This window comes from Acanthochromis polyacanthus, chromosome 15 (genome assembly GCF_021347895.1).
Source record: "Acanthochromis polyacanthus isolate Apoly-LR-REF ecotype Palm Island chromosome 15, KAUST_Apoly_ChrSc, whole genome shotgun sequence".
Taxonomy (NCBI): Eukaryota; Metazoa; Chordata; class Actinopteri; family Pomacentridae; genus Acanthochromis; species Acanthochromis polyacanthus.
In genome coordinates, this window is record NC_067127.1 from 14841326 (window position 1) to 15119425 (window position 278100).

Below are 278100 nucleotides of genomic sequence, written 5' to 3' on the forward strand. Positions count from 1 at the left end.
CAGAATGAATGTTTGGAACAAATACATGAATATGAGAGTGAATGAAAGGAGATTGAAAATCCCTGTGCCATTTCTTTGGCTTGAGAAGCAGCCTTCATTCGTGCATAGTTTTATGTTGCTTATTACTTTATCACTCTAGCCACAAAAAAAGGTAATAAAGTGATGTAGCAGATTGCTTCATTAAAGAAGGTTGCAAACTCTGAAGTTCATGTATAAAACGTGAAAAAAATGCACTTCACTTTACAAGGAAGGTGAAACTATTTTGGACTCAATCACGCAAGTTACAATGTTTTTATGAAAAGTGGTTGTTTAGGGATTTTGTTGTTCAGCTGTCTTAGTCACAGGCCTATTAAGGGCTAATGGCTTGGAGCAAAGTCAAGGTTTATATTTTCAGCAACTGGGCTTCATTCACTCGCCTCAGCATTTTAGTCATTATCATTCATCATAATTTTGCTCACAATAGCCCATTCATTCAAGAGTTTCTTCTCGTGTTTCCTCTTCAGTCTTTCTTTTGTAAGATGGCGTTAAAAGGAAACACATTTTAAGTGATGCAACAAATTCACAACCATAGTAAAATATGTTTTTTTTATTGCCAAATTAATACTGAAAATCACAGATCAGGAAACAAACATTGCCCTGATTTCAAATAATATTTAATCTGAGCGTACACACTTCTCAAGAAGGAAGAGAGAAGAACATCACTGGTATGAAAAGTTCAAGCCCAGCTCTTCATGACACCCATTAAAAAAACAGACAAGTCATATTATCCAGACACCTCTCCACCTGTGAATTACGAAATAACAGGAATCAGACAAAACCCATCTGTACAAACAACTCAAGTCCACTGCAGGTGTCTGCAGTTTTATATAACAGAAGGACAGCTTGCCATCAAAAGCACAATTATTCCATGTTTCCAGCCAATGAAAAAAAAGTGACATTATGAACTCATTAAAGCGATCAGCTTGTGCTAAACACACAACTCATCTAGTGTTATAATATTGGATGGCCTGGAGAGACAAAATTACAAGTCCTTACAATGCACACATGACGACAACAGTGTTCCAAACCCAAAACTGCACTGACACAAACAGGCCAGCCACTTTTGAAATAATAAAAAAGAAACATATCAAGACTCACTTGAAAGAAGACAAACATTATTAAGGTGTCTGTGAAACCAATGCAACGATTTAATCAACAATAAAAGCAAATACTGCAAGGAAATAAAAAACAAGCTGCAGTTTGCAGTTAGTATAGTCCAAATTATTTTTAAAAAATGGAAGCAGCACACGTAAACATACTTAGAGTAAACATGGGTAGACATACAAATGAACAGTTTATAAGTACACTTGAAACAAATAAATAATGACTTACCTCCCTATTAACATACATACAGCATCCTTATTTCAGAAGACGCTAAACCTGCCCACCCACACCCATACAGTAGATTCACAACATGACTGCAAACTATTTCTACACGACTGACCTAACTCGGTTACATTTCAATTCAAATTGTACAAATGACTTGTTTGTGCTTTGCCGCTCTCACACTCATTCACCAATACTGCAGATGTTGTGTAGTGTCAATCTGAGACATGAACGACTCTCTCGTACATATTGTTCTCAATTACCTGAACAGATTAGGCCTCATACAGGAACTACATGTAGGCACAGCTTTGATCTTGAAAGTGCATAAGAGCAAATGTTCTATTCAAAGGTAGTGTTTGAATTTATAAAGTTATTCTCAGATTTGAATGCTGGTAACAAAACAATGTGTTTCAGACACTCACTTAAAAAAAAAAAAAAAAAAAAGCATAGTGTTTACTGAATTCTTCAACTTCTGCGAACATCACAATTCTAAATAAAGAAAGATCCCGATTGAAATGAATCAATCACACACACTATGGCCGAATTCTGTCTGTCCTCTGGCTGCAGAAATAACAGAGATAAATTATATTCAATTAACTATCTCAGGAAAATGCCTTTTAATTATTCTTCCAAACATATATAATTACCTTACTTATAATACGACCCACCAATAATATCTAGATTTTCTCAAAAGACATTTGACATATATTTGAGAGTATGTTCATGCATGAGGCCCACTGTTAAATTCTCTGATAATATAAATTCATAGAAACAGAATAGAAATAAATACAGCACTTCATATAAAGTGAAACATTCTCTTTGGAAAGATAGGCTCAAAACTGATCGGAACATGGAAAGAGTGAAGCTGTTGGTCAGTGAAAAGACAGTTTTCCTCTGGTAGAGTCCTTAAGAAGTTAAGGGGAAATTAGCAGAAGTCCCCCTGAAACTGTGGCCCGCACCACTCTGAACTAGCAGCCATTCAGAAGGATCCCCTGAAAAACAAAAAGTCACTCCACCACCACCACCACCACCACCTGACTGGAAATCCTGGAGAAAAACTTCAGTCAGAGGCAGCTGCTGTGTTCTCCCTCCATGTCTGCAGATGGCTGGAAACATTTTGCCTCACTCCAGCTTTGACATCTCATACTTGGTCGTCATGATTTCCTGGGAAATAACATGCATATTTAAACATACTTTTCTCATTCAGATAGACATGTTCGTAGACCCAATTCTATGGTCTGTTATTGCTTGGACTGTAGAGACCATGATGTTCCGTTTACCTCGCTTAGTTACTGTTGCTATGTCTATCAAGCTTCAGCTGTTTCACTCAAAATTCAAACTACTTCTTGAAACTAATTTCAGACAAAAGCAGGGTTTTCATTTCTAGCCAACAACTACTGGCTTTACTGGCTGAAGTGACCACAGATGTACCGTTGACACATTGTATCAGCAGGACCAAGCTAATTACTCGTACTTATTACAGAAGCCAGCTGTGATATAATGCGTTTCTATAGCGGTAATGTTACATCACTGCTGCACAGAGGGTGAAAAAAGGGACGCGGTCACCACTGGTTGTCAGAGTAAGTCAAACTGTTAGAGTGGGTGCAAAGCTTGAAATGCTTGCTGTCATTGGTAAATTGAGCAAACCCCGTAGAGAAAGCTTCAACAAATGGTGAACTATTATTGATTTCAATATAGTACTAACACGTGTGAAAAGAATGCATGCATTAATGACACACAAAACTGACTGTGCAGCCAGTCATAATACAGCAATGCCAAAATTAGTCCCTAGTATTAACAAACAGGGCTTTCTTTATACAGATTTTTTTTTCTTTTACGAGGAAACCTGACCTCCACATATTTAGACGACTGCATCTTTGTTTTTCGTAATTGAAATCATACCTCATCTGAGTCGAGTAGGACTGGTAGAGCTCTGTAGTGACAAACAGGAAGAAACAGAAACTCTGTTAGAATCACACGTGTCGTATGAAAACACCTTGCTGGATTAATAAATATACGTTCTATAGGATACTTACACATCAGTAAGAGAGCTAGGAATGTTATCCTCCACCCATTTCAAGTCCTCATCCTGCAGGAGGAAAAAGAGAATAAGCAGAGCAAATACTGCCATCTGCTGAAAAAATACATTTACTGTAGAAGCTGCATCTACCAAACTCAGACTACAACTCCTACTATTTATGTTTTAATGAAACATAACTTAATAAGACTTAGTGATTCAATAAATGAACATATAACTTAGTAGAGTTACTTACTGGGTTTGTTTCTGGGGGCTTCACTGTACCATTCGTCTCACTTTTAGCTGCTCTCAACTTTATACCGTCAGCTGTGAGTATAACATTTTAAAAATAATAAGAATTTAAAAAACAGGAAAGTAAGAAGAAAAACAGATCCAAGAAGACTATGACACACTCCAAATGAAAAGTAACACTTATCATACCAAGATTTGGAGAGGCGATGAACTCTTCTATCTCCTCGTCGTCAGAGTCATCAATGAGAGGTGTAAAAGCATACCTGTGGACATTGAAATAAATCATCAAGAAACGTCTCATTTGGTTCCTTTTGGTGGACAGTCCGAATGCACTACTTGCCTTTGGTTGTTTGCAGATGGTCTCCATAAAAACATGATGACGAGCAGAATGGCAGAGAACAAGAACCTCCAGAAAGCATCTTCTACCCACAGCTCAATCCAATCCTTCAGACAAAAACAGGTGCGCTTATCAGTGAAATGCAAACCTACAATCTCTATATTAATATTGATAAATACGCCAAACCGTACTCACAGACTGGCAATTTGCTAGTCGAAACTTTTTTGCTGTCCAACCCATGAAAATGATGGAAGCTATTACAGAAGAAGAGTGTGAAAGTCATCAGTGTGCTGCATATAATCTCCTATGTGCAACTTTTAGTCTTAACAAATTTTATATGGATAAAAGCACATAATTAGAATTACTGGCCAAGATAGTAGTATATTCTGCTGTAATTGTGAGAGCAGTTGTCCAACTTACCAATGACAGCGAATATCAGTGTGTTTGTAAAGTGCCTGTAAAGAGACAACTTGACAGGGTTTCTCCTCAGCTTCAGAGTCTTTATGGTTTGTGCGAGGCTGACAAAGATGTTAACGGCAGTCAAGGGAAACACATGGCAGATATTACATGGGACACATATTAAAAAAAAAAAGAATGAAAGGGACCTTATCATCTCTACAAGTGAGAATGTACTACACCCGGGTAGTCGAACTCCGTTCCTGGAGGGCCACTATCCTGCATGTTTTAGATGTTTCCCTCTTCCAACACACCTGATTCAAATGATCAGGCTCGTTATCAGGCTTCTGCTGAGCTTGATGAAGAGCTGATCATTTGAATCAGGTGTGTTGGAAGAGGGAAACATCTAAAACATGCAGGATAGTGGCCCTCCAGGAACTGAGTTTGACACCCCTGTACTACACAGTATATACAAAATGCACAATAACATCCATATATACACCGCAATCACAGAACTTTACAGTGGTCACTTCACTAAGCCATGGCAACTGGGATGGGGGTGACAGCTTATGAGTATGATTTTGAATGCATCAGAAACAGACAGTCCTGCAAATGTTCACATTCTGGTAGCTCAGGTTGTGTCTTTACTTTTAGAATGAGGTTGAACAGGATAAATGTGCCACTACTCAGTTTGACTGAACCTAATAATGTGGATAAGTGGCATGTTTGTATGTTTTGATTTTAAATTCTTCATACTTTTTTTTTATTTTAATGGCTAACTGAAAAATGCACAGAGGTAATCAAATGCAAGTTGTTAAAAAAAATTAAAAATTTTTTTAGGCTTTGATGATCTGAAAATATATAACTTGAGGGAACATACAACTAAGGTTTCATAAATGCATTAAAATGTAAAGAGCCCCATAAAGGCATATAAGCAGGTTTATCATTTAATTTTTGCCATCATGTTATAATGTTAAAAAAAAAAAAAAACATACTTGTGTTCTCACACTGTTGACTGCAGCTCTTCTCACCCTGTGTCTGATACAACCTATGTTAGCTCCTGCTTCTAAAAGGCCTACCTTTACAAAAGCCAGCTGGGCTGATGAAAGTAGTAAATGCAACCCCAGACCAGTGTAAAGCTAGACAGACATAGTCCTAGCAAATGCGGGTATAGTGAGGAAATAATGGTTGACTGCAAGGTAGAAGCGTCTTCTTTGTTTGGTTAGGCAGGCATTCTGCAAATGTCTTACATGGTGACGGAAATACGTGGCGAAGAAAAGCCTGAACTTCAAATTAGCCATGTCAAGGGAGTAAGGAAACGTGTTTTCTGTGGCAGAGAATAACTCCCTTTGGTTTGGACTTTGGGTGTATGCAGACCTTTTAGAAGCATACGAAAGCTACAGGACACTACAATAAAAGGAAAACCCCAACAAGCTTATTTTGAGCTATTTAAGTTAATACATTTGTATTAAAATGTAATCAATTTTAACCATAGTGCACACCCGGGTGGCACCCATATTTCTATAATCTCAAAACCAGAACCACTCAAAAACTCTGGTGGATGGTGGGCTGAGACTGTTGATTGATGTAAACGCTGCACAATGTCATTCATTGCCCAACTAAAGAAGCAGTGAGGAAGAAGGGTTTCAAGAGCAATTAAATTATCAACCAGAAAAAAAGGTCCTTGCAAATTTCAGAACAGAATGAATGATTAATGCAGGAGTTTCTTCTGAAAAGTAGGATGTCTTTTTGCTAAACTGCATTTTAAATGCTGATTCTGATAAAGAATAAGACAGATGCAGATCACAGTCTCCCGGCCTTATATGGGTTCATGTGCAGGAGATGAGGAGCAGAGGGGAACCACACAGGGAAAGGTTGCAGGTGCACCAAAGGATATCCACCAGCATAAAGAAGAATCAAGCAGAGCCAGGGGAATGTTGGCCAGCAGGGCCAAGTCAGAGTCTTTCGCCTAGAAGGGATAACAGAGCAGGACCAAAGGACACGGGGAAGAGGAAAAAGTTGTGGAAAAAAATCACAGATAGAATAGGAGATAAAAAAAAAGGCAGCACAGCAACTAAAATATAGAACCGCTCACCCAAGTGCAAAGAAGAAAATAACAAATCATCCAATGCAGAAGGCAAGAACACTCGAAATCACGTGGGCTCAGTTCATTAACAAATACTGCCACTTAGTTGTTACAGGGGAGTATAATAACTGCTGATTACTGGAGCTACTGGGGAGTACACTGGAAGGATATGAACCAGATGGCGCAGGAGTCAAACACAGCCAGAACAATTGCTGTAATGAGAGCAGGGCCATTGTCTCGACCCTTGATTTTTTGGTCCCCCAACAAATCAAGAAAATACACAATTACAATGTCAACTTTACTTTAAAACACAATCTCAAAACAAACAACAGAATAGAGTTAGTGCTGCTGCTTCTTCTTCTTGGGTACTTTCCAATAAAGCAGTAGTGAAACAACGATTTACCGGTAGCTCATTGATCACAATATTCATTTGTCATTTGCAAGCGAACACCAAACATGTCAAAGTTGAGGATTTGTTTATTTTCCTCCAATTCAAATTGGGGTTCATATACTTTAGTTTTTTATTACTGTTTGTCAGACAAAAAAGAAACTTGAATTTATCAATTTAGGTCCTTTAAAGTTCTGATGGGCATCTGGTATTGTTGACATAAGCTAAGACTAACATCTATTTAGAGAAAATATAGGAGAACAGGACTCACCCCTGTGATCCTCAGGACACCCTCAATGCTGGCAAAGGCAAAATAGAGGATACCAAGTCCAACAACTCTGTGCATCACAGTCCCCAGTCGAGGCCTAAAAAAAACAGACACACAGAAAATAAAAAAAGTTTATTGCTTAATTTCATTTATACAAAAACTTCAGGTAAGTCAATGACCGAATAAGTAGCTACAGATATATGCTGACATACTTTACAATGCCATAGCCGAGGCTGACGATGATGACAAGTAGCCGAGCCAAAGTCCTCTTGAGGGCAGAGATCAACTCGGCAAAGATCAACAAGCTTGGAGCTGAAGTAAAAAATATCTTTAAGTAAAGAACATACCGTCTCACATGAGAAAGGTAAAGATATTTTGTCTATTTTGTCACTCACAAGCAGAGCCGACAGCATTGGTGTTTTCATATTCGGCACAGAAGACGGCCTTCTCTACCATTCCCAGGAATATGACCCCTGCTATCCAGAACTGGATCCTCAGCAGATCTTTCCAGTAGCAGGCTGCCCAGAGAAACCACAGCAGGGCGTACAGGATGTACACTATGCACATTACCATGTAGAACTGCAGACAGACAGTGAAGGATTAGTCTAAAAACATGTCACATATGGAAGCAGTTGTTTTTCGTTAACTAGAGACCAACTTCCAGAGAAAGTTTACCCAGAAAAATCTGGTATTTTTTCTACTCAAGAGTACTGACTGAGCAGTGTTTCCCCGAGGCTAGAAAGGAGAGGGTGGGAGGTGGCTGACGGGATAAAGCCTTTCTCTGTCGGCTGCTCTCGTTTTGCCTTTTTTATGCTAATTAGTAATAACCTTTTTAGGTATACACTGCTTCTATTTGCTCATTTTTTTTTATAGCTGTTGCCTTGACTTTGACTGAGGAATTGCAGTAAGAGTACATTTGTACTTACTTTTCCACCTAATTGCACCATTATCATTTTTGTAGAGCCAGGAGGAGCATTCCCTCTCTGAGAGCCAAAAAGCACAAAGTCTGTTCTCCTGTGCGTGTCAGGGAGGGTGCAGCTGTAACACTATCAGCAGGAGAGCTGCTAATGCTCTGGCAAGGACTAGCTTCCCTGCTATCAGTAGAGAGCTTCTTGCTTTCTCACTAAGGTTACCAGATTCAGGTTGGGCTTGTTTCAACATGCAGACATTTTAGTCTGACGTTCAAGTGTTTGGGGTCGACGTCGGCCTATCTTTGGTTTTAGACAGATTGACACTTGTTGGAAAGAGAAACATAACACAATGAGTTCTCGTCAACTCCGGTTACACTATCTGCACTTCACCTGTCTCTCCTCTACTATGTCCTGAAACAGACCAGAACAGTGAAGAGGAACGAACGCGACTGTAAATGACAGTAAAACACAAGAGACTCTCACACACAGCTTGATGATTTCAATAATTTTAATAAAGCATTTTAAAAATGTTTAAAAAATATTTTTCTTTTGTTTCAATGAAGGGGTGAAGATTGAGGGAAACACTGCTGGGCTTTATATCAACTGCAGCTCGTTTCAATATTGCGAAGCCCATATAGATTTGGTTTTCAAACGTTTTAACACGCATTTCAAGCCGTAATTTATTATCCAAGTAACAGAGTTGTAAATGATAACTCAATAAACTTCCAGGTTTTTTTGTCCTGTGACAGTGAGTGCGCACACTTTATAGTAAGCAGTTATAGTCACAATGGAGTGTGTATTTGTTTTAACAGAAGAAACCATGCTGCTATGTACTAACATATGGTGTTTTATTGTAATTTATGTGAACTGTAGCTTTAAAGCAGTAAACAAAGGTCAAAGTATTCAGGGTGGGGTTGAAAAGTAGAGGCTGGAGACTTTTAAAAAAAGAAAACAGCATTTGTACCTCTACACTCTAAAGTAGGGGCAATTTGACACGCGATGATGTGTGTATGTGGTTTTTTTTAAATGTCTCTAGCCCTCTGAAATTTACTTTTCAAACCCATCTTTAGTGCCTGGACCTGGATGTTTCATCATTAATTACTTCCATGAGCAGTGGCAGTTTGAGGGACACCAGCAGTGTTTGTGCAGATTTTCCTCACCCTCTGACTGTGTCAATACCCAGTTTGTATAAAACATGCATAAACCCACAGTAGTAAAATACAACCCTCTCATTAGAGGCAGGAAGGAATTATAAGCACATAATATTAATGTGCATATAATTAACAGACTGTTAAATAATAACATTTCCAACATAAATCATAAAAAATGATTCCTAAAGTCATCTACTTACAATCATGAGAGGCCATTCTGTGATGGAAATGTAGCCGTGGCTGCCTTTCATCACCACATTAACTGGAAAAACAAAAACTGGACATTAGACAAATGAAGTATGACAGTGTTTCCCAGCACATTAACAATTTGTTTGTGGCAATGACAAGTTCTGCAATCTGACTCTTCTGTGTCGGCTGCATAATAGCTTGGTGTTTATGAGCCTGCTTCACGGAAGTGTATCATTTGAGCACACCAACTCATCCAGGGCAACATAACACAGATAACAGTGAGATTATTCCTGATTAAAAAAAACATCTCACCTGTTAAATTCCAATTTGCATCCTGCTTATTGGATACAATTTTAACAACCAGCAGGTAGGGACCGTCCTTCCATGTGGTAGCTATGATATTGTCTCTAAGATTCTTGCTGCTGTTCTTTGTGGTGCTGCTGCTTTCATACTCTTCAGTAATCCATTTACTGTGATTTTCATCCTGCATTATTACAAAAGCAGCGGAGTGTTTACCACTTTTGAAACACATCTCTAAACGCTATACATGCAAAAGGAAACAACACAATACACAAAAACAAATACCAGCTGATGTTTGTGATGGTACTACGGGGAAGATTTTTTCCTAAATGTCAGCTATATTTAACTGTCACTATTATGTTAAAATCAAAGAGGATTTATGTTTTCTTACTTGCACTTCATTCTCAGCAGGACTGAGATGCGGGTCAGCCTTGGCTTTCTGAAAAACACAGACAGTTGCAGAATGGAGGTAATAAATACCATAATGTTGCATCTGTGACTATGCAGAGTAGAGTAATGTAACAAACCTACTCTGAGCATTGGTAAGGAGCGCAGTGCATTAGTACACATTATGGGACTGTGCATGTGTTCGATGTACTCTCCTTGTCCGAGAGGATTTGGATCCAGGCTGTCCGCATGGCTCAAAGGTGTTTTTTCATACATTTCCTACAGACAATAACAGTCACAATTCAACACTGAGAAACAACTGAGACACAAAGACCGTCTGTTAATTAGTATGACGCAAAGCATTAGCACTTACTTCAATGTTGTTGAATTCATTGTGACAGGGGTAGTATTTTAATAACCACTGAACAGTGAAGGTCACCATCTCAGGACAGCCAAAAGACACAACTAAAAGATGAAGATATGTTGTGATAAAGGACAAAATAAGGCAAAATTTTTGGGACAGCACTTTTGTTTCATTGTTGTCTTACCGTTTAATTCAATATCAGTGTCTTTATACATAGATTTCCTTAACAGCAGTGGTCTTGAGGTCTACAGAATAGAAAATAAGGTTTGTGAGTACAGCCAGGGAATATTATGAGCAACACATCATTACTTTGGTGAAGTGATTATGATTAATCATTTAAGCTCAGTGGTTAATACTGTTTAGGATTCAAGTCCTATCAGTTGAGCTGTGTCCGTTCTTGTTAGGAGGAAAAAGAGCTGTCAGACAGCTGATCAGGAAACACATATGTTTCTATGACATCAATAAGATGAGGGTAAATGTGTCTGCCTGTATGTGTTCTAAATGGCGACCTCTTCAGATTGTAGCCTGAACCAAGTACACCTAATACAGAACAACAGAGGGAAACTGAAACGTCTCAGTACCTAAATTATTGATCAAGGCTTTCCACTTCTCCTTGAACTGTACGTGGGAACTGTGTCTTAATACTGAATCCAGAGAAATAGCTCCGCAGCACCAGTACTAGACTGACATTCGAGTTTCAAGATGTGTTTTTTGTGTATTGAAACAATGATGTGTGGCAAGCTGGTGAGAGAAAACCAAACATATTCAGTAAACCTGAAAACACACAGTCCAAGCTACGACATGGAATCTCAAACACTGGTCGAGAGCTAGCTGCATGGATAGACACAAATATATTATTTGTCCCCCTCAGTTTAACAGTAAAGACTCCTAGGAGCTGGCATACTGAAGCTGTGGGCAGCTAGTTAGCCGACTGCTAACCTTGAAGTGCATATCAGTCATTCACCACAGGGCTAACAGCTAATTAGCTACAAACACACTCTGCTCTTTCGGTATATGCGCCTTGTCAAAATTTGTTAACCATAGCAAGTCACACCTACGAGTGGCTAACGAGCTACAAATAATACAGCACAAGTTACACGACTGTCAGCACCCTCACAGCTGACAGCCAGCTACCATAACAAGGCTAATGTAGCTAAGGTTAGCTAGCGGTGCTGCAGTTACCCAAAGTATTTCCACTCACATTAACAATTGTGATTTTCCAAACGCCTGGCTCCGGCGCTGCAGCAGCTTCATTTACAGTATGGAGTAAAATTACAAAAAACAGCGCCCATGGACAGAAAACTCCTGTGGTCGGACAGCTCCACGTCCTCATCCTGACTGCAGCGGCCATATTCGCTGTGTTTTGAGTATTTCCCTGCAGGAGCCGCCGTGAACGCATCAGCCAGGGGAGGAAGCTCCAGGTTAAAGTTATCTGCATTGCCTGATGTCCCAGCAAGGTGCCAGACAGACTTAGTGCAAAATAACCTCTTATCACGTATGGGACAAGTCTAGGTTTACTATCTATTACTCCACCTACTTGTAAGTGGCTTATTTTGAAGTGTGTTTTACTTGAAAGGGGGAAAAAAGGTGAAATGCAGCATGTCATCAGTTCATTTTCCTCATGATAAAATATACAACAAAAATGACCTTGAAGAGGACACAATAACTTTCAGCTGCCTTATATGAAAATAGAATTGCACAAATGGGATCTACTCAACTTAACATATTCTATTTTACATGAAAGTAATCTTCAGATTTTGGTAATTGCTCAAAGAAATTCATTTTTTATGCACCAATTTTTCTTTACACTAATTTTAGTCTCATCTGCTTAATTATTGTTCATTGTCATTCTTTTGTTAAAATATTCCATGCTATGTTTTTGATTAATTAATAATTCTCACTTTTTTTCCCACCACCAAATATCATCACAATGATTTCCATGAACGTATAAGGAGAGCTTGGCAAAATGAATCCCAGTCGGTAAAGAAGTTTCAAAGCAGTCAATAAAACATTTATTTTGACAGTATAAGATAATTTTATAAATGTCCTGTACATTTTCTATATTTACATCGTAATGCAGTCTTTAATACAGTAAACAATTTCACAGTTCAGTGTACCTTAAGCTTATGGAACAATATTCTTAACACTGACATGTAGGCTGACGGTGTAAAGCGTAAACCTTCTCTATAAAAACACTACAGAAAGTCCGCAATAGTGCGACGAGGCAAAACGATTAGTACTGACGAATCATGGAGAGAGCTTTATCACAGTTTTTATCTGCTGGGTACCAATCGTTATAGCAGGAAAGAAGTGTCACTCGAGCCGTGATCTGTTGCCGTCACATCTGTAACTGTGTCTCCGTTTGCTTGACTTAAAGCGTCAGCAGATAAGAGAGGAGTGTCCACAGTGGGAGACCTCAGGGAGGATTCAGAGGAGATCACCACCACATATCGATCATTGTCCTCATCCTCCTCTTCCTCCAGGCTCCCGTGAATGTCCGCAGTAACTACGGTGTTTTCTGCTGCCTGACGGCTGCAGGAAGGAGACGAGCTCAACACGAGATGCTCTGCAGGGAGAGTGTCACCATCAGGGTCCTCCTCAGGAAAGCTGGTGTTAATATATATGATATCGTCCTTGCTGGTGGACTCTGGAAGCTTTTCGGTGACCTTTTCCAACATTTCTCGCAGTTGGGGAAAGAAGGGTCGGTCCAGTGGATCTGCCCTCCAGCAGCTGTACATGATCTCATACCTAAACACAGATAATAGAGAATTAAAATCACTTAATAAATCTTACAATTTCTTAGAGCCTAGCTTTGGGATACAAGTAACAAACCTCGAGGTTTTATTTTACATGCAAGCCAAAATCAGATAAAAAAGCTGCACATTAAAGCGCAAAATTAATTATAAATGTTCAAGTTTTTTCATGGAGTCTGCTGTGATACAGGAAAAATAGCATAGAGGTCATATAGTGTATCCTAAGTTTGGATACATTTTAGCCATAAATAATTCCTGTGAATCACCTGAATTACATTTTTCCCATGCTTAATATTTTAAGTTTCCATATTTTATTCTTCAAAATTAGTCCCATTCCTGCAAGATTTAGACAAACAAGTTTAAATTATTGTTTTATAGTCTCTATCTCCATAACAATCTAACATGAATTTCTGTCAAGAAGAAACAACACTCACAGTTCATCCAAACAGTCTGTTGGCTGCTTCAGTCTGTGTCCTTCAACCAGGTGGTCATAAATCTCGTGGTTCTGCACTCCTGGATACGGCGTCATGCCTCGAGTAGCAATTTCCCACATAGTAACACCAAACGCCCACTGCATGACAAAGAATATAAACTTCAGATTCTACTTCACACTGAGTAAAAACTTGAAATGTGTAGCGTAAACTGATATTTTTTCCTGTTATCGAGAAGTACTATTATTTTACTTGATAATCAAAAGGATAATTTGTAACTGTATTTGCATTCAACTACAATAATGTGTAAATTATTATGTATTAAGCCTCTCGGCATGGGAGATAAAATATTTTTCCTGATTTAGCTCCATGATATTCTATATTTTAGTAAATAACACAAAAAGCAAAATTTGTTTTTTTATGTGGCGTCTCAGGAAATTGGATTTTAGTCTACAATGTCCAACTCTTAGAGCCGTAACAATGCAAAACCAGGGAAGAAAATACAAAAGAGAGTAATAATCCTAGACGTTTTCACATAATAATAAATGCTTTGATAAAGACTGTCCAAAAAACAACCTTCACCACATTCTTACAGGGAAGGACAAAAGGGCACAACAGAAAGCAAAATTAGAAACAGAGTCTAGACAAGAGGTTAGTTCTTCTTTCAGTAACTGCACAGTATTGTGGGGAAAATTTTCAGTGGAAAGGAAACAATTGGTGCTTACCACATCGCTCTTTACAGTAAAAACTCTGTCTGCCAGACTTTCTACTGCAATCCATTTTACAGGCATTTTGGCGATTCTGCCCTGCCTGTAATAGTCTCCGCTGTAGATCTTCTTAGATAACCCGAAGTCTGCCACACACACCGTCATGTCATCCCGCAGCCTGTAAGACAAGCATATATGGACTTAAGGCAAATAGAAAAAGCAAATCACAGAAAATTCATCACTCATTGTCTACATAAAGCAAAAAAATGATCAAGTTTTGTTGTGACTATTTCAAAAAGGCCATTTGAGCTGCCAGTATAGCCAGAAAATAACCTGTAAATCCAAATGTTTGAAAGATACTTCCTGTATTTTCCACGTAAACCAGAAGAAGCAACTTACATGCAGTTACGTGCCGCCAGGTCACGATGCAGAAAGTTACGACCACTGAGATACTCCATACCCAAAGCAATGTCAACCATGAACTTCAGGAGTGTCTGAGTTGGCAAGAACTGTGAAAACAAAACAAACAAGCACACAATTGTTATTTATAATATAATAAATCAAACATATTTCAGTGTTTGGCTGAAACCTTACCAATGAACTCTCTCCGAGGCGTGAGCGCAGCAGGAAGCTGTGTAGATCTCCATATTTCATGAATGGAAGGATGACCATCGGTTTGGGAAAGTGTCCAGAGCCTACTTCCAAACATACACCTGAAGAGGATAAGTCAACGCAGAGGAATTTTGTAAGGATTCACAAATTAAAAAGTAAAGAGTGGTGGGATTTTTAAGACATCACTCATACCAAGCAGTTTGATGACATTAGGATGGTTGAAATCCTTCATGCAGGCAGCCTCATTCAGGAACTCTTCAATCTCCCTTTGAGAGAAGCTGTCCACTGTTTGGTAAAAAAGTCAAGGCGTGTTGGTTCTGTTAGTTTAAATTTCACAAATATTTAAAGTATATTATTAATGCATCACTCACATTTCATTGTCTTCACAGCAACTTTTTCTGATGTGCCATCTGGTCGTCTTAAACGTCCCTCCACCACGGAGCCAAATTCACCTGAAAAATACAAATGAATCATAAATATTTCATACAGTGTGTGTTTTGTTTAATTATATAACAAGATGAAAGTGTAAATATGAACACATTTATATAAATGAAAGTGTTCCCTCACCCTCTCCAAGAATTTTCCCTACTGAGAGCAAGTTCCTCATAACCATCACATCCTGAAGTTTAGCCTGGAGTTCGTCACTAACACCGAGGTTCCCGACTGCAGACGGAAGGCAAGAAAATCATTATTTTAAACATGTGCCAAGGTAACAGGATATCAGAAATGTGTATATGCATTTTTCCTACAGTTATATTTCAGAACATACGTGTGATTCCTATGGCTGATCGATTGTAGGATCTCTGCGGTGTGAACTGTACAACAGGCGGCAGCTTTTCTCCACCTCCAAACACTCGCCTGCAGGGGGAGACAGGAATAAAGGAAAAACATGGAATGCTAAACAGTGAGATAATCCCCTCTAATGTAACGTAATTATTCACACACACACAAACACTGGTTGAAGAGTCGTGGTGAGGAAGCCCTCTGAGCTGTTCTGTTCCTGACTTTGAGGTCAGATACTGTTTTCTTATCAGAGCAGCAGCCTGTGACACATTCCTATCCATATCCTGAGCAGCAAGTGTGAGTCACAACCTCTATAATAAAAATCCAGAGGTTAACAGCTGGTTGTTGATCATCTCTTCAGCTGCACCATTATTACCAACTTCCACTGCCGGCAACGGTGATTAAGAGGAAGCAAAGGCAGTTTATAAACACAATCCGGAAGTTTTCCAGTTTTCAAGACCTACTTTTGAAGAAAGTAAATGTAATAAAGAGGCAGTGTAAAATCAACTCACTCATTCAAAGTTTCATGCATGTAACATAAGACATAACATCATACTTGGAGAACTATTGCTAATTAATTGGTAACTGTCAGCGTACCCAAACCAAGAGTCAGACGTCCTGTTGCGTACGCAGAGAGCCACCCAGAGGATCAGCAGCAGAAAACAGACGGCACACGCCACCGACAGCACAACATAGGCAGAGTATGGAACCCTGACGTCAGGGCTGATCGAAGGGGATACGACAGATTCTGAGACACGAAGAACAAATGATAAACAAAGTTTAGAAAAACAACATTCGGCTTAGTCAGCTTTCCAAAGTCTAATATACAGGATTAGTCATCTGAATGATATTTAAATGAGCCAAAAGCTTTTTTGGCATGTGCAGCAATAACACTTTATCAGTGCAATAAAATTCAACCTTGTGCAGTGATTAACCTGTTTTCAGAAGACGTTCACTGACACACACTCATCACTTGCATTTACTCATATATACCAAGGTAAAAATGTGAATATACAAGAACAGTACAAAAAAGTTTGTACAGAAAAATAAAATGTAAAAAAAAAACAGTTTGTCATATTTATGGTGCAGAAAGTTAAGATCTGTCCATATGAAATGAGGTAGGTAATGTTGAAACTACTTAGTACAGTGCAAAAAAGCATGTGCAGAAGAAACAGTGTAAAAAAAAAAGTATGTGCAATCTTTTTCAGTGCAAAGAATACTGTCATTGTCATCACAGCCAATGGAATTTTGTTCCTTTCCCTGAAAATTAAAACTGTGGCTACATGTCTATAGATAATCTGTTTTAGTGAGAATCAATAAAGACATGTCATTAACTCAGTGTGAAATGTCTGTAGTCTTTGTATATTCTGTGATCATTGATAAGAATTAATCAATTTAGAAAGCAAGATATTTTATTTTGCCTTGTAAATGTAAAAGTTTTCACTATTTTGAAAGCAAGAGACTTGATTCCAAACTATCTTTGTCAAAATGTTCAAGATAATTCAGTCTTATTAAGTTTTAAAAACAGGACAAGATTAAAGACACTCAGGCAGAGTTACTTTATCCTGAACATCAGCTTGTTAATATGCTCACAGTGACAATACCAGAATGCTAATGTTTGTCATGTTCGCCATCTCAGTTTAGTTTCATGTAAGCATGCTAAGATTTGCTAAATATCAGACTACAGCATCAACTAGTAGTACTGTCATTGCTTTTCAAGGTTGCTGGTCAAAGTTCAGATTTTTAGGTCAGGGAATGACAGTTATTGCATTTTCCTCTCAGGGAGAATGAATGTGTGTGCTTATTTCCATGGCAACTCATCTAAAGTTGTTGAGATTTGCATCTTGAACCAAAGGACTCAAGAGACTGTCCAACTATGCCATCTCAGAACTATGTTGGCTAAAAAAACTGCAACCTTAATAGGTACACTATGCATCCCGAGGGCTGTAATGTTATTCTAGTGTAGTACATTGCATCAGCTAAACTTTGCTGGTCCATTTGAAAAGTTAACAGCTCCCAGATGATAAGATAAATCAATAATGCAGCTCACTGTCTTCTGGCACAAAGAGCGAGACTCGTGGGCTGACCATGCCGCTCCCTGCCTGCGTGCATGCAGCCACCTCCACACTGTAGGTTGTGTTGAATTCCTGCACAGCTACAAAGACCATGGTGGTGTTATTGTGGACCTGAAACAACACACAACAGAGAAAAGTAAATTGTGTCCCGTGACTTGATTTGTCTTGAAAACAAATGTTATGATTAATCATTATCCTTGTTAAGGACTGGGTTCATCACAGGCCAAATAGAGTTTTAATGGTGCAATAAGGTAAGTCACAAAAACCTAAAAACGAAACAGTAGAGAGCAAATGATCCTAGGTCATTCTTATGGAATAGTTTTGTACAATTGAGCAACATCTCATATCCCCCTCAGCAACTTGGCTGTATGTTTCTGTCACTTTGTCTCCTTTCCACTTGATGCATTATGACAAATAAAGAAATGCAATAATGTTTTTTACACAGTCACTTACGGTATGAAACCCTTTTTGAGAAATGCTAGGGAACTTCATAGCAGGAATTGGCATACATAAAGAAACTCCCTACAAAAAACAGGAAGGAGACCAACATTCTGGATAAGCTCATGTGCTGAATAGGAGGGAACATGTGACAGACATGGCCCTGAATTTCACAACACCACACGGTAGCATCTGGAGCTGCCCTGCTTCACCAAAGTGCTGACATAGAATGCAGAACCCATGATTAATGTCTATCTTGTCTGTGACATCAAACAGAGAGCTGCATGTGGTTAATGTTCTTCCAACACTAAATTCCTGGCACACTTTGAGAATCATTTCAAAGAAGGATGACGGCGTCATGATTTTCACTATGAAACACCCCAAATCATGAGCCAGACAGTTTGATTTATTTCTCTCTTTTACATCTGATTTCATCCTAACTTTTCCACTAGTAAAGATTGTTGTCGAAGCAAGTGAATCTGGGGATTAAATAAGTTGTCGTTATGCATATTTCCAGTCACGGCTACCTCACTACCTGACTGGACAATGCATAAAGTACACATCCCATTGTATTCATACTCCATTCACTCTGTGATGACTCAAAGCCACATGCCAAGCGGAGAAAAATACCGGTGACCAGTTTTCACACATCAGCTTCCTTTAACTACAACACAGACAGGAAGGACAGGAAACACTCTATTGTATTAGAGAGCACTAATGTAGTAACAGGAGCATGACTACGCACCAACAGCATCACGGATTTATAAACTGAACAACTGATGTAACGGAGACTGATATGAAAATCAACAATAACATTTCTTAGAAAGTGTATCTAAAAAAGGTGTGCCTTATAAATCACTTTTCATGAAGTAAGGAGTGGAAATAAGTGGAAAAAAACAGTGTTCACAGATAATAGAGAAGCTGACCTGTGGGTCAGTTAGCGGGAAAAGGGAGAATAGAATATTCCCAAACTGCAACACTCATTCTTTTCATATTTGTCATACATTAGTCATTGTTATCAAAGACAGACAGACAGACAGACAGACAGACAGACAGATAGATAGATAGATAGATAGATAGTCCATGTATTGTATGTATGTAATCATGTATATCAAGCAAATAATAGCTAGTAATTTCCCAGACCACTCACTATTAAAATTAGCTTCAGTTAAATCTAATCTAATCCTTAAGATTTTCAAAATTCTTATTTTTTAAACCCATTTTTGATACAGTTTATGGTGGATATGTATCCATTGCTGTGACGGCTGCAACAGAGTCCAACATTCCTCCACTGAACATCATTTGCCGTCATATGCACTGTGATTTTGCAGAAAGCAAATTGCAATTTATCTCTGTTTACAGTCTTTCATCATGTCAGAGGTGTACTAGGTTATTGATAATACGAACTAAAAGCTCCCATTTGCTGGGGGGCATATATTATGAAACAGTCACGCAAAATGTAGTGTAATAGTCACTGCTGTTTGGAGTTGTATTAAGGTACGGTATGTTCACAATACACTCCTGTCTAACTAATGTGTACTACAGTTGCCATTAACTTCTGTGAAAAGCAAACACTGGGCACTTTCCTACAGTTATATTTTAGAACATACGTGTGATTCCTATGGCTGATTGACTGTAGCTATTCGTTTCTTGTCTTGGATATTCACGGCTGACCAGCAGAAACACTTAACTTCAGCGTCTCTCACACACGTCATTGACAGCCTCTAACCACTCAGATCAAAATGAATGTGTCAGAAATGTAAAACTTGGCTTTTTCTTGGGGGCAGAGTTTTATAGAATGGAAATATAATGTAACCAAACATCTGAACTGTATTTGCTGTTACCATGGTAACCACAGGTGTCGCCAGAAACAAAAATGAAACAATACGGATTTTAACTTTAAAGCTGGATGTGTATATTCCCTTTTCTTCCCCCTTTTTTTTGCATTTAACATTTTCTTATTATGAAGGCTTCTCGGTGGTCAGCACCGTTGCCTTGCAGCTAGAAGATCCCTGGTTCGCATCCTGGCCTTGGCCTCGGATCTTTCTGCATGGAGTTTGCATGTTCTATCTGTGGATGCGCGATTTTTCTCCAGGTATTCAGGCTTCCTCCCACAGTCCAAAAACATGCCAAGGTTCATTGGTACTTCTAAATTGCCCAGAGGTGTGAATGCTAGTATGCTTGTTTGTCTCTATGTGTAGCCCTGTGATAGACTGGTGATCTGTCCATGGTGTCCCCTTCCTTTCCCCTCAGTTAGCTGGGCACCATGTGGCAGACACACTCACCTTTTTCTCTTGTGCGCCATATCTGATAATGACATCATAACCACGTAGGACGCCATTTATCTTATCATCTGGAGGAGGCTTCCACTTGATCACCAGCCACGACTCATTCAGCTGTACGGTGACATTTCGGGGATAAACCGATGGCACTGAGAATATCACAAGAGATGGGAAACAGGGGTTAAAGACAATACACTTGGTAAAGAATGGCAACCTAGAAAAGAAAACGAAACGAACTAAAACTGTCCCTCCATTGAATTATTTGATTACAGTTTGGTATGTGGTCACTTCCGGACACAGTGTATCAGATCTTTCAACTAAAATATCCCCTGCGGTGGCGTTAGGAAGGAAGTAGAAAGCAGTTCCACCCAAAAAGAACTTTGTGTTTTCTCAGTGACGCCACTCCTGTTTCCTATGTGAGATTGTGTGGATAGGACATTTTTCTGAAGGGGAGGGTAGGTAACTTGTGCAACTTCTGAAAATTCCAGCTATTACATGCTGCTACTGCATGGAGGCTTACATAAAGCGTATTCTGGATGGAAATTAGTCGGATAATTACATAGTCCTGCAAACCTAAAACCTAAACATGAAATGATGAGAAGGCAGGGGCATAACAAGGTTCTGTAAAGCAGGGGAGTTTGTAGGACAAACACAGACTCAGGCTTCCTAATTCAATCATCCACTACTGTTTAATATGCTGGGATGGATCGAATTTAATTTTGGATTATTATCCCCTGTTGTAATTGCTCCACAAATCTTCTGGTGTAGCAGCAAATACCAACAAAATTCAACTTTAACACACCTCCTTCTGTGGTGTTGCTCTGGATCCACTTGCTGAAAGGTGAGGCCCCCACTTCATTGCTGCAGGAAACACTCAGATTATACCACGTCATAGCCTGCAGCCCGGAGACTTCATAGTGAAAAGGCGGAGCTGTGATGTTGATGAATCTGGTGGTCATCACCTCCCCTTTCCGGCGACTCACCTCTTTAACCTTAGACAGAACAGAGACCACGTGAATAATCTGACGACATTAAACGACAGCTCTGTTCGTTCAAACGTGCAGCTTACCCTGATGTGGCATTTAGAGAGTGGAGAGAAGCCATCGTGTCCAGGGCTCCAGCTCAACATCAACTTATTGGACTGCCTCGCAGTCACAGTAACATCAGACACAGGACTGGGAAGAACTGCAAAACATCATAAAAGCCCGTATTAACTTCCAAACATGGAGTCAGCTTGCAGAACATGAAAATCTCATGGAATGTTATTGGACCTTCACAGTCCCTAAAGGGTCTAAAGTTACCTTTGATGTTGACATTTGCTTCTCTGGATGTGGTGACACCCTTTGAGTTGTGAGCTTCACAGCTGAACTGAGTGTATTTGACCACACCTGCAATTGAAATGTAGGAGTAGACAATGTGGCCATTCAGTGCTGTATGAATCAAAAACAACCCATCCTCAAGGTCATGATAGCACTGAATATTTTGAGAAAGTAACCACGACTCAGGCGTTATTTTACTACAATACTGGGAAAGAGCTACAAATGTAAAACAAAACAAAACAGAGGGCACATCGTCACCACTTTCTGTATTTTCTACAAACTAACTGATTTCTCTCTGTGTCAAAGTTGAATCCGGGGCAAAAGTGCCATGTCAACCTCTATGAAGAAGTGAGAGCAAAGCCAGGCTGAAAATGACGGAAGAAACATGTTTAGGAATGACTCAGTCACATTTATTATACCTCAAAAGTACACATGGCAGGGCCTCATGCAGAAAGCGCAAATAGAGCCTCTCCAATATGATGTACTGGGGCGACAATCCTTTTGCTGGGTCCTTTTCCCGGACGCACAATTTACATCTTTCAACAGCCACAGATCTGCCCAGTTAGAATAGGACTGGGACATCTGCGAAATAATGTCCCTTTTGTGCTCTGTTTTCCAGCATCTCTGTCTCGGAAACAGTCAGTGAGAGACGACTGGAACCAACTTGGGATGTTTTGTTTACGTTGGGCAGAATATCACGGCCTCAATAGTTTGCCTTCCTCTGCTCAGGAGAACTAGGGTAGAGAGCGTTTCATTTTACACCCAAACACTGACTACAGTAGGTTTGTTTGCACAAAGATAGGGAGCCTTACTTAGGTTGGATTCAATCACCAATGTAGGTTACAGTAGCTTTGTTTGCACACAGATAGAAAGCTTCAGGTAAGCCTGATTCAATCACCAATAACTAGGTTGCATTCACATGAAAAAAGATCACAATAAAGAGAAATCTGCATATACAGCAGTGCATTGCCAGCCCAGCTGTGCAAACGTAACAACCACATTCCTGAGTGCAAGAAAACAGATGGTTGGAACATAGTGGGAACCGTGCTAAATACCTTTTAGAGTATGTTAGAGCAACATAAAAATAAGGTTTGTATGTATTTAGCCGTGTTTTTGGTAAAACAATGCATGTTCACAAAATATTGAAGCAATAAGTGTGAAATCAGAGTAGTGTATTAGGCGTACAATATCCATTTAAGGTCACAAACAAGAATCTTCTCTGGGCCTCAGCTAAAGGTTCAATAAAAGTTTAAATTCTTTTTCAGTAATGTATTTGTTGGAAAAGAGAAATGAATCAAGGTCAGTAACTATCATTTCTGCTTTCACTCTACTTTGCAAACAGATCAAAACACAAAAACACAATAGAAAAATAGCATGTGTTGCTGCCTGAAAATGGAGCAGGGACTCAGAGTTGCGAGTGGGTTGGAACAAAATGTACCACGTGGAAGTCTGCAGGATGGATCCAGCACCCTCTAATTATCAGGTTTTGGGGTTGCTCCAGCTAACATTGCTGCCTGGGACATCAGTTCTTTTTCCATTTTTCACTCAGGCAGTAAATATAGCAAATGAACTACTCCTTCAGGTTATTATGAAACCAAACCTATATCCACATTGGCACCCTACTCTGGACTTTCTGCTGTTTCTTTCTGCTGAGCCAGGTTAAATAATGAAACACCTGCAAAAGGATTTTCCATATCCCAGAATACAAAGGTAATATGATTCAAAAGAGCGTGCTAATTACTTTCCAACAGTAAAAGAAATCCAACAATAACTTACTATTGCAACAACAACACTGTAATAATATCATGGAGCTGCACTTTTTAGTGAACAAGGGGCCTGCTGCGACTCATACAATGCATGAGGTGAACATGCAGAGAAGTGGGTTTACACTGTTCTGTTGTGCCAATATTTGGTCCTGCACAGAGCTCTGAAGGGCTGCAGTCTGCCAGCCTCGGTGTCCAGCCCCTCCCTGCAGGGTAGTGGGCCGTCCTCTGAATGAGGTCTTTGTCCCCTGAGCCAACCCCCGAACAGACTCCCTGTACAGCCCCCCATCCCTCTACGGCCAGGGCCCTTGCACATGCTGGACCAAAGCACAGCTCTGAACCTTTAACCCCCTCAGCTTCTGGCTTTATCACTTCATCACCACCACTCATTTTCTGAGGCAGGGACATTTAGCCTGCGGCTAGCTGAGAATAAAGAGATTGAGCATGCAGAGCAAAGGTTATGCTTCAAATAACACATGTTTATGTTCAAGAGGTCATAAAGGGAGATTCCAGTAAAAGAAAGCATCCAGTAAAAGAATATATTGTGGTATTTTTTTTCCAGTTTTTCAGAAATCCAGTATTTGCGTAAGTACAGCACGAAAAGAAACTCAAACCTGAAGTGGTCTTCTTACCACTTTTTTGGGAACTAAATGCTCATAATTCTCTGGTTCCAGCTTCTCCAATGTGAAAATGTGTTTGTTTTCTTATTCTCGTAAGTTATTGAACAAATATCTTCCGGTTTCTAACTATTTTAATATAGCAAGCCAGCTGAATATGCAAATTGGGGGACATTTTCTAAGTAACTAAAATTTATACAGAGAAGGGTCACGCACACCTAAAGTGGTTGAAGGCAGGTGCATAGGATGAAATATTAACAGGTTAAAGAAAACAGCACTCCCACACACTGTCTTATGACTTGTAGTAAACTCTATAAGACAACCCATGTTTCAGCCGTTATATCTTCCTGAGTTAAAAGGACAAACATTTTTTTATTGAAGGCTATTGCAAGTATAGTATAGTATAGTATAGTATAGTATAGTATAGTATAGTATAGTATAGTATAGTATAGTACAGTACAGTGTATGGGAGTTCCATCTACATGCATAAAATGTGAAAATTACTGTACATGACAGCCATTTCTTTTAAATAGGTATATCCTTCACATCTAAATTTAGTTTCCAGCAGCTCACAAAAATCCCACCTGTTACTATTAAAAAGGTGGTGGATAGTATGGATAAAAAGGTGCTAAAAGTATACACAAAGGGTCTTTGAGTGCTAGTAAATCCAGGACTTAATGGATTAGAGCAACAGTTTGACACTTTGGTGAATTGTGCTCTCGTTGCGCTGCATCCTTCCATTAAATACTGTATAAGGCTACAGGCATTTACTGGTTGGCTAACTGACAATCTAGACTGGAAACAATAGGAAACAACTAGTCTGGCTTTGTTAAAAAGCAAGTTTGCTAATTAACATGAAGTTTTTTTTCATTACGTAAAAAAATTTTAAAAAGTGCAGCATGTCCAGTGGCCTAATAATTCCTCCTGCTCTCTTCTTTTTTGTCTTTCTCAGTTGTCAACAAAGACAAAGGCAAATCTTCAATCTTTCTGCATTTAACAGGTGCAGTGTGACGCAAATTTCGAGGCTAAGCTAAGCTTACCAGCTGCTGGCTTCTGCTGCATATTTGATATAATAAGCACATGTTGAACATGTTGTATAAGCCAATATGCTGAACTACTGCTGTAATGAATATTTCAATATTTAGCTCTTTCTCGAGTGTTGCATTGTATTTGCTATGTAACTAGCGGCGCATAGTCACAAAAAGCATTGACCAGAATGAATGACCGATGTTAACCATTGAACAGCGCAGCAGTCAGCCTGAGTGACATTGGACGTAGAGAGTAAATCTCACTGCAGTAAGCAGAGTTCAGATGCTGAGGCAGCAGAGACGAGGCAGAATAGAAACCACTAACCAAAGCGATGATAGTAAAGTAACACTTTGTTACTGTAAAAGAGACGGCATTCTCTTTTATCTCTGTTGATGGATGCTTTCATTTTCAGCCACACAAGGAAGTTAATCAAAAAAGAACCAATTAAGTGATTTAATAAGATGCAGCACTTGTTTTACTTTTACGGCATTTATACAAGCCAGAAGTTGTTCCAATACAAAAGTTCAAGTATACTTCTGTCTTTTAGAACAACAATCCACAAGCTTGATCAAAAAGCACTTTTACTGAATCCTCGCGGATGTTTCTAATTACAAAGAAGCACTTCTAAATGAAACACAGTGATTCTACTTGAGGAAATGACTTCTTTAGCTCTTCTAACACAACTCAAACTGATGAAGGAGTACCGTAATGTATCAGTGTTGTAAATCACATCTTCGACTTTGTCTGTCTGATTCAAAGTGTCATTCAGACGTATGCAGGGTTATATTCTCTGCTCATATGATGTATGAGTAGAGCAGTGAGGAATTACACTTTGTTCTTCTGAAGAGGAACAGGCAGAGAAAAGGAACTGTGGTAGGTCAAAGTGAAATTATATTTTCTGGTATGTCAGAGGCAGAAAGGGAGAGAAAAAGAAGGCCGGACTGTGTGGACAGTTTCTCACCTGCCACAGAGAAGTTGCTGGGAGAGTTCTGAGAGTCACTGTCAGGTAATCCATCACGCAGCCAGCGGATCTGAACAGGGTCCGGAGGTCCCACTGCCTCACATGACAGCATGAAAGGAGTGTCTCTGGTAATGTTCATATCCTCTGGTTGTTGGAGAAATGTTGGTAGACCTAAAGGCAAATGAAAGAAGTGTGAAAGGACTGTAAAATACATAGCACAAAGAAGCTTCCATTGCTGATATCATCACAAAACTCACCTTCTACCTCGATTACAATTTGCCGAGACTCCACCACCATGTTGCTAATGCTCAGTCTGCAGCGATACTCTCCAGCATCCGCTCTCTGCACAGGGTTAATGCTGTAAAGCAACACATCAGACCTCATCATCCTGCATATTCATACAATTTCTCACATTTCGCCTTCACGTGTTACATACATGACAGTGGAGAGGAGAGTCGTGACCCCGTCTGTGATGGTGCGCAGCTCGTTGACCACCACATGATTTTTTTCCACCAGGTCCTGACCGTTTTTCATCCAGATGATGGTGGGCTCCAGCCTGGTATCAGGGATGTCAATAGAGCAGTTGAATTTAGCTTCATGGCCCTCTGACAGCTGGATGGAGCCTATGGTGGGTTTGAAGTGCAGCTGTCTTAGCTGGTCTGGGGTCAGGTAATATCGAGAAAAGTGGCGTGGTATCACAAGGGGCTCTGAGGTCCTGGTTGGACGATGGAAATGGCTCTGAGAATTTTGAGCTGAAAGGGATGTGATGGTGAGTGATCAGTATGAAATTATGGTTTTGATTGGAGACAAAAGATCAGTCAAGTCACTGTTATTTATGTCACGTTATAAGCAACAGCACATTGAGCCAAAGTGCTTTCCAGTTTAAAAAAAAAAAGCATTAGCATTACAAGTTAACCTGACACATTTAAATACTGAGGTTGAAACCCTACAATGTGATTCTAATTTACTTCATTTACTTAAGTATTAAAATGCTGCAAATGACATCAAATAACAACTTTACATACATGGAATTAATCAGAGACAACAGATGTGACATAAAAAGTGAAGAAACTAGACATATATTCACATCTAACATTAAAAGTTGCATTTTAAAATAAATTAAATTATAAAATGTCAGGAATACGTAATTTATCCACAACTTCTTCTTTCCAGCATTAATTAGTTTGTGTTGCAAAGAAAATGAAAAATAAAATAGAAAGATAAGATAATTTAGGCTTTAAATGAAAGCAATTTTCTAATAAAATGTAAGGCAAAGAATTCATCCTCTGAATTCTTCCCATCATTTCTGATTTATGGCTCTATTTACCAGATGGGCATTTTTAAGTGTTTATCTTTCTGCCCACAACCACAATCTGCCACGTTTATGATTTAAAAACTACACAACAGACACGCAAGCACTTGACAACAAACTGTCCTCTTTTTTTTTAAACCACTTTAAAGACTTTCTGTGAGTTTCTACAGAATCGCTTGAAGTTTTCCAGCGACTGAAAAACTGGGATTTTAAATCCATCCCGGCTGCAGCCCATCATGCAGAGAGCTGGCATCTGACAACAGACCGAGAGGAGTTTGAGGTCCCACCGTGACAGACGTGAAGGTAACGCAGGAAAACAAACACAACCCTGACAGAAAACAAGCAACGTACCGCTGACCGGATTCCCCGCAAGAACAGCTACAGCCGTTAGAGAGAGAAAAGCTCCAAACCAGCCAGGAGGTGACTTGTTGGCCATGACCGGTGAGAAGTCTCCAAACTGCAGCTCTCCGTTCCACAAACGCTTTAAATCGATCGTAGCAGATCGGAGGGTTCAGCTCCGACAATATCCAACATCACCCACTACAGAGGCTTCAAGACAGCTTGAGTAAGAGTTGTTGACCCAAGAGCACATTGAGCTGGAAAAAAAAAAGTTTGGGACGTAAGAGGAGGGATCCCATGAAGGCGGGACTGAGTGGAAACGCACAAAAACAACCCCAACACCGCAGGAAACAACAGAAAGGTACAGACACTCAAAGACATGATTAGATATTTTTAGTTTATACGCTTGTTAAATTTATTTTAAGGTTATTTTTTCCACATATGCTCTCATTTTTTTCAGAAAACAACAAAAACATAAGATACAGATATCACCTTGTAATAACCACTATGCACATTTATACATATTCAGATTTACACGTTCATCGATCTACTTTCATTTCTATTTTAAGATCTCCAAGAAATAAATAAAATAAAAAATAAATGCATATATCAAAAAACTCAGCGTAATCTGTCCAACTCCTCCACCATGTGGTCACATTTGGCAACTGAGCTGGAAACCAGTAATATACACTTAGACATACAGGCAGCATGCAAATGGTGTTAATCAGAAAGAAAAGTTTTAAAGATCTCTTCTGAAATTAGCTAACTGTGAACCAAAAGTTTTCTAAGTTGTTCACCTGGTGACAAATTCATCACCATTAAGTTAATTCACACCCTACCAGGTGTGGCTATAAAGGTTAATGATAGTGTGACCCAGTTCAGACACTCCTTGAAGTATAAAAGTTCACCTGAAAGTCTCGTGATATTCAAAGGACACAAGTGATGAAAAACGAGCTGTTGGCTTGCTCGATGTCAATTACAGACAAGACCTTCACTTGAATGTCCACAAATCCACCATTTGTCATCGAAGAAGTAGGTCCAGACAGCATGCTACATCAGGCATTCTACCACATGGTGATCTGGATAGACATGTCTGACAGGGTGACCCTGTTCCCTGAAAATGTCCACTAACTTCACGTCAGGAAAAACAGGACAAAGTACAACAAGCAGCTTTGGCAACTTCATTAACAAAGATGTTAATCTCACAGATGTGTCGTTGGTCTTCTAAGAGTGCTGGAACTACAAATGCTTATTCTCCTACGTTTAAAAGAACAGATACAATTGTGTAAGATATTATTATTATTTACTAATTTGGAATTTCAGATGTTCAATTGGGTAATTTAAAGCTTTCTCCATTCTGTTTATCCACTGAGATGCTCAGATTCATGATTCTTTCTGGCAAAACAATCCATTTAGCTCCATTAAGTAGCTGCTATGGAGCTTTCACCTGCAGATTTCTATTTATCTGAAGTCCACAGATATTTTTTTCATGGCACACATTTGGTGGAAATAATTAGTTATGGCAATGTAGGGTTTACTCTGACACTTGACTGGCAAACAGGTGCCATGAATGTTGGTATTTGCTTGGGATTTTTCTGTCATAAACAGCTTTTCAGTGGGTCAAAGGCAAGTGAATACATCCAGTTACCAAACCTCCACTGTATCTATTGGAGTTAACGGAGTTCAAAAAATAATATACAGTTCAACTCTCTGCTAAAAACCCCAGATATCTTCAACAGTACAGCCCGACATTGCAATGTCAACATGAGAGATGATGAATTGTTATTTTGAAATCCAATTTTCAGTTTCTTTAGTGCAAAAGTAAGAGTTTCACATTTCTCTTTTCAGGTGAGCTCTCCTTCCTCTTTCAGCTGGCGGTTCTGATGTGTCAGGGCATTCAGCCTCTCTCCTGTTTGGGATCCGTTTTTATTGGCTCCAAAGTTGCTCTTGATTGCGTTTTCTGAGCAGTAGGCCTTCATGCGATAAACACTGGCCTTGGTTTTACAGCAGCCCATGGCGCTCATGAGCTGATACGTGTCCTTTCTGAAAGCCTTGGTGAAGATAGCATAAAGGAAGGGATTGGCACAGGAGTTGATGGGGAAGAAAAGGACGAGCAGAATCTTGGAGTTGGTAACCGTGATGAGGGGAACCTTAAAGGCAGCGGAGATGGCGAAGAAGGAGATGGGAGCCATGCAGAGAAAATCTGTGAAGATGAGCACAGCCATGCGTTTTGCAATCCTGGTATCAGCGCCTCTTCCTGGGAACTCAGGGTTCTTCACAGCCAGATAGATCAGCACATAACAAACACACACGACAATGAAGGCACCCACGTTGAAGAGCAGAATGATTATGATGAAGGCCTGAGCCAGAGGAGTCTCTATGTCCATGGGTAGGCACATGCTGACTTTGGTGTAGCTGCTCACGCCAACCAGGGGCAGCATCCCCATCCCTACACAGACAAGCCAGCCAGCTGCCATTATAGCTGCTGCCTGCTTAAGAACCAGTTGGCGCTCCACCTGCAGAGCGTTGGTGATGGTGTGCCAGCGCTCCAGAGTGATGGTGGAAAGCGTGTAGACTGACAACTCCCCACCAAACACAGACAGAAAGCCTGCAGTACTGCAGCCAGGCCCCGTCTGCCACTCAATAGCATGTTGACTGTAGCGACCACGAGTTCGCAAGTCTACTGTAGCTATCATCAGCAGGTAAACCCCGATGCAGAGGTCAGCAAAGGCCAGCTGGCACATGAGGAAGCGAGGCACCGTCAGCTTGTTCCGGCTGGTAAAGAAAACCAGCAGCACCGTCAGGTTACCTGCGATAGCTAGGATGTTGATGAACCAAATAGCCACTCTGAGGAAACCGAAGCCTGCGATGTCCTCACATGGATTGAAAGCATCTTCTTCTGGTGTGCAAACTAATGTTGGTCGGGTCTGACAGAAGTCCAGTTCTGGATAATGGAAATTCACATCTCCAAAGCCATCATCCTCCACAAGCAGGTCAATTTCTGGGAAAAACGGCATGTCCATAAGTAGAGTTGAGTCTGCTGAGCCTCCGATCACATGCTGAACCCTGTATTGAGGCAGAAGACAAAGGCGAGGAAATTGTTCTGATTAGCTAATCTTAAACTAAATATTCAGAATAGATAGTTGTTAAGGTCTGTTAAATGTGGAGTCTGGAGAAAGATTTCTGATATGTAGCTCTTACTCCCACTGTCCCTTTTCCCTTATCTCCCCTCACCTTCTTTTCCTCCTGTCCTGACCATGCACGACAATGTTGGAAAAGTGTTGCGTGGATCAGTTAAAAAACTGTATGAACACCAAATGTGTTTATTTATTTATTTTTTTGAGGGCACTCACAGAATAGAGGAGATATTCACAGAATGTCATAAGAAGTGCATTGGAATGGTATTGCCTCGGTTCAATAAACAAAATAAGAATTTTTTTTTTCCAAGGTGGTGCCAATAAAATCTTACATGAAATATTGAAACTAAAAGCAAAATCTTAGATTAAATGAAACACAACCAAAACATTTTACCTTGCTGATGGATCATCGCAGGATGTAGAGCCATTATTCCGTGCAGGATTAATTGGAAAGTCCCTAAAGAAAAGGAGAAAATCCTCAACTGACTCACTGAAGCTTGAAAAACACCAAACATCTGTAAAATATTATACTGCATTTCACATTTTAAATAGGATTCTGTTTTTGGTGGTACTTCTACAGTAGTGAGTGAGAAATTGGAGCAGCTGTGGTGCAGAGCTTACTGAGATAATCCATGAACAAATCCAACCTTGATTAGCCTTTAAAATGCACCTAAATCACCTGTGAGTGTTCCAGCTCAGCAGTGCACAGCAGTGGCTGTTGTAGGTGAGGTGAGCTTCTCGTAGGCTCCACAGGCCCTGGAGGGGAGGAAGGCTCTTCAAGGCATATGCTGACTGAGCTAGCAAGACCAGAACCGACTCCAGTCCTTGTGATGGTAACTTTGTGAGAGCTGTTGCAGAGACGTCTCTATGAAATAACACAGACAACAATGTGATGTAAAGGTCTTTTTGTGACCACTGTACTGTTTGTACACTGCGTTAGATTATAAACAGTGTACAATAATGAGTATATTAAGCATCTGAGAAGTGCATGAGGAATAATTTTGGCCACTGATGAAAAGAATAACAGCTCAGAAGTGCTTGACCTCAAATATCATTGAATCATACCTCAACTCTACATACAGAATACAGCCAATCTATAACAACAGAAAAAGTCTAAAATCTAAACAAGCAGTTTGGCAAACTACTTCCTCGCCCTACTCCAAATCAAACAAATTTAGTTTTACATGAGATTAAAAAGGCTTAAAATATCACTTACAAGACTCCAGGGCCTGTGGCTCCTTTGAAAGCATCCGTGTGGATCACTTTGAGGTTTCGATTATTCTTCAATACCCTTAGAAATAACAGAATGTGGCGTTTAGGAGCAGAACTTTATTGCTGCGAGAGCTGAAATTAAACACAGTCATTTTTAAGAAGAAGCAGCAAAATACAGCTTATCGATCTTTGTCCCGTTGAAGGCATGCTCATGTATCTCTCTTATGCCGTTGTTGTACAGGTTCCTGCAAATGCAAATCACAGAGTGTGTATGTTTAATGGTCTACGGTTGCTGTCTTGGTATTTTAAAAACATGCACTTTGAAATAAGCGACATAATAAATCCGTATGGCAACACTTACATCGTAACATACTCTCTCGTCATTCCGGTGAAGGTGTTAGGAGGTATTTCTTGTAGATAAAGGTTGTCATATATATGCCTGCAAGAGTAGCACAGTTAAAACTAGAATAATTTGAACTGTTACACACCATCAATTGCCAATAATTACTCTGTATCAATGCAATTTTAAGTACTTTAATGATTTGCATTAAGGTTGTCTCTAAGACTTTAACAGCAGAAATGCTTACAAGATAAACTCTGGTTCAAGAGAATTGATTGATGTAATGTCAGGAAAAACTGTTACACCAGTATTTGAGATGCTCCTGTCAAGAAAATGGAAAACTGTGTCATTTTGGAATACATTTGAGGACTTATAAATAATAACAAGGGAAAACATATTTGTGATAAATCAAACTCCAGACTGATTCTTTTTAATGACTTGGACTGATTGATTCAGACTCACAAACAAATGCATTCTCACAACACAGTTATATGAAATTTAAGATACATAGGGTTCTGCTTAATTTATTCAAATCTTTGAAATTAAAAATTGAAAATGCCCACTGTAAATTTTGAATGTTCTCACAAGTAGCGAAGTTTGGGAAGGTTGTTAAATGCCCCTCTGTCAATGTGCATCAGACTTCTTGTGTTCTGGATTGAGCTGCAAAGCAATATTTGCATGAGTCAATTCTGGGCTGCACAACAGTAAACATGGATTCAGGGGATTCAAAGAATCACAGAAGAGACTTACATTTCAGAGAGGTTGAAAAGGTTGTTGAATGCTAATGTCTCAATGGTTTTCAGGGTGACACTTTGAGCAATCTCACTGTGTGCCGCACAAACAAGGAAATCAAGTTTAAGTGAACAATATTTACATTTAATGTGCCATACTCAATGAAAAGAAACCATGATGGCATCTTTAGGCATCATGACTGTAAACTAATCTATGACCAAGTTTGTTTGTGAGCTTTTGCTACAAAATTAATGCAAATCTAGTGTCACATTTTATGTGACAGGTTGCCCAGCCCCATTCTGACTATATGCTGTGGTGTACATATGAGAGAAATAGCAATGACTCAACAAGTACCACCATTAAGTCAGTGTGACTTTGTAATTGGAAAAAAATATATACACTTACATCGTCTGGACTCTTTTCAGACTCTCAAAAGAATGGCTAGAAATAGTTTGTAAAGACAGGTGATAGAGGAACCTGAAAAAGAAAAAGAGGAGGACGGTTTCATAAATAATTGAAGGCATCTTATTAAGGTATGACTCCCAGGATTAGTTGAAGCCCCTCAGATACAGTAAATCCTTATTATACAACTAGAATACATTTATATTCTATTATGGTTGTAGTTTCTCACTGTATTTTCTTACTCCTGTGAAACATACAACAAATCTCTCTGCCAACCATTCGACATCTGTTTTATGTTTGTTTTGTTTTGTTGCACACATAAAACATGATATTCCAGAAACAAATTTTTAAAAACCTCAAAAATAATGTTATTTTATTTGTAATTTGACAAAAGACAAACTTCCTGAGATGCATATCTACAAGATGTTGGCAGCGTATGATACATGCATGAGGCCGTTAGCCTTGATGTTCATGGACAGTTATCAGGAGTGACTCAAGGTTCTGTGATTTACCAGAGAATAGGTCAAGTTTTCCCACCTTCAAGGCCTGTGGCAATCTGGTGAGCTCTACAAGAGAACTCTGAGGCCCAGAAACCATAAGCAGATGCACAGCGCACTTGATTGTGTGAGAACACCTTGGCATTTTCTTCATGGGTAATTAAATTTGCCACATGCAAGTTGCTCTGTTTTCCCAAAAAATAGGGTGTGCTGTATTTTTGCTAGATGAGGTAAAGCACAGAACATTACTTGGAAGCAGAGGCCCTCTCTCAAGAATAGAGGTCTGTCCATATTTTTTGTTCTGTCAGTGAGCATAGATCATAGGTACAAAAAATGCTGCACAATGGCCAAACAATATTAATTTAAAAGACTAAAATACAGTTGATGATTGCTGTCCCTAAATTAGCTGTATATACTTGTTAATTGACCGAACAGGTCAATACTGTCATTTAACTAGGACCAGTGGTGTTGACAGGATATTCAAAGTATATATTGATAGTTTAAAAAAAAAACTCATATGGTTATGTTTTGGGAGTAAAGTATGGACCAGATTGTGAAATGCGCAACTAATTCTTCAAATTTTACCAAATACTTCTAATAAAATGTGGAATTTACAAAAGCCATTAGAGTAGCATTCAATCTAAAATTGAGCACATTTCAGCATGTAACTAAGGATTTACTATTGTAGGTATCCTCACTCCATGCGATCAGTTTTGGATTACTACATCAGATGAATTAATGCTTTAAAAAGAATCCCCGTCACTGCACGCGTTTCAAGACATGCACACATCACCTCACATGCTTCATTTTCGCAAACCCAGACCTGTGATGAACTTACAGTCTTTTATCCCTGTGGTCCATTATCAGCACTGACCCTTCTGTTACGTTGTTGCACCTGATGGTGTTGGAGAAGCAGCGGCAGGTCCTCGGGCACACAAAACTCGAGCATCCACAGAAAAACAAAACTGTCAGGAGCAGGAAAACTGCCATCGATTTCCACATTATAGCTTCAGTCTGCAAAACGTTCAAACATAGAGACACGCTGGGATGTCCAGGGAGAGCGGCGCATTTGCCGCTGCAGTGCCTCCTGCTGTAACTGCAACAGCTCGTTCTCCGTGGAGACAGGGAACCTCAGACACCTGATAGGCAGCTTCTTATCAAGTGGTTCGCATGCCACAAAGGATTTCACAATCATACGAAAAGCAGCTACTCATAATAATAAAAGCAAACACTTTCTAGCTGATTACAGTTATGTTCATTTACAGTAAAGGAAGTTTAGACGTTGTAATACATGAAATTAACCTCAAAACATAGTTCAGAATGCTGATAGTTTGTTGGTCTGTCCAGATTTATACATTTCAACTGAAAACATCTGCTTGTAAGCACTTTGAATATTTCCCCCCAATTTCTACTTGCTATTCTGATTATAGTTAAAGGTGTATAAGTAATAGGACACTTTCAAAATGAAGAGTTTTACTCAGACTTGACTAACCTAAAGGGATAAAAACAGGGGTAAAACTGAACAATAATGCTCCAGTCTGCTCTTTATAGGGGATAGTCATCAGTTTCAGGAGGAACCGCACAACCACCAAATGTCAGCAATAATTTATCTTAAAAGCTCTGTTTTGTCTTACTCCAGAGACCCCTTTGTGTGCACAGATCAAGGGATGATTAAAGAATGCTCCTCCTCTAGCTTCCACTCCACACAGACATTATGAACGACTCTTTGACTGCAGTTTCAGGGATCATGCAATTTCTTTTTTTCAGATATTTTGATTTTCTTCTCTACTATAGTGAGTTTGGTGTGACTGGGTGCCATAATTTCTCTGTGGCTGTGTTTGCTGACTCCTGTCTCTCTAATTGACTGTATTTAATCTTAATTACAATGAAGATATCTGGAGCCATACACATTAAGAACTAAGTGAATGACTGTGTCCCTCAGGAGGACAGTGTGACCCAAAGTGAAAAGCCTCCCAAAACTGTATCTCACTTGGCACTGGTTATAATGTTGATAAGGGCAAAGCAATGACACATAGCCTTGACTTTCAAAATGCTTAAAGACATATTATGCTACAAGAGCATATTCCATTCTGAATTTGAAAACATAACACTTAGGCTTACAGACTTGATGAAAACTTTGGGTAAAACAAGGCTTTTAAGAAAGTCTGTGGTGATTTCCCAAAAATGGATAACAAATGCCAGATTAAAAGTAAAACAGCTAAATCAGGTATTTAAAAAAAGGAAAAAAACCTTCCAATTGTTCTTTCCTCAAACACTCATAATAAATGTGTTTGAAGCCCAATGCCCTTGTACATGGCTGTTTAATGCAAAGGTTATACATGAAATCAGTTAAAATGTTCTAAATTCAAAATAAGCTAAAGCTACCAAGCATGTTCAGTAGAGTCTGCTAGCTACTGTGCTGACAGTGGCAACTGTTTCTTACTTTTATCACCTGCAAAATTCATTATTCTTATGTATCCTTTTCCTTGTTTGTGCAAGACATTGATCTCCTCTCTAAACCATTGGAACAATTTTCTTGACCATATTTCTAGCATGCAATCAAACGTCACTATGTACTCCAATCCAGGTACTTGCATTCTAACTAAAGCATCTAATACCACTAATGAAGCCCTTGATTAGTGATGTCAGGTGTGCTTGAGGCAACTCCTAATTTGCAAATGAGTGCTCTTATGAGGGATTATATTTAGAGGGCTGAATAATTTTTTAGACAGCAGTAGTCAATAAAAGTGGCATTTTGTCTTGAATTTGGAGAACCACCTGCAATACTGGCTGTGCTGAGCTTTTTATATTGTTCTTGTTTGAGTTGTTTATCAAAAACAAACAAAAGTTTGTGCATTGTGCTGATAAACCTGATTGAGGGTTGAATAATTTTGAATGTAGCTGCATCTAGGCAGGATGAACTTTCAGTTTTTTTATTTTTTATTTATTTTATGTATCTTTTATGACTTAACTGTTTTCTTACCGTATTGTTGCATTTTTTTATGATGATGTGTTCTCATTTCCTAAATATCTGCATTTTTAGTCCTGTCTTTACACATTTATGACATATTTTTTATGGGGTTACGGAAAGGGGTACTATTTTTATGGTGTTTTTCCTTTTGTGCGGTGCAAATTACAAAACACAAGTTCAATCGATTGATTGATTGCCTTCTAGTTGTATGTCCACTAGGTGGCGACAACACTACATAAACAGTGGCTGTGTGTTTGAAAATAAGAGTAACATTAAATTATGACAATTTTCAGTAATTCCTTGGTTAAAATGCAGACATGTGCTCAGCTTTAAGTTAAATGCTGCTCTGCTTTAATTACTTGCATTTGGTAACATTTGAAGAATTAACACTTCAAAGAATTTTTAAAAGTAATAATACAAGGGATATTTGCTTGTTCATTAAAAAAAACTGCATGAACTGGTTCTTTGAGAAATTCTAAAATCGTAAATACGGCTTTCTCATTTTGTCAGCTCCTACTGATTTAACAGAATGTTTAATGTCACAAGCTGGCAGTCACACGAGAAAGTCCGTTACATTATCCATATGAGGTCCGGAAAAGTTGCGAAATTTCCGACAATTTGACGCGTGCCATTCAGCGTTTGGTTCATACACACGTAGTTTCGTAACCCAATTTTATCCGACAGCCATAAAGGCAGCACGAACAGATCGCCGGAGGTGTCGAACGGGAAGCTACATTCACGAACTGATCTACGGTCTGCAATTTAGAGACCTCCCCGGAGGACTAAACATATGGTGTGCTATAAAACCGACTCCAGGTCAGCACTAGCAGAAAGCAGGAACCGTGTAGGGAGCCAGGAAGTCAAACTTCCAACTACTGCTGTCAACATTGGTAGACGGCAACACGGGGAGTTGCAAACATACACATCCATACGTTTTCGGTTTTTTTTCTTTACCAAGCAGTTAGCCAGCTAGCCTGCAGCGATGGACAAGCTTCGTCGTGTGCTGAGTGGCCGAGACGAGAACGAGGAGCTGGGTCTGACTTCACAGGTACCGAGCTACTATATGACAGCTGCTAATGCTAGCCCTCTAACAGTGTGTGCAGTTTAATAACGTGAACAAAATGGCAATGAGCTAGCTGTGTTGCCCTTATGCTACTGTTCAGATATATGCTAACGGTGTTAATGTGGTTGTATGTTCTTGGAGTTAGCGGTTAGCAGCTGACAATTGATTGTAGCGGAGTTGCTAACTTTTCCTTGGACGTTTGACGGCTAACGTTAGCTAGTAAAGTATTTTTTGTCACTAAGTGTGTATTTCAAACTACTTTTAAAGATGCCTGTCACTTTCCTCTGTTAGCATGTAATACTAACAAACTATGTATATTCATACTTTTACACGCATTCACCAAAAGGAGGACATAAGGTAAGGTACTGAAACAATATATTGCTGCTTTTTTGTTGCTGAAATGTTTTAGTTTCACTCTGACCCTGACAGAGACTGTCCCCATTGGAGATTATTCTTTACAGTGTAGTTTTATTGCTTTATTATCCTCAGCTAAGAGTTCTGAGTTCTGTGTCATGTGTTGTTTACATACAGTTTTGGGAATAATTGGTAGACCACCTGCTGTTTTCTGTGCAAAGTCTAAACAGAACTTCTACAGTGGTAATTTATTTTGAATTTTAGCACAGTGGGTAAATAATTAAAGCGTCTTCTAAGATATAACACTGAAGAAACGGTTTCGTAATAATTTAATACGTGCAATACATTTTTTTTTAGAAATGTGATGTATTGAAACTGTGCAAATGTTAAAATTCACGCTAGATGTCCAAAAACATTTTGAGTCAACATTATTTTGCACGTACACTGTCTATGGACAAAAAAAAAAATTCAAACTAAATTATCATCCAGCAATGCTGAAAGAAGAGAACTGCAAGATGGGAAAAAGAGAAGTCATCTTAGCACTTATCAAAGAGGGATACAGTTAAGGAGCCTTTGCTAAACAGCTCTGACACCACAAAACAGCTGTTCATTACAATTTTCAGTAGAAAAGAGTTTTTGCCCACCAACCACCGCAAAGGAAGAGGAAGAAAAGTGTGGTTCCAGTTTTCTCATAATTATTTCCTATGCTGTATGCCAATACTGTCTGTGTGTTAAGATAAAACTGCGATGCTGTTTACTTGGCTCTCACCGACATGGTTAAATCATCAGTAGGAGGCCTGTGGATCTTTCTGCAGGCCATTAGGTGGGTCTTGTGACATCCTGCTATTGTTCTCACCAGGTCCTTGATGCCAGCACTCTCAGCTACAGCACCAGGGTGAAATGGTTCGTCATATGCTTTGCTTCAGGCATCCTGTGCTCAATACTTGTGAGTGTCTCTGTGTGATTAAGTTGAACAGGCAGTTTTAATGTTCTGTATGTGTTTATGTGGACAAAGGGAGCGCTGTTAATGCTATTAGCAGCAGGGTTTTTTTTCTTGTTCTGTATTTGGTTTGCATTTACTCTAAAATTGAAGTGGTCAACAGGGCTCAACGCCATTGCCATCAAGGAAAATTCCTCTTCTCTCACACTTGTAGATTAAAGTCACTGAATTCTATCACTTTTACTTAGCTAACACACAGTGTTTTAGTAACGTCTCCCCAACTTTCAGTTTGTAGTTTTACACCTAAGATGGGAGGAAGTCTTGTCACAGCTGCACACACTTTTTACAACACTTCGAAGCCACTGCGAAAATTCACACTGACCCCAGAACACAAATTCTGTTTGTAGGCCTGGGTGGTGAAATTCACAGTTGAAAGATCTTTACACATTTAACAGCTGAGAAACGCATAATCTCTGGGTCTCTAAATGTCTTTTTAATTTATACATTTGGCTTCTATCTGGATCAGGGTTTCTGCAGGGTATTAAAAAGCATTAATAGTCATTAAGTTGATTTTTCGAAAATGAAGGCCTTAAATGGCATTAAAAATAATTAAGTTTGATTCTCAGTGGCATTAAAAATTCTTTCTGCAGTTTTCAAGAAAAATATTTGACAATAATAATATATAATCATAGACTGCGATTTGTCAGATATGTGCATCTGTGTAAACATGCCGGTCATAAAAAATCATCTTTTACAAATAAACAAGCCCGGGTAATCTGTTGAATTCATGGTCGTGGCATTAAAATTTTTACACTATAGCATTAAATTTGATTGGCTGATTACTGCAGAAACCATGTGGATGCACAGGCATTTACAAAACTATACATTCTCTGGTAGTGTAAAAACCATGTCCACAATTTGCCTCTCTTATATGATACGATATGCAGTTATTAGCTGCAGATTATTTGAATATCCTTATAGACCAGTGCAATTGAGTAAATTGTTAGTTGCTCCATATTATTAAGAGCTTTATTGAGAGCTTTTAATAAGTTACAAATAAAGCCTAATTATTTAATAAAAGATTATGAAGGGAAATATGAGATTAGTGTTCTCTAATCTTATCCCTCCCTTGGGGAAATGGCAACAATGTTGCACCAGTCGGAAGTGATCCAAGTAGTGATGTAGTCGACAAACGCCTTATAAAATTGTAGCACTAGGGGGAGCCAACTGTGTTTTGACAACACCATAGAACAGCTCACAGAATCCCTCGTCTTTTCCTAGAAAAAATAGGAAAAGATCTAAGCTTTTAATCGTATTAAATTCATTTGCCTGGTATGACTATTTCCTTGTGTGTTTTCCCCTTACTTGAAGTGTGGTGGCATCATTCTGTGTGTCTGACAGAAACAGTTTTTCTGGTTTTTCAGGGCACAGCACTGCTGTTCCTTCCTAATGGCATCAAGCTTTTTGCTGCCTTCTACACACTAGGAAACATCGCAGCTCTTGCCAGGTAAGACTTTAAAGTCCAAGTTAATTTAACAGGTACTGGTATTATAAGGTATTGATAAAAAAAAATCTCATTAGTATGCCACAGTCCCCAGAAAATAACACATGATTAGTAGTAGACCATCCACACAGAAATTGTTTTGCCTTGGTAACTGCTGCACTTTTTAACAGTCACCCTTGGCACAGCTACATATTTCCATAAAACCATGATTTCATTTCATTTAATGATATTAAACAATAGTTATTGCTGATTCTGGCCTCGATGATAATTTATATAGTCAGATTGGTATTAACAGTGGGACTGGTGATATTCGGACAAACATTTGACAGATGTTGAAATTGTGCTATGAGTCACAGATTTAGTTGGAGTCATCATTCTTGTTTTTCTTTTTCACTGAAAAATGTAAAAAAATTACTTGATTTTTGCTGTGGTCTGCCATAAACGTGCATGTTTGGGCCTGGAGAGTTTATTTTCTGTGGACATCTCTGTAGCACTAAAATTTCACAGGGTTCTCGCCAGGATTTTTTTTCAGCGTAACGGCAGGTCCTCCTGCACGCGCGCGCGCGCAATAGACGGGAACGGGTCAATCGACAGGAAAGTACGGCTGAGGTGGGGAGACATAAATTAACCTAGATAGGCACCCAGTTAATAAAAACAAACGCACATGGCGTTATCTGTCAAAATAACAGCGCAGCGGCCCTAATCACAATGTTAACCCTTCCTGTTCGGCCCCCGACCGTGGTCAGGAACCCCGGGGTTAACCCCCTTCACTTCTTCAGCAGCGGTAGAGGCAAAGACACAGGAGCCCAGCCGTATCGAAGAACACTGCAGCCTTTATTGTCTATGAACAGTGGCTGAACCGCACAGTACCGCAAACCCAGCAACTATACACCTTCTCTCCTCCACCGACTGCCAGTCTCTCTCACTCGCTCTCCCCCTCCCTCCCCTTCCCTCCCACACACACACGCTGCTCTCTCTCCCACTCTCATGACGGAGCCACACACTCTCATAACAACAGCGTAATCTTTGAAATGCGCTGGGGTAGTGGCCCTAATCACAGCGCAATCTTTTAAACTGAGCGTAACGGCCCGTTAGACAGTGTAACGGCCCGTTAGACAGTGTAACGGGCTGTTAGACAGTGTAACGGGCCGTTATGACAGCGTAACGGGCCGTTACGCTGAAATGCGCTGGTGAGAACCCTGATTTCACCCTTTTCAGCAAAATAAATACTCCTGTTGTGTTTTGGATATTAAGTAGCAGTATTATCTATTTATAAGACTGTGATGAATGGAAAATGCTTTTGCAGCCACATTGCTGTTAACCGAAACACTAAATTTGATTTACATGAACATTTTAGTGCAGTCTGCAGCTTTAACTTTGCTTGGGAAGGAGTGTTCCTCACTGTGTGGGGCAAAAACTTAAGAAGGCTTACCAGTGAATAGATATTACACAATCTGATGCAACAAAACAGTTGGTCTAATTTTGAAGTGTTAATAGTTAAGTTTATTTAATTGTGATCTTGATTTATTGTGCAGTCGTATGTTACTTGAAAGTGAGTATGTAATTATAGGGGATTAAGAGATGATGATCAGTGGAAGCACAGTTGCTGTCCATGTCTCTTAACAGTCTGTTTTGGTATCTGTTTCTGTGAGCAGACCACACAATGTTTTATGTTGTATTATTTGCCAGTTTAAGTTTTCCATAACAGCAGATCAAATAAATGAAGTGTCTCCTCTATAGCACACAAGGTTCATTTCTTGCCAGTGACTGGGTGCCATATTTACAAATCTAGTTATCTTAATGTAATGCTTAAGTGAGATTAGATTTAAATCTTCACAACATATCAATGGGCGTACTGGATTTTACAGCATTATGGATTATTTATGGTAGATAATCCAAGGTCTAAATCTAATAATGATGTCTTTGACTTCTTTGATGGACAGTGAACCATTGATGAGGGGTTTGCTTTCAGACAGAGCAGTCTCTGTTTTCAGGTATCGCATGTGTCCAGAGGGTTTAGATGTGTCTAGAAACTGGGTCATCTTCTTCATAGCCCAGGTTAACAATCAGTGCAAGAGGGTATCGTGTTTTTAAGGGGCTTAAACTACTTTACATCTGTATGAAATTGCAGTAAGATGTACATGGAGACCATTGGTTACATCGTTTCAGCCACAGTTGTGGAAGGTCATGTTCATAATAGGATCCAGTGTCATGACACGATACACCGCTATACTGTATAGTGACATAACAGCATATCATTTTTCTGCCAAAATATGACAGTCACTTCAATAGGATAAATGTACAGGGTGTCCCAAAAAAATTATGCACCTTTTAGCAGCTGATAACAACTAACCTCACTCCACTAGACTTCTTTTTATGGGCATACCTAAAAGACAAAGTCTACGCAATGAGACCTGCAACAGTCACTGAATTGAGAGCAACCATTGATCGTGAATGCACGCAAATACCAAGGGAACTGTTTTATGATGTGTGCTGTTCCATCGCTTCGCGCTAGTGTCTGAACCAGAACGGACATCAGTTTGAGAACAGGTGGTGACAAAACAATAGAATGATGTTTGTAAATTCTTTTACATGTTGAAAATTAAACAAATTATAATAATCACCTAGTTTACAATTATTTAAAGTGTGTTTGCATTTTTTGGGACACCCTGTACATAGTTGTACCTCTGTAGGCTGGTTACTATATTTATTTTGTAACCACAAAATAAATTGTCAAAGATAAACTGCCAATCAGAACACCTACCAGTAATGTAATACAAACTCAACACTAAATCTGTTTAAATCACAGTATCAGATTTGCTTTCAGTTATACGCTGTGTAGATGACACATTTTTTCGCTCAGTCTGCAGAAGCAGCATGTGCGTGGATATCATTACTGTTTGTCACACTGAGCATTCGACAAAAAGCATCCATCTCCCTCAGCAGATCAGTAGAAAGAGCCTGCGTCACACACACTACTCTCATGTCTCATCTAACAGATGTGACGCTCCACAGACTCCCTCAGCCCACTCGGCTTTGCAGAGCCCAGAGCTGCGTGCTTCGTCATTGGGGAAAGCCTTTGTCTTGTTAAATTTGCTGACGTAACACACGTATCATGTAGGAGGTTCTAAATGTGTCATCGTGGTGTTGGGCATGAAATATTTAACTGTAACACGTAGTGTAAAATTGATTATGTTGGCCATGTGATTCTGGTGCTACAATCATCCTGGCCTGTTTATTTTTGGATGTTAAAATTATTGAATACAATTATATTTTTGACTGAAAATGCTTATTACATATAGAGGTGTAAAGTTCCCTAATGTGATGGTGTTTTAATATGACAGAGTTGTAGTAGGCAGCAGGCTGAACAGAGAAAAGAAAGTATGTCTCCTACAGAAACTGAAAAATACATCACTCATATTCACAGTGGCTGTACTGTGTAACAGACAATCACTGGAAATAGCAAAAAGTATGCTTACCTGATACGAAGACAAAAATGCAAATTTCCTGAATTAACATTTTAACTTAAGTGTGTTACAACATAACTTTTTTTTTTTTTTTTTTGTTCTTTATTTCTTGTACAGCACCTGCTTCCTAATGGGACCACTTAAACAGCTGAAGCGCATGTTTGAAAAAACAAGACTGATAGCCACCATTGTCATGCTGGTAAATATTTTGCTATTAATTGGAGCCCCTTGTCTGACTGGATATTCGAGTTTTATCTTGCTCTACTCCATGCTTTGCTACAGTAGTTGTCAGAGGTTTATGACTTTGGATTAGACAGCCAGGTTCATTTGAAGAACAGTTCTACTTAGCTTGTAATCTTAGAACAACTGAAAATAATATAACTTAATTAACAACACATTTCAGTTTAACAATGTTCACGTATTCTGTTGGTAGATTTACGGTTGTAGTTGGTCAGAAAAGAATTGATTTCTCTGATAGCAAATGTCATTCTGCAAGCGTACAAGAGGATAATTTTTCCTTATCTTCTTCCACCAGCTCTGCCTTGTCCTAACACTTTGCGCAGCGTTTTGGGTAAGTATGACAAACCGATTCGAAAACAGAGTCTTTATTGTTTTAGAGAACTGCTTTTAACTGTGCAATAATTGGTTTGTACTTTATTTTACAGTGGCATAAAAAGGTATTGGCGCTCATCTTCTGCATTCTGCAGTTTTTGGCAATGACATGGTAAGTGAGACCTGCCACTCAAAGCCATTCCTTAGCTCTAGTGCAGTTGGCAATTAACTCATCATTCACACCTATTCGGATGAAGCCACCTTTCCAGTGAAGAGAACATTGCTTTGACTTGTCTTACTTGTGGGTTGAGTTAATTACGCTGCAGATGATTGAGCTTACTTCACTCCTGTATACACATGCTTGGCTGAAACTATACAAGATTGCATGATACTTGTCTTACTGCACTGTCAACAACACTATACCTGATTTTAACATTTAATTTCAAACCACTGTATATTTTAAGCTTCTTCTTTTCTTTTTTTTTTAAACTCAGACGGCCATCTAAGTATCACATAATGATAAGATGCTCAAGCAATGATTAAATTGGTTTGCCCTAGTTTGCCAGAGCAGACAGTTACATCTGTTCAAAATGCAGGTCGAGTCAGAGTTGTGGTAGTAGGATTGTAGGCAGGATGCCAGTTGTCATTGTAGGTCAGTATATTTTTGGCTTCTAAAGGAACAGGTAGTGCCAGAATCAGTATGGAGCTTGCTTAAACCCACATGTGTAGTTCTGGCAAGTGGAGACAGATGGGTGTTTGTACCTGTGTGCTTACATGCAAGATAAAATCACCGCCAGGTGTCTCTGGTGAAAACAGTCCGTTGACAGTATGTGGCATCCATCAGCCTTTACTTAGTTCAGTAGGTTATTTTAAGAGTATGTCAAATAAAGACCTCAAGGATTTCAGTGCCTTTCACAGACTGTACAGAACATGATGTCTATTCATGATTTCATTGGCAAGATTTTATTGCAGTTTTCAAAAGTTTATTGAGCGTCTTTGTCCTGAAATCATTTTATGTATTCGCTTTTGTTCACACTGCTTAGTTTGAAAGTTTTAAATCAGCTCTTTTCAGTTGAAACAAAAACCCAATTTTGCCTTAATTGTGCTCATTAAGGTTCAATCTTTGAGTGTGTTGAGCTAGAAAAGATTCTCAGCATTTTCGCAAATTGATTAATTGCTTAAGCTGGTCAGGTAAGGATTTGTTGCTTTTTGTTGTCTTACAAGAATGTAAATGTAATACTTAGAGGTTTTGAACTGTTGTGTGGACAGAACATCAAATTTATCTTGGGGAAATTCTGATAAGTTTTTTTTTTTTTTTTTTACATGTAGTTTAATTTATATTACAAGTAACTGCTGGTAGTGTACACACTGGTTCCAAATTGAGTCTTCGGTTTGGCTTTCTGAATCCTACAGCTAGTTAATTGAGAAAAGCAAACATATAATGATGAGACTTGGTCCTTTACACACTGGCTGCCACAAGGTCAGTGGGGTTAAGCTTCACTGTAGCAGTGAATAATAAGACCTGTGAGTAATGTGTATTGACATGTCACCACCTCATTAATTTGGACATATTTGCACAGCACTGACAAAAGAGTTTCGGTACATGACTTCATGTGGAAACTCATCCACAGCAACTCAGGAGGAAGGGAACGGATAATTTCAGTGCATCACTGGGCAACACTGTCAGACTCGTAACTGCACTGCTTCTCTTGCACCTACATATAGTACATTCATTTCCGCTCTGCCTGCATTCTCAAAGGCATCCCCATGGCAACCGCAAGTCACACATCCCAAGCTCATTCTTAACAGACTGGGGGCATAGAGCAATCCCACGCAAGCACTCAGACGTCTGCGCGGAGGTAGTTCTGTAATACGTCGCCACTGACCCACACGGAGGCGGGTAAAGTCCAGTCCTCAGGGGGAATTCTAAGTGACCGCTTCACAATGAACCATTACTGACTAACAGACTCAACACAGAACTCGACAGACGGACTGAAGTTTAATGACAAAACAGCACTAATGACCGTTTCTTGATCTACTTGATTAGATTAGATATTCCGATTATTCACTTGAAAAATTGCTACAGTACTTCTAAGAAGTGTCAGAGCTCTGCTTAACAAGATAGAGGAGGATTTCTTGCTGTTGCGCTTCGGCTTTGGCTCCAGTTAATCATTCAACTGCTGTACCAGATTCCTCACATATTTAAAATATATTTCGTTGTCTCATGAGGGATTTTTTTTTAAGCTGAAGTTTAGCTGTAATCATTCCAGAACAGGGTATCATGTTTTTGTTGCACTTGGTATTTGGTCGACCAATCTGTCCAGACTCATTAGTGCAAAGCTTACAGTGTATCCAATTCATTCACAATCGTGTTTTCTTAATCCCCGCCGAGCTACATCAAAGACTTGTCGGTCCAGTGGCGACTATTTGATGGATTATTTAAGCGTATTTTACATTTTTGTGTGTTTTTCATCAAATGGCCGTTATTATGCTTTGGTTAAGCCCTATAAACCTTTCATAGGTCCTGTGTTTCCTGTCGTGGTTTTTAATGCTTTTAATCTTTAATCTCTTAAAAAATCACATATTTACAATGATGTGAAGACGAGCATTATCAAAACAAACCTGAACTTTCAAGTAAAGATTCTGGGATTTTCAGTCATGCCAGCTAGATACATCATGTTGAATTACAGGAAAATGTACCAGTGTAGCTGTAAGTGTTTCACTGAAGTCATCCATGGCATAAAAGTGAATTTTTAACTTTATACCTTTTTAAGAGGGACCCAAAAGAGGCATTACATTCATTATCTGATCATTCATTACAAAAGTTTCCATACCATGACATACCATACAAACATATCATGTATTATAAATAGAGCTTTTTGAGCAGGTAGCTACTGGACATGTTCCTCATTTTGACAGTGTCTTCTTCTTCAGTCAGTGTTTGTCCTTTACATGGTCAGAAAATTGCCCTTCATCCTTTTTTTTGCTTTTCTCTTCAGGTATAGCATCTCTTACATTCCATTTGCCAGGTAAGAAAACAGTATTATGCTATTTATGATACATCTGCTTTAAGCTCGTGGTGATATGCCTGCGTCCTCCGTGTTATTTTTAGCAGGATGTGTTGCTTACTGACTGTGATCTTTCACTTGAGTCATTTCTGGAAAAGATGCCGTCAAAAGAGACCTTGAAAACGTTTTCAATTCCCTTTCATATCTCAGTAAGGTCTCAGTGACAAATGACACTGAACAGTACAAAACAAACTAGCGACGCTACGATGAAAACATGTTTTTATTTGCCTCTTGCCTCTGTTTACCTCCACCATATGGCTGTAATCCCCCACTATGACTATTGGAGGCTCTTCGTGTCAAACAAATGGCAGCTTGTTGTTTCACACTCTGCTGTGCTTTAGCCCTGTGACATCATCGCTTAGTCCGTAATATCAAAATGAAATGATTGTTTGTAAAATAATGCTCTTTTAGCCAGATTTACGAAAACATTTCTTCCCCAATTTAGCTTTAACACTGCTTGTAATGAGCTTATGTTAAGCTCTATAGGGGTAAAGCACAATGCAAAATTTTAATTAAATCTAGACAAGCTGTCTAAAGCTGCATACATAGCAAAAATAAAAACTTTATAGTAACACAACAATCTTTCTCACAGGCTCTTTGTTGTCTTTAATTTTGATCATACACAGTATAAAGCTTCATATAAATTTTACAGTTTTAAAGCTGTTCATTTTGAATTATCTCACCGCAGTATGCAATTTTTAAAGATAATACTCAAATGTTTACTTCACAAAATGTCCCACCTCAGAGCTGTCCCCGAGTCAGGCATGAAGTGTGATGTTGTTTTGTCGGTCCAGCTGTAAGTGGGGTTAGATCTTATTTGGTGAGAAGGCCAGAGACCCCGCGCAGCCCCCGCACTAAGTGTCTTGTGTGTTTGGGCAACCCTATAATCCATCCTGACATCTGAGAGACGTCCACCCCGTGCTCCCCCTCCCCCAGCCCAAATGCTAACAACAATACAAAGCTGAGACAAAGACCTTATAACATATCGCCCCCACCTACCTAAAAACCAAATTCCTATGGATAAAAGCACATTTGACAGCTAATTTTAGACGATCACTTATTTTTTACTTCCTTTGTTATTGTATGTCTGACATTCTTTGTCAACACGTTACTATCCTGTCACTTTAAGCCTCTTACTTTAATCCAGTTTTCATTTAATTTAGATTTGACCACTTGGCTCTCTATTGTTTACAGTGTTTCTCCAGAGCTGATAAATATTTTTAATCTCAAGCCTCTATACCTTTAGATGACACATTTAAAAGCATTAGACTGCCGTACTTCCCATCCATGTCGCTTCTTGAGCTAACTTTGATACCTGGCTAGTCACAACACCACATGGCAAATGGACTTGATCCTTTAATGTGTTTTACCGAGTTGCCTATTTATAACCTCTCATGCCAGCAAATTAAGGGACTAAAACCTGCTGCATGTGCGCTTCCCACAGCGCTGCAAGCCTACTGTAGCGCTGATGTTTAATCAAAAACGGGGGGAAAGACCTCTGGGACTACTCATTTATTCATGCAGTTTTCAGGGGACCAAAAATAGCATCAAACCTCAATGAATATAAAAAAAAACAGACCTCAGGCTGTACAGGAGGAAGAATATGAGGATTCTGGTATTAAATCTTTTTCTTGTTTATACACCGGGGATCAAACCAGATCTTTTGAAGAAGTCTGTCTCCTGTCTGTCCACCAACCTCCCCTCCTCCCCTTCAAACTGCTTGTGATCCCCCCTTCTCCTTTTTAACCTTGACGGGTTTTTTTTTTTTTTTTTTTTTACACCTCCTCCATCGAGTTTTGACTGTGGCTGCAGGGGAAGTCTGCATAGCAACGTACCGATGGCAAGAGCAAACTGTGAAGGGAAATGGAGTAGGCAACCGTCTGTGGTTGCCATGGCGATCGCTCCTATTGCATCATCCTTCACCACAGCGTACCTGGAGAAAGGGAGCCCCCCCCCCTGCGTCACCCTGAACATGTGGTGCTTCCCCGCCAAAACACGCTCACTTATTCATGACGAGCCCCACCCAAATCATCGTAACAAAGGACCGAAGTGCATTTTTGTCGCTTTTAATTTCATACGCTTGATGGAATTTTGTCCCTGCTGTATTTATTTATTCCTGGACCATTTTAGAACAACACTCAATTCTCATTTTTTTCATTCCTTTTTCTTTTATCCCCTTTTTTTATTGTTCAAATTTCTGGCTGTTAATTAGATTTTTTTTTTCCTTCAACAGGGACGCTGTGATGAAATGCTTCACGACCTGTCTGAGTTAGGACTCAGGAGTCCACAATTTTCTAAGAAGACTGGTCCTAATATGCAAACTGCTGTAACAGTGGCTTTGTAAAATATACGTTTATATTGTTTATACACCATATCTCCACTTTTTACTCTGACTCTTTCATACTGATTTTTTTTTCTGCCTTTTAAATCTAGCTTAAGGTCAATAATTATAATAGGATTATAACACATCTCATTCATTTTGCTTTTGTGAGAATAATGGGTGCCTTTATTGCTTAATATATTTAAAAATATTCATATATTTACTAAGGATTTTATACCGTTTAAGTGCAGGGAATTGATTTTGACTTTTCTATAGAAAGTACTTTACAACAAAATACCTTAACATAACTGTACATATAAACAGAACTGTTGATATATAGACCAAACTTTACAACTTAAGCAGTACATGATTTAGTTTTCTTCTGGATGTTTTTAAAGGTTTTTTGGCTTCTTGCACACAAACATTATTAAAACATTGCCTCTCTGCTTTCTGTCTATGTATGAGGCACTAATATATAAATAGACTCTCAGATGCTATTCCATGTTCAAATGTGATTGTTTTCCCTTTGGCAGTTGACTCACTGCTTCACTGATGATGCACTGGGATGTGTGATACCCACAGCTCTTTGAGGTGTTTTCAGCTAAAGAGATTAAAAAAAAGAAGCAGCTCCTGTCTGGTCTCTCGGTCTTCAGTTTGCATTTCGACACACTTGCCTCCCCCTCTACTCATCAAATTGCATTCAAAAATGCTTCTCTTTTTAAACTAGATTTCCTGCCAGATGTAGCAATGACCCATTTAATTACGCTTTTCTGAGCATTGTGAGTCTAACGTGACCTAATAACCCAGTATAGCTCGCATCGTTTTCCCTATATTGCTCCAGCATGATGCCGCAGCCTTTGAGGATGTGGTTGTCATGACAACCTCCTCCAGAAGATTCATAACCTCTGCCTACCCCCATCTGTGGTGCAGATGTTCACATTATCATGAGAAGGTGCATTTCATTTTACAGAAATCCTTGGACCAAGTCAGTCTTTAATATCTCATATTTTGATTTACACTATGCATATATATTTGAGAGTGGGAGAGATGGGATTTGTGTATTAGCTGTACAATTTGCTTCAGACCATGCCTCAAGGTTTTGTTTGTGTGCTTAGTGTGATTAAATAACTGCATTCTCTTCTTGTCATGCGGCGCCCCCAAACTTATTAGATGCTTGTATAATGTGGTGGATTAGCATGGACAAAATCTCTCTTTAGGACTACTTGTTCAACCAACTTCACAGAGGCCCTGTAAATCCCTCTAAGGGTAATCTGAGGGCTAAAATAATTCGTTTCAATGGCAGGAACGTGGTTGTTTTTGTTATTCGCCTCCTTTGCCCAGCATTTTTCGATTACGCCAAAGTTTGAGGATGAAGGGGAAGCATCCTGACCTCAGCAATCTGTTAGTGTCCCAACTCCTTCCTCTTCATTACTTCTAATCCGCTGTTATGTCAGAGAGGAGTGGGATCCCACGCCACAACAAGCTCTGGAATTAAACGAGTCTTTACATCCTCTTCAGCTTAATGATCCAGATCATCTTGCAAAAATGGATAAATAACTCGGCCTGTGTTGTCAGGGGTGATTTCATGCCGTTTATTGATTCCAAGAATGAGCGAGTCGGGGGACTGTTTGGCCTAAATGGATTTTTTTTGATGTGTTAGAAGTGCCAAAGTGATGATATCTATCCAGAAATTTGACAAATAAAATCTGTTCATTAACTCAAATTCCAAAATGTTTCACAAACTGTTAAAGCTGCAGGCAGTTTCAAATAAACCACGTTAAAAACTACAGATTTGGAAACGTATTGATTTCCTTTTATACCAGAGGAAAAAAATCGCATCAAGTTAATTGTGGAGCTGTCTGGCTGAAAGTGCAGATAACAGCAGAAACAAAGAAAAATCAATATTGCAGACTATTTGTGTATTCACCCAGATGTCTTTCATAGGCTACATGGCTGGAAGAACAAAAGTAACCACCTATACATGTCAGATAATTGACATTACTGACAGGATAAAATCAAACAGAATGTCATTGTGCTGCTGAAATACTTTAGTTCAAGGACAGATGGGGATATGGGAGGCATCTATAGGAGTAAACATTATTTACGACCATGAGTGTCGACTACGGGGAGGCACAGATAGGTGTGTTGGGCTGCTTTAAGTGAAGAATGTGCTTTCCACAACTTATCATAGTCCAAACACGTTTATTGGTTGTGTAGACAAATGTTCACAGCATGAAAACATTTAGTTTTCTGGGAAATGTGAAAGGGACAATATTGCCACGTGTTTAAGTTTAGAGATACCTTTTTGAAAAAGTGTGGCTGAAATTGAGCTTCATTCCCAAGAAATTTGTGCTTCTTAAGTTAGTTTCTTTTATGAAAGAATCAAATATTTTTTAAAGAACCAGATAAACATGCTCTTTGGCCACATAAGTTAAAATGTTTATATCCTAACAGTCACAATTATTTGAGGATGTTTCATACTTTTAGGCTGATTGTCTGTTAAACAAATATTAAAGGTGGTCCACAACAGAGTGGCGCTGTGAGGGAAGATGAGGGGAACATGAGGTGGATGTGGATCATCGCTTCAGGAAGTTCTTGAAAATTATGAAATGACATCACCACTTTTTTCATGGCTTTGTCTGTCGGTGCGTGTCCTGGCCACGCCTTCCTGCCAGCCCCGCCATAAAGCGGCCGGGCTGTGTGTCTGCGCACCAGTTGAACTCAGTGCGGACAACAGGTGCACCGCATCCCTGCTCTCTCCACGTCGCTGCTGGATAATGCCCGGAGAGCGCCGCTCGTCGCTTTGCGCAGGGTTTTCTCTTTTGCACTTGCACGTTTTTATATCCTGATCACTTCCAGCCACAAAGATGCCTTTTCCACCCATCAGCCTCCACCAGCGGATCTCGTCGCCTGGCAGGGAGCTGTTTGGAAAAAAGAAAGCCAACGGAGTGCCTCCTCAGACTGAACAAACCAGCAAATCTGCCAGAGAGAAAGCGGGGTCCGAGAAGGACAAGCAGTCCACTTCTTGGGCGTCTGCGAATTTAAGGAATTTAGGGCGAAAAGCCCAACAAGAGAAGAACAAAAGCCCGTCTCAGAAGCCAGTCAGTGGGCAAGAAACGCAGGGAAAATGCTCCTGGCTGTCGGTGCCCAAAGCTCAGGATTCATCCGAAGGAGTCAGACGCTCCAGCTCCATGGACTCCAGCAGACATCTCCACGGGAAAGAGGAGGGGAAGAAGGAGATTCAGTTTACCCTCAGTCTCACCCCTGAAGCCATTCTTGTCATCCAGAAACGGAATCTAGAGAAGCAGATGATGGCAAAGCAGCAGAAGTGCTGCGCCTCCACCGACTTCAGGCACAGGCGAGTTTTTCCATCCAAAAAGACGCACGGAGGCTCCAAAGGCTGCGCTCCTAACGGGAAAGGAGAGAGCGCAGAGCAGGACATCACCGCCATCGTTAAAATATCTCTGCTAAATGATCAATACAAGTACGATGATGTGGAGTACGAGGAAGAGGACGGAGATGTGGATGAGACTGTTGTAAGGAAATGCAAAGAGTGGCTGAAAGGGGTCGAAAACGCCGCTGCTTTGGGAAAAGTCGACAAACTTTCCACACTTCCGCACCTTAAAGGCTGCTGACACCTGGCTTTTGGTTTTTCATTTTGGAAACTTGGACTAATGGACTCGTGAAGCGTGTGCTATGCTGCAATGGCATCTTAAATGTAAGACTTGTGATGTGAACGCTTGTAGATGAGGAGAGAAAACCCACTCCTCTCCAGAGGAATGTCAGCCTGGTTGGGAATCATTATAAAAGATGTCACAACGTTAGAAATGCCACTTATTTATGAAAATGGACAGAAATGGGTAAATTGCATTGGGATAAGAGGAAATTCGACATTCGCTTCCTCAACTAAAGTACGGTTTGAAAACTTAGCCTGCGTCCCATGCAGCAGGGCTGCTTCACGAGTTTAATGCCTATTCAGTCCTTTTTTGAAGTTACAGTTAAAACCTTAATATTCTCGTCCTTTGCACATGTTTTTTGTTTTCAGCGGGGCGTTTGGGGATTGGCAGAGAGGTTTGCAAAGGAACACCGAAACGTTCCTTTGTGCTGGAGAACAATAAACTGTCAACAACAGGGCTCCATATTCGCCTGCAGCTGAAACCAAACTGGAACGTTTATTTTCCCTCTAATCAGAGGGTTTTTATCCTTTGTAGGGATTTATCATTGATGTACAGTATTTAATATTTACAAAATATTTGTACTGTCAAATGTTTTTATTTCCTTCTCAGCTGTTGATTTTAAGCCATTTTAAGTCAAATGTCTTTTTTTTGTTGGAAAAATTATGTAATCGTCACTTGCCCACTTGAATCTTTTAAAATCCGATTTGTGTTGTGCCTCTCTAATGATTCTGTTACATGATGCTGATTTGCAGTCATTTAGATTTCTTTCACACTTCTGGCCAGTTCCCAGACAGCATTTTCAAGGCTTCTTTGTTGCCACTGTAGCTACCTGGGACCATTTGGGCATTAGTGATCTAAGCTTCTTAGATTTCCTGTTAAGCAGGGTTGACCAGAGTACTGTAGGGCCCAGGTGCACAATCCCTTCAGGAAATTACCTCCAGTCTACTTTACTTTGTCACATCAAACTAAGCAATGCGAGTATTCGAGATAAATAGTGTTGGCACCACAATCTGGTAGAGCATTTCACCCCAAAGTGCCAGATTTGTATGACTTGCTGCAAATGTGTTCACAGTTTGGAAGCTTAACCCTGACATTTCAATGATGTTTTTATCCTGAAAGTGTACTGCTCAGGGAGAAAGAGCTGTTTCAGAAAAAGGCCAAGGTAGAATATGACTGTTTTCAGCAAAAAATAAACTCAAAATATAAAAAACCAAACATGAGAGTCAAGTGAGAAATGAATCCATGAAATGACTTCTTGGCTTCTTTGTTGATTCACTTCGCCACATTTTATTGTACTAATAAAAAAACGAAACCACATGCAGGCCTCGGATACAAATTTAGCTTCTATGCATTGTCACAAACTTATTTTAAATGTGTTTGTGTGATCAGTGAGGAGGTTGTTTGCAGTGAGGTTAACTTTCCGCATTGTTCTGTAACTTGGTAACCACAGTTTTTCTCACAGTGTTCACTTTAAAGCGCCAACTTGGACAGAGGAGTGTCTGTTAGACTGCAAAAGTTTAAATATTACAGAATATATGAAGGGCTCAAACACCAACATCTGGTAAGGTATATTTTTTAAAAGTACCTCTACTTGTATCCTCAGGTCATATTGTTTTTCTTTTCTTTTTTTCTTGTCAGTCACCTGCCTGTTTTCACTGAAGGTTACCTTGATGATGGATTTTTGTCATGAACCTTGAGTCCAAATATCTGCACTAGTCAAGCATTATTCGCTATGTTTTGGATGCACACTTATTACCCGTCTGTGCCAGCAAGGTATTTTAAACCACACACACATCAGCAGTGAGAGTTTCCCCATTTTGTTCTACTGGTAAATGACATTTTTTGTCAGGAATGGCTAAACATTGGAGCATTTCATCTGGTGTCAGATATGTGTCCGACTTTGTAAATATTGTACTACAGTACATGACGTTACACATTTTCTCATTCATGGCATGTGATTTAACAAACAAGCTGCTACAATAAAGCATCTTGTCCTGAATAGATGTTCCCATTCAGTGATTTTTATTGTGCAGACTGAGATCACGGTCGGGCCAATACAGTGTGTACCAAGACCCGTTTGGTTCTCCACGGCTCCTCTAATGATATTATCAACTGGCTTGGTGACCACAAGTTGTGTAATCCTCTTCTATTGTGTCATTTCAATTGTGGCCTTGTTTACGTGGCTCATTCACTGCTGTCTGATCTGGGCCCGAAGCCAAGCTGTTTATGACAGTGTCTGTCCTGGGGGTAAGAACTGCATTATTATGTCTGCTGTAGCTCAAATACTTGTATTCAGCTGGATAAAGGGTGAGTTTAAAGAAGCAGGAACAAGCAACAGTTGCAATGGTTGGCTTGGTTACAAGTGGAAACGCTTTCTCCAAACTGCCCTTTGAGGTCTTTTTCACTTGTGGTTGTTAAATCCAGTCCTGCAGGTCTCAGTGTTCAGCTGTTTTTTTCATCCTCTGCCACAAACTGTTTGCTTACACTTTCAGCATCTAATGTCTGTATTTTCTATTTTGGTTGCTTAAGAGTAAGAAAGAAATGGCTGCAGGCTCCTGTCCACCTCTCTGCGGTATCATGCTCACTGTCTAGGAGAGTGGCATGATACAGCAGGGCAGCTACACTATCTTCCACTGATTTATTGTGGCAGGAGGCACAGATGGACGCCGTCCTCACCCTGTCACCGACACTTTGCACACAGCAGTGAGAGCAAAAGAACTGCAGGTCCCTCTGCTCTTCTGCGACAGTATTGCTGTGGCAACGGAACTGATAAATCCTGTGTCTCCAGCAGCTTTTGTGAGAAAAGACAAAGCAGGCACTTCCTGAACAGTCTCGGCCCATAAACTTCAGTAATGCGGTCATTCAGTGGCAGCCCCTGAAGAACGAGGCATTTCCCAGGGACAGGCCGACCTCAGAGAAGACTTAGATCAGAGAGTGCAGTCCTCACATAAAAGCTCGAACATGTTTTATTCCTCATTTAAGGGGTTGTAAAAGGGAGAATGTAGCTTTTCTGTGGTAAATTTGCTGTGGCATGTTACTCCAATTAGCTTTGCATTCTTTTTAATAACAGGCTCCATGTTTTAAAATCCTCTGCATCTCATATTTTTTTAGATTTTAGTGCATTTGTTGCTAGCTGAGGTTGTGAAAATCTGTCCCAAACACTTTCCCATGCAGCATCTGTGAGGTATGATTCATCATCAGGATTAAATAAGGACACTGTTGCCCACTGATATGCTTAGGGCAGATCATAGCCTAGTAAAACTCTTTCCTAGAGGCATGCAGGAGATCAGGGGAATAGAGTGAGGGCTCTGTAGGGGAGGAGGTGGGCATATCCCTGCTGCACATATTTTTATTTTATTTTTGAATTGCAAGAACACAATGTCAGGCTGTTGTGTGGGAGGATGCTCTTGGCAGGGATTACCAAAAGTGTATTCTTTTTTTAATCTTCTGGCAAGCCGACTGATTCACTCCCACAGCGTCTAAATTAGGTTTTTGCTGTTGATAGGCAGGAGATGAAGAGAAAGGCGAGCTCTGTAGGAAGACGACAATTCAAGACAGGGGAAAAGACCCAGACCAAGAGGCCAAGGCCTGGCGTTGGGCGCAGGTGGAGCAAGTTGTTAAATCCTGTACCAATATTTTAATGTTCAGGACATTGATAATTACTAAGACCCTCGTTCTGCTCTCTGTAGAAAAGACACTGTGTTTTTTTTTTAAACACAGTGATCAGTAGATATCCTTACCCAATAACAAAACACTGGTCTCCGCCTCCATACTCAGGTGATCCTTCTTTTTAGCTCATTTCTTCTGAACTGTGTCTTTGTTTATCCATCAGCGCCATCTAGAGGCCTTCATGGACATGCACTATCTCGGAGATGTTCTGTGTTCTGCATCGCCACAAGGCGGCCCTGCTCAAAGACAACGTCCACTCACAAAGATTACTACAGCAACAAAGAGGTGAGGAAACAGAACAAGTCAGAGACTGAAACTAAGCAGGTATATAATGAAGTCTTAACATTTAATTCATAAACCTTTAATGATCTTGTGCATGATTTGCTGAGGTTGAAAAACTTGCAGGTATTTGTCTAATATTCACATTTTTTGGTTTTAAATAAAATAATCCTCTGTAAAATATTATTTTATAATTTCCTTTAATTTCTTCAACTCAAGAGATTCAGTCTTTAATTGTTACAGTGGCAAATATCCTTCAGCTATGGGTTATTTTCTAAGTCATTGCTTCCATTAGGTGCTCCTAGAGCATTAACACACTATTTCGGTCTGTTCTAGGAGGCAATACATCAGTCTGAAATTAAGTTTCTGGTACTTTCATTAAACAAGTTAATTTGGGGAAATGGACTAAAATTACACTAACTGAAATAATAAAGGTCTTACTTTTAGGATTTTGACACAGTGTTTCTCTACAATACAGCCAGTATTTCAGGGCAAGCCTTAGTTGATATTTAGTTGATGTTTGTGGTGCAACGTTGCAGGATCTGAGGCTCCTGAGCAGCAGAACTCTTGATTATCTAGTCTTGCCTGTGCTAGCTGTGTTTCCAACTCAACACCAGGGGTCAGCAATGCTCACACAGTTTTTTTTAAACTGGGGATCAGTTTTGCAGAGGCATTGGAAACACTGAAGTGTCCTTAATATATTTAACTGTTGTCATTTAGTTCAGGATATTTGACACAAGCACAAGAAGGACGACCGTTCAGTGAAGAAGCCCCCACTTACTATGCCTTCTACTAATAAATTTAGTAGCCTTTCATCAATTGTAAAACTTCAAATCCTAACATTGTAGATTAAAGATTAAAATTCTTACATTCTCAGATTCAAATCATAACATTGCAATGTTTAAAATCGACCCATTCTAAGAGTCAAACCATAACATGTTTGTGCTTTGATAAAAAGGATGAGTGCTCAGTGAAGAAAATCCTTTACTACGCCCTCTACAGATAACTTTTGCAGCCTACAATATTGCTTTGTATGTCCCTAATATCCTGAGATAGATAAGTCAGATGGGCAGCAAGTGCCGGCATATCACCAGACTTATCAAGTGGGCACCTCCCTTCACTGATGTTTTGTTAAGTTGGACACCACTAGAGATCCAGTGATGTCGTGACCCAGACCCACCCTCCTCCATACCAGCTCCCACTGTCCACTATATCCACTAGCAGGACACACCTGTTTAACAACACAACCCTTACAGTATTATCACATTCAATGGACCCAGGATTCGTACACACAAGCCCCAAGAAGTAAGACTGTTCTACCTACTCTATTTTGGACCCCAACTCACATTGTTTGTCTGAATCCAGATCCACGGACTTATCTTAATTGCTTCGTCTGACATTTTCATTGTCTAAGATTCAAATCATGACATTCTTTAATTTCAAGTGTTAACATTCTAAGACTGAAATTATAACACTTAACAGCTCAAAAAATACCATTTTAAATATTCAAATCATAACATTCTAAGATTCAAAAAGTAACATTCTAAAATTGAAATCACATCATTCTAAAATTTGAATCAGAACACACATTCTCAAAATCAAATCATATACCACTCTAAAAATCAAATCAAATATTCCAAGATTCAAATAAAAAAAAATCAAAATTTTAAATGAGAACATGCTAAAAGTCAAATCACTACCTGTCAAAAGTTTGGATGCACCTTCTCATTCAATGATTTTTTATTTATTTGCATTCTTTTCTGCATTGTAGAGTAATACTGAAGATTAACATGTTTTGTTTACAGCATAATTCCATATCTATTCTTTTATAGTTTTGATGTCTTCAGTATTAATCTACAATGCTTAAAACAATTAAATAAAAAACATTGAATGAGAAGGTGTGTCCAGACTTTTGACTGGTATTGTACAAAGATTAAAATCAAACATTCTAAGATTCAAATCATAAGATTCTAAAAGTGAAATCATGACATTCTAAAAAATTTAAATGATAATATTCTAAAATGTGAATTGTAACATCTAAGATTCAAATCATAACATTCTAAAATTCAACTGATAACATTCTATGATTAAAATCAAAACATTTTAAGCTTTTGATCCCAAAATTAAAAGTTTGAATTACAGCAGTCTCAGATTCAAATCATAGCATTCCAAGACTCAGAACATAACATGCAAAGACTCAAAGCTTAACATTGTAAATATTCCAATCATAACATTCAGAGATTCAAATCATACTATTCTAATAAATAAAACTATATTCTAAGATTCAAGTCATACATTTAAAAATAAAACCAACATTTCAAAACAAAACATTCTACAGCTTAGCAGCTATCAACTATCAACAATTGATAATATTCTGTGATTACAATCAAAACATTTTAAGCTTTTAATCCTAAAATTAAAAGTTTGAAACGCAACATTCTCAGATTCAAATCATAACATTCTAAAATTCAAATTTTAACATTCTACTTTGAAATTGAGATCAACAAAAGGTACTTATGCTTTGATAAAAAGGATGATTGCTCGGTGAAATAAGCCCCTCTACAGATAACAACAAGTGACTCAAGGTATGTTTTGTGTTTTTGTGTTGTGACACTAAAGATATTCATTGTCTCACTTATTTATGGTTGAATTCAGTTTAATAGCATCTGTTGTAGCACCGCGGTCTGTCCAAAAAGCCTGGTACATTTGCATTTTGTGAGAGTCTGTTCATATTTGTATCTCCACTTGAAAAGGTTTGACATAAACTACGAATGTCAAAAACAGAAAAACAGAAACTTTCAAAATATTTTGCTGTTGGGCCAGATTTGGCTCCACAGGTCACTATTCACCTAGCAGACATTACACTGTCGCTCAAATACACAACTGTGCAAATCAAAAGCCTCTCTGTCCAGACAACAACACCTTCACACTGTCTTTTACTCCTGAAGTGACATGCATATCATTAACATAATTACACTTCACAGCTAGATCTGTGAGTCTTAATGCAGAACATCAGGACTCACAGGATCTTAATGCAGGACATTAAGACTCAGTATGAGTGATTTAGTAGGTTAATACTGATCAGTAGCAACAGATGAAATTAGGAATTTTGAAGTGAGTTTGACTCTGTTAACTCGAGTATTCTCCGTTTATTCTGTAGAAATAAAAAAGTTTAAAGTTAAAGCTTCCAGTTTGAGCAACCTGATTTTTAGACTTGGTTTGAATTGAAAATATTAGAAAAACTCCAGGAAAATGAATGAAACTTTGGTTTGTTTGTTTTTTTTTTCATCTAAACATTCCACAATTTAATGCTTAGCTGCTTAATTCAACTCATTGTGGCCTTTCTTGTCTTCCATCCATTCCTTCACTTTTGAGCACTACAAATTTCAGTTGCTACTGTTTGATCACTTTCCCTCTTGCTGTAGCTCCTGTGGTTAACTTTGATTTTGGCTGTCTTGTGTCTCCTCTGGGTGTGAAAAGAGCAATATGCTTCAGAGAGCGCCTGCATAGAGGGGGTCTAACATGAGAAGAGATCCTGTCTTATCTTCCCCTCCTGTAAAAGTCGAGCTTCTTGAGGAGGATGTAATTGTCCTCTCTAATGACTTGCACTTGGGGAGGGGGACAAAGAGGACACAATAAATGGCTTTAGAGGCCCTCCAGTCGGAATCCTTTGCTTCAAATTGCTGAGCAAATGAAACTACCCGTTGTTTCCTCAGCTCAGATCGAGGCTCTGTCAGAGGTGAGGCGGGACCAAAGCAGGCAAAAGCAAGAACACCTGCTGAGGCCTAATTGGTCCCTGCTGCAGTTAATGGCTTCCTGTGGCTGTGTGTTTACTTCTCATTTGTTCTGTGTGCTGTGTTTCCCAGCCACTGGAACAAGGGAGGCTCACTTTAAATCTCCATTCCCACAAACTCTCTGTCCTTCTCCATTTCTGTCGCTTGTCTCTTGTCTGTCTGCCTCCTTCTTCTTTTCCTCTGAAGACAAAAGAAGTTGGTCTTCTCTAAGCTGCAGCACAATCACTCATACCTGAAGACCCTGCCCAAAAGCTGTTACTACCTGGTAAGTTTTGCCATGACGGGGAAAGTGTTACGTCGTATGTGAATGTTAAAGACACCCAAAAAACACCCCACTTTAATATTTTCTTTTCTATGGATTGTCCCTTGTGATGACTATAAAAAGAAAACGTTTGCCAATGTAACACTTTTCTAAGATCTTTGACCTCCAGAAGCAGTTAGCTGAGCGTGGACATCTAAAAACACACCAAGACTTGGAGGACTTTTATAGGTGCATCAAGTATAACATTCCCCCGTCACAGCTACAGAGAAGTCTACAGGATGTCAGGAAAAAGAGTTGGGTTACACATATTTTGTCAAATAATTTTCTTTCTAGATCTACCGTGAAAAAAAGAACAATAGATGTGAGCATGTTTGCATACTTACAGTGCTGGAAAGCAGATCTGCCACTGATACAACATCAGATAAACATCTCTGCACTGCTGGTAACAAAAGACAAGTGGATCACATCTGCCATTTCAGGTTGTGAAATCTTTCAATTCATTGTGTCTGGATTAGTTTTTTGATCACATAAAATCTGCATGATCATAATTTCTAACATGACACACCATGAGCTCTATCTGAGCAGCAGCAAACCTCAGACTTTTGTCCAGTCAGACAGATCAAGTCTTACAGTGTCCTCCACATGTCTGAGGACCAGCATTATGTTTGGACTTTTACGTATCCCAGATATAGCCAGTGTTGTGTTGGAGGAGATGTTACTCAGCTGCTGAAAGTATTCTGGATCTTTGTTTGCACTAGATTCACGAACAAACAGCCGCTCCACTGGAGGCTTGTTTAGCATGGGCCTCCTGGAGGAGAAAACTGATTACTCACGTAGAAGTGAGATGACCAAACACAATCTGACCCCTCCGTTGCGGAAACTCTACTCCTCCAACAGCCGCTTTCACTTTACAAACATCATCCAGGGGAAAATGTTGTAATTATGTCCACCTCAAAAGAGATATAGCAATTGGGCAGTGGTGTCACTTCATGCCAGAGCTGCGAGCAGATGTTGAACTGTTTGGAGAGTTTCTTCTCTTTTAGAGCTTTATGGGCTTCCAGGCAAACAGCACTCCATTTACCAAAAGTGGCAGAGCTAATCTGAAAGCTGTTAGAGTCTGAATTGCACTGTGGTTTCACTAATGATTAGTTATACATGTTTTATCATTATATATAATTCCACTGGCAAATGCTTTGTTTTTCTTAAAAACTGTAAGATTTTGCTGTCACTTCAGCTGATAGTTAAACTCACATTGTCATTCAATTCCAGCAATGTATACAACAAATCCCTTTTAGCTTTATTTTTTACAGATGCCAGCTAACATTTCAATTTCTTCATTGAACTTCGAGTGTTAACTTATGTGAGACTTTCTAATTTGTTGTTTCACTCATACTTCAACTGCCATTTATTTCTTCTTCCAGTGATTTTTGTTTCAAATAGCATTTTCAGATGTTAATTGTTTTTTCAGCTGCACACGCAAAATTCCTTTTTAAAAAGAATCCTTTTGAAGTTGAAGCTTTACAGGTCTGGAAAGTTACTTGCAACATTTATATTTTTAACTAAGAAAACTCTGAAAACCCCATCTCGTTTCCTGATATGTCATTTATCCAGACACACAACAACTGGCCATTAAAGAAGGCAAAGTTTAAAATACAAATTTCACACTTTATATCTTTAATCTAAACTTACATTCTGAATCTGCTTACATCACCCTCAGTGTCCTTTGTGTTTCCATGTGTGAATGTGTAGCAGAACAGTGTCGGCCGCTGTCTTCCTTGTTGTTAATTAGGGATGAACTCTGTTTAGTGGCAGCCTGTATGATGTTCGTACGAAGCTGCCACTGTGAAACAGCGCTTCAGCCTGGGGACATTAGAAGCTTGGTAAGAAGGCGAGTGAAGGTTGAACTGACAAGTTCTCCATCAGTGTGAAATCTCAGCACTCCACAGACAAACACGGCGAGACAGACGCCCCTCCTGCCCCCACAGCCTGCCTGTGCCATAAGCACATTCCCCACATCTATGAGAAATACCCAAAATAAAAGCAATTAGAGCTGAAACCAAAATAAGGAGTCCATTTAGTCCTCAATTCTGTTTTAAGTAACAAGCCAGTTCATCCAATCTGTCCCGCTTTGTGTCTATTTATACGTTTGTTATTAGCTGCTGTGATTTATTGGACAGTCGATGCAGTAATTTGCTATCTCTGTGCCATCTGGTCATGCTCTCCTCAACATGTTGAATTTCACAAGTATGCATTACAGGTCTGCAAATTAGATTGACCAGAACATACTGTGTCTATTACTGAGCTCAATGAGTGGAAAAAGTACATAAGACAGGGCTGGTGTGGTGAAGTTTAATTTGCAGGATCCTGTTAGGAAAAAAGAAGAACGTGTTGTAATAGTTAAGCTTCTGCTTTGTAACTTGCTAACATGTAAGCACTAATACTGTACATGTATGAGTGGACAGGTCCACATCCTCATTCCTCCATCTCATACCTCTGCAGCTCAGGGGGTTTGTACAGATCTGTTACTGCTGCACTGTCCTGTGAGTAAACGCTGCCTTGCTCAGGAGTCCTCCTTGAAGCCAGTTTGCACCCAGCAGACAAAGTGTGTTGTCACCCGAGTGTGCAGTGTTATCGGTGGTGAGCTGCACCACACTATGGCCTCGTCTTGAGAAGTAACACACCGTTAGGAATATATTAGCGGCACAACATTTACTGTGGCAGGTCACACATCAGAGAAACCCAGTTAGCCAGGCGATGCTGAGAGATGTTTTTACACATTTGTAAAAGGGTGACCAGTTTTCCTTTGGATAAAGCCTGATGTCTGGTAGATGATCTTTCACCCCTCCAGCTGTGATATAAATGGACTCCTTTCTGATGTCTCTGTGTTGCAGATTATTAACGCAAGGGTCTGGTTCAGTGGAGAGTTCAGCAGGACCGGATCTTCGATGGCAGCCAGGAGAGAATGAAACTGAGCAAATGTTTCTCAAGGTTAGTGTGAAAATCACAGGGCCAGTAATCCCACTTAACAAGGGCAGTTAGAGGCAAAACCTGCAACTGCCTCCCCAAACCAACACACAGACACCTATACTGACAGAATGCACTCAACAGAAAGTGTATTACTATTATGTCTTTAAAACTGTACAGTATATCCAGTTACTTAGCTCAAGCTTCACTTCAGTGCGATAATTACATTTAACGATGAAGAATAAAAAATAAGGGAGATAAAGACTGTATTTCAAACTGTACATATTATTGGCTGACAGAATATGCAATAAAGTGGTTGCCATTTTCATGACAGTACAACAAAAGCCCAAACTGTAGCATCATAACACTTAAAGGGGAACTTTGGTTTTCTTCAACATTTGTTGTGGTCTGTATCCAAATCTCAGGACACTAGAAAACAAATCTCGTTCCGAAATGCGAGCTATCGTGCGATTTCGGAACGAGATTTGCTTTCTAGTGTCCTGAGATTTGGATACAGACCACAACAAATAGCGATCGCCAGGTAATGTGGAGGTTTTCGTTCACTTCTCATCTCTCGTATGTTGTGGGACACTCGTTGAGACTATCCGAGCCGGTCAGTGTGGGGAAAAAAAGCACGTTAGGGTGGACTTTGACGTGGGGGGGGGCAAGTTGCCCCATACTTTTCGCTAGCTGAGCTGCTAAGCTGCCTGCCTGGCTAAATACTGGAGCTATGTCGAAAATTCATTTCTCCATCACTCACATGTATGAAATGACAAATGAAAACAGACCCCAGGTTGAAAAAACCGAAGTTCCCCTTTAAGATATCTACCCAATGAGCAAAAACATGCTGTTAACTTACTCAAATCCTTTTTTGGCAACATTTCATGGCCTACTGCACAGAGTCTTGCACGAGATTTGTTAAAGATTAAAGGCCTCTGTGCCCTGCTCTGTTCCTAATGACAAAAAACCCAAACTTAACAATAGATTTAAGTTGTGTATGTTGTGTTGTTTTATGTTGAAAGTTCGCTTAAGTTAACATTACTGTCTTTGTGATCATAAGCACTAGCTTAGCAAGCTTAACTTAAGAAGTAGCCTTGCCACAATTATGAACTGTTCTATTTATTCAAGTCTACTTAGACAAACATGTAATTAAGTGGTACTTTACTTTGTGTTCCTCCCTGTCTACTAAGTATCCACAATTTAAATGGTTGCTAAGAACGTTTTAGCATGTACATTGTGTGGCATTGTACAGCAGGCGAGGTAAACTGATTCGATCCATACTTGAGATTTCATCAAAATCAATATTGCATCCATGTATTTTTTTTAGTAGAATGCAGATTTTGTTTTATTTTTGCATTCAACTGATACATTTTTGCCGCAAATGAGTATAGGCGGTTTTAAATACAGCCACAGTTCGATATTTTCTAAAATATTCTTATTTGGTGCTTTTTCAACAGTACAGTGAGAAGACTGATGCCACTGTAACATCTGTGCAGTAATTATGAGACTACCATTTAATTAGCTTAGCACTATAGCAGTGTACACCTCCAACACTCACTAATACATTAATGCTCATTCTTGGCATCTTTGGACGTTAACTGACTGCCTAAGGGTGAAAGTCTCTCTTCCAAGCCAAAAATTAGTCTCTTTCCCAACTCTCTAAAACCACAGTTTATCCTTTTTGAACACATTTTAAAACAAATGTAGCATAGTATATATATACTTTTTTTTAGCTCTAGAGATGCTGAAATAAGGATTTTGACAGCATTGAAACCAGGCTAGCAGCTCTCCCATGTTTCCAATTACAATGCTAAGCTAAGCTAGCCATCTGCTTGGTGCTTCATATTTTATTTGATTTATCATTAAACGCTGGAAAACATAGCAAAGTAGTAGATTTTTTGGCTTAGATTATGAAATGTATAAAGAAAGTAGACAAAAGAATAGTGGAAGTTACTCTAGGACACAGTGCTTCATTTTAAATATTTACAGTTATATCAGATCAGGAGAGAGGCTGGTGAAGAAAGTCAGAGAACCCTGGAGAAGAGGTTATGCTCAGTTGCGGAGATGAGCATATATGAGCAAGCATGCAGGACTCATTTTTTCTCTCACCTCTGTGTCAAAATGGGCTAAGCAAACAGAGGATGAGCCTGGCTGAAGGGAGAGCTGGGGAAGGCAAACAGAGACTGGTCAAAGCCAGCAGGCATGCAGGAGAGGTTCTTCACCACAGCTCTGGACTGAAACATTCAGATCTCCTGCTGCAGGACAGACCAGTCATCACTATTGACAGCCTCAAGGTGTCAATCCAAGCTTTGAGTGAGGTCCCTAAAGCACCAAGTGTGTGGGAAACATATTTACTCCCAGGGCTTGTTATACATTCCAATAAGTAAAGCATTCTTGTCTTTCTTGAATTATTCTGTGTTGAGTGAGGTCCACAGATCTCTGGGTTGTGTTGTCCTGAGGCAGGTTGTCAAGTTCTGTCTGATTTGCTTCCAGTCTACTTTATTGTTAACTCTGTTTGCTTTTCTGTTGATATACTTGACTTTTTTGATTATCTAATGCATTATATTTTTGTGAAATGTTCGTGAGAACAAAATAAATGATAATTCCAGAGTTTTCACATTTTTTTTAGCCCACTTAATTCAAATTATGCAAAATTTATGACTTAGATCTGATTGTTTCTTCTTTTAGGCATTTTGTTTTTGGTTGGGAGTCGAATCGTATTGACTTGAAATCTTTTGCGCCCATGTGGTGTCCACAACCACCTGGTTATAGTATTGCCCCAATTTATATGACTTCGTATGGCAACATTAAAGACTCCATTGTGGATTTCACAGTTTGAAAGCCTCGTAGTTTCCATTTATTTCTATGCAAAGTGAGCTTGTAGAAACTTGCTTGTGGTATGTAATTGATCACAGTGAATGCCCAGGATACCTATCTGAAAGAGGTAGTTTGTGGTTGAACAGAAAAGTTTTGTCAAATCAAATTACACTCGTAAATTTAATCATGATACAACAATGTCCAACTGTAAAGCAGATGTTCAGCATCTAATGTAACATCATAACTTAGAGAGCTTGTGTGTTTTCAAAATGATTCTCACTCAATTTGGTCAAATGTAAAGCCAGCGGTAAAGGTGAAAGATCAGAATTAAAATCCACAGCCAACAGTAGTACGTGATTTGTACTAAATGTGTTAAACCACCATTAAGGGTTTTTTAAGCTTTAAAAGAACTCAAATCTGAGTCGAACAAGCTCCATGTTTCCTGAGATATATTTTGAGTTGCACCTGGCATTATCCTTTAACAGTGGGGTGTATGGGCTGGGGGATCTATGGCACCATGTAGATCAATAATGTTAATTCCCAGTGCAGCATACTAACATCAGGAAAGTGCCCTGGTGTGACAGTTCCCGCTGGGTTGGAGAAGAGACAGGCGCCAATGGGACGCTAGGACTGTGGGAAATGACACTGGTTATAACACCTCTGACTTTTACGCCACGGTTACCCGCGGCTCATACACAAGAGAGGTCTCTTTTCAAACTACAAATTGATTGGCAAGGAAATGATAAATAAATGTAACATGTGCCACCCACAGATGGAAGCCCCCACATTTGCAAGCCTGCAGCCAAACTTCACGAGGAGCTTCCAGAGCAAGATGCCTGATCTGGTAGGTCGGCCATTAATACGTAGCAGCTCAACACAGAACAACAGAGGGACACACTCATGTCCAGTACTTTGTCTTAAACCAGATAGTCCCTGAGATTCCACAGAGAGCTGGAAAGCAGAGATTTACTTGAAACAGCTGAGGCAAATGTATGATCTTCTTTAAGCAACATGGCTTTCACCCAGAGGTCAGTAAAACAGATTAAACATAAAGGACATAATGCAACTGGCATGGATCTTTTTAAGCTTTTGTTGTAGTTTTTGTGACATTCAGAACCAATAAGGACACTGCAGATGAGAAGTGTGTTGAAGAAGTCTTTCAACTGCTCCTTAAACTGAGTTGGGGTTTGTTTTTCTCTGCTTGCTGTGAACTCTGGTCCAGACTGCTGGACAGAGAGACAGACTCGCTGTGCTGGCAGCAGGAACGAGGTGTCCAAGATTTGGTTAGTAAACACAAACCAGCCACAACACAACACCACAGAGCTCTACGGAAGCTAACACATAGCTGTCACACACAATCTGCTTTTAACGCTTGTTTTTAATTTTCTGTTTTTTGGGAGCCTCCATAGCAACAGCATGAGCAGCATGCGGTGGTTATTTATGAGAATGACACAGCTGCACTACACGGATGTAAATCACTGCATATGTTTCATTTACTGAGTTGTCGGTGACGGTGTTTATCCTTCCCTCTTCTTTCACAGGTCCTTCCAGTCATTGACTCCAAACAAGGGAAGCAGAGCCAAACCAGTCAGCTACGTCTCTGCTCTCCGAAACAATCAAGAAGTGTCCAAAATCCCCAACCATTTTGTCCCCAACACTTGAGCAGAGGGACCTCAGACAGGTACAAGAAAGCAAATGTGCAAATTTTATTTTTTTTTGTTGTTTGCTTGCTTGTTGGAGGCAAAAGACTGATTGATACTTGGCATTGTGCATGTGTGGGTGTTTTCTTGGCAGTCATGGATGTTTTGAGTCTCTGGATTGGGACATAGAGGCGAGCTGCCATCAAACACCTGATCCATTATCCATTGAAGATGTGTGTGAGCAAAAAATGTCCAGGTAAAAGTATTTCTCTAAGTGGATACATTTTTTTGTAAAACTGTTTTATTTCTTTTGGTGTTTTTTTTCTGATCATTTCTGTTATTTCTGTTCTCTTCTTAGATAATTGACTGTGGGCTTAAGCTATGGAGAAACTATACAGACAACACAGATCACTGAATTTATCACAATCATAGCATCTCTTGATTAAAAAAAATGTGATGTTTGTTGTCAGTTATGAGTATTGTGGACTTCTTAATGTCTTTCAACTTGGAAAAATCCATTATACTCTTTTTTTTTTTACGTTAAAATCACATGTCTTTTGTCCACAACATAGTAAACTGTATTACAGTCATAAAATAACACTACTTATCCATTTAATGTCAATTGTTATTACTGTAAAGCCTTAATACATGTGTAGGTTTGCTGAAATAAAAATAACATTATGATATAATGTTAAAAAACTATCAATATTATTTTTAATTTGCATTTAGAGTTAATGAGGGATGATAAATATCTGAAATTAGTAGTTTTTTTTATTAAGTGAAAGCTGTAATAAAATTATAAAGGAGAAGGTTCTTGCATCTGAGTGCATCTTGTGATCTTTATTTATGTAGTCATCTATTTATTAATTGATCCATCAATGATACAGAAGAACCCACAAACACAGAACTGAAATGCATTTCAAATGTGAGAAGGCTTATTAAGTCAGAACAGTTCATCTGCTTTTAAATTATTTTATGATTGGACGAAGTTTCTCATAAAAGTGAAAGAAATAAAATATAAATGTGGACTACAGTCTGACCCTTGGCGGACTGCAGCCCAGCCGTGGTCAGCCCACAGTGGCTTGGTTTCTGCAGGTGTGTCTTTGATCTAAGTGTCAATATTTACAGGTTGATGTCATAAAGACGGTTAAACTGCTTTATTCAAAACGCTGTCATCCTGTGGGCTTCAATGATATGGCTGCTCCCAGCCAATCTGTGACAAGCCCGCAAAGATCAAAGAGGAGACGAGCCAACCATCTCTGCTCCAAACACCCATCCTGACATGGAGCTTCTCTTCGGCCTATATATTTAGGAGCTGTAAAAGTGTCTCTGTGTGAACGCACAAGAAGAGCACAGAGATTCTGGAGCAGCTTAAGGTTCTTCAATAATCCTTGTGATTACAAGCATCCAGCCCTGGAGCTGTTGGACAGGATGGCGACAGGCGCTGGCGAGTGTCCCAGCAAGGCCGTCCAGTACCGGGTGGATCACCTCCTCAGCGCCGTGGAGAGTGAGCTGCAGGCCGGCAGCGAGAAGGGAGACCCCACGGAGAGAGAGCTCAAAGTGTCCCTGGATGAGAACGAGCTGTGGCAAAAGTTTAAGGATCTTACAAATGAAATGATTGTTACAAAGAATGGCAGGTGAGCATCAAAGATAGACAGACAGATAAATGAAAGGTTTACTTAATTCTTAACTTTTAATTCATGTTTCCTCCAAGGCGCATGTTTCCAGTGCTGAAAGTGAACGTGTCTGGACTGGACCCCAACGCTATGTATTCTTTTTTGCTGGACTTCGCATCTGCGGACAACCACAGGTGGAAATATGTGAACGGGGAGTGGGTTCCTGGTGGCAAACCTGAACCCCAGACTCCCAGCTGTGTGTACATCCATCCGGACTCTCCGAACTTCGGGGCGCACTGGATGAAGGCTCCCGTCTCCTTTAGTAAAGTCAAACTCACTAATAAACTCAACGGAGGAGGTCAGGTAAGTGGATTTCCTCCCACCGTCTTCTTTTCCGTATTCGTTTCCAAATTCAAGTCTTTAAATTTCAAAATGAATACACGTGGGAGTGTGGTTCCGGTATATGAATGATCATGTTTATGTTGTTGCCTTTTCCCCAGATAATGTTAATTCTTTACACAAGTATGAGCCACGCATCCATATAGTCCGGGTTGGAGGGCCGCGGAGGATGATCACCAGCCACTCATTCCCAGAGACACAGTTCATGCAGTGACGGCATACCAAAACGAAGAGGTTGGCAATACGAAGGTTTTTGGTTTACTTTAAAATGAATAATAATAGCTCAACAACTAATAATATTAACATTAAGTGATACATAAAGTCTTTTGTGTATGCGTGTAATATAGGTGCGTAATTTACGCACGGCATTTACGCACGCTTTGGTTCGCTCTTTGTGAGGTTTATTGATGCAAACCACCACTCTAATTACTTTTTATGTGATACATTTTTGAATTTTAGATAACTTCGCTGAAATAAAATACAACCCTTTTGCAAGGCCTTTCTGGATGCAAAGGAGAGGTATAAATGTAAAGAACATTTGCAGTGACTGGTTAGTTAAGCAATGTGTGCACGTGGGAAGAAAACAATCTGTATTCTTGCAGGAGTGACAACAAAGACCTGAGAAAGATGCCAATGAAAACCAACAATCTGGTTACTCTCAATGTAAGTGTACACCTCAGTTATTTTATATTTATTTGTACTTTTTCCATGTAAGACTGGTAAACCCATGGTGCTCATCTGATCCCATCCTTTCTTTTCTCCTCTGTGGAGCCAGTAGGTAGCTGGTTTATTCCAGGCACAGGCTCCCTTTGCCCTCCTGCCAGTCCTCACAGCCAATTTGGGAGTCCTATATCCCTCTCGCCATCCCACGGCTGCGAGCGCTACTCCACTCTGAGGAACCACCGCTCTGCCCCCTACGCCAGCCCGTATGGCCATCGAACCAACTCACCCAGTGAGTGCCCCCCTCCTCCCTTTACCTTCATACATCCAAGAATCCCAGCACTTCTCCCCCGACTATTAACAAGAAACTCAAACGAATGCTGCTGCCCCGGGAACGTTTTGCATTCCTCTGGCCTTTGTGTTAGTGGAGCCACAGAGCTGTAAATGGTTTGGCTTCAGACAAGGAATGCATAAGATTTACCCCTTCAACTGTCAGACTGATATCAGGGGGACAAGTCCAGAAAGACACTGAGAATACGACAAGTTAGGCGGCGAAATTTGATTTCTGATTGATATATCTTAAACCACTAATCCCCAGTGCCTCATTTTGTGTTGCAGCCAGTTACACTGACAACTCCTCGCCTTGTCTGTCGATGCTCTCAAGCCATGACAACTGGTCCAGTCTTCAGATGCCAGCGCACTCGAACATGATGCCCGTGGCACACAACTCCACCTCTGGTACCAACTCTAGGTTTGTGTTGTTCTTCTATGGTTTATTTTTTTGGATCTGCTTAGAAACATAAACAAGATGATGTAACAAGAAATAAAACATGTCTATATGCAGTTTGTTTTGAAATTCAAAACAGGGACACAGCAATTAAAGACCCAACAAAGACAGGTACAAATTGTGATGGAATATCTAGAAACTTAACAATAAACTTAATAATATGGGTGAAAAAAAGAAATAGAAGTATAAATGTGTGCAGAATATCATACAAAGACTGACGACAAATCAGGTATTTGTGGAAAAAACAACTAGTTTTATACATGTCATGCTTTAGAGCAGAGTTGAGTTTCTATTTTAAAAATTAGGGACATCTAGTTAAATTTTCAGCTTGGGTTAAAACCCACACAATCAATTAGAACAACAACAACAACAACAAAAAGCTTTCAAAACTCTTAAATGAACCTTAACTCTGACTTTACAGAAGTGTAACACATTGGTCTGAGATTGTTCCAAAATGCAATAAAAGCCCCAAAAGGCTGTTAAAAACAAAACAAAACAAAAAATCATCTTATATTCAAATATGGTGTGTGTTTCTTCATAAGTGACTTAATATGGATAAATTTGGCTTTAAATCTTATCTTCTCTCCTAAACTCTCTCTAAAGTCTAACCTAACATTCTCTGTGTAGCATTCTGTAACACATAAATATATAAGGCAAATTCAATACACATACTTTTTATCTTTTACATGAGTGACACTTTTAAAATATTCCAAGAAAAGATGAGTGATAATTTTTCTGCCTGACTCTCTGTGCAGTCAGTACACCAGCCTGTGGTCTGTCAGTAACTCTCCACTGACTCCAGTGTCCCAGAATGGGGGGATAAACAACTGTCTGAGCTCCCAGTTCCTTCGAGGGTCCAGCAGCCACTATCCCAGCCTGTCTCACTCAGTCACAGTGCCCTCCTCTGGCTCTCCCATGTATGACAGCAGCACAGTCCCAGAAGTTCATGACGCCACTGCTCAGTATGAAGTCTCGCCACACGGTCGACTACCGTCAGCCTGGACCCCCGTCACACCTCCGTCCCTTTGATGGGAAAATATCTGTGAGCTGAGAGAGAGAGACACTCATCAAACTTTTTCTGCAGGATGCTTGATCTGATGTGACTGACAGGAAGAATTAACTAAAAAATAAACTGTTTTATGAGATCCCAAATTAAATTCCACAGACCAGATATTCCTCTCAGTTGTGGTCAGTTTGAATTAAATCAGGATGTTCACATTCCAAACCTTTTCCACTGTTTATCTGATGCAAATGAGATGCAGCAAAGGCTTTAATTCAAACTATTTATGGCTTAACAAGCAAAATAACTATGCTAGTTTTCCTTTTGGTCTATTTTGTTCTTGAATTCTTCTGATATTGCTGTTCAGGATAGCAAGAAAAAAAAACATCTACTTTAATGTTCGTCCACCAACATCTATTTTAATCTGCTTATATTAAGCATAACTCCATGATATTCACAGAAGTTAGCAAAAAAGATGTACAGCAGAAAACTGTTGATGATTTTAAGCATTGTTTATAGTGTAAATGAGAAAAAAAATCATGGTTTATGCACTGTAAATAGATAAATAAACCTTTTTGTAGTACATTGAGACAGTATGTTCCACAGTATTTTAAAAATAAAATGAAAATGGGGATCCAATGTCAATACTCTGCTATGCAGATAATACACCTTTCCATGTCATTCATAAAACTGCTTATTGAACTCTTCATTTTCTGTGTTGTAAAAGTACAAAGCTGTACTGATTCAGTAAGAGGTTCCACAGAAGCACCACGTGTGATTTATCAGACCCAGCTAGGTTTCATACTTACAAATGCTACAACAGACTGCCCAGTGGAGAGTAAATTATCAGGGGCTTCATATTTCCACAGACCTTCAGGATTCATGTAAATCATGACAGGCCCCTAGTAACATGAGGAACACTTCTTTGTTTCATTTGAAGGTAAAACATCAATTTGTGTTTGTTCCATGTCTTCATTTTTGGCTAAATATGGATTATTACTGCTTTTTGTAGCATTTCAATGAATTAACTTAATTTTAAAATATCTATTACAAGAGAACTCAACCCCTCCTCCAGCAGAGAAGTACAGAAGGACTATTTTGCACACATGGGTGAGGAATTACATCTGTACATCTGAAGGACGGTTCTATCTGGTGGGGTTGTGTATGACTGAGTGTGGACGTCAGAGTGAGAAACGACACTCAACTTTAACACCCTGTTTCCATTCACATCCCTCTGGACAGCTTCCTTCGTCACACAGGACCATCTCCTGTGTCTGGAAAGTTGTAACGGATGCATTATGAATAAATTGGACTACTGGCATCCTCAGTTTAACCTCTTGAAGCTCGATCTTTTCTATATGAAACGTGTTTTTTTTTTTTTATCCCTTTGACAATACCAAACTGAATAAATTGTTTTTCAATTTTCCCATGGTTGTACAACACATCAAATGAAACCCTGGAGATAATTTCTCCATACATGATACGTCTTACATTGATTGTAAACAGAATAAAGATCATAAAATATATTGCTTGAGACTGTTAGTGAATAACAGATAAGATTAATGGTATTTTCATTGACAAAACAAAACAATTGTCAATTTATTAAATGCACAGAACAGTACTCTTTTTGATCCCCTTGTACAAAACTTGCAATAGTTGGAATTCCAATGTATGTTTTGTTAATTAGGTTAGAAAACTGTATTCAGTCATGTCAGTGCATACTACACTGGGATTATTGCATGTTTTGTTTTTTTTTGCAACATTTGTGTTCTAATGAATCTAACTTCTAGATTTTATATCCATCAGCAAATTTCCTTTTGGTTCTTCTGCAAACTGTAAAAGCTGGATTTACAATATGTTGGATCTGGATCACCACTTTGTGATCTCAATAGAAGCCTCCATAAATTACAATCGAGAGGTTAGAAATCTCCAAAGGTGTGAGCAGATGTCTCACAGGTAACTCTTCTCAGCTTTCCTTCTTCTCAAATGGGTGAACCTGAATCAGACCACTAGCCCATTTCTTGCCTTAATCAGCCATAAACTACAGCTTAACATCTCAGTATGCTGAACAGACCTGCATAGGGACAGCTCTGGACACAGTTTGGACACTCTGAACCAATCTGACCAACATTCAGTTATAATGTCATCTGAATTTGTTTTCAAGTTTAAAAAGAAACATGAATATTCTTCATTTTGCCATCATCAGGGTTATGCTCAGTTTACCAGTGATGAATCAAGTGTTGATCCCACTATTGATACAATAAACAACATAAAAATTCACAAAGTAATTACAGAGATGCTAAGCACTAAATAAAGTAAACTCCTGTGTCGTCTCAGTTGTCATAGAAAGGACATCGTGCAGGAAATGTTCATGTAACACTACAGATTTGATGGTGTTGGACTTTATGTGGCCTCATGTGACTCAGGCCTGCAGTTGGATGCGATGATGACGATGAATTCTCTGTAATCATGTTGATGAATTGTTTTCAGTTAATCTGGCTTCAAATACTTGGCAACCTACAATGTGTAAGAATATTTAAAGACGCGCTGTTTTGTTAAAAAAACATTTTAAAAAATTGCTGCAGTTTGGATTCATACATTAGATTCAGGCCTGCATAGTGGCTCACGTGGGTTTTCTCCAGGCTCTCCGGCTTCCTCCCACAGTCCAAAAACATACTGAGGTTAAGTGGTGATTCTAAATTGTCTGCAGATGTGAATGCAAGTGTGATTGTTTGTCTCTATGTGTAGCATTGTGATAGCCTGGTGATCTGTCCGTGGTGTCCCTTGTCTTCACCCTAAGTCAGCTGGAATAGACTCCAGCCCCCGTGACCACAATGAGGATTAAGCTGTGTATAGATAATGGATAAATGAACATTGGATTCAAAAACAGTGTCTACAGTTGTCCAGTAGACGTCTCAACAGATGTGAGATAAAGCAAGGAGGAATTAAGCTATTGTCTTTTCTGATTGTGCATATATTTCACTAAGTTTGGTGGTTTTCCTGATGTTTTGCAGCGAAACAAATGTTGGTCGCAGAGCTGGACATAGCTGAGTTAAATGCACCATTCGGTAAGGAGGATTAGGAATTAATGTATCACAGACACAGCTGAGGGACACAAAAACAGAGGTGAGACAGAGTGGGTTTGGACATGTGTGGAGGGGAAATGTTGGGTATATTTGGAGGAGGATGCTGACGATGGAGGTGCCAGGCAAGAGGAAAGAACTAGGCCAAAGAGGAGACGTGTAAGGACATGCAGGTGGCTGGTGTGACAGAGGACGATGCAGAGGACAGGGAAAAAATGGAAACAGATGATCCGCCGAGGTGACCCTGAGCAGGAGCCAACAAAAGAACAAGGATGTAGATACACTTTCAAGGATTCTTTGTTTTGCTTTTAACTGAATCAACCAAGCAGCAACCACCAGGGGTATACAATAGAGCTAATGCAATTCTTCAAACGGCCACTTGAGGCTGCTACAAAAGTGAATCTATCCTCATATTGTTTTAAATGTCCAAATTTACAGGAGAAATAGACATGTTTACAGTCTGGTGCAGCAAACTGTTTTGGTCTCTGTTGCTAATTTCCCCATTCATGACATCCGTATGGTAGAGGATGTTTTTATTACTGACCTTGCTGAAATTTTGTTGAGGTTTGAAGTTGTGCATGATCATAGTCTGTCATAGAACAGTCTACGGCTCAAACGTTACTCAGGGTCATTGCTCATTTTGGGATTAGCCGGGAGTTATAGGAGGAGTCAGATATTGGCAAGATATCAAAAGCCAGAACTACCACACTGAGTTTCGAAACTCTTCCTTTGTTCATCCATTTTTATAGAGTGTTTGGTATCAACATGTCTTCAAAAGAAAGAACATAACAAGCATCAGTCTCCCAAAATAACACAGTTTTGAAACCAGACACTAATCGTGATTGTTCACTGGATTGCTGTGGCTTGGAAATAGTCCGAGCTCAGTTTGTTTTTTAAAATGTTATGAAAAAAATGACAATTCCAACCCTTTCTTTTGAGATTTCATTCACTTTCAGTTGTGCAAAAAGTATGTTTTTGGTGACATCATGACCCGTGTCTCTTCCGTTTTAAATCTTTCGCTTTGTATTTGCACTTCCCTGTAGGTATTTTTTGCTGAAAACTTTCAATAGCAGCAGAGCCCGGCTACCTAAAGAGAAAATTCAACAACACTGACATCTGCATAGAATTTGTGATTGAATATTAAGGCATAGAGTCGCACAAAGCGCAGAGCAATAGATGGAGCTGAGAAAGTGTTAAAAATGGCATTATGACTGAAGCGAAGCGAGGCCAGCCAAGAGGCACAAGAGCCCATTCAGCCCAGAAGATCAAGGTCAGTGTATAAGGACATCATGACATCCTCCGCCTTGTACAGGCAGACTGACAGGAAGGAACAGACATCTAATCTGCTAATCAATATACACAACTGACTGATTCACTCATGTCTCGAAGCCAGTCTCAGTGTATAACCCTCTCATGCATGCTGAATGGTTCGGTCCTATAGTTACCACGTGTGTGTGTACTGTTTTTGTCTACAGTAGGATATTAACTGAGTTATTTAATACAGAACATAGGTCAGTTACTTGCTTCATTTTGTGCAGATCCATGCCCACCAAACGTGAATTCATCTCATCTTGTCGCTTCTTCAAGCTTATGACCACTGCTGTTATAAACTGTTACAAATATATAGAAAATCAAGAACAGCATCATCAATCAGATTGTGATGATACACAATCACTCAGTCTTTGCACTAAGAGCCAATTATGCGTCTCATGTCCTTTTCTTATTGCTGTGGAATAATATTTTAAGCAAGAAAAAAGATAATGGACGTCTATCCAAAAAGAAAAAAAATCTCAAAGCCACGAAGCAGGGTATTTCTCTAAGCCTAATAATCCCATTATGATCCCAATGAAAAAAAAGCTCTCTGTCAAAGCAGGGAGCATTGACGCAAGCATGTCTTGACGTCAGTAGCTGCAGTGAATGAGGGATGGGAGGGGGAGCCGGAGAGGGAGAGAGAGGAGAGAAAGGCGTGTTTACCTCCAGAAAATACCACGAAATACCAGCGTCAGTGGCGTGAAAGCAATTCTTTGCAAAGAAACGGGCTTTTTGAAAACCAAAAGTATTGTCCGCTTGCCATTCATGTGTGCACATTTCTGCACATTTTTGTGAGGGAAGAAACAGTATAGGTGTTGCACTGGAAATCTAAACCAGATGTAGTAAATGGAATATGATCCCCTGACCCGGGAGTGTTCATAAATAAATCAGCATATGAGGGAATGAAGACAAGCGCAGGGGGGCTTTTTTTTTTTTTTAACTCAACTGGTGTCAGGCACCCATTTGTGACTTTCCTCAAAGGAAAATAAATGTGTGAAAGTGGTCACTGAAGCAGTTTTATCCAACTGGATGTCTTTTAAAACATCTCCAAGCACCCACAGTTCTTTGTGGCTGCAGAGAGAAGGGGTGCTTTTTTTCTTCTTTTATTCTCTGGCATTCAGAGCTGATTCGACCCGAGGGGAAAACTAGCATCAAGCAATTTGTAAAAGCCAGACCGGTGGCGTCATTGCCTCCTCTATAGTGCGCGCAATTACCACGACTCTCCCGCTGCATTTATCCACTGCTTATTCTGAAGTTGCTCTGAGGCTCCCGCGCACTTCCACTGAAAGCAAACGGCTCGTCCATAGACTGGTTCCTCACAACACAATGCGCGTTTGTTCGATTTATGTTACTCTGGCACTTGGATTAGGAGGTCTTGCGCAAGACGTGTCACAGACAATAGGGTGTTTGTACTCGTCGCTGGACTCACGGTGTTGTAACAGAGAAGGTACTGTACGCGCACTCCCCCCACGGCACTTAGTACACTGTCTCCAATTTTACGCTTTGGAGGAATCCAAGACTGCTTAACAGTTGTTGCGCGAGAGCATTTTCTGCCTCGCAACTTAGTGTGGCGGCTCAAATGTGCCAGAGGGGACACATGTTTCGGTGTACTTTAGCGGGCAGACTACGTCCAGATAATCTCCGTTTACATTGGCCTTTACCTTCAAGATACCCAAGAGTTCCCGTTGTGTCGGCTGTGCGTCATCCATGCCTGATTAGACTTGAAGTCTGGACGTCGCCGGGCATCATCCAAGCCAAACACCTCATACAATGCTGAAAATCTGAAATGATTTTTTAAAACACATCCGGAGTGACGAAAACCACTTTTTTCTCACAAAGACGCGATCAACAAGTGCCTTCAGTGCGTAATTTCCATCTGAGCGGGTTTCACGCGTATCCGCGACACACGTGATCGACAAATCACTTCAGCTGCAAATATTTCTTCATTTGTCAAGAGAAATAAGCCTCGGACTGTCCGCCGGAGACGCATCTCGTCGATTACGGTGAGAATCACGAGCTGACCGGCTCCATGCCTCGCTGCGCCTCCAGATGCTCGGCTGGCCACCACATGGTAACTTTGCGCGCACAGCACGCTGGAAAGGGCACATACAGAGAAGGGATCTGAATGAATGGGACTGAGATTTATTCGTATTTCTCTTCTCCGCCTCCCCCAGACTGTTGTATGTGTTTTGTACCCTGCCGGTTGAAAGTATCTCACGTTATCAGCAGATATCAATCCAGCGGTGGATCGATCAATCACTCGAACAGAGAGCAGCAAATGTCGAAGAAACGTAAAAGTCCTGACGACCAGGGCTTTGAGGAATCTCCTCCTGCAGGAAGCAGCGACCAAGGTAGGACTCCTTGTCTCAAATGACAGTGTGAAAGTTGAACTGTTGCCAGAGTGCAGGTATGTGATCCATCCTCATGGGTTGTTTGGATTCCTTTAAATAGCATATTCCTTATTGCAAAGTCAGATGCACCAATGCTTGTATATGCTCTGAGGACGCACTGCCTCTACAGATCCATACAGTATCAAAGCTGTATAATGACATGGCCATGTTGCCATGCCCACTGAAAATAAGTTTTTTTTTAATCCCTAGAAAACAATGTTTGCTGCTGCAGATTACTTTTTATAATCTCCTATCAGTGCGGCAGACTCCCATTTGTATGGCACTGGGTTCAGTTTACAGGATGAAGTATTAGAAAGTGTGGCATTAGAGGCTGACTGAGTTCAGCCTGGTTGGTAGTTTGGCTGTAATCAGGCACAGAGAGACCTGTTGATTCAGAGATTGACCTACACACAAATAGATTAATGATGGAGCAGCTACAGTGTTATTTCCACCTGAGCTGTAATAGTGGAATTGATTTATTGATATGCATTGTGTGAGCACAGAGGGACAGTCATGACTTCTGTATGAGAGCCAACGGCCCTGCTATGCAACAAGAGAAATAAAAGTACAAACTGCATGGGTACAACCACTCCAAGGATGTTTCCGCTGACAAATCCAACAAAACGAACATTTTTAAATCGGGGAGAACTTCTTTTTTTTCTCCTTGTGGTTGTTTTCTGTCACTTTATAGTCATTCTGCCTCTCTTTGTGGTCTTTTAATTATCTTTCATCATCTTCACTTCAGGTGGTTTTAGGACTTTGGGGCTCCTGGCTTGAATGAGCCAAACAGTGGTCACGAATAGCATCTATCTCAAAGCTGGTATCAGCTGCCTCTAATGACTCTGATTTCCTATCCCACCATGAACATATTCACGTCATAGAAGAGGATTTGCTAATGTGCTTCATCTGACATTCCCGCAGGAAAATTCCGTTGTGGCAATAATATCACTATTTTTATAGCCATCTTTCTTTTATTTCTGATTATTATCAACAAACTGCTTTATGTTGTTCCGATCTGCAGTGATGGAATTAAAGCATGAAGTATAAAAGCATCCACTGACGGTAATTCTGTAGAGAATGAAAGAAATTTTGTTATTGTGTGTTGTGAACTATTAGAAGCTCTGTTTTCTCATGGAAGATCTGAAATTCTGTGATCTGATTGTTCAGTTAGTTGTTTTAATCTAATATTGTAAAGTTGATCTTCTGTAGCGGATGTGAGCCGTTAGTACCGAGAGCTACCCTGGTTAAAAGTGAGCCAGCTTTGTGAAACCGAAATACCTGGGTTAAGAACAGAGACAAGTTTCTTGCTTTGATGTCCATTCGCAACACTAACAAGTTAAGAACATGTCATCCTCCAGTTGAGGAGGTCCCACCTAGATACCTCTGGCCCTGCCCCTGATTTGCTGTTCTTAAATTCTCTCTGTGGTTGTTGATTTAATCCCTAAAAACTCATCTCTTTGAATCAAATTTCCACATTTAATTTTTTTCCCCCATACAACAATCACCTCCTGTCTTGAAATGAAATAGATATATCTCTGCACTATTATATTCCTTAGAATATTTAGATCTACAAAGTCCCTGCCTCTCTCTCATTGCATCCTTTCCCACTTGCTGCAGCTTGAGCACACCAGCTCACCTCCAACTCTACTCAAACACTGTAAAACTATGCTAACTATTCTCTACTGCACACTGGAAAGTAATAACATTGGAGTAATTCAACCGTCATGTTTCAGCCAGAATCTTTACCATGACATCTGACTGCTTATTCCACTAATGGTGTGTCATCTAGCACATTAAATCTACCTTTTGGACATGTTAACAAAGAAAAAAAAAGGATCTTCACCAGAGAGAGGTCTTTAAGCTCAACAGCAGACATGAAACTTACTCCCTATAACAAACTGTGTTCTTACAGGTCAGGTCCTTTTGACATTAAACACCTTGTGACATGCGGAAGTCTTAATCCAGTCATGGTTATGATCACAGAGACGTGTTCTGTGATCAGCGGACAGTAAAGGAAGGCCAGTATAAACAAAAATCAGCCCTCTGTTCAGGAATGTTATGGTTTTCTTCCCTCAAAGTGCCTGCGATCTCATGTAACTTGCATCAGTCTGATACCACTCACTCTGAGTTTGCATATTAATGATTTATATGGCCAAAGTGAGTGCAGCTGGTTTAGGTTTCTACTGAATCCCTGGTCGCACTGTTGAAAACACTGGTTCCGCTCATCCTTCAGTTCGAAATTCAAGCATTCCTCCTTTTCAAGAGGCAGCTTTTGAAATACCTCGATCAGCAGTGCGGCTGCTATTATGCCGGCAAACACATGACAGGAGTTGGAAGTTCAAGGCCAAGAACAGCATCACCTTCAAGCAGAGAGTCGTGCCTGCTCACATGAATGGTGTTGTCACGATGGAAATGACTTGCATGGAATAGAGCTCTGTGGTGCTTCCTTTGCACAATATTATTCAAGTTTAAATTTTGAGATTAGACAACAATGAGGCTGCATTAGTCATGATTAGATTTGCAAAATACGTATCAATAATTAAATAAATATAGTAATTTCATCACTATTATTTGTTGTATCTGATTTTGAAGACTAAATTTCATTCATCTAAAACTGAATTTATTAATTTTGAGATAAAACTCCTTTAAAATACAATTTTAAAATGACCCACCCACTCAAATTACAAAAAATTGCATCAAGTAAATGTTGATCCCAGTTAATATTAAGGGATGTTCTCTGAAAAATTACATTTTGTGATTTTGTCAGCAACGTGCCTTTCCATAAACAGTGTCTGATGTAGAGTGGTCAACAATTTTCATGATTTTATTTCTTTTAAAATAACAGAGAGGTTTGTGAATTATCACTAGAGTTACATACACACTGACTTCATTAAAGTAAATGTCATTTACCTCCTATTGTATTAAGCTACATTTTGTGTAAGTTGAATGTACCGGCTCATCATGACATCCCAATATACCCACAGATGTCGTGCAGGACTTCTCAGGCCTGCAGATATGTTCATCTGCAATGAAGATGTGACCTGTTTACATTGCAGTCTTTGGCTCTGTATCATTTTGGGCTCGCGCCCAAATGAGAGTTTCCCTTGGCTAACACTGATGGAGAGCCGGGCACTTCCTTCCCCAACTGTGCCTGGCATCTGTGACTACTTAGGGGGTACACACCCACTGAACCCCTCCCACTCAAGATTTTGCCATCCTGAACGCTTTGATAGAGGTTTGGTGCATTCTGGTACACTAATACAGTCATAATGATAGAGCAAATGTAGATTTTAAGCCTAATTTAAATGAGTTTGTTTGTGGAATCTAATAAGAGAATAACCAGATAGTATTCAGTACTTAAAAGATGGATCTGGCAATAAAATGCATTCAGTCTGCTAAATGCTTATATTAAAATTAAATCAAAGTTCTGTGATAGATTCATTTGCTCAAACTGATGTGACAAAAACAATAAAGCTGTAGTACACTTGTACATCTTGAGCAGGACCTGAAAATTCCCTGGTCTCTGTGGTGCTGTTACTCACGCTGCTCCATTCACTGTCGCCGGAGCGCTCCAGCTCGTGTTTTCTCATGGAGATCATTTTTGTTCGCTCAGATATCCACGGTGAGGCCAGGAGAGGAGGAGTAGAAACAGAGGCATTGAGATTCATATCAGGGGCACAAAGCATTTTTTGTCTTGCCTCTTGGTGTGCAGCCGGGACCTGCCAATTACAGGGCCACTCTTAGGTGCCCACCTCAGCTCTCCACTCACCAACCACTTCTTCCACAGCTGGCTAACGGTGTAAATGAGCAATCCTCGAGTTACAGGGTGATCAATTAATATCATAAAGACTGTATACTGAATATGAACTGAGTGTTATGCATGAATGAATACTAATAAGCTTTAAATATGGCAGAATAAAGATAAAACAATCCCATAAATAAGATTAAAACGAGAGGGCATATATTTTAAAATGCATGGTTAACTTAATGCAAAATGACATGTTAGTGGGTGCAGTGAAACACAATCCAGGCGTAGTATGATGGTGTAAAATCATGACTACATTAGTAGTGTGTGTGTGTGTGTGTGTGTGTGTGTGTGTGTGTGTGTGTGTGTGTGTGTGTGTGTGTGTGTGTGTGTGTGTGTGTGTGTGTTTCTGCCAGCGTAATGAATGCAAGTACAATATGTGCTCACCTTTTAGCTCTGTTTTGGTCTCCACCACCTCTTGCTAAAAGCCCGACATTCTTTGCCAGTTTGCCATCAACTTTTCTTGTTTGCTAACTGAACACCCTGCTGCTAGTGAAGTCTAATGTAAGAAGAGCAACAAAAATGAACAAAAACAGCTCTTTGTAAAATGCAAAAATCAAACGAGCTAAAAATAATGAAATGTGTCCTAAAGCTGTCAGGAACTGCAGAGTTTGGTGATAATTCTTTGGCGATTCTCCGTATGACATTAAAAAAAAAGTGATTTCAACCATTGTTAGGCAGCTTTATGGTTTTTCAGTCACTGCATGTGTAGATATATGTATGTAAACACATTATTTCTACAATAGTACATAGACATTTTTCAAAAGTTTGAAAATTTCCCCGCTGCAGGATCAATAAAGGTTTAATCTATCTTTACAGTTTAATCTATCTATAGCAGAGTTTTATACACAGGGATGTTAATTCTAATAATTTTACTAATAGGTTAATAAATCCTGCAATTTTTTTTTACATTTTTTATTTGTTACACACAGGAAATTTGTCTGGTGGGAGGCGGGATAATATTTGAAATGTCATCTTTGTATTCCTGCATCACAGTCAGTAGAGCAAATGGCTGCCATATATCCTCTCCACTGTAACAATGATGGCGCTCCCACCTCATTAACAATACGTCATGCCTTACAAAATGGCCTCCACTCACGGGAACAAAAAGGCCCTGTTCCTATGAGACAGGAGATCGGCATGGTCAAGGCCAGTTAAGAGTTTCTCTTTCATTTTGAGTTCCAACTGCTGAGAGAATACTTCCAGATCTCCTGGATGGGTTTGTCCATGTAGATTAAACCGAGGCTGCTCATCAGCGTCATACACTGGGATGGCTTTCCAACAGCGTGCCATGTGTGTCTCTTTAGCTTGGCTTTGTGCCCACGATGCTGAAAGACTGTGGAAGTGCAGCAGAGGCTCGCAGGGCTGTGTGCCACCGCTGTGACGCCATGGAGCACTTAGTGTGTAAAACCGCATTCAGCCTCACACACATACACACGTCTTCACGAATATTCTTATCCACGTTCTTCTCTTAGGACTGAAGTTGTGCAGCAGCTCACAGCTTCAGAGGCTGCAGCTGCACACAGTGTGGAACAAGATCAACTAGTACAAGAATACCACTTTGTGGTCTTAATGTGTATTGCAGGTCACAATAGTGCACTAAAAGATTTGCAAAATAGTCCATTTTTTTTCCTTTAGTAATGTTTGTTAACCTTTTGCAGCTATGCATTATTTAGTAGCTTTGTTCTAGCTCTGACCTTTACCTTAACTTGAAGGTAGCTGGTAGATGCTTCCACCAGTGTTCTCAGACAGACAAACACTAGGTGGGGCTAAAGCATAAAAATGAAAAGCAGGGAGCAGCATCAGAAATATTCACAATGAAGCAGACAAGCAGTAACTTTGAATTAAGATATTTCTTTTATTATTAATAATAATTTTAAATGTGGATTTGGTTATGGCTGCTTCAACCTTCCCTAAAATTACAGATTTGTATATGCACCTTTAATTTCAAAGGTAGTTCCAAGATCACAATTTTTGTGAGCTAGTAAAAAACAAACATGAAAAAATGTTGTTATATTAAACTGAAGTAGCTCGATTTCAGTTTGACTGCAGTGGTAAACATTTTGTCATTACCATTTTTTTAATCCAACAATTGGATTTTAAAATAAGAACATTAAAGAAACCTATACTACAGCTGCTGAAATGTTGAGTGTTGTTCAGATTGATCGTTTAGATTAAAGTGTGAGTCAGAGACTAGAGCAGTGATGTGTGTGTGAGTGTGTTTAATTCATGAATGGACTGTATCCGTGTATTGTCAGTAAACAGATAGACCTGACGTCTGGCGGCGTGGCTACCTCGGTCTGTTCTGATGTCTGCTGTGCAGTGAGATCGACAGGCCTGTATGTCAGCACCCATATTTCTCACCTATAATTCATACTTACTTTGTTTGGTTTTCTGATGAGGGATGCAGGCAGCCAGTTACCGCTCAACCCCCCGAGCCGCTGCCCAAATTCTTTCTCTGCTTTCCTTTTTTATAAGAGTTTCTTTTCCCCTGAGGCACAGGATTGATTTATATCTTCCTGTGCAAATTATCAATCACATTTTATTGACTCTGTTTTGCTTTATGCACCAATTACTGTATCTTTTTTAACACACTGAATGGAAGGGATGAAAAATAAAACCCAAAATACACAACTGATTATAATATATTCTTTATTTTATTTTAGAAAAGCAATGTTTTCCCATTTTATATAATAATAAAACTTGGTGTGCCAGTTAGATATTTGCTAAATTATTTATTCATACTTGTCTGTACTCTTGTCCAATTTTTTACGTTGCTAAGATTGAAAAATTTTTCCTCTTCTTTGTTCTTATGACATTAAGGCACATCTGGCAAGTTCTGACTAAAATCAATCAGTACTACAAAACAATAAATATAAAAAACATATATAATAATATGTGTTTCATTTGTGTTGTTGTGTCTCGTGTCTTTTTTTTTTCTGGGTGCATCTACGTGTAATGCTGCACAAGGACCAGAGTCAAACAGGCAGTCAGCTGCACCTCACTGTAGACACACACACACACCGTCACAAGAACACACACTGAGTGTGTGTGTGACATCACTCAGCTGTAGGTAATGATCCAACTGTGTTTGTTTGGTCAGGGCATTGTTAGCATGTCGGTGTATATGTGTCCAACAAGCCCAGTGGTAGCAGCATATAGCAGTGAGGGGAGGGTGTTTGCCTTTTGTAAAGCTCTGTGTGTGTGTGTCCATGTGTGGTACAGAGCAGAATGATGGTTTGATGGTGAGCCGATGAGGTCATGGCTCATGTCTCCTGCTTGCGTCATCACCTTTAGGATGTGACTCCTGCCAGCAGAGCTGCAGCTGCTGCTCTGGCTGTTGTAACAGGGTCGGATGCACAAAAAAGCCTAAATCTAAAATGTGTTTTACCCCACGTAATGATGGGGGGGAAAAAACAACCTTTACTAGAAAATATCTGCCGACATCCCTGTTTTTTTTGCCCATGTGCACGCTCAACATGTGACCGCATGTCTGCCGTCATGTGCGGATCTGGGGGAGCACATCTGACCTCCTGTTTCGCCTGCAGTTTTACGAGATTGCACAGTGAAGCGTTTTACACGGCCGCGTGACGTCAGCAAAGCCAGTGAGCAGTGTTTGTTTTGTTTGGTTGTGTATTTTTTGTTTGTTTTTCATCCTCACCTCCCCCACAGACCCTCTGACCACATGCTCATCATCATAATCATCCTCCAGAATTACGGATATGATAATCTAGGTCAGAAGTGGTGCCAACAGAAACACTGCTCGCTAATCTAAATAACCAGGATTTGCATGTGCGAGAGGATGCAAGAGTGTGTGTGCTTAAATGTGTGTGTCAGGGAGAATTTTCTTGTGAGTGGGATTTTTATATGAATTTATTTCTTTTGCATATTTGTTTAAAAGAAATATGTTTTTTTTTTTTAAAATCTGTAGCATCCTTATCATTTGTAAGAGAATCAGTAAATGTACCTTTTCTGAAAAATCCCTAATTGATCAGTTCATATGTAAGCACACTTCAAGACCAATGAGCAGAAGCCATTTAATGCTAATGTAATATTGCATAAATATAATTTATAAATAAATTCTGGAGCCGTCCCTGTGCTGGTAATGCCTGCTTTGATACTGACGCAAGAAAACCATTTACTTCTGGAAGAGCTATCAGGCTATAAGCTGCATTTACTTAAACATTACGTTAACAGCTTAATGCTACATAAAGCATGACGATCAACAATGTATGTAAAAACGGTTTCTGTATGAGCAAATGCCAAAATCTACCATCTTTTTTGATTTCTTGCATATTCAAAGCGAAATCTTTCCCTGTGGTTTTACCTATAAATTACACGCCTGCCGCTGAGCTGATTCAGATGTCATTGAACGGCACGAGATATGTGTATAATGCGCATAAATTACATTTTTTACTGCGTGTGTGCATACGTGTGTGCACAGAGCAGGCATAATTTGTGCCAGCTCTGTGACGTAGAGGACATGAGGCCCAAGCGGGTGCTGTGAGTGGCAGTAAAAGCATCTCCTGCTCGAGCCTGCCCCATCTCTGACTTCATTGGCTCGAGCTCTGACGCAAATGCACCCCCCCCCCCCGCCCCTACCCCTCCGCCACCACCACCCCCCTCAAGCCCCTCACCACCACCACCACCACCACCATCACCACCACCCCTGCACACTTCTTTCATCACGTTTTTTTTTTTTTTCACCCATTTAAAACATTTTTTTTCCCTTTCTCTGATTCATGTGCCTTCTGCAGTTTTCTCTCCACTGCAGCGCTCGGCACACAGCTTCCACATCACATATCTGCACCACCTGTCCATTTGTGAGCTCTCTGAACGCATGTCTGTCCCCCCCCCCCCCCCCCATCTTCTCTCATGCGTTGATAGGAGCCTTATCAACGTTCCTCTTATTTATTTCTCACCATATTATCCACGTTAATCCTCTTTGCTTTTGAATTCAATTGTGCGGCGCGAGGTCTGAGGCACAGGGAGCCACTGAGAGCGTTAGAGTTGTTATATGGTCACATTAAATTTGTCAGCATGTGGCACACGAGCAGAAGACAGCCGCCACTATCAAGCTCTTCGTCACAACTGTTGAGATGTTCAGTGAAATGTGTTCATTGTGGACCACAGCAGCACATTTTCAACACCAAATGCACATTGCAATCATGTAGTGAACAAATAAGCAAAACAGTGGAGGAAGACTTATTTTATAGGGATTTTGCTTTTTTCTCTTTGCACTTGGCCAAAAGAAATTAATTGCATGTGTCCTTCGCGGTTAAATCTGCCTGATTATAGATTTTCAGCCGACAAATAAACTGTAAGTCTAGAATTACATTTTTTCGCTTTCTATTCACCTTGCACATACAGTAGTAAATGAAACAGCAGATTTGGTGCGAAAAACTATATTTGTATGTTGTTAAGCTAATTTGACATTATAGCATTTGGTCTCAGTTGTACATTTGAGATGTCTTCTCTACACTGTCTGCTAACTGTGTGCGTGTGATGCTCTGAATTTCAGCAGAGGAATTCTGGCAGTGCTCTGAATTTACAAATGCTTCATTTTGCAGTCAGAGTACATTCTGCTGCTTGGAGTGTTGCCTTACAAACCTCTAATGTTTTTATTTTTACTGACTACAGCGTCCTGCCTTTAGGTTGCAAAGTATATACGAATATCCATTAGCTTCCAGGGATGCCTGACCTCTGACCTTCATGTAGAGAGGGCAGTGATATAGGGCCTTCCCTGCAAGGACTCAATAATTTACCATTCCGGATAATGCTTTCTAGTAAAATTGGTATGCAATTAAACATTCATTTTTATGAGAGATGACATTCTTCTCGTGCTGCACAGTTCATTAATTGCTACATTACAGTAGTAAACACATTCATAATTTCATCACAAGCGGAATTATTTCAGGAATGAGTAGAAATTATGACACTGATGTAAAACAGATTTTTCTTGGTTTTTACTTCCTTTTCACACCTCCTGCCTTGCATCTGAGTTCATCTGTGCTCATCTACGAATTCTGGTTCCAGTTTACATTTAAAAACACAAAAAGCCATCGGTTTTAACACCGCAATTAGACCTAAATCCTATTGTGTAAAAATCGGCATATAAACAGTGTGCATTAAAATCAATGGAAGGTGATCATAAATTGAACTGAGATCTCAGAAATGATAGAGATGTTGAACATACAATCAGTCTTTTACACCTGAGCACTATGAACTATGGCCTTACACCACTGCCATTTTCTTTACTATTTATTTTCATCCTTTTTGGTATTTCCTACAGTGTAGAAGTCCTTGTCACTGTTAAGTTCCGTTGTTGATTTTGGGAGGAAGCAGGTGGCCATATGCCTTTATAACAGAGCTCATAGAACGGTTTCCTTTCTCCTGATCAAGAACAAGCAGCTTCATTGCTTTCACTGAAAGGAAAAGAAGGGTTTTTACAGCTCCTTTGTTTGTTTTTTGTAGCTCTAAGCCATTGATTCTCTTGGATAAAATAGCCTAACATTGTCCTCCCCAAGTTAATGGCTGCAACGTGGGAAAAATCCCCAATCACCACCGAGACACAAGTAGAGAGACAACTTTAAACAAACCCTCAGCTGAACCAAAGTTATATGGAAGAAAAACAAGGGTGAGCAGAAAAGTTATTGCCTAAACTATCTGCTCATAAACATTTTTCAGAGTTCATTCCCTGGTTCAGCTTTGCCCTGCTGTCTGTGTTAGCATTAACAGATATTTCCTCTGTAAATACGAGACTGTTGCTGACATTTTAGGCATGCTCACTTCAGGTTTCTCTACAAATTAGGTGGCTCAGATAATCTAGTGAAACTGCTAATCGACCTAAAACCTGTCAGATTATCTGACAGCTCACCTCTTGCCCTGTTAGGTTTAGCTTTGGCAAATTTGCTGCAGTCTTTTATCTCAGCAATTACAATACCCAAACAATAGCCAGGCTTATATAAAGGTGCCAAGACCAACCAATAAGAGTTACAGATTGTGTTGTGTATTGATGATGGTCTGCCAGGCCTAACACATTGGATTTAGCAAAAAAAAAAAAAATTAACTAAGGGTGTCTACCAAATTTATCTGTCGTTCTCAAGATTGGTCAAGACTTTTGGTACGAGACAACCCATCTATCCATCCATTCATTTTCTTCCGCTTAGCCCAGGATCAGTGGCACCACCTCCAGTGTCAGTAGTAATGCAGGTGTTGTACTGGACCACTGAGGCAAAAAGGGGGCCAAAGATATCATGTATGGCAACTTTGCAAGTCAAATATTGTGGCTGTTGTGGTTTGCATCGCGGAAGTGATTATGAACTGACGAGATAATAGTCAGATTCAACTAAACCACCACCACGCACCAGTCCTTCAAATCCAGCTGTACTAAGGATCCATTTAGTTTAGATTACAAAGATTGAGCCTTAATGTAGTTTTGTACTTTTTCCAGAAAGATCAATTTGATAAACTGTCTCGGCAAAACTGTCAGGAGGAAACTATTGAAGTAGTGGCCTGGCCTGCACAAATTAGGTTGAATTATCCAGTTAGACAGTCCAGTCAGTCGACATGTGGCCAGTCATGCACTTTTATTAGACCTTGTCTTCAAACTTTGGAGTGCCATTGGCAGGTAGAGGATAGTGAAGATGAAGAGTATGACATTCTGCCATTTTGGGGACCTGACAGCTATTTTTTGTGTTCCCTTGTGGACTGTGCTGTTTGTTGGGGTAATGTAGCTCTTAGAAAGAACTTTGTCCTACTGAAATGGCAAAGGAATTTCCGAAAAAAAGAAACGGTATTGTTATGTGCCTGCGATATCGGCAAAGGAACAAAGTAGAAAGCAGAATCCTTTATCACAACCATACTGGAAAGATCAAGACTGGTCCTAATTTTCATCCCAAATGAAAATTAGGACCAGTCTTGATCGTCCTCACATCGTCCTCCTCAGATTTCTTGAACATACGGTTAATGTCAGTGAGTCCATAAAAGGCAACTTTCAGCAAATCAGCCTGTTTCCTGTTAACAAGTCAGAACTGCACCTCTTCTGGAGTGACACGCAGGCAGCTGAGGAGTTTAAGTTGTATTACTGGCCACTTGTCTTTGGGGACACAACATGTATTCCCTGCTGTGTTGTCTCCAAAGTGTTTCCCTTGATGCAACTGTGCTGACAAAAAGTCATCCTGTCTTTAATGGTTCCATTGCACCAGACTCTTGATTTCCTGTCACCATGTTGTCCATATGGAAGGAAATCTCCCCCAAGTTATGACATACGACAGCTGTTCAGGTCGTAAAATGTGACCTTCTGAGTGATGACGACATTTTCTCTGAGAAGATGCTCTAGTCTTATGCTCATGTGAGCGCCTAACTACAGGAGACAGAGCTTCAAAGGTGGAGCTAAACCTTGTGGTCCTCACAGGGAAGACTTTACCCCGACTTACTTGCAGATTGACACACCACCTACTAGAGAATAGATTTTATGGGTGTATTTGTCGTCTGGATTGGTTGCAGCACTGAAAAGATGTGAAGCATCAGCTATAAATGTCTGATTATTTAAAATGTACATAAGGATCTCATTAAGGGCTTGGATCTAGATTCAAACTTTTTGCAACATGGAGGAAACAATCAGAGCTTCTGTTGGGCAATCGAAAGTTTGAAGAATCATCTGGTTCAACAGAAAATCATTAGGGTGTAATACAAGCGTTCTGGACTTTAGAGAAACCGCAGGAGATGAGTCAACTGAGACTAGCTCTGTTCACTTTGCTCTGTCCTCCGTGCAAAGACATAACACAATATGAACGATTTAGTCGGATTATTTTTGCAATTTTTTACACACGCATAGATGTTTAGCCTGGACTAGATTTACAAAAGAGGACAGTGGCTGTCCAGGTAACTCCAAAGGCAACAAAGTTTATAGTCAGGATTTAAATATTCAACGCCTTCTGCATGTGGATGGACTTGAAAGCCATCACTTTGATGCATTGTGGTCAAACTCAGTCATCCGATGAAATTATGTTCATAAAAATAATCTCAGAGGTCGACTACTGCATTCATTCCCTCTTGGAGACTTCATTTTGATCTTGGCTGCCATTTTCTGTGAGAAACAATGACAATGGACAGACTTAACTTAGCGAACATGCTACCTCATGCACCTTGTATGCATTTTCTGAAACTACTTAAGTCATATTTTTTCGTACATGCTCAGCACTTTGCAATATCCAGATGTGCAACATCATTTGCACTCCTGGAGAAAAAGAAGAAGTCATCCCACTGTTTTCATGCATACATTTGCACATGCTATTTTTTCTCTGCTAGATGTTATATTCTATAGTTACACATTTCTTATTGTGCCTTCAAAAATGTAAGATTGTGTGAGTGTACTGACAGGACCGCTGATTAATTTTGTTGCACGCTGGACAATGGCAATAAAGAATTCTGTTCTGAACTACAAGGTAAAAATGGAGAATGAAAATCAGAGAATAGTGCTCAAAAGAGTGAATAAATAAGGTGAGATCTAATCTGCAGTTTTTTTATGTTTGTCTCCAAACACTTCATGCTTATGGGTTCTACATGTTTTAATGTCAGTATAATGAGCCCATTACTGATTTTAGGTACTGGTTAAATGGGTGAAGGTGGCAAAAACAATAGGGGCAATACTGGAGAGGGTGGTGATGCCTTAAAAATTTCATTTTCAATTGTTTTGTATGTTTCACTTTGGAATAAAAATCCAAATGTATTATATAAAATCCTCTTTATTGTATTTTGGACCATTAACAAAATAATATATAAATAACAAAATAAAAATATAATAATGTTAATATTATATTCATCCCCTGCTATGTTTTTTTTTTTACATTTTTATGATATCTAAATATACCGTACATTTGCACACACACTTTTTCAATTAAATAAAATGCAGCTAATCACGAACATTTCCTGAAATAACCAACAATGCTTTCTACCCAAACAAGCCGAGCTCAAGACACGTTGCCTTTTTCTGTGCGTGTAGGACCCTTCTTTGAAACAACACAGCTACGACCACAGCAACACACACTATATTTGGTTGCAGGCAGGAAAACAATAACTACACCTGTGATCATCTCAGAAAAGGTGAGAGGAGGCGAATGAGCGGAGAACAATGAGATTAATGGATCTGATGTCCTAATGATTTCTTAGAAGAACAAAAACAGAACGAGCTTGAGAACACTGTGCGATAAACAAAGATGTCATCTTTTCTCTCGGGACTGTGAGGATGTCTGAGCGAGCAGCAAACCTTTCCTCTGGGTGCGTCTGATATACCACTATCTGACAGCAGTTACTCAAAATGGCAATGATTAAGACGACAGAGGGCAGGTAATGGTGTGCTGTGATTTGTATTTCCATTAACCTAAATTATGCACCTATCTCACATTTGTCCTAATGGATCACAGTGCAATGACGTCCATTGACGTCACGTTTGAGATGAGCCGCATTGCAGTCGCATGCAAATTTGTGCATGCCAGGCTTTTGTGTAAATGTGGACTGTTTAAAAATTTTTTTTTACTATTGTTATTGCATTTTCTGACAAATAAGAGTAAACAGAGGCATTAATATGCTCTTTGGTTGTTGAACTAGTTGCGAGCCAAGCTGTGAAGATGTGCATAACTCCCTCAGCCCCCCAGGGACCCTGTATTTTCATGGGCCTGCCTCTGACGTCAATGCTCCGGCTGTCCTGTGGATTGTCAGAACAGACTATTCAGTTGGGGGGAGGGGACTGGAAGTCTCTGTGGTGTGTGTCTGCCGCATGTGATGTGTGTGTGTGTGTGTGTGTGTGTGTGTGCCTCCGTAGATGTGCTCCTGCATGGTGTGTGTATATGTGTTCATGTTTGCGTGTGTTTGCATGTGATCTGTAAATGTTTCACTTGCATCTGTGGCGTGTGTGTGTGCAGTGTGCAAAAAGCTTGTACAGTGCCTTGAATCAGAAATGTGCTTAAGTGGATGAGGTCTGTAATGTGGGGGGCAGGGGGGTGAGGCCGTGTGTGAACAAGAACACACACGTCTGAAGATGTGCAGCTCTCATGTTGGGAGGCAGGGCGCAGTCATCAGGAGGATGTTTGCTAAAAACAGCAGAGAGGGGGGAACAGTTAAGCATGGCTGCCGACCACTCACTCTCCAGTCAGCTGTTGATCCCCCCGGCGGACAATAGCAAAGCCGCTCTTTCACCAAAAGCCATAGGTGCCTTCTGCATGTGACACACACTTCCCATGTTGACACAGATGAGATTTCAGCTTCTTTCATCATCACCTTTTTGATTTCCATAAATTTTTCTGTAGCACACATGCTATCCATTCACAGATGGATATGGGATTTGGTGGCAGGATGATGTTGACAGAGAATAAAGTGTTCACTCCCAGTCCAAATTGATGTAGATCAAGCCAGAGAGAGCCCTGACAGACATTTTGGAGGTGTTCCTGGGTCTTTTGTGCTTAGTTAATTTATTCCATTTGTTTCCAAATTAATTAAAAAGGTACTGTGATGCCAATTTAGCAACAAAATCCTGCTTTTTACCTGCCTGGCTATGATCTACCTCTAAATTATCTGAAGATTCACAGACGTCAACATCATGGTCACCCTAAAAAGCAAGCAGACATTTCTTTTTGGCTCTTAAAGACATTTCACCTCCCATCCAAGAGGTTGCTTCAGTTCTGAACTGAAGAAATATGACCTGAAGCCTTTTGGATGAGGGGTAAAATGTCTTCAAGCACCAAAAAGAAAAGTGCAGTTGCTTTTTATTGAAACTCTGAGCATTATCTTCTCATAAACTGCTGTTTGTTATATGATCCTCAGTGCAAAAGTAGCTATGACCAGTGGTAGAACAGAACAAAGTGCTTAACCACACATTTGAGGTACTTTAGTTCTTGCATAGACTGGCGACCTGTCCAGGGTGTCCCCTGCCTTCGCCCGAGTCAGCTGGGATAGGCTCCAGCACCCCCCGCGACCCTAATGAGGATAAAGCGGTGTATAGAGGATGGATGGATGGATGGATAGTTCTTGCATGTCAAATTAAACATTTTCCTTTACTTAGCTACATTTTAGAGGGAAATACACTCCAATTATTGGACAGTTATAGATATGAAGGTTTAAATCACAAAAGAGATGCACTCATAATATATACTGCACTACTATAGATTTGGGGATCATGCTGATTCTCTTTGTCTTAAAATCAATACTTTTGGAATTCGACAAGACTGGTTAGGGGGGGAAAAATCAAGATGTCATTTTGTATTTTTGAAGGGAAAGTATTCAGTAAATCACAGTTTAAATAGAACAATTTTTTATTAGAGCTATAAAATCGTCAAAATGAATACTGTCACAATCAGCTTCTGTTTGCACATAAATGCATCCATAATAATAATACTCTACCTGGTACAAGTGCAGGATTTTTACAGTGTGATATACAGTCCCTTGTGAAAGTATTCGGCCCCCTTGAACTTTTCAACCTTTCGCCACATTTCAGGCTTCAAACATAAAGATATAAAATTCTAATTTTTTGTCAAGAATCAACAACAATTGGGACACAATCGTGAAGTGGAATGAAATTTATTGGATATTTTATACTTTTTTAACAAATAAAAAACTGAAAAGTGGGGTGTGCAATATTATTCGGCCCCTTTACTTTCAGTGCACCAAACTCACTCCAGAAGTTCAGTGAGGATCTCTGAATGATCCAATGTTGTCCTAAATGACTGATGATGATAAATAGAATCCACCTGTGTGTAATCAAGTCTCCATATAAATGCACCTGCTCTGTGATAGTCTCAGGGTTCTGTTTAAAGTGCAGAGAGCATCATGAAGACCAAGGAACACACCAGGCAGGTCCAAGATACTGTTGTGGAGAAGTTTAAAGCCAGATTTAGATACAAAAAGATTTCCCAAGCTTTAAACATCTCAAGGAGCACTGTGCAAGCAATCATATTGAAATGGAAGGAGTATCAGACCACTGCAAATCTACCAAGACCCGGCCGTCCCTCTAAACTTTCACCTGGAACAAGGAGAAGACCGATCAGAGATGCAGCCAAGAGGCCCATGATCACTCTGGATGAACTGCAGAGATCTACAGCTGAGGTGGGAGAGTCTGTCCATAGGACAACAATCAGTCGTACACTGCACAAATCTGGCCTTTATGGAAGAGTGGCAAGAAGAAAGCCATTTCTCAAAGATATCCATAAAAAGTCTGGTTTGAAGTTTGCCACAAGCCACCTGGGAGACACACCAAACATGTGGAAGAAGGTGCTCTGGTCAGATGAAACCAAAATTGAACTTTTTGGCCACAATGCAAAACGATATGTTTGGCATAAAAGCAACACAGCTCATCACCCTGAACACACCATCCCCACTGTCAAACGTGGTGGTGGCAGCCTCATGGTTTGGGCCTGCTTTTCTTCAGCAGGGACAGGGAAGATGGTTAAAATTGATGGGAAGATGAATGGAGCCAAATACAGGAGCATTCTGGAAGAAAACCTGTTGGAGTCTGCAAAAGACCTGAGACTGGGACGGAGATTTATCTTCTAACAGGACAATGATCCAAAACATAAAGCCAAATCTACAATGGAATGGTTCACAAATAAACGTATCCAGGTGTTAGAATGGCCAAGTCAAAGTCCAGACCTGAATCCAATCGAGAATCTGTGGGCAGAGCTGAAGACTGCTGTTCACAAACGCTCTCCATCCAACCTCACTGAGCTCGAGCTGTTTTGCAAGGAAGAATGGGCAAGAATTTCAGTCTCTCGATGTGCAAAACTGATAGAGACATACCCCAAGCAACTTGCAGCTGTAATTGCAGCAAAAGGTGGCGCTACAAAGTATTAATGCAAGGGGGCTGAATAATATTGCACGCCCCACTTTTCAGGTTTTTATTTGTTAAAAAAGTTTAAAATATCCAATAAATTTCATTCCACTTCACGATTGTTCCCACTTGTTGTTGATTCTTGACAAAAAATTAAAATTTTATATCTTTATGTTTGAAGCCTGAAATGTGGCGAAAGGTTGAAAAGTTCAAGGAGGCCGAATACTTTCACAAGGGACTGTAGCTACTTTTAGTTAATTATAAAGAATTGGACACTGTCCAGGACATCATCTTGTCAGGAGAAATGTACTAAAATGTGTTAGAATTTGAAAAGGTATACAACTGAATGTCCTATTGAAATTAGGATGTTACCAAACTTCTAAAAGTCAAGTCCTGGAATGTCAGGGTCAAAGTAAGGACTTGGTAATCTTTTACTCGTCAACTACAGATATCGGGCAGCTTAGGCAGCAACCAACAATGTGTCTGTAACAAAATGCAGATCACCTTAGCACAGGAAACATCTGACAGCTCAAGATATGCCGGGGTTATTCTGTTGCTTTTGTGTCTTTTTCCAACTGAGAATTCAAAGTAAGAAACTGGATTCCCTATAAATATACATTAGAACAGAAGCCATTTTTGAACAGTGTGCAAAAAAATGCAGCTTTCTGTGTGAATAAAACCTAAAACCTTTTATTTCTGGTATTGTCTTTAGGTATTTTTTGTGAGATTGTCTTTCATTCCAAGTGGATTAATCAAAGCACAGTTGAAATCTCAGTATTTTGACAGGTCAGACTGGTCAGTTATTTCCTGTTATGCCATAATTTATAAAGCGTAAGAAAACGGTTGCTTTGCCACTTTGGAGAGCAGCGAATCAGGAGAGTTCACTGGCAGGTCACAGACAGAGCTGTGGCATCCCTTGTGATCTACTGCATTCCCTATAAGTTCTTCAGCCATAACCGTCTCACATAAGCTCATAAACTTCCAGCCATGAACTGTGCAGGGAACATTTTCAAGCATTTGTTTTCTATCTAAATTTCCGTGCATAAGCTACTTGAAGTGCAGGGAGGATGCGCAGAGGTGAGCCCTAAAGCAGATGAAGGAGCTTCATCAGCTCAGAGATTCGTTTCATTAGATTTTGTTGTTTGCTTGTTTTACTTGTTACATTTCACACATTTTTTTTGAAAAACTCCTTTTTACCCTTCTTTTTCTTAATATATTTCCTTATATTAGAGGAAAAGAAGATTGGAAATAAGTGTTCTATGTGGACTTCCCAGATTAAAATGCTGTCAAAATGATGTTTCTGAATTGTTAAATAGGAGGTTGGTGATGTGCTGCATGTTGTTAAATTTCACAGAGATGGCTGAATTTCTTTGATTCTCCCTTCAGCACTACCTGCCAGATTCCTGGGCATTAGAAAATAGTGTTAGATTAGTGTTTTAAATGAACAGATACAAGCTTTGTTGTAAAAATAATGAAAAGGCAGCATCATCAATGAGAAATCAACAGCGTTGGGGTGTAGTGTAGAGTGTTGTTTCTACGTTTAAGGGCTTTTCTGATCAGACTAAAATGGAAGAAAAAGCAACAGAGAGAATCCATTATGTTATATATACATGAGACCTCTGAATGGAGCAGCTGCTCCAGAGTGTAGGAATGCCAGTGATTGATAGCACACTTGCTGACGTAACCTGCCACAGCTCCCACACTTCTCTCTCTCGCTCTCTCGATATGATCAGTATGTAGTGCTGCAGCCATGAGGGAGTCTGGCACACTTTATGCTGTATCATGTTGCAGAGTCAAAGCTGTTTAGGCGCTCTGAGCGCTGATAGCACGAGCTCACATCTGCAAAGGTTGTAGAGATAGGGGGCTCACTTCATTTGGGACTTGATGTAGTATCCCCACCTCAGCGATTCACATGAACAGAAAGACAAATCAGTTGATATCCGTTGATATTCTGTGCATTTAATCCAAACAGAGCTCCTCAGGAAGGCTGTCTGGAGTTTGTTGATTTACAACACAAAATTAGTTCTATGTCAGGATTGTTTTGCTCTACCAGTGTCCTATAGATGAATAACATGTCTCTGGATATGTTGGAAATATAAACATTAATTGTGTTGCATTCTTTGGGTAGCTTTAAGGCATAACCTGTAGAGTTAACCGGAATTAACGGTGGCCTTAAAGACGTCAGAGAAAGCTGATTCCGGAAATCCTTTGACTCACAGTTGACTTGAACTTTTTTACGTTTTTGTTTAAAGGAGGAAAAGATTTGGTATTGCACTGGGATATTCTGGGGTTTAACATTTAATTTGTGACATTTTCAAATTTTAATTCTGCACCGTAGAATCCCATTGTTCATATCAAGCTTCTATTGTTTTCTTTCTTTAGATTGTCTTCTTGACAAACCAAAATGTTCATCTGGTTTATAGAATTTGAAGTTAATTCCATTATTTTCATTACTCTCACTATGGGATTGGTCATTATTCTTATAGGATTATATCTCCACTCCAGGACTGTAGTGAGAGTGTCTAAATATTTCAGTGGCACTGCAGATGTGCAGTCTTCGCAGGGATTTGCAGAGTTAGGACTTTGCTAAAGGAATGTACCACATTGATTTATTTTACTGTGCCAATTCAAGGCAATATTTACAATTATAATTTATGTAAATGTGCAACTGAGTTAGGCTGGTGAAATAAATCAATTGAATACATTCCTTTAGTAAATGCACGTCTCTGCAGATATTTAAAGCAAGAGCCGAAATATCAACGCAAAGAAAGACAAATCTTATTTTCGTCGCACAAAAGAACTTTATGTACAATCTCAAGCGAGATAAGGCACAAAATAGACCTTGGTGTTATCAATGTTTAGACTGTCCTTTTGTTTTTTTTGTGTGTTCAGTACATTGAATAGACTCTTCATGACTGCACTATAGTGAAATGTTATATATGTATTTTTCTTACACAGACTGGCTGCTATGGTGGCTCTCCTTTGTCTGGCCTTAAGTGAAAAACTGATCTGAATGAAGGTGCATTCTGGGAACAAGTCATTCATAAAATTTGGTTACTTCACTCTGCAGAATGACCCTTGATTTTAAATCTGCTGATGAAGTCAGAGGTCAGAGTCTTCAAGACCTGGAGAGCAGGAGGGGATTTAGTGCCTTGCCAAAGGGCACATCGATGCGTAAAAATCCGACGTCTGTAAACATTATATGCTGCATCTTTTCAGACAGTGCATGAAAAAAAACCTCAACACTCCAGTGCGTTGTCCTGCCATGCTGCAAATTTGGAGGTTGTCACTGTCTCCTCCTTGACCACAGTCGTGGATGAGGAAACAGCAGCCAAATTCAGGAACAGGAACAGCAGTTCAGCACAGCAGCGTCGAGGGTTAGCGTCCCAGACGCGTCAAGTGCGCAAAAATATCTGAAATAAGGACGATTGGCCCTTCAAATTATTTGCTTGGTTTACTGATAATCCTCGAAAATATTGAGAATCAATAATTTAAAAAGAAAGCACACATTCTCCTTTTTCATTGTGCTTAGTGTCATAATGAATGTTTGCAGCAATATGTCATAGCCGCATAAAACAGTTTATTAATCGCCAGTGGACGTTTGTTTTTTAGACATTCATAAAAATGCTGATGAATGTGTTTTCGTGACTGATAAAACAGAATCAGGCTTTGCTCATGTTAGCATTTCTCATTGGGTATTTCCTGCAGCAAATACCATCTGGGCTTTTCTTTTGAAAATTACAAAGGATCGCTCTGCGCAAATTGACGGTGGCGCGCTCCCGTCTCTCCCTGTGTGTGTGTGTGTGTGTGTGTGTGTGTGTGTGTGTGTGTGTGTGTGTGTGTGTGTGTGTTCGCGCGCGCGTGTGTGTTTACTCCCATTTCTCTGTGTCTATGCGTCGACATCTCCGCTCCCCTCAGTCTGCTGCTGCTGCACATCCACAGCGGAGCCACCACGCCGAGGAGGCGGACCGACCGTAGCTACACCTCGGCCAGCGGTGCTGGATCATAGCGCTGCTGGAGGAGGGGGGCGGCGGCACACTGTGCTCTCCTTGCCCTTCCTAAACCGTGCACAGCTTCAAAGCGTTGAGGACACCACCATCACCTCAGCGCGTCCTGGAATAGTTTTGATTTTTTTTCTTTTTCTTTTTTTCTTTTTCTTTTTTTGTGCCCAGACGCACCAAGTTGCAGCTGCAGAGGCGCACTTTTCTCCGTGGCTCCTCTCTCATTTTGCGCTCACAATCCGACATGGAAGATGGTCCGTCTTCAACAAGCTGTTTCAGAAGGTTAACGGACTGTTTCCTGGGTGCAAGTAGGTATCTTTTTTGACAAGCACTTGCAAAGCGTAGAGGACGATCTTGACGGAATTTTTCGCATAAAGTAGAAAGCGCTTCATGAAGCAGATTCGCCAAACACGGGCTGATTTGGGGATGTTTTATTTGCACTGGTCCTGCAGGCGTACGTTGTTTGCCCATTTGTCTCCTCAACTTTATGAATGACAGATTGATAGCTGAACTGGATAGGTGGGGACTCCGTTGGAGGGCCAGGCAGGGCTGCGTTTCGGGGGTAAAGAAGCGTGTGTCTCGGCAGATTTACAATAAGATTCAGAGCGTGGTTACCGCTCCCAGCCCGGATCCAAGTTGCTCTGTGACAGAGGGGACAGTCAGCAGTTCTGCAGTGAGACATAGCATGAAAAGGCGACACGAAGTGTGCAGCAGGAGCCGGAGTGAGAACAGAGACAGTAAATAGCGTAGCCTACTGTTTACTTCTCCAGATATTACAGAAAATCTGAAAAACACCTTTTGGAAACATGATTTCAGGAATAAATATCTGATTGATATTGGAAGGCTATATTAATATATTTAACTTTTATTTTTTCACTTATGATATTCACAGTTTTTTAAAATTAATAACCTGTGTCAAACATTTAGTGGTTTCATGTCAGCTTTGGTTATTTGGCTCATTTTCATCACAGTAGGATAATAGTCATCAGAGGCAGGTATACTTAAAAAATAATTTTTAAGACAGGTGAGAGAAAATATGCAGAAAGCTAAATAATTTCCTGTGACTACAATAAATATCTGCTATATTCACCTTTAATCTACACATAGTCCCTGAGCTTGTCCATGAATTTGGAATTTACAATATTTGTTACAATTTTTTTCTTTTTATATTGTGTGTTCTTGTCTAATAATAATAATAATATTTATAACTTCATTTACATAGCATCTCGTGGGACAGATATCCCACCTTAGCAATACTACTGTGGAAACTTTAGAAATTATTTATGCAATTTATTTATTGTAATTTTTACGGCCAGTGTTGCTCATAAATAATGTCAGCCGCTACAGTTGCCTCAGTGGCACCTCGAGTGACCTTTAGTGGGAACCCTGTAATAACAAGTTAGCAGTTCAAGGCCCGGGATGCCGAGTGGTTTCCAAAGTACACACATAGCAGTAAACTGCAGTCATGGAATGTATTATTGAGGTACAGTATGTAGGTATCCTGCCCTCACGCTGACCAAAAAAGGACAAGAATGTCAGATTTCACAAAGCTTCCGCCTTCTTTGAATTTACAAAACAACAGTGGATGTGGGTTGGCTGCGGGTGTCGGAGTTGAGCACCTTAAAGTTGTATCTACTGTAGGATGAGCTGGAATAATTTTTTAGAAAGTCATAAACAAGCCATTCAGAAAATGAAGTGAGAAAAAGTCTGTCAGCGTCTATCAGAGTCTCTGTCTGTCGTAGCTGTGCGTGTGTTTGAGTATCATAGCTCTCAATTATCCTACTGCTCGTTTTTTTCAAATGTTGTACAGCTGTCATTTAATCTGGGTTAAATGTGGGATTAACATGGCAAACTGTTTGCCTTCTCACCACACGTTTCTCTTTTGATAGGTTCGGGATCAGGCAGTAATTTGATTACACTTCATCCAAGGCGTTTAGAAGGTGACAGAAACACATGAGCACTTCCAGTTTGCGAACTAGAATGAGACATCATGTGCTCCGTATGTTTTTATTGCACTATTTACACAGACTGCTTTCTACAAATATTAGACATGTGATAGATGGATCCAACATAGGCCAGTGGATGTGGCAAAAAGTGTCATTTTGTTTTCTGGCAGCCAGTGGTGTGTTTACTATCCTCTGGTACCGGTCCACTCTGGAGAAAGAGATTCCAGTTTGTCAAGACTTCTGTGATATTACAGCTGTTTGTGGCCTTTCAGGAAATTGTATATGCAAATGTCTGCTTGTGCACATCGTTTAGGGATAACTTTGGTTAGTGAGGGAGGTCAGCCCAGGTCAGCCCTAATGTGATCTCTCAGGCATTTTCAAACCCAATTGGTTGCCGACGGATTGCTTAACTCAGTGAAGAGGGCTGCATTGTCAAGCAGGACGCGCTCGTGTTGGACATTTCCTGCCCCACCGCATGCCTTCTCTCTCACACTCAGGACTTCTCCCAGCACTGGCACTAAATATATAAATACACGGACTGCTTGATATGATTGGAAAATGAAAAGTTAAGTCTGATTGAAATTTGAATGACTAAATAATTCCAGACTGGACTAAGCACACGCCAAATGGTTTCTCTCTTTGTGATTTGTCTCCGGTGTTGATTTAAACTCTCAGGAAATCCAAGCCAAAGAAAATGAGCTTGTTATGCAGTTCGAACCCCCTTTTTTCATGTCCTGATCTGAGCGGGGCTGGATCGGTGCCAGGGCACAGTGCATTATCTGAGCGGCGAAACAGATGACATTCTCCTCAAGGCGTCCATTGACCCCTCGTCAGCTTGTCATGGGTTTGTATCTGAGAGGATGGGAAAAGGCCACATGCATGTAGATTTCTTTACAACTTGTCCTTGTGTCAAAGCTCATAAAAGAACACGGCACTGGAGAAGACACAAGGATCTGTGGTTCTCATTATCGGGTCCCCACTGGCCCCTCTGCAGAGCGGCTGCAGAGTTCAGCATCGGACCAGATGTGGAGTGGGGAACATGACCCGTGATTACTGATGTGGCTCAGGGGGAGACGCGGGGCTGCATCAAACCACTGGTCGGACAGGATGCTGACTCCAAAGCGGCAACTCCAGCTGTACTGTTAAGCCTCATTGTTGGTGGCGCTGTAGGACATGTGATCCACCACTTCTGGCTGTTTCCTTTCACCTCAGAGAAAGTTTTCAGTTTCTATCTTGCGTTGAAGGTGAAGGCTGACCAGCTGTTTGCCTGTAGATGCAGTTACTGAGCCTGCCTGTGACCACGCTGTTCTGCTGTGGATCAAGGGACATGCCTTATCTACATCTCAGTTTGCCATTTATAGCCCTTACCCTTTACGTCTAATGACCTGGACCATGGAAGTGGAAATAATGCAAATTACATTTCCATGGAAATCTCTTCTCTCTGTCTCTCTCTCAAACACAAAGTGTGAGGTGTGAGCTCACATGTTTGTGCAGTGGAGTTTGTTTTCACTGTGTGGGGGTGTGTCCCTGGACGTGATGCAGTTCAAGTCCACAGTGAAATAGTTTTCTTTTTTTGACACCTTTTCACTGACTATTGATTTGGCCTTACCTGTCACCTCACCCTTGATTGCTGTGGAATGTGTGTGTGTGTGTGTGTGGGTGGGGGGGATGTACGTGTGTGTTCACCTGCATATGTACACACACACACGTCCAGGTGCAGCGGCAATGAATAAATGAGGTGAGGAGTCGAAGCGTTTTCGTTTTCAGCGCTCGGCGCTCACTGAATGTCAGCGTTGGACACAGTGCTCCAGCCCTCTCATAGATAAGATAAGAACCACATGCTCTTCCCACCTCCTGGCAAAGGGAGTCCCAGGCGGACCTGCTGACGCACGCACCCAGCAGCCCCCTCCCTCCCCCCTTTCCTGCCTCAGCCTCATGTCAGGAAAGTGAAAAGTAGTACCTTGGCAGCTTGCCCTTGACTCTCTGCCAGAAGGAGTGCGCTTCAAGAGAAGTGGTCTTTTCCCTTTTTCTCTCATGTGCATTTTTCATCTATGTGTTGCAGAGGAGGAACATCTTGCTCGCTAAACGTCGGCACTGCCGGGGTTCGGCCTCTGCTGTTGACATTGCCGCTCATCATCGTCTGACAGGAGTGCTGAAGACACACGTTCATTTCGGTTCAGCCGCTGTCACACAGATAGCTAACTGCTTCATCATGGGAAACAGAGATGAGTGATGGAGATAGGGTGGAGCTGCTTGTTGTTCTTAGCAGCTGTGCAAATGATCCTTTATCTGCATTTGTCAGTTTCTTGTTAAATACTTTTCTTTGGCAGTCCCTTCGGGAATTCTACCAATCCTCATTTTATAGAGCTTGTAATTTTGTCTAATTCTTGCAGCAGAACAGTACATATATAAAAATTAAAATCTTGCACATTTATCCATTTACAAGTCCCCATTTTAGCGTAAAATACTGATTAACCTAAATAACAACATGGGTCAAATAAAGTCAACCTTAACTACAGTAACCACATTTCTTCCATTAACTTCTCTCAACTGAGAAACCTTATTAAACTGCCTTTTCCTCCTGTTGTTTAACACCCAGCAATCTTTAACAGCAAACCAGCTCTGCCCTCAACCTAACAGTTCTATTTATGGAAGCTTTCTGGGAAGGCGGTTTGCCTGAATTAACCTGACAGGATAAATTCAGGGCAAAATGTAGCTTAAACTACATTAATAATTTAATATTGTTCTGCGTTTAAGCTCAACACAGCCTATTAATTGTATTGTGGATGATTGTCTTGGGTTTATTTTGCCAATTACTGTAAGATTCAGGTGGTAAAAGAGGCTCTTACTTGCCCGGGATGGCTATTGCAGCTGAGATGGTGGAAAAGAATAAGGTGAAACTTGCAGAGGATGCAGATCTTCATATTTATTCACCAGCACATCACGAAGCAGTCCGACAGCATTTCCCCAGCACACAGAACAGGCCCACCTCAAAATCCCCTCACACCCAATATATAGGTGAGCTTAAACCACTATGCCCCATTGACAGGTAGAATTCAAGGAGCAGTGCAGCAGAATTACTTACAATATATTACAATTTATATCCAAAATATGCCTATTTATTATTAACAAAACACATTACAGTTTCCAAACTCATATGTACACTAAAAACTACCCCTTTAAGTTACATTAATTACCCACTACAATACATTTTCCCCAGCCCAACCTCCCCTCCCATGAGGCCACTTGGCTCAGTCCAATCAGGGGAGATGAACAGCACCTGGACTGCACTCACATGGGCACGCCTCCATGGAGTAACCCAGCCAATCACACCTGATCAGTGAGGGAAGATGGACAATCCCTCACATTTACACTTTCAAATAAAGATTATTAATACCACTGAGGTTTATGAAAAAATGAAATATAATAAAAAAACAACATGCACATATTCCGTAGTGCAACATAAATTTTCTGAGCTGTGGCAGATGCAGCAGTGAGTTCAGTCGGCACAGCTTATGGCCGTTTATTTCTCTTAACTGTTTAAAGAAGGACCTAATATCAGGCTGACCACACCCTGCCTCACTGATGTTTGCTCAGAGGCTCAGTGCTCTGTTGCACCTTTAACTCCACCCAACCCAGATGTCAGTGTCCTAATGTGTAGCAGCACATCACTGTCACATGGTGATAAGTTCAACCCCTGTAGTCCAAAATCTTCAAAAAGTTGATAAAAAAAATCTGAAAATACCATATTCATTTTAGAAAATTCTAATGCATATTTTCTGCCATTTTATAAAGTAAATGATTAGTCAGTGAATTAAAGAATATATAGTGATGAGTTAAGAACTGGTGATAAAAATCTGTAGTTTGTCCATTCATTCAGCCTCTGTTTACACTCCAGAGATCCTTGAGGGCCGACCATCTGTTTAAATGACATTGAGTTAAATTACTAAAGCAAAGGGAAAAGAAAGAATAAAAAGACTTGCAACTTGCTGGTTGGTTAAATAACATTTCTCATTTAGGTAAGATGATGAGATAATGTAAAACTTACAAATGTTCAATAGATAATTAAAGTAGAGCTTGGGAGGTTTAAGTACTGTGAGATCCTTGTGGGCCTGCTTAAGGTAATATGTGTTCTTCTCTCATCGTGCACACTTTTAGCGAGAAATTCAGATTTTAAAACCAAATCGCTTTGGTTAAAAATAGCTAAAGAGGAGGCTGATCACCAGTTGCAGACATCTTCTGATCCTCAGTTCTTAAAAGAAAACCCAAGTGACATGAAGCGTGATGCTGCTTCAAAACTACGGCAGTAAGAGGTCCCATGGATAAATTTAAATATAACGTAAATGAAAGAAAAGACTGACTTGTAGAGACAGAAAGAGAAATGAAGCCTTGCTCAACAGCAGTGTCTTTTCTTAGGAAATGAAGGAGCTTCCTCTTCACAGATGTAGCATCAGAAATAATCTGGGTCCTTTCCCTCACTGATAACTGTTGACGTGTATCAAGTCTTATTATGACTTCTGATCCATACACTAGAAGCCAAATGTTTGGACACACCTTCTCATTCAATGCTTTCTATATGTATTGTTTTCTACATTGTAGATAATACTGAAGATTAACACTTTTTTACAAAATAATTCCAGATGTATTCTTTTATAGCTTTGATGTCTTCAGTATTAGTCTTCAGAAAGTGAATTGAATTGTAGAAAAAATTAAATAAAAACCACTGAATGAGGAGCTGTGTCCAAGCTTTTGTCTTTTAGTGGGCATGATAACCCACTCTCTGTCAGTTTTCATTACTACTAATATTTGTTTCTACACTTTACAGTTGCCGTACTAATACAGAGCATGAAGAAAATATTTACTGATAGTGGATTTTATTATAAGATGGAACGAATTGCAGTTTACTGCATCTCAGCAAGCCATTAACTTTTCCATATAAAATCAGAGCGTGCCAGATTGATTTCCTTAATAAAAATGCTCATAAACTTGAAATTTAACTTCCAAGAATTTACTGTTTTGAAGCTGTTTCAGGCTGTTCTGACGCCCAAAATTCCTTATTAATACGACAAACTGAGAATATATAAATTACCCAGCTTATGCTGTTTGTAAACATATGTCCCGTCAAATAGGAGCGTTTCATCGTGAAAGCTGGAGTGCAAAGACCCAGACAGACTGTGACTGGTTTGGCCTTCCCTTCGCAGTCCCAGGGTGTGGTGTCAAGATAAGTGTTATGCAACAATACCTCACTGCATGAACTCAGGCTGCAGTTTTTACACAGGAAGCCCAAGTCTGAGTCAGTCATCAAAATCTCTGCCAACTGGGCTTCAGCCACTCACAAACATGCTGCACAACAAACTGCTTCCCGCCTATATATTTGTCTGAATAGGCAACTTCAATTCACTGATTTAATCATAAATATGCAAAATGGTTTTACTCTGGTACTTTTTTGAGGTCTGCTGTCAGAGGAAAATGTTGTACTTTTTACTCTGCTGCATTTATCACCAAATCGAGATTTTATAATATAGCATTAATATACAACATACTGTTAAAGTGGTGCTGTTTTTTGGTGTCACTGTGCAAAAATTCCATAATTCCTTTTAGTGTTTTTAATTTAGAGGAAACTAGATGTCTGCACCTCCTCTTGGCTTCGTTTGGTTTCAAGACTCCAATCACTGGGCTGTTTGACCCTGATCAAATGAGAGAATATAAAGAGCAACAATATCAGTGGTGAGAGTGCCCAGTGTGCTCAACTGGTTGAGCGGCTGACCCATGAACAGGGGCTACAGTACCCCATGCGGTGACCTGGGTTTGATTCCAGATCACAGCCCTCTGCTGCCGCCCCCCCCCAATTCTTTCCTGTCTGCCTCTCGAATAAACCTATCTAATTAAGGCAACAAAAGCAAAAATATATATCAGTGGTGAGAGTGGGTTGAAGAGAAGTCTTTCATTCAAGACAGCAGAGTTCGAAACCGGTGTCTAATTTAAGTTTTGTTCCTCTGGACAGATAGGCTTGGGACTGACAGGAGGATTGTATGCGCAAATTCTAGCAATAACTTTTTTTTGCTTCTTCAGGACTTGTGTCCACTGCAGCTTTAAAGCAATGGTTCACAACTATTTCGGCTCTTACTAACCCGGCAGCAGTGTCTAGTGTGGCTAATCATATCCATTTAGGTTGTCTAAAGACATTTTTTTTTTTTTTTTGCCATGTGGTTGAATTTCGATAACAAGTGGAAAAATCCAAAATCTAAATTCTAATCTGTAAAACAAATCATTGTTTATTCCTTCTGTCTGAAGTTCATCTCACAGATTAATCTTGTAACTTTTGGCTGTGCCTGACTCTTTAGTTGGGAACCACTGAACTAACTTTATAAGAAGTAAATAAACTAGATCCATCTCCGCAAGCAACGCTAAAATCCAACCTGTATACATCGCACATGAAAATGTAGGTCATTAGTACTTCTACTTGCAACATGTAAAATATATTTTGTTGACAATACACGCTTTGACTTATGTAGGATTTGAATAAAATAGTTTTTATTTAACCTAAATTCTTGCTTTAATGTAATGTTAAGTTTATTTAAGTAATCTATTCTAACGTTTCTTCCGCCATTGTTGACTGAAAATCTTTGACAGAAGGTTCATGTTCAGACTGCAGACACTGAAAAATGTCAAATGTGATAATATCTAATAACAGCCTTTTAGATGGATCTTGTTTGTGTATTTTAGGTTATTTATCGTCCACATGTCAGACATGCTTTTCCATGATTGTGTTCACTAGCGTGCTTATCATGATGACGCTGTTGTCTTGAGCAGTGTTGGCCCCAGTGGGAAGGAAAATTTCACTGAGGTTTGACTAAATAAAATAGAAAAAAACGGGATCAAACTAGTGCTTCTACCACAGCGACCTCTCTCCCTTCTGATTGAGTGAGCACATGTGGTTCCCAGTGGGGAGAACCATCCTGGACCACAGCATGTGGGACAGATCTGGCTGCACCTTTCATTAGCCGCCGTAGTCGCAGGCCCAGGACACTGACGCATATCCCACAGCTCTGAGTGTCACTGCGGTCACATTAGTTTGAGCTGTGGCTCTAAAGACTTCAGAGGGAATCAGAGGGAAAGCCTGTAAGGTCGGCAGAAAGTAGCAGGAATGTTCGGGAAAAAAGTGCCATCAATCACCATCAAGCTGCAATATAGCGGCTGTCGGGTCAAACCAGTCATTCCTCTGGCTGCTTTTTCCAGAGCGCTTTAAGAGAGATTGACGATATTAACATTTTTGGCTTTTTCCAATACACCAGTGATTTGTTCTTTCAGATCCACATAAATGCATTTAATGTATGGAGCCGCCACCAGTGGAGTTTACCTGAACTAACAGCGATGCTTCGAGCAGATGCAAACACTGCTTTATTGTATGTGTAGCTACTTATTTAAGCAAAAAAATAGTTTTAAAGGACCTGCATAACTCCAAACATCTTCTCTTCCATTTATTCTAGAGACAGTTGAGCCACACTGAGCTCATTCGTCATAATATTGTATTACACTGTCAAATGTTAGGGATAGTCTTTTCTATTTAATTTTAGAAAACACTGTAGAAGGACCAAAATCGGCAGTGAAATTATCCAACCTACTGGTATTGTGTATGTATCTGATTCCTGATATATTCTAACTTATTCCCAAAGAGTAACATGTGGGGCTAGAAAAATTATATCAAGCGCAGTTCCTCAACTTACCACTTGAGACTGGCTCCGAAAGCGGATCAATCCCCACGGACCCCTGTGTTAAAATGTTGAACTTTACAGCAGAAATAAACATGTTTACAACCTGATACTAAAACAGTTGTGGTCTCTATAGCAAATTTTTCCAGTGAATTTTTATTGAAAGACAAAGTTTCGTTGATTAGAAACTGATGTGTGATATGTGTCAAACAAACAGACCCAAAACAAAATACATTTTCCTGAAAACTACTTCACTATAGTTTTCTGTAAATGTAATCTTGTGGAGAACAGTTGATGCTCTAGTGAAGAGTCACCAGAGAATCAATTGTATATTAGTCCGCTGCTGAAAATAGACCTCAACAAAAGCAGTATTCACTCCTGTTTAAATAATGTTTGAGAAAAGCTACAGTGCCCAGTTATTGCAGAACATTATTCAGGATTTTTTTTCATGAAGCTCATGTGTTTCGACCACGTTTTTCTGATTTATGCCTTCAGTTGGAACAAACAGGCCCAGAGTTTACCCCACAAACAAGTTAAGGCGACAAAAAGCAGAGAGACAGAATGTAACAGTTCATTTTAGTCTTTTCATGTAATTTGGTTAGAGTAACAAAAATAAAGAATACAGAATATAGCCAGCATTGTTCTTTAAGCAAATACTGGCCTGATGTAGAGTAGCTGACAGATATACTGTATTTGCACGCCTTACTCTTGATGATGTTTCACTTCACTTCTGAAAAGTTCAGCAGCCAGAGGAAAAAGATTCATGGCCGAGTTTGAGGTCAAAGAATCTGTTGCGAATATCATCAAAAACAGTGATGTACCCAGAATGCTATTTTATTAGCCATTGTACGACCATCGCAACATTCTTATCACTGCGGTTTGTTCTTTCCCCTCGGAAATAGGACATTTGACTATTTTTGACCATACATATGATTGCTAAATTTTCAGGGGGCTTTGACACAAAACTTGTATTCATAAATTTATACAGCGGCCTTGTTTTTCTTTTTCTTTTATTTTTTTGTCGTGTCACTAATCACAGGGCGCTCTTTGTGTTTCAAATAGGACAAAGTCGTAAGGGTCTTTTGCACAACTCCCATTTTAGTCCTCCCTGTGTGTGTGTGTGTGTGTGTGTGTGTGTGTCTTTCTGTCCCCTGCAGCTCCCTTCACCCCCCACCCCCTTAACTTTTTCTGATTTATTAAGCTGTCTGCCGATGTGCGTCAGAGCCGGCCAGGAGTCTCGTGAGGCGTTCCGCTCCTGAAGAGCTGTGTCTCGTGTCTGGACAGCGTCAGACCGCAGCGTCCTCCGCCCCGTTAACTTACCCCCACCTCTGTTTGCCTTATTTGCTTGCAACCACAAGCCTGCTCGACCTATACGCACATTCTGAGCAGATGATCCATCGTAGCTGAAGATCAAATGATCTGTTCTGGGGGAATAGATCAAAGGGTGGAAGTGGCAGCTCCGAGGGTTTAGTAGTGCTTTGAATTGAAAATGAAATTAAGAGTAATTCCTCAACTGTAAGTTTTAAGCACCTTTTTGTGGATATTTATCATGTTACCTGCAGCTGAAGATGAATTTTGTGCTTTTATCTCCTGCGTCTGGTTTAATTTAGTCTCTGCCACCAACCCTGTGTCGTCCCCGAGTGTCTCTGTCCATTCACTACCCTGATATGCATACAGGATATCTGACAGACAACCCCGCTCCATGATTTTTTTTCATGCCATTCGTGTGTGTGCGAGCGGTGGAAGAACACATGCGTTCCAGCTGCATCTCCTCTCGTGATCCTACTGGATGTGTAGACACACAGAAGCTGCCGATAGCCACGCATTTCGTGACAAAGCGGTTTAGAAACGATCAGAGCTGCGTTTCTACTATAATCTGATGACACGTATAATGACTGTGTATCTCACCATAAAATGTAAATTCAGCACAGCCGCACTGTACGATTTGGTTGTCTTTTCCAGGAATTATTACTTTTTATGGTATTTCAGCCCAGCATTGAGTTCACTCATGATGACGTCTCATGACTGAACGCAGACAGTTACAATTCTTTGTTTTAGACACACACTCCATTTGTGTGAGTGACCTAAACATGATGGTTTCGAATGCATCATGAATGCCTCGCAGACGCCAGCGGGTGTATTAAAAACAACTTTCCCTCAACCATGGTCTGGCAAATGGCTTTTTTCCCTGACAACAAAGACAGTAAACAGCAGCACTTAGCGAGCTCTCAAGAACCTAATTGCCTATTAAGCACAATGGAGTCCTCCTTTATCCTGCTGCCTCTGTTGGGGGCTCCTATCCCTGGAGATACAGCTTTACAGTAAACATAAGTGAGCTAACCCGGCTATCTGAGAACTTAAGCTTGAATCTACACGCTGCTGCCGCTCTCACCTCGCAGCAAAGAGAAAGAAATGACCTTCGGCTGTTTCAAGCCCATGCATTTGTTTGGGTGACCTTTGGGATCACTGTGCGCCCAAGTGAGACCTAATTCCCATCCTCTTATGCCTTCTCTCCTGCCGACTCTTCTAGCGTTTCCGTACACCGGTGCGACATCTTTCTGTAGTATTTTTCTATTTTTATTTTCACGATTTGCTTAGTCATATGGTGTAACTCAAGAACCAATACATGTTCTGTTTCTGTGCTCTTCAGGCTTGACAGATGAGAAAGTGAAGGCCTACCTCTCGCTGCACCCGCAGATGCTGGACGACTTTGTGTTGGAGAGTGTGAGTGCGGAGACGTTGGACAGATGGCTGAAGAGGAAGACCAGCAGCAAGCCTGCAGGTAAGTCGCACACGCAGACACACAAATGCGCAGACACACACTCTGCTGCAGCTCTCTGGACCACTGTGACATAATGATTGGGTCAGCAGATTTCAGTGTTTTTTGACAGAGTTGTAATTTCTGAAAAAGAATGCGCTTTGGTTAAATGGTTTTACTTGTGTAATTCCATATGAGTTCGCTGTAATTCAACCACAAATACAGGCTGCCCCGCTTATCTGCAACCACGTCAGTCATTTGCTTTTTATTGCCCTGAAAGACTGAAACCAGTTTGCTTAAAGACCAGTTGGATAACCAGAGCCGAGGTGGAGTGTGCCTCTGCGGGTTCTGTTTATTATCCCGGCCGTTTGCAGTACAAATCACTCATCTTCACATATGTCTGCTTTAATCGTCGGTGTGTATGTGATAGACAGAAGAAAGGGAGAGGGAACGGGCCTGTCGGGTCTTTACGGGTCATTAGATGTGTTTGAGCGGCCCGGGCTGAGTTTGTGCCGTGTACTCCACACACAGCGGACTGTTTCTCAGACCAACCGCATCCATCAAGGGCCCACAGGGCTGGCACTCTGCCCAGTCGAGCTGCTGACGTCAGAGGCGACCTCCAGAGACATGCAGCCGGCTGAAGGGGGCCCATGGGAGGGGCGTGGAGGATGGTGGTGGTGGCAGGGGTAGGGGTTGTGCTGGCTCAGGGTGTGGGTGTGTTGAAGGAGGAAACTGGCAGAGGATGGATTTGTCACATTTTGGAGCTGCTTTTTGCGTGAGGTCTACAGAGCGTAGTGTTTGTTGCCGCCATGTAGAGACGGTAATTTCTCAAGTCTGAGCCTGTGTTTGAAACAGTTTCCTGTATACTGTGTATATAAGTGTGTGTGTGTGTGTGTGTGTGTGTGTGTATATAAGTGTGTGTGTGTGTGTGTGTGTGTGTGTGTGTGTGTGTGTGTGTGTATATAAGTGTGTGTGTGTGTGTGTGTGTGTGTGTGTGTGTGTGTGTGTGTTTAGGTTGACAGATATCAAATAGACGGCGTCATGTTAATATTTCTCCCTGGCGCCAAGTAGGAATACCTGATTTAACCCGTGTAGTTCAGATCAGAGCAGTTGAAGTCTGTGCAAAGCACTATGCTGATTGACAAAACTTAATCCCGGAGATTTTTCTGTCTTTTTATCTCTGAAATAGCAAGTCCAGTTTTCCCATACTTTCAGAGAAATCGATATTTTAAAGAATTATACAAACTATTTTGTTTTCTGCAATTTTTTTAAAACACATTTTAGCTTTTAATATTTCTAATTGGTGTCGAACTCCTTTTTATTCAGCCGCTGATTACCTTTTATTTTAGTTTTATTAGCTGGAAAATCACTTTGGATGAATTCAAAACTTGCTGGAGTCAGGTACCCCATCACAGTGGACAAAATTGTGCAGAAACTACGAGATGATTGATTTAAAATTCTTCCTTAACATGCAACTGGTAGAAAAAAACAGAAAGCATGTTGATAGATTGTATGTTTCAAATTTCAAATTGGATTCTGATGTTGTCCGGAAGAGTGTGCTAACCACTTACTGTTTTAAGTGCCTTAGCATGTTTCGGAAGGGGGTTAACAATGATGCAAACTGCAGTATATTAGTCATCCTCTTCTAGATATAAAGCTTCCTGTGAAATGGTTGTTGGATGTAGAAACAGAGTGGAGGAGCAGGAACAATACAACACCATATTATTAGACTGATACAAAAGTGAGTTTGAGATGGAGAGAATGTCTTTTATCCTGTAGAAATGAACAGTTGGGTCAATATATAATTGAGGGACTTTTGAAGTCCATGGGATATATCTTGCTTAATTTTTTATTAAAAGGAAGAAAAAGCATTTTTTTTTTGTTCATTATGATCACTTCTTTACAAATTCCATGATGGAAAAAATCACTTGTTAATAAAAATGACTGGATATCACTAAAATGTCAACTAACCGTCCGAATTTAATAACAGCCACCTTCTAATCAGCTAAACAATAGTAATATGAGCTTATTCAAGAATTCTTTTGATTCTATTACTTTTATTAAGTTGAAATAATCATGACAGATACTTCATTTTTTTTCAATGTATCAGATTTATAGAGAAAATAAATTCTATCTGTGTCCGAGGAATCACTTTCAGCTAAGTTACCCGTTAACAAAACACCTCTCAAGGAAGTGTGTTTATTCCAGATCACATGACCTGCTCCACATGATGTCATTTCCTCCTGAAGAAAAGACTGGCAAGACTCTGAGGCTTTCTGAGTTATTTAATATAAAGTAGTGTATGAGTCAAATATGGATATATCACATTTCAACAGGTTTACTACAATATCTTTATAAATAACTTTTAATTTCAATTTCATTCAATTGTATATGTAATATTTTTGAAGAATCTTTGTCTAAAAATATCACATGGTGGTTGGTTATAAGCGGCCATGTTGATTTTAGACAGCAAAAATGTCAACTATGATACCTGTCAACTATGTCTTTTTTTAACTTGATTTTCTTTTTTAATGAGTTGTGGCAATGTAACTCTCATACTGCACAAAATACATCTTTGAGTCCTCTTTATTTCCAGCCATAGTTGTGCTGTTTCCGTAGAGGTGCAAGACTTTCTATTGCAGTGAAAAATGAGCTCACAGTGAGTGAAAATGAGGAGCACACACACACACACACACATACTGTGATTTTCTATCATTGTGGGGACATACCATTGACTCCCATTCATATCTAACCCTTACCCTAACCCTAACCTTAACCCTAACCAAAACGATGCCTAACCCTAAAGAAACGTTTTTGCACTTTTACTTTTTTCAGTAACAACAACATGGCCAAGAAAACACTGTTTAAACTTGTGGGGACCAAAATGAGGTCCCCACAAGTGACATTTTTTTCGGTTTTCCTACAGTTGTGGGGACATTTGGTCCCCATAAGTATAGCCAGCACCTGAGCACACACACACACACACACACACACACACACACACACACACACACACACACACACACACACACACACACACACACACACACACACACAGCTCAGGTCTGCCATTCCCGTGGGGACTTACCATTGACTCCCATTCATATCTAACCCCTAACCCTAACCTTAACCAATACCAAAACAATGCCTAACCCTAAAGAAATGTTTTTCCACTTTTACATTTTTGGTAACAACAACATGGCCAAGAAAACACTTGCCACCTGTGGGGACCTCATTTTAGGTCCCCACCATGAGACGAGTCCCCACCGATATAACAAATACTCAGGTTAAAGTCCCCACCGGTATGTATCAACACGTACACACACACACACACACACACACACACACACACACACACACACACACACACACAAATGAGAAAACACCCAGAAGCTGCCTGGGGTTCAGAGGGTTATTTCATTTATTAGAAAAAAAAAAGGTAGAGAGATGAGGGGGATAGAGTTGGGGACCACCAAGCCAGAGTACTTTGTTTTTTCGGTAGCTCAAGCACACCAGGTCACCTTCAAACACTACAAAACTAATCTACACTACTCATGGACAAATTGTAATTCTGGAATAATTCAGGCATCAATGTTGAAACTGATTCTGCTGAAGAATAATGATACAGAAAGCTCCACCCTGCAAGTTGACCGGATTGGTTCTTTAGCTTTGTTACATATGAAACCACAAGAAGTGTGAATCAGTGTTTTTGACACTGTCATCAGTACACTGAAGCTTCAAGGTGGAAATGTTCAGGCATGGCATGAGTGCTTATTTTGCTCATTTTATGTCTTCTACCATATAAAAAAACACCATATGGACATGCTAATGAGGTAAAAACCCATGTTTACCAAAGGGGATCTTAACATATATGATGTTTTGTCAAAAAAACTCCACAAATTTTACACATCAAAATCTGTGTACAGGCTGTACGCTCTCCTACTATGCATGTAAAAATAAAAAATAGTTTCTGAGTTGGTATTCATGAAGTTGTTAGACTACGTTTTATACACTTTTGGAATTGATCAGCCTTTCAGCTCAGAGCTGAGCAAGAGGCAACCAGACTGGGAGTGAAAACGTCAGTAATCAGCTTGACAGCTCCATAATCATGTCGCATGTCTCGCTGTCTGGGTTGATCTTTACATCACATCAGTAATATCACTAAGTCTGCTTCCTCTGTTCGACCAGACACGTTGGCACCACTCTGAAGCCTCTGTGTCGCTTGCTCTCAGTTGACTGTATCCACTCAGATCTCACAGCTGCTGTATCGAGGATGAAGGACGGAATCAGTTTATCTGACTTGTAGATATAGTTTACACATTTCTCCCATTGTATGAATGAAGCTGGACCGTTCCTGTCTATGCTGGCCCCGGTATTCTAAATATGTATCTCTTTGTTCATTTTTGTTGACACTTTCCAGAGATCACACTGTGTTATATTTGTTACAAGTGCAGCAGCGGCAGCAGGACCTGTCATCATGTGACCACCACAGAAGCAACCATTGCTTCCTTGGAGCAGTCCCTGCAGCCAGTCTCGTTCTCACTTATCATGTGATGGACAACATTGGCTTACATAAATTAGTTTGTCTGTACATGTACAAGGGGGTGTGTTTGTGCAAAGATTGTGTTCTAGCCTGTAGTTCCACAAAAAGCTTTTACATGCATTTATTGGGCTAAATCTATGGTGTAGGTGATGTATGTCTTGTTATAAATAACCGCTTTATGGTCCTATTGTATTTTTTTCATGTTATTTTTTAATGCTTTACTTTTGCTTCTGTATTTATGTATTGAGAAGGCTTCAACTTTCAGGGTTGATCTGTAGCAGCAGTGTGTTACAGCAGCCTGAACACAATGAGATGAACTCAGTTTCCCAGAGTCCTGCTGATGTCATTGGACCATCACACCTCTCTTGACCAGTGTCCCACTGGCAATGTTTACTTCACACCACACTCTGTTTAGGGGTAATTAATAAGTCCCAACCCCGCTGCTCTGTTCATCAGAGGCCTCTTGTTACTGATCTGTGCCGTCTACAGTGCGCACGCACACACACACACACACACACACACACACACACACACTATAAATATACTTCCTGCAGTTTCCAAGATAATGAAAAAAAGTAGTTGCTGAGCAGATCATAAAGCACCTAAATACCACTCCATACAATTTGCACCAAATGCAATTTGGTTTTAGAAAGTATCTTGCCACTGAGATTGCTGTTGACTATTTTGTGGAAAATTTTACAATCCAGGTTGGACACAGGGGTGTTTTTGGGACTGTTTTTTATTAATCTTAGGAAAGCATTTGATACTGTGAACCACCGGATATTGTTGCCCAAACTACCCCATTTTAGTCTTTTAGTGAATGCCTTGAATTGGACTAATTCCTGTATTTCTTTAGTGTGTTAGGGTACAGAGTGTAAAATAGTTTCACCGTGACAACTATCTTGGAGTACCACAAGGGTCGGTGCTGGGGCCACAGCTTTTCAGTGTATTTATAAATGATCTACCAAGTTGTTGTCCACCAAATGTAGTCTGTCAAATGTATGCTGACGATGCAGTTTTGTATGTTCACCCAAAGCCAAAAAGCAAGTTGCCCAGGAGCTGACAGCTGTTGTGGGTCATGTCTTGAAATGGCTTGATAGCTCTCAATTACATCTCAACAAGACAAGTGGCGAAATCAATCCTAATATCTCTGTAGAAGGCCAGACAGGTAAGGTTGTAGAAGAATTATATACTGAGGAATTATCTTAGACTCACAACTTCATTTCAAACAACAGGTGAGGAAGATTATTCATAGGATGAAATTTAAACTGTCCAATTTTAAATTTATTTGGAATAATTTTGATGTGATGATTATGAGCAATTAAACTTGGATAACATTGTAAAATGTGCTGTTTCTGTTTGGTTTACAAAATTTGCCATGGCTCGGCTCCGCCTCTGCTATAAGAGATTATTAAAAAAAAAATTCCAGCAGATCAACCAGAGCAGGCTCTAGGTGTAGTTGCATAGTACCTTTTATTAGAAGTGCTCTTGAGCAGTCTACATTCTCTTTTCATGCATTACAAACCTGGAAAACTATACTAAGTGCAGTTCGTGAACAGCCACATCTCACCTCATACATCTCAAAGCATGGCTGTTGGAAAATCAGAGCTGTTATCAAAACACTGTGTACATTTGTTTGCCCGTTGATCGGGCTTGTTCTTGAGGACTCTGTAATTTGTTTTAAATTTGTAGACATGGACTTTGTGCAATACAGTCATATGTGATAATGTTAAAGGATCATGAGTGATTGTGATAATAGGACATGTGCAATACTGTTAAAAGGGACATGAATAGGGTAATTATGTGTAATGTAGACAGGGATATGTGCAATAGTGAAAATTGAAAATGTGCAATACAATTTTATGTAATAGTGTCAGAGGGATGTATGTAGTGGACTCATATGTTGTAGTGACAGAGGGACAAGTGTAGTATAGCAATAATGACAGGGACTTGTGCAATAGCAGCAGAGATATTTGTAATATAATCATATGTAGATGTTGATTAATTACTGCTTAATAGCCTGCCTTGGCCCCCCAGCTACTGTCTGTTTTGTGCACTACGTGTTATCGCTTCTTGCTTGTTTTTCTTTTTTGTATGTCTTTGTTCAGCTATGGTATTATGTTATTTGTAATTTCTTTATTTTTGATCTGCCAGTGGGACTCGAGATGGGAATTAGCCGTACTTGCTACAATCACTCAGATTTACATGGAAATGTACATTAATGCGAACTGTCCCATTTTAAAAAAATAAAAAATAAACAAACACACAGTGTATAAAAATACTGTCTGTCTTAGTCAGACTATGTGAGACTTTTTGGTCTGGAAGTTCTGCTTATGCAAGTTGTGTTGGATAAAGGGTCTGTTATTGTTGATGCATTTTAAACTATGCATAATGCAATTTGTGCTTTCATGGTTTGTTCATAGATGTGCTGTTTATTTCCTTCACATTCTTATATAAGACTTGAATAATTTGTTTTATGTAAAAAAAAATCCTTTAATGTTTGGTCAAATTGTTTTTTTATTTCTGGAAAACTGAAAAAAAAAAAATAGCTTACACTTCCCTCTAAGAAGTAACAAACTATTTGAGGTTTTATCTTGTTAATAAAAAATGTTTGCTTAATCGGTTGTGAAATCAATAAATTGAAAGATAGGCTCAGTGAAACTAAATATTCCCAATCAGTCACACCTCCTGCATCAATAACTAGAAAAGCACTCGGAGAGCGCATACCTCCGTCATGCCGTTTGTCTGTCCGTCTCTGTGTGTGTGTGTGTGTGTGTGTGTGTCTGTTTGTCTGTTAACAGCATAACTCAAAAAGTCATGGACGGATTTTCACCAAATTTTTACAGGATGTCCGGAAGAGCAAGAGTAAGAATCGATTATATTTTGGAGGTGACCCGAATCACCGTCTGGATCCAGGAATTTTTTGGAATTCTGTAAAAATTTGGTGAAAATCCGTCCATGACTTTTTGAGTTATGCTGTTAACAGACAAACAGACACACACACACACACACACACACACAGACGGACAGACAAACAAACTCCGGTGATTACATAACCTCCTGGCGGAGGTAATGAAGAGCTTTGTGAAATCCTGAGTCTCTGGCCTCTTTGGGCTCCAGAGGGCAAGAGTTGGGCCGAGCTGTTAAGCAGCTGATACTGTTTCTCAGATGTGTTTAGAGGCCAGTCACAGGCAGACAAAGATGTGCTTGTGTAGCAGAACCTCATACCAACCACTGTGATAAGAGCACTGTCTCACCTGCAGGCCTTTCCATCAGGAGGAGGAGGAGGAAGCACCCAGTGCAGCTGAAAACATTTGTCTGTGTAGTCTGAACTAAAATGAAATGCTAAACCAAATATTTTAGTCCTTCAAAAGTAGAAATAAGTGTTTTTTTTTAAAAGCATCATCTCAGATAGTAAATGTAAGAAATTTCCAATAAATACAAATGTATAAAGCAAGGGGCAGTAGCTGTAAGCAAACAGGAAGTGTGGTGCAGAAGAAGAAGACTGCTGCTGCTTTTAGAAGCTGCACATCCTGAATGCAACAGGTCGATGCAGGACAACGACTAGGTCGACGCATATTGACCGCTGAGTCACTGCTAGCTGACCGTCCTGTGGGAGACGGTGTATCTGTGGCGGCAGATCAATAAAGCACCCATCAAGTATCGTCCACATTAGACGCAGCTGACAGAGATATTTTCGCCCAGGGCTGCTCATGTCTTCTGGTTGTTTCTTCATATCATTTACACCTTTGCACTTATATGTCAGCTACAGGTTTTGTCTGTTTTTAGCCCCTTAGCAGTACAGTCTATCAATCCATCTGTAGTTTTTTACACTTCAGTACCTCAAAAGATTTTAAAATTGCAACTTTAGCCTTAAAAACAGCAGATAAGGCTTCACACCACAGTAAACAGTGTAATTAATAACAAACCCAGCCATGAGCAACATTTTACAGTAGGTGCTTTCAGCTAATCTTTTAATGAAATTATCAGCAAACCCAGTTGAATAGATATACACTCTTTGTCTGCTATGCTGTGCTTATAGTATGCAGGCCAAATCATTTTGCAGGAAAACATTTATTATGAATGTAAATCTAGCAGTTTGATAAGAGAGCCCATAGATAAATTTGAAACAATCAATGGAGGTCTTGTGCTTTTTTTTTATTTTTATCTTTTCCCATCAGCTACCCAAATGCCCTCCTTTGATGTGGAAACATTACACCATGAAATCAATACGATATTGTGTGTGTGTTTGTGGGGTGAAAAGGCTTTTACGATATTGCTGGTAGTACGATGTTGGGGCAAGATAAAATTTTTAGATGAAGACTCAGGAGATGTCACGCTGATCCCAAACGTTTGACTTGACGAGGTGAGCAATGAGCACCCAATGCATCTCAGCAATATAAAGTATGCTAATAGTGTACACAAAGCGTTAAATTACAACAATAACCACGGGGCTTTCTCATTCTGTAAGCACTAAAGTGATCGTTCTTTACATTTTATATAGGATTTACCGTATCATGTATGCATACAATACAGTACAGTGCAGCCAAATCTTTTCACTGTTGTCGTTCAAGTTCCGAAAAAGTTGGGCCAGTGTGATGAACTTACTAAAAGAAGTCAGCTCAGTCTCTAGGAGAGTTGCTAGACAGTTGTGTATGTAGCGTCCTCTCCCAAGTGAGCTGGCAGTATATTTTCGAAGAACATGTCAGTGCTCTCTTCCTGTGTTTACTAAAAGCATTGCAGGTCCCCGAAAATATGGGACGCTATCAACAGACTCCTGGTGTCTGTCCCTGGGTTGGTGGGTGACCACATCATATGATTAAGTGCCCAGATTTGTACAAGCACCTGATGCATACCTTCCTTCTCAGCCCTAGGGAAAGCTGAGTCATTAAGGTTAGTCTCAAGACACATATCTGATTAAACAGAGATGTTATTGTTGCAAAAACAGGACAGGCATTTTTTTTTTTATAATATTTTGGTGCTTTCTTTAGAAAAAAAGAACCACATTTTCACCCACTTCAACAAAAACAACTAACACATATTGGAGTATATTGCATCTACTTTTCTGGTATCCAGGAAAAGCAGGCGTCTGAGAGCCTGCACCTGCTGAACACATGCATGACCCTGCATGCATGCTTTAAAGAAACTGCTGGAACTGGTCCAGCCAGGCAACTGGTTCAGCACAACAGATCAGATCTGAAGGGCACCTGATTTTCTATCTACAGTTGCAGAGGCAGAGTAAGGATCTGCATTTGACCTTACAGTATGCCCTGCAAGTAAAACTCCTTCCAGTTACTTCTTGACTCTTTAGACATTTCTGTCTTTTGTTTTGTGTGGACAGAGTGCACTCTCTGTGGTTCCACTTGGACTGCTGCACGTGAGATGCTGGCAGATATTGTGTGCCAACTTGTAATTTGATCTGCAACACAACAAACATAGACCGGTGACTTTTCCTGCAGGAGAGACAATGAACCCTCAGTTCATGGAAGAGGGAATACCGTGTGTTACTGCGTTGAAGAACGTCATCAACAGAGTTCGTTGGTTTTAAAAACTGGATAGAATTCCACGATTACATCAGCATTTTGTTGCTGTATGAATCAGCATTGCTGGAGTCATTGGCACTGCAACACTTTACAGATAGTGAAAAGTCAACATGTTCTGCACCTCAGTTATTTAGCAAACAAAGGCCTAAGATCATACATTTAATATCACTTATCGTAGATAACACTGCATGAATAAAATTCTATATTTTTGCAGGTTTTATAGCTGCATCACCTGTAGAGTCTTTATGTTTTAGTCTACATGTATTTGGCCCTAAAGTGACAGTCCTGACTCCACCCTGCCGCCCTCCAGTGAACGTTCCTCCCGTGGGTGAGGAGAGAGGTGGGACAGTTTTCCTACGACAGCCAAATAGGTGAGGGGCGCCTGAGAGCTGAGAGTTCAGGTCATGGAGCAAGAAAGCCTCCTCTGCTGATAGCTTGAAGTTACCCAGGCATCTTCACATGTTGCTTTTGCGATCGAACACCACGGACACTGAGGCAATGCACATCTAGTTTAAATTAAATAATCTGGATCCAAACAAGCAGTGGGTATTACATTTCCTGCTGTGTTTTTGCATTGCTTTTCATCTTTGTGGTCAAGTTATTTACACAGCGCTCTTTCTCAAACAGCTTTCGCAGAACTCTCATATCATTTTGCATCGTATACGCTATGCGTACTGTGTACACATCCTATACTCCATTACGTCAAGCTGCATTTATTTCAGATTGATATGCTGTAGATAAGCAAATTAAAAAAAAGTCATGCAGTTAGAGTGAGCTAAAAACAGCAACTCTGTTTGACTGTCTGTTTTTGTCTGCCATCTGTTTCCAATGTGTCTCCTGCTGCAGACAGTTCAAAGATGAAGTGAAGGGTATGATAGGCTTGTTCTATATTTTTGTTGAGCAAAATTCAACAATAATCGTTGGATTTGCACTACGTTAAAAAAAATGGGTGGTGTTGGACTTCTCTAACAAATGCAGACCACTTACTAACCAGTAACACTGTCAAATTTTACCTTCAAAGAGATTTGTGTCTGAATATTCTAGGCCTCAACAAGTCATTATTAAAAAGGTTCTGTCTGAAAAACTGTGTATTTTTCCTTTTTTTCAAAGGGGTTTGAAGTCCTTTTCAAGTACAGCTCTCCGTCCTCTGATTGACGTCATGCCCGACCAGGGGTTCACTCTAAAATAGGTCTCATGGCTAAGTTAGGAAACTCATAGCATACTGGAAGAATGTTTAAAACAACAAACAATGTAGCTGGCTGTAATTTCTTTCTTCACATGTTCAAAGAGGTATGTTTCAAAGGAGGAGCAGCTCACTTCAGTGGATGTTTCTAAAATCTGCCCAGCTCCTTGCATGGTTTGATCACATGAAAAATTTATCAAAGAGATCTAAACAGTCACTGGTCTTGTGTGCCGTTGACCCCCGTGTGACGAAGAACCGCTTGAGCTGTGTGAATGGTTTTATTTTCATCCTGAGTAGCGCTCCCAGACTATAAGTCCAGAAAGTGTTATGATTGGCTGAAGCTTTCATTAATATCACATACTTCAGTATCTACATCCAAAGGCAACAGTCGTATGTCTGCTGTCTCTCCAGCAGCATGAAATCACAGCAGGAATTTGCAATTGAGGCCACAAATTTTTGCACTTGTCATGTTAAATGACTGCTGCTCCTATATCTGTTTTCAAAGCAACACAATTAAAGCAAACATCTCCCAGCATTTAGTACATAAAATGCTAATCCGAAGTTTATACATAATGTGCATTAATCCTCTAAATACTGCATGGTTTTTGCATTTGTTCATTTACTGAGAGCAGCATATGCTTTTGCCTCTTTGCTGCTTGCAGTGTTGGATCTTTGTAATCCATCAATGTGTAAATCCACTGCAGCATCCAAACAGACAGAGTGGATTTCAGCCTGTTGCTTTTAAGCTTTTTTAATTCCAACAGCAATGACTGCCTTCACATTTGCATAGTTTCCCAGTCTGGACATCTAGCATTTTTAATAGAAGTATTTCATTAAATATTTTGCATTTTGAAGTGGCTCATTGGCAGTGGGATGTAAGAATTCCCCCCCAATTCATTAACACAAATGAAGCCTGTATGAAATCATTTTCACAACAGTATGTGAGTTTAACCAAACAACTCCCACTGTGGCCACAAGTGATAATTAATGGTAGATGCATGCAAAAGCAAAGTAGCGGCATGAGTCCGTAACAGCTGGTAGCAAAAGTGAGTTTGTGAATACTGCAAGGATGCATTTGTTGTGGGAAGAAACATGTTTTGTTTTGTTTTTCAAAGTGATGTCTCACTCAAAAACCTGAGTTTGCACATAACCAGATTCTTCCTGTCTCATCTGGCTGTTCAAAATATCAGATTACACCCTAAAGCAGATTCTAACTTTGATTCAGGTTGTTTTTTTTAACATTGTGACTTTTCTCTTTACAGATGACACATCAGCTAAAGAAGTCAGCAGGGTAGGTTTCTGCTTAATTTCATTTGTACACGTTTTTGTAGCAAGGCACAAAACTAGCCTTAGTGATGATCTGAGTCCATTCTCAGGATTCAGGACTGTGCCTGAACTAATTCATGGTCAGTGCAGAACTCAGTACTGTCCTTCAGTACTTTATGATGCAAATTACACAACTACAAACTTGGACAACAGTTGTGCATGTCCTAGTGCTTACTTTCTGTGACTTTGTCATATTGACGTAAAAAATATAAAAAGCTTGAAATTGTTTTAGTGTTTTCCAGCAGTAGAGTTGTCCAGGTTCTGTGAGTGTGCAGGTTGGTGCCAAGCATAAAAGTATTCACAGTAACAAGAAGTAATGTGCGTGTGCCGCTGCATTGTAAACTGGTCACACGTGACACAGTTGGCAGAAATAATCCTGGAAAGAGTACATCTCCCTTGCTACACATATGTTCACACCTTTGTCATTCACACCATTAGGAGGCCGTGTGTCGGCACCCACAGCAGAGCCAAGAGGCTGCACAGAAGACACACTCACACAGGCACACAGGGAAAATAAAATGAGGTCCACTCGACCCCTCAGTGCGTCATCCATACGTCTGTGCAAACAGGATGTGGGAGGATAGAAGGCGTCCCGTGGGTGAAGCTTTCTAGTGCGCCACTCTCCCTGCTGTCCTGTCCTCACCCTCTCTGCAGGCGCAGAAATAGACGGCTCCCTGGCCCCGTACAAGGCAGGAGGTCTGCCTCTTATGTAACCACACTTTAAAGCCGACGCTGAGCAGCAGAGTTTGCCAGTGCTCTAATCAGAACTGTGGGGCTCCGGTGGCCTCCTCTTGGGACTGCAGGGGGATCCCTTAGCGAGAAAACAGCAGTGAAGGGGAGTGTAAGGGTGGGGCGATGGGAGAGTGATGGTACGATGAATGGCTTTGTCTTTGTGAATGGAAGAAGGTAAGCCAGTTTCATTCAAAAAAAAAAAAGAAGGAAAAATCTAGCTATTTGCTGTCTGCTGCAGTAACATAAGACCGGATGCAGCTCAGACTGCAGGTTGTTGTCAGGTTTTTTTTCTCTGTCATAGCATTTGCTGAATTTTGAAATTCAATCTCAGTGTTTAGGGGAGAATGTGGAGTTGCAAATTCTATGTGTCTTGTGTCCAGCAGTACCAGGACACAAATATGCAGGGTGTGGTGTACGAACTCAACAGCTACATGGAGCAGCGCCTGGACACTGGAGGAGACAACAAACTCCTGCTGTATGAGTTGTGCAACATCATCAAAACAGGTAAAAAATAGAAATCGTCCAGATTGTTGATCCTCTCAATTACACAAAGTGACACTGAAAGCAGATATTTTTAGATAAAGAAAAATTCCTGCCTGATTATGACAAATGTTTACAAAAACATCTCAATGAACTTCGGGTCAAATACTTTAAATGCCACTGCAGCAACTGGAAAAAGGAGGAGAGGGATTTTCTGTGGTGCACATTATCAGAAATTACAGGAAGTTTGGTTAGTTTTAAGTCGAATTTAGTGTGTTTTTTTGACACCACCTTGCGTGCTGCAGTAAACCCCACCCACACGCTGATTTAATGAGGAAAAATAAAACAAGCAATGAGAGAATTATTGCAAGGGAATGGTCACAGTTCCTCATTCAGCCGAGCAGTCCAAATTTGTATTTACTCATTGAAGAATCCAAAAAACTAGAGAAGTCATTTTATGTGGATTATTCATTGATCAGTCTATCCAATGTGTGGTGTAGTTTCTATTCCCTAATATCACTCCATCAAGGTGGACCAAGATGGACTTAAGTTTATCCTTCTGTCAATGACCAGTATTCTGTATTTTATAATATCTACATGAACTGAGCCTGACCAAAAAAAAAAGGATCCGTTCACCCAAACCACACCAGTCATTAACTTCTTGATCGTTTGTGTATTGACTGCTCCACCGGCTTCTCTGTTGTCACATTGTGTGATAACATGACCTATATATCAGTGTGAAATGGGACTGGAAAGGAGGACTGGGAATGAGATGAACTGGATGACAGTCAAAGCCCTCGGTCAAAGTACCCTTCCTGTTATGTAGGACATTGTTAATAGATTTTTATTAGACTGTAACTGGACTGTTGTCTCCTTGTCACACTTTTCCACCTGTATGAGAGAACCCAGTATATCATAGAAATACACTTACAGCTATTCTCAGTTATTACCTGTGTGTCTCTTTTATCTACAGCAACAAAAGCTGATGGATTTGCACTTTACTTCTTGGGAGAATGCAACAATGTGAGTGCAGATGACTTGATTACATTTTATCCACGAATATGTGTGTGTATGTGTGACTGTGTTTCACCTCCTTTTCTCATGTATGCTTCTCAACAGAGTTTATGTTTATTCACTCCAACGGGGGCCAAGGACGGCCCTCCAAGCCTCATCCCCTCTGGCCCCATCGCATTTGGGACAACCATTGCCGCCCATGTTGCCAAGACTCGCAAAACACTTCTGGTAGAGGACATCATGGGGGTACGGCAGCTTTCTTGCAACCAGAGCAGATTTATCCTTTACAGTAGTCGCACATTTCACTGCATTGCTGTGATGTTTCAGGTTACACATCTCTGTATGCCCTCTCTCTATATATATTTCATTCAGTTGTCTTTTTTCATCAATGCCATTATTGATCTACTGAGCACCATCAAGCTAAAAGCATGTTGATTTCATGGATGAGTTGCCTCTTTAGTCACATTACAGATAATAAAACATCAGAGACTTTTCCTACTAGAGGTCCTGTCTATTCATTCACACTTCAAAGAGAAGATTTTTTAAGCACAAAATGCTTTCAAATTCAATAAACTATCATCAAAAGTGCTCTACATATCTATGAAAGGTACAGTGAATCATGTGACTTTTGACAAAGATGCATCTTCAGTTGTGAAACTCTTAAAAAATACTTGAACACATGAGACAGAGTCAAGAAGCAGTCAATATGTAAATGTTGCATAGCCACTATGCAACATTTACATATTGACTGCTTCGAGTCAGAAACAGAAATTTCTTTGTCATCTTCATCCATTAATGCACCAGCTTTGATCAAACTCCTGTACACTTCTACTAGTACTAACCTCCGCTGGTCTCCGTGTTGCAGGACGAGCGATTCCCCGACGGCACAGGGCAGGACTCAGGGATCCATGTTCACTCTGTCCTGTGCCTCCCCATCCTCACTGCCATCGGGGACCTCATTGCCATCTTGGAGCTGCATCGGCACTGGGGCAAGGAGCCCTTCAACCTCAGCCACCAGGAGGTCAGTCTGACCCAGACAAAACACCCCAAGAGTGGGAGGCTGGAGCAAGGCTCACAGAACTACAGTTAGCCTGGTATTACTCTTAATCTGGATCTGTTTAAGATCTCTGTTAGCTTTGTGGGGGTCAGTTTATTGTGGAAAATGCTTCCTAGCGGTGTGTCTAAGGACTTCCTACTATGTCCCAATAAAATACGTTCTGTGAATGCCATTGCTGTGAGCTAGAGAATTACTTACATACAGTTACGCTTTGGAGAATCTAATGTAAAGTATTTTAGACTTTGCAGAAACCATGTCTGAACAACATATTTCATTTACATGACTTCTAGATTTTGCACTTTCTTAACAACACAGTATGTTTGGTTTAATCTAGAATATGTTATTGAAACCAGAATACAGGATATAGAAGTTTTTTAGACATTTTATTTTGTTGTCTTTAATCTTGCATAATTTTGTGCTTTGGTCATTACAATACCTTAAACATTAAGATGACATGGCTACATGCTAGCAGACAGTTGCTTATTTAGAGATCTGGCGGGCACAGAGCAACATTTGAAATGTAAAAAAAAAGTTTTTTAGATTGTAAGTGTTCATCTGTGTTTACAGACTAACTATGTATATTTTATTTTATTGCATTTTAAGTTGAGCAGGTAGTCCGCAACATGTTTATCAAAACCTTGTCTTGCTGAAAACAACTGCAAAATATTAAAGCTGCAATCCAAAAATCAAAACAATGAGATAAAAGACACAAAAGTACTTATTAGGGTTGAGGGAACCTGCGGAGTTGCAGGATAATTCTCTGTGGGTTTGTTGCAAAGAGCCACCCCATTCACATTACCATTACTAATTACACTGTTTTTCATACATTTTTAATGGTGCAGCTTTAATTTTGTATTGCTTAAATGGTAAAGCACTATACAGATGCAGCAGTTTTGCAGGTGTGAGTCTGATTCCCCAGAGTGACGGTGAATTCATGGGCTAACTGTCCTGATGTGCAGAACGGATAATTATGTTGAAATATGTGGAAATGTGATAAGTACAGATTCAACCCGGAAAAATGTGTGATAGTGTTTGTTAATTGTGATACATATCTTTTTTCTGCAGTTCATTTAAACTAAGCTTCACTTTCTTTTTCAGGTTGCAACAGCTAATTTAGCGTGGGCATCAGTTGCCATTCATCAAGTACAGGTGAGCAAACCTCCACAGAGGATTGATTTGAATTGAACAAACTGTGCATTGCAGCAGACGCACTGTAGTGTAATATTTCAATGGGAACAAGGTGAAGCCTATCTGTCCCACTTATTTTGCTCTTGGATGACTTTGTTTGTTCTGGTTCCGCACTGGTGTTTTTAATGGGGAAATCCACTGTGTACAGGAACTGGGTTGTCACTGGGCCCAGTCCAATCAACTAAGCCATAGATTCAACAAACAGCTCCTCGAGGACGTCATTATGCCCCAGTGCTGTTTTTATATGAACAGATAGCATAACACCTCAGAGAAGCAACGTCCCACAGCGGCGCCGGCCACAATGGACCTCTGAGCCTCAGCGAGCGGTGCAGCTCTGCAGCGCTCCTGGGTTACCGCTAAGACACTCTGTTGCTGCTCAGAGTCCTGAAGGTGGCCCACAGCCAAGTGTGTAGATAGCAAGCGGGTTTGTTTGCGGTGCATGCAGGATGCTGAATGTGTTCTCTGGGAAATATTTGATATGTCTGTGTGCCTGATCATGACCTATTTTTCTTTGTTGCTAGGTGTGCAGAGGCCTCGCCAAACAGACTGAGCTCAATGACTTCCTACTCGATGTGTCAAAGTAAGACCTGCTCCGAGGGCAGTTTCCCTCACACAGAATAAATACTGATGTTCTCAGTTTAGTGTGACAAATTTAAGATATGGCAGGGAAAAGGTTAAATACAACTTTGTGCTCACACAGCAGATGAAATTGCTACATTTTAGGCAGCTTAGCCTTCATGTCTTGAATGTGAACGTCATCAGAGCTTCCCATTTGTCAAACATCTCAATGCATCATTTCTTCTTTTCGCACAGAACATACTTTGATAACATTGTGGCAATAGATTCTCTACTTGAACATATTATGGTGAGTGGGATTTCTGCAAGTACGTGTTCATTCACATTGTCTTCAAGGCTACACATCCTACGAGTGTTTGTTATTATGTTATTACGTGTTTTAAAAAAAGATAGCAATGCTGTATTAATACAGATACTCAAACTGCTAATATTTCCTCATAGTATTTGGCATTTATTGTAGAATATATTGTCAGCCATAGTACTTTTCATAATAGTTATTCACCATTAATCAGTTATTCATTATAAATATAATAGATACTGTGCACAGCTATAATAAATACATGTATAAACTTAAAGGGTCAACATAAGAATGTCTAAATCTAAAACAGATGTGAATTGGGTGAGAGTAAAACGTGATTTTCCTGTTTCTTTTCCAGAAACCCACTTCTTTCTTTGTGTGTTTTTGGTTGCCTTGTGGCTCTGGTGTCATCTGTTTCAAACACTAAAGTGAACTGAGATGACCTATAGTTAAACTGTGTGTGTTTGTAACTCTTTCCATCTACTTGTTCTATCCAAAACCACTAAAACTGCAGTGATATATCGGACTTAATTCAGTTGCGGGAGTTAGAAATAACCTACCACGGTTTTTTTTGTTGTTCTTCCAAACCCGCAGTATTGCTAATATGGTTCTGTCCCTGGTGTTGTTTTGCAGATATATGCAAAAAACCTGGTGAATGCAGACAGGTGCGCACTCTTCCAGGTAGATCATAACAACAAAGAACTGTACTCTGACCTGTTTGACATTGGGGAAGAGAAAGAAGGCAAACCTGTCTTTAGGAAAACCAAAGAAATTAGGTGTGTAAGATTTCTACTTTCCTTTACAATGTGCTGCTATAAGAGTGTGCTCATTTTACTTTTACACCGTCTCTGCTCCTATTTGATTTTCTACAGTGTCATTGATCAGAAAAAAATGCGTCCAATAATAAGTAAGAAGAAGAACATTCAGTCAAAGAATTGGGGGAAATTCAAATTGATTATGTACCATATTTCCAGTCAAACATGATCACTTTTTTAAATGTCTCACATGGATTTTCATTGTTGATTTAATAATGATTTTGTAAAGCGCACTTTCACTCATCTGCCAGCAAGTTAGCTCCTCTCACTCCTCCTCTTTCTCTACAGGTTTTCTATAGACAAGGGAATAGCTGGCCAAGTGGCTCGGACAGGGGAAGTCTTAAATATCCCAGATGCCTATGCAGATCCACGGTTTAACCGGTAAACAGCCTCTGATATTACTCAGCTTTCCATTATCTTTGCTTAGCGTATTCTTTAAGTTATGCTATGATCTGTCTAAAATATCTGTTTTAGTGTGTTTTTCCTATTCAGGTGTGTTTTGGATTTAAAAAACAACTCTGTACACATTCTACCATTGATTACAAAGACCTTCAGTATACACAATTTATATAGTATTTATATAGTACGTTATGATTGACGATGACGCTCAACATTAACATAATGATCCATGTTAAAGTGATGTTTTATATTTTTTTCCTTTAACAGAGAGGTGGACCTTAAAACTGGCTACACCACGCGGAACATCCTGTGCATGCCCATTGTGAGCAGGGGGACCGTTATAGGTGTGGTGCAGATGGTGAACAAGTTAAGCGGAAGTGCCTTCACTAAAACTGATGAGAACAACTTTAAGATGTTTGCTGTCTTCTGTGCCCTGGCCTTACACTGTGCAAATGTGAGTACATCCCAGTAAAATATGTAAAGGTCTAACTGAGATGCCCCAACGCCAAAAACATTATTTGTTCTTTTCAGGTCTGCCTGAGCGAGTCTGCTCTTTGTCTTCTGCACTGTAGATACATTTTGTGGAGATTACATAATTGGCCTACTTCATGAGCATAAGTACTTGATTCTGACTGGCTTATTTTCAGATAACTGCAACTTTGACGTAATGGCCTCATCCTCATCATCCTAATTCTGTATAATTTATTTTACTGTAAATCCTGACCAGGGACAAAGACTGCAAATTAGCTGAAGCTATTAGCTGAAGCTAGACGTCCTATATACATTCACATTTTCCCGTTGTGGCAGTGTTGTGTGTATCGTCCTTGTTAAATAAACATTTAAAAAAATTATAAAAAATTCACACTCATAGCTGGAGGGCTTGTTGTAGCTGTTAATAGATGGTGGGTTTCCCTGTTTGCGAGAGTAGAAATGAAATTTCTCCAAGACAAAGATAACTCAGTTACTTTTTAATCTGTGCGTTCCCTGAAAATATGAATAAACACAGATAATTACCCCTTACATGGAACACAGACATTTCATGAATCATGCGAACTCTCCAAAGCCTGCATTGTGTGGTCTCTCTGTGAAAAGCCTCTCCTCACTGTGGGGCCTGACTCACCGTCAGCTCGTGCGACAAACTTACGCAGGAGCAGCGTCACAAAGTTGGTTTTAAAATTGATGCGGGATGTTAATATTTTAAGACAAGCAGTCTGCATCCGTCCAGTGACAGGATTTATGCTTCGCTGTAATTTATGCCTCGCGTCTCGAAGGAAACTGACTTTGGCCAGCTCCTGATTCATTGTGATTTATGGTGGAAGGTGTGAGGCCTGGCGCCTGTACCTGACCTGTCTCACTGCTGCTCGTCTGGGACAGGGACAGAGATACAAACCAGATGTGGAGACACTTTTTTTTGGAGACACATAGATAATAACATAACTTTGTCTGACCCTTTTGGAAATTCTTGCAGTAACACTGAGAGAACCTAACAAACATATCATATACAGCATTTCTGTGGCATTTATAGCATCGGAGTGTTCAGCTTCTAATCTGACATTTCAAAAAGTAATTCCTGGTCTGTGATTTCCCCGTTTGTCTCTACAGATGTACCACAGGATCCGGCACTCTGAATGCATTTACAGAGTGACGATGGAAAAACTCTCTTATCACAGCATCTGCACATCAGAAGAGTGGAAGACCCTTACCCAGCTCAACCTCCCTGCACCCATTTATAAAGAGATAGAAACGTGAGTGCACCCTCTCTAGTGCTTCACCTCCTTTTCTGCTTGCGAATTTGCTGCCATGTTAGCTAGAGAGGTTTTCTTCACTACCTCTACCTCTGGATGATGACAGAGTCCAGACCTGGTTTTTGACATTCTGCAAGACAGAGGAATACACAGTGGAAGAAGGGATGGAGTTTCTGGATGTCAACCTGTCAGTTCAACACTCTCAGACCTGTGAAGTCCTCACATCTGCGTCTCCTCTCTCCCACTTGTTTTGTACATGCTAATCTAAAACTGTCCCCCCATGTCTTCCTCCTCCTCCAGGTTCCACTTTGACATCAACCCCTTCGAGGAGATCTGGCCTGCTGTTTTTATCTACATGGTTCATAACTCCTGTGGAAAGACCAGGTAGAGTGGGAACACCATGACGATGTCAGTGTCAGATCTTCACAGAAATTGTTGTTATTGTGTTCATTTTCTTTCTTTCTTTCTGTGTGCAGCTTTGAGCTGGAGAAGCTGTGCCGGTTCACCATGTCTGTACGGAAGAACTACCGCCGTGTGCCCTACCACAACTGGAAGCATGCAGTGACGGTGGCACACTGTATGTACGCCATCCTACAGAAAACCTCTGAGATGTTCACAGAGCTAGAGGTTTGCTTCTTGTTGGGTCTGCTAGGATAAAAGAAATATGATTGGAGGTCCTTTTGGGATTTCACAATTTTTGTCTATTCACCTACTCTGTTTTGCAGAAGAAGGGTTTGTTGATAGCCTGTCTGTGCCATGATCTGGACCATCGAGGGTACAGCAACGCGTACCTGCAGAAGTTCGACCATCCACTGGCTGCTCTGTACTCCACCTCCACCATGGAGCAGCACCACTTCTCTCAGACCGTCTCCATCCTGCAGGTAGCGCTCCACTATGCAGAACTACTGCACAACTAAAGTCAACATTTTCATTTTTTAATTTATTTTTTAATTCAAATATTTAGCATGAAATACTGTAACCTTTTATATTTCAAGCAGCATGTCTATAACTTTTCTAAAGAACACAGGCAGCCAAAGAATAGAGATAGTGGAAGAATCATTGAAATGTCCAAATGATTGAATTTCACAGGATGTGCCAAATAATGCCATATGTTAACAAACTCCATCAGCAAAGCAGAAAGCAGTCTGGAGCCCACCAATGAAGACATGTGGCTACTTATGGTACATAGCTGATGTCATCTAAACATAAAACAGTAGAATAGTGTTCTGAGTTTGTCACACCACAGAAAACTGTGTTGTCAACCTCCCAGATAAATTGGAATGAATAAAAAAACATCCTTCTGTATAAAATTTGGTTTCAAAATAATTGAAAAAGTAAGTAGTATTCTCTGAAATGTTGGGAGCATGTCTGCCGAAGACATCACGGCAACAGTGCAAACAGACCCGCGTTTGTTTTAACCAGATCAATTAAATGTGAAATCACACACAGGGAATAGTGCACAGGGAATGGTTCTGTTATTTTGCAATAATAAACTAGTATAATAAACTATCCACATAAGGCAACTTGCACTAATTGGTGGCCTTTGTACTGTTGATGATGGCACCGGATGTCGGTGATGTAGGAGCGAGATAGTCAGTTCGGCCCCAAACACCAGCGACAGCACATTGTCAGCGAGTGTCACCTGTCTGTAATCAAAGTCAGTAAATCTACCTGGTGTTTAATGGTCACTGTAGAGGTGAGTGTTACTCAGGTCTCCATTAGTGTGGCTCTTCATGAAAACAATCTTCAAAGGAAATTTAAATTTGGGACACTGAGCCGTTCTGCAAATGTTTTCACCCAGGGAAAATGTATAGCGAGCCAGCAAACTCAAGGCTGTAATGAGTGTAGTAACTTGTGATCAAACAGGAGAACCATGGATGCCACTGCACCCTTTTTTAAAAATAATATTTTAGTGTTGGAGGGAGGTTTTAGGCAAAGTTAGGCTTCATTGTGTCACTGAGCCATGATTTCTGATACTCCCAAAAAATCCTGAACACTAGAATGAGCAGTTTAACCGTCCAACTGTACATTTTAGTACAACATAGAGTCTTAGAGAGTGTTTTCACATATTTTCAGCAGTTGTTTTCTAGTCTATTGGGCATAATGTGTTTAGGAGCATATCGTTAAATGTCCTTTACACACACACACTCAGAACTGTATGACCATCAGATGCTTTAATTTACTTTACAGGAGAAATACTTGAACAAAACAATCTTAGAAAACTAATGCTTACACACGCATTGTCAGTTATAAATCTGTTGAAAGAACTGTATTATTTAGTTCTGATCATTCTCTTCTGTAACGTCTGGGATCTGCTGGCCTGAGATGAACTTGAGATTACAACCTGTTGTAGTCTAGCTGAGCTGAACGCCTCATAAGTGGAGCTTTTGCTTTTTTATTGATCTCTTTGTTTCTCATAGCTGGAAGGGCACAATATTTTCTCCAACCTGAATTCCAGCGAGTACGAGCAGGTGCTGGAGATCATCCGAAAGGCCATCATCGCCACGGACCTCGCCCTGTACTTCAACAACCACCAGCAGCTGTCGGAGCTGCTCAGCTCCGGTGTGCTGGACTTCAACAACCACTCGCACAGGTCAGACCATGGCTCACACTGGTGCTCAGGTCAGGTCTGGATTCAAACCAGCTCTCATACCAGCGAATACAGAGAAAAGCAAACCTGGCGTGCATGAACAGCACTTTGAGTTTCTCCACATGGATATAACGAGGCTTTGCTCCCCTTCAGGGACCGTGTGATTGGTCTGATGATGACAGCATGTGACCTGTGTTCTGTTACCAAGCAATGGCCAATCACACGACTCACAGCCAACGACATCTATGCTGAGTTCTGGGCTGAGGTACAGTTGGATACTGTTAGCGCGTAAACACTTTTAGTGTCCTGATCTTGCCTCCAGCATATCAGTGATACATCTGTTATCGCTTGTATATGTTGCCACAACTTTGCATGTCTTATTTGTAAGGCAAAAAATAGTGTTTTCAAACAGTCACGAGATTCCCCAGAGTATAAAATAAAAGGCAAGTTATCTTGTTTTTTGGGTTTTTTTTTTTACCTCTGCAGGGAGATGAAATGAAGAAGATTGGGATGCAGCCGATCCCTATGATGGACAGAGACAAGAAGGATGAGGTTCCCCAAGGCCAAGTACGTCCAGCACATTTACATGGGATGATAGAAGTTCCCAGAAGAAGAGTTTAAGGAGAAATTAAACTTAAATGGCAAGAGCTGAAAGAGTGCTGGAAAATCCTGTTTAATAGTTAAAATCAAGGATTGCATAATAACCAATGCTGCTAAAGATGAAAATAAAAATAGAATGCATTTTAGTAAAGCTTTACTCAGCTTGAATGAACCTACTGTGCAAGCAGACACTCTGCTGTGGGTGTGGGTAGTTTCAAAAACTATTGCACTGGGGGTGTAATTAGCCAAAGAAACTGAAAACACTCATACAGGTCTGCAGGGTCATTAAAGTAACTCGATTAATATACAAAATATGACTAAAACAGTGACCCGAAGAATTCACGGCACTGCAAGTCCCTGAATATTGGTACCCAAGTTACAGACACAATTATCAAATCATGCTCTACTGATATCATTATTCTTATTCATAATAATAATGATAGTAGTAGTAGGAGGATTTTTGTGACAAAATGTTCAATCCTAACCTTTGAAGCCACAGCTTTTAAAATTAGACTGTGTTAACTTTCACTGTAAGGTTTGAGACACTTTTTTGAATATGGAAAAGGGAAGAAATCCAATTTAATCACCACCTCAAATTTTCAACAACTTCACAAACACAACATCAAGATCGCATTTCATTCAGTTTTGCATGTGCTGGCTTTGTGTCCACTCCTTGTAGTCTTTTTTTATTTATTTGTTGTTGTTTAGACACTTCCTTCAATAGTCACTGGTCACAAATCAGGTGTTATCGACACACCACAGACTGCAGCGAAAAATTATTTTTACTATTAATTAATTTATTTAAAAATTGACCATGTACAATATTAAACATAAATGTTGCCATTTGATATATTGCACCAGAGTTAGCTTTAAACTAATTTCCATCTGCAGTCCCTTGGCAGGTCTCAATAAAAACATCCCAATATTAAAATGTCACAAAAAAGCTGGACTTTAAAATACAAATAACACATAAAACACTGCAGACACAAACACACACTCTTTTCAAAGCACACCCGGACATACACTCACACACAAATGCAAATTAAAATGCCAATTTGTGTTGCAGTATTGATTGTTCTTTTAATGTTTAGAAAGCTATACTACTGCATAATTGGTTTCGGTTTCTCTTTGTTTAAGGTGGGATTCTACAATGCTGTTGCAATTCCGTGTTACACGACACTATCAGAGCTTTTCCCTCCATCCAGTCCTCTTTTGAAAGCCTGCAAGTAAGTTATTCAAAACCTCAGATTTTCTCGGGTTCAGAGACCTTAAGAATGAAAAAAAAAACTAAATAATTGTTTTATTTATAGATTTTTTTTTTAAAGCTCAAAAACAAAAGAGTCAAAAGTTCCATTACGCAGTATTGTCATGCTGACTTCCCATCAGCTGGGATCAATAAACACACTGACATGAGCTGTGCAACAAGTGGTCTGTGAGCTGGCCTTGTGTGACCAGCAGCAACCGGCCAGACAAATAAGATTAGAGGTGATAAGGAGTGTGTGTGTATAGGCACACATTCCAAACATTCTACTGAAAATACAAAAATATATATATATATTAAACATGCTGCATTCATATTGGCCAATGTGTGCCTTAATGTTCTGTACACATAATCAGATAAAAACAAATTTGATATGAAATAATATGAAAATACTAACAGAAAACAGTCCTGACTTGTTGCATCGGTGTGTGTGTGTGTGTGTGTGTGCTGTGATATTGTGTGTCTGGCATGTCTGCTTTCTCATTCGATAAGAGCGTATTTACGGTTGTACTTTGTGGTTTTTGAGCGGGATCGTGTTGCAAACTTGCGTGACCCTTCTGCAGCTTTTTTAAAATGTGTCCTTGATCTGTGGGGAATGCAAACAAAGTGAGCAGTGTAATATTTAAGCCCCGGCTGTACGTCAGCACGGCGCTCTTGGTGGGCAGCAGGCCTAGACCCTGTGGAGCCCTGCTGCTTGTTGTGGGATCTGTCAAAGATGTGTAAACTGCATCAGGTCTGGCTAATTGAATAGAATGGCAGCAAAGGGCGGCACTTTATGCACTCATATGTCAGGCTGGATTATAGCGTAGAGGAGAGAGGTTACCTTCGTGACAACAGGAGCTGATGCGAGCGCTGCTGCAGATGACTAATGAATTACACGGGAGCAGCCCGGCTGTGGTGACGTCGGTTTGGCCATTGTTCATTTTAGCACCAGTCTTCAGAGTTGCATTTTTATTAACTTAGTAAAATTCAATATATTTTGCTAAATTTTGCTTTAACACAGTTTAAAATGGTTGAATACCAGTTTGGAATGTTGATTGTTGCTGTTTGTTAATATGGACCTTCTCAGAAATCATAATTTGATTATATAAATACGTGGTTCTTCTTGTATTTGTGGCTTAATTCCTGCATTTTTTTATTTTAATTTCTGACTGTCATTTACAATTTTCTGTTCATACCATTGTTGATATTTCATGCACACCCTTGTGGCAGCACAGTGCTATAAAGTTGTGTGCTCACTGTAGCTGTTGTATTTAAATAAGCAGCAGTTAGAAATGCAACAAGCTTGCATCTGATTATGGCTTAATCAAATTATAACATCATAAATAATGTAAAATTACCTGATCATTTTGTTCGCATGGTGTTTTTTTGTGGAAATAAATGTCCCATTAGTGAAGTTACAGTGTTTCTAATTCCTGTCAGCATTGTTTTATACTCCTATTTCTTATTTGTAAACCCTGTTTTTGCAGTAATAAATTAAGAATTGTTAGTTTGAACTTGATCCTTGTGTTTGCAGGGAGAACCTGGGCCAGTGGGAGAAAATAGCGCGGGGAGAGGTGGAGGACGTTGTGCCCAGCCGGCCTTGTGATTCAGGCCCTGTCAAGGTGGACAACTGACTACCAAAGGAGTTGCTGACCCGCCAAAGGAATGCAACCTGAATCCTGCCATGGACCTGGAAATTCGACAGGGGAAGGAACCCACAGCCTGTGTCAGCAGGAGACGGATTAGCTAAAAGACGACTTGACTTTGTAAACACACAGTTACCTCATTGGGTGACGGAGGTGTCAACACTGATGGTTTCACCGATCCCAGAGACTGACAGGCAGTCGTGGGGATGGACTTCAACCCATCACCCTGCGTCCAGTCAGCTTGGGAATTAATTTGGTAGAATGAACTTGTGCCGTTTTGGTTGTTTTATTTTGGCTTTTTTAAAATGTTTTACGATTTTTCTTTATTTGAGCTGATTCCATTATGGTCTTGTATTTGCAGAGGCCTTACTCTGAACCTTTCACAAGCTAAGATATGTGAAACCTTCTTTTCAGTTCAGGCTTTTTTCTTTGTTTTTATTTTGAAATGGTACTGTTTGCCTTCTGTGGTAGGTTTATTGTACGCGCACTACTTCAGCAAGGTATTCCCAGAGACAGAAGGAATGTGTAGAGCAGATGTATGGTGTAGTGCCACCTTATTGAGAAGGTGGACTTTAGAATGTTTTTTATTTACTTTTTGAGCAAAAATCCTTTGCAGTACTTGAATACAGACATACAGCCTATTCTATGTGGAGATTGCAGAAATCCCCCGCAGCATATTCTACAAACGTGGATGAACTGTGAGTTAGATAAAGTCGACACTTGTGAATACAGTCACAATGTTTCTGCCTGAAGTTGAGCCCACAGCCCATCACCCCCCAGCATGTAGGAACCTGCTGCATAGTGCATCCACATCTTTCTGATGAACAGATCCGATTCTAGGTAGTGATCCTAATGCAGGGGTCAGGAAAAACAAGAACAAGACACATCAGTCATTCTTTGTAAGCCAAGACTGCATACTGCTTAATTTCCACACCACTCTCACATTATGAGTTATTTTGCACACCAAATTACATTAAGTATCGCGATAGATGATAGCCTATATGGGTGTGACAACTTTTTTTGAAAAAGGCGGGTGTTCTTGCAGGATTAAAGCGGTAGTGTGAAAAATTTATGACACTGAAGTCAACAACAAACAACACTTTGCTTCTTATTTTTCCAAAAATGTCCAACGTGTTAAGCTAAAGTAAAAAATATGTCTATCTCTGGGATTGCAGATTGCAGATTGCAACTCAAGAATGTTTGACTTTTGGCCGGTGTGTGACTGAAGTTTCCCCTCACATCCATGACCCGTCAAAGGAATGAAACACCGTCCTTTACGCTCATTCTCCAACGTCATGCTAGGGGGTACATTTGGACTCTTTCAAATGAGTTTCCAAGGTCTTCCAAAAGGCAAATTATTTTGTCTGAAACTGTCATTCCAGTGGACAATGTCCCTCCAAGACTGACATTGCCGCTCAGATAATTTGTTGTGCGACTGGTACTGTGCCCCCCCCCCCCCCCCCCCCCCCCCCCCCCCCCAGTGTTGTGAATGTACATTTTGATGAATGTTTTTGTTGGTTGCAGATTCTCGGTGGTGGCATGTGGGTTAGTGTGCCATCAGTTTCCACGATGTGCTCTGTCTTACTTTTCAGAATTGCTTCCAGTAAGCTTCAACCAAGAGCAACAATTAGCATGCACCTACACTGAAGTTCCTATATAATTTTGCATATATGGTAATAGGTGTATACTGTGTACAATCTAGGAATTAGTTTGTACAGACTGAGATGTATGCTCTGATGGTGCTAAACTGAATGGCAGTCGTGCACTTTCTGACTGGGTGTGTACACTATGTGTGCGTGTGTGTGTGTGTGTGTGTGTGTGTGTGTGTGTGTGTGTGTGTGTGTGTGTGTGTGTGTGTGTGTGTGTGTGTGTGTGTGTGTGTGTGTGTGTGTGTGAAAGCTTTTGACTGTCTCTTTCCCCACTCCAACTCCACCTGACAACATGGTAAAGTCACTGCACTGTCCCTCTACTTTTCAGCACCAATTATATCCCATTGTCTGCACTATGTTTAGCTTATGATCTTTATCATTATTATTATTATTATTATTATTATTGCTATTATTACTATTGTTATTTTCTTAATTAGAGTTAAATTTAAATTAACTTATATTTTTTATACAAAGAAAAATAATGTTGGCCTTTTTGTTTTGTACAAAGTAAACATTAAGATAAATTAAACGGTCTAGACATGTTACTGTTACCCAGAATAACTGAGGAATGTCTCAACTGTAAATGTAAGAGCAGTAGCCCAAATGACTTTTATTAAATACCTGAAAAATAAATCTCTGTGCCACATCATTCTTTATGTTGCTGTTAATGGATGCCATTTTAATGACGTAGCTGCTGAGTGTTGGGTGACAATGCATCATTCTTAAATGGCCAGCATGTTTTTCCACTTAAGGTAAATGGATCCAATTTTAGACTCTTCAACAGTTGTCTGACACATTTTCTTGAAATTCTGAGTAAAATTGGTCACAGACTTTGCGGCTGGTAAATTACTAGCAGTGGTGAGAACATCTTCCCTTGACTTCTTGGACAAACTTTAGATAGGTGACAAAATGAAGCAAAAAAAAAAACTATATCAGATGTCTTAGTAGAATATTGGACCCCCACATAATGTCAGAACATCTTCAGTGCACCTCAGCATTCTTTTTAAGGGGACAAGTGGACCCAAACCGTGCGATCAAATGCGACCCACAGCATAACAGAACCTCTGTATTCTCTCACAGTCGGGTCGAGGGTTCAGGTTTTTCCTTTAATTTGTCACCTGTCACTATAAAACTCTGTTTATTGTACAGTCACCATTTATACTTCCACTCTACTGAATTCTGCATGACATGTAATGGCATTCTTCATGTCTTCTCAGACACCCAGAGAAATGAAAGAACATGAAAAAAGCGTCTGCATAACTGCGGATAGTGTCGGAGTTTCACATGTTTGTTTTCGTGGCTTGTATGGATCTGGAAGGTGTCTTCATGAAACCTCTCTTGGACTTCTGGTAGTATATAAACATCTGTTATCGTCTTTGAATATATATTATGAATTGTAGTGAAAGGGTTTGCAGCACAGGGTCTAAATAATCCTGTAAAATAATAATTTAAAAAAAAAATCTACCTCAGCTCTTATTGCTCAGGCAGTCAAAACTATTCTGACGCTGGGGTTAGAGGGCAATTTTAAACTTATCCAGATGGAGTGAAAAGGGTGAAAGATGACATACCAGAGTCCTCAAACATTCCCAGATAACATCTCATTAAAAAAATGCTCACATCATTTAATCTTCTTGCATTAAAATTACAAGAGTGATCATTTAAATTTTAAAAAACTACAAAAACACTGCCTAATGTAAAACATTTATTCTGTTCTGTGCAATGTTAAAACCTGTCAGTAGACTGGCATTGTATAATCGCTATCATCAGCAACATCGTCAGTTGGAAGTGGACTCCTGAGAGCGGTCACGCATCTTTCTTTGCATTCTTTTATTTAAATGGGCACAAGAATGTAAATGAATGCAGACTCCACTGTATGACACTACTAGTTTCAGTGAAGCATAACATGTTACTCTCTCTGCTCATGTTCAGATTTGCCATCTGGGTGCTTTCCTATTCTGGTCATTGAAGCCCTGAGGCCCAGTTTCACTCTCCTTTTCCTCCTCTCTCCCTTTTGCACTTCAGGCTACCCTCAAGATTCTGTGTTTACTTGCACACATTGACCCAATTATTGCAAATATCCAGATTAAAATGGTAGTTTGATGGAAGTATTCATAAAGGTTTTGCAGTATCCAGAAGTTTGGTTGTAGTCTGTGTAGGATTTGTGACAGCCTGCAAAAAAACATGAGTGTCGCAAAATAAGAAAATATTGAAAAACGCGACATGCTGAAGTGCTTTCTTTGTTTACATGTTAGTGAAATTATAGTCTGCACATCTCTTATTTGCAGTTTTAACCAGGTTGCGTAGCATTTCTCCTCTTCGTGGCTAAATTCAAAACGCAAAAGCTTGTCAGATGGCGGTTGGATAAGGCAGCAAAATATAAAGGATAAGCTCCAGTGAGCTGGGATTTTGGGTTTAAAGTAGTCCTTGCTTTTACTTATTGAATTTTCAAGCTGCTTTGCTGTAAATCAAACGCTGATGTTCACTTTACACATGGTCAGCTGCCTCCCTACTTGCTATCGCAGTACACTCTCTGTCCCAGGGGTAACTCAAATGTGTCCCTTTTCTGGTGTTTGTTTCTTTGTTTCATGTTTCATTACAGGAAAACATGAAAACTGAAAAATTATCATCAGCTGAGGGTATTAGGCTCACTGTTTGAGTTCAATTTGGATTCCAAAATTAACTTACACTAAAGACTGTTTTCCTCCTGCAAATCATGTGCACATGTTTTGGTATTGACCGTCTGTTGGTGGCTTTTGGAAGAGCTTTTTAACACACAACACACAGACTGAATGTCAGATTGAACTGCATCACAACAGAAGAGAGAGAAAGAAAAGAGGATTACGGGCACAATTCCTAAGATCCATATTCAAAAGAAAAACTACGCATGCAGTGCGAATGCTTACATTTTGGTTACATTGTAAATCAGACCTAAGACACACTCACATTTCAAGCACCACAAATCCTGGAGCTGAACCTCCAAAAAAGTCCACTCAGCCAGCCGGTCCTGAGATTTACTGATCAGATAATAAAATAAAATAATCAATAAAACATTCATCATCCTCAGACCAGCTGTGCTCTCCAATCACTAATCAGAGTCAACCAGATTATTACATTAACAAAAAAAAATGCTTATCTGGAATAGTTCAGGGATCAAACCGTGGCACTAAATCATGAATATAAATTATCAGAATATCTCTTTACCATCAGAAATGCAAAGTAGGGACAGACTGAGATCACAGATAAAAGATGGCACGAGAAGCAGTGACTGCTGACAAAAGAGAGAGATTGTAGAGACATCTTAAAATGTGATAAATACAATAATATAGGAGAGGAATTTCACCTGTAAATCCACAAACAACAGAACGACATCCAGCATACCTAGCCACGCAATATGTGACTCCATCCAAGATGAGCTACATAATTAAAACATTAAACAGAACATGACATTTATATGGACATACCTATTCATACATATGGGAAAAAACACATATCAACAGTGTTTTTTGTTTACCAATCTCAGCTTCTTTTGTGTCTTTGTGTTGACTTTTATTATTTGAGACAAATAGAAACACACACACACACACACACACACACACACACACACACACACACACACAAATATATATATATATATATATATATATATATATATATTAAGGAGTGTGTTGCAAGGATCTAATTGGCATATAAATCTAGGACCTTCTTTTGTTTCGTTATGTTTGTTTGTCTGCTCATTTGTTTTGTTCTGTCTTGTCTTGTCCTGTTGTTTTGGTGTGTTTTCCAGTTTTCAACAATTCTGAACTTCGTAGATTTTGGGTAGGTTCTGTTATATTGCTTGTAATTTTAATGCTTCAAGTTTCTATAAACATGAACTTACCTGCTGTTTTCAATATAACAAATGTATATGTTTTCGTTGTAAAGTACTGTCTTAACTGTACCTGAACTTTACCTATTTGTCTGTTTCAAGTCTGACCCTTGAAAGTCCCGCATCCGATTATTAAGGAGACCCTGAACGCAACGTAACCCCTCCCCGTTTTAGTCTCCATGCCAACCGAGTGAAGCTCCGAGCAGCGGCCAAGAAAAAGTTAGTTTTTGTCGTGATTCCGTAAAAAACTACAATTAGGAAACAAGTAAGGTTATTTTTTAGTCTTCCTGTGTGTCTGCTTTGTTCTCAAGCTTCAACATAATTGAATGTTAAAGCAAAATACTTCCAACTGGCTCTCTGCTAAATGCCTGAGATTGCTGTTAAAATAGTTTCTGTTTGGTTAACAGGACATTCTTGTTCATACAAGCTGAGTTCATGCTTTTTTAAAATTTACTGTTGTTATACTGAAACTCCTTGGATTAATGTTGCAGTGTGAAAATGTAAATTTGTTTTAATGTAGGAAAATGTGTTTTACTGGATTTAAGCTCAGTACATTAAGCATGTTTTTGCAGACATGTCCAACAGCTGTAAGCCAAACTCTCAGAACTATGGGAGCGACATCCACAGTCTGCTGCTGGCTGCTGAAGCTGGGCAGAAGGATGATATCCTGTGCTACTCCTCGGGCCATCTGGGGCCTCGCAGCCTCGATCAGCCTCACAGGGAAACGAAGCAGTTTTTCTGGAGGAGCATAGAAGAAACTCCCCTGGCCCTCCAGCAGGAACTGATAAAGATGTTACCTGGTGTAAAGAAGAGAGAAAAGAAACAGCCTCTGTCAGAGGTCACAGCAGTAGAATCTGGGTCATTGAGATCTAGACAATATCAGGCTGCTGAATGTTCGTCACATGCCGACAGAAAAGAAGATATAAAAGTACCTGAGATACTTTATCCTTCCCCGGTCCAGCTGAGAGCCTGTTCTCAGAAAAAGTCCAGCTCTGAATCTGATCCTGAGCGAAATCATCACTTTTGCTTGAGCCATTCTGACAAAGAAGGCCTGAATAACAAAGACCAGCTAGAGATGAAACAACAAAAGCAAGTCTTAGCCAAGCCGGATCTCTGGCCTGGAATAGATGTTGCTGAAAAGCATGAGAGGAAACTGCAAAAGGTGAGAATGGTCAAACCAACTGTGCTGAAACAAACTAGCCTTGCAATTGTAGTTTTACAGACATCCTAATATAGATTTTTCAAATGCCACCTCAATGCTCCTGAAGACTGCACGAATAATGCACACACTCTAACACCCATTTTAACTTGCTAATGTTCTGTGTGTGTGTTCTCGTCATGTACAGGAGTTGAGTAAGTTGTCAGCGCAGAGCAGGCCCAGCAGAGAGCGCCTTGCGGTATTCAGTGACGTCTTTGATGATGTATGTGAAGGCTCGCCAGTATTTGGACGCATCCTGAGGGAAATTAAGGTTTTTCCATTTCCTCTGTACCCACTAGCACATTTTTAGCATGTGCCGTCAGATGTATTAGTGCCAAGAGAGAGTGAGTCCCTGGTGGAGCGAGCGCAAGTAGAGCAACCACCGGAACCTGGTCGTGGTGCGTCAGGGAGCAGGTCATCAGAGGGCAATGGTTCCATTACTGCTCATTCATGAGAAATGTCTCAGGACCATGCAGGTTCTCTTCTACATTTAATTGCATGCTCACATTGTCAGTAAAGCTGTTTTAGATGTTTGTAATTTTGCATTGGACAATTTGCATTTGTACATTTTGCACAGGAGCAAAACTAAAATTGGCATCAGGACACATACTATTCATGTGTAATTTAACACTATTACCAGTTTTTAGAAACATATCTGGATATTTTATAGAAAAGATCTGCACTTGGAAGTCAGGTTTCTGATTGATGTCTCCAGGTTCCACCATGACTGCAATGCTTGTTGTATTTGTCTATTATAAGACGTTTTTGTAATGAGCAGTAAGCTGAGGTGCATGATTACTCTGCAATTTCTGTCTTTTTTCCTTTTTTTTTTTGCATAAATGAAAAGAGTGAAATAATGTGTTTTTTCTCTTTCAGACGGAGTATGATTTGTATGTCAACCACTTGATGGCTTTCCATTCATCTCCAGACAATATGGTAAAGTAAACTGCCTCTAATGCCTTCAGAACAGATGCTAATATTAGCTAGAAGAAGTCCTGAAACATGGATGTGACTCTCAGGCCTTGTTCCCTACTACAGAGTCCTTTTTGTGTGTCAAGTTTTTAGTACGTTCAGAGTCTGAATGAAAGCCAGCAAATAGCATCTTCTCAAAGACCAAAAGTTGCGGTCATATTCCTAGATTTTTTCATACGTTGTCGTACTGTAACAAAGTTGCACTATTCAGCCACAGTTTAGGGTCTCAAAGGTAACACATAAGTATTAAGAACATCATTAGGATATATTTTGAATGGAAAGATTAAAACTACCTGTATTTCTGACCAGACTCGAAACAGAATGTGTTTACAGAGTTTAGAGAAATGCCCATTCAAGATATTTAAAAGGATGAAACCTCAGTTAGTTCACCAATAGTCACAGAGCAACCATTTCTGAATGTTTTACATTTGTGGCAAATAATGTTTTGCTTTGTTGCTGTAGTTGCTGAATACTTCACTCAAAGATCTTGGGAAGGGCAAATTAAGTAAAATGGAGTTCAATGAAGCTGAAAACGAGGTCTGCAGGCTGGAGGAGGAGGCCAGAAGAGCTCAAGACGAGAATAAACGGTACTGCAAGGATCCGCCTAAAACAAAGCGCTTATTTATGTTTTCATGTTTGTGGCTTCAACATCCTCCTAAATTTAGGCACGGTTGATCTTTTTTAACCTCAGAGTCCAAAATGAATTGCGGAGCCTTCATTGTACTACAAGCCCCGAGCACAGTGACGGGAAAAGTAAGTCTTGAGACTGACTATATTTAATCACTAGCAAACCACATCTGAGCCCTGGCTGTATATCATCCTGCCTGGTGAGCGCACATGCTGACTTTTTAAATATCGTCTCTTACGTGAACAGACTGAACAAATAATCGCTTCATCATGCCAAGATACATAAAGAGTGTGTTGTCCTGTCAGCTGTGGCTGTAGAATGCCTGCAGGAGTGTGTACAGATCAAGTACAGATCCATAGCTATTCACTCCACATTGCAGTAATGCTTGACTTTGTTACGCTTGGACAGATACATCTCTGTCAGGGGAGCAGGACAGCGGACTTGGCATCGTCTGCACCGACAGCGTTCTGTCCAGGAGGCTTCAAGTGTTGAACACGTGGGAGGAGAGCCAACAGTTGGAAGAGGAGATTAAGGAGAAGCTGGTGCCCACTGCTACAACCGCTGTCACTGAAGGATACATCAGAGATCAGAAGGTGGTGGAAGGTTCAACATCTTAGGGTGAAATTGCCACTCAGCCCTCCAAGTGTATGAAGAGCACACTTTGACTTTTACATCACTATGGGCATTAATTTTAGCTTTTCTCTGCCCTAGATATAAAATAAAAGCAGGAAATGTGCAAGGTGAATGCTTCAAGTGCATGTGAATACAGTTTAGTGTTTTCATTTATGTAGTATTTGTTGCTTTCAGGCTGAGATACTGAAACTGATCGCCTCAAATGACCGTTTAAGGACCGTTAGCAAGGCAAGAGAGTTTGACATTTTCACATTTTTTTGTATGACAGATATTGCAGTTTTCAAAGGCTTGTGTTGCTGGGTGATAGTGAGATAGATAGTTATATACATATTTTTTAAATTTCTTGTTTCACTTTAAGGATCTGGAAAACAAGATCAACGTGGTGCTGAACCGAGAAAAAGCAAGCAAGGCCATAAGACGGTATGTGGTGTGGTGCATGTGATACTTGACTGTTAGACCAGTCTTTCTTTCTTTCTTTCTTACTTACATGTCCTTTCCTGTGTTTTATTCCAGGATACTGTGGGAAGAAATATACTGTGATCTAGAAGCACAGAGTGGATAGCTTCATCTGCAAGTAAACCAGGGAGTAATTTGGAGAGACGGACATTTTAAAGACAGTATAACTAAAATGAAGACAGATGTAATTAAATAGATTCAAGCAACTTATAACTATGTGATTATCTTTTCCCGCTCAAACCTTTGAAATTTAGTTCATATAGTGCATTAAAACGTATTCATACCTGTTGGAAATAATCAGTTTTCAGCATTATTTGGAGATAAAATGTTACCTGATCTTCATCTTAGTCAAATGTATAGATAAACACAAAGTGCTATAACTGAAAGCACACAAACGCAGTGCCGCATTTCCTCCGTGGTGTCCTGCCATGGACATCACATTCTTGGTGGTAGATTCATGGGCAGATGTGTGAACCAGCTCCAATGATTCTACGTAGCCTTTAGCCCTCAACTCACTGAACATTTGGTGTCGAAGTCATTTTAGCTGAGCGCCCACTTCTAGGAAGAGCAGCCACAGTACTAACTTATCTTTATTTATGCACCGAATATAGATGTTGTTGACTTCTTAACATTAAATTCTAAGAATATTTTATGTCCCTTTCCAATTTTATGAAAAAATGATCCATTACAATACCTGTATTCAGAAATATCAATAAGAGTTCTATACTCTGCTGTGTAGTTTAATCTGTAATAATGTGTTCTATTTTAAAATATGGTCAAGGGTTTTGTGTCTAAAATTCTAATGAGCAGAGGAACTAGTGTTATGCTAATATATCACTAGTGCTACATATGTCAAATTAATGTAGCGAAGTAAATTTGTAAGTAAATTAATGAGCAGTTATATTGAAAGTGCTTTAGATTCAGTAATCACGTGCACATGTTGGTATTTCATAACAGAGAATGCTGCATTTTAAAGATTCTGCCATCCAGCAGTTAAAGCACAGCTGTGAATTTGACACCTCACATATGTTGTTTTCGTGGCCCACAGTGATCCACTTAGTCTTTGTTGATATGAGCAACGTCCGCCTTAAGGTACAAGTCAAAGAAGTTGTTGTGCGTAGAGCCTGAAGCCGCACAGATGTCAATTTGTTGAGAACAGTTTTTGTTTCAAAGCAGATATTAGGAATTAGAGGTTGTCACAGCCATGTTTTTTTCTGATTTATAGTCCATAACATAAGCCACTTCTGTGATTAGTCATGCTTCTCTTGCTGGACATTAAAAAGGTCAAAAATTTGCAGTTTTCACAGAACTGGGAACACATTTCTCGTCAAACACAAGAGGGCAGCAGAGACATATGAGAAAAGAGTAGTATGTAGTAAATTCAGACATCTGCATTAAAGTACACTACCCTCAGTTAATTTCTTTAGCATTGTTTACCTGTTGTTAGCAGGGGCGGATCCAGATTAATTTTAGTGGGGGGCACAGGGGGGTACAACAGATATTTTGAGGGGGCCACCAAAAAGTTGTAAGAAAAAATGAAAGCTGCTGCCAACCTCTCGCTTTTACAAAGTATTTTTCATGTATTTTTTTTTTGGCTCTTTAACCCATTGGGAAAGCTGTATATGACCTTTTCATTTTGAACTGTTAACATTCAAATTATGATGGACTTGTTTCCTTGTTTATGTGAATTACAGCATCATTAGCTGCAGCATCTGCCTGTTATGTAAAACTAGTAAGCTCAGCGTCAGAATCCTCAGGGCAATTAAGTGACAAATATTGTGCAAGAAAAGCATTATATACAACCCTATCAATTTCCACTTCTTAGAATGTTTACTGACAATTATCACACCTAAAATAAGAAATAATATTCTCTACTTTTAGCAACTAGTTCTCAACTGTAAACCAGAAACATCATAGGGTTCTGTATGCTAATCAGTCTAAATCAAAATGAGTACTACCAATACACAGAGAACAACAACAATCTGTACCCTTGATCTGTGGTAAAATAATCTTAAATGTTCTGTGCAGTAATGTAAATTTTAAAATACAACAGAATACAGTAAGTAGCACTAGTAAACCTGAGAGCAATAATAAACAGTAACAATACTGAATATTCTTAAATCAAATACAATAAAATACAAGAAGCAACACTCAATACATTTAACAATAAACCTGAGAACAATAATAAACCGTAGCAATATTCCATATTCTTCAGTCATTTAATAGTGCACAGCTCAGCAAACATCATAGTGTTCTGTATAGAAATCACAAATTATTTTAAGATCGGCCACCTGATCTCTCATTTTGACCATGAAAACTAAAGGGAAAAAAATCCTGAGCTGTAGAAAATCAGTCTATCAAATTTTATTTTTTCCAAAAATGAATTGGGGTCTATGGAGCAAAAGTTTTTTGGAGCCAACCCTAGCGGACGGCGTGATATTGCAAGTTTTTGACACTTCCGGGTGGGCTTCAATTTTGGAGCCAGATGCTACGTCCATCTTTATATACAGTCTTTGGTAAGACCTCAGCCATTTCAGCACCTGGCCTGAGTTGTCAAAATAATTCTCCAGTCTGTCCAGTAAGATGCCGTGATCCACCGTATCAAAAGCTGAGCTGAGATCCAACAACAACAGAACAGATGACGCCTTTGAGTCAGCAGCTAGAAGGAAATCATTCACCACTTTAGTCAGCGCTGTTTCTGTGGAATGATTTGCCCTAAAAGCTGACTGAAGAGGCTCAAAAAGATTATTTAATGACAAATATTTCAATAGCTGAGTTGAAACCACTTTCTCAAAAACTTTTGACAAAAAAGACAGATTTGAACGAACTAAACACAGACTTTGTGATTTTTCTGCTCACATGTGTCGCTGTAAGCTTACTCTTTCAAATAAATAGCTGCCTAACCCTCTGGAAACCAGCGTTTGTCCTGTTTTTGTGTCGCTCCTCATTGACCCTAGACAGCTAGTAGTAATGTTTTTTGAGCATCACACCATACTATGACGTTTTTACAATGATGGTTCTACTATGGCACCAGTTTGACATGTTCAGGCATTCTATGTGTGAAAACTCAGAGATTTCAGGTATCAGAAGGTGGTTTTCAACTTTCTTTGTTAACTTTCTGCTTCAACTTTAAACTAAATTTACTTCACTAACCCAGCCCTCTGGACTTCCAGTAAGCTGTGTTCCTGCTGGCTGTCCAGGTGGCTGCTTGGTGTTATCAGGAACACCTGAGCAGCTCAGTGTCTTCCTGCTTTATGTCTGCAGTCAAACATTTCCTCTGCTTCTCTTCACTGAACTGGGTTTGGCTCCGTTGCTTTAGTTTGTTCTTTAGGTGTTGGCTTGCAGCTTCCAGCAGTAAAATCATCTTTAATGTGTTTCTTGATGTGTTTTAGGGCTTTGTACTGGACAGTTGTCTTGGTAAATGTGGTTCTTTAGCCACGGTTAGCACATGGTGCTAATGTGTGCAGTGATTAGTGGGTTTGGTGCAGCTGAGTTGTGTCTTTATCTTGGCTGTAGTGAGTCTTTAGAAGTTTTTGGTCAGACACATTCTGTATTCTTGTTTGTGAACCAATGTTGGTTGTCCAGAAGGTAAGAATTCCTGTCCCGATTCTCTGTTTAAAAAGGTTCTCTGGTAGGCTGCAGGAGACTTTAGCGTTTGGGTTGTGCTAGTTTGGTTTTTGTACGATTTCGTCTGAACGACTATCTTGAGGGCCCTCCATGTGGTTTAGTGAGGTTTTCTGTCACAGTTCTATAAAGCAACTTGCAGCTGAACATACTTTGAGAGTTTTTAGGAAGATCTGGAGACCAAACTTTAGAGCAGAAGAAACATTTGTCAGCAGTTTGAGCAGGAGAAGGTGAGCTTCAGAGTGGAAATGAGACAGAAACCTTCGTGACCCGTGTGGTGAGGTCCTGTACCAAGAGTTTGAGCAGGTTGTGAAGAGTCTGTAGTTCTTTGTTCTGAAAGCACAAGAAGAGTCTGCTCATTTAAGGAGAAAATAGGAGATATCGTTGGTTCTTCTGTTGCTCTGCAGTTTCCGTAGACTGAATATCAAGCTTCTATTTTAAATAGTTTACCGTGTGAGCCCAAGAAGACTTCAATAAACTCCCTCCATCCCCTGGACACAACATACTATATTATGTTGTCTTTATTTATTTATTTATATATATATATATATATATATATATATATGAGTTTAAATCATAGTTTTAGCATAGTTTTTTCTCTTTGCTTGTTTAGTTTTGTCATCTGTGTGGAAGGTGCTAAACAAATAAAGATGTTTTGATAAACTGAATAATTGACTAACTCATGATTGTGACAGAAGTATTTTCATTGTGATTTAAGGGTTTGTTTCATGTTTAAGGTTGAGGTTAAAATCTTGACAGAAAAAAAAGATTAAAGAAATAAACTGCATTATTAAAGCAAAGGAAAAAAACACTTAATGCAATAAAACTTTTAAAAAGAAAATTAAACATTAAATACAATTAAATTATATTAAATAGACAAAATGTTTAATTAGATAATTAAACAGATACAAAACATTTAATTATGAAATTAATCAACATTTTTCAACAAAAATATTAAATGTTAAAGAAGAAATATTTTATGTAGTTAAACATTTAAAAAATACAATTAAACAGGAAGAATAAACATTCAAAAAAATACAAAACATTTAATTAGATTATTAAACATTAAAAAAAACAAAATATTGAATTAAAAAATTAAATGTTTAATTAGAAATTAAATCTAAAAGACAATAAAACTTAAAATGGGAATTAAACAAAGTACAAATAAGCATTTTAAAAGAAAATTAAATATTACAAGGTCATAAAGCATTTAAAAAGAAAACTCATAGCAAAGATTTAATCTAAAAATTTAACTTTGGGAAAGAAAAGGAAGTTTTTCAAACAAGACGATAAAACATTTTAAAAAACAACAATTAAACCCTTTAAGCTGCAGTCAATTCCAGCCATTTTCAGTCCAAAAAATCACTAATATTCTATTTGTAAATAAAAAATATGACGAGAAATACAGGGTACGTTGGACGCGCATCGCGAGGTGCATTTCCTTGAAAACGACCTATTCGCGGATTATATACCAACTTCAAGACATGTTTTGGACAAAATAGTTTACTGGCTTCTTTCGTCTGGATGTCCAAGGTTGGATTATGGCCGTTTTTTGTGGAATATTTTCATCTGTGTGTAATAATGAACCCGGAAATGTGAGTCGCGCTGTGTACAGCCGTGTACAGAGAACGGATGGATGGATATTCGTTGTTTGTCGGACAAATGTGTTTATATTACCTGCTGTGGTAATCACATCTGAAAGTGGTTTATACCGGCGGATTCATGAGAATCTAAGCTTTCTATGGGTGTATAGTGTTTATATAATTGCGTTTGCAGCCTTCGGACATTCTTTAAATTCCTATGCAAATTAGTAAGTGTACCGCCGGCGGTACACTGAAGTTTATCGGGTTAAAACAGACTCTAATTCAGTGTCATCCATCCATATTAAAGTGCAGTTACCCAAAATGTTTATTGCATGAGCTTCAACAAAACACTGTCCAGTTAGAAGGCCACCTTGACAAACAGGAAGTGGAAGATTCCAAGCAGATTTATAGAAGGGGGAGCTGGACTGCACTGAATAGAGGGGTGTTTTGTGGGTTTTTAAGGCTGATGATGATTACTAGTGAGACATTTGGAGAAGATATTCATTTGCAGTAAATGAAAGTATTTAAAATCTTGGAGTTAAACTTAGAAGAACACAAACTCTAACAGGAAACTTTGTTGATACGTTTTTGTTTTGTTTACAGATGTTAAGTTAAAGGGGTTTTACTCGTGACGTATAACCAGTTAAGTCACTCCAGAAGACAGAGCGACTACAGCTAGATAAAGGTTCAGAGCCAAAGTAGCTCCATTTTCAATGTATTTTTTACCAGAAATCAGTAAAAAATAAAATACTGATAGACAGTAAATCAGTCAGCTCACAATTACTACAATTCTGCAATGTATGTCTCTTTGTTTGACTTGTTATTTGTACAATATACGATGTATATGATAACGTTTTTTCATACCAAAGGCTATACTATGATGTTTTCTAGAGACGTACTATGCTACTCTGTTTGTTCTGGTCCTGGGCCGCTGCACTCCTCCTCTGTTGTTTTCTGGATTGTACTCAGCTGCATGCCTTCGTCCACCCGGCGTCCGTTGACTCGTCCCGCCTGCCGTCTCTGGAGCTGAAGCTGGATTGGAACAGACCAAAGTACAGTCCAATCACGATGCCAGCTGCCTCTCAAAAGGCTCCTTCATCTGGCGACACTTCTTCTGAGGGGAAGCTGAGCTTCAGCAGAACTTTGTAGATGTGTTCCAGTGGTTGGTGGATGCGTGGGGAGATAGAGAGGGACCTTTGAATTGTTCAGAAAGGAAAACAGTGAACCCATTGGTAGTTTTAGTTTAGGGTGCTACTGCGGTGTGTTTTAGGGTTTTAAGAGGTGAACAGGAAGAGTTTTTTTTTCATATTGATTATCTTTTACTTGGTTCTTAGTTGGAATGTCCATCAATGTCAACGTGAAGTTCACTTTTAGTTCTGTTTATTTATTTTTATTTTCCTGACACCCATTTGCTTTTAATCCCCTCACATGTTGTGTTGTTGTAAACTTACTCTTTCAAATAAAAACTCGTCTAACCCTCTGGAAACCAGCGTTTGGACTGTCTGTGTTGCTCCTCACCTACGGTACTTCAGGCAGCTGGGACAGAACAACGTTTTGTGGACCAAAGGCTAAACTCTGATATTTTTAGAACAACCTGCTATACTATAGGTTTTTTAATTGACATATTAATAGAGCTTTTTTTTTAATGTTGTTTTTTAGCAACATATAAGAATTTGAACATTTTTTAAAAATTACAAAACTTTTACTTGTGCAATGAACTATTATTCTATGGCATTTTTAGATGACATCTTATACTCTGATGTTTTCTTGAATGACATACTATTTTGACAATATACTGCACTATGACATTTTTGAACCACATATCATACATGACCATTTTAGGCAACATCTTATCATTTTGTGCTTTTTTTGCTGACACGCAAAACTATGAACTACAGGCCATACTATGTTATTCTTGAAAAATATACTATACTTTGACATTTTCTTAACTACATCCTAGACTATGGTGTTGTACACAGAGTGCTTTGGTTACATGTTGATTTATAATCTAGATTTTTTTTCAGTTTTTTTTTCATTACCACAGACTTGACTGTGAACACTGTTGACACCCACCTGAGGGAGACGCTGCCTACGATCTCAAGGCTGCTTGGTCGTGCTCTTTCTGTTCAAGACACAGAGCTCCGTTTTCAGGTCTAATGTTTCTCTGTGTGACTGTGTCTGACTTCCCTAATAAAATCCTCCTGTTTACTGGGAGTTGCAGCCATAGATATATATCTATCTACTGATTCATATCTATGCACACAAGTCTGGTCCGATGCAATCTCCATGATGACGTTTCACGAGTACGTGAGAACGCAAGTACGGATAGTTACGTATTGAGAAACGGCCACAGTATTCTTACCGCAAAGGTACAAAGCTGCTGGTCTTCTCCTCTGGCATCAGGAAACGTCTTCAAAGCTTCTTCAAATCCAAACAGAATACAATCAAAAAATCAAACTAATGTCATTGGTGCATTCAAGTGTAGTCGGACAACGAAGTTGCGTTCAGGAGCGTCGGAAATTCGAGTATCAGTAATGAAAATTTCCAACGAAAATTTTAGGGGGGCACCCCCCTCCCCCAAAGGTATATTCCTTAGCTTTCACACCAATGCAGAAAAATCCTCTTCACCCTCTCATGCCAAATGAAGAAAATAATACTCTGTTTGTCTCTGTTCTTCATTTTTATGTCCAAGTGTCAGCCGGTGACCTTTATCAAAAATCGTGAACATAGTTTGAGGTTTATGAAGTCTTGAGATAAGTTACAGGAAGAAATTCCAGCATTAGATATGCCCAATATTAAAGGGAGTACAAATTGGGGTTTTCCTCTGGGCTCAAGTTCCATGGGATCTGAATCATAAAAATCCAATTATAACTTTGTGCACAAAAATGTGATTAACTTTAATGTGTTCAAGAACCACAGTGGTTGAGAAGATTACTGGAATTATAAAACCCTTCCTTTAGATTGATATTGGATGGCCTTTGCCCTGACACGAAAGAGTGCCTTGCTGTCTGCTAGAATCTAATCAGAGGTCAAAGTCTCTCTCTGGCTGACAGAGTCACTGGGATCAGAGAGTGTTTTTGTCCCTCACTCTCCCCATTCTTCAAACCTTGTTAACAGCACCTCACTTTGAGGAGATCTAGATCTTCTTGGACTGTCGCCAGTTCAACACCATGCTGCTTCGGACTGTGGCCCTGCTCCTTCTCTGTGTGTCTTTGGCGATGTGTGCCACTTTAGGCCACTATCAGACCGAAGCACAGGAGGAGGAGGCCCCTGCTGTGGACTCTGCTGCTACTGCTGATCCCGTTGTTCCAGCTGATTCTGTTGAAGCAGCTAAGGAAAGTGTAGCTGCTGCAGAAGTAGGTGATCCACCTGCAGCTGAGGACCCTGCTGCTAATTCTCTTTTTGGTGGCAGTCTGCTGTCTAAAATACTTTCAGTGGATAACGATGCAGGTGGCAAACCTGAAGTGGACGTTCCTGTGGCAGATGGTGCAACAGGCAAAGATCCGGGGACAGACAGTGATGGAGATGCCCCTGCGATGGAAGCTCTTACTGAAGGAGCTGTCACCCAAGAGCAACCTTCATTTGAGAAGGAGACAAATGAGATCAGACCAGTCCAGAAAAATGAGTCTCTAAGCAAACCCTTGGCACAAGATGAGGACAACAGTTGGAGCGTCAGTTCGATTAGAAATAGTTTCCAGAGGGCACATGGATACTTTGACTCCCTGGTGGAGCTGGTGGGAGGACGTGATGGTATATGTGAGTACCGCTGCAGACATGGTAAGAATCTTTTCTGTATACTTAACATTAAAAAGTCTTTCAGAGACCTGAGCAGAGGTGCCATTGATTGCTAAACTGTTGTCATTCAGGACCACAGAAGGTTTTTAGGTTGTCTGCATTCAATATTTTTCTGTTTCTGTGTATTTGTTTGCATAGCACACCTGCAATGTCAAATTTAATCAATTCTTCTGTTGTTAGTTTAGCAGCTACTTATGTTTTTCTCCAAGATAACTTACTTGGACCCGAGGCATGTATTTGTTTATCAGTCTGTGTCCCTACAGTTATGTAATCAATACAGATGTTCTCAAACAGAGGCTATATCTTATCTGTGAAACAGCACACACACCTGAAACAGAGCTATATTACAGATCCTTAACTGGGAGTACGTGATGACATTAGTTTGTGTCCTTTGGTTCAAGATCTTAATGAAACTGTTCTTTCACTCATAGGAGTTCTTCCTCAACCTCGTCCTAGCTACCAGCTCCCAGATCCCAACGGCTGCAGCTCCTCCCTGATAGGATTCCAGGTGAATGCTGCTGTAGGTGGCCTGTTTGTAGCAGAGCAGACAATAACAGCCCAGAGCAATATTATAAATCCTAAATAATGGAGCTAATCACTGCCATAATGGCTGGAAATGCCAGGTCCTGCATTAGTAAACTGCAGTAACACAGTGCAATCCTTTCTTTTGGCAGCTTGACCTGGGCATCCCCGCTATGACAAAGTGCTGCAATCAGCTGGATACGTGTTATGACACTTGTGGCACAAACAAGTACGACTGCGACTCCATGTTTCGCACTTGTCTGCACGGCATCTGCTCTGACCTTAAGAAGAGCTTGGGCTTTGTGTCAAAAGTACAAGGTGAGATGTTTGCAGATATATACTTCTTGTATTTTTGTTGGCTGTGTACTCTGACCATCAGGAACATCTTGCACACTTGAGAGTTACCAAAAAAAAAAAGCCTCCTCTCTCTGTTTTCTCTCCTTAGCCTGTGAATCGATGGCAGATGCTCTCTACAACACAGTGTGGACTCTTGGTTGCAGACCTTACATGAACAGCCAGAGGGCAGCGTGTGTCTGCGAGGGAGAGGAGAGGGATGAACTGTGACACAGAACTCTATGGACAACTCCTGAACACTTTCAGAGACAAAAGTCGTGGACATTTCCACATATTTAATAGTGGCGCTTTATCACAAGCGCCCGATCAAAACTCAGAGCCAAGGAATTAAAAAAGACATAAATAGGGAACAATTTCTTATGATTTATTCATAGGCAATGCTAACAAATGTTACTTGTCAGAATATGACTTTCAGATTCCTAATGAATTGCTCATGCATATTACACTCTCCATACTCCTCGTTTTAGGTCCACTTTAGGCCTCTATGACTCCATTACCATAAATTACTTGATGACTCCAAACAAAGTGCCTGCTGATAAGACGGGAAGGATATTGTAGTCGGATTAATTTCCTCCAGATACAAGACACAAGATAATTACCGTGGAGCACATAGCCTGTTGTTTGCTGCTATCTTAAATTTGTCAAGCTATTCTGCTAAAACCTTAAGTCAGTGTCATGTAAATGTGATGCCTATTACAGCAACTGTGATGTAAGTTATTTGCCAGTTATTTGTTATTTTTTATGAATAAATGCATGACTAATTGCTGTTTAACTGACATGATTAACTCTAGATTAATTGTCAGAGAGACGAGGCAAGTGTATAATTTCCAGGCACAGCTTAGTGATGTCTCTTTTCCCATCACGCTGTACTGTGTGAAATGCTCCTCAGACATCAATTATACCGAGCGAAGCGAGTCACCAGGCATCCATGGATGTTCCACATATATTTTTTAAGTAGCTGATGGTGGTAAATATAGATACAGTCCACGTTTATAAACTCACTAAATCTCTAAGCTGTAATCAAGCCTGAGAAATGGCAAAATGTGTGACCTCGAAAAACATCCTTCATGCTGCGGTTGTTAGAAATGAACTGTGGACCCTCCGAATGGCTTCTGATTGAAATGTCATTCACTTTAATGTCAGTAACTTGTGCTGCAAGGAAAAGTGGCACAGACATACAAACATGGAAGAGTTAACTAGAATTCAAGTTATTTCCTGGAATGTGGATAACACTGGAACAGAAAAAAAAGAATACTGCACATTTTCATGCATGGGTGTGTATGTGGGACAGTGCAACGGACCGCTTTGTGTACATTTATTTGATGTTAGTCCAAATAAAATGAAACGATCATCTTTAATCTAAATGCAAATGCAATTTTTGTGATCCTGGCCTGTGATGATGTCATGTTGCCACGGCGTTTTTATGGGTGTCTGTGCTGATGGCTTCATGTTAGTATCGTAATTAAGGCAGGATGTAGATGGGGCCTGCGCTCAGTGTGTGCTGCTCCTGAGGCTGATCCGTCTGAACCTCCCTCCGGACGCGTCCCCGACATTGCTGAGCACAGCGAGAGTCTCCTGCTCCACAAACCAACACCTGGCAGTGGAGGAACACTTGCTGTAAACAGAGGAGGCAAGCTGGTTTTGAGATTCAAAGGCAGAGCAGAAGCCATCACACTGTTGAGGAGAGTGCTTATTCTTTAATCTAGGAAAACAGTCCTTGCAATTTAGTGCTACACAGAAATAAGCCCACATGCATTCGCCAGCTGGCACCCAGCACGCCTCTTTTACTCACTCGGCTGTCCTTGCCAATGAACTTGAAGACAGGGACCTGGTAGTGCTTAGAGAGCTGGTCCTTTGATGAGTACTGTGTCACTGTTTCATCTGAAATGCATCTGCGTGGGAAGTCGGAGAGACAACAGAGTCATACATTCAGTTGGTACCTTAACACAGTATTCAGTGATCCATATATATTTCTAACAAGGCACTTCATCAAGGTCTGCCACCCCAAGGTCCTGAAACGCTGCTGTATATTTAATGGGAAATCGTGAAAATAGATTACAGTGCTGCTCTTTTGCTGTCTGTACAGCAGCAGGGGAAAAACTCAGTGGATTTCACTGAAGAAATGGTTTGCCAAAAGTGAATGTTCCACAGATATAAACGTTGCCTCTGCTTTTCTACCCAAAGTGTTCTTGTTTTCTTTCCACATAAATCAGAGTACAAAGCCAGTGGCATTTTTCATTTGACATTTCGTTGAATGACTGGAGATTTCCTGTCCTATAACTGTCAAGTAGTCGATGCTAAGGCTTTTGTGAACCACAGTAACTGGGTTTGATGCTGCTGACATTTATTATAATAAATATTACAGTTGCAGAAGCAAATGCATTTCTGATAATAACAAGGCAATATTGAAAAGACAGAAGCCAACGGTTCTCAGTGCCTGCATGAGCAAATAATGATTTTTTTTAGTAGTATCTATTTATGCATGCACAGTACCAAGAAATTCAGTTCAGGTTTCACAATGTCTATCTCTGAGTTTTACCCCAGTATAATGACAGCAGATGGATTTCAGTGCTGTGAGTACGAAAAGTGAAATTGCAATTATCATCAGACAATATGTTGATAATAATTCCTAAGACAGATATGTTAAAAATGATGCAAATCAAACAAAATCTTTTTTTCATGGCTAGATACACAATCATTATCTGTGTTTTGATTTATATTAATTTTGACAATATTGTCTGGAATAAATTGCTATTTCCAATCTGTTATCACCAGTGTTTTGAAGTGTAGCATCTCTTTAAATACCTTTTTTCTTGCTTTTTCTTCCACATTTGATGACATTCTACACTTACTAATAAAATCTGTTGTTTTAGGTATTGCAAAATACTTTTCTCTGTGTGTAGTAGATGAAAATCAACCTGTAAATGTAAAACTAATCATGAAAGGGGTTTACTGAATTATATCTTTGGCCAGTGGAGGGCGGCAGAACAGACACCTATTCATTAAAAAACGTAATGGATAGACTGTCTTGGAAGTGCGTTTTTGTGGTTCATCTAATTCCTTTGCCCTAAGTCTGATATGCCATGTAGCACAAGATGTCACTTTAAAAATGTCAAAACTATTCACCCATCTTTGATGAGGAAATACTTGAGGGCCTGGTCAGCTTTGGGCCCTGGTGTTGCGAAGCAGCTCTCCACCAGAGCAGAGAGTCCCTCCACTCTCTCCTTTGGCTCCACCCCAAAGAACAGGGAGTCGTGCAGGCGGAGCTGAGGTGGAGCGTGGTATGACTCAGAGAACTCAGAGTTCTTGAAGAGCTCCAGGGAGAACCGGAAGATGCCCTCACTGTGGCCTGCCAGCTCCAGGGCTGAGTTGCGCAGACTTGCCTGGTATCCATCCGACACTTGGTATTCTCTGGGGAATTCACAGGTGACTGGGAGCACTAACTTGGTGGTTCGGACTATTAACTCTCTGCTGCTGCCTGGGCTACTCCTGGGAAGACCTGTCACCAGGTTGGTGCCCACAATCTTGTTAGCTGTCACCTGCAAGTGAACATTTATGCAACTTTAATGGCTTTTTCAGTTTGTGACAACCTCAATCAGCCCGCATTCAAGTGCACAGCTCTTTTAATATATTACATACATCTTTCTGAGCTCTAACTCTACACTCTAAACCCTGCAGACATTCCATGAAAAGAATTCATCTCAGTGCCTCTGACCTCCACCACTGTGCCGCAGGTCTTGAGGCTGAAGTTGAGGTTGATGTGTGTGCCATTGGAGACACCACGACAAGACGAGTTGGAGAGAAAGAGCTCCAGTCCTCCTACAAGATCCTTAGGAACTGACACTGTGATCAAGCTGGGATCACACTGGACCGGCACTGCAGGGAGATGAGAGGAAAATATGACATACTGTAACTCATAGTACCACAAAATAACACACAACAACAAAGAGCAGTTTAAAAGTCACTTCACAGTCATGTGATTACCAGAAAACATGTCACAACATGTTTGTAGCCTAATGACATGAAAGACAGTAAAACCAACATACAATGACAGCAAAGGTTGATCTGGATTGTAGTTTTTTTTTCCCAAAGCCTGAATCTGATTAGTCCATTAGTCTGAACATGAAATACCGAATCAATATAAGAATTCAAGTGACCTAGAGTAACAATTATATTTGCAAGTATTATCATTTTTAAAGCTACAGTACATATAAAACATTTCTGGTTTTGGCCCTTCCAGCAGTAGTAGTTATACAACATCGATTATTCAGTGATTAATTGCTGATTGCAGTCATTTATTTGAGCAAAAAGATCATTTTTTTACAGACTCCAGCTTCTAACTTCTAATAGTTTGCTGCTTTTTTATGCTTCATATGATTGGAATTTTAAAAAGAGATTAGCCCATCAAAAGAAAACTAAATGGTAACAATTTTGTTAATAGATTTATTACTAAAGTAATTTCCCAACCAGATATTTACTGATTCTCTTAGGGATAGTAGCTTCTTTTTTTCTTTCTTTTGCTTTATGTAATACTAAACTGAAGATTAGTACAGTTGGTGCAACCAAACAAGACTTTTTAAAACTTCATCTTCAAGTCTTGAAAATTCCAAAAGACATTTTTCTCTCTTTTCAGAAATGTTATCAATTAAATTAGTGATTAATTATAAAGAATGTAATTAGCTGGACATTAATCTGTGCTAAAAGCATTCATGCATTGCAGTGTTCTCTCATAAAAAATGAAACAGACAGGGCATTTAAAACAACCTATGTCCTGTTTCTCAAATAAAGGCATATAGTAAAGGCCAGCGATGTTATTCACTACTAATATGATGATGGATGCTCCCTGTTAGAAAAAGAAACCCCACACTGAAATGTTAAACATATCAGTTATGCCCTGAAGAAATGCATTTTTCTCAAATCTCTACTAGAACGTCTTCTGAGATAAATGCATGCATCTCTGCGTCAGCCTCCCTTACTGTCTGATTGATTATCCGACTACAGTACCTGCCTCCTTCTCACACACATACACACCCTGACATGTGCGTTTATCCTCTCCTAGCTCCAGCCCTCGGGGACAGTGGCAGTGATAGGAGTCCAGCAGTGAGGAGCAGCCATGGCTGCAGCCTCCATTGTTGGCGTGACAACCTGCTATCTCTGGATGATGCAACGCAGCAAAAAATGGTAAGTATTCAGAAAACTATATGGGTATCCGGTTTAGTCATCTATGCACATGGACGTACCTCGACAGTTGCGTCCATCCTCATCCAGCACACGGCCTCGTCCACACTCACAACGTCTGGATCCTTTGGTGTTCACACACAGCTCCGCACACCCACCGTTGGCCTTATCACACTCATTCACATCTGAACACACACCACACCGGGTCAGAAATCACTATCAGATGAGGCTAACTTCAATCAACTGAGTACTAGATGGGTGGAGCGTGTGACCTCAAGGCAATTCACTTAGTGCTAGAGGGAAGAGAAAGATAAATTGACTTTAAAACTGACTTTATAATACTGAGAGGACTGGCAAAGCCACAGTGATGGATGAAATGAAAAGGGGAGAACTTGAGCGAAGGTGCAGTGTGAGGAAAGATGGTACGTGAGCATGGGGAAATGAAGTAGTCATTTCTGAGGCAGGGGAATGCAGATTTGGTTGATGGGTGGATAATGAGATAATGGCAGTTTCCAGGTTGGCAGCATTCCCTCTGCATTCCTGTCACCCATCATTAGGTACCAGTTTACCACAAAAACAGAAACACACACCTTCACCTGGAGTGGAGTCAGCAAATATTTTTTCAGTCTTTCCGTCTCTGCTGCAGCTTGCTTCATTCATCTTTGTATCCATTCATATTTTATGATCTATCTCTCGTAATAAGGCTTTTGGTTTGGAAGTGCAATATTTGAATAAGTCCTGTTCTCAGGTCATAGAAACTAAACAAAGAGGCTGGAATGATGGAGCGTATGAGAGCAGGGATTCCCACTCAGGGTGCTTAGCTGAAGGTTATGAATAAATGCTAGAGTTAGTTTCTAGTAATAAATAAACAGATTAGTGGTTGTGGAAATATGCCTGAGTCAAAAGAAGTCGGGAAACATTACACAAGAAGAGACATGTGTGAACAATAGAGGATAATTACCTTAACCCTCGTGTTGTCTTGCGGGTCAAAATTGACCCGTTTTAAAGTTTGAAAATGTAGAAAAAAAATGTTTTCACAATGAACCTTTTGACGTCCACATTTTCAACATTTTTGAGAAATCTTTGAACATTTTTTGGTGGAAAAAAAGAAATGTTAAAAAGGTTTCTTAAGAACATTCACAGAAAAATCAACCAAAATCCAGCAAATTTTGCTGGATTTTGGTTGATTTTTTTTATGAATGTTCTTAGAGAAAATATTAGAAGTTTTCCTGATATATATGTAATCACTTTAGATATTTTTAGGATTTTTAAAAATATTTTTACTCATTTTTTGAAAATATTTACAAAAATGTCTTTGCCAAATTTGGAGGATTTTTTTTTTTAATAAAACTTTTAGGGGAAACGTTTAAGGAATTATTGGAATTTTCCTCCTTAAAGTTTTGCAAATTTTCAGAAATTTGGAGAATTTTTGCTGAATTTATGAATTTTTTTCAGACAAGGAAACAAATTTTTTTTTTTGCCCGTAAATGAGGACAACAGGAGGGTTAATATGCAGATGAAGACACTGAGATGGCGGTGAAAGCTCCAGAAAAGCTGGACTGTATGCTATAGTTACATATTTTGTACCTATAACTATCTGCTGCATTTATTTGGACTCGTACAGCAACAAATAAAACCTTGAACTTCAGTTTACCCGTCTGTAATCTGCACCAAGTCAGCTGTCTCTTAAGACAAAACAAACACTGCTATAAACATTTCCGAATTCTCATGATGAAAGAGGCACACCGTTTAATATGCTAGTTGTGCCCCATATTCTGAATATCCCATTAAGCCGAGTAAACATGGGTATTTGAGTAATACAGCCACAGATTACTCAGGAATATGAGTGTCTATGGGAACACTGCAAATCCAGCCTGATTGATTTCTCTTGTTATTGTTCATCACAGGCCATTTCCTGCCTATCCGTCTTCCATGTTTTCCTGCTTATCTTTGTTGCACAACTTATCAGGGTCCTCTAACCGTTTTCCTCCTGCTCCCGCTTCTGTCTTTCTCACCTAGACATGTTTGTCTGTCTGGTCCCAGGACAGTTCCAGCAGCGCAGCGACAGTCGGATTCTGGGCATCTGGGACCTGTGCAATCCACCTCGTCACAGATGTCATAGAAATCTGTGCAACGCCAACACACACACACAGAGCAAAGACAAAATCAGGCAAATGAAAAGGAACTCATAAATCAACTCATCTCTGACATGCTCACTCACGGCCACAGTAAACGTGGAAGCAGACTGAGGGTCTGGGCAGGCGGTAGACAAAGTATCCTCCAGGACAGGCCTTCACATCCACACTGGCGTTCCACTGGCAGCAGTTGTCGTTGAAGCTGGCACAGACGGGCAGGGAGACGATGCCCTCGTGGAGCTGGGGGTGGCTGCCATTGAGCCAAATGGGGGCGTGAGTGCCACAGTGGTTCTCGGAGACGCAGAAGGTGGGCATGGCATCCCCAGCCATGCCAGTGAAGCGGTACCATTCACCAGACACATGGCTGTCGCACAACGGCACGCCAGACGACTGGTTGACGTGGTAGTCTGTGTTCCTCCAGGGTTCATTCAAGCTGATATAAGCAGAGCAGGGATCCAGGGCTGAGAGTCATGGGAGGAGGGAATGTGAGTGAGACTTAGCTGCACATGACTGGAGGGAAGATTAACATGATAAATATGTGTTTTATGATTGGGAGGATGCAATTTTGCAGCAGGGTCATTCCACCTCAAACCATGATATATTAAAATTCACACTTGACCATCTTCAACTTGACAGGTTTAAGAAAAAAAGGGGGAAATATTGATTGAGTTGACCATGTTTATACGGAACCCCTCTGGTGACATGGTAAAAAAAAAAAAAAATTGTGGCCACAATATAGGTATAACAATCGCGATGGGGCGGCATGGATCAGCGGGTAGAGTGACCGTCTTGTAACTGGAATGTTGCTGGTTCGATCCCTGGTCCATTGAGCTCATGTCAAGGTGTCCCTGAGCAAAACACTGAACCCCTAATTGCTCCTGGTGGGTCATGGTTAGTGCCTTGCATGACAGCTTCTGCCATCAGTGTGTGAATGTGATGTATCATGTAAAGCGCTTTGGATAAAACTGCTATTTAAAAACAACCATTTATATTGTGGCCACAATTTATTTTTTACCATGTCACCAGAGGAGCTCCGTTTGTTTAAAATCTGGGTCATGGGAAATATTAACTTTTGAATGAAATTTTTTAAAGAAGTTATGTCCATGTTTTTGGGTTGTTTTTTCCTCGCCAACCTGTGGAGGAATGTTTAAAGCTTCATAACATGAGAAATAATGGCTTATTGATACCTACATATGGTCTTCAATGGTACAGCCTGCTTTGACAGAACAATACAAACTAGCTACTTTGTGGTGCAAATTTAGTTTTAAAAAAGTCCTTTTTTTAAATCCCATATTCCACCAACAACAAAACCTTTATTAGAGGCTGATTTTTTTTCCCTGTGAATGGCATCAATAGGAGATTTAAACATGTCGAGTGTGTCAGTCAGATGCTTACTTTATAAGAAAAGAACTATTGAAATTATGTTTGTTGTATTTATGGTCAATATTAGTACAATCATTGAGCAGGTATGATCTGTATTTCATTTTATGTTACTTTATATGTTCAATCTACTAAATGTCAGAGCTAAATATTGTACTTTTCATTTCACTAGATTGTTTTCACAGCTGTAGTCATAGTTAGTTTTCATACTAAGACTGCACAGATGCACAACATTAGAGACAGCTCTTGTTGTGGTAGAAAAAAATGAAATATAAAATAATAGTAATGAAAAATATAACATAGCACCAAGAAAAGTTCTGAATGCCTTTGAATGACTGTTACTTCTAAAGTAGTGTTTGATACTGTGGATTTGTTATTGTCAAAGGATTGCAATTATGAAAAGAAAACATATTTGTTCACTTTCTTTCAGTGCTGCCCAGCAGAGTTTGTTTATGTCAGTATTTCTGTATTATCCCAGAGTTTCAGGTGTTTGCCTGTGCGTCTGCATCAATACAATGGAGGTGAAATTAATTTTGTGCTCAGTTCTCACAGCATCGAACTGAGAAATTACATCTAAAAGAGAAATTCAATAGTCACAGCATTCCTGTTCGGGTCCTGTCGGGCACTTTGTTGGAAATCCCTCCTCGTTCCTCTCTTTCCAGATTTAATTTCTCTCAAAGATGGGCAGAAAATGTCCCTTGAAATTTCAAAACAGGGTCCTGATACTTTTTCTCTGAATAATCCAGAGACCTCACCAGTAATAGTTTTCATTCTGATGAAAACTGCTCACAGTTTGGCCTCAAGCAGCTTTCTAAATAACAATTTTCCAAAGCTGTGTGCAGCGAGAACACTTATGAAGACAGATGGAAACAGACATCTCAGAAACCACAGCCATGGATAGACAAAATCTGAAAATGTGTGTTTTTGTAATCTTGGTGAATGGAATTCAAATAATACAATTAGTTACCCTCAGAAGTGATCAAATGTCTAGTCAGTCCACAGACAAGTACCGCATATTTTGCTCCTTTCAGTGAACTGTAGATCTGTACCAGTTACTTGTCCACTTGCTACCATGAAAGGAAACGTTGGGATTGTCAAGATAAACTGTAACACTCAGTCAGTTCTAATTGAACTAAGAGCCAACAAGCTGTCCACAAAGGGCTCTTTATCCAATGAGTTCTGTCAGTGTTGACTCTTTTCTCTGGGAGCCAGTTGTGCAGAATCAGGAGAACAACTGAACGGGCAGAGTAAACAAAGTGCAGCACAACAATCAATAGGCTCTCCCTTCTTCATGCCTTCTCAACAGTGTAATTAAGAGGCAGATGTAAAACAAAAGGACAAAATGAGAGGGAGCGGGGCAGTGTGGGCAAGAACCAGAGGAAGTGTTAGTAACTGAGACCCAGCAGGAGACTGATCAGTTCAGGAGTAAAGCATCTCCAGTGACAGGCCAGTGCCAGGAAACATGACAGCTGACAACCAGAGCATAACCCTCCACTGAAGCAGTAACCGCGCCTATAACCAGCGCCCCAGGCTTTCCATTTAGTTGAATGGCACAACATAAAATATCTGTTTACGCTTTCCCGCGCCTTCTACTAAAAGTGCTTTTGGTGTGACATCTAACGGATGCCACGGTTGATCAGAGATGCACCTTTTCTCATATCTGCTTTCAGCAAACATGAAAAGACAACAAACACACACTCCAAACTGTGCTAATTAAAATTTACCAACTGTGTTGTAGTTCCTAGAAGCTATGAACAAACAGTTATTTGTGATTTAACTAATTTTTGTCACCATTAAACCACGCACACATCATTCTCCCCTTCCATCCACTAATGAGCGGTCCTTCTTGTCGCTGTGCTGCTCCAATAAAAGCACAGGGATCAATCCATAGCGCGGGCCTTCTGACAGAATTAACGACCATTTTTAGAGATGTACGACAGCCCGACTGTGCTGCAGCTCCAGTGGCACAGACGGGGCAGAGGACATAGCTGACTCATGTGGGTGTATGCTAATGGGAGCGTTAAATCTTCCAGATGGGGCGTGAATAACTTATCAAGCCATTAAGGGACCATAGAGCCACGCTTGACCTGAGTCTGATACTGTATTTTTTCATATCACCAAAAAACCCCATGGAAAAAAAAAACATCAACAGTGAACTGATCCTACTAACACCTGCACTCTTTGTATGGCCAAAAGCTGTAATATTTTATTGCTCTGGGCCTCAGACCCTCCAGCTCTGAGCCCTTCAGTTCCACTGGGTGGCATGTTTCTTCTTTCCCATGAACATGGACACCGTAGCTTGGTTTGGGTCAGTCCCACACACACTGCTACACACTCCACTGCTGAAAATAGTTTCCTAGAAATGCAATTTTTTACCCTGATTTGAGTAACATGCACTGACAGATGATTAAGCCTTTCATTTATGGAAACATATTCGTGGCCCATTTTTAAAGACTGACATCTTCAGTAGAAATAAATAGACTTGGAGTGAGTGCAGCAGATAGGGTAGAGAAGTCTGAAATATTGGGAGCTGGACTAACACCGTGCTGTTATTGGTCTTTTCATGGATTTGTTGGCAGCTTTACCGTTAAATCCACAGTAGAAATGAAAACAGAGCAAAACAAAGAGTCATTATTGTAAACCTGAAAGAATAAAATACTCACCTACACCTGTGACAGTCTGAGCTCCCTGCAGCAGAAAGGCAATTACCGAAAAAATCATCATCTATTCTGAATGGGAGATAATCCAAGCTCAAGTCCGGGTGTGGACGTGTGTGTCGCTTTTCTGGTTCACCCCCAAAGGAAGTCTGTTTTTAATAGGCGCCTCTTATCTGTGTCATATTATCATGTCCCTTTGTCACCTTGAACCTGCTCCCCAAATCCAGTGACAGGACCATCCTCCCATTGTTTCAGATGGTGAAGTCTTCTTACCCTCCTCCCTCCATCCCCACACACACACACACCCTTAAAATACCCCACGCAGCTTGTTTTTTTTTTTTTACCCTGCTAAGAAAAAGTGTGACTCTGGCTTATGATACTTTAATATGTTTATCTTTTCTTTGCCATACATCTTGATTTAAAGCATGTGGATATGTGAGCAATGATCTAATCTCAAACAGCGCTAAGCCAATCTGATTAATCTGCTTAGTGTCGTGCCGAAGCATCTTTCACTTGAAGGAGAGCGAGCAGGGTTTGCACACTCAAGATTTACCGTAGAGGAGACCGAGGGCCTTCGTGAGGACACACTGGGAAAGCAGAGACAATAGGTCCTCATCTACTGCATCTCAATAGTTGTAAAGATCCCCAATAGAGGATAGAAGATGTCTTTAGCCTGGCCCCTTTTGTTTAAAACCTGCAGAGGCGAACCTGGGCCTTGTGGATTTTGTTTCCTGCTTGTAATTAAAATATTAGTGACATTCATCCACAAGGTATTTAGGAGAAATGAGTCAGAACAGTTGTGATTACTTTTGGAAATAAGACACCCTCTTGGCTGCAAATCAGAATGCCACAGGCTGTCTGAATCAGCACTTCATTATGCTACTGCTGAATTTATAGGAAAACAAGGAAAGCACTATATGTGTACCCATATTAACCCTTTCAATTTCAAGCTTTCAAAGTTTGGATTTTAAGTCCACAATATATTTTAAATTTACAGTTTGTACATAAACTGATGCTCTGACTGAGTGACTTGTGTTACAGTAGAGGGTTAAAAGATACTGGCTGTTTAATTTTTAACCACATCAATGTTACATAGACGGCAATACTGATCTGCCAGCTGCTCCAGACTGAAATACCCAACAATTGGATGGATTATGTTGAGACATCCATGGTCCCCTGACATTGAAACCTATCACATTTTTTTGGATCCTGTGGCTGAGGTTGACCTTTTCAACCTTAATGAAATGACTCAGCAGCTCCTGAATGGAGGTGTAATGTAATTTAGAAAACACATTGATTTGTCTCTGAGGACCGGTTGCAATAACGCTGGTGGTCCCTAAACTTTTCGTTTCTGATCAGGTTGAAGTTTCAAGTATTTGGCAGAACTAATATCATTCCGTTCTGCCCCAGCATTTTCTGTGAATTAACAAGAAGTTAGATGTGTAACAAAAAAAAACAAAAACAAACTACATACGGGAAAGATTATGCCATGTGTTAGAATTGACATTTAGCTCAAAGCACCGCTGTGTCCAAGCGTATGATTCCCTTTCTTCATGGATCCAAACAGCTTTAAAACATTTAAACATAGCTGTTGTATTTTTAAACTTGCATTTAGTCTCAACAGACTACCGGCAGCATGATGACTTGATTCATAGCTCTATCTCTTAGGATGTCCTGTTCAGGAAGAACCGGAGGCCAAGGAGCGTCAGAGGGGGTCGAGACCTTGAAAAGCTTCTCCTTGTAAACATCTGCTGTGTGACACATTAATCATTTCACCAGCAGAGCAAACGGCAAAAACTTCAGCCGCACCACTGGTTCCAAAAACTGGATAAGGATTTTATTGATAATTGAATTACATTTCTCTTTTATACATATTTCATAAATGATACAGGATTTTACATTTTTCTTTTTTTTTGCCAACATTACAGCATCATATGTCAACAGAAAAGAAAAATAAAGGCAAGAAAAACAAAAGAAGAGGTCAGAATGAAGTACAAGATCTGTTCAATCCTATGTTCTGCTTCACTCTTTAGGCATTTTAAACATGTCGTACTTTAAGTGCACGCAAAGAAGATATTGAAAACTTGAACACACATTCAAAACATGGAACAATAATAACAATGTGTCTTTGGAGAAAAAAGGGTCGACAGAGGGACAAGAAGAATTGGAGGTGTTCCCCGACAGGCTGAGAGAGTGCACTTCTCCCCTGGACTCAAATCCAGGACAAGAGGTTGTAAAGCCTCTGCTATAGGTGCACCGCGGATGGAGGGTGTTTTTCCATTTATTGGGGAGTATGAATGGACGCTGAGGGAGAGGATTATGGGAGTAAATAAGGTGAGGATGGGAGTGAGGTTTGAGCATTTGGTTGGCTGGGATTTAAATCAGATTTGGCAGGGCAGGTTCTAAAGACGCAGCCCTGTCCACTGCCCTTTATAACTAGGAATCTCTACAAACAACGTTCTTAAATTATCTTTGCACTTATTTTTGATAAATCTTTATTGTTTTTTTTAAGTTTTACGTAATTTCCCATGTAAACATACATTCATGCAACACCCTCTTTAGAATAAAGTTTCCCTATATTTGATATACTTTTGTTTTTAAAAAATAGACAAGAGAAAAACAAAAAAACAAAACTCAAAGGCAATAAACGGTGGATGGCGTGATAGAAAGGAAGAGGTGATGATGGACAGAAGTGTGGTGTAGAAACAGCAGAGGGGAGGACTGGACTGCAAACAGAGGTCTGAACTCACCTTCTACAGTACATCTCCAAGGAAACACCGATTTCTCTTCGTGTGTGTGTGTGTGTGTGTGTGTGTGTGTGTGTGTCGTAGTGTGTGTGAGCTGGTCTATTCAGGAAAATGAATTGAAAGCTCATGACGGCTATGAAGCGGGATGAGGGTGGAATTGATTTTTGCACCTATGACAAGCAACAATTATTAGCAAAGGATTCATGAATACGGTGATCTGCACTTTGCCCCCAGCACATGCGGATTCGACAAACATTCATGGCACACAGTAAAACTGATTTCCACTTCTACACATTCAAATTGAACCATCCTTCATATGATGGTTTCATTCAAAACAAGCCCAACCTTCTCTTCTGTTCATTTCCCATCGTTGCCGTTTACCAGATTGCTACATTGTCTATAGAGTTAATCAATAATGATCCAAAAGGCACCATTTTCCTTGGAGATAACACACACACACACACACGCACACACACGACAACTCACACACTAACAGATTAAACCAAATCCTGGCTCGAGATCTGCATGGCTAACTTTTGATTTGTTCGAAAATCATGCATTTTAATATAAAATCTGCAGTTAAACACAATGATCTCCTCAGTAGGATTCGGCCAGCTGTTCACACACACACAAGCACAAGATGAACCAGAGTCTGCAGCGTTTGCAAGGACGTCATGTCATTGTGCTTCCCCTCTGCAGAGGTGATCTACAGTGACGAAAAGAACGCTTTGAGAACTTCGTTAGAGAGACGAATGGAACCGGAGAGAGGGCCGCCAATCCTCACACCCTGAACAGAAACCTATGTACAGCTGAGAAAGGTTTATTTGGTGACCATCCCAAAAGTAATGAAAGAATCATGAAGATGAGCAACACAAATATATGGCTTCGATAACATCTGACCGAACGAGGAGGGGTGAGACTTGAGCTCGATGTGGATGAGACTTCAGCTAGATGTGGCAAAGAAAAGTGTCCAATTTAAGTACAAAATTGCAATAATGCTCCTACACATTCACAAATTTCTACTGAGGGCATACCACAGCATGCAGTCTACCCTGCCTTGCCATCGAGGGAGCAGGGGGGGAGGGGCGTTACAGCAGCAGTGGGAGGAGAAAACTCTGGCTTAATTTCAGGATGGAAAAACCTCTACGACCTCAATGCCATGACACTTTTTTTTTTGTTAGATGTAGCCTTCGTTTCATCAGTGAGACAATGATATCGTTTTCACTTGGACTCTTCCGTTGAAAAGGAAAAAAAAAAACAAAAAAACCCACGCTATTCAGAAAAGCGTTACTGAGCTGCAGGCAATTTGCAAACACTCTGCTCCATTTTTTTTTAAAAAGTCATTCAGCTAATCAAATATATATCATGCCTGTGGGTTCGTCCGAGTCAATGGTCACTAAACATTTGAGCGCTGTCATTACGCTTCTGCAGCAATCTTTGCATTCATGAGATGATTATAGAGGTCAAGCGCGGCATTATCCGCATTGATATTCTGTGGTCAATTCCAATCTAAGCCGTTTTCACCCCGATTTGGTTTCATCGTTGTTTCCCCCCTCTTTGGTGGCCATGCACAGGAGCCGTACAGCCAATCTGAGCGTAGCTACTGTGAAATCTACTGTGCGCATTTGCCATGAAAACTTCTGAAACAGTTCAAGGTAGTAAACGCAAGTGCATGTGTAGCGGCGGCTCTTCATGGCAGGAGATCTGCAGAAGGGTGTGAATGAGTTTCTCGTGAAATGACGCTTGTAAGAGAGCTCCTCCCCCCACTGAAAGAAACTAGCCTCTGGTCATCGGTTTATTTGATTGTATACATATATATTTATATTTTTTCATAACAAATATACTATGGCTTTCAAAATAAAAAGTGCCAAAATATTTTTCTTGGAATAAAAGAACACACAGTGATGTTGTTGTCGGTAGTACTCTCATACTTGCGCAGGCCGGGCAGCTACAGGACATCAACAGGACGAGGAAATGAGGCGTCGCCATTCCTGCATCCTGCGAGTGGAGACGGGCTCCTGACAAAGGTCACGCTGGGAAGGACAGCTGTCCGTCACCTGGAGGAGGCGTGGCTCAGAGAGGGAGAGGCAGCAGAATTCGGCCACAGGAAAACGAAGGTCTCCCTGAAGGTGCGACTGCAGTGAGAACTTCCTTGTAAACTTGTCCCCTGGAGCCTGCACCGACCAAGAGAAGGTGTGTGTGTGTTGACAGTTCGGCTGCTAGAGGAAGCAGGGCTACAGCGCCGTGTCGACCCGCAGAGTGGCCAGGGTCGGTGTCCCAGTGTAGCCTGAAAGTCCCGCACACATGCACACTCAACATGGCTGCCCCTCTGCGTGTTCCCTGTCCTGGAGTGTCTAGAGGTGGGATCATCTCACCCCCGGAGTTACCTGCAGGCTGTCCCTCCGTAGACTGGAGGCACGTCCACAGTGCCCATCTCAACGCTATAATCACCGTCTTCCTTTTCGTCCTTCTCAACATCCTTCGGCTGTGAGAGGTTTTCAGTTCCCAGGTTTCTCACCATCCTTTTCTTTTAAATCATCTTTTAGCCGGTTTTCACTTGCAATTCCAACTGGAGATTTCAGTCAGGAAAATAAAAACAAAAACAAAAACAAAAAAAAGGAGAAAAAACTAACTCCCACAGCCAATAAAGGGATGGGACTATTGGGAGTGGGAGGAACAGGAGGAAGGAGGAGTCTGAGGAAATAATTGGGGGTAAAAGGAGAGAGCGAAGGGTGCCGGACAGCAGGAGGGAAGAGGGAAAAGAGGTTTGTAGGAGCTGACAGAGGAAGGAGTCACTCTACGCATCAATTTTTACTGGCGGTGAGCTGCTGAACTGGGAGCTGGAGCTGGAGTGGATCCCGTAGACGCTTCAGATCCAACTCCACCTGGAGAGGGTAGAGGGAGGGAGGGAGGGAGGGAGGGTGGAAAACGTGAGACCAAAGTATGCGGGGAATAGCACAGCTGTTACAAATCCAAGTATTGAACTGGAGAAAAAAAGAATCCCCTTGTGTGGCTGCAGTTCTCATTTTACATCACAAAACAGCCAGCTTTCACCAAGCAACTGTACCTCAGCAATATCATCCTTCAGCTTGTTGTACTTCTCAATGTCGAAGCGTGTCCTTTTCACCCCCTTGTGGAAGAACAGCAGATACTGCCTGTCTCTAGCGTCGGGATAAACATACTCCTGCAGGTTATGGAGAGACACAGATAGAGCACTTTGTAAGAGGAACCAGTTTATCAGATATCGTCCGAGTGCTGCTTTCCAGTCCTAGAGCCAAAATCAGGCTGCTGAGAAATTCCACATCAAATGGACTCCACATCCTTGGAATTAAAATTAGTGGTAATTTTTGAGCGCTGAATTAAAATCTGAAGGGCAACAATGTTAGAAAATTTAAAAGTACCATGACTTTTCATTACTGTGCTGCTTTGTTGACGGGTTCCTAAAAGAGTTTCTGCATAATGTTACAGGGCAGTTTCCTTGACTAATGCATCACATTATTGTGTATGACAGAAGTGCCAAAAACAGACCCAATGCATTTACAAATTCATTAAGTCCAAGGTAATTTATTTTCTCCCACCAGCAGTTTGCAGGGAAAAGTAGTAAATCCTCACATTTGAGAAGTTTTTTCCCTTTAGCCCTTTAAGCTTCAGTCAATTCCAGCCGTTTTCAGTACAAAAAATCGCTAATATTCTATTTTTAAATAAAAAAAATTACGAAAAATACGGGGAATATTGGACGCGCATCGGGAGGTGCATTTCCTTGAAAACGACCGATTCGGGGATTTTATACCGACTTCAGGACATGTTTTGGACAAAATAGTTTCCTGGCTTGTGTCATCTGATGTAAAAGGTTGGATTATAGCCGTTTTTTGTGGAATCTTTTTTTGTGTGTGTAATAATAAACCCAGAAATGTGAGTCGCGCTGTGTGCTTTGAAGCCGTGTATAGAGAACGGATGGATGAATATTTGTTTTTGTCGGACAAATGTGTTTTTCTCACCCGCTGTGGTAATCGCATCTGAAAGTGGTTTATACCGGCGGATTCATGAGAATCTAAGCTTTCCATCGGTGTATAGTGTTTGTATAATCGCGTTTGCACCCGTCAGACATTCCTGAAATTCCTATGCAAATTAGTAGGTGTACCGCTGGCGGTACACTGAAGCTTAAAGGGTTAATAGGTGGCTTAACTGCTTATCAGATTTAATGTTGATCCATTTTTTGGCAATCCAGTGACCAAAACAACAGTGGAAGACCCTCAAACTTTACTTCATATATTATTATATGCACATGTGTATTTGTACTATATATCTGTGTCTTACCTGACGTGTAAGAACGAAGTAAGCGTACATGGCCATTGCAGTGCCATAAGTGATAAAGTAGGTGACCGGCTCCATGATATCCCAGGAGTACTCCCACCAGGTCAGCCTGGCCAGGATGCCAAACTGGGTGGCCATGTAGGCCATGCCACCCCACAGCACCCAGGTGGTGCGTCGCTCCGCCTTCTTACTCAACTCCTCCCTCACCTAGACAGAAGGCACAAAGAAAGCAGTCAGACATGTCCTCACAGGCAAAACAAAGGGAGGTATTATTTAATAAGAATCTAGCAGAAAAAAACAAGAAGAAAAAAATCCCATTATGGATTTTCGGCACAAAAATATTCTGCAGTTGTTGCTGTCTACAGATAAAGACTTAATTATGACAAGATTAAGTGTTTTGTCTCATTTCAGAGATAACAAAGGCTTGATAGCCACTTAGTCATATCCGTGATGGCTCAACTGTGCAGTCATTTTTATCAGCTAAATAAAGACAAAAACATATTTTACACAAGTGACACAAAAAAAAGGAAATACAGACAGGGTTGAAATATTCTGACCATCTACCGCTGGTCTTGTTCTGCATAGAAAAATGTGGAAGAGCATAATTTGATTGCAAGGACACATGAGTTTTACTTTTTACTTTATTTGTCTAACATTTGTTTGGGGTACTTAAAAACGGCGGCAATTTGTGGGTGCAGCAGGAGAAACAACCAAAATTTCAGTCTTGTCAAATGTGTAAAGGGAGGTAAACCTTCTCTAGGGGGCGGAGTTGAGAGTTGAGGTCCTCCAGTCGTCCAATCAGCTCACGTTCTTTGCTGAGTTGGTGCTCCTCGATGCGCAGCGTGGTGTAAAGCTGCTGCACCAGGAACTTGACATCATTCAACCTTTCTGCCTCCTCATGGGGCAGCATCTCTGATGGACAGACACAAATGAAAACAGGCGTTAATATAGAACAGGGTAGTAACGCAACTACATGCGTTATTCTAGGCATTATAAATAACTGCTATCCTATTTTTAAAAAAGATTAGGAGACTAAAGGTTCAATTTGAATTTAACTATCATCTTCTAAATTAAGCACTTATCAAGGTACACGGGTAATAATATTGCTGGTAACACAACAATGATAAAAACACACACACCATAAATTAATTTGCTCATGAATAAAAAAGAAAGTAATAAATAAAGTAATCCTGTAACCTTGATACACAAAGAAAGCAAGTAAAACCCAGAAGAGCTCAGAAGGCGACCCGCAGAAAGCCACCACACTATGCTGAGGTTAATGAATAAGGACCCTGTAACAGTGTTTTTACACTGTGAAGGCCGTGCTGCAAGTTTAACCAGCCACAGCCTCCACTTGGGAAGATCTACAGGCACAAACAGGGGTGAGGAAATGAACCAGGCAGCCACAGACTAGCATGCCTCGGGAGATCTGCATGAAAGCCACGTGAAGGGTGAACGGGTTCCAGCGAAGAAGCACATTTGAGCTTAACTCATGGAACCAAACTTTATGTTGTCATTAAGAGCTTTAATGGCAGTTTGCATCTAATGCATTTCAGTGAAATTATTGAACATTCTATCAAATCTCTTCTTACTGCTATAGATGAAGCGTCTATCGCTGTTTCACATCGCTATTGTTTTATCACCAAGACCCACTTAAATACAACCCACATGCTGGAAATAAAAACCACGACTGACTCTTAGCGGTTATGGCTCTGTGAGGGAATGACTCAGAGCAAACAGCACAGGCTCAGCCTCTTTTCATTGCCAGTTCTCACCTCTCCTTGGTGGCCGCACGAGGTGTTCTGTGTCATTAATGACGAGCTTGAAATCATCCAGCAGCAGGATGTCTATACCTGTGGAGGAGGCAACCCTTGCTCCATCTGGAGAGGAAGACAAATGGGAAGGAAGGCATTAAGAAGGATGGAACACTGATGGGCAGCCACTTCCAACACAGTTCACTTCTCCTTAATCAGGCTTGTTGGTGTCTGATTAGTGCAAGAGGTAAAAGCAAGTGCATTCATGCACAACGAGTCAGATTTTAAGTACAAGTTGTGCCTGTATAATGAACCCTGAGCAGAGCGTGCCCTGAAAAATCTTTTCGTGATGAATGCAGTGGTATTAAATTCTGGTAGAAAGCCAGAACTGCAACACTTAACAGCCTCAAAATACACTTAAACAGAACACTTGAAAGCATGTAGCGACGTGTGCATGTGTAACCCTCTCAGCCACAGTGCATATTCTCGTGTTTGTGTGCATACCCATGGAGTAGATGGCTACCCGGTCAATGCCTCTGTCCTCTGCCTGGAGTTGTTGCAGGAAAACTCCCACACAGTCACTGAGAGGCTTTAGGGTGAATTGGCAGCGCTCTCGCCTGGATGGCAAACTGACTGAGATCACCGGCAGCCCGTTCTGATACACCACTGTCACCTCTGGAGGGGTCACAAACAAGAAAACAGAGGTGAGACAAATGCTGCAAAAGCAGAAAATGTAAAATGTTTCCCTGAAATCACAAGTGAGCCACAGGCAAAAACTGAAAATTTAGCAAGGATGCATAAGGAGCAGTTTTTTGCTTGTTTTGCTCAGTACTTGCTCGACTTAGCATCGTCTGGACTACTAGCTTTAAGACATATACGAAATCATGAGTTACTTATTCATGCTGCTACATTTACTGGAATGGAACTTCAATGTTTGTGTGGCTTCTGGATCCCTCCTACATAACACTGCAGATCTATAAGCTATCTCTTTTTCCAATAAGTAAAGCATTATTTTGACAGACCACACAGAGGAGTGTGGATATCAGCAACAAAACTGTCAAATTTGGAGAAGAATGAGCAGCAGGTAGTTTTAATGTTCTTGCAGATGAGCGTATACTAAACATTACTGACTTTTTTTTTTGTCAAAACAAACCTTCCTTCGACTATCCATTCCTAAAAAAAAAAAAAATCAATACAGCATTAATTTTGCTAACTTTTTCCTCACAGTCCTGTCGTCAATTCTTTGATGTTAACTATCGGAACTACTGTTACTTCTTATTCCCACAGAAAGGCTTAAAAGACTTTTAATTGATGCTGTTGTGGTGAGACTGACAATCGAAAAAGCCCTTGAGGTTCACGTTGCAATTTTTCGAGATTTATTCATTCCTTGGCAGGTTTTGGTTTATCATAACAACACAAAAAGAGAAAATAAGAGGATGGAATGAATCAGTGCACCTGGGACTAACAAAATAGAGTCTGACTTTATGATTTGGAGCGTCTTTACAGGCTGTTTTTAAGCACTAACATAAGTCATTTTGGTCCCACACAGCTGAGCCCCTGTTTTGCTTAGTAGCACTTTCTCGCATACTAATAACGTTCTACAATACAGCTTTATTGGTCCATGACCAAACTATAGGTATAATGAAGCTGCACAGCTTATACCATTATCATACTGAGTGGCCTCTAATAACAGAACCATGAATCAACGTAGAAGGCTGCGGGCCCATAGAAAAGATGATCCAAGCTGCCTTGTTGCTGCTGCACCCAAAACCCCTGCCTCCTGCTCAGGGCCACTGCAGTGAATCAGCAGATCTCTGCTCTGGCTCACACAAAGCAGTGGAGGATCATCAGCTGGCACAGGCAGCCCCAGCTGGGCCCGTTTTCAGGAGTGTCTTGCAAATGTTCAAACACGCTGTGATTCAGACTTTTCATTTTACAAGAATTCTTTTGTCACAGTAACACTCTGAAGCCTCGCCTCAAGTATCTGAGATGCTCTTCTCTTGCACATGTTCCCTTTGTCCTCCGCTATCCTGTCATCACAGGCACATTGGTGAAAGTGTGTGGATCCTGCGCCTATCTCTGCTACAATCCCACAGCCATTGAGGCTCACTTTAAAATCAACTCAGCTTGTTCTGCAATGCTGCTGCCTCCTCGTCTCATCTCCCCAACCGTTCTCTTCCCTCCCCTGTTCTCGCTCTCCGTCCCTCCCTCCCGCCTCTCACTCAGATGAGCAGATGCCACCCCGAGACAGATTCCATATTAATGACTACTGGCTGTTAACTCCAAATGAGCCTCTGCTGTCTGATCAATGCAGAATTTCGCTCCGGTGCAGATTTCACTTGTCTCGGAGAAGAAGCAGAGGCTGGTTTCGTAGTTTTTCTTTAAAAAGGGAAACCCCTGTTACAACTCTCATGGTGAAAACTAAACATGCTGCGAGAACAGTGCCTGGATTTTCCGGGTGGCATCTGAGGTGAGTGGAGTTAGAGGAGGTGAAGACTTACCTTCTGGAGCAGTGGAGGAACACAACAGTCTCTGGCCAGGCCATGAGGGGGCGCCCCTCCAAACCTGCAGAGAGGAAGAGCAAACTGGTTATGCTGGTTTTCCACAGCTTGACATGTTCTTTCAAACAAGCTGAGGTGACGAAGGAAGTGTGTGGCACTCAGGAACATGACACCACCTTAATCTGTGCCATTTACTAATCTAATTATTTATTTCCAAGACTGACAAAAGTATCATGTTACAAAATGGCATCCTCTGGTGTAAGTTTATAGCAGACACACCCGAGATTAAGCTTCGCAGTCACAGAAATATTTAGAATCCGGACAAAGAAACCACCACAATGGGAGACACAAACAAAAGGCAGCCAACTGTAGACTGAATGACATCAGAGTAGGCTAGTATCAATTTTCCACTTGTGTCACAGTCTGGAGAGATTGAGAGGAAGGCAAACACACATGATAAGTTGGAGAAACCTTTTGTCTCTTTGTTGCTGCTCTATGCAGCTAAGAAGGACTGTCTGTATGTGCTAGACATGTTTCAAACTGAAGAGCTTGTTTAATTTTACGGTGAGCTGCTACTGAGCCCTGGGCAGAAGACGACTGTCAGATCTTCTCATTCTTAAAAAGAGCATATGAGGGTGAAGATGAAACATTGGAAAAAAGCCAGCAGAAGTGCCAGAGGGGGAAAACACTACTTTTCTGATTACAGTTTTGGTCGTGTGCACAAGCAAAAAACAAATCGCGCCTCTGTTTTGCTGCTGACTTGCCCTCACATTTAGTGCCAGGATCTGTGCGTGTCGTGACACTGCAGTGCTCTTTAGTGAATGCATACTCTGTATATATATATGTGTCAGGGTAGAGACTGCGATTTGGTAGAGTTGGAGTTTCTACCAGTAGAGATTGCGATTGGAGTCTCTACCAGTAGAGTTGGAGTTTCTACCAGTAGAGTTTGCGATTGTAATCTCTACCAGTAGAAACTCCAATCCTACCAGTAGAGATGGAACTTTAAATCTGGCCCCTGCCCTGACCCCTGACCCTAACCTTAAAAGTCTAACCTTAGCCCTGACAAATCTCTACTGGTAGGATTGGAGTTTCTACTGGTAGAGACTCCAATCGCAATCTCTACTGGTAGAAACTCCAATTCTACTGGTAGAGGTTGCGATCGCAATCTCTACTGGTAGAGACTCCAGTCGCAATCTCTACTGGGAGAAACTCCAACTCTACCAAATCGCAGTCTCTACCCTGACATATATATATATATATATATATATATATATATATATATATATATATATATCATCACTGAACCTCATACGCATTCATTAACCCTGTAATTTCTAGAGGCGGAGGACATAGTTCTCGCTGACTGCCTCAGTTTCCAGCAGGCCTCCGTCTGATGTGCTCACTGTGTGTACAACTCTTGTGATATCAGATTTATGCCCACACTCTCTGACCCATACTGCGGCGAACCACAACAGCAGAGATTCAAAGCTCTCACAATGCATCTCTTCTGACTGTACACTGGCAGCTGTGCAGTGAAAAGATATCTCAGAGCAGAGAGGAGTTTTATTGTGTGTGCATCTACGTGTACTATATGCTGTCACTGCAAGCAGATGCTTTCTAAATCTGTAGAACAAAGTTAAGGCCAAGCTTTGTGGATACTCATCGACTAGAGCCATCATGATATCTGATGCTCATGACACTACTATTGTGGCCAAAAGAAAATCATCACGATAATGATAACATTGCTATCTCTAAAGCGGATGTATTAAAAGAATAATGCCATCATCTTCCACTTTGTTTGTTGTGCGTTTTGTTTTTTATCCGGCAAATAAATTAATCGGAAAATAATATGAGGTGAAGAGAAAGTCTGTTCTGTTGCTGTCTTGTTGGAGTGTCAACCAGATGGTTACTGTCACTGAATTATTTACAATGGTATCATGTGTATTATTAACATTACATCAACATTGACTGTTCATAAATATCATGGTTACTGTCAATGTTAGAATAAGACCACACCACTAGGATCTACTAATTATAGTGTTTCTATACTGGACAGCCAGCAAATGGTAGCACAGCTTGTACTAGACTAGATTTAATTATTAGTCACCAGTACACATATCCAGGCCAATTCTGTGATACAGGCCATAATGTTTCACAGTTCTGTAGGCTTGTCTAGCACTTCTAAGCTTTACGCCATTTGTTTTAGGTTTGTTAGAGTCACCCCTGTGTCACAAAGTTTCCTCTGATTGACAGAACGTAAATATAAAAATATTTAGTGCTTAGAGAGATCCTGCAATGGGAATACCTGTAATCCCAGCATCAAACTGAGACACAGAAGCTCCGACTGAGCTGCCAATCAGCTGCTGCCGTTTGATTGTCTCGCTGTCAATCAGGGAGTGTGACTGTCAATCAATCTGCAGACTTGTCTAATCCGGGCGGACAAAGCTTTCAGTCAGACAGTTCAAACAAGCCAGACCACTGATAATACAAGTGACAAAAGTGCTGAGGAGATAACTTAACTAAAACACTCACAGTTACCGTTATGTGTCAACAGGAAACGGCTGTGAATGTTCAACAGCAGAACATGAGTGACGTTAATTAGCCTTTATGTAGACCTGAACTTGGACCTCAGTTTCGGTATTTTCACTACCAGGGCATCTGCAATGCAACACAACACTGTCCACACCTCTCTGAGGGTCCACAGATAGAAGCCCCCTGAACGTTCACTATATTAGTTATGGTCTTATTAAATCCTCAAGAGCAAATCGATAAACTTTTTCCTTTTTTTTAGCATTAGAAAATGCGCAGAATGGCGATGAAGTCGTAAAACATTTGTCAAAGCAAATGCCACCACTGCAGCAATTATGCAGGACCTCTAAAGTGTGTGCGTGTGTGCTTGTCCAACTATAATTGTGAAAACCAGTTTGAGCTTTAGACCATCAGAGTGAGGACATTTCACTAGTCCTCACTTTCTCAAGAAGGTTAACACCAGGTTTTAATGTAAAAGTAAGGTTGAGATTTGGCTTAGGAGCTTATTTGTGATGATGAAGGTTACAGTGAGGACCTAAAGAAAGCAATATGTCAAAGACTGTCCTCACAAAAATATCCATACCAACACATGTGTGTGTCTTAAATTAGTTTACCAATTGCTGTCCCATGGTACCAAGAAGAGCCCAAACAGCGATTAGACTGCTGATCAGATAACATGCTGAGAAAGGAGTTTGGCTGGTCTGGAATAACTGCACAGTCTGCAGAGAGCAGTCCAGCACTGCTTTGCTCATTCATTAAGTTCAGCTGTTTGAAGCCAGGAGGAAAGATTCCATCGAGATACCCACAACATCGCCGTCACCAGCCCACGCACCCTCACACAGGGCAGCAGCACAAACATATGCAAATAAGGCACTGGCACGTGTGCACATCCATCTGTAGACTGGCATGTACGTGTGAATGTACCTCTGTGTGTTTGCAGGTGGTGTGGTGTGTGTGTGTGTGTGTGTGTGTTTGTGTGTGTCCACCCGTCTGTTCACCAGCCTGTTTGTCAGCGGTAGTTGCAGAGCGGCTGAGCAAAGCCCCCACTCCTCCCTCCCTCGGCACAAAGCCACTGAAATGCTGCCTGAAATATTTAACAGCGTAGCAGCAGTCAATAGCACAGCAACCTTGGAATCAATGTCACACGGCCAAGAGAGCGAGAGAAACAAAGGAGCAGGCATCGAGGATGATGGTGGAAGATGGACAGATGAGCCGGAGGGGAGAAAGAGGTGTGGAGGGATGGAGGTGGAAAAGAACGTGAGGATAAATGGAGGAGCAGCAGGGGAACGATAGAGATAAATGAAGACTGGAGTAAAACGGTGTGAGTCACGAGTGCGCTTGCGTTTCCAACCATGTGCTGCATATACTGTACCCTGCAGCAGACAATCCCTCCCCACTGAAACGTGACTGTAGTGATGGTGTGTACAGCCGAGAGGGTGGCAAGAAAGAGAGGGAGAGAGAGAGAGAGAGAGAGAGAGAGAGAGAGAGAGAGAGAGAGAGAGAGAGAGAGAGAGAGAGAGAGAGAGAGAGAGAGAGAGAGAGGGAAGGAAGGGATGAAGGGAAACTGAGGCGAGTGGGGAGAAAATACAAAGCCACGAGTGAGAGAGGGAAAACGGGGAGGAGGGGAGAGAGAGGAGGAGAGGGGAGGATTGCTGATCACTGCAGTAAAGGAATCCCTCGTCTAGAAAGGGGGGTTGCCCCTCGAATTCACCCTCCCTCCCTCCCTTCTCCTCTTCCTTCCTCCCTCCCTCCCTCCCTCCTCCATCTCTGTCTAACTCACACTGAATCCTGATGTGCTGGTTTGATCTCCTTTCAATTCTCATCTGCACTGCGCTTAAACTTCCGCTGCATTTCATCATATCCCATGTGAGCATGTGTGCCTATTCCTTCAATTAAGAAATACTCCGCAATTTAAAATCTCTATCACAGTGTAGCAAATGCACAGCAAGAAGAGATACAGTAGACTATACCATATATACTGTGCAAGATGAAAAAAAATGATAGACTAAGGAAAATAAAAGGCTTCTTTGTGGTGGTCTTGGCTGTGCGCTACACACTGAGCCCTTCCCTCCTCTTACATAGTAACACATACAAGAGGCATTATATTGATCTGCAGTGATTAATCATCCTCAAACACTGTAACACGTACAAGAAAAGACCACACCTTCGTACTGTATACACACCAGGGATGGAATTAACAGACATCTGCTGCAGCCCTACTTACTATCAATATCTCCTTTATGTGCAACAATTTCAATTTGTTGCATTAAATTCCAGGAACATAATGATATTCTTGTTCTCATTCCAGTCCAGATTATGTATGTGGAAAAATGTGCAAGATTTATTAGCCTCCTCCTCCTCAGGCTCACTCGCACAGATTCATAAACTGTTAGCAGAGACGCTTTGAGGGTGGATTTAGGCTACTGCCAGCCCAGTGTTGTTCAGCCAAAGAAAAAGTCAGCAAATTGGGTTATTTTAAGAGCTGTGTGCAAAGTGACAAACTGTATTACGGTCTTGTTATGTTAAATTTTCTATCTGACTAAACAAATGCCTAATTTGCATACAGTACATGAGCAGAACACAACAGTTTCTGTCAGACGTACACCCACACCCTGTCAGATGAACTCAGCCATTCCCAACATTTCTCCAAAACTGCTTTGGATCTCAAAACATTAGCCACATATGCGTTCTTTAATCACAATTACCCTACAATCTTTTCACATACACCATAGCAAGCACAGGAACACCTCTTGGAATAGAATGACGCACCCCTGGTTAGGAATCACAGCTGTGAGCGGACCGCTGCTGCTGCTGCTGCTGCTTTTAGCTCTGTTGTTATGGCTGAACCTGAACACAAAATGACACAGCAATCTAAAAACCTCTTCTTCCTCCGAACACATCCTTTTAACTCCAGACACACCGCGGGGAAATTATGGGTGCCAAGAATGGCTTAAAGTGAGTCCGTGTGTGTGTGTGCGTGTGTGTAAGTACTGACACCAGCACTGAGGAATAATGTTGCCGACATAATTCCCATTTCATGGTGTCCTTCTGGGGGTACTGGAAACCTCTGTCATTTATCTCCACAATGACGGCATCCATCTATGTGGTAATGCACTGTCGTGGGTCATGGCTACAGACCAGATAATGCTGGTAGTCACACACTAGTCATTCATGAAGTTGTTCATGGATAAAGAGGTTCATCTACATCTCAGTCCATGCCAGCAGAGCATCTTGGGCACCGCTGCATGCATGCATCTAAATGACATTTTAATATGATAGTATTAGACACGCTTAAAACCTTTGTAGAGGCTAAGCCGAGGTTTGAAGGCCCTGAGGTGCTTCATCAGGACTTATATAAGTGACGCGCAGAAAACTTTACTGCATCTGATGAAGAGAGCCTGAGACAATAGCTTGTGAGATTGGTTCCTACCTATAATGTAGTGCTCATTGGCTCCTACAACCTTTATTCATGTCCAGTTCCATTCTTTTAATTTCATTTACTGGTAGAAGTAATACGGTTAGGATAGATGTACAATCAAAGTCACGGGGATCACTTTTCCAGCGACTGAATCGTTTGGTAGGTGAGGTGGGGTCAAGGAGTAGAGGAGGAGATCGATCATATTACCATGACAGACCAAGCTGGGAGAGGAGCATGTGGTTAAGATGAGGCCAACAGGAGATCACTGTATGGAGAATACACTATATGACAGATCAATAGGAAGCCAGTCTGGAAGATAGGATAGACGGGGTGTTGAACGCATCCCATCTTTATCCAAGAGGAGTACCCCTAAATTCGATTCCTACTAAGTCAAAACTCCACATCACTGAGCATCAAAGCATAACAGTCATGAATATGTCCCCATCTCCACCACCCACGATCCACATTCTCTTTTAGTTGTAAATTGAGCCTTTAAAGAACAGAGTTTGCAGTATATCACCAACAATCAGTTGTGACACCCCGCTGACTCAACTTTGAGGAGCATTTCCATGCCATTTGTTAGAGAAGGCGAATGAGGTTTATGAGCTATTAAATTGAAAGTGCACCACATCTACTATCTTATCACCTGCTGGAAGGAACGTGTGTGGACAATGATCTCATTCGTTAACCCGCTGAGATGAGTTTTATTTTTGTATCCTTGTGTTTCTGGGTTTTATTACCCTTTTATAGCACATTTAGAGACTGCTGAGTGGGACAGTTTAGAAACACTCTCTTGCTGCTCTTATTTCCAGTAATGTGCAGTATTCTCTATTTTTTCTACCATATATTTAAATAACAACTGAAGTGCATGAAAGCACCATTTTCCAAATGGGTATTTGGAAACTTAGATGTAATCCTTTTTAATACTTACAAAAGGAAGCAATTTAAAATGTATGCAATCAGAAACCTTTTCAAGCACTGGATTGAATTCCTGTCTTCTCAAGTGATGACAAATATTGTTTTAATATACAAAATATTCAATACATTCTGTGACATTATTAAAGGTTAGATTAATCAATCCTAAACTTTATATTGATTGATTGATTGATTGATTGATTGATTGATTGATTGATTGTGTGTTCACTGTGGATTTCCCAGAATCGAACTTGATGTTTTCTGTTTTTCAGGCCAACAGTTCAATCCCCAAAGAGAGTCAGCTCACAGGGATATAAAAGAAATAAAATCAGCAAACAACATTCTTCAGAAGTCTGAGCCAAAAAATGGTTGGTGTTTTTTCTTGATAAATTCGATGCACAGAAAAGTATTAAACAGCAAAAAAAAAAAAAAAATGTAAAAAAATTGCTGTTTCATGTCTTATAGATTATTCAGCTGGGATGAAAAAGGTCATATTGTGTGTGCGGTATCGCTGATGTGTCCAGTTTCTATCTCGCTACTGTGCTGGATGTCGCCTCCTCTCTCGCTATTCTGCTGCCGGGGCGAGCTGCTGTCCACTCAGCTCCTCCCGTCTCCCCACTGTGGGGTTAACAAGTAAAGAAAAAGCACAGCTGCGCCCGTTTCAAGCACTCCCAATCTGCTGCATGCACACACCCACGTCCTCCGTCCTCCCACAAACACAGAGCAAAGAACACGCACACCTAGATAAGGTGCACTCAGCAATCGCTCCAGAGGAAAGTGGATTTGAGAACAGTGTGACAGTAATCACTGTCATTTTCCTTACGCCTCAGCGCTGACGAGCTTATGTAAGGAAAGGAAATGCTGCCTTTTCTCTCAGCTGTGTTCCTCGCCTGGTAAAAGCCATTAACAGATGCGCAATCTGCAGTCACATTCTTGGACGCCACCGTATTAAGTAATCTCCGCTCCCACACCGAGAGGGAAGCCGTGACAGTAAACCCGTATCTGATTGCTCCACTGCAATGCAGAGTTGACAGTGAAAACAACCTTCCCTTGATTAGGCTATTTAAAAACATCAAAACCCAAAATCGGCTACAGCACGATATAAATAATTCCAGCTTAATCTTTCATTCCATTTCAATAAACTGTCTTTCAGGACCTGGACATGCTGTGATGAATTAATTGCAGCTCGTGGCCTGCCTAATCCATGGGATAACATCTCAGCTGTGAATGAATCCCTTTTTCTGTTGGACACGTGGGTCGGTTTGACCGTCATACCCACAGCACCCCCCACTCCTGCTCGCCTCCCTGGGACCAACAACACTGGAACCTGATGCATTATTAAACAGAAGTGCAGGCTTTCACGCCTGTGCTTAGAAGTCAGGCAGCACTTGGCCATTGTGCTTCACAATGCTGCTCCTCGAAGGATTCAATCCAGCTGAGGAGCAACATCTGCATTCTTTGGGACGATTGTAGGATCAAAGCACGGCAGAAATTGAAAACAGTGTTTGCACTGATAACTTGTATAGATATTGTACATACCTCTATATACAGGAGGTGTGCGTATGTGTGTGTGTGGTCAGTTTGCAGGCACAGTTAGGCCCTCTTTGATTGCTCATACACCAGATGGCACTAGCTGCTTGTGTCAGTATTAATTTTAGTCACGCAACACTCAGCCCCTACTGTAGCCGACTAGACAATGGAACCTCTCCTTGCTCTCTTTATTTTTCCCTCGCCCTTCTCAAATTTAGCTTTGCTTCTCTTGACATCCACTGAGAATCGCAGACTAGCATCTGAGGGACGTATTCAAATCCAGCCTCACCCATGCACAGGAAACACACACTGATCTTGGTGCTCTGCGCCGATTAAGCTTCAAGAGTGTGAAAAGGTGGAGGTCTGTAGCTCCTTCACATCACACACACCAATCAATGCTGCTGAATAAGCAGTGTTTAGTTCCTATCCTCCTTTGTGTTGCATCTTCCCACATCTCCACCAGTGTATTGGGAATCCTTAATCTCCATCCACAGTGTCTATACTTCCCATCATTATAGTTATGCTGCTGGCGAGGACACCTCTGAGAGCAGAGCTACATTTTGCAAAAACATTACCTATTTTTCTGGATGCATTAATTATAGCGGAAAATAAAACAGTTGTTTTGAATTGAGAGGTAAAGTACCTCCCATTTGTTCTCTCTAAGACAGCGCAGCGATCCTCTGTGGCCCCTACACTGCTTGTTCCTACTGAAGATGCTTTAGGCAATGGAGAAACAGCGATATTCTCCAGAGGTTTGTGCAAATGTCTCGCTACAGGATAGTCTGTCATAATGGCAATATTTCTGTATACGAGATGTACAGTTATGGGAGACTAGAAATGGAAATGCACTTTTCTGACATTAGAGCATGCAAACATTTGATCCTCTTGAAACCAGCAGCTATAAATAACGGTGATATGCTCAAACATATTACACACAAAATTGAAATTGGAAAATTTTATAATTAAATTAAATTTTAGAAAACGGATCAGACTAATAGCAGGTTATAATTGGCTTTATCACATCACCAAATCTATGAAATTAGAATCAGGGACTTCAGATTAGTCTCCAGTGATTAGAAAGTGCTTAGGTAGTGACAGGTGGAATTGGCATATTTTTACCTCTGACCTCTATAGCGCCTGATGTTCGCTTTGCTATTAAAGTGTGTGGATGCAAGTGACGATCTCAAATGACTGCTTGTTTGTCAAGAATCGGCCGCTTCAGCAAAGTCAGTTAAATAGCAAACAGTTACTGCAAAAGAGAAAAAAAGAGTTCTCCAAGGTCCTGCAGGCTTTTCTTGCAGGTATCAGTCAAAGTGCAAGCTTGTATCATCCGACAGAAAGACATTGTACAAATTTAACTTGCATTGGAGGTGTGCCAGGAAAAACCCTGAAATCAAATTTACTTTTTACCAATTAACATTTAGGGCCCATGCTTAGTTTTGGAATAATGTGCTCTGAAGCAGAAGAATCAAAGATAGAATTTTTGGACCACACTCACAGTACACATGTCTGGTAGAAACCAGTGTTGTGGTTTCATTTCCTCAGAGACTGGGCAGCTAGTAGTCATTGATTTATAAAATTCTGCATGATTTAAAAGAGTGCCTGAGGATAATGTGAGGCCATCCGTCTGGGAGTGGAAGTGGAATCAGAAATGGACCTATCAACAGGATAATCTTAAGCAGACTTGCAAATCCGCCACGGATGGATATGGAATAGCCTAGTCAACAAAGGCACACTGACAAACCCTTTGCAACTGAAGGAATATTGCAAGTAAATTAAAATAGACCTAGACACCTATGATAAGCTGCTAAAGGTGACTGGCAATGCTAGTTTCTGATTCCAGAAGAAGATTGGATCTATTCATGTTGATTTTCAATAATGATCACAGAAGTTAAGTCCTTCTGTTGTTCTTCAAATAAGAGAAACGCATGCTTGCTTGTCTAAATATGTCAACAAAGAAGACAATTTTCCGTGGGATGTGCTTATTTTTTCACATTATCCGAACTGTTCCATCAAAGAGGCACAAAACACAATTTTCTGTGGCAAAGATATTCCCTCCAGGATTCAGGGTTCACGATCACTTATCAAAACCTGCACTGAATAAAATAGAATGTTCAGTGCATGCATTAGTACTGGGTCATCGCCACTTTATCTCTCAACAGTGACGCTTCGGGGTGCAAGATGTTCCACTTTTCCTTCTGCCGCTTCATGTCTCACCGCGCTTTCATCCCCCAAGTTACGGTTGGGCAAATAGCCAGATACACAAACTTAGTACCTTGTCACTCATCTCATAATGGTAGACTAACAGTTTAATCTACTTGCAGGACAAGTTTCGACATCTTGCTGTTGAGGCCGCAATCCAAGCACTGCCGAGCATTTCTCACCATTCTGTGCACAATAATTTGGAGTTCTGTTTCTTAGACTAAATTAAGGCCACCTGCTCCTCCACTGTTCCCATAATGCTCTGGTTATATACAATAGTTAAGCGAGTTGTGCTGTGGGCTACAATTTGAGATTGTTTTTGTCCTACATTTAGCCACTGGCATTTCCTTTTTGCAATGTACCCATCAATGCACTGACAGCAATCACTGGATGTAGAAGAAAACCTAAAAACTTGACAACTCCCAGGTAAGCTCCGGAGCTATGACGAAAATCATCCTTCTATGATTTCAGATATCTGACATTTAATTCCTTGGAGTAATGCTGTCACACAGAATCTTAAAATTATGCATATCATGTCTCTGGGTTCAGAACTGACTGAGATGTGATTCCAGGAAGTACACATTTTGACACATAATATGGAAATACCTTATTATCTTCCAAAATCTTTGTGTTACAGCTACTGCTGCAGCTCCAGTTGTTAGCCACAGTGACAGACAGGACAAACTACAATACCTGACTTTACATTCTTTGCAGAACATCAGCATGCACGTGTCGCTTTCCCTCAGCAGGGTTTTTGTCTTATGTTTCCTCCTCAAGTCTTCCGGGCACCTAGGCAGGGAGTCTCACAGTTTGAAAACTGCAAAATCCAACCATTAGACTAATCAATCATTGAAATAATTGGTATTAACAGCCCTGAATTTAAGTTTTCAGCACCATTATCTCTCCATATTCCTTTGCAACAGCAGTTACATGAATGCTAATCAACAGCGTTCACCCTCAACCCTAAAGTCTTGACTATTTGAAAAGGTAAAATAGACTCAATGCTTTCACTGGGCTTGTTCAGGTGAAGGCCTGTCTAATTAAATGTCAGCTGAGACAAAACATGAAGTGAAACTGAACAATGAAAATGTCAATTTAAATTTCCAAGCAGCCAGGCGGTTATTAATCCAGACTCAGCTTGCTGGGTTTTTTCCCCCCATACTGTTTGACTAATAGGACAGACCGGTGTGTTAACCTGCAGTCACTGAAACGATCCACCTGGTCAGATAGATAATAAAGTCTCCTCCTGCATACTGAGAACCAAAAGAGGATCTGAGGAGGTTGCAGTAACACGATTATTTAGCTGCTTCCCTAAATGGTCAAAAACCGCTATTAGAGTGTTTTACTAGTACTCCCTTGATGCAGAGCTGACCCTGAACATTGCGTCTCTGCTCTCTGAGTGCGTGTGAGGTGACATTCAGGGCAGCGTACTGTATCTCACAAGCTGCTATGAATTCCTCCCAAAGCAGCATCTGTTATTTATGGAGCGCAGGCCTGGAAATGCTTCTTTTGAGGAACTTTGACTGTGCCTTCCCTCTGTGAGTGTCTCTCCTCTGGCCCTCCATGCCTTGAACATGATTCGAGATGCGAAAGAACAAAGTCCATTAAGAAAAAGCTGTTAAAACTGCCCAGAATATCAATGCTTGGTCTTACCCAGCTCAGCGTTCAGCTATCACGCTGCAGCATTAGCTGCCTCGGCTAATCAGTGGATAGTCCACGGAGAGCACTAGAAAGTCTGGAAAACTGAATTCACAGAATAGTTCCCTCTTGGCTGTGTCAGCAAGCCTGTCTGGGTTTTACTTTGCTCTGGTATACATGCACATATGGCACGTTCACATGCCAAAGAACTAGGCTAATGAATGCCACTCAGACTCGACCAGATACTGCTCAAGGGAAGCTGTAGCACAACAACCAACTCATATGGCTCATAGTAACACACAGCTCACCTTGTGTGGATAATTCATGTCGCAATTCATCGATTTATGTATATTTATTTATTTACTTACCGCTTTCAATCTCTGATAATCCCCAAGGTGGATTCTTTATTCAGCCTGTAAGCATGACGAGTTTTCTGGCCAACACATTGGTTGCCAGTTTGTACCACAGCCACTCTGACTGCCCAGCCCTCTCCTCGGCCTACTGAGGGTGTAGACCACCATATGCCTCCTCCACACAGTCACCAGCTACTCCTTAGATTGCACAGCAAGGGGTTTCAGTGGAGGAACGTTGGGTTCATGGAGGCTAGCTCTGTCTGCCCGGGAGGTTCAGCGGAGGCATCACTGCCAAAAGCTAAATCCTGCTTTCTCTGGTGACGGAGACATCTACTTCTACACCACTAAGCTATTTTTCAATGTACATAAATTATGAAGGAAAATAATGTTTCCTCTCACAGAGAAAATAATAAATGAAGCTGAACCACTGGCCCCTATTTTGAAACAGAAGTGAGAAGTGGAGGAGTGATGTAGTCTAGAGTACAGCAGTGTAAATGTTCCTCCATGGAAAGATTAAACCAGTATTTACTGATCTTTATCACACAGTGGTAGTAAAAGCTACATTTATGACAGCTTACAGTAGAGAGAGACTTAACTTAAAGACCTCAACTTTAAATATTGTATAAAGTCATCTGTGATGATGTGAAACAGAGATGTTTTTATTTTATCACTATACATTAAGAAAGGGTGATGTCATTATGTGGCTCATTTTATAAGAACGTATAATTGAACTTTAATGTAGCACATTGTGATGTGACCTCTGCTTTATCCTTAGTTAGGCTTAGTGAAGATGAAATCAAATTAGGGATGCACGCAGATAGCAGCAGCATCATTGGTTCTAGCCATAAAGCTTTGAAATGGAAAATCAACCCAAAATGAACACCTGTCAAGCTAAAGGTGTACAGTTTGAAAATGTTGTATAAAAATTAATATGCTGTGTTTTCCATGGAGACTAAACTACTTTTCATATTGTGAATGTGTACCTCTGAAAAATGCTGTATTTTGTCTGCATTTGCCATAATAAGAACAGACATGATAATATGTAAATTCCACTACAGGAGGGACTTACTGTTCTCTGCAATTAGATGGGAAATATATGTGCGCTTTAGGATTGACTGATGTGTTTTTTTCATTCGTCTCAGGGAGACCAATATAATTGAGCATAATTTTCAGATTGTGCTCAAACATATAGAACCATTTCAACATTTTTGACATTGCTTAACACCCCAGAGTGACTACATATAGAAAGGGAAGCCTTTTTATGTGAAATTCATGTAATTTTTTGGAAATCAGTTTTTAAAAAAACAATAACAATAACAATACTGGAAATCTGTACACTGCTCATTATCATATTTCATAATCAGCGAGGCCAATAATCAGTTGATCCACAGTGCATATATCAGCATCAGCAACATGCCATAATCAGTTATCAGAAAATATTGAATATCATGCATCCCTACATTAGATCGGTATAAAAATGATCTAGTGCCAACTCTTGACTGACGACTGTTCACGGGGTGATTTTTCGAGAAATACTGGGTTCTTAGAAAGACAGCAGGCCTAGGACTTTTTCTGTTGGGTCCTATTTGTCAGATTGTTAATATCAACAAAAACTTCACTCCAGGCATTTCACAACAGGCATCAAATATTCAGAGGACTGGTGCCGTGGGGCCGTGTGGGGAGCAGCTACACTCTCATACAGACTTTGGACAGTTTCCTGAAAGTGGGCCAGTTTCTGTGAACCGTCTGTTATTGTGCCCACCTGCAGGGCTCGGGGAATGGAAGTCACAGCAGTCGAATAAACAGACACCCCAGCTTTCAGATCTCAGAGGGTTCTGAGCAGCACATCCTGCCTGCTTGCGATGTGGCTACCCCTGATCCAAGAGCTGTGGGAGTCATGACAAACACATGACTCAGACCACACAAAACTCATAATACCGACAGCGTCTAATCAAGTCGGCTGATATTATTTGCGGCTCAGACGGCATCGCTGATGACGACTTTGTTAAAGATTGTCCTCTTCCTTCCCGTCATCTCCAGCTCCCCCTCTCATGTGTCTTTTCATCCTCCCAAATGACATCATGACCTAAAATCGAAGTGAGCTCGACAACTTCCCTAATGCTCCGACAAAAACAGCCTGCATATCTCTCTGTCCCTGTGCTCCCATTCACAATCTTAATCCCAGTCATCAGTATGATGCTCATTATGCCGCCGTTCCTCCTCAATTCTTGCTTGAATCCGATTTGATTCTCTATCTTTCTCATCTTCCTCCTGTGCTCGGCCTCCCACTGCTATTGTTCCTGCCGATTTCCTCTCTTCCTCACCGCAGGGTTCGGTCCTGCTTAGATTTTGGCGACAGAACTCGGGAAAGGACGACCCGGGTCTCCCCCCGTCACGTTACCTCCCATGGGGCGCTAACTGTTGCAGCTCTTTTTGCTTTCCGTGGACGGCTCCAAGATGATTCAAGCTGCTCAGGAACCGTGAAGCTAAACATTTTGCTTCAGTAACAGATGTTAATAATGGGTGTGTAAAGTTAATCTTCAAGAGCTGCTGTTCTTACAAATTAGAGGTTCACTAAAGAGTGCCTCTCGGTGATGCTCCTAGCCAGCTGCCAGACACATATGGACCCAGTTAGATGACTGGAGTTATGAAGAAAATGATGAAAATCCTTTGAGGCAACCACAACCCACCCTTAAACACATTTTTAAACAGCTTAATGCAGATACATAATTCACTTTTGAGGCTTAGTTGTTTTGTGTATTCATCTCATATTTGCACATTATTACTCAGCTGCAGATGATACTGTGTGATGCCACTCTATACCGCCAAAGTAAATAAGCGAGTTTACATTTATACACACAAGCATAATCTAGTCATAATGCGATTATGGCAGGAAAACGGGTAGCGTGGAGCCCCCTATAAATCCCTTATTTGGACTACGTGATTATGCATATAACATCATTTTCAACTAACATCAAAAGAAACAAGGGGAAGTTGTTCATATTCAGGTTTCTGCCACAAAGCTGCTAACATCAGCATCTAGGAGGCACATTTACATTAAAAGGATTACCTGTTTCCAGTTAAAATATGACTGGAAATAAAGATTCTGCTGCAACAAACTAATGAAGCCTTTAATCACACAGACCAGGAGCAAAAGAAAAAAAAGATTGATTCGATTAGATTAGACAGAAGCGGATTAATAAAGCAGATGCGACTGAATCTGAGGAGGTTGTTTGTGACAGAAAAACAAGGGATTAGTAGGTAAAAATAAAGGAAAGGTGAGGAAGGTAAGACCAAGAAGTAAGGATGCAAATAAACATAGAAGACTATCATTTTGTAAGACTGTTTTAAATATATTCTATTTAAATTAATTACCAACACAGCAAATTTACAGCATGGAGACATTGATCAAGTGAGCACCATATCAAAATAAATTTCAACCAATAACCATCTTATTTTTAAGATGAATTAAACTATGGATATTCTTGAGCCTATATCATCAATGAGTGCATAAAAATTCCACACCAGACAAATTGCAATATGATACGCTTAATGTTGCATTTAATAACATTTTCATAAAACCGCATATTACAGGATTTTTTTAACATATCATGTCTGCAAGGTTGTGTACTTGTGAGTATCTGCACAACATTTACAGGCATGTTTAGTGTGTCATTTGTTGGCTTAAGCTTCTGGTTGCTCTGACTCCACATGGTGTCGACAAAGATTCAGCCACATGTCTGCTACACCACTGCAATACATCACTCCATCGTGATGTTTACAAAAAAAATTGTCATCCCATTAAATGAACGGATAGATATTTTCATCCCTACAGAGCACCACAGACTGATATCTAAAGCCCTTATGTAATACTGATGCCTTCATGAGTCTGTTGTAAAGTCAGCATTTTGTCGTTCAGACATAATGTAGGTCACTTTTACATTACACTTGAAGCCTAAAAACCTACAGGCTGGTTTAGTAGGAATGTTATCTTAAAAAAGACAAAAAAGGAGACAAATTATCAGAACCAGATGCTGTAAAAACAAAGAATGGTTGGTTTTGCAGCTTTTCAGTGGTTGACAATCATCTTCTATGTGCTGGTCTGTCAAGGTATTTCATTAAAAATCCCTTTATGTGACAACTGGTACATGTTTGTCTTTCTGTGCACAACATTACTCAAAAACGGAATAATGGATTATGATAGAATTTTCAGTGAAAGTCAGAAATGACACAAGGCGCACGTAATTAGATTTTGGCAGTGATGCGGCTTATAGCCGGCATCCACAGATTTGTGAAAGATTTCCATATCATTGTGAGATAGTGGCACACCGTCACTGTAACTACAACAACAAGTGAACACTACGTCAGCTGCCTGCTGACGATCACATGATTGCAATCCTACTACAAATCAACCGCTGAGTACTTACCTGAACTTTTCCGTCGGAAATAATATAACGACTGAGCAGCCTTGGCTCACTGAGTGCTTTTCTTGTTCTACATGCATCATACTCTACATACACAAAATACTCTATTTTCTTCAGATTAGTAAAACATCTATAGTATGTAGTATGTTATTTGTTGGGCTGTTAACATAAAGTTGTGGGGTTATTTACTGTAGTTAAAAATGAACATACAGTGAGCAAAAACAAACAAACCAAGAAAAATGTCAAGAAACTGCTTTGGTTTAGAGAGTTAACGTTCCTTGCAAAACTCTTCAGACACCCACAACAGCAGGTGATATTTATCATACATGTGAGTTTGAACACTACATCAGGATTTAGGGAGATACCAATAAACACAAGACTACAACTCAACAGCAAGATTAGCAACATGGGGGAGAAGATTGGTCATTTAGACACGAGGCCGACACATTCAAATGTTGTCTGAATGTTAAGGACTATATGTGTAAAAGGGGCTAAAGTGTAAGCATACTGGAAGAAAAACATCAAGTGAAGTCACCAACTAGCAGTTTATCATTAATTCAAACTTGCTTTTTTTATGAATTCAGGACAGGCTAGAATTAATAGAAGATTAAGGTGTGTGAGGATCAGTAGGTTTATTCAAACAGATATCTGATTCTTTGGCAGAAAACGACAAACTTTCCTTTTGAAATTCTTCCTACTGAGTTTGACGTATCACAGAATACAAACAAGAAATTCAAATTTGTTTCCTGACGCCACAGTTCAACATCACATCTGATGTATCTGAAGGAAATGTCTCTTGACAATGACAGGTGTTCTGAAACCTAAAATTGACGGTAGCTCCATTTTTATTTTGGACCAACAAACACACCACCTGCTTCGAATACTATCAGCCCATTAAATGGCTGTCAACAGTTGTTAAGCGTTCACACACACATTCCTCTTCACACCAGAATCCTTTATGTCCTCACTCCAGTGCATGGTGTACCAATAATGAACAATATCCCGCCTGCAGAGAAACTGTCTGAAAATGTGAGCTGAAGGAGAAATTTCAATATAAACCAAAATCTCCTTTTGCTGCAATTTTACATCTGCAATATCTGCAAAAGATACTGCACAGACACAAATAGATCAATAATGTAATTAAACACAGTGATGTGTATCTGAGACTTACAGGTGGCTTTAAGCCTTGCTAAGCTGATCACTATCAGTGTGACACGCTGGAATAGTCGGTTTGATTTGAAGGTAACAAACTAGGGATTTCTCAGTTGAGTTTTTTTTTCACTTCACTGACATGAAGCAGTTTAGAAACATGAAATTAAATTAGGCTTTTTTTCCCCATATCTGCTGACGGATGACACTTGAAATCCGATAACAGCTTTGATGACCCTTCTCACTGAGTGCTGCTTCTCAAAACGGACAATTATACAAGAATGGGCTTAGCAGCATCCTAATTAACACCAGAGTAAATTAAAGCAGAACAAGTCTGCTGTTGTCTTCTACGTGTTTAGGTGGAACAGAGGATTTGTGGTGGTTAAATTTGTAACTACAAGATTCAGATAAACATTCATAGAACTGGGTCACAGAAGTGTGACAGGAGTATTTTTGACATTTATCTCTCCTTGCCTTTTCCTTTTTGCAGTCAAGGACAGACAAAAAAAACTCTCCAGCGACAGAATCGCCTCACTGTTCCCTGTACTTGTAAAGTCAGGACAGTACAATCAGGGGAGACCTTTCACATTAGCACGTCCTATCAAGGTACACACTGCTACACACACCCTCCATCTTCATTTTACACAACAGTGCCGGTAAGAAGCAGGTCAGATAGAAGGTGGTAAGTAAATCTTTTCAAGAGTCTGGCAAATTTCGCCACTGACACTTTTGAGTGTATAAACAAAATTTTAGGCCATAGTTTAAAAAGTGTCTGGTCTAAAATGAAAGAAAACAGAGAAATGACAGAATGATTATCGATATGTCTGGAGCGGATACGAGAAAGTTTGGGTGTTTTTTCTTAAGAGCTTCTCCAAACTTTTAAGCACAACTAAGTACAGTTTTAACACTTTGCAACAACATTTAAACTGAAGCCATGTATGACCCTGCTGTGTGGGGTGATGAGCTATTATTTCAGATTGGCCACTTTGTCACAGAATTTACGATATAAACGCCTGCTATTGCACAAACTCTTGCTGACTCGATGCCATAAAAGGGGAGGAAGCGATGGAAACATGAACACAGAGAGATGCACTCCACAAACAGTAACAGACGACTTGGACTTCCGAATAAAACAATGTTGGAGGGGGAGAGGATGTTTGCTTCTTCTGCTGGGGCAGTTCGATGTATCATTTAAAGAGAGCAACATTTTCCATGACTCCCCTCAGAACACACTCGCCTCGAAAAGAAAACAGCAACCATTGTTTTAAGTTGTTGGTAATTTCCCAACTGTCCACCACACTGATGCAAGCCTGTACATTGAATTTATTAGGCTCATCATGAACCACTCTCAGTGTAGATTACTGACACAATCCCCTTACAAAGAGATAGGAAGGAGCAATACATCCTTGAACGGACCGAACAGTGTTGCTTCTTTTTGTTGCTGATCTATATCTCCTCTGGCTTTATGAGGAACATTACAAGACAGTGCAGATGCTTTTCCAGAGATCCATTTGCATTGATAGCTTTGGTGAAGACAGGAGTCATCAATAGACTCAAAGCACCTGATAAATGTGACTTGCTATAGAGCTTTGCAGCAACAACACTACCTCCACCGCACTTCCTTTATGCATTTTTATCGGCTGCCGTGCTGAGAATTTCTCCTTATTCTATTCAGCATATTCTATCATATCCTTAATCCATTTCCCACTGTAATTTAAGCTCCTACATGTGAAGAAACAAAAACTGCATTGGCTCGGTTCCAGCGGGGAACCAACAGCTTGCTTCCTCCTCATTTAGATTTCTCACTTGATGTGTCGCTTTGACATTTGACAACTCTGCCGAACTGTCACGGCTCCCTTCTGCAGGAGCCGGCGGGTCGCAGATGGATCGAGAGGTCCACGCAAGAATGCTGCTGCTGGAAAATGGCTTTGTGTGAGCGCTAGTGTGTGCGCAGCCGTGACCCAGCAGGCCTCGTGGGAAGTTGCAGCTAAACTGAAGGATGCCAAAGAGCAACAGAGGGGTGGGAGGGAGGGGATTGCTGTCTTTGCCAAGCAGGAGCCAAGCGCCTGTACTGCAGCAATGCAGGAGCAAGGGAAAGGGATGTCAATGAAATGAAAACAGATTTTTAAAAAAAAGTGCTGACTGATAATAGTGCAGCACACAAATGCCAGACGACGCAGCAGACACGTTTCGAACCACTGTTTGCGAGGCTAACAAGTTTATGCAACCTGATTTTCATTCCGCACAGCTTCTGTACAGCACCACTGTTTTGCTGATGTTTCCTTCCGTCACCGCAGTTATGAAAATGTCATCCTCGGCCCTACCTAGCACAGACAGCAAGCCTTGGCAAGGAAAACGCTCCCTGTTGAGCCCCTCGTGTCTCCTCCCTTCCCTGCCCTCTGAACAAACAGCTCTCTCCCTGGAGGATACATGGCATGAAGAGGGACACTTGGGACTATTGACTGGCTCCCTGTCTGCTCTGTTGTTTCATCCTGTTGCGAACAAGGCCTTGGTAGGATAACCCATGGCTAATGTTTAAACTTCCCAGCAGCGTAAGCAATGTATACATTTCCTCTGTTCGTACTCGCCAACGCACTCCGATCGGCCTGCTGCGGCAAAATGTAAACACACAGTCAAGGAAAGCCTCTCCTCAATTTTCCCCGTACAACCACCCCCCGGCCTGTGCAAGCCAATGCCTGCCTTCTCCATTTCATGTAGCTCAATGACACGTTAATACGCACAAACCGCTGCAAACAAAGCACAGTAAACATACACTCTCTGCCCGAGCAAGAAGCTGCACAAACACACAGAGAAAGAGATGAAGGAGATGAGCTAATGCACCGCCATCCACAGCACGAGGATTGCAAGCACTCAAGGAACAAATATCCTGTTCTCATCATAAAATTTTCATCCCATGCAAGCTTGTTGGTGGGCCCAGCTCATTTCCTGGTGAAAAATATACACACTTAACCTTGAGCTGATCTTTCTAACATAATGCGTCTGCTTTATTGGATTCTAGCTAGCCCTTACTCACAGGAATACCAAATGCAAAGAGTTGTGGTCTGACCCAGCCACGTTGGAGAGCAGAGGACAAAGGACAAAGTGGCGATGCTGAGAAGTCCCTCTGCCAGATCTCATGACTGTTTGTCATGTTCTGTTGGGACATTGATATGACGCCTCATGCTGCAACAGCGTTGTACTAATCCTCAAGTGACGCCATGTGGGAGACGGCTAATTCACATGAATGTGTACATACACACGTGGACAAAATTGTTGGTACCCCTCAGTTAAAGAAGGAAAAACCCACAATTCTCACTGAAATCACTTGAAACTCACAAAAGTAACAATAAATAAAAATTTATTGAAAATTAAATCATCAAAAACAGCCATTACTTTTGAATTGTTGATTAACATAATTATTTAAAAAAAAACTAATGAAACAGGCCTGGACAAAAATGATGGTACCTCTATAAAAGATTGAAAACTATTTGACCAGAGTGACATGATTAACTCAGGTGTGTCATTTAATTGACATCACAGGTGTTTCCAAACTCATAATCAGTCAGTCTGCCTATTTAAAGGGAGACAAGTAGTCACCCTGCTGTTTGGTGAAAAGGTGTGTACCACACTGAACATGGACAACAGAAAGCGAAGGAGAGAATTGTCCCAGGACATCCGAAAAAAAAATTATAGACAAACATCTTAAAGGTAAAGGCTATAAGACCATCTCTAAACAGCTTGAAGTTCCTGTGACAACAGTGGCTCATATTATTCAGAAGTTCAAGACCCACGGGACAGTAGCCAACCTCCCTGGACGTGGCCGCAAGAGGAAAATTGATGACAAATTGAAGAGACGGATCGTTCGAATTGTATCCAAAGAGCCCAGAGCAACCTCCAAAGAAATTAAAGGTGAACTCCAAGGCCAAGGTACATCAGTGTCAGATCGCACCATTCGTCGTTGTTTGAGCCAAAGTGGACTTCATGGGAGACGACCAAGGAGGACACCACTGCTGAAAAAAACTCATAAAAAAGCCAGACTGGAATTTGCAAAAATGCATGTTGACAAGCCACAAAGCTTCTGGGAGAATGTCCTTTGGACAGATGAGACCAAACTGGAGCTTTTTGGTAAGGCACATCAACTCTATGTTCATAGACTCAAAAATCAAGCATACGAAGAAAAGAACACTGTCCCTACGGTGAAACATGGAGGAGGCTCAGTAATGTTTTGGGGCTGCTTTGCTGCATCTGGCACAGGGTGTCTTGAAAGTGTGCAAGGTACGATGAAATCTGAAGACTATCAAGGCATTCTGGAGAGAAATGTGCTGCCTAGTGTCAGAAAGCTTGGTCTCAGTCGCAGGTCATGGGTCTTCCAACAGGACAACCATCCAAAACACACAGCCAAAAACACCCAAGAATGGCTGAGAGAAAAGCGTTGGACTATTCTAAAGTGGCCTTCTATGAGCCCAGATCTGAATCCCATTGAACATATGTGGAAGGAGCTGAAACATGCCATTTGGAGAAGACACCCATCAAACCTGAGACAACTGGAGCTGTTTGCTCATGAGGAGTGGGCCAAAATACCTGTTGACAGCTGCAGAACGCTCATTGACAAATACAGAAATCGTTTAATTGCAGTGATTGCCTCAAAAGGTTGTGCAACAAAATATTAAGTTATGGGTACCATCATTTTTGTCCAGCCCTATTTCATTAGTTTGTTTTTTTAAATAATTATGTTAATCAACAATTCAAAAGTGATGGCTGATTTTGATTATTTCATTTTCAATAAATTTTTATTTATTGTTACTTTTGTGAGTTTCAAGTGATTTAGGTGAGAATTGTGGGTTTTTCCTTCTTTAACTGAGGGGTACCAACAATTTTGTCCACGTGTGTATGTGTATTAATTTAAAATATACTCAGCAATTGTGGAAATTACAGATTTTCTTTTAGTTAACTGTGAATGTAGAATGTAGAAATTCCACAAAAAGTCACTTAACTGCTCACAAAAAATAGAAAATTTGAACATCTTCTCGTCCGTCTGCTGATAAAGGTCACATGATGGGACCAAAAGCACTCGTACAGATTAAAGATAGTTAATAACAATAAAATATAAAAGCTCTATTGTGCTCTTGAGGCTTAGCTGGTCACATTCACAAGTAATGTAGTTCCCAGGTGAGACTGGTCTGAGCTCTGATTCACAACACTGCAGAAAAGACAACGAACTAAATGAAACTTTTGCTGGACTGCACCAACAATGTGCTTTCAAAACAGATGGCAAATAGTCAATCAAAATTATGGCTGAGGAAGAAATTAATTTGGTGCTGTTGGCCTAGCAAGAGGCACACACACAGTAACTCATTCATTACTTTGTCAGATAACAAATTTCTGTCTGAAAGCCCCATGAGTACCAGACAATTTGGGAGGTCTATCAAGCATCTGCAAGTCAGTTAAATATATCCCGATAAGTTACGCAACTCTCAATTCGACTGTGCTGATGTGAAAAAAAAGAGAGAGAAAATAACTCCACTGTAACACTTATCATAATTTGTAATATTATTTTGCATGCAAACACAACTATTACCTCTCAGCAGTGTTAACACAAAATGACTTTGTGAAAAGTTTCTGATAAGTTTGCTGTCACATCAAAGCCAAATGCCACCAGAACAGCTGGTTCTCTGCTGTTACATGGCACAGTGCATTTTAAGATCTTGCCGGTGTTTGGAATCTAAATGCATACTTGTCAAAGTGTAGTATGCAGGGCATAATAAGGTCTGATGGGGAAACTGGCTTCCTGCGGCAGCACCCACTGCTGCTTCATGTCAACAACACTGAGTCAAGGCAATGACACCACCGTGGGGAGGTTGCTTTGAACTGTGGGATTTTTGAATACATTTGAATAGATTTCTCCTGGTAATAGCTTTATCAAAAGGCTGCCATCCAGTGACCTCATCAACCTTCAGGGGCTTCTCCGCTAAATACCCCTTATTGCTAATCATTTGTTCAATCCTTCTGCTTATCCAGAGTCGGGCCAAGCTGGCAGCAGGCTAAGCAGGGCATTCCAGATGTCATTTACCCCAGCAATTTTTTCCAGTTCCCCCGAAGGAAATACTGAGGCATTCCCAGGCTGGATTAGATGCAGGCTCAATCCCAATCTCCAACTTCAGAGACTTTGAGGCACATTCCTGCTTGCATGAAAGCCACAATACAGACTTTTTGATGGCAATATGCACTCTTCTTGTGACTCTGCATATCTGTAGACTTTTCAAAGGTTCCTAAAATTTATAGCAAAAAATGTCGATGTATAAAAATAGTTGTTGAGCCCCGGACACAATGTACACAAACCATGCACGAAAGGTGTAGGGAGGAAATCCATGAGGAAGCTATCTGTAAGTGTCAACAACTGGCTGCTTGCTGTTGTGCTCATCCATTACATGTTTGTAGCTTGTATTTTCTGCCAAACATCTGTAAAGAATTTACCAATGTTCATGACTTTCTTAAGTCTTAGTTTGCTCAAAGGTATAAACACTGGAATGTCACTTAGAGGCTGGGAAGCTAATTAAAACATCATGTGGAACCTGAGCCCAACTTCCCCTTTCTTTTAATGGCGTTTGTGTTGTTTCTAACCAGCATGGGTTGTCATGATAGTACGTCACATTCCTTCATTTTGCACCAGTTCGCTCAAAAGTTCACACACTCAAGCACCACAGCTGCAATGTCGGCTAAGTCTATGAGGGTCAGTTGTGGCCTCTGGATAGTGACTGGAATTGGGATTGGGTCATACCTAATCCCTCCAGTGAGTTCTACATCTACACCAGGGTCTCCCCCAAGATCACAGAAAACCTCCAAAGAAAAGTTTTCTAATCAGATGCCGAAACCACCTCTGCTGGCCTTTTCACATGAAGAAGCAGCAACTCTACTCAGGGCTCCCTCTGGACATTCAAGCTCCTCACCCTCTCTAAGGCTCAGCCCAGACTCTCCACGGAGGAAACTCATTCTGAGAGCTTGCCTCGGCACAACCTCATTTTTCTGAACATCCAGCATTTATGACAACAAATGAGAGTCGGTACCGAGATTGACTTGTACATCAAGAGTGAGAAAGGGTTGAAGCATCTTGGGAAGTACTGCTGATCACCTCAACATTGGAAATAAATACAAAAACAGATAACTCCTTTTCAAAAGAGACAAGTGGCGAAGGATTAGCAAGACTTAGGGACAGAAAATTAACTCCAAAAATACATCTACTGAGGCTTCCAGCTGAAAGCAATTTGTTGAACATGGCTTTGTATTCTTTTAGCATTTTGAAGATCACAAGGGATAAACTAACTGCTGCTACTGAAAAGTTGACAGCTGGACAAAGCAGAATGACGCAGGTTATGATGCCTGCCAATATTCAGCCGGCCAATATCGAGCCGATATCTACAACAATCTGAGATATTGGCTTCATAATGATACAACAATTTCCTGATTGACCTTTTCAACCTCACTCCAATAGCTGCAATAGGCGATGAAGGTGTCAGAAAGTGCTGACAAGGCAGACGCTAGCTGCCGCGATGTGCGGCCCACATCAATGTGCCAGACAGACACACGACTGACCTCATATGGGTGAAATATGGATTAGCTCGCATGGCACAGAAATCAATAATGCTTAAAATGAGACAGTCTATTTCCTCACGCGTGCACACATACATGCATTAGACACACTAACCTGTGGAGACAGGGCAGTGGTAGGCTGGGTGAACAGTGTGGAGTGGGCTGCTGACCGTAGGCCATGTGCTCTCCTGACAGTCTGATGGGTGAAAGGGGCAGACAGTACCTCCTGCTGAAGAAAAGACACAAACAGACACAAACGTCAAGTTGAGAAGACTCATCATTAGCTCGAAGTGAAAACACAGTCTTTGGGATAATCGAGACGCAAATTGAAAATAGCGAAGCCGGAGCTATTTTCAAAGCCGCCACCATCAGCATCTACAGTATGTTACTATGAGCTAAAAAGAGGCTTAAAATAATGAGGCATGAAAGTGGAAGTTGTGCCTTATTTTTGATTCCCTTCAAAGACCGGGACAAGTTCGTGTTGGTAGGATTTCAAACGCACAATGTTCGCAGTTTGTGTGTGCATGGCAGTAGAACTATCGTGTGAAACTTCCTGCGTAAGCTTAGGAAGGCGCGCGAAGGCCTCTTTTCTGCAGCAACTGACACCCGCAGATAAAAGAGCTGACCGGCCTGCAGCTGCTTCACATCGAAACCAGGATTAGCACAGAGTTATTTTTCTACTATCTCTCAGGTTGCTTACAAGCAGACTGTTATCATATTTGAAGAAAAGTGAGAAATATGCTAGCTTTGATGTGTACAGATGTAAGCTTGATGTGCCTGTGTGGGGAGAAAGAGAGTTGTTGTTTTTTTAACTTTGTGTATGTGCATAAGCTTGTGTTTGTGTGTGTGGGCAACAGTATGACAGAGAGTCATGGTAGACTGGAATGACTAAAATACTTTCACCTTCAAAGCATGCACTCAGATGTTCCCTGTCTCCCAGTACTGAGGAAAGATTAGATGGAGATAAAGTGGTATATAAACACTGAGAGCACCTTGACTGTGCACACAACTAGTGCACCCCATTTACACCTCATTTTAGGCCAGTGCACGTGGACGTGATTGGTCTCTCTTCAGTACTTTAACACTTCACCAACCTGCTTTTGGCCTTCTCTGCTAATAATAATAAAGGTCGAGCGTGGAGAATAGCTTTTCAAAATCATCCACCGTCACAAGTGCATTCAAGAGACAAAGCTGTTAAAAATGAAAAAGCTGATTCTGACCTGATTTGATTAGATAAATAATAAAACGTATTAAAGAGAGGTTAAAAAATGTGCGGAGAACAGCTGGTGCACACAATCAAACATGCACAAATAAAAATATCTGGCACATGCATTCAAACATTAAAATAACCTTTTTCAAGGCTTATGGCATCTCAGTTTTCTCACCATATTGAGAAAAAAATACAAGTGAAGGCATCTTTTTTCCCCCCCTCATAAACCTGGATGGGGTAAATTTGTACATTTTCTTAATTGAAAATCAGGATTTTCTTGGAACAGTGTTGAAAAAGAGCTGAAATTAACACACTTAACCCTCTGAACCCTTAGAGGTTTCTGCTCCTGTCACATATATAATCACTGTGGGCTCATTTTTCAGGAAACAACAGAACTACAGCTAGAAATAGAGAGAACTCAATAGTGTCCTTTGTGCAGTGTAACAAAATTATAATCTCATAAATCATTTTTAAAAACAAGGTTAATTTACTTTGATTTTCTTGTATATTTTGCATTGTGACTACGTCTCGCTGCAGTCACTCATTCCTTTCCAGCTACGATGAGAAGAGCAGATTCTTTTTTCTTTTTGGCAAAAGTTGAAATGAGGCACGTAGAATAAAGTGATTTTGATTAAATATTATGATTTTTAGATTAGATTTGGTTAAGATTTCCCGTAGATTGGTGCGTCACACATGATTAATTCAAGGGTTATCAAAAGGTTGAAAATCTGATGATTCTTCCCTTTTTCACAGTTTTTGGCTATTTCGAAAAGATGAACGTCTTTCAAACCTGCCAGCGGGTTTTGTGGTTTAGATGGTTCAGCATGTTTGGAGTTACATAACAGTGGCATCAAATGTAGAATTTAAAGGAAGAGGTTAAAATGTGGGCTTTTTTGTTGATAATTAGATGAGGAAACTGACATCACGGTCATGTCTGTGCTGTAAATATGAAAATATTGAAAGTGGCCAACTAGCTTACTACAAAAACAGAAAGAAAGGTTGGCTGGCTCTGTCCAAAGATAACAGAACACACCCACCTACACCTTGAAAGCTGACTAACATGCTATATCTTGTACAAAAAGCAAAGTATAAAAGCTACACACTTTTGTTTCACTGAGTGGCATCAAACTTTCCGTCTAACTCTGCAAAAAAAGCTTCTCACAACTTTTGAACTATCCCTTTAAACGACACAAGTAAAGTTATTAAACTGCCCATAAAGTGGTTTTCAACTGTAAACTGTCCTCCATTGTCTGAATTGCTTCTCCTGTTCAGGGACACGCAAGGCTGGAGACTTTCCCAGCATGCACTGGCCAAGGGGTGTTGTACGCCTATCACAGGTGACACCGGGGTTAGAACATTGCTGTCACAGGACTAACACATTAACAGAGCACTCGCAGCGACACTTATATTCACAACCATGAGCAATTTAGAGTCAGCATTTCTCATAAATGGCGTGGCTTTGGCCAGTTAAAGCAAACGCACAGAGACAGCAGCATAGCATGCCAACTCTGTGGAGAGAGGTCGCATGCGGCTGGTGGATTCCTGCTGTGAGGCGGACACGGCTCAAAAAATGCAAACTTTAACATTAATTAATCAGCAGTACTTTAGCTTAGGATAGGAAGGTTGGCACGAGTATAGAAGTGGTTCTCTAATGACATATCTGCACTGCTCTTTCTACTATCAGAGCTCCAATCTGAGTAGATCTCTACTTAATACCTCCTCCCTCTACATGTTATTACACACACAATTAACTTTCCTTTAACAACTTTCAACCTTTGAAAATTATGTTTGCCAAGAGCAGGCAGGTCGTGCGTTTTTCCAGGGTTATCAGTATATCTTCACATAAGGAACACTTCAGTGAATTTAGACTCCTCAGATGAATATATTCCATAAAATAAAATCGTTACTTGTCAGAATGCAGCTCTGCAGAGGTTCAGGACCAGTCAAGCTCGAACACCAGCTACCCTGGAGAGGAGCTGTGATAACCAGCAATGATGGCATTTTTCTTTCCTCCGGCTCTTTGTTTCTATAACTGCAAACAAGCACAATTAATTTTTCAAAGGATTGTTGGGGACAGTTAATGAAACCGACTTTCTATTGTTCATAATTATGTTTGACAACACAAACTGGAGCTGCCTATTAGCTCTCTAAGGAGAGCAATTTCAATGACTGACCACACTCGCAGTGCAAATGAGGAATGGACATGAAGCTGGAGCAAAGCATAGTATGCATCACAGTAAAGACTTCCAAACACAACCCTAAGATAGGCAATGGGCCTTGGTACCAAGATAGCATGTTGCAGCAGGATTATTGCCTCATCTTTATCTATGACAAGTCAGGCATACAGCATCAGCTCACAGGAGGGGCCAAGACTCAAGACTCCAGTGACTATAAAAAGTGTCCGTGAACTGTCAGCTGAGGCTCCTCTGGTCTGTTACTGACAAGGAGGAGCAGCATTTGTCGAACTGTTGCCGCTGTAATGTGGAATATTCACCGAAGCTGAAGCGCTCTGCCAAACAGCCAAAATGACTCATTTTCATTCTGGCACCGACCTGGAGCTGCAGGAATACAGTTGCAAATGTTTATATAGGCCCAAAAGCATCCATTTAAAAAAGACAAGGTAAAGCTGTACAATGATCTAACCAAAATAAAATGAAAATTAAATCTCACACATCATGTATCTAAGCCTCTTTTTTGCACAAGTACATTGCATGTAAATATTTTAAAAAAATCAGCCATATGCTTCAGATGTTCTTTGAGATATTTGGCACTAATATGACTGAGGCTTAACGTTAAACCACAAACCAAAATAACAAGAACCCCACAGAGTGTGACAAACACAAAACAATCCATTGTTCCAAATAAAGAACTATTTTCTATTTCAACCCTGTTTCCGAAAAAAATAACATTCACGACTTTTGGAAAAAAATGATTTTCTTCTGGCAAGGCAACATTTCACACTTTCAAAAAGCCACAAAGTCCACTTTAAGAGGTTGGAGGAGGCATAAGTCCAGCACAAGTCTATAAAGCAGGAGACTGAGCTTTGTGATCCAGGTAGGACTGTCATTTTTACACTTAACTTTCATTTTAGCTCGCTGGTAACTTTCTTTGTCGCTGGGTGTTTGGTAAGCTTTATGCACCAAAGCTACATGGTGAGCTGAAGATGATGAGTCCCACCCAGCCTTTTATTTGATTGGCTGGCTGACAGGGAGAAACATGTGGAAAGCAATCCAACAAATGGCAAAGATAATTTAATCAGAAGCATACTTGTAATACATTACAAACAAATAATTCAGGAGAAAATAGATCTCCTCCAAAACATAATTAAGAATGCAGTTTTGTTGTATAAGACTATTATTGTTTAGAAAACAGGGCTCTTGGGAGCTCTCTCTCATCGACCTTTCTAATGCTTCAAACATACACAGATGAAAATACAAAAGGATAGAAATGCTTAAAAAAAATAAATAAATAAAACAAGAACTCCAAAAAAACAATATAGACTTGATGCCAAATCGAGAACTTCAGCAAATTAATAATCCCCACAGATATTAATGCAATTTAAAATGTGACTAATAGTATTTCTGAGCACATATTACTGTACCATGTGCACCAGTTTGTATGAGACTCTGAAAGCATTTACTGTGACCTATCTGCACCAGCAATCCTGCAGCCCGGAGAGGGGGGCTCTATCTATTTCTGTTGATTAGATTGCCACAAAGGACACCAGCTGCTCTCTCTAGATACTACCTGTAACACACAGAGTGGCATCATACAGAACGTATATATACTCAGAACGCATCGCTTTATCCTCCCGGTACAAAAGGCCCCACCTGGTTAAATCCCTCCTGACAACACCTTTTCTCCTGGATAAAACACAAAAAGCAACAAACAAGTGAGAAGAAAGACTTCTGTTCTGCTTACAAAGCAGCAGCTCCAAAGCAACAAAAAGGAAAACATGCCATATTTTTACACAGCCAGCAGAAAAGTAGATTTTGAAGCATTTACTGCAATCTAGAGTTCGGTATGTAGGTCTGAATAGTTTGAAGAAGGGCTGGGCAGTGAAGCTATACCAATACTTAACTCTATATTTGTTTCAGTTACAAACGGAGATATTACTTTGAAAGATACCAAATGTTCAACAGGGCAAATATATTTACTCCAGTTATGAAAAATAAGAACAGTTTACATCCTGCATACTGATCTTTAAAACCGTGCTGTAATGCTAAGATTAAGGGTGTACTTCAAAAATCTACTCCTAAAAATAATTTGACAGTAAAACTAAAGGCTTACAACTGCCACGAGCTTCTTCTATGATTTAAAAAATACAGTGTCAACAGCACTAGCTCAAGAATAGAGCATGTTGACGACACTTCTGGGAAACATAAATAAAATGCACTAAGAAACAAGTTAGATGGCTTCTTTAACTTTAGAGTACACAGGACTTCACTCACACCACATCACGTGTGTGACACATTCGAGACAGAAACATGCTTCATTATTCCTTGTCACAGTGAGAAAATAAGTGTCCACCAGCTGCCATGTATTGATTCACTAATTGACTTATAGCACGGCTTGTTATGAGCTTTGTGCTGCTTGGGGACCAATCTTCATTGATCACAAACGTGTCAAACCTAAACCCTGCATGGTTGCTCAGCTTGCAGTTTGTGCAGGTAACTCCAGTCACACCAACTGTGACTACAGTTACCTTCTTCACATGTTGCCAGTCTGCTGTGTTTGACAAATGAGAGCTGCCTGATCCGCAGCAACTCATACTGGAGTGTTTACATGGATTCTGAGCCAGGGCCATTCTGTCACCTCTGCGCATTCCCCTTGCATGAACTGATGTGGGCCTCAGCAGCTTTAATTACTGCAAACGTCTCATCAGCAAGCATCTACAAGACTCAGATGTCTCACAGTTCAAACTAGGTAATGGTTAATCTTAAATGTCACAGATGCTTAGTTAAGAGGTCCTCCGTGTGTAATTCGGCAGTTGAAGGGGCCTGTGGGTGTGCTCTGTTAGGACTACATGTTTTCAATCAGCACCATCTAACTAAGAGCCAATTAGATCCAACAAATACAATGTCAAAATAATTCCCTACATAGAAAAAAGTGGTACTGTTGTACCAGTGACAGCAACACTGATCGAGGCAATGAAAATCCAGCACGGACTGAAGAGACATATCAAGACATTACTCTTTAATCTTAATATGTTCAGGAGAGGAGCGAGACAGAATATTAAGCTCCTGATACCTACTTCACAAATGACTAAATGATCCAGAAGTCTAGAGATGATACTATAACTTTATTCAATATACAAATCATAAATTAAAAATTTCCTCCAACATAAAACCCTATGAACAAGCCACCTCATACTTTGATGAATTATTACTATATAGCTTTTAAGAGGAACTAATAACCACTGGTTCCTCAGTCTGGCTTTAACCAGCTGGTGAGTTACTGTATTAACATGATACTGGGGTCAGGCCAGTGTCAGAACATGGTGTGTGTTTTTGCACAGCAGATAATATCAGTCTAGAGGATAAGGAAGCTGCTGAAAGACACAGTTTAACTACTGGGAATGCTATTTGTTCACAGTTAAGTAGGTTAACTTCCACAGCAGACAGTACGTAGACGGCATCTTACAGAGTTGCAAAGGATGCATAACACTCATTGTTACCAACCTCTTGTCCTCATATGTGCACACAGTGAGCGCATACTGAGGATTGCATCTATGTTGTTGCTATGCTTTATGTCTGCATCCTATGTGGAACTCTGTTGACAGCATGCAGTGAAAATCTGCAACTTTTCAATGACTCTGCACAAAGAAACCAACATTGATTGCACTGTTTAACGTGATTCACATTCTGATCTGGCCATCCCTCTCCATTCCCTTATCTTGCTCTCTCGGTTCTTCTTGCTGCCTGGGTCATTCACCCTCTCTGCATCTCCATCACCGGTAGGAGAAAGGCAGTGAGCCCCAGGGATGGAGGAGGGGTTGGAATTGCAGGCAATCACTGGCCACCGAAAGGAAAGATGAAGAGAGCGAGATAGCAGAGGAGAAGAGGAGAGTTAAATGAAATTTCCAACACATTAAGCACACCATGTTACCCAGTGCCCAGGGTAAAAAGGAGTGGGGGCTGCTGAGTGACCAGTGCTGAGTGGCCAATGAAAGACTTTTGCAGCTAAGGAGAATTGATCGAGTTACAGGGGTTCCCTGGATGATCTCTGATGGAGCTCAAGGATAGACAGAAAATAACCTGTCCAGGTAAGCAGAGGCCAGGTGAGGGACTCAAACTAACCACTTCATACACACTGTCACAGAAACCGAACTACCGGCCTCTTCTCTCAAGGACATGTAGACATTTGTGTGTGGATGCACGTGTGAGATAACACTTCATTCTGCTGGGATGGACAAAGAAATTACTAGACCTACGCCGCAGGGTTCCAACAAATATAAACCAAACCAGAAGGGGTGAAAGCTACACGGTCAGTGCCTGCCTTTATCATTTATCATCTGACAAATGCAGGCACTCATCCTCCCATGTACGCAAAGCAAATATGTATACCACTTGGCCATTTACTCACAGTTCATGTGTGATATACACATATATACACACGTGGACAAAATTGTTGGTACCTCTCAGTTAAAGAAGGAAAAACCCACAATTCTCACTGAAATCACTTGAAACTCACAAAAGTAACAATAAATAAAAATTTATTGAAAATTAAATAATCAAAAACAGCCATTACTTTTGAATTGTTGATTAACATAATTATTTAAAAAACAAACTAATGAAACAGGCCTGGACAAAAATGATGGTACCTCTATAAAAGATTGAAAACTATTTGACCAGAGTGACATGATTAACTCAGGTGTGTCATTTAATTGACATCACAGGTGTTTCCAAACTCATAATCAGTCAGTCTGCCTATTTAAAGGGAGACAAGTCGTCACCCTGCTGTTTGATGAAAAGGTGTGTACCACACTGAACATGGACAACAGAAAGCGAAGGAGAGAATTGTCCCAGAACATCCGAAAAAAAATGATAGACAAACATCTTAAAGGTAAAGGCTATAAGACCATCTCTAAACAGCTTGAAGTTCCTGTGACAACAGTGGCTCATATTATTCAGAAGTTCAAGACCCACGGGACAGTAGCCAACCTCCCTGGACGTGGCCGCAAGAGGAAAATTGATGACAAATTGAAGAGACGGATCGTTCGAATTGTATCCAAAGAGCCCAGAGCAACCTCCAAAGAAATTAAAGGTGAACTCCAAGGCCAAGGTACATCAGTGTCAGATCGCACCATTCGTCGTTGTTTGAGCCAAAGTGGACTTCATGGGAGACGACCAAGGAGGACACCACTGCTGAAAAAAACTCATAAAAAGCCAGACTGGAATTTGCAAAAATGCATGTTGACAAGCCACAAAGCTTCTGGGAGAATGTCCTTTGGACAGATGAGACCAAACTGGAGCTTTTTGGTGAGGCACATCAACTCTATGTTCATAGACTCAAAAACCAAGCATACGAAGAAAAGAACACTGTCCCTACGGTGAAACATGGAGGAGGCTCAGTAATGTTTTGGGGCTGCTTTGCTGCATCTGGCACAGGGTGTCTTGAAAGTGTGCAAGGTACGATGAAATCTGAAGACTATCAAGGCATTCTGGAGAGAAATGTGCTGCCTAGTGTCAGAAAGCTTGGTCTCAGTCGCAGGTCATGGGTCTTCCAACAGGACAACGATCCAAAACACACAGCCAAAAACACCCAAGAATGGCTGAGAGAAAAGCGTTGGACTATTCTAAAGTGGCCTTCTATGAGCCCAGATCTGAATCCCATTGAACATATGTGGAAGGAGCTGAAACATGCCATTTGGAGAAGACACCCATCAAACCTGAGACAACTGGAGCTGTTTGCTCATGAGGAGTGGGCCAAAATACCTGTTGACAGCTGCAGAACGCTCATTGACAAATACAGAAATCGTTTAATTGCAGTGATTGCCTCAAAAGGTTGTGCAACAAAATATTAAGTTATGGGTACCATCATTTTTGTCCAGCCCTATTTCATTAGTTTGTTTTTTTTAATAATTATGTTAATCAACAATTCAAAAGTGATGGCTGATTTTGATTATTTAATTTTCAATAAATTTTTATTTATTGTTACTTTTGTGAGTTTCAAGTGATTTCAGTGAGAATTGTGGGTTTTTCCTTCTTTAACTGAGGGGTACCAACAATTTTGTCCACGTGTGTACAAAGAGGGTCATAGAAGTGAGCTGCGTAGAGAGTGAGGTTGACATCTTAGTGTTTTCTTCTGCAGTAGAGATGAATGGGTGGGCTGAAAACTGCCTTCATTCATAATGGAAAACAGCAACAAAGTAGCTTCATTCCCATGTGTCTCTGGGAATATAGGAGTAGACAAAGGAGAGAATGTAGGAGAGAGTATAGGATAGAATATCTAACATAAAAAATATATTTTTTTGATTTATTGCCCCAGGTGTTACCCAAATAAAGCTTAGAAGGGCAGAGAGACACCACAACACTGCTGGTGTTGCTGGAGAGCCAGAATGGCCTGGAAATGTCAGAATGAACACTGCTGACTTAATCACACTTTTAAAGCTCTTGCTGTTCCATCTAGCTTTTTTTAAGGGGAGGACTTAATGTCCTGTAAAGAGGGAGAAATGAATTGCAGATAAAGAAATAAGGAAGGACAAAAATGATTTTGCAAGAGCCTGCAGCCAGTGGATAAAGGGGAAACTAAAAAATGTTGTGTGGACTTTGCTGTTTACTTTATGTCAAACAAAAGGTAGATACACATCTTTCCAGCCATGGAGATAAAGCTGATGATCAGCAATAGAGTAAAAGCGTGGGCGTGAGGGGGAGGAAGCAGAGGCACGAGAGAGAGAGAGAGAGAGAGAGAGAGAGAGACGATGGCGAGCAAGAATCAGAGAGGAAGGAGTGTGCAAGAGATGGAGGCGAGTGGTTTCTCAGCAAGTCTGTTAGTCTGTGTGTGTGTGTGTGTGTGTGTGTGTGTGTGTGTGTGTGTGTGTGTGTGTGTGTGTGTGTGTGTGTGTGTGTGTGTGTGTGAAATCATTACAAAGCACTCATTCTGAGCATCAGTGGAATCCACAAATAGCAAGAACCACCTACTGGCACAACGTTATATGAATAGATGTGTTAAATTATAATATTGGAACAGAAAAAGGCACATTTTCAGTTTTGTAAAATGCGACTGTCAACATCAACATTCACTGTTTTAATTAGCAATTAGGTAAAAAGTTGTACAAAGACACAAGTGAAAATATAGATTACACTTAGTTTTGATGGGTTCCCAAAATAGGAGATCTAAATTCTAAATAGCCAGCAGGGAAAAGCTGAGTGTTTTTGCACGTTATACAACCTTGAACCAGTAACTTGCGACACAACTTGTTTTGATCCCCTAAAGAAGAGTCTGAAGAGTGACATCACAACACTGCAGCTCAGCTTTAACCACAAGTTGAGCTTCTGCTGTAGCACTAGTCAGCCGCATCAATGACATGTTTATAGGCCTGTCATTTGTCGATGGTGAAACTGAGGCTAATATAGGCTAGGTTTAGCTGGTTCACCACAAAACAGGTCTCTATGCACGTAGCACAGCTGTGTTACATGTGCAAAAGAAGGCCACTCATTCTCACTAACAGCTGCAAGAGAGCAAGATAAGATCAGAAACTTGCATGCAGACTCTGTAGATACATTTAAAAGGTCATCATTTATGCTTGTTTGCTATAAAAAATCAAAATGCTCTGTTCAATGCCACATAGATGACACATCCGCTAATGCTCAGACATGCTAACATTATTTCCAAAGCCGGCAACCTCTTAAAAATAGGGGGTAAGAATGGCAATTGACTGATTGCAGAAATCATCCACATTTTTGAGATTTAAGTCAAGTGATTTTGTGGGTTAGGGGGCTACAGCACCACCCAATGCTTCCACTTATACCACTTGACTGAGGGGCTTGTTCTCTCACCACCAGCACAGTGTGTCCTTCAAGCTGTCATAAGCAGACTAACATTAGGTGGGCTTGTGTATCATTTCCACTGCACCTGCACATTTTGCCATATTACGATGCACTGCAATATTATGGGCCTCCTTAAGAGCTGCTATTTGTTAGATATTATTAATGCAAACTCAACACTCTGTGCTGCTCCCTCTCATCAAACATTTCCCATCAGCAAACTGCTGCAAAGCTTTTATTGTGGAGCAGCTACTAGAAGTGAAGATTTTTCCGATGGCATTTTATCAAACTGCTGTGCATCTAGATTTTAGAGTTCTAAATGTGGCAACAGACACAAGAAGAAGCAGGAAGGGTGATCTGTCAAAGCTCAAGGGATAAACGCATGTAAGCAACAAGTGCGTCCTGCAGTGACATTTACGGTGCATTTTTCTTCTACCTAACACTGCAGCCACACTGGTATCATTAGTCCTCATAACAGTGGCCAGTGACACAGTGCAGGTGCCACAGTTACATCCACATTTTTGGTTTCACATTGCAGCAGAGCTTCCAAGCTCCGAATCGGGGAAACACTGCAGTCTTTAGTGCAATCAATAAATTCCAGTCTGTTTGAATAAGTATTTCTTAGGGAACAGCCTGACCTGTTCTGACACTCCCACTGGCTTATACAAAATGTATTTTTGTGTGTAGTAAGATGTCAGCTGAACCAAAAGGCAATGAAGAAAAAAAAACACACAAAAATTAGACTTGATTCATCTCCCTTGTGTTTTTTTTTTTTTGACAAATGTAACCTAATCACATGAAGAGATAAAAACTGAACAGCCGCGACTCTATTCAAAATATACTTGACAAAACAATGACTTACATTACACTTTTGCATCCAGGAAAGTGTGTATTTGAAAGAAAGCCTCACTGGAAATTCAATAATTCAAGACTGGAATGTATCATAGCCTTAAATTTATTTCAAAGAGCCGGCTGAATGCAGTGCAGGAGCCGAGTTGTACACAAGGCTGCACAGAGAGATGCTGTACAGTATACGAGGTGATATCAACAATGGAGAAGCCGTCTTTCATAGGGAGCAGAGAACAGAAGACTGAGATGGATAGCCTTCAATTCTCTGTTGGTAAAAGGACATTTGCATGGTGCAAAGTGTTACCCAGGCAACAGTAGCACCAGGACTTTTGAATAGCTCCAGGAACCCTACTTACTCTTCTCACCTCAAAATCAGCCTCTGTTAGTCGCATGAACGTGAACTCTGTGGCCTTGATTTTTGGCAAGACGAATATCTCATGTAATCTCACTGCCTGTGTAAAAAACCTGGATTTACGAGACAGCTCAATACATTATAATTTCAGAAACACTGCCTAAGGCTGAAAACAAAAAAAAGCCCCGAAACTGTGCTCCTATTATAAAAATACAAAAAATGAGCCACTTCTAACCTCCCCTTTCACTCCCTCTGACTTCTCCATCCCTTTTCTTTGTTCTCCATTCATTTCTTTCCCTTCCATCCAGTTCATGTCCAGGCTAGGATCTCCCCAGGGTTCCCCTCAGGAGCCCGGTTGGTAATAGCTCTGGCAGGGCGAGTTGAAAGCTCTGCTGGAGGTACACCACTGATCCACTCTGATGCTAAGCTCAGCTCTTCTGCCTCCTCGCTGCTCGGCTGTTTTCCCTGGGAAAACAACAACCAGGCCGATACCTGGTAGCTGTCTGGCTGAAAGACAAGCATTTGATCTCCATGCAGTGGCTGTGTGGAAGAATAACTCTGTAACCTTTCTCTGACAAGCAGATAATTGTCTTCTCCCTGCATATAACAGAGACGTTATGGGGCTGTGCTGCTAATGGGATAGGCAGAAAGCAAAACGCCACAGAAGACACACAAATGGCAGGGTCGGAGGGAAGCGTATGAGCCGGGTTTTCCATACTCGGATGGTCCCCACCCACACTTTAATCAATGCCCCTGAGACAACAGTTACACTCTGTTGCCCTCAACAGCAGAACAAGGAAACAGCTGAAGCAAAAACATTCAAATAATTTATTATGGCTGTCACATGCTGGACATGGGGCCACTTTTAAATACCTTAAGAGCGACATAATGGAGCACTATTTACAGTGACGCGGACACAAACACGTGTTCTGGATGCCTGTGGGTCAAGAGATTCCAGTAATCGAATGCTGCTACTCTCACGACTGCTCTACAAAAATAAGATTGGAATCAGGGTATGTTTGCCTGCCTGTCCACACAGGATGTTTTGCATGCACGAGGGGAGGGAGCAGCACTGGATTTGTTTTGCATACTGCCTGTGCGTGCGTGTGTTGTTTTAAGCAAGGCAGGGTGATGCAAACTTTACAAAGCAAACGGTCTGCAGGAGCCCCACACACAAAGCAAAAAATGGGAAGCTGAAGCTGTACTTGGAGGCGGTACGAACATCTGCAGCCAGTCGAGGGGAACAACCTTGTTTTAATTTAGCCTTCCCAGACTGTTTTGACAACATTATCCTGACAACTAGATATGGAATGTAAATACATGCTTTTACCTAAATTGTTTCAGAATCCTATCCTCCACATCATCTCTCTAAACACAAAGCCAAAGAAGACTGTCTCCATGGAAATGCATTTTCCAACAAAGTCTCCTCTCCGCCATCTCCTCAATCCTATTTATAGAATGGCAGACCACTAGCTAGCTGGCAAAGGATGAGTAACAGTATAGTGAGAATGGAAATGTCGAGCATGGCCACTTCTTCTCCATGCTTCCTTTCTTTTTGCTCACAGCTCCATTTCAAATCAAAGGCTTTGAACAAGTGTTCAAACAAACAGCTGACTAACAATCCGTGGTCTCAAAAGAGAAAGCAGGTTTTGTGTGTGTGAAGTTGTGACAAGCTTGAGTGTGTGTTTCGAGGCTGATGCAAGGCTGGCACACATACACACACGGTAGAGAGCAGCATGCAGACAGCAGGCAGCAGGGTCATCGCTAACCCTTTCTGACATAAGGTCACGAGACTCCTGCTCTGCTGCTTTTTGACCTCCGTGTGTGGAATGAAGATGAGAAAACCACAGGCGCTTTCGAGGTCAGCGGCTTCTTCCTCGATCTCCATCAAGAAAGGTGTTTGTGGTACGTCTGTATGCATAAGCACAGATCCAAATATGAATAAACAGAGATTAATATTTCTCATTTCCATCACAGGTATGGCACACAACAAAAGCACTGGACTAGCACGTCTACAGCACAGCCTGAGCCTACTAAGTGAACAACAGACAGATCTATACCTCGGTGCCTTCAACAGTCTGAATACACTGTCAGAGCTCAGGGGGAAAGTCCTCTCCAATCATGCTAATTAGCATTAGCCTACACGAATGTCATGCTTATTAATACCACAGTTCAGCTACTCTATAAAAGAGGAGCTCCTACAAACAGCGTGCTGTTAACTCAATGACCGAGAACAACAATTATGGCTGTCAGCTCTCATTAACAAACACACAAACGCTCAGTGACCACAAACAAGACCAAGACTGCTCCTGTTTTACACAAACGCCGCCGTATCTGCAGTACTGTGAGCACAGAATATCGCTCACTAAATTGATAGCCTGATACTGCTGTGAGTCAAGGATTTAAGTGCCCTTTTTATCCAAGGAACAAAAGAATTTCAAAAATGGGCCTTTACATCAGAGACCTCATCAACAATGGATTAAAGCAGCAGATATTTACATAAGCAATTTACTTAGTGCCCTGCTTCCCAGAGGTGCCTTTGGGGAGAGACAAGATTGCATCTCTCACACATCGTCCCCTCAAGGAGAGCACCACTTTATAATGCAGGGACAGTGTTTTAGAATAGACTATGATGGACTAGGCTGGATGGGTCAAATGACAGTACACAGTAATATACATACATCCATAACACAGTATCAATTTGTCAACTGTAAGAGCGTTTTGGTTGTGTTAGGTTGTCATGGTCAATGCTTCAAACCACTGAGCAGAATTGCTTCATCCCAATAATAATTTAACAGGTATTTTTGCAACCTTGATTTTATCCAGTTAGGCTTCTCAGTTGACAACAGAAGATCTTAATATATACCGATAGGGATGATAATTGATAAGAAATTATCGATGTCAATGCCATTATTGATGCCACTTATTGATTCGATTCCTTATCGATTCTCTTATCAATGCAGCGTCACAGTGATTACATTCAGCCGTTTCCTCATTTCTCTTGAAAAAGTGAAGCCATGCCCACGATCGCTTCTTCCGCTCCATGGATTGTTCCCGCTGTGGGATCTAATCTCGCGACAACTGCACCCACGCAACTGAATACGACAGGTCTCGCGAGGCTTCTTCTTCTTCATTGGTTTTATGACGGTTGGCATCCATCACTTTGGTGCATTACCGCCCCATTCTCGCAACGAGGCTAGTGACAGAGTTCAGTTTGGAGAGACAGAACGTTTTTTATTTATTATTTTTTAAAAGAATGACATACGGGCAGCAGTGAATGTCCATAGGTCTGTATTTGCCCACCAGCTCTCTGGATCCAACGTTTTAATGTATTAGTAATGAGTGTTAACGGTCGTGCGTGGAAGCTAGCCATATCATGCTAGCTCTGAGATGGAAATGAGGGTGGCGTTCAGCTGGCTGTGGTCTCCAGCAGAGAAAAAAGGGGAATCGCAGATGTAGCACAGGTATGTATGTGAAGTGTGGCAGAGTGTAAGTCGTTTTTAGAGTTGTGGTTTGGAGGTTGTTAGTGGGGAAATTCGCCGACAGAAATTGCGACAGCAGGATGAAGTGAAAGCAGTAAGGGCAGTGAAAGTGACATCAAGGCATCGATAATGGGAACCGGTTCTCAAAACGGCATTCGATTCCGGGAAATCGATCCATTTCTTATCGATGGCATCGAGGAACCGGTTCTCGATTATCATCCCTATATACCGATCAGTCACAACGTTAAATCCACTAGCAGGTGAACTGAATAGCATTGCTTATCTCATTACAATGACACCTGTCAAGGAATGGGATTTATTAGACAGCAAACTGAACCATAATTTATTGAAGCTGATATGTTGCAAGCAGGAAAATGGTCCGCATGGGTAACAGTCTAACTTTGATAAAGGAAACCTTGGATCCTGGCATCCATGTGGACATTCCTTTGACATGCACCATTGTTGTTGATCACGTACACGTCTTCATGGTATTCCCTAATGGAATGAATGAAGATGCCACTTTCAGCAGGTCGATGCGCCCCATCTCGCTTCAATAAAAGTTCAGAAATAACTTAAGGATTGTGATTTGGGCTCTAAATGTCCTAGATTTCAGCCTGATCAAGCATCTGTATGTTGGAAAAACAACCTCCCACCTCAGAACTTGGTTTCTGATACCACTGGACACCTTCTGAGATCTTGTGAACTCAATGCCTTGACTGGCCAGAGCCGTTTTAGAGGCACAAGGGAAACGTACATGGTGTGGCTTTAATGTTGTGGCAGATTGGTTTATATTACAATGTAAATGTAAACAATAAATGAATATCTCATTTATATAACTGCCCATAACGCTACAGAAGATTTACATCACCCAGGGCCAGTCCTGTTGCTGAGTTGAAGATATTTCTTCACCCAAATGGGACATTAATTAGTTTTTGACTCCACAAACAGTATAATTTAAACCTGACAAGACCAGCAGTGAGTAAACACGTGCAAATGTGAGTAGATGGAAAATGAGCACACTCTATTGCAGATCTGCTTTGTTGTTTTGTTTTTGTGAAATCAAAAAAAGGCATCAATGATTAAATCACACAGGTAATGAAAAGGTTAAATAAGATATACTGCAGTACAGCCAATGCACAGAAACACTATATTAACACTGCCCTGATTCTGTAAAGTCAGAACTTTGATGTGATAATTCTGCCTCGTTTCCAGGGACGAGCAACACTTGCACAATACCCTTCTAATAGGATTATCTGGTCAAAACCTCCCATTCACACAGACGTATAGAAAAGCATTAAAATGAACGGATGACTTGAATGAGACTCCAAAGCGCTGCGGCAGCAAAAGGCAGCCTTAACCCCACTGTCCCACTGTCCCACATTTAGCCACTCCAGATCTCTTCTCATGCCTATACAACCTCAGCCAAGCTCTGCTCCACATGTGCAATTGATCCAGTCAGATTATAGGAGTTAATTAAAAGAGACAAGGCTTTAAAGCTCAGACCCCCGATTCATTTAAAACTAGCAATTAAGTAGTAACAAGTTTCCTATCAACAGGACAAACAGGCCTTGCAGAATGGCTGATAACAACACAAGCACACCACAAAAATATCAGCTCAGGCTACAGCTGAGCTTGTGATGTGTGCAAGACATGTTTGGGCTGTTTCTCTGGTCCAGCTAATTATTGCAAATAAAACAACGGGACTTGAGGGCTTAGAGTCCATTGTGTGGCAAAGGTGTGCATCTTTGTTTGCTTTCTCCATGGCGAATACCCTGTGTGAGCTTGTGTCTACCATGGCACAGCTACAATCTGGGTAATTATAGTGCAAACAGACCGGGCGCCGGGCCGAATGGAGAGTCTTGCTTTCTGGGGCTCATTGACTCCCTGGATGTGCTCAGAGTCTGATCAATCTCAGTTAAGGCTCACTTCTTGACTTCTGGTTGTATAATGAGGTTGTCACAAGCATCATTCACAAAACAAGGACAGCTCATTTCAGACAGAGAGCAGGATGGTACTGTCAAAGCAGCAAGGGACAAAACAGAAAAAGTGAAATTGGGTGAGTCAAAATAGATGGCCCTTGAAGTTCTCTGAGAATAATAATAAACACAACAAAGAAATTACTATTTTTTTGGCCAAAAAAGATACAGTATTGGAATCAACATTATAGAAAGAGACTAGGATCGATTTATAGTGCAATACAGTGACTATATACATTATTTAGTACCTGAAAAGAATAACAAATTATGTTTAGAATCATTTGTGTCCTCAAGTGTGCATACAAAATGCAAATAAAAGAACAGCCTGTGATGTTCGATTACTTTGCTAAATGCTTTATGGAGACACTTGTCAAATCTTCCTTTAATTTGCTGTTGGCGCAAAGCGTGAAGTAGCAGCATGCAAGTTTACAAAAGCTTTATTCTGATGTCTGTGGCTAATGTATGCAGACCACCCTGGGTAAAAGGAGCAAAGTGAGGCGATGCTAAAAAGAAACAACAAACAGCAGCCAGCTTGGCAGCATGCCTCACTAAGCCACCATGCAGAGATAATTCCTCTCCAGTCGACACACGCTCCCACTCGCCACAATGACCTCAACACAAGGATGATGTCACAGCTCTCCATACATCCTGTTTAGGCATGACCAGCAAAGCCCCGATTTCCCTGGTAACCTAACATGACTATGTTTCCCCACACAGATGCTCTCTGACATGCATGCAGATCCCCCTCCTGTCTCATATGTCTCTGCACCTCAGAGATTAACTGGCTTTATCGGAGGAGACGTTGGTGCATACTCTCAAATCACCAGGACAAAAAAGGTGCAATGAACTCGAAAATGTCAAGCCCTCTTGCCATTAACCCAGTGCATCGATCCAGCAGGAACAAAAAGACTGCTTATGAGCTAGTGTGAGTGTGAGTGTGTGTGTGTGTGTGTGTGTGTGTGTGTGTGTGTGTGTGTGTGTGTGTGTGTGTGTGTGTGTGTGTGTGTGTGTGTGTGTGTGTGTGGTGGGGGGGCGCGATTAGCGATTAGAGTGCTATTAGCCTTGGTTACGTTTGCAGGGATCCCACTTTTGAAGTGAATTGTTTAGTGATGTGCATGCTTTATTTGCCTTTCAAGGACTGTCTCCAAAATCTGTGCACATGGCATTCTCCTTTGGTTAAATTATAACATAATGGAGTAGAATTATCTGCTGTGTGCTGAGTAATGTATTACCAGTTCCTTCAAGAGAGTTTCTAAGAGACTTGGATGCTGCATACATGAATAATTTACAGAGTAATTATTTTCAAATCAGTGTGCAGGAATCTGAAGTGTGCTGCTTCACCATCATACATGACAGATGCCGTTTAGTTGCATGCATCTAAAAACTGTGCCAGTTACATGTTGAAGGGTGGTGATATTCACAGTTATTCTGAAGTTCACAGCAGCAGTGCGACCAAGCAAAATCAATTATGGTAACACTTGAGCATTTTTATGAATGCATACACCAGTTCTGCCGGAGACAGGATAATGGTCTTCTTAACAAAACTCCAATTTTGACGGAAAAATTGTTCTATAGTAAGGCATAAGCAATAATCCTTTCAGTTCTGCTGACAGTGAGATGGGGAAGATGTAATGAGAAACAGCCAGTTTCTTTCCGGTGAAAGAGGTGAGCCTGAGGCCGAGGGAATCCTCACATCACAAAATCCCAACATTCCTTTGTAAAACTTTCCAGCCACTACTCCATCAGTAAAACAGGACTTATTCATACATAATATTTCCAATTAGGAGCTGCCTCACTGCAGACAGCGAAGTCACTTTCCTTTTCTACTGCAGCCTGTCTTACACTTACAATTCTCTTTTTGCTGCCCTGCCCTGATATGACTGTTTTCTGTTTTTCACAGAACAATTGTAATGTATGGATCTGTCAGAGTCAATACAATATATCTCTTTGCAATTCAATAAAGCAGTAAGGCAATGGAGATAAGTGGGAGCACAGCAGGAAAACTGGGCAGAATGGGCTCTGAAAATAGAGCTCTATCTGAGGACTGATAGGAGAAGCTCCTCACACAACATCTATTACAATACTATTTCTAATCTTAACTCACTGCACCTGCCTTCCCCAAGTAGTTATATCTGCAGCTCAGACATGTTGAAATTGCACATGCAAATAAGAAAGGGCTACCACTAACAGAGGGAGGATTACCCCTGAGCAAAGGCCGGAATGGATGAGGTGTCATGAAATTTACTAATGAACAACAAGCACTCACGAGTTGAAAATAATGCATTCCTTAAAGTTCACTTGTCACCGTCAACACCTCTGTACTCAACAAACATCCATCTTACTCAGCTGCTTGCTTTATTTCACCATGAACTTGTATAAACAAGGGTATAAAAAAATCAATACTTCCTGAAGGAGAGGTCAGCCACACCTCTCTCACTAATTAGCTACATATTGGAGCGTACTGATATTTTGCAGGGCCATGTTCTACTGAACTTTAAAGGAAGCAAAGTGGGATCAACCTGTGACAGCATGCAATTGCATAAGGTGCAGAAATAACACAGCCACATCATGACAACTTGAAATAGTGTAATTTTACAGTCCTGTTGCTTTCCCTCTACCACCACCTATGTACATCTGTCTCATCTATGGAAAGTTCTGTCCAATTCAAGATCTCCTGTGTAACAACTAAAGTGATCTTAAATCTGTACAGTATTACAGAAGAAAAAACAATACTTCACAACTGCAGCAAAAAATTGAAGTGCAGATCACAATGATAGCAAACCAGTTCCATCTGGAAAAGCTTTCACATAACTGTCACATATTGTTTGACAGATTTAGGGACTGATCTCCTTCATACAAGCTCAATGTGCCCAGTCTAATTTATACTCCTCATTCGGGCCCAGCACTCTACTGACACTCCACTGATTTGTCACAATAATGAGCCCAATCCCTTATCTAAAGGCATGAAGGGCTGCACAGCTGATGACCTTCAGGTACTCGCAGCCGCCTCACCTGCCCTCCTGGCAGAGGATGCCACCAGCCTCCCATCTCAGATGAGAGAGGGTAACCAAGCGTTGCCTCCATCCATCATCACATTACACACATTGGCCTAGTTTAATGTCCTTTTCAGACTCGACTGGAGACACGCTGGGCCACACAGAAACATGGGAAGCAGCTAATTAGTCTATGCCAACAGCAGAGGTTCACCAGTCATTTACCACTTCAAGGGTGAAATCCTTCCCAGAGTGCTAATGAGGACTTTGTCCATCACAATTGTCTCATCCATTACAATGCTACAGCATCGTAATAATGAGCAGATACCAGAAGCATGACTAGGAAGGAGCTCAAACATTAAAATGCCGAATGCATTGTGTGCATAAAAAAGGAGGCAGATGGAGGGGTGAAGCAGCAACTATTCAGTGAGTCCTGAACCATTTCACCTACAAGGACAATTCTTTTGACCAGAGGGCAAACAGCTGGTGAGCGTGTGAAAGGTTATCGTGCTGAGAAGGTGTTGTAGGGTGATGGCATAAGATGGTGCAGGGAAATTAAAAGAAGAAAGCACAGTGGGGAAAAAGGACACACACAAGCATATGTTTGAAGATCTAGCAGAGCCTCACAGGCAGAAGGAAAGGGCGGGGGGGGGGGGGGGGGGTTACACTATGGCAATGAATAGGCTGAAAAGACTTTGTTTACAAAAAAAATATGTGGGAAAGTTGTTCTAAAAAAGAATGGCTGTTTATTGGAAATGTAAAAAAATGAAAATAACTTCAGTAGAAGCTGTTTTGCATGTTGTTCTAAGAGGACTCCCTGCAGTTGGAGCATTCTTTGAAGCAATTAGCAAAAATGTAAAAAACATCATGTGCCAGGAGATGTTGCAGTTTACGATTATACAATATTCAACAAATGCACCACAATAACCCACTTTAGTCAATGAGGCGGAAAGACATTGAAAGAATGTTATCTCCTCCGTTTCTACAGCCTCATATTTGTACTGCTTACTTCACCAAGACCTATGCTAACTCTGAAATCTGACAAATCACATCTCAGGATTTAGCTCAACCACTTCACAAATCTGTCAGCCTAATTGTAAAGGATACAGAGAGGCACCCTGCAGGAAAGTGTCAAAAAAAATAAGGGTGCAGCTGAGCAAATGCACCACTCTCTGTTTCAGTGCAGCACGCCTGCCCGGTCAGCCATACAACTCCCGAACCACAGCAGACATAGGAAATTACTCTGGCTACCGCTCGCCAGGGTGATCGCCACCAGAGCTGACAGGAGCTCTGTCAGGAGTACAGCCGCTAAAGCCATCAGCATTTCATCACCGCGCTAAGTTGACAACACACACTTGTTATTTTGTTTGATGGTGGGACAATTCATGACATTTTCACCACACTGCAGCGGGATACCAGCAAAGCCGCCGCCACAACACGAGTCTTACAGGTAACAATGAGACATAGCAGGTCTGTTCTGCATCAAGTCAGGAAGGGAGGGGAGTGAATGATTTGCACCCACATGCTGGCATGGTTTATGAGTTACAGAGTCTCATTAAAGCTAAATACCCAGCCAGACTAGTACCATTCACTAGTTCTAAATGACCTGTCAGACCATATCAGCATTACCAGAATGCAAAATACTAAATGTGAAAAAGCGTCTTTGTGTTTTTTTTAGTGCAGTTGAGAAATGAAGGCGATCATCAGTAAATAAACTGCAGCTTATAATGCATTGTTATCTCAGCTTTGAGTAAGTGCACCGCTATGGTATCAAGATGACAAACTGGTAGATGTCCCCAACAAAATGAAATGTTGATGAGGCTGTTTGGCTGAAGTTCAGCTCGGTTTCCAAAGAGCTAATCACTAAATTTGACACTGAGCATTGTACACACTCAGGCCACTTTTCTTTAGGTAAACCTGTGCAATCCTGCGCACACTGTACCACTACAGGGTCTACTTTTATGATATGTAGCTCTGTCACGATTCTGAAATTTTACTTGAAAGGTCATTGCTACACAAATGAATAAATCTGTAAATTTTATGCCACTATTCGTTTTAGATTAATTGTATTGGCGGCTTTTTTATCGCTGCAAATCTAACTAATAAGCCTCCTGACAGTTATTGGGTTCTCATTTGTCATTGAACCTGAAAGCAAAATGTGTCCACAGCAGAGCTGCGGTGTGTGGCTTTGTGGCTAAATCTATGATATTAATGTTTACAGATGATCATCAAAATGCAAATGGTGGAACGTTAGAAGTTAAGGATCTCGAGATAAACAGTTGGTTGTAAAACACAGCTGAAAATGGTAAAAAAAAAAAAATATGTGGAAAGAGTGATTGAACAGCATCATTTCTGTTAGTTTCATCCAGCTGTTTGCATACAGGTGAATGGAAACAAATCCAGTGATTCTGCAAAATGAACAGTCAGCTCAAACAAGAGTGATTATGCAGTAATTGGGACGGGCCTATTGATATGTCAAAGGTGTCAATTCAGTCAAATCAGATTACATGTTTTAGTATGGAAGTCACAGTCAGTCATAGTGCTATTCTGCACTGCATTATATGTTGGGCTGTTTATAATTTTTTACCCATCTCATGTGTATTTAATATAATGTATTTTCACTAATAACACTTCTGACTATTTCAATAAACAACTGAACATTCTAAACTTAGTAAAAGCAGAATTTATGTGCAGTAGGTTATACAAGTATAACTAATAATGCGGCCTGTCAAACTTGCTAAATATCCTTTTTGGCATGAGGATAACCTATTATCTGGAAGATTATCTGTCACTGCCGCATATTTTTACAATATTGCTTGTGCCTTTTTGTTTTAAATGAAAATCCAGAATGGTGGGTTGCACAATCTCACATCGCTATAGTTTTATTCAGTACAGGAGCCACTGATATTTTCCTGTATTTTGTCTCTTAATATTGCTGATCACTGATATTTACACGATTAACTGATGTATCTTCGTTTCAAATCTGCTTTTCACCTTACTTGCCTTAGGATGTTGCTGTCTACTGTTAAACAGGACCACATACAAACAATATAAACACATGGGGGTCACAGCTCGAGACAAATTCTAGATTTTACTTGGAAGTTAAGTCCACTAGAAGGGCAAATGCAGTTGTTCTGTTTCGAGACCTTGGCCTAACTAAGATAAGTAGCTGCTGAAGCAGAGTGAACTAACATGACTGCCTGGTGCAAGATTGGTTGTCTCTGCTCTATTTCCTGTCCATTGCTCTGCAGGCCACAATCTAAAACTAATTCAAACACTGGCAGTAGCGGACTGAACTACTGAGTTTTTAAACTGTTTAGTGGGGACAGACAAGACTCCGGCTAAAAGTTGCATTACACTTTTTGTTAATCTTTTTAAATGGAATGTACTTAGCCAAACCAATGTGCAAATTAGTGATGTTTAATTCAGCTTTTTAACAGCAACATTCCACGATATGATACCACATTTTATTTTATTTTGTCTGCCTTCTGGAAGCCGTAATAGGCGGTCCTTGATGTTTAATCCTTCCCTATGATTTTTAATTTTGTTGGAATTGTTCCCTGTCCATACAGCTCAACATGACTTAACAGAATTATTTTCTTGTGTCCTCTCCTATAGACCTAAAATGACTAATTTAGTCAATTTATTCATGTAGTTGGTCTTTACCAAGGGCTATAGCTAATGTGGAAACTATAAGCATGTAACAATCAGCAGCCAGAACACAGCATGGTATATGGACAGCAAATCAATCGTTTTGTAAGTACAACTAACCTCTGTCTGAAATGCTACCTTATCACTTTGCCTCATATTGCCTTGCCAGAATATGAAACCCTGCTAGAAATCTCAGATCAGTTTTCTCATCCACAAAAGAAAGCGCTCTAAATTGCTCTCCGTGCCCATTAAAACTGCCCCTGTGTACTGATAGTAATCCAATATCAGTCGTGCCGACCAAAGATTAGAAAGATTCCTCTCTCGCCGAGGTACCGGACATGATACGGTAAGATCTGAGGACAGACATGCAGGTCAATCATCATAAACCTCTAGCATCATAAACAGACAATCCAGCTCCAGCACTGAATTTCCATCAATTATATTCCATATAAGACAGGACCGTACATCTGTCAATCATTCGACTCCAAAGTGAGGAATGAAATAATTAATTAGCTCAGATAAGTGACAGCTAATGTGACATTCCATCATCATCATCTCATATCAATATTTTCCACTCCATACCACAAACCCATTCCCCTTCTCAGTCATACATGTAAATGTGAGATAATAAATGGAGTCAGAAACCACTTAGTCCGTAAAGGGCTTAGATTACATTAATGAAACTGCCTGTGTGGACAAGTTTATCAATCATTCAACTATCTTATCACCTTGAGCTCAGCCACAAGCTTGGAGTCACTCTTTTATCGCACTAATCCGGATAACTTCAGCACTGAGTCCATGAAGGCAGCAGGGATAAATTAGTTTACTCCTACACTGATTGGATTAAAAGCCAGGAGTGGGCTTCGACCCCCTGGCCTCTACTGCTAGAGCCACCAGCTGCTCAGCTCTAATGAATGTGTTGTCTTAAATGGAAATAAATAACTAAATAAAACTTGGTTTTATCCATTTCACGCCCAAGATTTCCAGAAAAACGGAAACATTTTTGACCCGATTGGCTCATGCTATAGAAAACCCCACTGTGATTTTACAGCGCCTTTACAAGGACTGTGTTCGCAATGACACAACTTCTCTGTTACAGATCAAGACAGACACACTTTTTATGACAGCTGACTCAATAGTAATCTAGTGCAGGTTAAATGTGAGCCTCTGGAACCTCGAGAGTTGACCCATCATGACTGCAACACTTCACAGAAGCAGCAGTCACAACTACAAGGCCTCTGACCAACTGAAACTGGGTTCTTGACAGGATATTTTGTGAAACACATCATGCAGCATGCTTCATGGCTGAATGTATCCCACTGCAGCTTTATAAACACAAGTCCGGAAGCACAGTTTCCACACTGCAGTGAAAAGACTCACAAATGAACACAGAGGCTTGGCTGTCACAAAGTGACAGGCCCGTGTTAGGGGCTGCAGCAGCAACGCTTCAATGGACAAAAATACAATATGACAGTCAAACAAAACTACAACCTGATGAGATAAAATGAAAACGTATTAGGGCCAACTCTGCTGAGACACTGAGCTGCAACTTGCCCTGGTAAAACACTTAAAGTTTAAATAGACCTACTTATTTTGGAAGAGGACAGAATGGTAGCTGCGCACAGCCTTAAATTTGCTCATTGCAACAGTGGGCAACAGCAGCAGGGCTTAGTGTGGAGATATGGACCGACTGTGTTCGATCTGACAGGTACTTAACCTCTACCCTGGCTTATTTCACAGGATGCAGAGCCTCATTTAATTTCACAAGGCTTGCTGCAAGTGTGTGAGAGTTTGTATAGCTAAGGGATGAATAAAGAAAGAAAAACATGAGAAAGCAAGAAAGTCATAGAAAGAAAAGACAGGAAAAGAGCAAGTTGTGCAGCAAAAGGAAGGCTCTCAAACTATCACAGCAATGCTCCAAGCTACTGTAAAGGGGGCCGTGCAGTCCAGGGTTGCAATGACTTCCTCATTCTTTCGTATTCAGGTCCATCCTGTGCTTCACCTCCCTCCTCATGCAGCAAAGGCTCCCAGCTTCAGCTGAGGGGAGAGTGGCACAGAGGCAGGAACAAGCTGTGCAACTATGGCTCTGTAGTGACACTTCTGTAAACACAATTACCTCCCTGTTACTGTGAGCATTTTTTTGAGGCTGCATCTACTGCTACAGTGGCCGTGTAAAGGACCTGCATCAGCTTGCAGGAAAACCCAGGATCTCCCAGCTGAATGGGGAAACACCCGCAGGGAGGGGAGAAACAGCAGGCTGGCTGGAGAGTCTGACATCATCCAAGTGTCCATGTTTCACTGAAGCCTCATATGTGTGCATGAATAAACAGTGAGTGTGTTTCTGCATATGCACACATACACACACCCTCTATCTCTCTCTCTCTCTCTCTCTCTGAGACACACACACACACACACACAACTGTAGTTTTCCTCTCTAGCTCTGGACAGATATTCATTATTCTGACTTTCTGCTGCTGCACCACCACACAGACGCTGCAGTTCACACCATGTAGAAGCAGAGAGATGAGGGGCACCAATGAAACCTGCCCCAAATCTGCAGACAAAAAGCTGCTCACACCAAACATCCGAATCGCAATATAGCACAAGAATTTGAAATGTGAAAAAAAACCCACAATCCATCCGTGGCCGTGCGTAACCAAACCAATCCCTCCACGTATTTACTGCAGATACTCCAAATAATCCAAAACCTTAAAGGAGGGGATCTCATTCGGATTCACACAAAGCGATCAGAATAGCTGCAAAAAGACATTATGCCCGCAAAGTTGAAGGACGAGGGAGGAATCGGGAGATATTATGTGAAAGGCGAGTGTCTGGAGGCTAGTTACAGTAAACGGCGGGGCAGCGCCAGTGGGGTGTCGATGGGCTTCGTAAGTGTTCCAAAAAAAAAAAAACTGCATTGCCTCTGTCAAAAGCTCCACGTCCCACCGTGGATTACGACCACCACGCGACACCGAGACACATATCATGACTCATCTCTTGTGCCTCACCTTTCATATGAAGCTCAAGGAAAAGACCTGAACGGAAAATCTTGAGGCTAGTTAGCTTTACTTCCTTAGCCAGGCAGCGCCAGCCGCCACCGCTGCCTTCTCTCCGGTCCAGCCTGCCCGCCCGGTCCTACACCCTCTCAGCCTGCCTGCGCGCTTTTTTTTTCTACGGACACGTCCTGGGACTTACCGGTCTTATGTGCTGATGGTGTCGCTGTGAAGACACAACAAGTGCGGGGAGGCTGCCGGCCCCCGCTCCGCTGCTCCGGGACAACAGGAGTACTGATCTGCACACTTTCGCAGCCATCTCTGTAGTGAAACCTCGCCGGGAAGGAGACTGCTGCGGGCAGGACCGAGACGCACCGAAGGGAAGAGGGGAGGGTGGTGGGCGGGTTGCGGGGCTGGACTACGGCTTCGTACACATGCCCAGTGTTGCGCCAGTATGCAAAAGATGAAACACTTCTGTACGGGGCTAATTCAAAACAAACACATAGCACACGCACTCGTCCCTCTCACATGCAAAACATCCATCAGCCAGCTGCTCCATTGACAGGCACGGCAGTGTCATTAGAATGAATGGATTAAAAGTCACTCTCACTATCCACACTAATCTCACCCACAATCTGTAGTGGCATCATCTGTGTGAACACAGCAAAACATGAAATCTAAGTGTCTAATGCGGTAAATGATAAGGGACTTGATTAAATGCATGACTGCAAAATAAAAAAATAATAATAATTTGCTGATTTAAATGAATCTTTTAGATGTAAACTTTATGTTGATGAGTTGGGCTGATGTTGTATTGTTGGTAATTGCATCAGCTTAATATTAATATGTGTAATTTTAACTAAATTTCGACTATTTTTTTATATCAATTGATTTGAAAATCGAATTTAAGTTGATGTAACTTAATGAAATTCCCTAATTGTCCTTCACTTCACGATTTCGAATCTCAGTTCCTATTTTTACATGCCTGGACAATTTCAATCAAAGATATTTTTGATTGTAGAGAAAAAACTTCCCTTAACTCATTGTAGTTTGTTGGTTCAATATAATATCATTAGAAATTGTCATAACTCAAAAAGACTGATGCAAGTCGTTGAGGCCTTTTTTTAATGGTAGTATTATTTGTATTGATTCAACAAGAGATTAAAAAACACAGGCCCTTCTCAGTGTTGCTTACCATATGCACTGCTGCCAATCAACAACAGATATATACTGTACCACTATAAGCTTAGTATTGACTTACATTTTTAAAATGACTTTAACATTCTGTTTGGTTGTTAGACATATTTCTAAGACACTACCACTGACTTAAATTATTTTGCAACAGAGCTACAATCTAAGGTCTACAGTTCTCTGTTCACTTATTTTGCTTGTTTCTTCCATTTGTTAAGGCATGTTTTCATCTAAGAAGTTTAGAATGTGTCCATATCTGTTTGTAGCTCCCACTTGCTCAACCATTACCCGTAGTGCTGAACTAACAATTCCAGCTATCTTGAAGTATAACTTTTCTGAATGTGTTGCTGTCACTGGCTACACCAGCTATTCCTCCATGTCTAATATTAGCTTGTCCTTCAGTCATACTTGTGACTCTGTCCCAAAAAAAGAAACCGACCCGATCAAACCTAATTGAACTGATCTTCAGTGACTTTTAAACAGCACTGGCTGCCTCTGAAATGTTTTATTGCATTCCAGGGCTTCTGTTCTGTCCCCAAATGGCAGATCATGAGGGCAAGCAGTCGAGCACAAGGTGTTATGTTTTCCCAAGAATCAGTCAACCACTGAAAAGTCAGGTTATAGGAGTGGTAATGGGTCTGTTCGGTCAATGAATGTCAGGGAGACACCCCACAGTGGAATGTAACCTGTTCTCCTTAATCTTTGACCAAGCCTGTCATATAATGCCGCCTGCCACACCTGTATTGGTCAAGGGAGAAACCAGATAACATACAGTAACTCTGGAACTATTACTATACAAGATCTAACATGTTTTTGTAACTTTCAGGGGAGTGATTCATAAGATAACATGGCCTCATATCATAACTTGAACTTCAGAGACTAAGAAGTAGACAAATAAAGAGACAAGATGAAAAAGCAAGCAGATTTGATTGTTTTGTTGTCGATTGTGCTTCTCCTGTGTTTGTTTGTGAAATACAGTAGTAATATGTCATCACTCCTGAAGTCATCCCAGTTCCTTCTGTACTTCTTCAGGTGCAGTGCATCAGGCTGTGTGGGCGATGCAATTTAAATGCAAATTCTCAGCCACGGACAAGGACCTGCTTAAAGCCTGAAGGCTGCATCGATTCACAAAGCGAATCTTTGTGTGGTGCAAAATACTACTGGCACTGGCACACATAAAGCTTTATACCGCCACTGCACCCGTACCATGACAGTATGCGCTCGCACATGGCGTGTGAGCAGTGTAAACAAAAGAAGTTGCAGAGAGGTGAGAAAAACCTGCAGGTGCTAGAATTCATTGTGTCTTATAAGACATGAGAGATTGTGTCTGATTTTGTTTGCTCTCCAGATTGTGTGGACAGTGTTAAATCACTGCAATCAGCTCATAAACAGAAGCCTTACAAGGGCTAAATAGCCTACCAGTCAGATCTTCATATATCTTCATTTGTTTAAAGGTAATGTGAACTACAGGCTGCATTTTTACTCTAGCAATGCATTTTTTTAAAAATTCACACAACATCTCGTCATCATCCTACTTTTCACGAGTCATCCCCACCAAGTTCCCAACATAACAGTACAAATACAAGACAACAACATCACATACTGGTGTCAACACTGCTCTTAAATATGGCTGAGTTCATAGACATTTCTAAGGCCACGCTGAACCAAAAAAAATCTGGAGGAATTCACATTTATAGTTATGAATTCATTTCAGGGAGGTTCTGATTTTAATTTCAAATTGTGCCTCATAAATTCACATTTTAATGGCATTGCTGTTCTGAATTGCACATATCAAGTCTGCACAAATCTAGATTTATGCAGTTCAAATATGATCTCTGCTGAAATTAATCTTTTTTCATGGTTGTCCTCCAACTGTTAAAAATTTTTTTCAAATGACAGTCCTGCTTTTAAACGCTCTCTGCATTCATATCTCAAGGTCATGATGATGTGGATGAACTGAACAGAGCACAAAATGAGGTGTGTATGCATGCCTGGTTGTGTACACAGGTCTCTGCATGATTGAAATGTTACCGAGCAGCACGAAAGAGCTCGACAAAAAAGGTAATGCCCAAAGCAAGCATGCATGGGTGTGTAACTTCTATTTCATCACACCACCAATCGGGTGCTAGATAAAGTAAACACAGTCCTTGCTCAGCTCGGAGTATGCTGCCTTTCTCACACGAAGGTTCACAGACACCACACAGTGATATGACTGCTGCAACTGGAGTCAGCTTTCGTCTGCAGGTCTTCACCTGAGCCATCTTCTCACTGTTATACAGAGACAAAATCAGTGGCTCAAGTTTCATCATAGTTCCCATTCTGCAAAAAAGCTGAACTGGTACTTGTGATGGGTGCACAAAAAGTGCTGTAGCTGTAGAAAGTGAACACTCCCCTATTGATTTACAAGTGTGTTCTTAATGTAGCACTCAACAGTAAGACACCCTCTAAAACCAAACACAAGCCACAGCGGTAGCAACACTGTCTGCATTAAAAACAGTTATTATAAACAGTGGAGCTTCTGCAGGCCTGTCTTATCTCCTGCACCACCTTTGCACTGCCATAACCGTAGGATGGCTTTAATCATCCTGCATTGCTATCTTATTGCGTGACAGTGCAACATTAAGGCTATAAAGTAAAAGCCTTTAACTAAGCCGACATGTTTAACCTTCAACCCAACTAAGTGTACTGGGACACTGAACCCTAAACGTAACCAGATGCCTCAGACATGGTGACAGGTCTACAAAACAATGACCGTGACCTATTTAGCTATTCCTCTCCTGCCTCTTCAGACTGAGATATTTGCATATGCATGTTGAATTTCAGAGTGCTGGTTAGTTAGATTAATAAAAGACTGACAGTGTCTGCGAATGAGATGAATGACTTTAAGTTAGAGAAATATGCGCTGCCATTGTGGACTCCTAGGGCCATGCTGAGGTTATTTTTGTTGCAAAGCTGTTCACATTCAATATGAATTTTCAATAGCTGACAATTACACATTGAGGTATTCTTGTGATAAATTGCTCACATTAATGAACTCTGCACTAGAGAGCTGCAGGCTCAGTCAAGTGGCCTTCCTTATTAAAAACTGAGGAACTGAGAAGGAGGCGAGAAAGACAGAGAGAAAGTACAAAGACCAACACAGGATTGTATAGATAAAAATTTGTGATAGAGATTGTAAATGGAGATATCAGTGTTTGTACTGGAAATTAAGGTGGTTTTCTAAAGCAATGATAATCCCAACTTCACTAAAACTTTGCTGAGAACATGCACAGCGCCCTCCATAATTATTGGCACCCCTGCTTAAGATGTCTTCTTTAGCTTCTAATAAATTCGTTTTTTTCTAAATAATATAGGACCACAATGAAAAAACAGGAAAATCCAACCTTTAATTCAAGTGCACTTATTCAGTGGGGGAAAAAATCACACATTAAGAAATAATTCTTTTACATCAAATCGTGTGCCACAATTATTAACACGACTGATGTTAATACTTTGTACAACCCCCTTTTGCCAACAAACTGCACCTAATCTTCTCCTATAATACATTTTTCAAAAATTTTCAGTGTGAGAGTATGCTTCTGCAATAAAAATTGAATTTATTTTAAGGTTTTTAACACATCTTAACCAGGGGTGCCAATAATTATGGAGGGTGCTGTATTAGCCATAACAAGCTCAGAGGAAGTAGTCACACAAAATTGCCAAACCCCTTTGACCTCTTTGACCACAGGTGCATTTGTTGTTGTAATAGATGTATTGATTAAACAATATATTGAAAAAAAATGCTCAAATTTTGGTCCCACTCGTAAGGACAGTGTTCCATTTATAAATACAATCAATCATATCCATCTCATATATCATGAACCCTCAAAGGAGATACATTTGGCTTGATTTTCACTAATTTAAAAGTTATAAATCAATCTAAAGCCATTAAACCTCCTTGCATTATGCATTGCACTCTCCAAAGTGTCACGAGAATTTGATGATGACCAAACTAGCATCAAAAGGCGTGTGTTGCTTTGAACCTTTAAACTGCATGCTAACCCATTTGCAATACAATATGCGAAGAAGAGGAGTCCCACATACATCAGGTAAAAGCAGGTATGTTTTAACATGCTGTCTCCTGTCTTTAAGACTGCAGATATGAGCATTTTCTGGTCCAATTATGTGTTAATTCATAGTTTGAGCTTTGTTTGTGTATCCACTCATTTCACTTTGCCAAAAGCTAAGGGGCAAATATTATAATTTTAAATTCGATTCTTAAATGTAGAATTTCACTGTGGCAATTGTGTTTTGCTGCTTTTAAGCTCAGCATTGTGTGATGATGTGTTACAAATGTTTATCTACAAACTGATTACATTCTGACATTCTTAGCATTTCTAAGAGAGGTCTATTGGTGTCAGCTGAGCAGCTTTGTGTTCTGTCTCCAGTTTGTGCATAACATCATTGGTGTCAATGCAAAGTCCCATCACGCAGAAATGTATGCGTTCACATATGTTTTCAAGTCAGCAATTACAACCAGCACACTGTGAAGAAGCAAGTCATTCAGATTTGTTCTATTTTAAAACTGCAGCTCTGTCAAGGGATGCCTGATTGATAGCAGAGATTTCCTATCCTTCAATTCAGCTATGCTACTGAAAAATAATGGTTTTTCAAACCATAAACTGAGTTGTGAAAGATGTATTTAAGTCTATATTTCCAAATGCACCTACACACACAGCAGTTCGTTTATGTCAAAGCTTTTTTAATGTGCTAAATAAACCTACTTTCTATGTAAACCGAATCAGAGCCATCGTATTTATTATGCAAATCATCTTCCCTGAAAAATACAACACCAGTACTATTGTGGTAATGACTTATTTTGTGTGTAACACGTGGTAATGACTGGAAACCGCAGAAGAGGAGACTTTAATGTGGCTATTTGACGTGACGCCACAAACTGATTTGATTTTGTGCTACTTACACAGTAACTGCATCCCCAGTAATGGTGGGAGGGAGCCCGGCTGAACTTCACGGGGCGGGATGCGGAGGTTGCCCCACCCCGCTGTCCGCACGGTGGCTCGGAACACGGAACTGTTGGTGCTGCGCTCCTCCATCTCTGCAGACAGAGGAGAGAAAGACGTACTCTGAAACGCCTGAGACAGTATCATTTTGGACTGACTGGCGTTTTCTTCGTCGCTAATGTGAGTAACTGTATCTTTACTTGGCTGTAAAACACACCTCTAATGACACAGTGAGTAACTAGCCAGTGAAACGGCAGCTGCCTTAGCTAGCAGTTGACATTTATCCTAGCGGTGACTGATTAGCTGCTAGCTAGCTAGCGTTAGCTGCCCTACCAAACAAATACCTGGCTGCTGGTCTCCATAGCTCGACAATTCCGCTGACAAATGATACAGTATTAGTACAGACGTTAGAAACATGTACATTATTACTGGTTTGCAGGCAGGTCACTGCTAAATTTGTATTCCTGCATGCTGTTGTCAGCGAAGTTGGATTATGGCTAAAAACAAAACACTGGGTCCATGTGCATCATAGGGACAACTTTGGGGTTCAGGTTTCCATAAACTGATTTATGTTTCTTTGTTTTGGGTTTAGATAGTTTACAAACTCTGTTAGCCTTCATTTGGTTTTATTCTGATCTTTGATTTAGCTGCACTCACCCGTTTTGTGTTCTGTACTAAAGTAGACGTATTCCTGTGTAAAATATAGTGGGGTCATAAATGACCCCAGTAGATCATTATAGTCGCTAAAATAGCTTGGTCGCTTGAGGGTTAGAGATCAATGCAATTTTTGAAGGTGCTCATTGCTTTCATGAGGCACTGAGGCCGACATGTACACTTACTACTAGTTCTCCATACAATAATCTCTCTGTTTATGCTTGCATGGAGTCAAATCGTTCCCTCGAAACAAATTAATTGCCATGTCTGTCATCGTTTACGTTGAATGCATTGCTAGCTCTACCTGAAGTCATGCAACAAAATCTTAGATGCCTGAAGCAGTAGAGGTGACTCTGCCCTCTGTCTCTCTGGACGTTTTTGTTTTTAAGATTTAAATCATTCTCTTGTGGGAAGGTCAATATATCTCTGTAAGCTCGTTGAGAAAGTACAATAATGCTGATTTACTGAGGCCCTGGTTGGTTCTAGTTTTCAGTGTTTCTCATCATGGGTTTAAAGGGTTGACTGTTGGACAGGCTAGACTGATTGATTTTAACATAAGGTAAACGAAAAGACTAACCTAAGACCTCTATATGCTTTTCAAGATTTAAATGATCAAAATTCTACGGTCACATATAAATACTTATGTTTCTCTTGTGGGATGGTCAATATATCTCTGTAAGCTGGTTGAGAAAGTACAATATTGTTGATTTACTGAGCCCTTGGTCACTTGCAGTGTTTAGTCTTCCTTCTTCCCTGGTTTAAAGGGTTGATTGTGGGACTGGCTAGACTGAATGATTTCAAAATATGGTTAATGAAAAGACCAGCCTGTGTTGTCTGTTGGCTTAAGTTTAATGTGTAAATAGGCGATCTGAGCAATTTTCATAAGTCCTGATAACGAATTCCTGATCAGATGATCTTCACAACTACTATATTGTCTGTTGGATGATGTTTTAAACATACCAAACTGTTGTCCTTGTTTTATAGATAAATAGGTTGGTAAAAGTGACTTGATGATACTCATCTTTCAAGGACACATCTTGAGAAGCACCTTGAGAATGCTTTAATAAGTCATAACACAGTCATACTACCATGAACACAATTATATCCACCAGTCACCCTTAAAATGTTTTTCCACTTTTTCGGTTCATTACCCACATACATAAAAATAGATTGCACTGTGTATCAAACTATTCAGCTTGCTAAAACCTCAGTGGATGGTCAAGACTTCTTGGTTGCTAGCTTTTTGTTGTCTTAATAGCATAAGATATTTCATTTCCTGTCCAAATTTTTGAATTCAGGGCATTCAAGTGAGGCTTCTTCACCAGAGGTGGTGGGTTACCATATATAGAATCACTTGTATTAACAAAGGCCTTGTCATTAGCGTGCAGTCAGACCAAATTCTACTGTGAGAACTTTATCACATGATGTGACCAAAGGCAGGGGGGACAGGAAATAGTATGTGTTGCATTGCAGCTGTAATATGCAGAAGCCAGCGTGGCTAGCAGGCTAACAACAGCCCACAAAATTTACATTTTGCTTTTTAACTTCTGTCACGGTCCTCACGCTCTCTTCTTTTCTGTTCCTTTTATTATATTATTTTGCTATCTAGTTATAAAACAAGAATATACAAAATCCCCCCCCATGAATACTTGCTCAAACTGTCTTAACACTGGAGAGCCGCATGATTTTGTATGACATAGTTCAGATGATTGAAGCTAAGGAGGTGGGTCATTTCTCAGCCAGAAGCAAATGTGTCTACATCACACAGACTTGAATGGGAAGTCAATTTCGGTCTGACTGCTCCATTACTCTGCGAAAATGGATGGCACACATGAGGAGGTTGTGGTTGTAGTATGGCTCACTACTTTATTCAGGATAGTTCTCACATTCCCAGAGCCCCATTCCTGGCCATAAAGGTTCTCACAGGACAGCACTGGCTTGTCCCATCTGTAGAAAATGTATTTTCTGTACAAACTCTAACCCTCCCAAATAGGAATTTCACAGATTATGGACAACTTTCCCTTTGCAAATGATTTATTTCAAATGAGAAGACACAGTTCAAAGATTTTGGCAGGCATTGCGCACAGTAGCTCAAGTGAATAGTCCACAGCTGGCAGTCCAAAAGATGAAGAAAACTAAATAACCGTTTCATCTTTGTCCCTCTGAATCTTGTGTCTTATGTAGACTCATCTGGCATATGTCTGTGTTTACGTCATACTTTTACTAGGGCAGCGATAAAGAGAAACAACTCTATTATTGTGCATAAAACCTCTCATCGCAGTCTCTCAGGGTCAGCATTTGTGAAAATATTTAGAAATGATGGCCTCAGTTCTTTATTTGGCTTAGTAGAAAAATACCTCATTGCTTTGCTACATAATACAGGTCAGAAGTAATTAATATCTGCAAAATTTGTAAGCAGAGAATGCTGCTCTGTTTCGAACAACATTGATTTATATATTTTTGTAGCCTGGTGGTGAAATATATGGAAGGTATCATTGTGTGAAAAAGTGTCCAAGCTTATTGTTGAATGTGTTATTCTAAAGCTGTGTGTAGTAGTAATAGCAACTTTCTTCCAGCTTGTCCTGTTGCATTACATGAGTGTTAGTCTTGTTGCTTTCAGTAGAGTTGTTGGCACCACTCTTTCAGCATCAAACTGTCTCCAGTTTCAGAGAAAGTGTCCATGCGTGCTTACTGTTCCCCTCAGTCCCCATTGTCATGGACTGCTGAACACTTCAATTAGCATATGCCATGTCTTCCTTTTCTTTCTGCTGACTCCGTTTGACTGTTGAAGCCTGAATTGTTAATAAGATATTGACAGGTGGTAGCTTTAGGCCTCAGTGGGGTGAACTCCTCCATCCTGTAGTTTGAAAAGTGCACACATGGGAGCTACAGATACACACCAGTGGCCCCTTGCTTAATTGTTAATCATCTTTCCGTGACACTGATGAATTAACAGAAGTGTAGTTTAAAATGAACTTCAGGAGCTTAGCTGTGCTGGTGGCAATTAGTTTTATCCTTTCTGTCTGTTGTTCTTTGGCTGTGAAAGGCTTCCAGGACGTTTATGCAGTGACCGGTGAAGGTATAATTTTGCCTGTAGTGCAGAAGGAAAATAGATCCCAAGAGTGAGCTGCCATTACTGTAAACGTTGCCTTTTGGAATGAGTGTTAGTTTTTTGGTTAAATTAATCAAATCCCTACCAAAAACCTCAATGAATGCTAATGTCACGATATTCAGGCGATATACTATAAAACTGTGTAGTTTCTAGGGCTGGACCCGAATATCCCGAATATCCGAATATTTGTTCGCTACGGCACTATCCGGATATTAATTTGGTATCGGAATATTCGCCCACGCCCACCCCCCCGTTGGACGTTACCGGGCGGAAAGAATATGCCGCTGCTTCCCTCCGACTTCGGCCCACATTGGCACTTATCGGCTCATCTCATCATGTGATCACATAAACATATACACATATGTCTATAACATATACACATATGTCTATGTGATCACTCCCTCCTCCCGCCAGATGAAAATATTCGGAGCTCGTCTCTTCTTTGCGCCTTCGGCCCACTTCTGCTCGTCCCACCGTGTTCTTCGGCTCATTTCGGCTCCTCCATTTGTGTTTGTAAACACCACCCGAATGGCCTGGTGGCTGCCGACTCTGACGTCACGCTTCACTTCGTTGCAGAAACACAAGACAAGATGCCGAAGACCTCTGCTGTTTGAGAATTCTTCAGTTTAACTGAAGACAAAACGAAGGCAACGAAGGTCGGTTTACACTGGGTTCAGTCTGTCATCAGGAAATGTTGGACAGAACTTTCTAAAAATGAGAAAGGATCCGAATTTTCGAGCCGTCTCTGCCACAAGCCACCACCACCGCCGCCACCACTACTACTGCACCTCCGCCGCCGCCGCCGCTCCCCCGTCGGACGTTATGGGGCGGAACGAATATTCGGATATTCGTCTTCAATAGGGCCAGAATATTCGGAGGTTTCACACAGTTGGTGTCTATATTTTTTCTGCATCCCATGCTAGACAAACAACCAAGAATTGACGAGCATTTGACTTTTAGTGCAATGCGGCTCTTCAGGACCATTAACCAGGAGCCCTCTTTAGATAACATCTATGGACACTGTTGACATTCTCCTACCGAGCTTGATGGAGTCACCTGGAATAACTTTCCAACAGTCTTGAAGGAATTCTCACATATGCTGAGCCCTTTCTGACTGCCATTAATTTTCTCTGCTGTCCAACTCCTCTCAAACCATCACACCAGTTTTGATGTTGCACTTCATAATTTCTTTTTCTTGGTCAAGTAGCCATTAGAGAGAGTAGAAGTTCCTGGAAATCTGTTCTTCTTATTGGTTTCATTCAGTAGTGGTGTCTTTGCAGCAATTGTAACCATGAAGACCTGATTGACACATTCTCCTCCAAGCAGTCGCTGTTAAGTTGTCTGCTGCATGGACTGTGGTAGACATTGATGGGAAGCTTTAATCTGAAGCCCATTAACAGGCAAATCCTGAGGCTTTCATCAATGCTCTTGTGGTTATTACATCATGCCATAAGCACCATTCCATCATTTTATTCTACAATGTATGAAAATAACCATACATTTGAATAAGTACGTGTGTCAAAACTTTGAACTTGTACTCTATGACTGTCCTGTAGAGTGTTAGGTGTGTCTGCCTTACTCAGTCTTTTGTCTTTCCTCCCTGCAGGATGTTCCGCCTTCGGGCATTGTCCGCAGTTTCGGTGGGGCTTGCACAGTTGTCCCGGCGTTATCACAATGGGGCTGTCCGAGGATCTGGTCGGAGGAGGCTGATGCTGGCAGCCCTGGCTGGTGCAACTGGTGTGTCTGCTAGTGCTGGACTGCTGTGGCAAAGGTAGGACTGCACCCTTTAATACACCTTTATACTTCTATTTACCACTGATTAAATAATCTTCATTTAAATTCTGTATACTTTGGTCTCTCAGAGCATTTTGAAGCCAACTGACTAGTAAACACTACTGTGATTGATTTATGGACCTGTCTAGTCTGTAGGTGACCTCTCCCCCAGTGTCAGTTAAGGTTAGCCCCTGGCCCAGTGGTGCCTTCGTCAGTGTCACATGACTGGGTATTAATTTTTCACGTCTTTAAAGCTGCTTTTTATGGATTTCCTGCCACATCAAAATATCCCTCTGATTGACACAATTCTCTTTGGAGTGTGCCATTTGTTGTCTTTCATCATGAGTTTCATTGTCTTCTATTTGGTGTGGTCCCCATTCAATAAAAATATCTTAATTTACATCGAGTCGGCTACAATTTTCTTGCGGTGCAGTACTCAGTAGTAGTTTGACTTTAGGCCACATGCCAAATTCGATTCCCCAATTCTCATGTTTTTATGGCTATTCATTACTAAGCAGCCTGTGTGTTTAGTTAAGGCAAAGCAGTAGAGAGGGTGTTAATGTGAGAGCTCTATGGGGAGAGAATGACTAGGCTGCAGGAGGCAAAGTGATGGATGGTGCCTCAGGGCATTTGAGACTGATGGGACGAGACTGTTCCAGGCCTTCACCCCAGGCTTCATTCTCCTTGTGTCTCATTAAACTGAATTATTCAGCCTGCCCGAGACAGACCCAGCTATTTATTATTATTATTCCAGTTTTCAATTTAGTCAGAAAAATGGTCAAGTGGGAGTTGGGCCATGGTAAACACCTCCGCATTGAACAGAAGAGTAAAGCACAGTGCAGCACATAATCTTCTTTTGTCTGTGTTAACGTTATTTAGCATCACAGTGACAGTACATGACTAGCTGCAAAACAACTAGTTATACTTATTGCTATAGCAAAATGCAGATAGTTTGTAACACTTCACTCAATAGTTATCTGTCAGATAACATGGAACTGTCTCTCAGGTGTTAATTTGTTTTCTAATGTGTTTCTTTGTCAAAAACTAGAGCATATGCAGATGCAGGGTCATCTGTGAGACACGCTGAGCAGCCAGGTGGAGATGAAGCTGAATTTGTGAGAGATGCAGACTCTGAGACGGAGTCAGAGAAATCAGTGGAGCCCAGCAGTGGAGATGAGGAAGCAAAAGATGAAGGTGGAGATGGGAAAAAAAAGAAGCCACGCTCTGGGTTCCGTGACCGCAAGGTAATCAATAAACAATAAACATTCAGCCATTCAGTCAGTCTCCTATTTAATTCATCTTCAGGATGGTGTTTTGAAAGCCCCCCCAATCAATTTTCAATATGCAAACGCCAGTATATTTTGACTAATTATTTACAGAGACGCACAAAGGTAATCAGCATGCACTTCTGCTGTCATAAACAACAGAAATGTACCACCCGTACGATTTTATTGCTGTTAATTAGGAACCCGATGACAAAGGACAAACAGAAGAAGAACAAAGGTACTTTGATGCCAAATGAACATGGTTTGTAGCTGAGCATATTGGAGTCAGACGAGGAAGAGGAAGAATAGAAGAGCTTTCAACAGAAGCCATTTTTAAATCAAATGTCATGTAATGTACAGGTACATGAACCTTATGGATGCTGATGTAAAAATTGCACAGTCACTCTTGTCTTAACAGCAGCCATAGTCTCCTATAAGTATACAAATGTTTAGACAGCAAATTTAGACTGAGACTATCCTTTAAGTAGTTCAGTGGCAATGGAGTTTTACAGTATGTGAACACTATTTTTAAGTATCTTGTCCATCTGTGTGTCTTTTATGAATCCATGCCAGCTATTGCTGAGGTAGGAGGTGTTATGTTTTCAGGTTGTCTGTCTGTACATCCATGCTTTGGTCCATCTCAGTCCTGTGAGTGCAATAATTCAGAAGCACCTTAAAGGAATTTATTCAAATTTGGCATGAAAGTCAACTTGTACTCGAGGGTGATTGGAATTTGGTGGTCCAAGGTCAAGATCACGTGACAGCACCTTGGTTCCATTCTTAGGAATTGCCTGGGGGGGGGGGAATTTCATTACATCTGGCACAAATTCCCACTTGGATTCAAGGTTGAACTGATTGAAACTTGGTGGTTGAATGTTAAAGGCACTTTTACCTCACAAAACACATTTTTGGCCATAACTTAAGAATTAATACACTAATTATGACAAAAATTACATAAATGTCTAATCGGATAAATTGATGAAGGGTCAATGTGACAACGTAATGTTGTACAAAAACACTTTTCTGGCCATTATTCATTTCCATAACTCAAACAGAAAAGGAAACTGTGACCTTTTCATATTTAGGTATAAACTGAAACGCTGACACAGGTATTGGGTGCCAATCTTGAAACTGTGGTGATTGTTTGAAACGTCTGTGCTGCCAAGTTGAGGATATCTGTGAAGCATCCATGTTTTAAAATCTGTAGCAATTCTATTTGAAGCGTGGTCTACTGTCAGAGCTACAACTTTGTGGTCAGAATTAGCTTTGTTGGCCAAGCCTATAAACACCTGCAAGGAATTTCACTCATTTTTTTTTTTTGCTTCTGTCTATGAACTTAGACACTTCAAAGTCCTCGCTACATATATTCTATGAGTCTGGACAGGCATTGATGTTTACTGCAACTTCACTCGTTGGCTACACCTTGAGGCTGTAATTCAGTTTATTTCGTAACTTCTTTTTAAAGATGTTCAGGGCCATCTGAGTAATATCACCTCAAATGCAAAATTATTCAGGAGCTGGGAATTTGTACTCTAATATGTATTTAAAATTCATTGCTTTCACCTTTCTACTTTTAATCTGATTAGCATTTAAGTCTCAGATGTTGCACAGGAATCTGATAAGAAAAAGAGTGATGTAGCTTGAATTTCAGCTACATGCCTGCGTATGGGTGTTATTTGTATTGGAAAGAGAAAATGTAAATAACAGAAAGCTTAAAACAACAAATCTCAGTGAGGGTGATGTGGATTCTGTAAATCTGAGATGAAAGCTTGAGAGAAATGAATGACAACCTATCCCAGATTTTTGGTCATTCGGACGCTCTGCTGCTTTCATAAAATTGTCCTAAAAACTCTCATCCGTACACAGGTGGTTGCCTCTGATGGGGACATGCCCCTGATGATTTCCCCAGAGACCATTAAGGTCTGCTAAAGAGGATAAACCCACACCAAAACATGTAATCATAACCAAACGCAGAGTGGAGTTCAATCAGTCATCTCTCTCCAAGTCTCTGTCCCACACTTGCTGATATCAAATTGAACTTGACAACAGCTTCAAAAAGTTAAAGCTGTAAAATGTTTTATTCCCTTTTTCTCCTGGGACTTTCTGTAGTGTACACAATCATTCACTGTCACACAAAATACCCACTTGTGTGGAACACACTTGTTCTAAACACACACTGCTCTGGTAATTTACCAGCTATGTCGCATCTGTTTAAAACCTTCTGCTGAAAAATAGATGAAACTGTCAAAACAAACGCTGGTGTCGTTTATGTGCGTAACAGTACTGAATAAATCGTCTTGTATTCCATGCTAGCAGCACGACGTGTCAGTGATGCCATGCTGATGGTTTTTGTTCTTACGCGTGATGTCCACAGCTTTATATGGCTACAGTAACTTAGCAGTCTGTTTTCATGTTGTCTTGTCAGTCAGTCTGACCCTGAAAACACCTGATTTCCTGTTTGGACTGTGTGGTAGTTGAGTCAGGAGGTTAATAAACCTCCCCATCAGGGCTGACAACTGACTGCCGCCTGCTTCCTCACTCTTGTCACTCCCTCATTTCTTCTGCATCGTCTTAACTCTCCTTCGAATTATTTAAATTGCTACACTCGTGCTTGAAATATTGCTGGTTCTTTCATCCTGTTGATGTTTAGCATTAGACTGGTGCTCATGCTTAATGTGTGGAGCTTGTGTCATTAATTGTGCCTCCTGTCTGGTTGGCAGGTGATGGAGTATGAGAACAGGATAAGGGCTTACTCAACTCCAGACAAGATTTTCCGCTACTTTGCCACGCTGAAGGTCATCAGTGAGCACGGGGATGCTGAGGTTTACATGACACCTCAGGACTTCATACGCTCTATCACACCTAATGAGAAGCAGCCTGAGAGTGAGTATCTTTTTTATCTTCCACTGCTTTTGCCATCTTTTAACACTAATGTATTTACATATTTACTGGCATACTCAATGTTTTCTGTTATTTTGCTCATTCATTTATTTGTTTGGCACTGTAGGCTCAAAATAAGTCTAATCCTGCACTTCATCCAGAATCTTAAGCCAAGATACACCCTGAAAATCTTGCATATGTGACAGTACATGCTTAAAAGTTGTTTATGGTCATCACTGTCAAGGGTAAGATGTTTCCAGTTAAAGATCATGTTGCCCCCCTTCCCAGAGCATTACCCAACACTCCTTCCCTCGTATTCTATCCAGCTACAGGGACACTTCACACACGCTTGCCAATTCTGGACTTGTGACAATTCGTGGTATAACGATACCACTGACTGTGAAATATGAGGGGGGAGGGGTGACAGAGCTGTCTGATCCCGCTGAGTTGAGGGAATCACGACACAGCAGTTGCTATATCAATTAACGGGTTCAAACCGGAGCAGATCTCATGCGTCACACATGGAGCCAGTAAGAGATATTTGATCTTCAGCCATGGGAGGGCTGTAAAGGCAGCGAGCTTAACTTGGATCGCCCCATTCTCATCTTTATCTGTCATTATTATTCAACATGAAAATGCAGTTAGACTCCTGTGACATTTTATTGGATGGGAATACATTAGCCTCCATCACAGACTTGCGGTTGAAATCTTAGAGTGTGAGGAGTGTTACTTCTGGAGCCTTCATTCACAGTGAAAGAGTCAAGGCAGCAGTTAGCACCTAATAAGGACTTATCTGGGCCTGTCACGTCTATGCTGCCATTCCCGCTCACCTCAGTACTTCCATCTGTTAATCATGTTCAAGACTTCACCTAGAACAGTACTCTGCCGCCCCATGTCACGATTCCCCAGCTCTTCATTTCTTTATCTTGCCTTTTGCTCTCCAAAACTGGTATTAAAGTAATGAAGAACTGAGCTCTGCTGCATAAGCAAAGGTTCAGCTAACCTGATGAATAAGCCAAGAGAACCTACAGTTTACAGCCATTTCACTCTTTTTAAAGGCCTCCAACTAAGTAAGCTTAACTAATTACAACCCGTTTTATAGTCTGAGTTGCTGACAACAAATTGATGCATTAGTGTGCTTTTATTGTTTTAATGCTCAGCTTCTTTGCCAGAGATGATGAATTACCTACAGATTCGATAAATTACTTATAAGATAGTTTTATCTGCCTTTTTATTTTGAATTCTTGTTTGGATGGGGTCTGGAGATACAAAGACAGAATAGTTAGAAAAACTGCATCCCAGCTAAGACACTAAATCTTAGGTCATGGCATAAAGTAATCCCCAAACCTGACGGTGTAGCCCTGCAATGGCTAATAGTAATGATTTCAGATGTTTAAAGCAAATTGTGAAGTAAAGTTAGGATTTTTTTTTTTTTTGGTGCAACCCAGTGGTTAGGGTGCATGACACTTGAGCTAGAATGCCCTTTGATTTGACTCTTGGCCAGACAGATCTTTGCTGCATGTCATTCCACTCCTTTTATTTCCTTACATTTCCCATCTATCTCTACTGTACTATGAGAAAGCAATGCAATTTAGACTCAAGTAAAAAAAAAAAAAAAAAAGAATCAACTGATTTTTATTCCTAGGATGTTTTTCCCTAAAATTTCATTAGAAGAAGGCAGCTTTTTTTACACTTAAAGACTTTGAATTGTAACAGGCATTGTTTGGTGAAGAAATGTGGGCTTTCGTTCAGCGATCCACCTCTGGAATCTGAATCTCTGTTGTTGATGGTAATTGACCTGTAGTTAAATCAGCAGAAGACTTATTTCCAGAGGTCTTGGTTGTGATTAGATTTCCTGAAATGCTGATAAAGCCAACTTCAAATGAAATTCATTCATTTAATTCGTTCAGTTTAAGGACATTATAATCCAGGTCACACCCTCCCTTTAGTTAAGTTTATTTAAGACAGGCCAGTCTTTCTGTGTGATGTAAAGAACCTTGTGTGCCCTGTAGAATACTGCATGCTTCAACCTGTAGCACAGGAGAATTGCTGCATTACTTAGAAAATAGTCACCTCAGCCAGGGTTTTTTAGTTGAATTATCTTTGTTTGGAGGGTATGAATGTCTGTTTTACACAAAATGCATAACTCATCATTACATCTTTATTTGACTGAGTTTAGTAAAATGTGCTGACAGTCACATTTTATTCTTCCTGTCTTTGCAGGGAGCAGAATTCTAATAAGCAAAAAAATGAGTTGATGGCTTTTGCATAGAAAGATCTGACATAAATATACAGAGATTAATAGACTAAACAATCAGTGTATAATGAAAGCTACTCATTTTCAGCATATCACTAGCTTTGCTTCACTGAGGTGATTAACTGTGTTAGCATGGTATAATGACAGTGATTTATAATAAACACAGACACCTCCAGATACTAATTTCAAGCTATGCTGTATATGAATACAAATAATAGATACTGTTGTTCTTGATTTGTGCTGCTGACCTGAATCGATAAAATATACCAATGTTTCAGAAGTGTGTGGTAACCGATGATGTGGACAGTCAAAGCTGAATGCTGGTGATTGTTTGTTTTAAAGATCTAGATAAATGGAAATGCGTTGCTAATGACTATTATTACTCTCTAGCATATGCCATCAATTACCAGAGGTTTGGTAACGACACCAAGTAAATATAATCGCTGTGCTTCATGCTAACATAATTCTTGTTGCCCCTGTGTTTGTACCTAGTCTGCCTCACATCTGATTTGTTAGAATATTTCATCTTAATCTGCATGTCTCTATTTATTTCTCTCGTTCTTTTTCAGACCTAGGTCTGGATCAGTTCATTGTGAAACGCTATGATGGGAAGGTAAGAAATGGGTGTCTTAGTGGTAAAGATCTATCATGGATGTCAGAAGTAGGGGGTTTATAATTATTGCTTAGTTTAATCTTTTGAAAGTAAGCATTGAGGGATTTTGTAAATATATTGTAGCCCAAATTATTATTTAATTTCCCCAGAAACCTATGGGCTAATTATGCATTATGAGCATTTCTTTCCTTCTCACTACACGGCTTGCTAGTTTCCCAGAGGGGGTTTAATCCCCAAATGACCAAAGTGAAAAAATGGCTTAAAGACTCAGTTCATCCAAAATACAAAAACGTAATTTTCTCACTTGACCTGAATTCCTTGTGTTGGTGTCTGACCGTTCAGATCATTTCAGTTTTATGTTCTGAGGTTTTAAGAGGTCTGTCTCTTAAACTTCTGGCTCTACCCCACTACAATGAAGGTGTTAATGTCCCTGAAGCGCTAAAAATACGTAGAAAAACTTAACATTAACACGTTACTCTGGACAATAGCATTGTACAAATGGATTTTATTTTTTTGGAGTCGTAGGTGGTTCCAAGTAAACTCAGCATTCAGTAACAAAATGCTAAAATTAATATAAACTTTTTAATGAAGTTATCTCTTCATAGTCTCATCAGAATTTTTATTTTTCTGAATGTCTTAAATCCAAAATATTGATCTTATTTTCATACAGAAAAGATAAGGCATCTACACTTGATAATCAGGCTTTATAACCCCAGAATACATTAAGGGTTTTATCTGTTCATGACTTTTAGTATTAAAATATGCCTACACAGGGAAGGAATTACAAAGGTGGTTTTCAAAAATGATGGTCTTATCTCACTGTGGTAGTGTGAAATAACATGACAATAAAAGCTGTGGCTTTTATTATCTCTTGAACAGAAATAATCAGTGTCAGCTTCAGGTTAACTTCTAAATGCCTATCAAGACACAGGCAAATTTGTATGTACACTAAAGCAGTTTAACATTTTTTTTTAGCTAGTTTAAATACATCTTTTGCTAAATGTCAAATTTTATGTCAGTGTCAGATTTATTTATATACCACTTTTAAAGACCTCTGGCCAACCAAAGGGCTTTACAGTAAAATAAATCAACAGTATGAGAACAAATATATATGTATGCAATATTATCCAAAATCATAATGAAAATCTTATCGTCCAAAATCTAGCTATTGTTTCATTCAACCATCTTTCAGGCAGGAATGGTATTGAAAGAAGAGGTTCAGTGCAACTACAAATATAGTATAAATACAGTAGTACGAGTGGAGATAAGTAGTTGCCATAGAAATAAACAAATTCTTCAGGAACAGTGAGGTTACAGGACTGTAAAGGAAGGCATATGAAAAGAGAGAGTGGAGAAAACACATTTGGGAAAGAATGCTGAATTTTTTAGCAAATGTCCCCATACTACTGATAGAAACACAAATGTAATAAATTTAGGTAATATTCCTGGGTTATTTAGTTGTTTGTTTATTTCTGTTGATACCTGGCAAAATGTGCATAAGTTAGTTTTTATTAAATTAAGCAGCAATGTAAATGATGAATGTTGTTTTTTCCCCCCACTGATGCTACCCTGTATACTACATTTTGCATTGCCCATGTCTTTCCTTTTGGTCCAGCTTTACTGTCCTCCTTGCTTTCTAATTCTGAACTAATAATATGAATAATTTACTTTCCAAATATTGTTTGAAAAAGTTTTAAAGGGCAATGAAGGGAAATTATGTCTTCAACCTGTTGAAGGATCTTTTGACCATCTGTGTTTTTATCTCAAAGCGTTCAGTTAATTAGATCTAGAAAAGCATCTTTACCAGAGCACTTCCACACCTAAGACAAACTGAAATTGGGACAAGTACAAAGTGAGGCTGCTTACGGTCTAATGACCTTTTTAAAGACAATGACAGCAAGTGAATTCAATTCAATTCAGTTCAATTGAGTTTTATTTATATAGCCTCAATTACAGTCAAATTGTCTCAAGACGCTTTACAGAACCCATATGCCTGACCCCCAGAGCAGAGTGAACCTTAGTGCCTGTGGCCACAGAGTGACTAAAAGGAACTAGCCTGCTTGCTCTAAGTGATTCCGTTTCTCTGGTCACAGGCAGGAAAAAAGGAGCCATATATATAAATCACCAACATCATTATTTTCGTCACTGCTTTCTCCAATATAGATTTGTCACCATTACTGCCCCCTCATAAATTTCAGGGAGTGTCTTTCACACCCAGTAGCCAACCATCCTCATTCTTTTATTACTAGCTAATCATCAACGTAATAATTGTAAATTCTAACCTCATCACAAAATTCATCTGCCCCTAGGTTGGTATGAGTCTTTACCTAATTCCATATTATAGTCAGATGAATCACAGAACGTCAGTGAGGCTAAAGAGAGACTGCAGTCCATTTCATTAGATTCTTCTTTTACTCCCTAGATTGCTTCTTCTGCAGTTCAGTTTTGCCCAGCATTATGTTTTGTGACTGATTCTCCAGAACATTTACTCTCCCATATTTCAAAAGTCTATTAACTAAAGAGCTTGGGCTGTACACTAATTTAAAGTAAAAGTAAAAATCCGTAGCAGCCCAAAATCAAAATGGAACAGTCTTCATTTATGGCCCTTGTCGCTTATGTAAATGTCATCCTTATCTCTAGGCCTCGTGTTTCTTTATTTGCCATGCAAATCTTCTGACACATGATCCCTTCTGGTACTGTATTTAGCTTTGGTTGTCTCCTGAGATTTTCCTGCAGTGGCCAGGGAGGTTAGAGCACCCCTCCCTCTCCGGCTCTGCTCAGCCCCTTTTTTACCCATAGACACGTGCCCCGCTCTCATTGGTTTAATGTTCACATCTAGCTAGTTGGAAGATGAATAAACCACCACTGTTTCCTGTCAAGAAGCCACGAAATCGAGTTCATGCGCAACTAAAAAGTGCAATGAATTAGACCTAGATGAAGTGGCCACCGCAAGTACGTTGGTGCAGTATCTGTAGTGTGTAAATCATGAAGTTGATGGAGGGTGTGGTGAAGTAAAAAGGGGGTTGGGTGGTAAAGTTTGATGGAAGCTGAAGTCCATGGCAGAGAGCAGTACAGTAGTGTGTGAGCATAAGAGAGCTCTCTTAAAAGACCTCTGTGTCTCACTTCCCAGGATTTAGTTTTATAAATAGCCAAGCCAAACAACAGACTGTCACATACGTACTGTTTGGCCACAGTTCAGTGGAATAATATGTACAAGTGTAGATACTGTAAACCTCTCACTCCATTCCTCTCTCCACCCTATCCTGCTGGCACTAACTTGTTCCAGGTTCAGTCTATATGTAAGCCAATCATCACATGCCTAACAGGGTTGACCACATATGGCTAACAACTGTTGTTCATCTTAACTCCACCATTTTTTTCTCCATGTTTATGGGAACACTGTTGTCGTAGAAGTCCTTAAATGGTATTCCTTGTGTTTACTTAAATTGCTACGTCACTCTTTTCTCCTAATTCACTGCATCACTGTGATTTCTTCTCCTACCTTTACCATGTTGGCATGCGTTCAGCTGCCATAATGTTGATGTGACTTGACATTGCGAACTGTTGATTACTCTCTCATGCTCTTATCAACCATCCTCTCTTCCTCACATAACAAATAATAATCCCTCCATTTTCTCTCTTCCCCTCCTCGTGAATAACCATCATTCTGAACTCCCCGTCTCCCACTTTTTCTCTGCCTCCTCCCCCATTCATTCAATCTACTGATCCCCCGTTCTCCTCCCCGTCCCTCCTCCTCCTCTGTCTCCCTCCCTCCCTCCCTCCCTCCCTCATCTCCTTCCCGTTCTGCCCCTCCCTCTCTGCAGGACTTCTGGCAGGTATGGGGTGTGTGCCGAGCAGCATGTGTGCACCTGAATGAAAAACTGCACTTAGTATTCACTACCTACTCCCTTCTTCTCCTTTGTACTTTATTTCCTCTTCTCTCTCTGATGGCTCTCTGTTTTTTTTTCTTCTATTTTTTGATTACTTACTCTCTCACTCCTCTGTAGTGATATGGAGGGCATAGCTATTCTCTGTTGTTAGTTCAGGGGAACGGCTAAGTAAATAGTTTTTCTGTATTTACCACATCTCAGCTTCAGCAAGTGTAGGACCAGAGTCATGTTGTCAATTAAGTTTATGATCGCTACGTATAGGAGATCAGCCAAACTGTGCATTTAATACATGCATTTCTCTAAAGACATCTGTGGACTGCCAATGAATGCAAAATTTACATCTAGCTTTACTCTCACACTGTAAATCTGTTGTATGTTTTTTACATTGTCAGGCCACTGCAAGTAGAAAAAGCCACACCACTGTAATTATGTATAATAAGCAGATTATGTCATGGTCATCGAAAGTGTTTGTCACTAATTGGCTGGTCATCAGTTTACTCGCAGTGCAACAGTGCATTAAACTGGACATAATTAATAGTAGCTGTGCTCCCAACTCCATTTCAGTGATGACCACTTTTAAACAAACTTTAAAAACTGGTTTGCAGTATCAATGCATGCTGTAATACACTCTGAGGTCTTTCTGCCTGTTAATTTTACATACCAAGTCATTTAGGTAAAAATATTTATTAGCCGCATCCTACTTTTAAGTAAGAGTGCATTGGAGAAACTGATTCAAAATTTCTAATGCACGCATTTATGTCGGTGAGTTTAGATAAATGAGTCCTGACCTATAAGCTTTGTCTCCTGAATGATCTGTCCTTTAAGCAGGGTTGAATGCTTCTGTCAGTCAGGATGATATGAAGATAAGATAAGCTAACCGTAGGAAAGAGCAGGCTGCAACCTGTTTACTATATAATGACTGGGAGGGTCATGAACCGAGGTAGACACACATCGCATTGTGTGTGTGCTTTTATCAAATAGGCAAACTCAAACTCTGTGTTGTCATTGGGCATTGTGTTGGAGACCCTCCCAGTGCCCTTTGTATAGTTTGTCAGAGACAGCTGCATGCCATGCCTTCCCTGCTGAATTATTGAAAGTGAAGACTATACTTTGCCTCGACAGGGATTATTAAAACGCTGCGGCACTGCTGCATAATTTACATTATGCTAGTCAGTTCCCCAATGTAAAGTTCACACAAATTTATACTGAAATTTTATCTATAAAGTTAAGTCTTGCAAAGCTGAGATGCAAAGAGCAGCTACAATAATTCATTTATAGATTATTGGTCAGTGCCAAATCATAGAAGTGCTGTTCCCCTGCACTCCCTCTGTCTTGCTTTACCAACACTTTTTCTCCTCATCTTTTCATTTCTTCTAAGAAATACCAGCTATAGCTTTTCACACGCTTTGGCGCTCTAGCCGTTTTCCCAGCATGCACTGCTCTATTGCCTGTGTCTCAGAGACAAAGTAGCTGGTGGTGGCGCCCCCTTTCTGCGCATGGTGGCATCACAGGGTGGTTTTGGACCCAGGAAATGGCTCTGTTAGCTGATGTCAAGGCTGTGTTGATGTGCTTGATGACCTTCACAAATCCATCCTCTGGATTGTCCAGATGTCAGTGCTGCATGATATCTCTAGAGCATGGTTTAGAATTACTTAAGGCAGGTTCTGGTCTGTACATCTAAAATGTATCCAAACTGTTTCTATGCTGTGGCGCTCGCTCTCTGAAAAGCCACACTGTCTTCAGCGTGACCTGCCACGACTGAGAGTGACCACCTGTCACAGAGGGACTGTGGATGGGGCTGCTCCTGTGGGAACAAGCCACTTGTCATGTTTTCATGTTCACCCTTTCTGATTTCACAGGGAGCTCTCGGGGGCCACTGTTTTAACTGTCACAGCTTTGTTTTTATATCCTCACATTCTCATGTGCTTTCTTTAACCTCTCTCTGTTTTGGTGTCTGGAAAACACAGAGAAGATCTTCTCACACTTTCTTTCTCCCATTTCTAGTCTATTAGAGGTTGGATTGTCTGTAAATTTGGTCAACTAATTCAGTTCACCCTCTCCTCTTATGAGACAGTTGCCATTCCCCAGCAAAAAAATGTTTAAGTGTTCCACATCAGGAGGCATTATTCTGAATGTGCTCCCTGCATAATTACGAGTTATTAACGGTACACCTGCTTTATGGTTACCCCTGGGACCTAGAGGTAGAAAGCTAATTCAGTAATGTTTTCTCCACCTCCACACCTGCCTGCCCACCCACAAACCTGTGGTGTTTCGGTCCCAGAGAAAGTATTCTTTCTTGGCCACTATGATGGTCATATATGTTTATATGTTACCTGTGGCCAAATACTTAGTATAGAGTCATGTAGTGTTTGCAGGTTTCTTTGTGCTTTCATGAGGACAATGTCCTGAATGTATGTTTACACCACAGGGCAAGGGCGCTGACACACTTTCAGCCAGCATTCAGAAATTAGAGGCTCAAACCTAGAATGACTTTACCCACTAGCTAGCTGGTCATTTGGAGTTCCGTTTCCTCTGAAATTCATGATTTTTGTTCAGGGTTCCCACGGTCCTTGAAAATTCTGGAAAGTCCTGGAAAAAAGTGATCCTGGAAAGTCATGGAAAAGTCCTGAAATACTGCCACAAATCAGGTGGTCCTGGAATTAGGATTATCAGCTAAAAAAGTCATTGAAAGTTCTTGAATTCAGTGTTGCATGGATGTTGGTTGTGCTCAATATTCTGCAGTGTGTCATGTCTGCACCTATCACATGGCATTGGCAGCCTTCCAGTTTCTAATCTTTGTATTACATTATGCAGTGGACTCTCCTATGTAGTGCACTTCTTTCCATACTTGTACATGTAACCTTGTTTGGGTCTTTGGTTTAGTGTAGTAACTGTATGTAGTTTAGAAAAGGTGGAATGCTGAAATGATTTGGCATCCCTTGCCTCCAGAGCTAATTTTCACACATCTATAGGCAGTACAGTGGCTGCTTGTCATCCCACTGTTAGGGTTAGGACGATACATGATATTATCGTCTATCGCAATAAAAGTGTCCCTCGATAATCGTATCGTGGCATTTTTATATTATCGTGATATAGTGATACATGCAAATATCATGATTTAAGTATATAAGCTGAATTTTTGTAGTTGGTATTTTACCTGACACTTTAATGTTGTTATCTAACACAGGTAGACTGTATAGTATAATAAAGTGGGTGGAATCGGCTGGCTGTAAGGGGTGGAGGAGGCCAGAAAGATTAGTTTGTATGAGAAAATTGTGTCAGAAATTCCGTTCAAAGTCCTGGAAATTGAATGATTTTTATCCTGGAATATCCTGGAAAAGTCCTGGAATTTAGTTTTAAATTTTCAGTGGGAACCCTGTTTGTTGTACCTGCCACATTACACAAAGCATCTGCAATGACTTAAAGGTACTGATTACTTTTTAATGAATTTCTTCCCCACCGTCCCGCTGTTTTCTCACTCAGTCCGCACTGTCTGACTGTCCCCTTATACACACATCTCAATATATTTTCAGTGTAACTGCATGCCAGTGAGCCAAGCTCTGTGTAGATTCACCTGTGCAAAAGATGAAATGTCACTCAAGACACGCATCACTCAAGTACACACAAACTCACCACACTGCATAGACAAATGGAGTGGGAGCAAATTCCTTCTCCTTGCAGCCCCGTCCGCAGACACAGATCATAGCCTAGACCTATAAATTCATCTTTGCCATGGCACTTAGAGGAGACTATGCAGACAATACCTTTGAAAAATCTTTTTATCTTTAGTGTCATAATTAGTGTTTTAAAGTTAGAACACAGCCCATGCGGCTGATATATTCTTTCATCGTTCTCTTCCCTCTTCTCCCCTGTTGCCGTGGTGTCTGCAGCTGCAGTGTTGGACAGGGTCACCGATCCTATCGATAACAAAGCACTGCAGCTGGAGCAGTGTTTATAGTGAGGGCCAAGTCTAAGTGGTCTTCAGCTCCTAAGCCAGGTGTCTGGTCACACAGTGATAGCTGTGTGACTGACAACGGGGAAACTAGCTGAAAATAGATGTGTGGCAAATTACATATTTTTGGCACCCAAACACCCATGCAAGTTAATTACAAAATAGTGTGTTGAATTATGTCTCATTTCAATCAGTTGCTTCAGCAGCTGCCAGTTTACTTTCGTTTTGACATGATGGCACAGGATGTCAGAAATGCTCGCTCTCACCAGCATAGCTGTGGTAGGACCGAACCCCTCAGAACAGCAGTGCCATATGGTTGATTCAATTATGTAAAATGGTTCATATTAGATATATTTGGAGTTAACAGAAAGACACCAAATGGAGATGATTTATTATAACTTTGATCATGTGCTGAGTCAGACATAAAAAGGAACCAAAAATGCATTGCAAATATGAATTTAACAATGAACTATGGGAATCTGAAAACTTTGTTTGCAGTCTAAGTTTCCAACTGTGTCACTTTTAATAATGTGCTTAGAAAGTGTTTGTTAAGCGCTCATGTGAAATGATTAGGAGATTTAGCCCTTGCATGCATGCCTCTGGCTGTGCATCATTTGAATTGCATGGGTCTCATTTGTTGGCTTTTTAAAACTAGGCTAGTTGAAATTTAGCCAGGACAGCTATTGGGCTGCTCTTTAGCCTAGTGCACTGGAGAGATTAGCCCTGACCAAACCTGTAGCCTCGTCTGTGTGTATGTATTCTCTCGCCCTGACAACGTTGCTCAGAACGTGTAGTGTGTGTGTACGACAGCAGTGCACTTCGCTGCCCTGCCGCCAGCGCTGTTCAGCCAGCAGCACTGTCAGCGCTGTGTTTCTGCCTCAGCTCACAGGCTAGTTGAGTTGTTCAGTTCATCATCTGGACACAGCCCGTGGACTTGCCCATAACAAAGCTGGCACATGAAGGCGTGTGGACACAGGACCAAGCTTAACGCGGATATTTACAAAGAAGTCACACTCGTATACACAAACCACTGTGAACAGATCACACACACAATCGAGGCAATTGTTAGCTGGTAATTAGCTTGAATGCTGCAGCAATTGGTTTCACAGTCATCTGAAGATCAGTGGAGTGGTAAATACTGACTCAAATGTAGTTGGGATTTTTTTGGTGATTTTAGCAGAATGCCCTCTGTTGATGAATCAGACCTGATTAAAAAAAAAAAAAAAGGCTAAACTGATAAGATTCAGACTGTCTGTGAAATCAAATAATCTCATAGGGATGTCCTGTAGATAAAACTTTTTTCCCATTTATTTGAGTCCTATATACATTTTTGGACTGCTGAATAGCTTGCTCTTGCTGCACCTAATATTGCATATCTTGTGTCAGGAGGTGAATCTTGCACCGGTAACAGAAAGGTAGAGGATGCAGGGAAAAAATGGATGATTTTCCAACAAAACCACTGGCTCCGTGGAGAAAAAAGCCAATGAGGAAGACGTGGCACAGCCTGATATACACTCTTTCACACCTCTGTGTCTGCATTAGAGAGTGTAGTGTTACATGATTCATTTGTTAGAGAGAGATGTATGGTAAGATGGCACACAGTGTATGTGAGGGAGAGGAAGAGAGGTAAAACTTTGTTGTCAGGTCGTTGTCAGTAAAGGATGTGATTGTAAAGTAGGATCCTAAAGGAGAGAATTATGTTCATTTCAGACTGGAACACAAGCTGTATCTGACTATGCTCTGCATTTGTGTGTATTCTCTTTATCAAATGAATCAGCTTTTTGGGTCCACTTTTTGACCATGACATATGAATATGTTTTCCTTTAGCTTCATTTTGGCTATTCTTTGGGGGTATTTTTGACCTTGACTCAGGACACTAAAAAAAAGCACTATTTTGCCTAATGTGCTCTGTGCCTTTGTTCTGATCGTTATAATGAGGCCCAGTGTAGTTATGCCTCCTGTGTGTGTAGCTGTATGTGTGGGCGTGCTTGCCCATTAAAATACACACTTGTGTGGCTGTGTGTGTGTCTTTTCCGTTTTGTGGACTGGCATTAGGACTCTGTCTCACCTCAGGGCAAGAGGGTGTTCTCAGTGTATAATTATTGCAAACCTAGAGGCCAATACCAACCTCTCTTCTCTCACCCTTATCACTTTTACTTTTTGCTCTTTCGTTTTATTATACGCATGTACCTGTCCCTTTATAGTACTCTCTCCCACTCACACCTGAAAGCCTTTAACCCGTAAGGCACCGAGAGCAATTTTGTAATTTTGGTACCTGTTCATCTGTCACTTTATCTCCACCAGAAGCAAAGTTCGAAAAATAACGTTTTCCTCTTTTTGACCTCCCCCTTCTCTCTCCCACTCCCTTCTCCTCTTGTACCAGTAATGTACCATCAATAATGTCTGTCTTGTATTGAAACTGTTTTTTTTTTTTCTATTTTTGCAATTTATGAGTCAGAGTAGACATGAATTGGGAATTTTAGCAGCTCATATCAATAGTCTTTAGCAGCTATTATGCAGCCTGTTTCATATGAGGAGGGAGTCGGTTCATGGGGAAAGAATGTGAAAGAATTGCTATGCTACTCAGGGGGCTGGCACCAAATTTTTGTATTCATGTTTTGTACTCGGCTTACATCTCTGGAGATAATACTTAATGGAACTGCATCAGTTCAGTTGATTTCAGCTGAAATGTATTGATACTAAGACACTAATTGTAATCGCAAACCAGAGAGCACAAGACATAATTGAATTCTTAATTTTGAGTGGCATCCCCCCAATTATCTTGTTTTGAACAAGATGGTATGTGTGTGGGCTGTTTGTGACAAAATGAATGCACATACGTGTCTTTGTCATTCAAGGCCCTGCTAAAGACAGCAGAGGCCACGATGTTTTCTAACAGTTGTTTCTCCTCCCTCCTCCTCCTCTGAAATGGACCTCTTTACAGACGGAGGTAACTCCACGTGGGCCCAGTGTGGCCCTGGCCTCACCACCCCCTCTTCTCTAGGCATGCTCTGTCCATCTGTTTGGTGGAGCGTCCTCCTAATGGGACACTGTCTTTCAACTCTTTATCACTGAACGTGTTGTGTGCATGTGATTATGTCACTTTCATGCAATGCTGTGAATATACACATGCTAACAGTGAAACATCAAGTTAACTGTGCGTTTGTGTGTGTGTGTGAAAGAGAGCTAAAGTCACTTTGTTTTTAATGATTAATCCAGTGGGTTGTGTTACAAATATGTCTGATCAATAGTGTGTGTTTGTGCTTCAGTCTCTCGTGATGTTTTCCCTCTCTTTATGTCGATTTCACACTGTGAGTACAGCCTCTGGTGGATAATGTGTTTTGTACTCGAACTGACCACAAACTAATTGTTCCTCACTGCCATCCTCACCTGCCTGTATGGCTTCATGTGTATGCAGCACTTGCATGACTGTTCCTGTGATAACCTGTATGTATATTTATGTATATACATAATCATCCTTATGCGCTCTGTCTATTTCTTGTGTGTGTGTGAGAAAGATCAGTATGTGTGTAAATGTTTTGAGCACAGCCAGTCTCTGATTGAGCTTTACTCACAGACACACACATACTTTCTTGCACACACACACACACACACACACACACACACACACACACACACACACACACACACACACACACACAGCTGTAGAAGCTGTAATGATTGTGCCGAATAATGTGAAATGTTTTTAACATAACTTTTTCCTTTTTGTGTCCTGGCCTGGATGAGCAGAAGATTGCCCAAGAGAGGGAGAAGTTTGCAGATGAGGACAGCATATTTTACTCACTGGGAGAATGTGGCCTCATCTCCTTCTCTGATTACATCTTTCTCACTACTGTGCTGTCCAGTAAGTACGTTGCTGAACTGTTCAGGCTGCCTAGTAATTGAATGGTTCATAAGACTCATCTCATTCAATCCCACATCCTCTAAATCCTATGCATTGATCACAAATCAAATCCCAAGATAATCTCTTCTGTGTCTTCTCTCCTCTTTGCTTTCTGACTGTGTCAGCTAAGACAGAGTGAAAAGGAGTGTTTTTTTTTAATATGATGATATAAACTGGGTTAAAGCAGTCTGCCTGTACAGAATGATGTGACGTCAAAGTTAATGTGTGTCTCCCGAGTTGTCTTCTTTGGAGATGATGTGTTTCACAGAATCACTTTGTTTTAGCTGGTTCTAGAGAATAGATTTCACATTCAGGCCTCTGCTCTGAATATGTCGGAGTTCTTCGTAATGAAAATGAATCTTGACTCTTTCCTCTGCAGTGGCTAGTAAACTTTTATCCGCAGCTTAGCTAGAACATTTATTATAATCCATTCATATGGAGAAAGTCTCAGGGGAAGTTTTCAAGGACAAGTCATTTTTAAGCAGACAAGGCAGGATGCCTTATGGTGGTTTCAATCCATTTAACACGGCCACAAAAAGAGCAGAATGGAGGACATATTTTGTGTACCACATGCACACATTGGTTCAAGCCTCATAAGGGTACATATGTATTTACTGGTTTTGTATGATCTGAATCCTTTGTCAGATAACAAAAGGTTATTTTTTAGTATTTCCATAAAAGGTGCTGCATGTTTAACACATTAAAATCATAATAGTAAAAAAATACTGTAAAAAGTGTGAACCACTTAAAACAAAATCATAAGACTTTGATGTTTTGTCAGTTATTATTTTGGTGTAGGGATGACACAAAGGTCGAACATTGTGACCACTTTTGGACGATCAAAATAGTTTATCCCACAATTTTGACAAAAATGAAATCCTTACAACCAAATAACTGAGTTGGGCCGTCAAAAAAGCATGTCTGCTGCTCTTGGGCAACAGTTGTGAGTGTCTACATACTCTGGTTTGTGGCAGGTTAGACCATGAACCAGGGGCTGGATGTAAGGGAGTTGCAGGAAAAAATTACAGTGTTTAATTGGGCACTAAATACAACAGGACACCTCTAGAGGTGTTACAGAATGAACATCTCAGCAGGTCAGAGCTGTTTTGTAGGCATAAAAATAATCAGCAGCATATTAGGAAGAGTTGATCATAGTGCTTTGACCCTCTGGTGTATGTAGCCCTTATATGCATAGTCCCACAGCATAATACAGTTTAGATTATTTTCTGAAACAGGCAGCTCTGTTGAGAGATCATTGATTTGATTAGTTTTGGTCTGTAAATTTTAATAAAGCAAAACAAGAATTGTGTGTATGTATGTATGCATATTATATATATATATAAACTTTAATTCTAATATCTGTTGTATTTGAGATAAAAATATGGATGTGAAGTAGTTGCAAATGTTAAAATGGCATCACATAAAAAAATTGTACTCACTCTGGTCATGCTGTTATTACAGGTAAGTAGTTGTAGGCAAAACGCAAAAAGTGTGCAGATTGGAGCCAATGAAGCAAATTTATATTCATATATTACTAATGCAAATTTTATATTCAAGCTTGTACAAAGTCCGTTTTAGTGGCTTCACTATTTGCAGAAAGTGGGGTTGATATTGTGGTAATCGTTGTGTGGTCTGATTGCTATTATCCCTGTGTGAGGCCTTTATCTCACCCCCTGTGAGGTAAAGGCTGAAGATGGTGCACAGCTGATGTGTAATGACGAGTCAGTATTGAACTCTTCAGCTTTTGTCTGGGTCAATCTGCTGTGACTGTTGTTTCCATATTGTGATGGATTGATTTGAGAATGTGCCTCTTTGTGTCGGTTTGCCTGCTGTGGTGTCCAGCTCCCCAGAGGAACTTTGAGATTGCTTTCAAGATGTTTGACCTGAATGGCGACGGTGAGGTGGACCTGGAAGAATTTGAACAGGTTAGACTGTTACCAGCAATGCATTGTAGATGCAGGAACCACACACGAACCACACACAAACCTGCACAAAATCAACATATTAAGAGACAGAAGCTCAAAAGAGCTAACCCGCATGTTCGGGCTGTGCTTTAATAGCTTGAAGTAGCATCCGATTGCATTACAGTAACACACACTGACAGGCAATAAAGGCATGTTCTCACATTCATGTCCATCAATGTGACATTTTCTCAAAGAGAAGAGATAAGTGCTGTGCTCTGCAGTCTGAGTTAATGGATCTGGCTTTATCATATACATTTGTACATGCACCGTATTATTCAGGTAGAGTTTTATTCTTATTCCTCATTCTCTACTATAATTAATTAATTTTGTTTTTAAATTTAACAGCTTTGAAATGTGGCTTTGCATATTGCTCTGTATACATCAAGCTAATTGTAACCAAATCACTCAAGCTTTTTATTTGGGGACTGATTCAATTCTTTTTAAAACAGTATCTGTGCATCTTTGAAACTAGAAAATAAATGACTACTTGTAACACCTATATGGCCACTCATCCTGATTGACATGAGAACCCCAACATTTGCAGGTCCAGAGCATCATTCGCTCCCAGACCAGTATGGGCATGCGCCATCGTGACCGCTCCACCACAGGAAACACCCTGAAGACGGCCGGCTGCAGCTCTGCTCTCACCACCTACTTCTTTGGAGAAGACCTGAAGGGAAAGCTCACCATTGGCAGCTTCCTGGAGTTTCAGAGGAAATTGCAGCACGATGTGCTCAAACTAGAGGTAATGAAAGAGAAAAGTCAATGAGGGAAGGTGGAGAGGAAGATTCTATGGAGAGTTTCTCATCTACTGATTTACTTAAACGTGCGTACAATTATAACTAATTACTTTGAATGTCACAGCTCTTCAGCAATCTTAAATCTTTCTCTTAAGTCTGTACCCATTAGGGACTACAGAGTTAAATAAGCAGCTTTCTGACACAGTGGAAGTAAATCTTTATGCTCTTGTTACATTTACTCCCAGGAACTAAGCAGTAAACTTAAAATTGTTTGAATCAGGAGAGAATCAAGGAGTCAGTGACGGGTTAGTGTTATAAACAGAGGAAAACGACACTGAGGATGACAAATTCCCTTGGTGGATTGTATGTCAGCACTGGTCAGTGTCACAATCTGAAACCTTTGACAGTTGAATATTAAAGTCATCTTCTGTCTCCTCAGTGACACCATGCTTCTACAGTAACAACTTATCAGCTTTGTTGAGCATATGGTGATGCTGTTAATTAGCGTGGGAAGTGCCTGATACGCTGAAGCATAATGGTCGTCTGAAGCTCCAAGAGTAGGACTCCAATCTGAGCATCTGCCAGCACTATCTGTCAGGCCTTAATGATAGCACATAGCTCAGAGAGGGAAATCATATCACCACAGAGAAGGCTGACATCATATTAAAGTGGATAATCTTATTCCTGACTTATTTTTTCTCCCATGTGTTGGGCCTTTTCTCTCATGTCTGAGGCTACAGCTTACCCCAGGCTATACATCACCATCTGTGGCCACTGTTTTTGCTAAATGTTTAACTCATTCCCTCTATTATTTTTGTAACTCTTGTAAGATCTGGGCTATTTGGGGTTGGAATGCAACTTAAATGTCATAAAATGTAGATACTTGATGGGTGCATGAAAGGTTGCATCACATTTGAAATTTCCTCTTTTGGCTTAATTGCGTGCTGCCTGCTATCAACAAAATAACATTTTGAGAGATCGACACATTAAGAGAGAAAGAGAGGAGGGAGCATTGTGGCTGTCAAACACCCTCAGACATAAACTGACTGTATTGACCTGACACAGCCAAAGCCCACTGTTGTTAAGCCATCCTCCAATCGAACGTTGTAAAAAAATGTACATGCAGATTTAAGGTCACCAATGCCAGCTCCAAGCACGATTCAACATGGAGCCTGACACCCGTATTTACTGTTTACTATCTCCCCATGCCCTCCCTCTGCTATTAAATTTTTTTTGTCCCACTACATAGCACTCAATCTCTGTCTGTCTCACTCTTCCCCTCTCCAGTTTGAAAGGAACGATCCTGTGGACGGCAGAATCTCTGAGAGACAGTTTGGGGGTATGCTGCTGGCCTACAGTGGCGTCCAGTCTCGTAAACTCAAGCAGATGCAGAAAGGCTTGAAGAAAATGTTCAAGGATGCACAGGTAGATAAATCTGAGTGATTTTGCTCATGCTTGAATGGAAGTTTGAGATATGTGATAGGTACTCTGTGGTTTTATACGGTGTGTGTAACTAATTGGCCTACATGGGAGAATGTGTGACAGACCGTATGTGCCTGAGGGAGAAAGCGATGGTGCTGGGACATTGTGAGTGTTTGTGAGAGGCGGAATGAAAGGTAATGCATCACTGGGAGAAGACGGCACATTTGGTGCCTGATAGTGTCCACCTGACCGACACTCCCTCTCTCCAGCCACCACTATCACTGTTTTGTGATGACCAAAGACGGAGCAGACACCGCTCTGCAGAGGAGCACAAATTAATCCCTCTTCCCACTCTGAGCTTCTCTGTAAGCTCTTTCTCTGTCAGTGTCTTTAGATCATTCCTTCCTTCTCATTTACTCCTCAGATTCTTTTACTTCCAAATGTGCAGCCTATTAAAAGCAGCTTTACTTATTCTTCACCTTTCCTGAACAGCTACACTGCTTTAAGCATTAAGGCCGGGCTCATGCTACAGGAGTGTAAGAATCCTAACAGATTTTGAAATTGAGTTATATCACACATAAAGGAGATGTTTGACAGATATTCTTCTCTCATTAATCTTATACATGCACATACAAGATTTGAAAATAATGGCACACTACAAGATATTTTTTAAGATTGTTCTAGCAGAGGAAACATTCAGGGAGCAGTGCATCACTTCTCGTGAACTCACAAGGAAGCAGATGTCAACAAAATGGAGACTGTGGCCCAACAACTTCAAATGTTTAACAGTCAAGCAACAGCAGTTTAGGAGATTGAGGACTGGATCTGTAAATCCTTCACATTACCGAATAATCTGGACCAAACATTTGGTCAAACAAAGATCTCCACTAGATTTGTTCTTGGATTGTCAGCAGAGATGAAATGAGTAAATCGTCCCAAAACTTGTGAAGTGTGAGACCAGCCTCCGTGGTCTCCACTGGAACACACCAAATGGGTGAAAAATCTATAACTACTCAAGCTGTAAATTGTTATCAAGCAAACTTCAGTATGTGCACGTGTCTCATTTTTTGTAGATGTTTACATGAACCCTGGCTTCATGCTGCTTCACTGTAACGAGCCCCATTAGTCAAGTGACTGAAGTTACGCCCATACACATCACATCCGGAGTGGTGTTGCAGCAGAAACATGTCCCCACTTCAGTTTTTCACATTCAAAGGTTTCATAGATCAGACTAGTTTTTTACTACATGTTAAAGCAGCACAGATGTCAGACTGGGCTGTGACAAGAGATGCTTTAATACAGCGATTAGAAAAACAAAACAGAAAGCAGAGCTGAGGCTGTTCCTCCCAGTCATGATAAAAAGATGAGGCTGGTGCTGCCAGAGTTGTCTCTAAGGAATTAAACTGCAGTAAGCATCTCTCACTGTCTTTCGTTCTTTCACCGTTTACCCCCTGTTCCTTCGTCCTGCTGTCTGCTTCTCAGCGTTGGCATTACCTGCAATGTAAGAGAGACGCATTATTTACTACCCAGCACCAGCTGCTCGCTTTTCTTTGCAAATGAGCTCATCAGCAGTGTAGCAGCTGTGTGTGTGTTTGTACGTATATACTGTATGTGCATGTGTGTTTTAGACAGTCTGTTCCCTTGTCCATCTATGGCGCCATGTTCATCCATGTGTGTCGAAAGCTTCTGCCCACTTCCTCTTGTCATTTGTGTCACACTGCTGAGCTGCTCCCCGAAAGGGCGTCGCGCAGTCACAGCTCTTGTCATGACAGTATTTGACTCATTTATCACAAGATTGCAATACTCTAATGGCCTAGATAAAACTGAAGGAATGATTTGTTCCTGGTTTGTCGAGGTTTTTCACCTTTCAAACTTTTTTTTTTAATGTTTTCCCATCTCGTGCAGGGCATCACATTTCAGGAGGTGGAGAACTTCTTTACTTTCCTGAAGAACGTGAATGACGTGGACACAGCCCTGAGTTTCTACCACATGGCTGGAGCCTCTATTGATAAAGGTACACCCACATTTGCCCTTTTCCTTTGACATTCTCTCAATCCTCCTAATTACTCCTCTTTAGACTTAACTGTTGTCACTTTCATCCTCTGCCTTTCAGAGCTGTTAACACTCAGTCAGCCCGATCTGCTTCCCACATCTTTTTTTTTTTTTTGTTGCCTGGCTTTGCTCCCAATCCTTGCTCAGCCATTTGTCATCTGTTTGTCCGTCCGTCCATTTAACTACCTCCTTTTCCCTTAGGCCTGCAGAAGCATGCATATTTAAATTTAAGAACTACTCATGCGCACACACAACAGATCACTTCCTACTTACATTGCAGGATACTGATGCCCCCTGACACTTGCCAACATCAGCACTGGGCCAGTGACTTGGCTGACCTATTGTTAAAGGGAAGCTCCAGGATGGTATATTTCATCCCTAGGCTGGATACTGGTGGGGGAAAAGGAGCAACAGTACAATTATTAAAGTTTTAGGCTTACAATCCTGGTTGATTTGGTGACACCTATAGTTTAAATTTTGATGGCAGGTGTGACATAATACAACAAGAAACACTAAGTGAAGCTACTTTGTAAGGAATGCAGCAGAAGAGCAACTGCTAAATCTGATTAACAGTCTGTTAAATATTGGCATTTTCACAATTATACCATGGAGCAACTGCTGTCAGATTGCATGCTTTGCACAATCCAGTAGTAGTTGTTCACACAATACCAAGATACTTTAGCAGGCTGGAGGTGTCAGCCTGTCTCTCTGTCACTTCAACGTGCAAGACTTCATCTTCACACCAAGATTTTCAAATTTAATGTATTAAATTCCCTTTCAGGTCATTGATTTAACCCCTAAAGCTCAACTCTTTGCTTCAGAGTTACATATTTAGAGGTTTTCTCCATGAAAATGATTGATTCTTGCCCTAAAATGACTTAAATGTAAATCCACAGCAGTGCTTCCCAGAGAATGTGCAGATGTATGAAGTCACCATGTCTCTTTCCTCTCACATCTCTTTGCTAAATCATACCAGCTCACCGGTTACTACTTGGCCAAATCCTGTAAATCTACTCTGTGTTACACAATGCTAAGCTGAATAATAATGTCAAATAATGATATGCAAAGCCCAACCATGCAAAGTTGGCAGTATCAGTTCCTTACGTTTGTTACATATGAAACCCTTATTTTTCACCGTGGTGGGTCCTAAAGGCTTTAAATCACTCAGACTTGTTGAAGATTATATTTACAGTAATTATTCAAGAAGACTAATAACTAAGTGTGGAATCAGGCATTAAATTACTCCTTATTCCTTTATCTACCTCAACAGTTTCATTATTACTAAATTAATTTGTCAGAACTTGGTAATGAATTTTAATTTAACGTGAGAACAGCACAGTCAGCTGAGACCTGTAGCTTTTTTAATATGGGAATGGGTTAATGACTCAATAGTTCCTTCATTTAATGCAATGCTTTATCCCTTCAGTAGGCCTCCATATGATTTCTTACAGCTCATCTATTAGTTGTGATTCACTGATGAAACAGCTGCTGTGTTATGGGAGTGCGGGATTTGCCCCGGGGTTCATGTTTGGTTTCAGTTGCATATCTGCACATGTATGTTGCAGTATTTGAAACCTCAGACTGCTACGGTTTCATGGAGAGTTGCCAGGCATGCGTCTGCAAATTATCTGCATCATAGCATTGCCCGCAAACTGAAACCGTCTCTCTACACTTCCAACCTGAAGGAGCGCTTGCATTTTTTTTTCTCTGCTCTTTTATTTTTAATTTTTTTTGTTTCTCCTTTTACAAATTTCTTTCATCTCTCTCTCAAATCCAACAGTTTCACACCCTTTTCAGTACACTTTCTCATGTGTGGGTGTGTAAAATCTGGATGTGCACATTGTCTCTCTCAAAGGTAGAATAAAAGGCCACTCGTGATGCTCACAGTGGTGTGATTGGGCTCATTTTCCATTTGCAGGGAGATTTTGACGCTCATTATTTTGCTGATCTTGGCTTCCATCAGTTTCATTCCTTCCTCCTCCATTTGTTCCTTTAGTAGTCTGATAATCAATAATTATTGTTGGACCTAACAAAATTGCATTGTTCTTCTGAAATGATTCTGAAGCTTCTTTCTCCCGGTTCTGTGTCTCCATTTCCAGTGTTCCTTTGTGCAAGGGCTGCACGACAATTAATCGAATATTAATTAAGATTTTGGCTCCCTGAAGTTAAATGAACATGATCGACTGCGATATCGACGTTTAAAATGTGTGCTCTGTTCAGAGAAAACTCCACTGCGTATAAAATCAAGCGCTTTCTGAACTAACAGCCAGCCACTAGGGAGTAATCGGGATGTTTTGTCTTCACTTCTGGGGAGCTGTTGCGCATGCACCCCCTACTCGTGGCAGACTGGGCAAACATTTCCTTGATGTTCAGGCTGCAGTCCACAGTAGAAGAGTGACAGACAACAGAGCAGATGGGCAAAACGAAAATCAAATGTCTGGAGTAGAAGGTGTCTGTCCCTCGAAACAGACCATCATCTGTTGTTTGCAAGTATTTTACATTTAGAGCAACTGATGCTACAAAAGAACAGATCATACACAGAGTCCACATGGCTTGTGTCTGTGTACATCTGCATCCCCTCATCTTTTCTCTCCACTCTCATTCTCCGCTAGATGTCTTGATACTCCTCTCAGCCCCTTCTTCTTCTCCCTTGTGTCTGTCTGTCTTCTATTTTTTGCTGTTGACTCACACATACTGTTCTTGACTTGAGCCACTTATAAGCTGACTTGGTTGAATCCGTGTCCACTTGCACTCTTGTTCCACTCAAACTGTAAATCTCTCTATCTGTGGTTGCCTCCCTCTGTCTCTCAGTTACCATGAAGCAGGTGGCCCGCACTGTAGCCAAGGTGGAGTTGTCAGATCACGTGTGTGATGTGGTGTTCGCTCTGTTCGACTGTGACGGTAAGTAGCTGACAGGCTCATCATCTCTCTCCCCCATAAATATTTATGAAAAGAAAATGATGCCACTGGAGGTGGAAATTATCAATAAATGGAAGTCATATCCTCGTCTTTCGTGCTCTTCCCCTATTATTTCATCATTCCCCTCCTCTGTCCGTCACCCCTCCTCTTCTGCTCTTCTCTGTCTCCTTAGGGAATGGAGAGCTTAGTAATAAAGAGTTCATAGCGATCATGAAGCAGCGGCTGATGCGTGGGCTGGAGAAGCCCAAGGACATGGGCTTCACTCGGCTGGTGCGAGCCATGTGGAAGTGTGCCCAGGATACTGCCTGGGACTTTGCCACACCAAAGACATAATAGAGACAGGTGACAACGTGTGAGTGAGAGAAAGACAGCGTGTGAATAAGGCAACATCACCCAGCAAAAGTATTCTCCTTCAACAGGTTTCGCAAATTTAAACAGACAACTAATGCATTGAACTCATTAAAGCTGCAGCTCTGAGAGGCATTATCAATCATTACCGCATGTTACTGTAGTTCATGCTGTCGATATAGTGACTGAAGCATCCTGATGCAGTCCAGTGTGTTCTGAAATGCTTCTCTAGTGTGTCTGTTGAAGGGATGATGGGTCTATTTTACAATATACAAAGTTTGTTTGTTTATTCTTTAAAAAAGCAGCATCAACCCATGACTGTGGAACAGTTTGGCAAACACTAAAAAAACAATACTTCTCCTACTCTATTTAGCACATTTTAGAGGCAAGACAAGAAGAGCTATCAATTATATTTGACCTCCAGCTGTGTTAAAGCTCCACTATATCTGTTCTACACAGACAACAGACCCTTAGATATTTTCTTTGGAGGGACACAGCAGAAGTCTGTAATGTTATTAGAACCGCTTCATTCACTCTGCTCGTTCCACATCCTTATTCCTTGCATTCTGTCCCATTAAAGATCAGTGATGCTTGTCTTGCTCAGCAATGTACTGTTCAAAGTGTGTATTCTTCTAATTACTATTGCTCACTGAAACACTTTATATAAGATGGATGTTAAAGAAATACTCTATTAAAAGACGTTTTAATAAGTAAAACTGATAAAGCTGTATCTCTAAATGCTTGACTTGTAAGTTTGATTGTTGTCCTGCCATGTTCTCATTTTCACTCTTTGACTTGGGGAAAGCACAATGAGGGATTAGCAAGACTAATCTACGGGGCACCAAGGAAGTCATTTATTGTGCGTAATGAAGTGGTGTGTAACATTTTTCAGAAAAAAATGCACTGCTGATTGTATCCTTTGGCTTGGAGTGTGCGCCAGAGAAGAAAATGATGGTAATGTATGTGTGCACGAACAGTCAGCGGTTTTGTCTAATTGAAATGGACGGGATGGGCAGTGCTCTGCCTCCGCTGCCCATTAAAAGATTGTCCTGCAGCCCCTTTATGCACACACACTGTGCTGCATTGGCCCGAAACGAGCTGGCTTGCTTTTTTGCACATATTTCGACTGACAGACGGAAGTGGTGCTCAGGAGTGATTGCTAGGCAGGAGATTAGGTTGAAGAGCCTCTCATCAGTATTCTTTACCCATGTTCTTACC

General features: G+C 40.5%; 12 protein-coding genes across 23 annotated transcripts; 7 read left to right on the forward strand and 5 right to left on the reverse strand.

Annotated features, from left to right (window-relative positions):
• Nucleotides 1-571: 571 nt before the first annotated feature.
• tmem87b (transmembrane protein 87B) lies at nt 572-11800 on the reverse strand. 2 transcript variants are annotated; one of them, XM_051960091.1, is made up of 19 exons: nt 11613-11800; nt 10596-10656; nt 10421-10512; nt 10192-10326; nt 10052-10099; nt 9673-9844; nt 9372-9433; nt 7505-7688; nt 7322-7421; nt 7113-7206; nt 6623-6696; nt 4392-4498; nt 4167-4225; nt 3975-4078; nt 3824-3897; nt 3639-3709; nt 3402-3454; nt 3268-3298; nt 572-2529 (listed from the first exon to the last, which is right to left on the reverse strand). In XM_051960091.1, exons 1-19 carry the CDS (start codon nt 11760-11762, stop codon nt 2488-2490), a joined length of 1713 nt encoding a protein of 570 aa, XP_051816051.1. In that variant the 5' UTR covers nt 11763-11800; the 3' UTR covers nt 572-2487. The 2 variants fall into 2 exon arrangements, with proteins under 2 accessions (XP_051816051.1, XP_051816050.1); XM_051960090.1 differs by lacking the exon at nt 6623-6696 and adding an exon at nt 6263-6336 and having other exon boundaries at nt 11613-11799.
• A 600-nt stretch (nt 11801-12400) lies between these two features.
• Nucleotides 12401-28069, reverse strand: mertka (c-mer proto-oncogene tyrosine kinase a). The gene is made up of 19 exons (XM_022192339.2): nt 27845-28069; nt 26618-26933; nt 26439-26539; nt 26182-26352; nt 21794-21880; nt 21562-21677; nt 21295-21484; nt 20496-20641; nt 17748-17883; nt 16295-16445; nt 15684-15772; nt 15482-15577; nt 15286-15366; nt 15107-15199; nt 14897-15015; nt 14702-14811; nt 14321-14480; nt 13599-13735; nt 12401-13159 (listed from the first exon to the last, which is right to left on the reverse strand). Exons 1-19 carry the CDS (start codon nt 27927-27929, stop codon nt 12706-12708), a joined length of 2838 nt encoding a protein of 945 aa, XP_022048031.2. The 5' UTR covers nt 27930-28069; the 3' UTR covers nt 12401-12705.
• A 159-nt stretch (nt 28070-28228) lies between these two features.
• On the reverse strand, nt 28229-32929 carry lhcgr (luteinizing hormone/choriogonadotropin receptor). Its single transcript, XM_051960159.1, has 6 exons — nt 32543-32929; nt 32358-32426; nt 32186-32260; nt 31649-31834; nt 31364-31426; nt 28229-30898 (listed from the first exon to the last, which is right to left on the reverse strand). The coding sequence occupies exons 1-6, from the start codon at nt 32563-32565 to the stop codon at nt 29677-29679; spliced, it is 1638 nt and encodes a 545-aa protein (XP_051816119.1). The 5' UTR covers nt 32566-32929; the 3' UTR covers nt 28229-29676.
• A 4884-nt stretch (nt 32930-37813) lies between these two features.
• On the forward strand, nt 37814-51024 carry sft2d1 (SFT2 domain containing 1). The gene is made up of 8 exons (XM_022192344.2): nt 37814-38171; nt 39400-39486; nt 40905-40987; nt 44569-44650; nt 44987-45022; nt 45117-45175; nt 48003-48032; nt 50305-51024. Exons 1-8 carry the CDS (start codon nt 38106-38108, stop codon nt 50342-50344), a joined length of 483 nt encoding a protein of 160 aa, XP_022048036.1. The 5' UTR covers nt 37814-38105; the 3' UTR covers nt 50345-51024.
• Nucleotides 51025-52752: 1728 nt separating this feature from the next.
• On the forward strand, nt 52753-56067 carry prr18 (proline rich 18). Its single transcript, XM_022192342.2, has one exon. It carries the CDS (start codon nt 53259-53261, stop codon nt 54024-54026), a length of 768 nt encoding a protein of 255 aa, XP_022048034.2. The 5' UTR covers nt 52753-53258; the 3' UTR covers nt 54027-56067.
• A 9411-nt stretch (nt 56068-65478) lies between these two features.
• On the forward strand, nt 65479-75481 carry tbxtb (T-box transcription factor Tb). Its single transcript, XM_051959815.1, is given in 17 exon segments — nt 65479-65577; nt 68626-68697; nt 68780-68881; nt 69076-69136; nt 69395-69534; nt 69648-69749; nt 69852-71130; nt 71208-71476; nt 71610-71711; nt 71714-71742; nt 71968-71981; nt 71983-72027; nt 72111-72130; nt 72133-72171; nt 72284-72460; nt 72787-72919; nt 73711-75481. Coding segments are annotated over 11 exon segments (1308 nt in total). The 5' UTR covers nt 65479-65577; nt 68626-68697; nt 68780-68881; nt 69076-69136; nt 69395-69534; nt 69648-69749; nt 69852-70924; the 3' UTR covers nt 73985-75481.
• A 4717-nt stretch (nt 75482-80198) lies between these two features.
• On the forward strand, nt 80199-144043 carry pde10a (phosphodiesterase 10A). 7 transcript variants are annotated; one of them, XM_022192345.2, is made up of 23 exons: nt 80199-80420; nt 80524-80700; nt 114676-114807; nt 127315-127343; nt 128491-128614; nt 129564-129613; nt 129710-129850; nt 130470-130625; nt 131760-131810; nt 132371-132429; nt 132663-132714; nt 133357-133499; nt 133827-133919; nt 134205-134391; nt 135540-135682; nt 135983-136066; nt 136159-136309; nt 136408-136563; nt 138103-138275; nt 138426-138537; nt 138759-138839; nt 140010-140098; nt 141650-144043. In XM_022192345.2, the coding sequence occupies exons 1-23, from the start codon at nt 80399-80401 to the stop codon at nt 141747-141749; spliced, it is 2505 nt and encodes an 834-aa protein (XP_022048037.1). In that variant the 5' UTR covers nt 80199-80398; the 3' UTR covers nt 141750-144043. The 7 variants fall into 7 exon arrangements, with proteins under 7 accessions (XP_022048037.1, XP_051815770.1, XP_051815771.1 ...); XM_051959810.1 differs by having other exon boundaries at nt 80199-80700; XM_051959811.1 differs by having other exon boundaries at nt 80199-80700; nt 128494-128614.
• A 3264-nt stretch (nt 144044-147307) lies between these two features.
• LOC110949978 (uncharacterized protein C6orf118) lies at nt 147308-154076 on the forward strand. Its single transcript, XM_051960317.1, has 10 exons — nt 147308-147540; nt 147848-148437; nt 148622-148744; nt 149350-149409; nt 149908-150032; nt 150137-150198; nt 150482-150666; nt 150881-150934; nt 151065-151126; nt 151220-154076. The coding sequence occupies exons 2-10, from the start codon at nt 147850-147852 to the stop codon at nt 151266-151268; spliced, it is 1308 nt and encodes a 435-aa protein (XP_051816277.1). The 5' UTR covers nt 147308-147540; nt 147848-147849; the 3' UTR covers nt 151269-154076.
• A 5237-nt stretch (nt 154077-159313) lies between these two features.
• pla2g12b (phospholipase A2, group XIIB) lies at nt 159314-161812 on the forward strand. Of its 2 annotated transcripts, none has more exons than XM_022192353.2 (4): nt 159314-160146; nt 160596-160684; nt 160839-161004; nt 161132-161812. In XM_022192353.2, exons 1-4 carry the CDS (start codon nt 159540-159542, stop codon nt 161248-161250), a joined length of 981 nt encoding a protein of 326 aa, XP_022048045.1. In that variant the 5' UTR covers nt 159314-159539; the 3' UTR covers nt 161251-161812. The 2 variants fall into 2 exon arrangements, with proteins under 2 accessions (XP_022048045.1, XP_022048046.1); XM_022192354.2 differs by having other exon boundaries at nt 159323-160146; nt 160596-160672.
• Nucleotides 161384-172542, reverse strand: oit3 (oncoprotein induced transcript 3). Of its 2 annotated transcripts, XM_022192351.2 has the most exons (9): nt 172397-172542; nt 168440-168814; nt 168234-168344; nt 166281-166403; nt 166072-166194; nt 164756-164916; nt 164167-164579; nt 162833-162932; nt 161384-162655 (listed from the first exon to the last, which is right to left on the reverse strand). In XM_022192351.2, exons 1-9 carry the CDS (start codon nt 172455-172457, stop codon nt 162503-162505), a joined length of 1620 nt encoding a protein of 539 aa, XP_022048043.1. In that variant the 5' UTR covers nt 172458-172542; the 3' UTR covers nt 161384-162502. The 2 variants fall into 2 exon arrangements, with proteins under 2 accessions (XP_022048043.1, XP_051816274.1); XM_051960314.1 differs by lacking the exon at nt 166072-166194.
• Nucleotides 172543-174205: 1663 nt separating this feature from the next.
• Nucleotides 174206-237455, reverse strand: mcu (mitochondrial calcium uniporter). Of its 2 annotated transcripts, none has more exons than XM_022192356.2 (9): nt 237149-237455; nt 209567-209677; nt 183707-183770; nt 181710-181880; nt 181227-181331; nt 180203-180363; nt 179455-179658; nt 178205-178321; nt 174206-178022 (listed from the first exon to the last, which is right to left on the reverse strand). In XM_022192356.2, the coding sequence occupies exons 1-9, from the start codon at nt 237263-237265 to the stop codon at nt 177942-177944; spliced, it is 1131 nt and encodes a 376-aa protein (XP_022048048.1). In that variant the 5' UTR covers nt 237266-237455; the 3' UTR covers nt 174206-177941. The 2 variants fall into 2 exon arrangements, with proteins under 2 accessions (XP_022048048.1, XP_022048047.1); XM_022192355.2 differs by having other exon boundaries at nt 209567-209680; nt 237149-237440.
• A 5701-nt stretch (nt 237456-243156) lies between these two features.
• On the forward strand, nt 243157-277598 carry micu1 (mitochondrial calcium uptake 1). Of its 2 annotated transcripts, XM_022192358.2 has the most exons (13): nt 243157-243317; nt 248510-248674; nt 249725-249920; nt 252662-252824; nt 255648-255691; nt 259516-259527; nt 267284-267398; nt 269280-269362; nt 269946-270146; nt 271429-271566; nt 273469-273577; nt 276427-276516; nt 276707-277598. In XM_022192358.2, coding segments are annotated over exons 1-13 (1479 nt in total). In that variant the 5' UTR covers nt 243157-243315; the 3' UTR covers nt 276868-277598. The 2 variants fall into 2 exon arrangements, with proteins under 2 accessions (XP_022048050.1, XP_022048052.1); XM_022192360.2 differs by lacking the exon at nt 259516-259527.
• Nucleotides 277599-278100: the final 502 nt, after the last annotated feature.

Coding starts and splice junctions, on each gene's coding strand:
- tmem87b (XM_051960091.1), bottom strand. CDS start 11,762: ATGGCCGCTGCAGTCAGGATGAGGACGTGGAGCTGTCCGACCACAGGA. Junction 10,100..10,191: donor GCTCCTTACCAATGCTCAGA/GTAGGTTTGTTA, acceptor TGTGTTTTTCAG/AAAGCCAAGGCTGACCCGCA. Junction 6,697..7,112: donor GTGTCCTGAGGATCACAGGG/GTGAGTCCTGTT, acceptor CAAAAAATCAAG/GGTCGAGACAATGGCCCTGC.
- mertka (XM_022192339.2), bottom strand. CDS start 27,929: ATGGCCAACAAGTCACCTCCTGGCTGGTTTGGAGCTTTTCTCTCTCTA. Junction 15,200..15,285: donor TGCTGTGAAGACAATGAAAT/GTGAGTGATGCA, acceptor TTTACCAAACAG/TGGACAGCTTCTCTCAAAGG. Junction 14,812..14,896: donor GCCTCGGAGAGAGTTCATTG/GTAAGGTTTCAG, acceptor TTGTTTTCACAG/TTCTTGCCAACTCAGACACT.
- lhcgr (XM_051960159.1), bottom strand. CDS start 32,565: ATGACGAGAGAGTATGTTACGAT. Junction 32,427..32,542: donor ACGAGAGAGTATGTTACGAT/GTAAGTGTTGCC, acceptor TTGCATTTGCAG/GAACCTGTACAACAACGGCA. Junction 32,261..32,357: donor GGGACAAAGATCGATAAGCT/GTATTTTGCTGC, acceptor GTTATTTCTAAG/GGTATTGAAGAATAATCGAA.
- sft2d1 (XM_022192344.2), top strand. CDS start 38,106: ATGGACAAGCTTCGTCGTGTGCTGAGTGGCCGAGACGAGAACGAGGAG. Junction 45,023..45,116: donor CACTTTGCGCAGCGTTTTGG/GTAAGTATGACA, acceptor TTTATTTTACAG/TGGCATAAAAAGGTATTGGC. Junction 48,033..50,304: donor TCTTACATTCCATTTGCCAG/GTAAGAAAACAG, acceptor TTCCTTCAACAG/GGACGCTGTGATGAAATGCT.
- prr18 (XM_022192342.2), top strand. CDS start 53,259: ATGCCTTTTCCACCCATCAGCCTCCACCAGCGGATCTCGTCGCCTGGC.
- pde10a (XM_051959810.1), top strand. CDS start 80,475: ATGAATGGGACTGAGATTTATTCGTATTTCTCTTCTCCGCCTCCCCCA. Junction 136,067..136,158: donor AACTCCTGTGGAAAGACCAG/GTAGAGTGGGAA, acceptor TTCTGTGTGCAG/CTTTGAGCTGGAGAAGCTGT. Junction 138,840..140,009: donor ATGAGGTTCCCCAAGGCCAA/GTACGTCCAGCA, acceptor TCTTTGTTTAAG/GTGGGATTCTACAATGCTGT.
- LOC110949978 (XM_051960317.1), top strand. CDS start 147,850: ATGTCCAACAGCTGTAAGCCAAACTCTCAGAACTATGGGAGCGACATC. Junction 149,410..149,907: donor ATTCATCTCCAGACAATATG/GTAAAGTAAACT, acceptor TTGTTGCTGTAG/TTGCTGAATACTTCACTCAA. Junction 150,667..150,880: donor GATACATCAGAGATCAGAAG/GTGGTGGAAGGT, acceptor TGTTGCTTTCAG/GCTGAGATACTGAAACTGAT.
- pla2g12b (XM_022192353.2), top strand. CDS start 159,540: ATGCTGCTTCGGACTGTGGCCCTGCTCCTTCTCTGTGTGTCTTTGGCG. Junction 160,147..160,595: donor TGAGTACCGCTGCAGACATG/GTAAGAATCTTT, acceptor TTTCACTCATAG/GAGTTCTTCCTCAACCTCGT. Junction 160,685..160,838: donor GATTCCAGGTGAATGCTGCT/GTAGGTGGCCTG, acceptor TTCTTTTGGCAG/CTTGACCTGGGCATCCCCGC.
- oit3 (XM_022192351.2), bottom strand. CDS start 172,457: ATGATGATTTTTTCGGTAATTGCCTTTCTGCTGCAGGGAGCTCAGACT. Junction 168,815..172,396: donor TCAGACTGTCACAGGTGTAG/GTGAGTATTTTA, acceptor CATGACTCTCAG/CCCTGGATCCCTGCTCTGCT. Junction 164,917..166,071: donor GGATAAACGCACATGTCAGG/GTGTGTATGTGT, acceptor ATCTCCCTGCAG/TGCCGGTCCAGTGTGATCCC.
- mcu (XM_022192355.2), bottom strand. CDS start 237,265: ATGGCTGCGAAAGTGTGCAGATCAGTACTCCTGTTGTCCCGGAGCAGC. Junction 183,771..209,566: donor CCACTGCCCTGTCTCCACAG/GTTAGTGTGTCT, acceptor TCCTCTCTGCAG/GTTTGGAGGGGCGCCCCCTC. Junction 181,881..183,706: donor TTCCTCCACTGCTCCAGAAG/GTAAGTCTTCAC, acceptor TGACCCCTCCAG/AGGTGACAGTGGTGTATCAG.
- micu1 (XM_022192358.2), top strand. Junction 273,578..276,426: donor TGGAGCCTCTATTGATAAAG/GTACACCCACAT, acceptor TCTGTCTCTCAG/TTACCATGAAGCAGGTGGCC. Junction 276,517..276,706: donor CGCTCTGTTCGACTGTGACG/GTAAGTAGCTGA, acceptor CTGTCTCCTTAG/GGAATGGAGAGCTTAGTAAT.